Source organism: Cottoperca gobio, chromosome 5 (assembly GCF_900634415.1).
Source record: "Cottoperca gobio chromosome 5, fCotGob3.1, whole genome shotgun sequence".
Taxonomy (NCBI): Eukaryota; Metazoa; Chordata; class Actinopteri; order Perciformes; family Bovichtidae; genus Cottoperca; species Cottoperca gobio.
In genome coordinates, this window is record NC_041359.1 from 15,793,472 (window position 1) to 16,057,612 (window position 264,141).

General features: G+C 38.5%; 27 protein-coding genes, 1 long non-coding RNA gene and 1 other non-coding gene across 65 annotated transcripts; 16 read left to right on the top strand and 13 right to left on the bottom strand.

Moving 5' to 3' along the window:
- Positions 1-2,954: 2,954 nt before the first annotated feature.
- On the top strand, positions 2,955-8,050 carry srsf3a (serine and arginine rich splicing factor 3a). Its single transcript, XM_029431359.1, has 7 exons — positions 2,955-3,083; positions 3,756-3,808; positions 4,544-4,748; positions 4,825-4,965; positions 7,164-7,187; positions 7,284-7,364; positions 7,446-8,050. The coding sequence occupies exons 2-7, from the start codon at positions 3,805-3,807 to the stop codon at positions 7,471-7,473; spliced, it is 483 nt and encodes a 160-aa protein (XP_029287219.1). The 5' UTR covers positions 2,955-3,083; positions 3,756-3,804; the 3' UTR covers positions 7,474-8,050.
- An 8,121-nt stretch (positions 8,051-16,171) lies between these two features.
- On the top strand, positions 16,172-27,169 carry rab44 (RAB44, member RAS oncogene family). 2 transcript variants are annotated; one of them, XM_029432228.1, is made up of 9 exons: positions 16,172-19,784; positions 20,706-20,779; positions 22,172-22,242; positions 22,351-22,488; positions 22,572-22,653; positions 24,819-24,933; positions 25,685-25,783; positions 25,894-25,970; positions 26,080-27,169. In XM_029432228.1, the coding sequence occupies exons 1-9, from the start codon at positions 16,260-16,262 to the stop codon at positions 26,165-26,167; spliced, it is 4,269 nt and encodes a 1,422-aa protein (XP_029288088.1). In that variant the 5' UTR covers positions 16,172-16,259; the 3' UTR covers positions 26,168-27,169. The 2 variants fall into 2 exon arrangements, with proteins under 2 accessions (XP_029288088.1, XP_029288089.1); XM_029432229.1 differs by having other exon boundaries at positions 22,354-22,488.
- Positions 27,170-28,363: 1,194 nt separating this feature from the next.
- Positions 28,364-32,504, bottom strand: trub2 (TruB pseudouridine (psi) synthase family member 2). The gene is given in 9 exon segments (XM_029432519.1): positions 28,364-28,787; positions 28,789-28,985; positions 29,085-29,221; positions 29,382-29,454; positions 29,867-29,948; positions 30,033-30,094; positions 30,186-30,260; positions 31,300-31,434; positions 32,175-32,504. Coding segments are annotated over 9 exon segments (993 nt in total). The 5' UTR covers positions 32,293-32,504; the 3' UTR covers positions 28,364-28,673.
- A 123-nt stretch (positions 32,505-32,627) lies between these two features.
- On the top strand, positions 32,628-36,006 carry hdhd3 (haloacid dehalogenase-like hydrolase domain containing 3). Of its 2 annotated transcripts, XM_029432521.1 has the most exons (4): positions 32,699-32,781; positions 33,491-33,594; positions 34,358-34,692; positions 35,335-36,006. In XM_029432521.1, exons 3-4 carry the CDS (start codon positions 34,363-34,365, stop codon positions 35,713-35,715), a joined length of 711 nt encoding a protein of 236 aa, XP_029288381.1. In that variant the 5' UTR covers positions 32,699-32,781; positions 33,491-33,594; positions 34,358-34,362; the 3' UTR covers positions 35,716-36,006. The 2 variants fall into 2 exon arrangements, with proteins under 2 accessions (XP_029288380.1, XP_029288381.1); XM_029432520.1 differs by lacking the exon at positions 33,491-33,594 and having other exon boundaries at positions 32,628-32,781.
- Positions 36,007-39,091: 3,085 nt separating this feature from the next.
- tgfa (transforming growth factor, alpha) lies at positions 39,092-45,969 on the bottom strand. Of its 4 annotated transcripts, XR_003832228.1 has the most exons (9): positions 45,592-45,966; positions 44,771-44,800; positions 44,491-44,676; positions 43,798-43,986; positions 42,372-42,486; positions 41,876-42,025; positions 41,636-41,727; positions 40,831-40,976; positions 39,092-40,752 (listed from the first exon to the last, which is right to left on the bottom strand). XR_003832228.1 is itself a non-coding variant. In XM_029430719.1 (8 exons), exons 1-8 carry the CDS (start codon positions 45,632-45,634, stop codon positions 40,969-40,971), a joined length of 810 nt encoding a protein of 269 aa, XP_029286579.1. In that variant the 5' UTR covers positions 45,635-45,969; the 3' UTR covers positions 39,092-40,968. The 4 variants fall into 4 exon arrangements, 3 of the variants coding, with proteins under 3 accessions (XP_029286579.1, XP_029286578.1, XP_029286580.1); XM_029430719.1 differs by having other exon boundaries at positions 39,092-40,976; positions 43,798-43,983; positions 45,592-45,969; XM_029430718.1 differs by having other exon boundaries at positions 39,092-40,976.
- Positions 45,970-49,994: 4,025 nt separating this feature from the next.
- On the top strand, positions 49,995-57,701 carry LOC115008497 (solute carrier family 2, facilitated glucose transporter member 11-like). 3 transcript variants are annotated; one of them, XM_029432144.1, is made up of 12 exons: positions 49,995-50,245; positions 51,122-51,220; positions 51,796-51,956; positions 52,919-53,043; positions 53,133-53,262; positions 53,374-53,522; positions 53,857-54,044; positions 54,641-54,751; positions 55,640-55,741; positions 55,960-56,035; positions 56,499-56,626; positions 57,340-57,701. In XM_029432144.1, exons 1-12 carry the CDS (start codon positions 50,222-50,224, stop codon positions 57,556-57,558), a joined length of 1,512 nt encoding a protein of 503 aa, XP_029288004.1. In that variant the 5' UTR covers positions 49,995-50,221; the 3' UTR covers positions 57,559-57,701. The 3 variants fall into 3 exon arrangements, with proteins under 3 accessions (XP_029288004.1, XP_029288005.1, XP_029288007.1); XM_029432145.1 differs by having other exon boundaries at positions 51,162-51,220; XM_029432147.1 differs by having other exon boundaries at positions 50,203-50,245; positions 51,796-51,861.
- A 1,958-nt stretch (positions 57,702-59,659) lies between these two features.
- Positions 59,660-64,540, top strand: LOC115007675 (solute carrier family 2, facilitated glucose transporter member 11-like). The gene is made up of 12 exons (XM_029430612.1): positions 59,660-59,680; positions 60,028-60,126; positions 60,571-60,731; positions 61,124-61,248; positions 61,641-61,770; positions 62,080-62,228; positions 62,972-63,159; positions 63,299-63,409; positions 63,806-63,907; positions 63,982-64,057; positions 64,138-64,265; positions 64,361-64,540. Exons 1-12 carry the CDS (start codon positions 59,660-59,662, stop codon positions 64,538-64,540), a joined length of 1,470 nt encoding a protein of 489 aa, XP_029286472.1.
- Positions 64,541-65,870: 1,330 nt separating this feature from the next.
- Positions 65,871-77,645, bottom strand: patz1 (POZ/BTB and AT hook containing zinc finger 1). Of its 4 annotated transcripts, XR_003832264.1 has the most exons (7): positions 76,097-77,645; positions 74,844-74,907; positions 74,554-74,725; positions 73,239-73,397; positions 70,147-70,347; positions 69,217-69,792; positions 65,871-67,742 (listed from the first exon to the last, which is right to left on the bottom strand). XR_003832264.1 is itself a non-coding variant. In XM_029431197.1 (6 exons), the coding sequence occupies exons 1-6, from the start codon at positions 77,341-77,343 to the stop codon at positions 69,314-69,316; spliced, it is 2,322 nt and encodes a 773-aa protein (XP_029287057.1). In that variant the 5' UTR covers positions 77,344-77,645; the 3' UTR covers positions 65,871-69,313. The 4 variants fall into 4 exon arrangements, 3 of the variants coding, with proteins under 3 accessions (XP_029287057.1, XP_029287058.1, XP_029287059.1); XM_029431197.1 differs by having other exon boundaries at positions 65,871-69,792; XM_029431198.1 differs by lacking the exon at positions 70,147-70,347 and having other exon boundaries at positions 65,871-69,792.
- Positions 77,646-79,227: 1,582 nt separating this feature from the next.
- Positions 79,228-92,796, bottom strand: eif4enif1 (eukaryotic translation initiation factor 4E nuclear import factor 1). 7 transcript variants are annotated; one of them, XM_029431099.1, is made up of 19 exons: positions 92,434-92,796; positions 91,573-91,737; positions 91,401-91,474; positions 89,699-89,826; positions 89,049-89,323; positions 88,463-88,661; positions 88,137-88,297; positions 87,297-87,456; positions 86,437-86,613; positions 85,438-85,709; positions 84,722-84,796; positions 83,398-83,584; positions 82,679-82,767; positions 82,258-82,391; positions 81,350-81,431; positions 81,125-81,248; positions 80,711-81,040; positions 80,429-80,599; positions 79,228-80,215 (listed from the first exon to the last, which is right to left on the bottom strand). In XM_029431099.1, the coding sequence occupies exons 2-19, from the start codon at positions 91,681-91,683 to the stop codon at positions 80,028-80,030; spliced, it is 2,937 nt and encodes a 978-aa protein (XP_029286959.1). In that variant the 5' UTR covers positions 91,684-91,737; positions 92,434-92,796; the 3' UTR covers positions 79,228-80,027. The 7 variants fall into 7 exon arrangements, with proteins under 7 accessions (XP_029286959.1, XP_029286958.1, XP_029286962.1 ...); XM_029431098.1 differs by having other exon boundaries at positions 88,137-88,300; positions 91,573-91,734; positions 92,434-92,795; XM_029431102.1 differs by having other exon boundaries at positions 87,297-87,435; positions 92,434-92,795.
- A 38-nt stretch (positions 92,797-92,834) lies between these two features.
- Positions 92,835-105,254, top strand: sfi1 (SFI1 centrin binding protein). Its single transcript, XM_029431096.1, is given in 34 exon segments — positions 92,835-92,898; positions 93,836-94,011; positions 94,409-94,480; positions 94,669-94,779; positions 94,855-94,949; positions 95,628-95,745; positions 95,838-95,910; positions 95,912-95,941; positions 96,063-96,219; positions 96,815-96,976; positions 97,107-97,177; positions 97,264-97,356; positions 97,440-97,537; positions 97,667-97,733; positions 97,918-98,048; positions 98,459-98,540; positions 98,620-98,652; positions 98,654-98,799; positions 98,901-98,976; positions 99,413-99,508; positions 99,594-99,670; positions 99,867-99,969; positions 100,068-100,164; positions 100,585-100,745; positions 100,835-100,909; positions 101,884-101,958; positions 102,051-102,227; positions 102,303-102,508; positions 102,586-102,660; positions 102,790-103,009; positions 103,104-103,185; positions 103,284-103,416; positions 103,501-103,600; positions 104,232-105,254. Coding segments are annotated over 33 exon segments (3,621 nt in total). The 5' UTR covers positions 92,835-92,898; positions 93,836-93,856; the 3' UTR covers positions 104,406-105,254.
- On the top strand, positions 104,992-112,462 carry sxph (saxiphilin). The gene is made up of 17 exons (XM_029431105.1): positions 104,992-105,061; positions 105,459-105,622; positions 106,370-106,469; positions 106,569-106,745; positions 106,871-107,033; positions 107,127-107,191; positions 107,541-107,698; positions 107,789-107,975; positions 108,057-108,205; positions 108,275-108,365; positions 108,586-108,633; positions 108,724-108,906; positions 109,547-109,694; positions 110,245-110,327; positions 110,426-110,610; positions 111,195-111,381; positions 111,487-112,462. The coding sequence occupies exons 1-17, from the start codon at positions 105,007-105,009 to the stop codon at positions 111,528-111,530; spliced, it is 2,187 nt and encodes a 728-aa protein (XP_029286965.1). The 5' UTR covers positions 104,992-105,006; the 3' UTR covers positions 111,531-112,462.
- Positions 112,463-112,800: 338 nt separating this feature from the next.
- On the top strand, positions 112,801-116,112 carry sirt4 (sirtuin 4). Of its 2 annotated transcripts, none has more exons than XM_029431088.1 (4): positions 112,801-112,958; positions 113,833-114,320; positions 114,759-115,053; positions 115,147-116,112. In XM_029431088.1, exons 2-4 carry the CDS (start codon positions 113,833-113,835, stop codon positions 115,297-115,299), a joined length of 936 nt encoding a protein of 311 aa, XP_029286948.1. In that variant the 5' UTR covers positions 112,801-112,958; the 3' UTR covers positions 115,300-116,112. The 2 variants fall into 2 exon arrangements, with proteins under 2 accessions (XP_029286948.1, XP_029286949.1); XM_029431089.1 differs by lacking the exon at positions 112,801-112,958 and adding an exon at positions 112,983-113,127.
- A 786-nt stretch (positions 116,113-116,898) lies between these two features.
- On the bottom strand, positions 116,899-117,808 carry c5h1orf74 (chromosome 5 C1orf74 homolog). The gene has a single exon (XM_029431090.1). The coding sequence runs from the start codon at positions 117,776-117,778 to the stop codon at positions 116,987-116,989; it is 792 nt and encodes a 263-aa protein (XP_029286950.1). The 5' UTR covers positions 117,779-117,808; the 3' UTR covers positions 116,899-116,986.
- A 68-nt stretch (positions 117,809-117,876) lies between these two features.
- tomm6 (translocase of outer mitochondrial membrane 6 homolog (yeast)) lies at positions 117,877-119,818 on the bottom strand. Its single transcript, XM_029431093.1, has 3 exons — positions 119,646-119,818; positions 118,255-118,389; positions 117,877-118,039 (listed from the first exon to the last, which is right to left on the bottom strand). Exons 1-2 carry the CDS (start codon positions 119,741-119,743, stop codon positions 118,293-118,295), a joined length of 195 nt encoding a protein of 64 aa, XP_029286953.1. The 5' UTR covers positions 119,744-119,818; the 3' UTR covers positions 117,877-118,039; positions 118,255-118,292.
- Positions 119,807-123,660, top strand: uqcc2 (ubiquinol-cytochrome c reductase complex assembly factor 2). Its single transcript, XM_029431094.1, has 4 exons — positions 119,807-120,031; positions 122,037-122,111; positions 123,321-123,390; positions 123,479-123,660. The coding sequence occupies exons 1-4, from the start codon at positions 119,894-119,896 to the stop codon at positions 123,583-123,585; spliced, it is 390 nt and encodes a 129-aa protein (XP_029286954.1). The 5' UTR covers positions 119,807-119,893; the 3' UTR covers positions 123,586-123,660.
- A 592-nt stretch (positions 123,661-124,252) lies between these two features.
- Positions 124,253-127,274, bottom strand: tspo (translocator protein). The gene is made up of 4 exons (XM_029431092.1): positions 127,117-127,274; positions 125,303-125,478; positions 124,601-124,739; positions 124,253-124,501 (listed from the first exon to the last, which is right to left on the bottom strand). The coding sequence occupies exons 2-4, from the start codon at positions 125,473-125,475 to the stop codon at positions 124,328-124,330; spliced, it is 486 nt and encodes a 161-aa protein (XP_029286952.1). The 5' UTR covers positions 125,476-125,478; positions 127,117-127,274; the 3' UTR covers positions 124,253-124,327.
- Positions 127,275-132,563: 5,289 nt separating this feature from the next.
- frs3 (fibroblast growth factor receptor substrate 3) lies at positions 132,564-142,039 on the top strand. Of its 3 annotated transcripts, none has more exons than XM_029430858.1 (7): positions 132,564-132,870; positions 134,107-134,232; positions 134,362-134,450; positions 135,257-135,443; positions 136,899-137,063; positions 138,630-138,751; positions 138,834-142,039. In XM_029430858.1, exons 3-7 carry the CDS (start codon positions 134,385-134,387, stop codon positions 140,160-140,162), a joined length of 1,869 nt encoding a protein of 622 aa, XP_029286718.1. In that variant the 5' UTR covers positions 132,564-132,870; positions 134,107-134,232; positions 134,362-134,384; the 3' UTR covers positions 140,163-142,039. The 3 variants fall into 3 exon arrangements, with proteins under 3 accessions (XP_029286718.1, XP_029286719.1, XP_029286717.1); XM_029430859.1 differs by lacking the exon at positions 132,564-132,870 and adding an exon at positions 133,165-133,268; XM_029430857.1 differs by lacking the exons at positions 132,564-132,870; positions 134,107-134,232 and having other exon boundaries at positions 134,355-134,450.
- Positions 137,282-148,581, bottom strand: LOC115007841 (uncharacterized). Its single transcript, XR_003832233.1, has 3 exons — positions 148,483-148,581; positions 146,553-146,617; positions 137,282-137,779 (listed from the first exon to the last, which is right to left on the bottom strand). It is a non-coding gene; the product is annotated as an uncharacterized LOC115007841 (long non-coding RNA).
- On the top strand, positions 147,335-186,591 carry LOC115007836 (sodium- and chloride-dependent GABA transporter 2-like). Of its 13 annotated transcripts, none has more exons than XM_029430846.1 (31): positions 147,335-147,464; positions 148,636-148,726; positions 149,035-149,219; positions 149,823-149,957; positions 151,275-151,415; positions 151,822-151,903; positions 153,628-153,760; positions 155,110-155,244; positions 155,397-155,500; positions 156,675-156,799; positions 161,103-161,215; positions 161,331-161,468; positions 161,635-161,737; positions 164,626-164,726; positions 165,403-165,573; positions 167,175-167,321; positions 167,645-167,784; positions 174,856-175,034; positions 179,222-179,356; positions 179,443-179,583; positions 179,933-180,020; positions 181,019-181,151; positions 182,722-182,856; positions 182,928-183,031; positions 183,118-183,242; positions 183,475-183,587; positions 183,710-183,847; positions 184,036-184,138; positions 184,937-185,037; positions 185,118-185,288; positions 185,452-185,761. In XM_029430846.1, the coding sequence occupies exons 2-31, from the start codon at positions 148,719-148,721 to the stop codon at positions 185,503-185,505; spliced, it is 3,681 nt and encodes a 1,226-aa protein (XP_029286706.1). In that variant the 5' UTR covers positions 147,335-147,464; positions 148,636-148,718; the 3' UTR covers positions 185,506-185,761. The 13 variants fall into 13 exon arrangements, with proteins under 13 accessions (XP_029286706.1, XP_029286705.1, XP_029286703.1 ...); XM_029430845.1 differs by lacking the exon at positions 147,335-147,464 and adding an exon at positions 147,703-148,534; XM_029430843.1 differs by lacking the exon at positions 147,335-147,464 and having other exon boundaries at positions 148,587-148,726; positions 148,974-149,219.
- Positions 186,592-188,195: 1,604 nt separating this feature from the next.
- Positions 188,196-190,400, bottom strand: ppil1 (peptidylprolyl isomerase (cyclophilin)-like 1). Its single transcript, XM_029430861.1, has 4 exons — positions 190,183-190,400; positions 189,805-189,959; positions 189,265-189,333; positions 188,196-188,480 (listed from the first exon to the last, which is right to left on the bottom strand). The coding sequence occupies exons 1-4, from the start codon at positions 190,236-190,238 to the stop codon at positions 188,260-188,262; spliced, it is 501 nt and encodes a 166-aa protein (XP_029286721.1). The 5' UTR covers positions 190,239-190,400; the 3' UTR covers positions 188,196-188,259.
- Positions 190,401-190,908: 508 nt separating this feature from the next.
- eno1b (enolase 1b, (alpha)) lies at positions 190,909-202,606 on the top strand. The gene is made up of 12 exons (XM_029430860.1): positions 190,909-191,049; positions 192,890-192,984; positions 193,138-193,233; positions 194,090-194,148; positions 194,279-194,348; positions 195,405-195,538; positions 195,662-195,884; positions 196,987-197,184; positions 200,595-200,796; positions 200,911-201,019; positions 201,812-201,870; positions 202,214-202,606. Exons 2-12 carry the CDS (start codon positions 192,900-192,902, stop codon positions 202,281-202,283), a joined length of 1,305 nt encoding a protein of 434 aa, XP_029286720.1. The 5' UTR covers positions 190,909-191,049; positions 192,890-192,899; the 3' UTR covers positions 202,284-202,606.
- A 1,497-nt stretch (positions 202,607-204,103) lies between these two features.
- rereb (arginine-glutamic acid dipeptide (RE) repeats b) lies at positions 204,104-217,793 on the top strand. Of its 5 annotated transcripts, none has more exons than XM_029431233.1 (17): positions 204,105-204,395; positions 205,766-205,814; positions 206,671-206,795; positions 207,128-207,227; positions 207,333-207,431; positions 207,818-207,898; positions 208,019-208,169; positions 208,298-208,384; positions 208,849-209,042; positions 209,282-209,440; positions 209,662-209,772; positions 210,285-211,411; positions 212,410-212,614; positions 212,988-213,702; positions 214,112-214,246; positions 215,416-215,590; positions 216,742-217,793. In XM_029431233.1, exons 1-17 carry the CDS (start codon positions 204,370-204,372, stop codon positions 216,773-216,775), a joined length of 3,573 nt encoding a protein of 1,190 aa, XP_029287093.1. In that variant the 5' UTR covers positions 204,105-204,369; the 3' UTR covers positions 216,776-217,793. The 5 variants fall into 5 exon arrangements, with proteins under 5 accessions (XP_029287097.1, XP_029287093.1, XP_029287095.1 ...); XM_029431235.1 differs by having other exon boundaries at positions 215,422-215,590; XM_029431234.1 differs by having other exon boundaries at positions 209,285-209,440.
- Positions 217,794-218,666: 873 nt separating this feature from the next.
- perm1b (PPARGC1 and ESRR induced regulator, muscle 1b) lies at positions 218,667-224,535 on the bottom strand. The gene is given in 5 exon segments (XM_029431238.1): positions 218,667-220,576; positions 220,774-220,890; positions 220,982-221,735; positions 221,737-223,786; positions 224,412-224,535. Coding segments are annotated over 4 exon segments (2,973 nt in total). The 5' UTR covers positions 223,762-223,786; positions 224,412-224,535; the 3' UTR covers positions 218,667-220,499.
- Positions 224,536-225,599: 1,064 nt separating this feature from the next.
- On the bottom strand, positions 225,600-232,389 carry c5h1orf159 (chromosome 5 C1orf159 homolog). The gene is made up of 9 exons (XM_029430642.1): positions 232,192-232,389; positions 230,422-230,502; positions 230,244-230,328; positions 229,194-229,289; positions 229,044-229,100; positions 228,612-228,746; positions 228,402-228,427; positions 228,252-228,276; positions 225,600-227,919 (listed from the first exon to the last, which is right to left on the bottom strand). Exons 2-9 carry the CDS (start codon positions 230,491-230,493, stop codon positions 227,816-227,818), a joined length of 600 nt encoding a protein of 199 aa, XP_029286502.1. The 5' UTR covers positions 230,494-230,502; positions 232,192-232,389; the 3' UTR covers positions 225,600-227,815.
- Positions 232,390-234,287: 1,898 nt separating this feature from the next.
- On the top strand, positions 234,288-238,031 carry ccdc36 (coiled-coil domain containing 36). The gene is made up of 8 exons (XM_029432114.1): positions 234,288-234,382; positions 234,677-234,742; positions 235,022-235,160; positions 235,914-236,050; positions 236,183-236,231; positions 236,327-236,411; positions 236,682-236,797; positions 236,920-238,031. The coding sequence occupies exons 2-8, from the start codon at positions 234,690-234,692 to the stop codon at positions 237,394-237,396; spliced, it is 1,056 nt and encodes a 351-aa protein (XP_029287974.1). The 5' UTR covers positions 234,288-234,382; positions 234,677-234,689; the 3' UTR covers positions 237,397-238,031.
- A 1,299-nt stretch (positions 238,032-239,330) lies between these two features.
- kbtbd12 (kelch repeat and BTB (POZ) domain containing 12) lies at positions 239,331-243,429 on the bottom strand. Its single transcript, XM_029430739.1, is given in 7 exon segments — positions 239,331-239,940; positions 240,028-240,225; positions 240,690-240,819; positions 240,821-240,841; positions 241,228-241,498; positions 241,582-242,737; positions 243,229-243,429. Coding segments are annotated over 6 exon segments (1,863 nt in total). The 5' UTR covers positions 242,655-242,737; positions 243,229-243,429; the 3' UTR covers positions 239,331-239,770.
- A 1,003-nt stretch (positions 243,430-244,432) lies between these two features.
- On the top strand, positions 244,433-253,789 carry slc26a6l1 (solute carrier family 26 member 6, like 1). 2 transcript variants are annotated; one of them, XM_029432372.1, is made up of 19 exons: positions 244,433-244,572; positions 244,747-244,886; positions 245,172-245,282; positions 245,427-245,602; positions 245,690-245,854; positions 247,016-247,168; positions 247,484-247,566; positions 247,910-248,057; positions 248,157-248,270; positions 248,762-248,839; positions 248,998-249,093; positions 249,243-249,349; positions 249,926-249,995; positions 250,075-250,167; positions 250,643-250,753; positions 250,882-251,301; positions 253,209-253,263; positions 253,344-253,489; positions 253,607-253,789. In XM_029432372.1, exons 1-19 carry the CDS (start codon positions 244,433-244,435, stop codon positions 253,631-253,633), a joined length of 2,433 nt encoding a protein of 810 aa, XP_029288232.1. In that variant the 3' UTR covers positions 253,634-253,789. The 2 variants fall into 2 exon arrangements, with proteins under 2 accessions (XP_029288232.1, XP_029288233.1); XM_029432373.1 differs by lacking the exons at positions 244,433-244,572; positions 245,690-245,854 and having other exon boundaries at positions 244,774-244,886.
- Positions 253,783-260,352, bottom strand: p4htmb (prolyl 4-hydroxylase, transmembrane b). The gene is made up of 9 exons (XM_029432374.1): positions 259,473-260,352; positions 259,289-259,370; positions 257,980-258,170; positions 257,777-257,873; positions 256,841-257,003; positions 256,527-256,712; positions 256,211-256,301; positions 255,928-256,051; positions 253,783-254,585 (listed from the first exon to the last, which is right to left on the bottom strand). Exons 1-9 carry the CDS (start codon positions 259,851-259,853, stop codon positions 254,368-254,370), a joined length of 1,533 nt encoding a protein of 510 aa, XP_029288234.1. The 5' UTR covers positions 259,854-260,352; the 3' UTR covers positions 253,783-254,367.
- A 3,636-nt stretch (positions 260,353-263,988) lies between these two features.
- trnap-ugg (transfer RNA proline (anticodon UGG)) lies at positions 263,989-264,060 on the top strand. Its single transcript has one exon. It is a non-coding gene; the product is annotated as a tRNA-Pro (tRNA).
- The last annotated feature ends 81 nt before the right edge of the window (positions 264,061-264,141 follow it).

The following is a 264,141-nucleotide window of genomic DNA, read 5'->3' on the forward strand; positions in this document are numbered from 1 at the left end:
TAAATAAATAGAATAATAAAATAAAACATTAGGTGGAGTGTTTCAACTAGTTAAACCATGGTTATATGCCAATTTGATATGCCAATTTCTTCCTTGATTGAATTATCCTCTACTTGTGTGTCAACGGAGATAAGGGGTTGGGGTGCGGTCATCCCCACAACCATGGAACAACGCCGACACACCATCATCAACTTATATTCTTTCTCACCACTTAACAATTTCACATCGTATTGTTTTAAATCGGATAGTTTTTAAATAGTGTTTTTATATAGTGTAATGCATTTAAATAGTATATATATATATATAGTGTAATGTATTTAAAAAGAAATAGGCTCATACAAAATATATATATATATATATATATATATATATATATATATATATATATATATATATATATATATATTGAGTTCATAGTCATTGTAATCAGAAACTACGTAGCTTGTTGGGGGGGATGCAGAATATCGTTGTCCAAGAATAATCTAAATTTGAATATACAGTACATTTGAATTGTAAAATTGACGGGGGTCATACGTCACTTTCATTAATTGAAAAATAAATGTCACGGAAGGTCAAGCGGAACAAGAAACAACCGTAACAATGGCAGGGAACTTGGTTGCAGAGAAAGTAACACCGTGTCCTAACAGCAGCGAGCGTTTATGCGCTTCTGTTACGTCATCTTAAACAAACCACGTACCTATCAGCTGTGCGCTCGAGATCAGAATGAAGAGTTAACCACCCTAAACATGGATAAGTAATCGTTCTTCAACACGTTTTATATTGTGATATTTACTGGAAATGACATTAATCTTCTACTACTTTTGGGTTTTCCTGCAGTTGGCTTCCTTTATGTTGCATTGCTGCCTCTTACTGGTTTAAATCGTCCACTGTAATCCAGCCTTGTAAATAGTAATCAGGCCCTGTATTCAAAGCCCCTTCATACTCTTAGTTCCTGCATGAAACCAGGACTTTCTCCACTGTCTCGTTTTCTTGACACTTAACAGTGGTGGATAAAGTACTCAGATATTTTTACTTAAGTAAAAGTAGTAATATAAAAAGGCTATATAGAAATACTCAAGTGCAAGTACCTCAAAGTGTACTTACTTACCTAGTTATTGTCCACCACTGGATTACAATGACCAGTACTACTTTATTTTGTATTTCATGTAAGTATCTTCCTTTTGTCGCAATCTCAATACTTTTGCCACCGATTCATTATTTCTCTCCAAACTCCAAACTATGCTTTTCCACTCTAATTCTGAAAGTTTAATATTAATTTCCTCATATTCTCTCCTAACTTGTGTACTTTATCATTTCCAGGGGTTCGTGGGTGTGCAGGTACCAACACGGACGCTGTCTTTCCCCTCACTGGCTAACCTTGAATTAATAAACAATATTTTATAAATCTCTTGATGTTTTCTGGTTGATCCTAATTTAATGCTTGACAGTGCTGACAATGAGTGAACACAGATGAGTATTGAGCCTACACTCTCTAATATCTGAGGTTTTACTACTGACCCCAGTCTGATGACTGGAAATCATCACTGCTGCCCCTGTTGCCTCTGATCGTGTTCCTTTGACCCACTGTGGCATTTCTTAATATAAGTAAAACCCATCTGCTGGTGAACTGAAATGTACCTGCCTTGGTCCACTTTTATCTATTGTATTGTATATGCTAATTGTATTCTTTATTTTGACCCTGCTGTAAAAAGTTGTATATAATCACTTTAATTCCTTTCCCTATAACTGTAATAATGCTGATTGACTGTTTTTTTTCTGAGCTTAATTTTCAGTAGCTCCATAATAATAATAATAATAATAATAATAATAATAATAATAATAATAATAATAATAATAATAATAATAACCACACAAGCATTTTTGCAGCATCCAGTCTGGTCTCCCAGGCCACAGCACAGTTGGACACAATTCAGTTTCATGAACTTTCATTGCCTACCCATCCAAAACTCATTTTTTGATTTTTTTCCTCTCCCAACAAGCCTTCACGACCGTTTTAGTTGGATGACCTTCATTGTGACCCCTTAGATTTAATCCGTAAGTGGCCATCAGCTGTTTCCTCCGGAGCCACAGGGGCATTTCTCCTCCCTCAACTTGAAGAGCACACACTGGTGCTGTTTTCACTGCCCTGAAGCAAATCCTCAGCGCACATGCCTCCATAACATCTAGATCTGACAGCACATATTTAGCTGCTGTTTAATACACCACACAACCAAAATCTGTACTGGCCTGATTAGCGCAACATATACGGTAGATATATACATATACATAAATATACATATATTTATATATAGGCTCTAAAAATGCTGGTCTGGAGGCAAATGAGCAGGTAGATATTTTGTTGAAAGAAACACTCCAAATTAAGCATCTAGACCTACAAGTTCCGTTATGCAAAGCTGAAGTCAAGACATTTATTAGGACATAATGTACAATCGGTACAGCCGGAGTATTGGGACTATAATGATACTGAAAGACATGTATTTAATATACAAATACCTGTATGACAAGAATAGGTCATACAGGTCTCAACCATAGATTATATGAAATAGGCATATAATATAACAGTAAAATGCACAAAAGTAGCCAGCCAGAAACAGTTGAACATGTACTACTTCATTGTAGAAAGTAAAATATCAAGAGAGATCACTTTATTCTGTCACTAAGGAGAAGAAAACACCATTACTTTTCATTGTCTTGTCTTTTAAGGGAAAACAGCAGGTACGATATACAATATAACAATCTTAATGTTATGTTAAAGTTGTGTTTATTAAAATAAATGTTAACTTTTGTATTTTGATGATTTGCCAATATTGTCTCTTGAAACGTGCATGCCAATAAAGCGCCTTTGAATTTAATGTATTATACTGTGATATTTTAGATTTTAAAGAAACTGATTTAGCTCCACACTCCAGTCCAGCTGGTGGCGCTGACTGCAATGCATCTCTACACCGGTCTGCCGACCGCCATAAACACTAAAGAAGAAGACAACAAGTTAAGCTAGTAGCTGAAACAGACGGCGTGTTATCTGCTGCTACACTTTTGTCGAACTGCAGATACAAAAAAAGGTGAGCTAACGTTACATGTCTTGTATATATATATATTATTCTGATTGGTTCCCTCCACGTTTTGTAAAATGTAACGTCGGTTAGGTTTCTCATGGACTCAGAAGTACATTTTGTTTTTGAACGTTTCGTCGTGGTAAAGGCTAACATTGTAGGCTAACGCTACTACATTCGGCTAACAGAGCTAGCGTTAATGTTTGCATGGCTATTTGTGGGGGTTGGGAAGCCCGGCAACATAAACATTTAGTAGCTAAATTAGACGCAAAAGCATCCGGTTTGTGTACTGATTAAGTACATTGTGCAAATCTACGTCTTAAACTAACCAAGAGCATGAAAAGAAGAGTTGACGATACCCGGGTGCTTCTTACGCACAAGCTAACAAATCCCAGACACTTCTGGTTGCTAGCTAGCGTTAGCTCGGTAATGTGCAGTCGACGATAACATAAGTAGAAAGATATAATCAATAATGGAGTATACTTTATTTTGGCGATTACATGGTTAGACTACAATGAAGGTTTAATTTTGTGATTTTTAAATACAGTTAAACCAGTAACGTTATTTTTTAAAATCACCAGCCCTTTCTTAAGCGGTCGATGTAACGTTATAACGTTAGCCAAACCATGATACCGAGAGCTTCAGACATGTGGTTGTAACAATTTTTCTTTTTCTTTTCAGGCACATCTGATTGTAGGATTATAACACGAAGATACTTAAATCTGGTGAAATGAGTAAGTTATAATAAATTGTTACTTCACTGATTTCCTGATGTTCATTTTTGCGCCATCTCAAAACACTACCGGGGGTTTCCACCAGGAGGTTTTTAGTTAAGGTGACCAGCCACCTAGATCTCCACACACTCAGCTTCATTATCAGTTTAGTGACTAGATGACTGCCCACAGAGAAGTCTCACTCAATTAATGTGGCATCTGTTGTGTGAAATAAAACACTGGGAAACCCTTTACTACTATTGATACAATTAACAGTATTTAAATTACTTTAATTACAGCAGTGCGAGCAGGTAGTGACTCGCCTGGATTGGCATTAAAGTAAAGAATATGTGACGGATATAATGTTAACTATGAAATATTGCAGTTATATACACAAATTATGCTAGAAATTCAAGACTAGTATCCTGCAACTGAAACTTTTTTCTTCAAATGTTTTAGTAACGTAACAGGTTGCATTTACTGGAAAGTGATGATGGAATATGTGTTTGTAATATTTACATGAATATATGTCTATATTGTTAATAGCCTATTCTAGAGCATTATCACACTAACACTGCTGATTGTGTTCCAAGTTGCTTTTGGAAAAGAGATCTTGGTTTCAATGAGATTGCCTGATTTTAAAAATATTTCTTCCTTCGCATTGTATTAGTTTTTAATGGATGATGCAGAATAAGTTATGATGCATAACAAATGTTAATCATGTCCCTCCATGTTTATTTCATTGTTTTCTTTCAGGCCAAAATGACCAATTTCCCCTTGACTGCAAGGTTTATGTCGGGAATCTAGGAAACAATGGAAACAAGACAGAGTTGGAAAGCGCTTTTGGGTACTATGGTCCATTAAGAAGTGTCTGGGTTGCCAGGAATCCCCCAGGCTTTGCTTTTGTAGAGTTTGAAGATCCCAGAGATGCATCCGATGCTGTGAAGGAACTGGATGGAAGGTAAATCTGCCAACATAATTTAAGTAGTAGTTCTTTTTGCAGTGCATATTTTCCTTTGACACTCTCTTTCGTTTAGAACCATGTGTGGCTGTCGAGTGCGTGTCGAGTTATCCAATGGGGAAAAGCGCTCAAGAAGCCGTGGCCATCCTCCATCCTGGGGTGGTAGTAGACGCCCTCGCGATGATTTTAGACGACGTAGTCCTCCAGTCAGACGCAGGTATGGTTTTCCTACTGGGCTTTTAATTTTACTGTTTTATTTACATTCCATTTGCTTTGGGGTTTTTAAAGCACAAATTACAAAACATGTTTACATTCCCCACACACTGTAAGTATATATCTTTTTTTTACGCCATCAAAATATTTATTCGTTTGGCAAAGCCGTTTAAATCTAACAACCACCCACACTGACAAATAATCTCATATCTTTTAGATCTCAGAACTATTAAAGTTTAGTCAACCTTTTAAGCAAAAACAATTAGCGGGAATTATTCTGATGGTCGTCGCTATGGCCTAAATTAATTGTTAGCCCTCTTACTGCTATAAATTATGTTAGTGAAATAAAATGATTAGCACATCAATAGATAATCTGTGGATCCGACTGCTTCAGGATTTGATATATTGATGTCACTCTTAACACGTTTAAACAACAGATAAACATTAATTGGAGTGACACTTTTTAAACACTTCATTATTTCAATGGTATTTATAGCATTGACAATTTTGCTTAGTTTTACAGCCAAGTCCAAAGGCAGCTCATGACTATTTATGAACTCTTATAACTGTATGTCTTTATAAAAGAACAAGCTCTACCAGAGTGATATTGCTTTGTGGGCCACAGTTTGCACTTCACCATCCATCAAACATTTTTACAGGTACTTTCTAGAATTACTTTCTGCAGGTGTACATTTTGTTTTCTTTCTGAGTTCAGTTGCCATCTATTAATAAAACTGAACCCCGTTACAGAGTCACCACCACGCTTCTCACCATCTGAGTCAGTCAACTAGTCTTCTTTCAGCATCATGTGACTGCTGACCAGGGAGCCCCAATCAGCTTGGGTGGTGTTGTCACATGACCAAGGCGCACCGCCAGTCGTCAGGTTCCACCAACCTTTTGGTTCCTGAGCATGCAGTTCCCAGCATCCTCCTCTTCTTCCTCCAACCTTAACCCAATCGACAGCGGCACACTGCACTTTATCAACCAATCAGCGTCTTTACTCGCTCTATTCTCCACACAACTACTGTATCAACGGGAACAGCCCATGGCTTACATCCCATCCCCCAAAAAAAGGCAGGGAAAATCGACAACTACCCCTTCCAACCAGCCACCAAGCAACTTCATATCTCCAACATTTGCATCATGTGGCAAATCCTCTCTGCAATTCGACTTCCCTCACCATCAGTCTGGCTTCCTTGCGTCATTTCTATCTTGTCCAAATCCCCCAAAATAGTAAGTTGCTTTTATCCTGCTCTTTGTAGTTTTTATGCTTAATCTAACTTTCAAAGGTGCTTGACAGTTTTCCCTCAGCAGTTATGTATTTAGAGCAAGTTCAGTGCAGAGCTGCAAAAATCAACAGATCAAAAGTTGTGGTCAAGGAACTTTGCCGTCAAAAATTGAAACTACATTTATCAGGTTCACCGTGTAATTGGGCTACCGAGTGCATTGTCATGGCTCGACATTAAGCCATCCTGAGTAATAACTATTAGAATAAATGTACTTTAATGTTCTCCCCTTATCCATGAAACTATCATTTCACCTCAAGTACCCCAGTTTTTTTAATTAAAAAAAACAAAACAACAATTAAAATGTCATTGTTATCAAAGTTGTTTTGCAGCCATCTTTAGAGCCAACACATGTAGGTTACTTGTGGTTTTGATGCTACAGTCACAAGACTTTTCAGTGGCTCACCATATGATGTCCTACATCCAGGTTTCTTTGAACCAAAGGTAAAGATGATCACAGTGTCTGTTTCCAATCAGGTCCACTTATGGAACAATTACATTTATCTTGAACTATTTGTAGATCATTGTGCACAAGCTGTGCGCTCCAGGGTTGTATAAACACAATTTTATAGCAGCAGACAGATGATCTAATGTTTGCCCACTTATCATAATTGCTATAACATATTTTAGTTGTGCATGTCCCAGGCAAGCCTTAATGTCGAGCCCTGATTTGTTCTATATTCTGAATATCTGGCTCCATTATTGGTGCTCATTGGACAAAGTTTCCTTTTTTAATGAGTTGATCTTGATGCAGTTCATGGAAGATCCTTCTATTAACAGACAGGAAACTACGTGTAACCACGTTTCCACGTGTAATCCATGTCTCTAAGGATCAAGAATACCAAAGGTTTCATTAGAAAAAAATCTCTTTCCTAATTTTATTTTGCTTCATTTTTTTACTTCACGTACACTATAGGAGGAGGAGCCGCAGTCGCAGCAGGTAAGCTTGTAACAACGGTTCTTATTTAAACTATGCGTTTCTTGATGATCAATGATGAAAATCGTCTTAATATTTTTTTATGCTTTGGTGCATCAGGTCTCTTTCAAGAGACAGAGGCAGACAGCGCTCTCTGTCCAGAGACAAGAAGGGCCCAAGATCCATCTCACGGTCAAGGAGGCAAGTTTAAGTCTAATTGATTATTATCATACTGTACTCTGAGACTCATTTCACTTATTCACTAGTTTGTTTGTTTTACAGTCGTTCCAGGTCCAACGACAGGAAATGAGGACCCCAATCGATGGTTCTCCTGCAGGATCTTGCTATGGTTGGGGAAAATACAAATTTTTATAGTCATGTCTTTCTTTTCTTTAGGGTTGGCCAAGTTACATATTGTGTAATAGCAGTCTGTTGAATTAACAACAAATGGCTGAAGTCTTTTTCTCCTAAAGCGAATTCTATCTTACCCTGCATGTTTTGAAATGAAATACTGGATTTAGTTTTACATTACCATCCTGTTTTTTAAACTGTTGAATTAAAGCTTGTGATGTTTTTATTTGTTTTTGTTGGCTTTTTTTTATTCTTTGTTGACTCTTTAATTACTGGCAATGGGTTAATGTGAAATGCACCATCAGTAGGAGCTTACGTTATACCAGTGACAGAAATCAGACTGGCAACAAAATGTTAAATACTGGTGCTGTTGCAGGCTATCCTTGAAGCCAAAATACATCATCTGTAATTCTGTATTTTACCTTATGTCACTTTTGCAACAAAAAATTACTCTATTCAACTTTGCTTGACTCTTGAGCTCTGACAATTTGTTCTGCAGTTAAACAACTTGTTCAATAAATGGTTTTCCAAGGTGACCTTATCTCCTCGCGTCTATTTTGTGTTTGGATAATTGCATAAACCACTAAGATCAATGTTATGTGAAAACTCACCATGTAATGACATTTTGTATTAAATGGAAAATTAAGCTTTTTTTCAATTCAGGAAGTACTTTATGATGTTTCTGTTGCCTGCAAGTGCAACCCACACAGGAAGCTCTCAGTCATTGTGGCTGTAAGGGAACATCCCCCATGTGTGAAATGTATTTACCGTTCACCAAAAGCTGATGACTTGACATGACAAAGCGGCTCATGTTTAGACGACAGAGGTGGCAGAGTTGGGTGGTAAGTACATGTGTCGTCGTGACAATTATGGCGAAGGTTTAAAATTAAATTGATTTGTTCTTCAAAACCATTTTACTACCTTTTTTTTAATTAGTTCAATTTATCCCATTTAAAAAATATATAATTTACTGAACAGTTAGTTATGGTAAATACCGAAAGTACGTGTTTACTGTAGTACATATTGTTATCTGATGCTGATGGGTATTGTATTTAAACTTGAATGTCTGAATGTTTCATGATTTAAGAAAGAAGATAAGAAGTCATGTCTGCTCAAAGTGCAAAGAAAAAAAGGTTTGGCTCACGTCGCCGGGGAGCAAACCTAAATGAAATGTCTAAGGCTGATGAGTTCCAAATTACTGACGGTACCTTTGTAGCTCAACGCCACACACCTGAAGAAAATACTGAATCATTAAATGTATTGGCTAATCCTGACTATTCACAATCTGAAACACAACCATCGCCTGAAATCTTGGCGAACAGAAGAAAACTGGGGTCTAGTCGAAGAAATAAAGGACTGCGTGTTAAGGATTCTGCGACTGAATCGTACTGCGAACCTAGAGAGGAAGTAGAGGAAAAGACTAGGGCAAAGGAAACTACTGCAACCAAACACATCTCACTTGCAATACAACCTGAGAGGCAGGAAGCATTGAGTCAGGGGAGTGAGCACATCATGCCTGCACATGAGAGCCATTTGTATTCTGCCGCTACACCTCATTCTTCTGAGGTTCAGAATGCTACTGCTACAAACCATCCACAGGGTGACCTGGAAAGTATCATTCCCAAAAGCGAAAATCTGCAAGCAGACCTAGATGAAAATGAGGCCGACTCTAAAGTGGTATCTGACTCTTGTATAGTAGTGGAAGCCACGCAGGAAGGAATTGACAAATCTGAAACTTTTCACAGTGAAAAAGTCTCTGAGTTCCCTAGTTTAAGTCTATCTTCATGTCCAAGAGTAGATCAACAACTGATTGATCAATCAAATGTCAGGGAATTGCCAGAACAAAAGCTTCCTAATGTGTTTTCTCTAAGCGAAAAAGAATGCACGGAAAGAGACGACGAGACAGAAATGTTGAGGCAGGATGGAAATTTACACGGCAACTATTTGGTGAGTGAGTCAGTAGTTCGGCAGTTTTCTACCCAACAGGAGATAACCACAGAAAAAAACAGCCCAAGAGAAAATACTGAAATTGAATGCAATGTTGAGCAAACCGCATTTTCATCACCAAAAGAGGATTTGCTTGCAGATGAGGAACAAAATGAACATTTCAGTTTATCTGAATTCAGAGTAAATAAAGTGCATGAACAGGAGGTTAAGTCTGGTGACCTGACTATGACTACAAAAGAAAGCAACGTTGAAGATTTAGAGCAGAAAGATGAGGATTATCATGTTTCTGATACCAAGGAACCACAAGTCAGTGACATTGAAAGAGTAGACTCTGCACTGGGTCAGGTGTACGAGATTGAAGGCAGAGTAGAGTATGATATACAACCCAGTGCTGAACAAACAGGTCATCAGGAGAAGGAAGGACTCTTCTCTGAAATGGAGGAGAGTGAATCCCAACCTCAGCAAAACATCGGCTTCAACCCCATTGGGAACAGAAGAAAACTGGGGTCTAGCCGCAGAAATAAAGGAAGACAACATGTCAAGGACTCTGCTGCTGAATCATACCACGAAACCTACAGAGGAAGTTGTTGGAAATACCAGGGATAATGAACCACTTGAAACAACAGAAGGATCATTCACAAAAGAGACATCGGTGAAGGAACAATCAATGGAAACCATGCTGGAGGGAATGGACATATTTGACACTGCTCCAACTGAAGATGTTAGTGATCAAGTTAAAGAAAATGCACATGTGGGCACATGTGTTGGCATTGACTTACCTTCAAGTTCAGCAGTAGATCAACAGACTATCAACCAATCAAATGTCAGGGAGAATCCAGATGAAGAACCTCCCAATGTGTGTTCTGTAACAGAACAAGGAAACAAGGAAAGAGATGAGGACACAGAGTTGTTCTGGCTGGATGGAAATTTAAAGACCAACTATTTGATGAGTGAGTCTCAGATGAAGTCAGAAGATAAAGAGTCCTCTATCATGTTGGAGATAAGCACAGAACAAGACAACCTCAGAGAGCATACAGAAACTGAATGCAGCGTTGAACAAGCAATATTTCCATCACCAGAAGAGGAGTTGCCCACAATTGAGGAACAAAAGGAGATTTTCATTTTATCTGAATTCAAAGATGCTCATCAGTCAGAGGATGATGATAATAAAGTGCATGAACAGGAGGTTAAGTTAACAGAAATTCAAGAAATGTCTCACATGTATTTCTCATCTGAACGTGGGACACATGATGCCACAGACAATTCTGAAATAATTTCTGGTGACCTGACAGACCAAACTGAAATCAGAGACACATACCAATCTGAGTTGGTTGTGAAAAGAACTGATGATGCTCCTACCAATCAGGACATTTTGAATCCTGATGACAAACAGGATGAACATCCTACAAAACAAAGCAACTTTGAGGATTCAGAGCAGAAAGATGAGGATTATCATGTTTCTGATACCAAGGAACCACAGGTCAGTGACATTGAAAGAGTAGACTCTGCACTGGGTCAGGTGTACGAGATTGAAGGCAGAGTAGAGTATGATATACAACCCAGTGCTGAACAAACAGGTCATCAGGATAAGGAAGGACTCTTATCTGAAATGGAGGAGAGTGAATCCCAACCTCAGCAAAACATCGGCTTCAACCCCATTGGGAACAGAAGAAAACTGGGGTCTAGCCGCAGAAATAAAGGAAGACAACATGTCAAGGACTCTGCTGCTGAATCATACCACAAACCTACAGAGGAAGTTGTTAGTAATACCAGGGATAATGAACCACTTGAAACAACAGAAATGTCATTAACAAAAGAGACATCAGTGCAGGAACAATCAATGGAAACCATGCTGGAGGGAATGGACATATTTGTGACTGCTCCGACTGAAGATGTTGAGGAACAAAATGAGATTTTTAATTTGTCTGAAGTCACAGATGCTCATCAGTCAGAGGATGATTTAAATAAAGTGCATGAACAGGAGGTTAAGTTAACAGAAATTCAAGAAATGTCTCACATGTATTTCTCATCTGAACGTGTGACACATGATGCCACAGACAATTCTGAAAATATTTCTGGTGACCTGACTATAACTACAAAAGAAAGCAACGTTGAAGATTTAGAGCAGAAAGATGAGGATTATCATGTTTCTGATACCAAGGAACCACAAATCAGTGACATTGAAAAAGTAGACTCTGCACTGGGTCAGGTGTACGAGATTGAAGGCAGAGTACAGTATGATATACAACCCAGTGCTGAACAAACAGGTCATCAGGAGAAGGAAGGACTCTTCTCTGAAATGGAGGAGAGTGAATCCCAACCTCAGCAAAACATCGGCTTCAACCCCATTGGGAACAGAAGAAAACTGGGGTCTAGCCGCAGAAATAAAGGAAGACAACATGTCAAGGACTCTGCTGCTGAATCATACCACAAACCTACAGAGGAAGTTGTTAGTAATACCAGGGATAATGAACCACTTGAAACAACAGAAGGATCATTCACAAAAGAGACATCAGTGCAGGAACAATTAATGGAAACCATGCTGGAGGGAATGGACATATTTGACACTGCTCCGACTGAAGATGTTAGTGATCAAGTTAAAGAAAATGCACACGTGGGCACATGTGTTGGCATTGACTTACCTTCAAGTTCAGCAGTAGATCAACAGACTATCAACCAATCAAATGTCAGGGAGAATCCAGATGAAGAACCTCCCAATGTGTGTTCTGTAACAGAACAAGGAAACAAGGAAAGAGATGAGGACACAGAGTTGTTCTGGCTGGATGGAAATTTAAAGACCAACTATTTGATGAGTGAGTCTCAGATGAAGTCAGAAGATAAAGAGTCCTCTATCATGTTGGAGATAAGCACAGAACAAGACAACCTCAGAGAGCATACAGAAGGTGAATGCAGCGTTGAACAAGCAATATTTCCATCACCAGAAGAGGAGTTGCCCACAATTGAGGAACAAAAGGAGATTTTCATTTTATCTGAATTCAAAGATGCTCATCAGTCAGAGGATGATGATAATAAAGTGCATGAACAGGAGGTTAAGTTAACAGAAATTCAAGAAATGTCTCACATGTATTTCTCATCTGAACGTGGGACACATGATGCCACAGACAATTCTGAAATAATTTCTGGTGACCTGACAGACCAAACTGAAATCAGAGACACATACCAATCTGAGTTGGTTGTGAAAAGAACTGATGATGCTCCTACCAATCAGGACATTTTGAATCCTGATGACAAACAGGATGAACATCCTACAAAACAAAGCAACTTTGAGGATTCAGAGCAGAAAGATGAGGATTATCATGTTTCTGATACCAAGGAACCACAGGTCAGTGACATTGAAAGAGTAGACTCTGCACTGGGTCAGGTGTACGAGATTGAAGGCAGAGTAGAGTATGATATACAACCCAGTGCTGAACAAACAGGTCATCAGGAGAAGGAAGGACTCTTATCTGAAATGGAGGAGAGTGAATCCCAACCTCAGCAAAACATCGGCTTCAACCCCATTGGGAACAGAAGAAAACTGGGGTCTAGCCGAAGAAATAAAGGAAGACAACATGTCAAGGACTCTGCTGCTGAATCATACCACAAACCTACAGAGGAAGTTGTTAGTAATACCAGGGATAATGAACCACTTGAAACAACAGAAATGTCATTAACAAAAGAGACATCAGTGAAGGAACAATCAATGGAAACCATGCTGGAGGGAATGGACATATTTGTGACTGCTCCGACTGAAGATGTTGAGGAACAAAATGAGATTTTTAATTTGTCTGAAGTCACAGATGCTCATCAGTCAGAGGATGATGTAAATAAAGTGCATGAACAGGAGGTTAAGTTAACAGAAATTCAAGAAATGTCTCACATGTATTTCTCATCTGAACGTGTGACACATGATGCCACAGACAATTCTGAAAATATTTCTGGTGACCTGACTATAACTACAAAAGAAAGCAACGTTGAAGATTTAGAGCAGAAAGATGAGGATTATCATGTTTCTGATACCAAGGAACCACAAGTCAGTGACATTGAAAGTGTAGACTCTGCACTGGGTCAGGTGTACGAGATTGAAGGCAGAGTAGAGTATGATATACAACCCAGTGCTGAACAAACAGGTCATCAGGAGAAGGAAGGACTCTTCTCTGAAATGGAGGAGAGTGAATCCCAACCTCAACAAAACATCGGCTTCAACCCCATTGGGAACAGAAGAAAACTGGGGTCTAGCCGCAGAAATAAAGGAAGACACCATGTCAAGGACTCTGCTGCTGAATCATACCACGAACCTACAGAGGAAGTTGTTGGAAATACCAGGGATAATGAACCACTTGAAACAACAGAAGGATCATTAACAAAAGAGACATCAGTGCAGGAACAATCAATGGAAACCATGCTGGAGGGAATGGACATATTTGACACTGCTCCAACTGAAGATGTTAGTGATCAAGTTAAAGAAAATGCACATGTGGGCACATGTGTTGGCATTGACTTACATTCAAGTTCAGCAGTAGATCAACAGACTATCAACCAATCAAATGTCAGGGAGAATCCAGATGAAGAACCTCCCAATGTGTGTTCTGTAACAGAACAAGGAAACAAGGAAAGAGATGAGGACACAGAGTTGTTCTGGCTGGATGGAAATTTAAAGACCAACTATTTGATGAGTGAGTCTCAGATGAAGTCAGAAGATAAAGAGTCCTCTATCATGTTGGAGATAAGCACAGAACAAGACAACCTCAGAGAGCATACAGAAGGTGAATGCAGCGTTGAACAAGCAATATTTCCATCACCAGAAGAGGAGTTGCCCACAATTGAGGAACAAAAGGAGATTTTCATTTTATCTGAATTCAAAGATGCTCATCAGTCAGAGGATGATGTAAATAAAGTGCATGAACAGGAGGTTAAGTTAACAGAAATTCAAGAAATGTCTCACATGTATTTCTCATCTGAACGTGGGACACATGATGCCACAGACAATTCTGAAATAATTTCTGGTGACCTGACAGACCAAACTGAAATCAGAGACACATACCAATCTGAGTTGGTTGTGAAAAGAACTGATGATGCTCCTACCAATCAGGACATTTTGAATCCTGATGACAAACAGGATGAACATCCTACAAAACAAAGCAACTTTGAGGATTCAGAGCAGAAAGATGAGGATTATCATGTTTCTGATACCAAGGAACCACAGGTCAGTGACATTGAAAGAGTAGACTCTGCACTGGGTCAGGTGTACGAGATTGAAGGCAGAGTAGAGTATGATATACAACCCAGTGCTGAACAAACAGGTCATCAGGAGAAGGAAGGACTCTTATCTGAAATGGAGGAGAGTGAATCCCAACCTCAGCAAAACATCGGCTTCAACCCCATTGGGAACAGAAGAAAACTGGGGTCTAGCCGCAGAAATAAAGGAAGACAACATGTCAAGGACTCTGCTGCTGAATCATACCACAAACCTACAGAGGAAGTTGTTAGTAATACCAGGGATAATGAACCACTTGAAACAACAGAAATGTCATTAACAAAAGAGACATCAGTGAAGGAACAATCAATGGAAACCATGCTGGAGGGAATGGACATATTTGTGACTGCTCCGACTGAAGATGTTGAGGAACAAAATGAGATTTTTAATTTGTCTGAAGTCACAGATGCTCATCAGTCAGAGGATGATGTAAATAAAGTGCATGAACAGGAGGTTAAGTTAACAGAAATTCAAGAAATGTCTCACATGTATTTCTCATCTGAACGTGTGACACATGATGCCACAGACAATTCTGAAAATATTTCTGGTGACCTGACTATAACTACAAAAGAAAGCAACGTTGAAGATTTAGAGCAGAAAGATGAGGATTATCATGTTTCTGATACCAAGGAACCACAAGTCAGTGACATTGAAAGTGTAGACTCTGCACTGGGTCAGGTGTACGAGATTGAAGGCAGAGTAGAGTATGATATACAACCCAGTGCTGAACAAACAGGTCATCAGGAGAAGGAAGGACTCTTCTCTGAAATGGAGGAGAGTGAATCCCAACCTCAACAAAACATCGGCTTCAACCCCATTGGGAACAGAAGAAAACTGGGGTCTAGCCGCAGAAATAAAGGAAGACACCATGTCAAGGACTCTGCTGCTGAATCATACCACAAACCTACAGAGGAAGTTGTTAGTAATACCAGGGATAATGAACCACTTGAAACAACAGAAGGATCATTCACAAAAGAGACATCAGTGCAGGAACAATTAATGGAAACCATGCTGGAGGGAATGGACATATTTGACACTGCTCCAACTGAAGATGTTAGTGATCAAGTTAAAGAAAATGCACATGTGGGCACATGTGTTGGCATTGACTTACCTTCAAGTTCAGCAGTAGATCAACAGACTATCAACCAATCAAATGTCAGGGAGAATCCAGATGAAGAACCTCCCAATGTGTGTTCTGTAACAGAACAAGGAAACAAGGAAAGAGATGAGGACACAGAGTTGTTCTGGCAGGATGGAAATTTAAAGACCAACTATTTGATGAGTGAGTCTCAGATGAAGTCAGAAGATAAAGAGTCCTCTATCACGTTGGAGATAAGCACAGAACAAGACAACCTCAGAGAGCATACAGAAACTGAATGCAGCGTTGAACAAGCAATATTTCCATCACCAGAAGAGGAGTTGCCCACAATTGAGGAACAAAAGGAGATTTTCATTTATCTGAATTCAAAGATGCTCATCAGTCAGAGGATGATGATAATAAAGTGCATGAACAGGAGGTTAAGTTAACAGAAATTCAAGAAATGTCTCACATGTATTTCTCATCTGAACGTGGGACACATGATGCCACAGACAATTCTGAAATAATTTCTGGTGACCTGACAGACCAAACTGAAATCAGAGACACATACCAATCTGAGTTGGTTGGGAAAAGAACTGATGATGCTCCTACCAATCAGGACATTTTGAATCCTGATGACAAACAGGATGAACATCCTACAAAACAAAGCCACTTTGAGGATTCAGAGCAGAAAGATGAGGATTATCATGTTTCTGATACCAAGGAACCACAGGTCAGTGACATTGAAAGAGTAGACTCTGCACTGGGTCAGGTGTACGAGATTGAAGGCAGAGTAGAGTATGATATACAACCCAGTGCTGAACAAACAGGTCATCAGGAGAAGGAAGGACTCTTATCTGAAATGGAGGAGAGTGAATCCCAACCTCAGCAAAACATCGGCTTCAACCCCATTGGGAACAGAAGAAAACTGGGGTCTAGCCGCAGAAATAAAGGAAGACAACATGTCAAGGACTCTGCTGCTGAATCATACCACAAACCTACAGAGGAAGTTGTTGGAAATACCAGGGATAATGAACCACTTGAAACAACAGAAATGTCATTAACAAAAGAGACATCAGTGCAGGAACAATCAATGGAAACCATGCTGGAGGGAATGGACATATTTGTGACTGCTCCGATTGAAGATGTTGAGGAACAAAATGAGATTTTTAATTTGTCTGAAGTCACAGATGCTCATCAGTCAGAGGATGATTTAAATAAAGTGCATGAACAGGAGGTTAAGTCAACAGAAATTCAAGAAATGACTCACATGTATTTCTCATCTGAACGTGGGACACATGATGCCACAGACAATTCTGAAAATATTTCTGGTGACCTGACTATAACTACAAAAGAAAGCAACGTTGAAGATTTAGAGCAGAAAGATGAGGATTATCATGTTTCTGATACCAAGGAACCACAAATCAGTGACATTGAAAGAGTAGACTCTGCACTGGGTCAGGTGTACGAGATTGAAGGCAGAGTAGAGTATGATATACAACCCAGTGCTGAACAAACAGGTCATCAGGAGAAGGAAGGACTCTTCTCTGAAATGGAGGAGAGTGAATCCCAACCTCAGCAAAACATTGGCTTCAACCCCATTGGGAACAGAAGAAAACTGGGGTCTAGCCGCAGAAATAAAGGAAGACAACATGTCAAGGACTCTGCTGCTGAATCATACCACAAACCTACAGAGGAAGTTGTTAGTAATACCAGGGATAATGAACCACTTGAAACAACAGAAGGATCATTCACAAAAGAGACATCAGTGCAGGAACAATTAATGGAAACCATGCTGGAGGGAATGGACATATTTGACACTGCTCCAACTGAAGATGTTAGTGATCAAGTTAAAGAAAATGCACATGTGGGCACATGTGTTGGCATTGACTTACATTCAAGTTCAGCAGTAGATCAACAGACTATCAACCAATCAAATGTCAGGGAGAATCCAGATGAAGAACCTCCCAATGTGTGTTCTGTAACAGAACAAGGAAACAAGGAAAGAGATGAGGACACAGAGTTGTTCTGGCAGGATGGAAATTTACAGACCAACTATTTGATGAGTGAGTCTCAGATGAAGTCAGAAGATAAAGAGTCCTCTATCATGTTGGAGATAAGCACAGAACAAGACAACCTCAGAGAGCATACAGAAGCTGAATGCAGCGTTGAACAAGCAATATTTCCATCACCAGAAGAGGAGTTGCCCACAATTGAGGAACAAAATGAGATTTTTAATTTATCTGAAGTCAAAGATGCTCATCAGTCAGAGGATGATGAAAATGAAGTGCATGAACAGGAGGTTAAGCCAAAACAAATTCAAGAGATGTATCAAATTGATAAATCTTCAACTATGGAGAACAAATCTTCTTTACAGACACTGCCATCAGAAATGAATGTTCCTTTGGATTCCCAACCTCCTGACACTTCTCAGAGTATAAAAGAGACTCACACAGGCTACAACCCCACAGGGAACAGAAGGAAATTCGGTTCAAGCCGAAGAAACAAAGGACCACTACACGTCAAGGAAAACACGGAAGCTTTATCTTGTGACAAAGAAAGGAATATGCAACAGACAAATGCTACATCACAAACTGTGGGAGAGCTCACAGTAAAGGACCATAATTCAGGAGTGGAGAGTTCAATGTATCTACAAGTTTATGGACAGGATGAAGATGGAGAACAATCTGAAGATCCTACAAAGAAAGACAACGAATCCCATGAAATTAATGTTTCACAAGAGATAACACATGCTGCTGCACACAACAAAACGGACACTTTGGCTCCATTTGACATTGGTCTCGAGGAAAACTTCAGAGCCGAGCCCGCTGTGGATGTGTCTGAGGAAAGATCCAAACAGAAGAGGAGAAAGATGGGCTCTACTCGCCGGACTCAACTCAATAGGAAACCGCAGGAAAAGACAGGTGAAACAAAAGACAGTGACTTTAACACAGAAGCTGACATGCAAAATCTTGACAAGATGGAAGTAGTGGAGGAGTTACCAATGATTGTAACTGCAGATGTATCACAGAATGAAAATACAAATTCATCACAGAGTCCTGTGAATAAAGAAAAACAGGAAACCAATGAAACCAGCCCAGTTCACGACAATACTGATAACACTAAAAACACTGGTTTCACAGGGGGAAGCTGTGTGTCTTCGTGTGAGAACACACAGAGTATGCAAGAGGATGTGGAAAGGCCAGAGAGTGTAAACGTAATACAGGACCAAGCTTTGAAATCAGCAGAAGCGCCTGTTGTGGTAGATTTGGAAATTGTAAAGCCAGTAGTCAGAGGAGGAGCAGGAGAAGAGCATATGAGTGCTCAGGCTAGTAAACAACAGCTGGACGACACCAATGAAGAAACTCACAATAAAAATCTTGACATGATGAATGCAAGTCCAAACTTAGATTCAACCAAGAGGAGAAGAAAGATGGGCTCCACCCGCAGGAGTCTCGTATCACGAACCAAACGGGAAGACTTGCATCAAGAGCAGGAGGTGGATGATGACGCAACAGAGACTGCAACTAATGTTGGAGATGTAAAGACTGAAGGTTTCTCAGACATCATAGAAGATGAGCTACAGCATCACAGAGAACACAAAGACACTGGCGCTGAGCAAAGGAAAGAAAAAGCATTTGAAACAGTGGAGTACTCCAACCCCCCGGCTCTCCAGACATTTGAAGAACATCCTGTTACTCTAGTAGAAAAAGAGCATCGACTAACTCCCAATCATCTCCCCACAATACCATCCACGTCTCCCAAACACGATTTAATGTCAGAAATGGCATCTGGTAGGAGAAGAAGAAAAATGGGATCTAACCGGAGGTCACATGGACACCAAACATATGAAAACCAAACTGCAAGTGGGGACAAAATAACAGATACACAAAATGGGAAGGATGCCAGAAGTAACACTGATGAAAGTGCCATGAAGACAACTGAAGAGCCGAGACAAAAATCTTTGGGTCCGGACAAAATATCGCAGGTAAGCAGCAAAGACTCATTTTTTATCTTTAAAACTCAAATATTTTCTAGTAGGAATCTTCAATTAGGACTTTGTACTTAAACTGATGAACAGACAGTTGGTTGCATTGCATTTCAAATAGCTTTGTTAGTTGTTATCAGTTCTTGGACTTTCTAAACACTGTGCAGCTTTTTCCTATTTATAATGTTGTGCCTTTAGCCCGTCGTGAATGATTATCATCTGTTATGTGTTGTACAGCACAGTAAGTCTATACTGTGGCGTACCTCCCTTTTGCATAAATCCTCTTGCACACTAGGCAAGTGTTTGTTACAAGAAAACAATGACACAATGAACCTAAATGAGGAACATGCAGTCCACACGACATGTTTCACATGCAGAAAAGGAGAACATAAACATGTATCTTCCCTCTTGATCTTAATTGTGGTGTTTATGTATAAAGCATTCAGCTGGTTTTTATTCACTTTAACGACAGAGAGAAGGCCTTGCACAAATGGTTAACTTGTAAGGCACATTTGTCTATTAATAGAAATAGCTTTTTTTTTGTCTTGTACAAGTATTTATATAAAAGCCCTGTTATTTTTCCTTTTCTAATAAATGTAATGTTACTGTTTGTAACATTACATTGTTTTACAAAGAGTATAAATTCCTGAATCCTCATAAAACTTCACACAACAAGTACCTCATCCCTGTGTGCCAGAGGATGTTTCCAGATCAGACCATAAGTTTGGATCTGCAATTGTTGACTGTCTAGATCGTAATATAACACAAATGAAGGTTATCCTTTTGTCATTTGGAAAACAAAAGAGAAACCCAAATAATGAATATGAAATGAGATATGCCATAGATTGAAGATGAAATCTGCAATTAAAGTAGAATCTCCTCTTCTGTCACATCAGGACTGAGATGTTTTTGTATGTGCAGGTTGATAAAAGTGAGAAGAACTCATCATCCAACATCCGCACCTCAAAAGAAGGAGAGCACCCAAGGACTGTGAGGTAAATCCAGTGATATAAACACAGTGACACGAGGCTTGTCCAGGCTATCTGATTAGCTTAGCACAACAAAGTGTTGATGTTGGTGGTGGGGTTACTATCAGAGATGTCATATCAACATGGATTAAAAGTACAATTATAAATCTGTTTACAGCACATTAGATCACATTGGATATGTACAGCATTGAACAACCACCTATAACCTCCATAATATTATTGTAGAAAGTTTGTTTTTGTGCGTAACTCACACACAAGACCAGACTCAGCAAACGATGTTCTGTAACAGTCCACTACTCCTTTTCCCTCCACATAGTTTTTTAGGCAAAGTACAATATTTGTGAGACTGCCATTTAATCCCATTGCAATATTGAACTGACAATTCTGCATCCGTTTTTTAACTAATCTGAAAATGACTACTTTATGTGTTTGTCAGTTTGTAGCTTCACCACAATCAACATGAATGAAAAATAAGACAATAGTAAGAAACAGTAAACCATTGGGAGAGCTTGGAGTGGAATCATATGCAATCAAATACAGTTAGAAAAAAAGACCATCAGTGTCAGTTCAAAATGAAACTATAATTTGAACTGTTGAAGATGTTTTTCCATCTATTGCTTTGACTCATCTTAAGAGGGTACACCTCTTGCTCATACATCTACTCTTGCACAGAGTATCTGCAGTACAATCTCTATACACGCAGGTTTGTTTTGTCAGTATGTTGGGACTTCTGGCTTCCTAACAGCTGATTAGCAGTCTATAGTTAGTTCACTGCTGATCTGAGTATAGAGACAAGAGAGATGAAAGTGATACGGTGTGGCTGTCACAGAGTCATTCTGATCTACAATCGTTACAAACATTCATTTGTCCCTCTGTCAGAACTAAGGGACAGACAAAAGGGAGATAACTGTAGGGCGGTTCTCATCAGTGTGTGTTCAGTTGTAGGCAGATGTAAAGTGAGATGTGTGTTTGTTGGCTTGTAAATTATTAAAGTGTGCTTTTCCTGGTGGGGGCTTTGGGATTCTTGTATTGTAAGTTTCTTTTGTGACTTTTGTCTTGTGACATTTTTATGCAGCAATTCCTTTAATCCAATTGAGTTTCCTCTTTTGGGAGACAAAAGACCACACACTTGTAATGTGTTTCATTCTAATATTTATTTAATGTGATTATTCATTTCATAAAGTTGATATTTTTCCTTTTATGTCGTTTTTATCTCAACTTCAAATAAAACGTGTGGTTATATTAGTTTAGCAGATTAATCTGTCAAAGAAAGGCAAACATTTGGTGGAGCCGGAGGACGCTGATGTCTGACTAAAAAACAAAAATGTGACTTGTTTTTAGCATGCTGCTGTATATGGTTTGTTTTGTTTGAACTATGCTTGGTTGTCTCTTTCACAGAGAGAAGACAGTTCAACACCCTTATGCTGAAATCCGCCTGGGTCATGAGAGTCAACAGAAGTTTTCTCTGGGTAAACGGAGCATTAACACTTACAAACAGCAGCCAGAGATAATGAGAGAGTTCATAATATGGAGATAAATAAATATAATGCGTGACCTGAACGTGTTTTTGTTTTCAGAAGGTAATTCCACAGAAGCAGATCTTAGATCAAACGCTTACAATGTGATGATGATTGGAGACAGCAGTGTGGGAAAAACATCCTTCATGAAAAGAGCTCAAAGTGGGAAGTTTTCTTTAGATTTACCCGCCTCTGTTGGTAAGACGCTCATATTTATCCTATCATATGTCCATAAAAGTGTGTATATATGCAGACTAATGTTATATAAAAACATGTTGTAGGACTTGATTCCTGCATGTGGACTGTGATAGTGGATGGAAAAACTGTGGTGATACACCTGTGGGATACAGCGGGTCAAGAAAGGTAAGCTTCCTTTTACAATATAGTATTGGGACACTAATCAAACATATGAACTACAGTATATGTGAAATCACTTTGGTATTGCAGAGAATACATGTTTCATAATAAATGTGTGGAATTGTTACCAATAACTATATAGGTGTCCTTCAATCTGTACCTGTTGATTTAGGTCGACTTTGAAGCTGCTGTGAAAAAAATAAATGTGTTGACTTTACGGGCCTTCTGAACAGCGTCTTGAAGCACTTCATGATGACTGGTGTTGTTGCTGGAGGCCGGTTGTCACTAACAATAATAATAAACTTTATTTCTATAGCACTTTTCTTAACAATGTTACAAAGTGATTTACAAAAGTAAAGTAAAATCAAACAAGGCAGATAAAATGAGATTAAGGTCAAAGGACATGAGCACAGAGGAAGTAAAGACAATAAAATGAATAAGAACGGATCGATTAGAATGAAATTAGTATTAATAAAAACATTTATCAAACATTTCCAAGAGCTTTCACGAAGAGAAAAGTTGTAAGAAGAGATTTAAGAGAAGCTAGAGACTTGAGGAGTCACCAGCAGCAACATGTTTTTAGCATTAAGATGATGGTGGTGGTCTTAGGGAAGACCTATTTGTTGACGTTTGTGTTTGTTTGAAGGTGTCTGGAAGCAGAGTAGACATTTGTTGCACAATTTCACTCACTTCCACCGTGCATGGAGAAGAGAAATAGTCCTAAGGGGTTAGAACTACAGCAATTATTGTCGTACAAAGAACAACTTTATTGTGCGACCAACGCATTTTGGCTGATGCTGATGACCCTGGTGAAGCTGAAAGATGTCTGCAAGGAAATCTAAATGTCCCTGACCATACGTTGAGGTACTCTGTCAGGTCCGGCAGCCTTAGCAATTAATGTATTATAATGAAACAGAGGTTGGAAGGTTAAATTTCCTCTAAACAATTTGATACGGCTGGCAAAATTTCGAATCACTGTGGGTAGGCAGGTCATTGGTAGGAAGGCTAGAAGTCGTTATCTGAGAGGTAGTCATCATTGCTAAAGGTACAGGGTGTCATTTTGTCTTTTACGATGGCCTGAATGTTGGAAAGTTGTGGTGGATACAAATTGGCAGTCAGCCAAGGCTTCTGCTGAACACTTGTTATCGTAGAGCATTCACAGAGACTGTAAATCTAAATTACCCCAGGCAGCCACTTCCTGAACATGTGCCAGAACACGAGAAGTCTTCCTCAAGGCCCGGTTGCAACTTGTTTCGGAACTGGTTTGACACACCTCCGCAATGTTTTATGTCCCACAATTAGCATATCAGTGGTGTTATCTGTGAAAAGGCCGTTGGGGTATGCAGAAGTGAACTAATGTCCCATTAGACTTTAAAGAGAGCCTTTTTAATGTGAGCTCTGAGATGTCCACACTAGTGGTGGGCGGATCGATCTTAAATATCGATGTATCAATACCAACATTGGTATCGGTATCGATCAATACTTGCGTGATAAGATCGATACTTAAGTTTCAGTTTCTCTTCTTTACGTTGAGTACACAACTCCCGTTAAATCATTGTGGTTTTGCATGTGCACTGCAAACTAAGTAAATATTAACACCGCTCCTCTCGAATACCCCTGCTCTACATGATAGTAGATAAGCTGCTTTTCTAAGTAAAAAGTATCGGTGTTGGTATCGGTATCGGCAATACTGGCCCTGTATTTACTTGGTATCGGATCGATACCAAATGTTGCAGTATCGCCCACCCCTAGTCCACACTAAATCATCATTTGTTATTTAAACTCATTTTAAGCCAGTGTGAATGACAGGCCCTCATTTTAATTTGTTCCATTAGCAGATTTGAGTCATTTTATATATTAGACTTCACATAAAAGGTTTTACACTAACTTTGTGGACTTAAATATAATAATGTGTGTGTCCGTTGAAAGAGATTCACTTGACTTGTTTTGTGTGTTTCAATGTGGAGGCAATTGTGCAATCACTGTCTGTTAATGTTTGCTCGACAGATAGAGGATGTCTTTGCAAACTCAACTAACAAGTATCGTTACACTGCACACACCTCAACACCTCTTCAGTGACAGCCGGGTGTTGCTCACTATTAGTGGACTCTCCTGATTTAATATGTCAAAAGATGTCAGTCTCTGATTACACGCTTTCTTGCCCTTCAAAGGTTTCACAGCATCACAAGACAGATTTTCCACAAAGCCCACGCTTTTGTCTTGATGTATGACATCACTTCCTCTCAGAGTTTCTCTGCAGTCAGCTACTGGGCAAACTGCATCCAGGTATGTTGTTCTACTTTGTTCATAATGTTTGTTTGTTTATTTAAACTACAGGTTTAACAAGGCCAGACATACTGTAATGTTGGAACAGTACTCTTCTGCCTCATACTTGTTTAATATGGAAGCAAATGCAATATTTCTTTGGTTATATTTCACACTGATGAACATAAAAGTGTTTCCTACAAACCCTTCCCCTGTTTTTTAAAACAAAATCAGCCAAACTTCTCAAACGCATCAGAATTTAATGCCTTAACACAAAATATTGAAATATCTGATGAAAGAATAAGTAAATAAATCTTACCAGGTATTTGTTGATGCTGCTAAAGACACATGAAGGTTCATAAGTTTGATACCCAGCCTTTAATTAAATGGTTATGTTCTTATATATTATATTCAATTCAGAATCTTCAAGGACCTAATCTGAATTTTATTCTAAATTATAAAATGACAAATGTATGCTGAATTATGTATTTCAAACAGCAGCACATACTTACAGTAACGAAAAGCTATATCTACGTTTATGACATCTATTAAAATGTCAAATATGCATCAACAATACTTTGATTTCCAATATATTTATATTTGTAATGGATACAACTTTCAGTATAGGGTTATTTATTTAAAAGCAAACAAAATAATACTGCAAAATTGTCTAACCCTGTCTAACAAAAACAGATTGGTCTGTCTTGAAGAGAGTCTTTTGAGAGTTTGAATTGAAATCCAAACAATAATAACACTAATCTATGTTTTGCAGGAAGGGGCTGCAGAAAACGTGAACATTTTACTTGTTGGCAATAAGAGTGATCGTGCAGAGCGGCAGGTTCAAACTCAGGAGGGGGAAATTCTCGCTAAGGTATGGATCCGTGGTGTTACTTCCTCGCACACTTTTAGCTCAAAATATAACTAAATACTTATATTTATTATCAAAAACTCAAACTAAAGACAGACGTTTTACTTCCACAGGAATACAACTTTGAATTCATGGAGTGTAGCGCTGCCACGGGTGAAAATGTGGTTCATTCTTTGGAAACTGTGGCCAGGTAACACATTTCCTTTAATCTTGTCCTGTGTACCACACCTGTATGACCTGTTTTTGTAAAGTATGTCTTTACATGCCATCCATGCCACTGATTGCGTTGTTGTTCCCAGGATGTTGAGTCAAAAAGTTGACACAAGAGAGGAGGCCATGGTGTTACACAAAGAGCCCCCGCAGAAAAAATCATCAGGATGTTGCTGAACAAGATGTTTGTCTGGAGAGTGGAGATCCTGCACATAGTGATCATACTGTACTGACTGTTCAGAGAGTTTGTATGTACATCACAACTGAAACATATTTTGTTATTTTAATCAGTTTTATTACAAATTGTATTCATTTATGCTAAATGTATACAAGTTCAGTTAATTTTCCAAAGTTACTTTTAGTTGTTTTATTATTTCTTTCAAGCCTTACAAGTATATTATTGATTTAGAGGGAAATTAAATGGTAGATATTCCTGTAGTGACAGTAAAATATACTGGAAATGTAGCGTTTTTAGTTGAGCTTAGACATTTAGACAAGTTTTCTGAGTGTTTTAATATACTTGTATGTATATACTGTACTGTATAGCTGGTGACCACTTTCTTTAGAGGCAATGAACAGTTGTAAGTGATCAAGGAAACAGTTATCACATAATTAATAATTACATTTTTTTATTATTTTACTCTGTTTTATCTTTTTGGTGGATTTCCCTTTCTACAACTGCAATTTTAAATGAATTGCTCTATCATATCTATACTTTATAGAAATTCTACTATACTATTATTTGTATGTAGTATGTGTGCACCTTTACATTTAGCTGAAGTTACAAAACATGACAGCAAATGCATATTATCAATGATCAACTAAAATTATTTTCATACAATAAATTTCTACTTTTTGCAGAATATTTCAGTAGTAGCTTGAGAAAAACGCATTGTTTTTTGTATTGTTGTAGCTGTTTAGTGTTAGTCGATAATTTCATTAAGTGTATTATGATGATATATGTTTACCATCTGTTCTAAATAAAAGGTGTTGGCACACAGCTGCCAGATAATCATACATACATTTCATGCCTCTATAATTAAAGACAGCGGTAGTAAAATAAGTGACAGACAGAGCGACAGACACACAATTTGAATACGTAATAAATACCTTTGTTCAAATTGTTCTAATGTCTTTCCTTATGCTTAATAAACCAGCAGAATGACGACTGCATGCTCACATGGTTCATTTGTGTCCTCAGTAGAAGTTGTGTGTTTGCATAGACAACAGTGTTCCCACGGGAACAACAAGTCCTTCAATGGTATGAAGAGCATGACAACAATGGCGCCACTGCAATAACCTCAGAACATCTCAAAATAACTTTTGTGGGAAACAGAAATGCTGGGACAGCATTTTCCATCAGAGGACACAGATGATTAAACCAAATCCGATATTAGTGATGGGCTCCAACTTCACTGGCTACATTTACCCTCCAGGAGAATTCATCTTCTTGCCTTCAGTTAGTCTGATCATTTAGTTTTAGACTGGAACATGTAAACATTGTAACTTTGTTAAACATTAAAATACATACTGTCTAATTACTTTTCTTGATGTCATTTCATACTTTCCAAATAATTTCCAATAAGTTTCCTGGAAAGAACAATGTCATTTGGTACCAATTACAGGGAGAACACACACAGTGTTAAATTAGGAAACTTCCAGTTGCTGCTGTAACCTACAGACATTTCAGTTCACAGCAGGTCAGCTGAACAAGCTCAAATATATATATGTAAAATAGAAGAATATAGGTGAAGAATACTTTTCCAATTATTAATATTTACTGTTTTCAAGGAACTTCCTGTTTCTCATAAATAATATTACATTAGAAAGTTATTCCCAGGAAACCACCAAAAAGGTATGAGGACATTATGGACATGTAAAATGAATTGCTCCCCAAAACCTTTTTAAAGGGGCAAAGACAAAAGGTCACAGGTATAGTTTTTTATTCTAAACCAGCATGGCGTACTGCTCAAGTTACTACTGGGGTCATCATTTCTTCCTCCTGTATTATAATCTATTGTTGACAGTGGGAACGCTGGCTGGCAGTTGTCTGTTGATTTCACTTTTGTTTCGCTCCACCACAGCACACACTCGTTAAAGAGTTGAACAGGATATGACCAAATTGTGTGAACCTTAGTACAGTCTTGGAAATGTCTGATTTAAAATAACATTTTCTCCACTTGGGAGTATTTGAGCTAAATAAAGTTGGCCATCATGTAATCCTTTAAGAGTGTTGATTTACCTTCACTCGTCATACCAAAGCATCTATTCATGGCACCAAACACGTTGTGCTAATGCAGTTTTATATCTCGTCTATAGACAGAAGCTCTGACGATCAAACGGTGCCACAACCAAATGACAGATACCTTGAAAAATGTTGGAAAGATTAGGTTTCAATTTATTTCATGATTAACATAAAACAAATAAATTCAGTTTACCTGCACAACATTTAACAAAGGTGAAAACATTGGACCATTCATATGTGAGATACAGCAAGTGTCTCTTTAGATGGAGAGCAGTTTGCATATTAAACAAAAGCATACTGTACTGAGTGGTCTTCTCTTTTAGGAACCAGGATCTGTGGTCTTTCACGTCTCTTTTCCAACAGAAGTTCAGGCTCAGAGAGTCACAGTCGAGCAGTTCTGTGACCTACATTAACAGCTGCTCACAGCAACAAGTTATTTTATTGTCCCCACTGCTGCTTCCTCGCTGGTTTCATGTTGACTGTCGTACTCTCTTCTGGTGGTTGTAATGCTGGGTCCATGATCTGTCTGTGGGAATATTTTAGATTTTCTTTTAGAGGTGTGGTATTGTTTGATGGCCTGTAAAACATCAGAAGCCGTCCAGTGGTTACGGGTCAGGGCATCCTGCAGGGTGAAGGGGCCGTCTCTGGTGCGTCGAACTCCTTTACATGATGCTGTGCTGCGCAGCTCGAGTCCTATCTCATGCACAATTTTGCGCAAATATTTCTGGGTTTCATTTAGACACTGCACCTCTGTAAGAACAGAGAAAAACATCAGTAAGTATCCTGATAATATTAATATTTTAAAATGTGAAATGAGGTTTCCTGTGTGTGAAATTAAACGTTATTTACCTAAAGTGAAGTTGGGCGGCTGGAAGTGAACGCAACGCAAGCCCGTCAGAATAGGCAGCGATTTCCCCTCTGGACCCAGTAGACCTTGCACTGCCAACTCATAGGCTTCTTGTGAGCGCATGTCTACGTTGGAATACCTGTATAGAAAGAAAAAATAGCACTTGTGGTATTATACTTCTGGTATTATTCAAAAGTAAAGCACAGAGAAAAACTGTCTAATAAGAAGGAACTTAAGAGCAAAACATATTATAGAAATATTATGTTTATAGAAAAGTAATGAATATTAAGTGTAGTTACATTAACAAGGCCTTTTGATTGGCTCCCTGCAGCATCGCCAAGACTCTATCCAGCTTATCCTGTGTGATGTGACCTGTTGAACACAACAATGATTTACACTCAGATACAGTCAAAGGCACAATAGTTGATGCAGTCAGCTTAAGTTGTGTTTGGCCGTTGATTATTACACGACGTGTCCTACATTCAAAAGATGGAAATGACACAAAGGAACGGTCACAAATACTATAATGCTGGATAGATATCAATTGATGAATATAAAATCTAAGAATAAAATGATTTACAGTTACAGTATGACAGAGTGAATGGCTGTTGGACAATGTTATCAGTATCAGTAGTGAGCTAAGTGAGTCGATTATTCAAAGTAAATGCATCGAGTTGCTCAAGATAAAATACTGCTTCTCAATTGTAATGATGTAAAACTATGTTATTAAGTGAATTAACTAATGAAACTGAAAACATACAGGAAAGTAAGTAAGGTATCCTACCGTAGGTGGATCTTTCCACAACTCTGCCTGTGTGAGAGAAATCATCGGTTGCAGTCCCAAACTCCCCGTCCAAAGTGTAATCCTGAAACATATCACACAACATTAAACCTGCGTATATAGTATCTTCAATGCATCCGATGTAAAACCAGCAGAAATGATAAATTACCCTTGTGACTTGTGTCGCGTAGAGATCATGCAGGGCCTTGTTTCCATTCCCAACAGCAAGGACTAAAGTTTTAAAAAAAAGGTGTAAATATTCTGAGAGACTTCAAATGTTAAATACAACATATAACAAAAGTGATCAGCTTTAACATCATACCCATAACACCAGAAGAGAATGCATCCAGGCGATGTCCTACTCCAACTTTGATATGCTGGAATTCAGGACCAGTCACTAAAACACACACAGAGGAAACACATTGTATTCACTCAAGTCACTAATGAGCCATCAGGTCTATTTTAACATGACCGGGGGGGTCATAGCCTTTTAAATTGTGTTGTTTGTATGTCTTCATGTTAATAAATCCTATGGATTTGATTGTTTTAAAAGGTGTCTTCTGTGGTTGATTTTGATCAGTGGTGGAGTTTTGTTAACCTCATAGTGCTGCCTAAGAGTGGGGTGTAACAGACGTGTTTGAGAACAGGTGGATTTTAGATGATGGGAATTTATAACATTATGAAAATGTATCAGAAGGTTAGTCACCAGGCTGTCCTCTTCTTTTCAAACAGACGGACGAGGATATGCTACTGAATTTCTGACCTTCCTGTAATTAGCACGTAAGCCTTGGTGTACATACACACACACACACACACACACACACACACACACACATATATACAGTATGTAATTATTTTGTTGCTTGTAAATGTAAATAGATTATGATGCATATTAAAGTAGGAATATATTGTATATATATATATATTTGATTTGTGCTTTTTATACAGGAGTCATTTGATTTTTTGACCAAAATATGACAATGTTTATTGTAAAAATTATTTTATTAAATTTGACAAGTCTCCTTCTATTACTAGCTCAAACGCTATTGTTACAAGTTGATAAAGATGTGTTCAATTTACCAGTAGGGAGTGGAGAGTGGACATTGTTTTGGCTTACAAAACAGGTGCAATTACTTAATTAATTAATTCAATCAATTATAAATGTTTTCCCGTATAACGGCTGGACAGTGGCTCCCGGCAAAAGATCATTTGAACAAGTTCATGATTTTTACTTATTTAGTTAGTAAACTACAAATAGTATGAGTTGTACATATAAATATAGACATTTTGGGAGGACAGTAGTAACAAACACTCTTTAATTATTTGAGTCCGTCCTTGGAGCAGACAGCATCACATGATAAGACTTGTGTGGTGATGTTTAGGAACAAAAGCAGGACCCAGGAGGTGAAGCTATGCAGTGAAGTGGACACACATACCCAGAGGATGCTTGGACAGTACTGGCAAAGAGACTGCAGACAGTGTGAGTTCCTTGGATGTTTCAGTCTCACTGACTGGGTGTGCCAAGAAGCGGACCTCTTTAGGAATTGGCAGAGACGGTGTATCACTTAAACCTATAAGGGAACACAAACAGGGGTCAACAGGAAACTGTGATTAATTTGGAATCCAAGTTGTTCCCCACAAAAGCTTAGTAACAACACAGTAATATTACAATGTAAAAAGAAGTACAGAAGTGGAGAGACAATTAAAAAAAATACATAAAGAATTGAAAAGAATATTTTAAACCAACTTAAATCATATGGCAAAGTTGTCCACAATGTTTCTCAGGACATGAGATGTTTTTAAAGCCTTTTTTGTTTTTTGTTACATTTTTTACAGACAGAATAAGAATGTCTGAAGCTCAACATTAAACAAAAGTTTTTCTTAAGAATAAACTGAAAAAACTGGCCTTGTATATATGATGTTTGCCCATAAGACACATCAGGTTTCAAGTTATCAACGTCATTGTTGTTAAGACTCTACATTCAAAACAAGACCAGACTCTGTAATAGGGACCAACACCTTACGAGTTATTAATTAATTTAGCTTTAATGGGTGCAAAATATATTAAATACATTCCAAACATGACTGCTAAAGTTAAGAAACACCACTGTCCAGCCATGAAAATAAAGCTGAGAGAGAGAAATGGAGAAATGTTTAATCCTCTCTGGTGGAGCCCAAGGTTAAAGACAATGCTGAGTGACTTGTAAAATGTTAAACAGCTGTATCATGCCTCCCAACAGACATATAAATGTAATTGCGAGTGTGTTTGATGGATCATAGGATATGTTTTTTCAGGATATGTTATCCTCACCTTTAAGAAGCTTTGTCTCGATGCCATCACGTACTAGTTTCCAGTGGACACCAGAGGGTTTGTACACACAAAACAGACCCTCTATCTTCCGAAACATCCGAATTGCTGGAGTTGCCATTATGTTAGTAACATCAGGTCATCTCGGTTTCTTAAAAAAATAAAATGAGAGTCTCTTTTCACTTTTAACGGGTAACAGTAGTTGGTTTTCGGTTGCTTTTGCTTCACTTGACTTTACGGGATGCGTGTTTACATTAGCGCATGCGCACATGTGTAATGTGATTTTTGGTAGCTACATTTCGAACTTACCGCCGCCTGCTGTACTGGATGTATAACCGGCAGAACTACCACCACACAACACACCGTATGTAAAGCAGACACTAGGATAAAATAAAATAGCGGCATTATGTGTCGTTGGAAATGGGACAGACAACAGATAGTTGACTATTGTTTTGGGAGGGTTGATAGAAGAATACACAGAGGAGTGGATATCGGGGGTCCAGACGATGGCAGCAGGTCCCGTAAAATCTAAATAAAAGCAGCGAAGAAGAAGGACCGCTAACTGCAGCTAACCGTTTATAACCGTTGACAGCTGTGAAGATTGACTACGGTACGTTTTAACTGTCTTAACAACCTATGTAATGTGTTTGCTGGAGTAGCTTTCTAGCATAGCTTCTTGTGTAAACTAAACCAACGAGCGTAATGTTAGCTAGCAGTAATATAGTGTATGCTACAAGGACATTTTACGTAGCCAGGTAACGTTACCATGGTTTTAACGTTACACTGGTCATGATAATAAACAGCAACGTTACCTAAAGGCACGTTCTTATGGAGGTCTAAAATTGAGAACATAAACGGGAGAAGGGCTGGGCTTTTACCTTTTTAGAAGTGCTGTATTTCAATCAAACAAGGCTAAGGAAGTACATTTAAACATTGATATATAGTGTACCTTTTGTAAACATAATGTAGAAACCATTTCTCACCAATGTTTTGATTGTGAAATAATATCCCACACATTTTGGACAGATCTTGAGTATCACTTTTGAAGCTACTAATTCTGTTTTGTTTACTCGTTAACATTTTAAGATATTATTTGTTACTCTGATAATACAGATGATGGCGCTCTTGAATATCTGATTAATTGCATTAGTCTACACGTTTTTTATTCACAAACAGAAATGTTCTAAATCTCTACGTAAGTTTTTAGGCTTCTTCTCCTTGACTGAATTCTCTACTCAGCTTTTTTGTTGTTGAAGTAATTGTCTTTTAATGTTCTCGTTGTATACTTTTTTTTCAAAAAAACACTTTACACTGATCAGAACTTGTTACCAAGCCGACAGTGACGCTAGCTTGTTGCTAAGTGAAGTGACGTTCCTGTCACCACGAAGCTTCAACGTCAGCAGGGATTTAAAATTAACCTTCTGTGAGTCTAGTTCACTGTTACTTCAATCACCATGGTCTACTAAAAATAACATTTATGTCTGCTATGAAAGGGCCTAGTAGACTTACATTGGGACATTTTGCTTCATCACTATAGAATTTTATCAACACAATTTGGACATTTTAAAATGGCAATTACACTAGGACATAATTAGGCCTGTCACGATAACTTCTTTTGTTGGACAATATATTATCCTAGAAAATTGCGATAAACAATAATATTGTCATTCTAAGGCCATTTTATGCCACTGATATAATGATAATATAATAGCATAATAATGCAAGTACATCCTTTCAAAGAGCAATGGACTTTTGATTCTTAAGAATATTTAGACATTGGAGTTGGAATGTGAAAAAAATATCCAAACACCCTAAATAAATCAAATTAAACCACACAACCAAAACGATAAATAAAATGGGCTCTCAGACTCTATTCAAATAGTGCAATGTCTGCACAACGCCCAGGTCTTATAATGGTAGGGAGAACTGCTGTTTATTCTCATATTCACTAAAAATGTTGGTGACATTCTTATGTAAACAAACACACATGTAAACGCAACGCTAATATTAACGTGAGCAAAAAAGATTGTGGTCATGTCCATATATGGTACGATAAATTGATAATGTAATTGTCATGACCGGCCTAATTATAGTTATACTATTATACAGTGACTACTCATTGTTGTTTTTATCTCATGTCTTGCTTAGACATGAATCTGTCTATGTCTGTGGTGTTACCTCTGTAGGTGTAATGCGTGCTCCTCTGCGTTGGGTGCTATGGGATGTGAAAGACACACTGCTGAAGGTGCGTGCATCTGTAGGAGAGCAATACTGCAAGGAGGCTGAACGAGTGGGTTTGAACCTCAGTGCTGTGGAGGTCGAAGCTGCTTTCCGCCAGGCATTTCGACATCATTCCAGCAGATACCCAAACTATGGCATCAGTCAGGGCCTGGATGGACGGACCTGGTGGATGGGTGTGGTGCGGGACACTTTCTCCCAGTGCAGGGTGCAGGACCCCTCTCTTCTAAATACATTGTCTCACAACCTTTATCATAACTTCTGCAATGCAGAGAACTGGGAGGTAAATGACAGATGACACATCTCGCATACACTCAGAATGAATAATAAATTGTTAATTTAAAATTGACAAAATCTACTTTTCTGATGTTATCTGCTTAACTATGCATAACAAGTAGGGCTGCAACTAACGATTTTCAATATCGATTAAATATATTCTCGATTAATTGTTTATCTATGAAATGTCAGAATACAGTGAAAAGCGTCCATCCCAGTCCAAGGAGATGTCTTTAAATGTCTTCTTTGTCAGTCCAAAAACCAAATGATATAAAACAGAAAAGCAGGACATCTCCATACTTTAGAGGCTGAAATGAGCTTTTTCTGTCTTTTTTGCATGGAAAATTACTTGCAATTAATAGATTATAAAAATAGTCGGAGATTATTTTTCTGTCGATTAGTTAACTTTTAGTTGCAGCTGTTATCAAAAACTCAACACATTATTAGTTTGAAAAAATCAATTAAGCAAAACAAAATGTGTAAAGATTTTCATTTGCGATCAGTCGTCGTCATCAAAAGCCTTTTTTGCATTTTTCCACATTACTACGAATGCTTGCTTTTTATATTAATGTTTGTAGTAGTGAAAGAAGTAGCATAGAAACAATCAGAAAATATTAACATACAATTGTATATTTTCGCTTTGTTTTAGGTATTTCCAGATTCAAAGAAAAGCCTGGAGAGTTGCTCTTCTCTAGGACTGAAGCTGGGTGTGGTATCAAACTTTGATAGCCGCCTTGAAGACATTTTACGTGTTTGTGGCCTCCTCTCTCACTTCAGCTTTTTGATAACGTCAGAGGAAGCAGGTATAGCAAAGCCGAGTCCAGCCATCTTTGATCAGGCACTGCAGAGATGTGGAGTACCAGCTGCTAGTGTAGCTCACATCGGGGACCACTACGTGAACGATTACCTCGCCTCTCGCTCTGTGGGCATCCACGGGTTCCTGTTAGACAGACACAACAAGCACAACAAACCTGACGTTCCAAGAGAGCATCGGCTCAGCTCCCTGGAGGAGCTGCAGTCACGGCTTTAGCAGCACATTGTCTAATGCCAAACAGTCATGGGCTCAAGTGCAAAGCTACTCAGTCTAAGTGTGGTTCAGTTAAGGAACTCATTTATAGGATGGAGCCATGCAGACCTGAGTGAGCTCTACCACTTTAGAGCTAAAATTAAATGCTCCTGACAGAAATGATAATAATAGAGGGGGGGGTGATCATGGGTTGTAATATAAAAACGGTATGTACACTGTGTAATTATCATGCACTTTTACTGTAAATAAACTGGGAGGAATAAATATATAAATAATAATAAAGAGTATCTTAGAAAACTGCCCCATTGTCTTTTTTTTCATCTGATGGAAACATTAAAGGGTTTTTGAGAGAGTTGGTATTCAAAAACGCTTATCAGGCTTAAACTAAAACATTTTCCAGCACTAATAAAAAGATTTGTAAAAAAAAGGTAGACGGCTGCGTTGACTTTGGACTTGAGAAAACACAGTGGACCAACACCAGTCGATGACATGGCTCCCAAATCATCACTGACTGTGGAAACTTCACACTGGACTTCAAGCAACTTGGATTCATGTGCCTCTCCGCTCTTCCTCCAGACTCGGGGACCTTGATTTCCAAATGAAATACAAAATGTACTTTCATCTGAAAAGAGGACTTTGGACCACTGAGCAATAGACCGGTTCTTCTTCTCCTTAGCCCAGGTGAGACGCTTCTGACGTTGTCTCTGGTTCAGGAGTGGCTTGACACGAGGAATGCGACAGTTGTAGCCCACGTCCTGGAAACGTCTGTGCGTGGTGGCTCTTGATGCACTGACTCCAGCCTCAATCCTTGTGAAGCTCCCCCAAATGTTTGAATGGCCTCTTCTTGACGAACCTCTCAAGGCTGCGGTTATCCCTGTTGCTTGTGCACCTTTTCCGACCACACTTTTTCCTTCCACTCAACTTTCTATGGACATGTTTGGATACAGCACTCTGGGAAGAGCCAGCTTCTTTATTAATGTGCTTTTGAGGCTTCACCTCCTTGAGAGTGTCAATGACTGTCTTCTGGACAACTGTCAAGTCAGCAGTCTTCCCCATGATTGTGAAGCCTGCTGAACCAGATTGAGACCATTTAACGGCTCAGGAAATGTTGAATTGAATCAGTGAAATAAACTAACTTTTCTACGATATTCTAATTTATTGAGATGTACCTGTCTTGGTGTTGGGCCACCATCTCTGGAGGAACACATTTCTTCCAACAGATATTTCCTCATCTGGTGTTCAGTGTCAGTGGAAAGCACTAACACGTCTGAATGGGTTGAGATTTGTTGGCTGCTAAGGTCATAGCATATGATTCTCTTCATTTTCACACTCGTCAATCATTCAGTGACCCCTGGTGCCACATGGATGGAGGTGAAAAGAAGCCACTCCCACTAGGATTTTTTTAAATTCTTATTTATCTTGGTATGATCTTGACTCTTACTTGTTCTTCTCCTGTGTTTCATTCTCACTGCTGTCGCTGCCAACACACCTGAATCTCCCTACGGTGATAATAAAGGTATATCTAATCTTAAACGGTCAATACTGGCCCTAAAGGTTCCTTCCTAATGTGATTCAAATGTAAGCTATTGGGGCAAAAAATGAAATTCCTCTCTACTGCAGCTCAGCAAGTACACTGTCCAGGGAAAACAGAGTTTAGACACAAACATGTTGCAAATCTGGACAATACCAATTTGATTTGTCAAACGCAGACGGCTGAAGTCTCATATAAAGTCTAGACTGCATTTTTACAATTGTAATCGCATCAGGAAGACATCTTTTCACAGCCTCCAATAACTCTCATGCTGTACGTATGGACATGCGAGTAATGTAAGATATACCTATCCTTTAAAAGGGACAGTTCACCCCAAAGTCAAAAATACACATTTTCTCTCTTACCTGTAGTGCTTTTTATTAATATAGATTGTTTTCATGCGAGTTGTCGAGTGTTGGAGATATCGTCCGTAGAGAATATAATGGCACTCAAAGCACTAAAAATGTACATTTAAAAAAACTCAACAATAATGTCTCTTTCCAGATAATCATGACCCAGTTAATCAAGATAATCCACAGAATTAGTTGTGAGCAGTTTCATGTAGGAACTATTTTCTTTCTACCGTATCACTACGCAGAAAGAAAGCGTGCAGCTACTCATGGACAAGAGGCTCGCCTTAGACTCCTGAGCTCATCTGAACTAGATAACGCTACGAGCCTTCAGCCCACGAGTTGTTTCCTTCAGTGCGGTGATACGGTAGAAAGAAAATAGTTCCTACATGAAACTGCTCACAGCAAGGTCTGTGGATTATCTTGAGTAACCGGGTCATGAGTTCCGGAAAGAAAAGAGTTGAGTTACATTTTTCAAATGATTTATTTTGGAGCTTTAAGCACCACAATCCAATATTTTCAAAACTCAACAAATTGCACCAAAACAATCTAGATTGATAAATGGTACTACAGGCAAGAGGAGAAATATGACTTGGGGCTGAACTTTCCCTTTAAGATAGATTAAATGTGAGGGTGAGGATGGAATGGGAGAATGGACTCCGAAACTCTGTAAAGATATGCAAACTTTAATCTTTAATCAACTTACAAACATGAGTTAAAATATCATATCACATTCATGCTGTATAAAATGAAGAAATTTGAGCTGCACTCGAGGATCAGCTTCTAGTGTAAAATGACCTTTTCATGTGCTTTGGGTGAACTGACCCTTTAACTGAAGCTCTGGGATTGTATCATTCCTAATGATTTGTTTCTGTGCTTAGCAGCGAGGAGGCAGGGTTAACCCTAATACCTTTGTAAATACTCCATTTCAAACCATCTGGTCAGAGGCAGATACTGGTTATGTTGGGCTGAGGATCAAAAGGGCCAGAGGAGGAAAAGACCCGCATGGCATTGCAATTCAAAGCAGAGCTCCAGCCTCTTATGGGGAATCGGGATTGACACGTGTCCAAATCAGATTTAAAGAGTTCAAGAGAATTCCCCGATGTCGACACAACATCCTTCTGGGAAGTCACGACATGCGAACTGACACAAGTCTCGATTTACTTTATCTTTGCCCTTTCTTTTCCAGTGGATTTCATTTGTTTCCTCTTGCGCTCCTTTGTATGTTAAAGGGTATTGTGCATCTTTAGGGAAGCGCCCACAAGAGCTGCTTAATTCAAAGCTTATTTAGTAGCTCAGCCAGACGGCTCTAAAGGGCTCCACTGAAATCCAATTGCAGACATAATGGGATTGTAAAACAAAACGAAGCTCCTCATGCGGAGAGCGAAAGGGAAGAGCAGAGGAGATGCAGCACGTTAAGAGGGAAGATGTCAACCCAATGACAAAACAAAACAGGATGTATGTGGTGCAGTCTTGCACATCGAATAAAGGCTTTAACACAAAAAGACAAATAAATAAACTGAATGGCAATATAGAAGAGGGCTGAAACATTTCCTTCAGCTATGAAAAGCACTCAAGAGTTCGGCTCTTTGTTCAATTGTGCCCGGGGTTCAGGGATTCATGTTGCCATTTCTGTGTCTTGAAATATTCAGTGGAAGAGAAAAATAAAGAAGCAGAGGGACAGAGAATCGGGGGAATTTGAAGAGAGAGAGAGAGAAAAAAATGAAAGAGCTTCAGAAGTGAAAAGAAGGTCACGCGATGGATCAGCTTACTGACTCGAAAGATGGAGCAGCAGTTAATAAGCACATAAATAAATAAAAAAAATATTCACACATACACACTTGCAGTTTTAATTCTTCATTGGAAAGCAAAAGCAGATAATAGAGGCTTTCCAATTGCAAAAACATAAATCTGAACAAGTAAAGGGTTAATGCATAAGATCACTTTTCAGATGAATTTATACTGACACCATATATATGTATATTTACACATTGAATATTTCGGTCTTTTTTATATTTACACAAACACATATTCTGAATGTAAATATCATCGCAAAATGTAAACAAAGACAAGTGTAACATCCCCTCTTTTTATTTGGCATATAAATACCATCACATTCATTTTAAAGTTGTTTTTTCTTCTCACACAAACGCGTACACACTTTTGTATTCTCTCACTGATTATTATTATTCCAGTTTTTTAAAGAAAATCTTAAATATTTTGTTTTAAATTAACCTTCAGAGGCGCTTTCTCTCTTTATAAGCATTTAAATTCAAAGCAGACGCAATGCTATAACACGCCACTCTTGAAATAAAAAAAGTGTTTTGTGTTCTTTAAAAGATTTAAGAGCGTGCATGCTTTAGGTGGATGTGTACAAACTGCATGCCTCTTCCCTTCAGTGCTCATTCAGGCAAAGTTAGAAAGTGTATTTGGCATCTCTCATTATGTGGCCACTTTTTCAAGTGACTACATTGTACAGTAAGAGCAGTTCTTTATGAACATTGAGCAAGCTTGCAGAAAAGTGCAACAATACAATAGGACGGTGGTGCAGTTATAGCTTGCAAATTAAAAAACACCTCTGATGCATGAACACGTTCAAGTACAGCTCAGGAATAAAAAATAAAACAAATATTTCAGCTTCAGTAGCAATGCTGGAGTCATCAAATCATTGAAACAATTTTCAGTTCTGTATAATTACCGATTGAAGTCCAGGGTTTTTAATCCACTAGCAGTCAGTCCATATGACAATTCCTACTCCTGTCAGGTGAAGTGAGTTCCTTCTTTAAAAACAGACACTAAAACTTTAAAGCATCAGTTTTCCCCCACCTTCATTTCTTATAAATGTGCTTGTAGAGTTCTGATGAAAAGTGCTCAAAGTTATTAAAAGACAAAAATAGGAATTGGTGGTTTTCTGACTGAAATTAATTATTGTTGTCCCGCAGCCCAAAATAAACACCATTCCTATGAAACATCCACACAGGATGATTAATGGCCTCATAGATCATTCCTGTGTCCTCTAGGCCATGAACTGTAATCTGGACACTCGGAGCTCTTCTTATGTAGGCGGCAGCTTCACCCTGAGAGCTTCAAACAGGCTGTTGCAGTGCTTGCGTGTAATTCCACAGATTCAAAGAGTGAAGTAAACACGTTCCTAAGGTGCTGCAGGTCAAAAGGCCCAGTCAGTGGGAAAAAAAAAATGTCATGGAACGGTTATCCTCCCACATCCAGCAGGCCTACCTTAGCCACGTTGACGATAATGCTTCTTCGCCTCTGGCCAGGTCTTTGGATGCAATCCTGAGGATTTGTGGGCCCGAGAGATGAGGAAAACTAAACACGCCATGATGCAAACAGCTCACATTCCAGCAAGATGTCTTCTCAAACCACTGAAAGGAAAATAATAAACGGCAATGTTTTGAGTTTCTCGTAAGGATCCCAAGACTTTTTAAGGATAAGGCTGACGGTATTTGAATTCCTATTAACAAATCTCATCTGTCAATCCAAAGCCTGATACAGCCGGTTCTTCTGGGCCATAGAGCTCAATCTTTTGACCAACAATAATAAAAAAACAGTGGTGTACAAAGTACGCAAATCTTTTACTTAAGTAAAAGTAGTAATACCCCAGTGTAGAAATACTCTTTTACAAGTATAAATAATATTAGCATCAAAACATACTTAAAAAGTACCAAAAGTAAAAGTACTCATTTTGCACGATGGCCCATTTCAGAATATTATAATGTGAAATATTATTGTAATATAATTATTGAATAAATTACGTGTTCGCCACTTAAATTTTGCAGCTGGTAAAATAGGAGCTTATTTTTTAGACCAAATGTGGATTAATCCGCAGCTGAAAATAGACACATGCATTATTTACTCCCGTTTGAAAATCATTTTTTTGATAATGCAACTATATATTTGTGTTACCTGTAACCTGTTTGTTAAGGGTTAAGGTTTTGATTTTCTCGTGGGATTTGCTGACAACCAGAAAATTATAAGCTAATGCCAAGATATACCTTAATGTGTATAACATAAGTAAAAGTACCGCTCTCAGAAGGATGGCAGGATGCTCCGTGCTTCTCTGGTACGTAGTGATGTGCGTGGCTCCGCCTGCGACAGTCCTGCCTCCACCAGCAACTGCACAAGAAAACACTCAAATACTCAAAACCTCAACCCTGAGATGAAATATTTACTGACCTATGCAATAGTTATCCTAAACACTGTACATCTTATCAGCTATGATTCCAGTGAACGAACATTATATATGCTATAAAATACAACTTACTGTAAAAGTGTACACAACACCATGATGAGCACACAACCAATCACACACAACACCAGCACTGTGGCAACGGTCTGCTGTCTGTGATTAGTTGCTACTACAGCAAGCAGGTCTGCATGCTCACACCTCATCCCAACAAAGCCCGGGTGACACCTGCAACACGGACAGGAAATCACATTGGGTATTAGAAGTAGAAACAGCAGTTAATGGATATTATAAGCAGCTCAAATCACAGTATTACACAGTTGTTTTTCTATTCTTTCTAATGTCAGTATAGCCATGTTGATGTCATGTACCTGAGAAATAAAATAACCCACATTACTATAACTGTACAGTCCAGTCTCTCAGACTTTATTCTGAGAGTAGCTTCACCTATGTTTTTGAAAAGTCACCCAGTTTATAATATTGCAAATCTTATTCGGCGATAGATAGTGACTTAACAGACATTTATTTAAATGAAAACCATCAAGATTATTACTTTAAGACGGTAATAACTTACACACATGCAGGCGTCTCCTCTAATATCAGGAAGCGACATGTGCCGTGGAAGCAGAAATGGCGATGGGAGTCCGGACAGTCATCGAAATGAGAGCGAACAGCTGCTGCCACAAACTCTGTGAGACAAGATATTGTTGACATTTTAAAAAGAGACGTTTTTAAAAGACCATGAATCAGTAGTATTTCCCACTGAAACCATCTTCTAATATTTCGGTGGGTTACATGAAAGTTGAAAACTTTAAGAATCATCAACCAAGTCTTTCAGTGCAAGAACTCTACCCTAAAGTACAATATGAAATATAATCCAAGTACATTTAGTAATACACAACATGACACAGGTAAATATCATACATTTAAAAATAACCTAAGCCTGCAGCATGTACAGCATGTACTAAATCCTAAAGCTGACACCCACGCCACGAGACTGAAGCCTTTTGTTACCAGTTGCGTGTGGATTTGTGGTGGCTTACATCTCACACTGTACCTGGGAGGGACAATTAGAGTCAAGAAAAGTCCTGGTGAGTGAAACGCTGCAAACAAAAAGCTCTGTCCATCAACCCACATTAGGACTCCTCGGAGAGCACATTGCTGCAGGCGCATCCCTTTTCTGCAAAAATATAATACTTTAAAATAGATTTTTGTTCTCCTTTATTTTAAGCAACCATCTGTTTTCACTTTGACGAAACAACAGGACAGAAACATCCAAATAAATGAACACTCAATCAAAACCGGGACATTTGTTCCACGTAAGCTGTACAGTCAGACAAATTCCTACATAACTGTCTCAAACAAAAGTCAGTGTTTCCCTGAGCAGCTGAAACAGATGCACAGTGTTGCATTCAGGGTGGGAAGGAAGATGAACATGCAGACAGATAGCTGCATTACAGTCTTCGTCACACACTCCATTCCAACGGTAAATGGGCTTTTTGGACTGCAGCCTACATGTATTGTCTCCTTCTTTCAGACTCAGTGAAAGCCCTCTGTTGTCCCTGAGGCATCTGCCTAGCAAACCCTCTCCCTTCCCATGTGATTTTGGCAGTCAAACGAGAGGAACTTTGTGACAAAAAACAGCCTTTAGGGCGTTTAAGGTGCTTTTGAGATCATAATTCAATACCGAAGGTGCAGCTTTTGTGATATTGCTGAACATACGGCTCATATATTCTGCTCATTATCTTTAATTTACCACAATTGCTGCCCTCACTCACGCTAAGAGGATCAATTATCAACAAGCGCCACACTGTCTGCATGTGTTGATGCCCTGCAGCTCAATGAGTGTTGAGAACTCCTGCTGTGGAGGCAACGCTGAAGTAAGAGTGGCAGCAATGAGGATACGTTTTATCTGAAGAACAGTGATTTCTTTTACTGGAGATGGGTTGACAGTGAGACAAACTTTCCCCTGCATCTTGAATTATATGATTTAGACTTACTTTTAACTGGAGGGATGGTAGTTGTTGTAGCAGGTATGATAGTTGTGGAAGTTGTGTTTGTGCTGCTGGTTGTTGCAGAGCTGCTTGTTGAGGTGTTTGGAGAAGCAGTGGAGTTTATATCGATGAAAAAGCTGGCTTCAATAATTGTCGTATTGCTCAGTCCTGCCCCATATGTAAAGAGGGAACCTGCTGAGAATCAAATAAATAACATAAGATATGGTCCTGATGTGAGAAAATATAGAAATAAATAAAATAAATAATTTTCTGCAGGAGAATAACATCAGATTAAGAAATATGAAATACAGGTATTTTTTCTGTAGATGGCTTGACAATGAGCCTGGACCTTCACTTATTTTTTATTTGTAAAAGGGAAGTACAAAGAAACATTGACAGTTGCAGAAGCAGTGTCCGATTTACTGCACGTGCTAAAGCTATTTCCAACACCTTGATGATCTCATTGATAGTTCAGGTAATCACTAAAATGACATGTTATAGTTTACAATCTTAAACATCAGTGCATACTGTATAATGATAAAAAAAAACAAGAGCAACCATTCATGACAACACACACACACACACACATTTAAACAAATAAATGAAACAAATAAAACAGAACGTGAAACATTTATGTAATTGAGTCATCTACATAAATAACGACTTGCATTATCATAACTTCATTGTGCTGGCACTTACTATCAACTGGAGCGATGGTAGTTGTTGTAGCAGGTGTGATAGTTGTGATAGTTGTGCTTCTGCTGCTGGTTGTTGCAGAGCTGCTTGTTGAGGTGTTCGGGGCAGCAGTGGAGTTTGTATCGATGGAAAAGCTGGCTTCAATAATTGTGGAATTGCTCGGTCCTGCTCCAAATGTAAAGAGGGAACCTGCAGAGAGGAAAATAAAGAGCGGTTATATACAACAACAAATCCCTGCAAGAATATGACAACAAAAATGCCAAAAAGCTCACTGTAAACTCACCCTTGAGTATCACAGACATACTAAAAGTACCTATAGAAATATAAAACAAATAAATATTACTGTATTGTGATTTTCTTCCAACAAAGAAAACCAGGTGTCACATATCCTGCTACTGTATATGATGAACAACCTGAGGGTTAGTGCCAGCTGCCCCTGTGTGTGACTATGTCTTCAATGTAATATCAATGCTTCATTGAGTAACTGGTACCCAACAATAGTAACAGGGTCAAGCATCCACTAAAAGGATGAAACCAAAGCCCTATAAATACATACGTCCAGTGAAGACACGCGATTACAACTACAGACTAAAACCAGCTTGTGAACACAGGAAGGGTGGTTTGTTGTAAAAATAAAAATAGAAATAAATATAAGAAATCTAATCATTTTTCCAACTTTCTTTCAGACCATAAATATGTATAACAAAAGAATCCAGCAAAATAACACTTTAGTTTAAATATATTGAGTACTATAGTCATACTATTAAGAATACAAAACAAGTGTACAATTAAAAAAATCATTACAAAGAAAAGAGAATCAGTGACACCATAAAGGATAAACAAAAAGACATCAAGCACATTAAGGTCACTAACTAATACAATGAATATGGAATACTATAGATAAAACCCTTTTGAAAGGAGTATTGTACCGATTGTCACTGCAAGTCACAAAGTGATCCAGTGAATTAATATTTAAAAATCAAAACAAATAGAGGACAACACTTAATATCTTTAATCATGAATCACTAAATGTATAGAAATATTTCAGAATAAGAAATGGACTCAAGTAAAAAGATTATTTTCCAGCGAAATTAAGTTACTCACCGCTTATGAGGAAAATTGTATCCCAGAAAATCCGAGTCATCATGACGACTTGTGGTCTAAACTAAAGTAAATTGACAGGCAGCTTCTCCGAAATGCGGGCGTGTGTTTAACAACCACATTTGTGATTAGTGTTGCAGCAGCAAAAATCAGCACAGAAAATATGTAATCTCGTTATCACAGCGCAGACCTGTCGACTAATGTCATTTACACATATCTGATCGACTGGCGTTGAAAAGTAACTGTGGTCGAGCTTTTTTCCCCTTTTTTCAGCCAAAAGCACGAGAGTCTGCAGCAGGATGTCCGAGCGTTTAACTTCTCTGTGTTCAATTGAGGAAACTCGTGTAATCCTGTAGAGGCTGACCAATTAGAGACAGAGAGGGAGGGGTGTCATCTCATTATGACCTCAATATTACTCTTCGTTTTTTATTGCATTTACGAGGTGCGTCTTGTATCTGAAAGTAAGTGTGTTTCCTGCTCCATAATCTTTTAGTGCATTTGCAGTACATAATGCAACCCTTTTAAACAAAATACATTTCAAATAAAATAACATTGCAGCAAACGTGCAGTTATAAACGGAATGGAATTTATTATTATTATTATTATTATTATTATTATTATTATTATTATTATTATTATTATTATTATTATTATTATTATTATTATATGTATTTTTTTTCTCCCATTTGCCTATTATTTGATGTATGACAGTGGAGTATTGTATGTTTTACAGACTGTGAAAGTCTTTGAGGCAAAATTGTGATTTGGGCTATATAAATAACATTGAAAGTGATTTGAAAAAATAATGTCATCACTGGGGTTTTAAAATTAAGTTTTATTTGATTTGATTTCTTCCTTTAAAGCTGTGAAGCCTAAGAATAGCATTGCTGGTCCGTCTGTTCATTCATCTGTTCAACAGCTTTTGGTCCAGAGTGAGATATTTCGACAACTACTGGCCAAATTCCCATGAAATTTGGTCTGAAATATTTATGTTTTCAATACTCAGTCAGTCGCATAATTCTTAATGTTTTTGGTGTTTCTCTAACCTTTTGTCAATTGTGCAACCAAGTCTTTAATCAAGTTCATGCAAACTGGCAGACTTTTCAAGAAAGTGCAGCAGAGAAATCAGTTTCCAAACTGCTTCACACTGTGTTGCTTCAATCATAGAGGCAGATCATCATAATAGCTAAAATTAATTGTCATTGTAATAGTCCCAACAGGCTGATGAATCAGGGAGGATGTGAATGTAGTCATTCGTCGCTTATTAAGTTTAAAATATACCTTAAAGTGCTGTATGATCCCTTTTGTGATGAGGAAGCCTCCTTTAAAAAAAAAAAGTATACATCAGTTTTTACTGGTAAACTACTCTCTTATTACAGTAACTACCACTTTCTTGTTATGCATTTAGTGACTTGTTTTGTAGATTTGAATTTCTGATGTTAAGATGCACAACATGAACAGGAAACATTTATACTAGCTCCATCTGCTGGACATTAACAAGCAGATATTTTCTTGAGTCATAAAATTAATAAGATTTACATAATGTTTCAAATATTGTATCAGAAGAAGAGACTATATCAACAAATACAGAATAATTAGGACATTATAATAGCAATACAGTTTGTTGTGGTCCTGTGTCCAAATCTAGATCTTAGAATATAATCTTTACTATTTCATCGTTCCTTTTCCTAAATAAAGTTTTGTTTAATCAAGTTACTATAAACTGATAAAGACACCTAGAAACCTTGGGGCATCAGGTGTTTTTACTGGGGGGACAATAAACAGTTGCAGGGTATCGAAGGACTAGAAGGGCGGCAGCTTCTGCCGTGTCAGAGGCAAAGCAGCGGGTGTGGGAGAAGTTCGGAGAAGCTATGGAGAAGGACTTTCGGTCGGCACCAAGGTGCTTCTGGAAAACCATCCGGCACCTCAAGAGGGGGAAGCGAGGAACCATCCAAGCTGTGTACAGCAAGGGTGGGACCCTGCTGACTTCAACTGAGAAGGTTATCGGTCGGTGGAAGGAGCACTTTGAGGAACTCCTGAATCCAACTAACACGCACTCTATGGTAGAGGCAGAGCTGGAAGCTGATGGGGGATCATCGTCAATTTCCCTGATGGAAGTCACTGAGGTAGTCAAACAACTCCACAGTGGCAAAGCCGCAGGGGTTGATGAGATCCGTCCAGAAATGCTGAAGGCTTTGGGCTGTCTTGGTTGACACGCCTCGTCAACATTGCGTGGAAGTCTGGGACAGTGCCTAGGGGTTGGCAGACCGGGGTGGTGGTTCCCCTATTTAAAAAGGGGGACCAGAGAGTGTGTGCCAACTACAGGGGTATCACACTTCTCAGCCTCCCTGGTAAAGTCTACTCCAAGGTACTGGAAAGGAGGGTTCGGCTGGTAGTCGAACCTCTGATTGAAGAGGAACAATGCGGATTCCGTCCTGGTCGCGGAACAACGGACCAACTCTTTACTCTTGCAAGGATCCTGGAGGGGGCCTGGGAGTACGCCCATCCGGTCTACATGTGTTTTGTGGATCTGGAGAAGGCGTATGACCGGGTCCCCCGGGTGATACTGTGGGAGGTGCTGCGGGAGTATGGGGTGAGGGGGTCACTTTTGAGGGCCATCCAATCCCTGTACGCCCAAAGCGAGAGTTGTGTCCGGATACTCGGCAGTAAGTCGGACTTGTTCCCAGTGAATGTTGGCCTCCGCCAGGGTTGCGCTTTATCACCAATCCTGTTCGTGATTTTCATAGATAGGATATCGAGGCGTAGTCGTGGAGGAGAGGGGTTGCAGTTCGGTGACCTGAGGATCTCATCGCTGCTCTTTGCAGATGATGTGGTCCTTATGGCATCATCGGGCTGTGACCTTCAACAGTCACTGGATCGGTTCGCAGCCGAGTGTGCAGCGGTTGAGGATCAGCACCTCAAAATCTGAGGCCATGGCTCTCAGCAGGAAACCGGTGGATTGCCTACTCCGGGTAGGGAATGAGCCATTACCCCAAGTGAAGGAGTTCAAGTACCTCGGGGTCTTGTTCGCGAGTGAGGGGACGATGGAGCGAGAGATGGGCCGGAGAATCGGAGCAGCGGGGGCGGTATTACAGTCACTTTACCGCACCGTTGTGACGAAAAGAGAGCTGAGCCAGAAGGCAAAGCTCTCAATATACCGGTCGATCTTCCGGCTCCAAAATTGTGGAACGAGCTCCCCATTGATATGAGGTCAGCAGAAAGTCTGCAGACCTTCCGTCGCAGACTGAAAACCCATCTGTTTTGACAGCACCTTGGTCAAAAAAGAAAAATGTAAAAGAAAAAATTATTATTTCTGTATGTTGCACTTACATTGGTTTGGCTTATTTGAAGCTAATGTACAGCACTTAAAATTATTTCACCAATTTGAAGCTAATGTACTTGCAAGATTATTGCTGTTCAGAGTTTGTATCCTGATGGTTGTTTGCACTTATCCAAGGAGAGAAATAATGGATTAAAAATGTATGAATGCATGTGTACAGAAGTACTTATGAGAAACAGAACATTAAGGATTAGGTTCTTAAAATAAATGTTACATTTAGGATTAAAAACATATCTGAAATATGTATAGTGTGCATTTGATGTATTTATATCTAACATATTGAGTTATCCTTTAGTGCATCTGTTACGTGCCAGGCAGGTTGTGTGTTGGTCTTGCTGTGTTTTTCTCTCCTCGCCCTCTTCTCTCACCTGTCAGCTAATTAGGTGGTGATTACGGGCCCTCAATAAAGGAGGACCAGGAAGAGCTGGGAGACTCTCTCTTCAGCCTGTGTCGTGGCCTACTGCTGATGTCCCCAGACCAAGCAAATTATATACAGTCCTGTTTGTAGTAATGTGTGTGTATGTGTGAGGTTGTGGATTTAGGTAAATTGGGGGTACCCTGTACGTTTTCATACACATAGAGACTTCTTTGTTAGAAACACTAGTTAGCAGGTTGTTTCCACTTCTGTATGTGTTTTACACCACTTATTATGAGATCAGTTAGTAAAGGCTTTTGTTTATATTTTGTTGCAAGGACAGTAGTAGCCAGGCCTTGTTTTGTTATATTTATTTCATTTGTTTGGCTCAACCATTTGCTCCCTTCCTCACCCCTACTTTTGGAGAGTTCATTGGAACCAGTTTATTTGTGAAATAAACCATTATACACGTTCACTCCTACTCTGATTCGTTCAATCCTTGGTTGTTGCGTTATTGTCCCCCTTACCCTAGCTACACCTTCGGTACGTAACAGCATCTATTTATTTATTTAGAGAAACCCCACGTGTAAGCATCCACCTCTCTGCACCTGCACAATGGAAAACCTCACTGCGCATGCGTTGTTGTTCTTAATTACTCACCAAAAACCGTCAGAGACGGTAATTATTATCACACTGTTTCCTCCACACAGTGTGAGTAAATCAATGTTGAATCGCTGAAGAGTGTTTTCTTTCCACAATGTGGTCTCTCATGCGTCAACCGGCAGATTGAACAACTGTAGCCAATCATAGGAGGTCGCCACACGCACGCTCCAAGCGCGTGCTCGATTTTGTGTTGTAATCCGAGGTGGTCTGAGCTGTGTGGTTTTTTATCTGACTTCATCAAGCCACTTTTTTTTACCTTTTCACTTCTTTTAACAATGTCGCCTGCTGGTGCACAGAAGGTAAATAAGCACATTTTACTTTTCGATAAGGAATATATCTTAGAGTTAACTCCCCTTCCTGTTGGATTTGTTAATTTTGGTAGCATTCGTCTGGACGTTCCTGCAGAAAAACTTAATTACTTAAATTGTATAGTTCCTACGAGGTGCAAAGCTGTATTGTAAGAGAATTGTAAAGCTGTATTTTTACTTTTCACTTGACCACAGTGATATTCGAAGACGAAGTCACCACAAAAAATCTATCACCCTTAGAGGTGGAAAGTAACTAAGTACATGTATTCAAGTACTGTGCTTAAGAAGGCTACAGTTTTGAGGTACTTGTTGGCCTACTTTACTTAAAAATGTCCATTTTATGCTCCTTTATACTTTAAACTTTTTTCTACATTTATCTGACAGCTTTAGCTACTTTGCAGATTTAGATTATTAATACAAAATCTAAATCAAGAAATAAATTATGATGTATTATTATTATAGGTGAAACTACCTATAAAGTAATAAGGCATTACATTTAAAGTATAGATTAATGCATGACTAATTATAATCCATTAATATGATATATATATATATATATTTTTTTTTTTTTTTTAAAGGGCTATTCTGCATAATGAGTACTTTTTGCACCTCTGATAACCCTGATGAAAACTTGTGCCCAACAATGTAATGTGCAGACTAAACTTAGAAAATAAATATTGTCATATATTGCAGGTGTAATTCTGATATTGTCTCTCCAGCTGCATGTTGTGCAGTTGTTTTAAATGGATTATATATGAAGAAACAAGTTGATCAAATAGAGGGGATGCTGTGACTTTAGCAAATTAGTGGGCTACTTGATGAGATAAATGTGTATCATCTAATCTATTTATCTGTTTGTATAAACAGAGCAGTTCTCTGACATTGATACTAATGGTTGCTTCTGCAGCCAGTGGAGGAACTCTTCAATATGGCTACAACCTCGCCATAATGAATGCTCCAACAATTGTACGTTTTTGAGTCTAATTTGCCAAATTGCATTTATGTGTGTGTGTGTGTGTGTGTGTGTGTGTGTTCCCAAGTGTTGATTCATTCAAATATAGGTACACATATGTTGACTCATTTGCAGAGCTGATAAGGTGCTGCAGGGTTTAAAAAGTGTTAATATTTCTACCAGTGTTAACGGACATTAACATTGATACTGATGATTCTGATCTGTAAGTGTAGTTTGTCTTCCCTGTGGAGCTGTGCAGCGCAGAAACAAAATTTAGACTCATTGTGTCAGTGATTAATCATTCTCATTGTGGAAACTATTTCTGGACGTAGAATCTTTCCTCATTGTTTCATTAAGCCAAGCAGCTGTGTTCACAAATAAAAAGCACCATCAACTACAAACAATCTTGCAAATATTGTATTGTGATCATTCAGAATAAAAGTTAAATTGATTTGTTTTGTAGTCAAGTCACGTTTCTGGCAGATAACTGAGGTAATAAGTGTCACTTTAACCGCTGCTCCGTTCACTTGTCTGTGTTTGGTTAACTCATTGAGAATTGTATTGCTGACAGTGTTGTCTTTTCTCACAGTTTATTCAAACCTTTATCAATGAGACGTTCTTGGAGCGCTGGGACATCCAGCTGGAGGACTACCAGGTGACTCTGTTCTGGACAATTATTGTCTCGATCTTCTCATTGGGAGGCTTTGCAGGGGCCCTTATAGCAGGACCTATGACAATACGCTACGGGAGGTAACATACTGCATCATGCTGCTGTTTGTAAATGTATGGATGCAGGAGTACACAAGATTACAAATTGAGAATTGCATTGCAACGCGAAGAGAGTGAATAATCGACCTGTTGATATATGTATAATTTAATAAAGATATTGTTCATTTCATTTCCTCTATCGCGAGTGTGCATGCATATGACCCTGGATTGAGTTTTGATCATCAAAGAAACACAAACTCAACAGTTATACGTGCATACTACATCTATAATTGACTTTAAAGCATTAGGCTGGTGTCGTTCACCTCAACCAGGATGGTATGTTTTCGGTTAAGTTTGTCTGTTTGTCTGCAGGATTGCAGAAAAACCACTGGCCTGATTTTCATGAAACTTGCAGATCCAAATCACAAGGCAGTATTGTACCGTTGGAAACCGCCTTGCAAGTGCCCTTATAGTTTTATTTTTAAATCCCATTCCCAACAATCAGTAATAAAAGTAAATAAAAAAATGGGTCACAAAAACAATATTTCAATATTAAAAAGGATAAATAGTTTCCTAAAACAGCTGGGCACTGTTTTTAGCAAACTACATTTAAGCAGGAGTAAATAGTGTATTTTTTGGGCACTATTTCTAGACGCGGATTAATACAAATGTGATGTTCCAGTGAGTTTTATGTGGTATTGACTCTACCATAAACTACAGTGCACTTATTTATCGTCACCCAGTGCAACACGATGTGTCACTGATGGGTTTTTTATATTTTTCGGATAATAATGGAACACTATGGCACAGAGGAATAATCTATATGACGCTTTCACTACACAGTTGCACTTGCATGATCTATTTATTGCTGGTTTTGGGATTCTATGAATGGTATCCCTGCATTATGGCCAAACAGAAAGTCCATGAGTATTTCTTAAGACTGAAAACTGACTGACCACAAAAAGTTGTTAACAATATATTCTGTCCTTTTTCACCTTCCCAAGAAAGAAATGCCTGTTGTTGAACAACATTTTCCTCATGACTGGAGCACTCTTAGCTGTGACGAGTAGAGCTGCCAAGTCCTTTGAGATGATCATTATCTCACGTGTCCTGGTGGGAATAAATGCCGGTACGTCATTAAATGTTTATGTTTGCATTCAAATACCTTTATTGATAAATTAAGATTAACTTCACAGAATGCCACTGTGTGTTTTGCAGGGATCAGCATGAATGTGCAACCTATGTATTTTGGAGAAAGTGCACCAAAGCATTTAAGAGGGGCTGTCTCCTTGTCATCAGCTGTTTTCACAGCTTTTGGTGTCGTGTTAGGACAGGTGGTGGGAATCAGGTATGGACACTGTCTGACACTTATTTTTTCAAAACAGGCTAATCCTTTAAGGAAAAAAGAAAAGAAATTCCAACGATATCCAAAGTAACACTCTGGATTATTTATTTATAGAGAGATTCTGGGCAGTGAGCCGTGTTGGCAGTATCTTCTTGCCAGTAATGCCATTCCTGGCTTCATCCAGCTCCTTACCCTGCCGTGGTTCCCTGAGAGCCCCAGATACCTGCTCATCGACAGGGGGGACAAAGAGGGTTGTATTAACGGTGGGGACTGTAATATGTGAAACAGTGGTGGAAAATTAGAATACAATAAATATTCCAAACTACTACAACTAAAATATAAGCATTAAGAGATTGGATGGACCCAGTTTAGAGGTGAATTACTGCCCCCTATTTCTTTGGCGCATGTAGCTCGAAATTACACATTGAACCTTTAAGTAAAGGATCCGAGCGCTCTTCGGCCACTTCTGTCAACTAACCACATGAAATAATACAAAACATCTTTATAAGAAACAGAATAATAAGTTTTAGCCAGAGAATAACAGAACGAAACATTCTCAGGTCATTTATGTTGTGTTTTTTCTTTTTCTTGGGTCAGCTTTGAGACGGCTGCGAGGCTGCGAGGTCCAGAGCAGCGAGCTCGATGAGATCCTGCAGGAACAAGCTGAAACCAAAGGCATGAGGCCCCGTCGACCCTGGGAGCTTTTCACTGATCGCTCAGTGCGCTGGCAGCTCATCTCCATCATGATCATCAGCAGCGCCATGCAGCTCTGCGGTAACGACTCGGTAAGAAGAATAGAAGTAATTTGTCTCTGAACGTGACAGTGGGTGTCTCTGTGGAATATATTGTTATATAACCCGTGAGGATCCGTGTTAGTGATACCGAGCTACAGTAACAGTATCGGATGTTCTTTCGGCCTCTGCTTTGACAGAAGGTTGATTAGAAATTTGAGATCATCCATCAGCGTTTTGTGTTGTGTGTGGCTTTCTTTATGTTCCTGCAGGTCGTATTAATAATGTATAGTGATGCTGAAGCTGTAATGTGCACTGAATGAAGTTTGAAGACAGCTTATTGTTTTGACTAAAAGGCTTTGTCGTCTATTTTATCATATTCGCTCTGTATATATGAGAGTTGATACTGCGTCTAAACTGATGTTCAAAGCTGCAACAAATCGCTTTCTCATCAGAAAAAGCTGACTAAACACTCATGTGTTTCAAGGCTTTTAGCCACATGCTTGGCAGTTCTAGGGAGCGAGCAGGGTATTAATATAATTAGTATTTGTACACAATGCTGGTTTAATCTGCTTATTACTGTAACACTTCAATCACTTGTAATAATGCTCTTGAGCCCTCTAACATTTTCTATTGTCTTTTCTTTTTAGATTTACTTCTATGCGTCATATGTGTTCAAAGAGGCCGGAGTATCTGAGAATAAAATCCAATATATGACAATTGGCACTGGTGCATGTGAATTCACAGCGTGTATAATGTGTGTAAGTATCTGTCATTAAATCACACATTATGTAAGCGGCTAGAGGCAAAGAGAGACTTTTGTTTGCATTCCTGTTAAAGCGCTGAAAAGACTAAGGACTAAGAACAGCCCCATGTACTGTGCAAACCACAGGTTTTACATTTTATTTCACAGTTGTAGATATGATGCTATGCTTTCCAACAATCCCTGAGTAGCTACCTAGAAATGAGAAAGTTAAGGATCTGGAAATAACTGCTAATTAGAGAGAACAGAAACAAGTTAGGTCTTTGAATGGACTATACTTTTGTTACTTGAGAAAAAGATATTGTGTTAAATCTGACAGTCTACATTACTTTGCAAATTTGGATTATTAATACAAAATATAAATACATTACTAATACATTATGATGTTTTTATACAGATAAAACAATCAAGATGTAATGTGTTAATTAGCTAACTTTAGATCCAGGCTAGCTTTTTGTCTTTGTTTCCACTCTTTATGCTAAGCTAGCTGCTAGCTCCATACTTTCTGCACAGACTGGAGACTGAAGTCGATCATCTCTTCTTACTCTCTGCAAAAAAGCGAATAAGCAAATTTGTTTGTATTATGTAGAACTATTCCTTAAATAAGACAGTGTCTAATGATCAATTATATCTACCAACCGAGCACAAAAAAAAAGTTCATAAATGACACAAGCGAGACACAAAATAATTCTCAAAAGCGATTATTGATTATCATATTCGGATTGTGTTACATATTATATATTCAACAGGAAAACTCCTCATTTGTATTTGTTTAGTGGTTGCTGCTCTGGACTTTATGTACCTTACTATACAATCTTAAATATAATTTGTTATAATTTATTATGTATATAAAAGAGTCTGATGTCCATATTTTTGATGTTTTCAGAACCTGCTGATTGAGCGTAAAGGGCGGAGGTTCATGTTGATGGGAGGTTACATCCTCATGACCATCTGGACTGTCGTCTTCACAATTGCTCTGTCATTTGAGGTATTATAAATCACTTAACTCACATATTCAAGTGATAAGTTTAAAGAAACCAAGTAATATTTGTGATAATTATTTGAGTTGTCTGCAGTGAACTTGTAGTAATGACTTAATATCAGAAGTCTGTGGTCAATCTATGAAATAAAAAAGTGATCTGGTGTCTTTTCTTCTTGTGAGTGGCTCACTCTGTATATTTGACTTTCCTCTCCACATGCAAACAGCACTATACATCCTGGATGCCGTACCTGAGCATGGCCTGCATCTTCACCTACATCCTCAGCTTTGGCATGGGACCAGGTCAGTTTCTATATATTAGGGGTTTTGTGTGAAACACACAAACAAAATGTCCTCTCAAGATGCATTAATGAAATGAAAACAAACATATTTTATTCAAGTTTTCATGTCCAGAAGACAAATAAAAGAATATGTATTCTAATTATTATTATTTTTAAAGAAATGAATAATAAATAAAAAGCCAAGTATTGCAAGTATTGCACTCTGATAAGGGAGATATTTTAAACTTCTGTTATACAGGAATACTGTGTAAGTTTGTTATATAGCTTTAATAATTGTTGATCATTCTTTCATGAATGTATAATGAAGCAACTAAGTGCTTATTATGTGTTATCAAATATAAGAAATCAGTACAGGTCAGACTATAATAGCTAATGTTTCTATTTCTACTAATTTTCTAATTATATGGACGTGATGATGAAGCTAACTCTGATCAAAATGTTTTGATGAAAATGTTTTGTCTCAGCTGGGGTGACTGGCATTCTGCCGACAGAGCTCTTCAATCAGACGGCTCGGCCGGCCGCCTACATGATCGCTGGCTCCATGATGTGGCTCAACCTTTTCATCATGGGGATGATCTTTCCATTTCTAGTGGTCAGTCTGTCACTACACATCCATTTAACATGCAGTGACAATGAACAAGCATATGTACATTTAAAACTAAGCATGATTAATAAGACAAAACAAAGGTTCTATTTAAAACATACTTTGCTTATTGTTCTTGTCCTGGCTGCTCTCCCCCTCTCTGTTTCCTGTCTCCACCTCTACTATACTAATATAAACAATATCTGTCAAAGGGGTTCACTTGTGGAATGGTTTGACAATGAGTCTGACACAACAAATACAAAATAAGGAATGTTTGAAATAAAACATAAAAAACTGAGATATCATTATTGTTTTCTATGAAACGTCTAGAACTGTTGGGGATGAATGAATGAATTCGGAGGCTACAGACAACAAGCTAACAGGAAGGGTAAAATGCAACATGAGTGACTTCTTAGAAATAGGAAAAAGGCATCTTATAGCGCCTCCCAGAGTTCAGAGTCTGAAACTGAGGAAATGATGGACTTTGTGGCTTTATCTCTGGTCCTACTGATCTTTCTAACAGGAATTTGAAGTTAAGGTTTTAGTTCATTCATTCCCAATAATATACTTTATTTTTTATTATTCTCCATACGTATACTTATACAAGAAAAGAACACAGAGGCTTGGAGTTGGTTCAGATTGAAGCACACCTTCAGACTTTTCAGTCATTTATATCATGTCTTACATTCATCTGATAGTTTTCCGTTGCATTTCTTTTACAGAGCGAGTTGAGTGAGTACTGCTTTGTGCCTTTCGGAGTGGTCTGCCTGCTGTCTGCGCTGTTTGTCGGCCTGTTCCTGCCTGAGACAAAGGGGAAGTCTCTGTCAGCCATCACAAGTGAATTCCACAAGCTCAACTTCAAAGGCCAGGAAGAAAAGTGTGTGCCGCAAACTAAAGCTCACTATCAGCTGGGGGAAGTGTGTCTTTCCACGGCCTGTTAGACGGACTTCTTGTCCTGGAAACACACACGGTCACATCCACTGTATGCCTCACCTTGACCTGACCTGCTTGAGCTGGAAGACGTCATGAATGTCATGAACTTTCATATCACCGAAAGCAACTTGGCTCTTGATTGTGTTTTCTATTAAAAGAATTTAAAGGAATTTTCTTTGACATCTTTACTTGGTGCACTGTGTCACTTTTATTATAGGACAAAAACTACTGAAAAGATAGTCCGTAAACAGCAGTGCTTGAAAACTATGATAACACTACTTTAGATTACTTTAAAAACAAGGAAGTGAGTCTGATGAAGAAACATGCAAAATGCATAGTACCCTGCCTTTTGTTTTTTAATATATTACATCTAAGTCTGGAACTTTGATTTATTGTTGGTTTACTGTAATTAAAACTACTGTATATTGACAGAAAATAAGTCATGTCTTAAGGCAAATAATTAAACTTTTCAGCCTGGTAAATAAACAGTAATACATTTTATTAAGACATGTTTTCTTGTTTAATAGGACAAAGAATAAATTGTCATTCATGTTACCAGCAGTTAATAACGACCATGGCAACTTTATCCTCATTTTGGAGGTGAAAGGTCAGAGTGAGCAGTTAAACAATATTAATATGTGCAATTGTGTATGTGGTATATCGACGTTTGTTTGTTTTAATGATCTAACTCTGAGCTAATAAAAGTATCTTATATCAACATGGCTTTTCAAATGTAATTTTTCAATAAAAGGTGCTTTTTATACATAATAACAACAGTAATAACAGTAATACAGTCACATTAAATACATTTAGTTTGGAGTCAAAAGTGTCAATAGGCTATTTATTTACCCACCATTGGTTTGGTGAGCACAAATGCTCCTTTACGTCATCACGTGTTCACGCACGCACACGCACACACATACGCACACACGCACGCACGCACGCACGCACACACACACACACACAACACACACACACACACACACACACACACACACACACACACACACACACACACACACACACACACACACACACACACACACACACACACACACACACACATTCCCTCTTACTACAACTACAACAATAATTAATCATTGTATTTAGTTTTTTTATGTTATGAGTATTTTCACTTTGTATAGGCAGTTGGCATAAGGTGTGGAAAATAAATTATTAATAATAATAATAATAATAATACTTTTCTGAAAAATCAAAGACACGTGAGTAAGAAAAAACAAAAAAAGGGAAATGACAGCAAAAATCAAGATGTGCCCCGTCTTCAAATGTAAATCATTACACACAGTTGTGCACGTTGTTTAACCACAAAGATTTGTCATTTCTAGTGACATTTTTGAAAATCACAATTGCGCACAGCTGATTAATACATTGTCACACTATAAATCAGAGCAAATAAGCAAATGAGTAACCCAATGTAAGAGTGTGATCTTAGGTTAAACATGCAGAAACCGATACAAAGGACATCAACATTTGATCTGATGGTGTAGCCATAAAAACGTTTGAATATTTAATCAGTTTTAAAAGGAAACAAAGAGATATAAAGCGATCTTCTCTCCTCTCAGGTGGGACCTTGGCCATGTTGGATGACCTTGTGTTCAGTGTGACACTGGCCTGAAATATAAGCAGACGTGTGTAGATCAACCCAAATAACTTTTAAGATTTCATCTGCATTTTTAAAAAGGAGAATAGCTTCCCTCCACAATAAGCTATATATGTTCTGTGTGTGTGTTTGAGGCATTAGGAGGCGAACAGGTATTAATATTTTTCAATGTAAATGTACATTTACTGTACAAGATGTCAGAGTTTTGTGAACAACACAACCATTAAATGTGTTCATGGCATCACCCTCCCAGTAATGCCTAACTCTGACAGGACTTTCTTGGAACAATCAACCAGAGAGACCAGGTTGATCTAGTGCAGCGTTTGGTCATCCCTATCACGCGCGTCATGAACATGACAATCATGCTGTAACAACATCAATGGACAACCAAAGTCTATGGATGTGTAACTTCAGGCAGCATTCATTATATAGGCTGGTGCTCTCCTGCTCCGTTCTGCAGCCAACATCCAGGGAGTCAGCACGGAAAAATGGAAAGTACATCAAGAAAGGTAGGTGAACATTGTTACATTACAGCGCTGTTTGTGGAATAAGATTCTTGATCTAAACTGCGATCCACAGTATTTGTAAATACCTGCAAGTCAATTTCATTACAATAGTGTATGTAGAAAAACAAGATGTGCACATACATGCAGTGGTGGAGGATGTATTCAGATTCTTTACTAAATTATAAAAAGCATCAATTCTGCAAAATAAAAATACTCCATTACAAGTCCTAACGTCAGCATTTCACTTTAATTAAAGTACTTAGGAAACATTAGAAAATATTTATACAGTAACTGTATAGTTAAAAGACAGAGGACATTACTGTATGTGTGATTTCCACTTCACATTTCAGCTGCAGTACTGGAGGCTTTATCTGCTGTCGCTGGTGTTGGGAATCGGGGGCTCGTTTCAATATGGGATTCAAGTTTCTGTCATCGCTTCTCCAGCAGTGGTAAGATTTCTATCAGGTGTTTTAATTTTTTTAAGAAACAAGGTGTAACAATTGTACCTTTCCTTTTAGAAAATGTATGGTATTGTTAATCTTTTGTTTTACTGTAAATTTATTTTTTTGTTATTTACCGGTACTTGTTTATTCATTTATTTAATTTAGATGTCAGGCCTTTTGGATTTTTTGTTTATTAGTTTATCTGGTTGCCTTTTTACTATCCATTAGTGTAATTGTTCTTTTTATATGCTTTTGTACAGACTCTCACTCTATCCACACTTTTATACGTATTTTGAATGTAATTAATTTGCCAAAAAAGAGACAAAACGCACAAAAAACTAATTTAAAGATGAATTTGACTGAATCATTATTAATATTAATATTATCATTTAACATTTTCTCTTGATATCGTGATTTTCATGTCCCTTGATCTCTCTGACCTTCCTGCAGCATGTTCAGAGTTTTGTGAACCACACATGGTTGTTGAGGTACGGAGCTCCAGTGGACGACTCCACCAACCAGCTCATCTGGTCCTTCATCGTGGCTGTGTTGAGTCTTGGAGCCTGTGCCGGGGCGATTCACAGCGGCAGCCTTCCAGTCACTTATGGCCGGTGAAGAGACACACACACACACACACACACACACACACACACACACACACAAAACACACATTACAGTTATATATCTAAAAAGACATCTCACATTATACAATATACACATAATCAAGGAACCTTTTCACCTACAAAGGTTGAAAAATATGATTAAAAACATTCAAAGCTAACTATTTCAAAGGCAAAAAGCAAATAAAAAGTTGTTAGTACTATTTAAATTATATTTAACATATTACATTTCAGGTTTCACTTATTTGAGTTTGATTAGAAGATGGATATCACTTCCATGCCAGGAGATAGTTAGATTATCTTAGCACAAAGTGGGTACAACATAAAAGGTAAACTACGTCAGCAGTGCAAATAAATCATAATTCTTTCTTACAATTTTGCAGGAAGAAAGCTCTCCTGTTCAACAACGTGGTGGCGATTGTCGCTGCTCTTCTAATGCTCTTCAGTCACATGGCCAAGTCTTTTGAGATGATCCTGCTGGGACGATTTCTCTATGGCTATAATGTTGGTATGTTGTGAGCCAGACGAAAGGAAAAGGAAATGAGTAGGAAGAGGAAGATTTTTTCATTTATTTTGCATATCATGAATAAAATGGATAATGTCAAGAATAAAGTCAGACTTCAAGTATAAAGCCAGGCATGAGGATCATTTTGTTTTTGCATTTTGAAAATAAAGTCGAATTGTTGTTGATAAATTCAAATTGTTGAGAATATACTTGACATTTCATGATTAAAGCCGAATTTTTGAGAATAAATCAAACGATTAGCATTACTGAAAGTATGTATTTTCTTTCCTTATGCCTGGCCCTAATACTCTTCCTTACGATGACATGTAGTGTGTGTGTGTTACCCTTTTTTTTGTCAGGCTTTTTTTCCCTCTTCATCTTGTCTTTCTTCACAGGTCTTGGCTTGAGTGTGCACCTCATGTACCTCGGGGAGAGTTCTCCGAAGAAGCTCAGAGGTTTCATGACTCTCACAAGCTCAATCTTCATTGGATTTGGAAAAGTCACGGGTCAAATAATTGGCATCAAGTAAGAACTGATGTTGGCACTTTTAGCTTTATAACAAAAACATCTTTTTAACAAACTGGACAGAAAAACACCCAATTTTACTCACCAACTGAGGAGGCAAAGGGACTAGTTGTCTTTTACAGTCATTCGCGTTCCAGACTAAAGTGCAACACCTTGTCAATTTTGTGTCACTAATTAGTCAGGATGAGCAGCACAAAGTGATGTATTAAGCTATTTAATTATTGTATTTTAAGTGCCGATTCGTAGATCTGCAGTATCTCCTTTTTTCCTGCTACTGAATAGATTGTCTATGTTTTCCACTCTGTTTAGGGAGATGATGGGCACAGAAGAAATGTGGCCATACCTCTTAGCTATAAGTGGTATTCCTGCCATTCTGCAGCTTGTGACGCTGATTTTCTTCCCTGAGGCACCTCGATACCTTTACATTGACAAAGGAGACACTGAAGGCAGCAAAAAAGGTGAGTGGAAACAGCAGACTGTGTATCCACTGTGGATAATAAAGTTTAAAAGACACTTTTAAGTTGAAATACCCTTTTTTATTTGTCTTTTACCACACCGTGCGGTGAACTGAGCGTTCATCCACTATTGATTGCCTCCTTCCCAATAAAATAAAAAAACACTGTGGATACATCTTACTGCCTGGGGACAGAAGCGGTCTTTAAAATTAGTTGTGTGTGCAACGCTGTGATGTTGTTTCTAATAATGGCTCCTGCAACTTCTACTGACATCTTATCCAGTTATGTCTGATTTGATCCTTGTTATTTTAAGCTTAAAAGAAACAGTTCACCCCAAAATACATATTTTCCCTCTTACCAGTAGCGCTTTATCAATCAGATCGCTTTGGTGTGAGCTGCCGAGTGTTGGAGATATTGGCCGTAGAGATGTCTGCCTTCTCTTGAATATAATAAAACTAGATGGCACTCGGCTTGTGGAGCTCAAAGTGCCAAATAAATACACCAGTAAAACTCAACAGCATCGTCTCTGTGCAGAAATCATGACCCAGTTACTCTAGATTAATCCACACACCTTGTTGTGAGCAGTTTCATGTAGGAACTATTTTCTTTCTACCGTATCACTGCACTGAAGGAAGCGTGCATCTACTCATGGACAATTTTGATAAGTCGCTTCAGATCAAGCAAAGACAGGTTAACCCTACTTGTAAACCTCCAGTATAATCCCGCATGGTGTATGCATGTAAAAGCTTTGCAGTGGCTGTGGCAGGAGGATGACTTAAAGCAGGAGCTGGACGACATGCAGAAAGAGAGAGAGAGCACACAGGGAGAGAAGGCGAAGACTGTGAAGGATGTACTCTGCTCTCGCAGTGTGAGATGGCAGCTACTGACTCTGATCATCCCCTGCGCTGGTGTTCAGTTCTGCGGCATCAACGCTGTATGTTCATCTCAGCTCTCCCCTTAATAATATATATTAATAATGACATTATTAGCAACTGAGTTCTGCTTCACAACACATGTTCAATTTCCTGCTCTATCCAGTTTAATGGCCTCTAATATTTCCTTCTCTCATCCAGCTGTATTTCTACGCCTTTGACATCTTCCGTGAGTCTGGAGTGCCAGAGAACCAGATGCATTACTTGGCCATTGGTATTGGAGCAACAGAGCTCATCACCGTAACACTGTGTGTGAGTATCTCTTCAAAGTAGCAGAAAACTGAATCTTGAAATTACATTGACACCTGAAGGAAGGTAAACAATCCAGTTTTTGAGAAAGAATGCATTTAAATTATATTAGTTTATGAACCTTTTGCTCTATTATACACATGATCTGACAAAGTGATTATAGAAAAAATATCATTTTGATGAGGATACTGATGACTACAGATTCTCAAAGAAAGAAAGAAAGAAAGAAAGAAAGAAAGAAAGACAGACAGAAAGAAAGAAAGAAAGAAAGAAAGAAAGAAAGAAAGAAAGAAAGAAAGAAAGAAAGAAAGAAAGCAGATTGTTTTGATTGTTGATTAGTTAGATGTACTGTTGAAGGTGTAAAGTCCTGTATGATTCTATATGTCTGCTGCGTCTCAGTCCGTCTTGATAGATCGTGCCGGCAGAAAGAAGCTGATGGGCTACGGCTATCTGCTGATGGGTGTCACCATGTGTTTACTTACCGTCATGCTGTCCATCAAGGTACATACACTCCAACAGTGCACCCTTCTCCACCCTGTGTTGCAGAAGACGAGTTATAAATGTTTCTCATGCAGGATCTGAATACATGGATCCCGTATGTGAACATCGGCCTGATCTTCTGTGTCATCTGCATTTACGGACTTGGACCTTGTGAGTTTTCTGTTGCCGTTTTTTCTCAAAAGTGAAACATTTCAGATATTTTTAATATATATTTTTAAATCTTGTTTAAGCTGGAGTGTCTATGGCTCTTCCTGCTGACCTCTTCCTACAAGCATGGCGTCCTTCTGCATATGTGATCAGTGGGACCGTCAACTGGCTTTCCATGTTCCTCGTGGGGATGTTGTTCGGCTACATTGTGGTGAGATACCTCAATTAATCCATATACCTTATATCTCTATCTTCAAATCATGCTAGCTGCTCCATTTAACACTGTTTTTATGTGTATCCACGCAGGATGGAGTCGGGCAGTTCTGCTTCCTGATTTTTGTTGCTTACACTTTCTTCAGTGCAGCATTTCTGTTATATTTTGTCCCAGAGACCAAAGGAAAGACAATGGTAGAGATTATGGAGGACTTCAACAAACTGAATTACAAGAACAGGAGCGCTGACAATGATGTTGAAACTAAATTTTAATGTTTTATTTGTAAAAAAAATTTTATCAACTGTGACTTTGAGCATGAACTTCTCAGTAAACATTTTTTAACTATATAAAACTGTATTTCAAGAAACAGCCATATAATTTAACACAAACATAAGTGTATAGATGACCTATTATTAACATCTAACAGATTATTAGAAATATTGAAAGCCGTTTATATACACAAGAGAGCTGACAAATAGAAAACAGATGACACCTTCTCTTCAGGAAATACATTCAGCTCTCAGCTCTGGAGGGCAAAGCCATTCATTTGTCTGCCATTAATACAAAGCATGTATTCTTTCAGCCTTCTCAGACATTTCATTTCAACTTCCAGCTTTGACAGCATTACAGTTTAGCTTCCGATTCTGCCAGAGTTACGTTTCAGCTTCCCGTGCCTTGCATTTGAGCTTTCAATTAATTCAGTTGTCAGTATTATCACCCATTTTTTCAGTTTCATGCTTTTTTGCCCAACTTAAGCAAGAAGAGCGCCCTTTAACTGTACCAAAATAAATGTGTGGGACTTTCCAAACTGCTCTTTCTCATGTATTTTTTATTTGCTCTACACACATTAGATATCAACATCTTCAGCAAAGTCTTCCGACTGTCAGTGAAAAACTTTCAGAATAGTTTTTGAGTTTTGGTGTCTTGTTCAAGGAACAACCTCTCTGTGTTTCCAACAGTCCTAACAACACAGGGAGGTTCTCATTACGGCTGAATACCAATACTTCTGATTGGTCAGAACGTTTCGCACTCTCCTTTTTAAATATTAATAATTTCATTTCAATAGTGGCTAGACACTTGTTAATCTCAGTAAGTACCCTTAAAGATATTTAAAGCAGAAACCGATCACTTTTCCAAGTAATGTTATGGTTGGTGTAGCTGTCGGATCTCTTTTCTGTTTTTTAGGTTTTAAGCCATTTCGTAGAGTTGCATCTTAGCGAAATATTCTCTGGTTGGCAGTGATACCTATGTCTAGGGCTTTTATTGTGAAAGGGAAATGGGACGCCCCGGGGGGCCACATTGCATTGTAAAGCGAGGTTTATAGGGTATGAATCTAAACACTGATGGTGTCATTGATATACAGCCATTACATAGTGCAAACATATACTTCATAATAATTTAAAACTGTGCCTTTTAAACAAGAGTTTTAAACAATTAATGATTCAGGTTACCTGTCCTTGCTTCAATTAGTAGAGGACAGATATGTCTGACAGTTTCACCATCAACACGGAAGCGCAGCGCCCCCTGCTGTAGCGGAGCAGTTGTAAAATTCATCTCTTTGTCCCGGATGGATTGGTCTACTTACAAGAAAAAAGTAAGGAGCTTTTTCAATTGCAATTTATTTGATGCTCATCTCTGTACCAACAAGAGAGATGAGATTCAATAACAGAGTACAAAAACAAATATCTATAGAAAAGTATGCTTATATTGAAATATGTCCAAAGACGTAATAACAAATCATGTAGCTCACATGTCTTAAGAGCAATCTTGTTGAGTACGATGATAAAATACCAAGTTAACATATTGTACATTTTCTGTGTGTTTTTATACAAAAGTGTCAATGCAAGTCACTCTGTACAATTCTTAACCTTTTAGAAAAGAGGACCTTTTTTAATCCACTGCTGTGCACAATCAGTATTTGGAAGGCACTTTGCAACAGACTAAAAGCAGAAAGCAAAAACATAAATACTCAACGAAAACACCTTTTACACTTGAGTACCAACATGAGTGAAACTAAATCATACATCCCAGTGAGAAACACAAACAAAAAGGAACATTATTTCCTTACAGCATCTTCCACTTGTTTTCAAATAATCAATAACAAAAACAACCCTTATCACCTTTTAAAGGAGTAAATACTAGTGCAGAGTGGATCAAAAAAGGAGAAACAAAACTTGGTCAAAGACGTGAATCGTGCAGCTGGCAGTGTGAGCGCTACCAGAGCAGAGTGACAGTGAAACCTTTACTGCCACCAACCAGTGATCGACATTCAGTCCCCAGCTCAGCTCGCATGCCAGAACATGCAGTTTACACTTTCAATCAAATGGCCATAACTTAACATCCCTCCACATGGACAAGAAAAACAAAATCTATATATGTACAGGACCACCATTGACAAACACTGATCATATTGGTTGGTTCATATATATATTTATATATATATTTATTTATAGAATGTGTATATGAATGGTATATACACTTGTTACAATCACAACAAAACCATAAATAATATAGGAATGTACTGAATTCAACAGACTAAATTACACACAAATAATAATTCAACGGAAAGCAGGAAACACAGAAACAGACACACGTATACACTCTCCTTTAAACACACACACACACACACACACACACACACACACACACACACACACACACACACACACTGCTAGGCCCTTCACTGTTCTGGGTTTGATTGCATCATGATACAGATTTTACAACACAAAAAAAACCAAAGAACTATGAGAAAGATCATTAATAAGATACAAGATGATAGCATGTTATTCTTGAATCTTATTATTTAATTGTAGATCTCTTCTCACACATGCCAACGGAGTTTTGACGCCAATTTTCTGACAGCGATTGCTTGTTTTGTGTTTCAGTATATACAGAGGAAGTATGCCACGACTGTGAAAAGGGTCTACGTTTGCAATTTTGATTGTTTTAGCCAAAATTAATCTGTATTTACAGGGAATTGATGCCCATATATGACTTCTTCTAATCAGTAACATCCTTTTGAGGATGCAAAGCTAATTCAGAGGCGTAGAAATGTTGTCATTTGGAAAAGAGCGAGATTTCAAATGAAACAATGCAAAGCAGAGAAAGTGGATGTGAGGATCCCATTGTGATTTGATTTGAGGAACCGTCCAATTAAGTCTGTCCTCATCACAGGGATGTCTCTGTTCAACATTTTGGATTAAAAAAATTAAATTACATTTTCACTGCAAGACACTGATGGATAGCTTGCGCCTTAATCTAGCCATTAGTGCAAACACAAGACATGTCATCTACTAACAGCACAAGCAAATCTGACAGGAGGTGGGTGGGCAATAAAAGAAGTGCATGTGATGAAGAGGAAGAAACACTGGGGAAATAAAGTGAGTGTAATTACTCGACTCTATAAAAGTAGCATTACGTTTGGTCGGTCCAGATGCTGGAGGATCAGGGTGTGACACCTTTTGACCCCACTAGCTGACACACACACACACACACACACACACACACACAAAACATAATTTAGAGTGAACAATTATCAAAACGAGCAAATCACAAGATTTTTGTTTGACAATTTAAAAAAACTGTACACAAAACTGGGGCATGAATAAGTTAATAAAATATAATCTACATTTTTCAAAATATATACTGAAAATATACCTGACCTTGGTCCCCGTTTAATGAACATCGCTAATTTAATACCCGATAAACATGGCCTGGAAACAGTGTCATTGTAGGGGGGGGGGGGATACGAAGCTCATTCCTAACAAGCTCAGGGCAAGTTTCAAGACACATTTTACAGGTAAAAAGAAATGTTGGAAATTAATTTTCAAAAGTTTTCCTGCATTCAGTATAGATCATAGTAATAATGGCTTTCCTTTCCTTACTTCTGCATTTTAACATTTAAATTAAAAAATGATATCTAAATGAGCTGCCAGTAGATTTGCTTCATTTAGATCTTAAATCCCTTTTAGCACTCGCTCTAGTGTACCTACTCTGCTCTCGATTAACAACCGCTCAGGTTAATGGTGAATGACAACACTCCTCAATATCATATGAGCTTTGTGTGGATGCTGTAACAATACATGTTTTAGAAGTGCTTCTTAGGCAGACGATACCTATTCCTTTTTGAGGACGCGCACAACCAACAATACAAACCGACGCAGGAAATGCAAGAGAGTCAATGTGCGAACGCGTAGTTTAAAGCTAATTTATTTCCAGCTTTAACTGTGATCCTGTCAATAGTAATTCATTAAAGTCCTTGACAGCCTTCAGTGCTCCTCAGTGGTCAGCAAACTGATACTTTCTTTATGAAGATTGAAAATTGCTTACAATAAATGTGTCATGAAATATGCCTTGGGTCTGTTAGGAATTTTTATCGGAATAATTAATAGATCAAAAGAAAACCTTGCTATCGAAATTGAGGACAATTTAAATCTCTGCGCTTAAGAAAAACAAAATCCTTCTTAAAGAAAAGTAGAGAACAACATAAATACAGAATTCAGCCCTCTGGTTGATGTGAGGTAAAGACATCTGTTTACAGCCTTTAAAGGGAATGAGGAATATGAAGCATTAAAATCATTGTAATGGCCAATTGTTGTTTTACCAGGTACATCAGAGCAGTTAAAGTGGGCGAACAGACAATAAGTAATTACTTGTTTTAAGGTTGCAGTAAATAATTCATCTCATGTCAAGAAAGGTCTGTGCAGCTAAGAAAAGCTCAATAACACACAAGCCAAAAACAAATGTAAGAATACCAAAAATTACTTCAACAGATTCCACATCAGATAAAGGAAATAAAACCTTCATGTCGTTTCTTTATAAAGAAAGTTAATACACCGTGCACGCACTTTTCATACTCTGAAAAAGTAGAAAAAGTAGGAATCGTATGGCAGTCTGTGACAAAAATATTGGATACACATTCAGCGACGTAACAAACAGAAACGGTTACCTTGAGGCAAAGTTATTCCCAAATACAGAGCCTCTTCTGTGGGCAACCCGGCTTTGTCTTAAGAATGAGAGGCATTGCTGGAACTTTAGCAAATATGTCACTTCCCTCCAAAGTTGATTCCACTTTGACCTGCCTCAGCATCCACCAGTGACGAGGCAAAAGCAGACTGGACTATCTGAAAGCCAAAAGACTCAAGCAGGGACATGTTTTGTTGAGGGGAGAAGGGAGAGGTCAGGGAGGGGGCCAGCTCATTTAAGGCTGACCCTGAAACCCCCTGAGCCTTCTGGGCTTTGTGAACTCTGTGCTGGTGCTTGTTGAGGTAGGACTTGGTGCGGAAGGCCTGACCGCAGATGCCGCAGGTAAACTTCTTCTCAGGGTCCATCTTTGCTTTAGATCCTTCTGGAGAACTCAAGGCCCCGGCAGAGGCTCCGTTACAGACTAAAGAGGGCATCTCGAGCTCCGGCCCGTCAGGTTTGTGGGGAGATTTAAGCTCGTCGCCGTTTGACAATTCCCCAAATGAAGGATCTGATTCTTCTGATTCCAGATGAGGACACTTCCCAGTGTTTTCCTGCCCGTCTGTGGTTAACACAGCATGGATAGGAAGGGACAGAGTGAGACGGAGAGAGAGAGAAAAAAGGGAAATGGGAGGAAAGGAATGAATGAATGAATGAATGAATTAGGACAAATGGATTTGATAACAGGTTTTTGTCAAATACAACTTTAATCCAGTATTTGGTTGGCACCTGCAAAAACTTAAAACATTTAACTTGACAGCTTTAGTGAGAAAGCACCAAGAACAAGTAGAACAAATCTTGACAATTAATCTTACAGATTAATCACAAAATATAGTACAAAACAACAGTGCTCATCCAACCAGTGGGCAGCGCTAGCACCATGCCCCCACCCACCCTCCTGCTAGACTGTACTGACCTGCAGCAGGCCCATGGACAGGGAAGCCAGGCACCCCGCCAGAGCGACAATCCCAGAAATATGGAGCCCCACCTGCCTTCCCCATGAGCAGCTCAGGCTGCAGGCCCAAGGCTGGAGGGCCAGGCTGGGGAAGAGAGAGCCCATGAAAGCGACCCTCTGCCTCAGACGAGGTGAGAAGCAGCTGGCGACTGGCGCACAGGTCTACACAACACCCGGCCAGGGAGAAAGGAAGGGGAGGGGGCAGAGATAACAGACCGGCGGAAACCATACGGACAGAATTACCTTCACTACGACTTGAAATGCTGTCTGTAAAAAAAGTAAACTAGACAGTTTTCCTCTTTTCCCTTCCAGCAAATACCAAATCCCTGAACTAAGTCACTTGTGATGTAAATAATTATTGAAATGAACTAAAACAGTTTTCAGATTTGTGAAAAATACGTAGGATGCAAATCCTTCATATGACTAACTTTTGTCAGATAAAATGACATGAATTGTGTCATTTGGGAACAAACCTCTCTCACAGTGGACACTTTGACTTGTTAAACACCAGGTGTCTTTAGAAATAGTGGTCGTGACTGACTAAAGCCAATTGCCATTTTGAGTTAATCAGCATTGGACGATGTTTGCGCTCACAAGGCTGATCATTTATTACATTATAGTTATTGACTGAGTCAACACCACACACTACACTAACATGGTTTTACAAATCTTCGTGGTCTCTCAGAAACAATGAGATAATGTTATCTGCTGTTAAGTGCACTAAAACTCGATTTATTAATAAATTAATTTCCTGTGGACATTTATTGAGTTGATACATTTTATGATTTCAAATAGGTGAACTGCAGACAGAGTGAGACAACGCAGACAACAAAGGTTAAATAAATGGGCACTTAAGTTAAGCAATTCAGTGTCTCATTTGTTATTATAATTAAATTGCTGTATCTTATCAGATGCACCAAACAAAACAACAATATGTTGGCATGCTATATGGCTTATATGTAATGCCAAGGCCCTGCTACAGTGCGTGCTGGCTCACAGACCATCATCAAAGTTATTAGTTATTAGTGTGTCCTATTTTAACATGAAAGAATATCACTGAGGAAAGCCCATATGGTGTATAACAAAGTATAATGTTCACACACACACAACTTGTTTGTCTCACAGAAGACATGACAGTAAATGACGACTACAGTGAAAGCTGCAGTAAATATAGTGACAGCACACACGTCTGGCCATGTTCACCTTAAACATGCATCTGATGAGTTGTCACGCAGAATTAAATCATTAAAGCAAAAATCATTGCCAAGTCTTGTGAGTTCTCAGTAACCGCTTAGATGATATCTATCTGCCACGTGACATAAACTGTTGTCCACAGTGCTGAAGAAAAACACATTTATACTACTGCAACAAGAGGTCTCCTCATTTAGTTACACTCATACCAGGAAGGAATTGGGATATAGGGTCACCAAAGAATGACTCTACAATTAATTATTCAAGTCCAATAATCCTCAACTTCAGCAATGCTATTCTTAAATGTAACCATCTTGGAAAGAAGCAAAAGAAAAAAAACGAAAAGAAAAACTTGCATAACCTGAGCAAGCAAACAAAAACACTATTGCTGCCCAAAGGACAAATACAAAAATGACTAATCTTTAGACACCAAATGGATCTGGTGAATCTGTGGGTCATTGCGTAGTGTGACATGTGAATCTTGTCACAACGCTTTTCAAGTCTCTACTTACTTCTCGCCTGCTAGGCCAGAAGGTTAATTTGTTTTTATCTGTAAGGTACAGAGTTTCCGATGTATTGTACACGTGTATATAATTAAAGCTAATTTCCAAAACCATTCCAAAATATGGTGCTAATGAATTCCTAGTGATTTAATGATAATATCACTAGTTAAAAAATAATTAAATAACAAAAAAAAAAGGATAATGACAATTATCTTGACGTGTTAATGCACCTGCAGCCACATGTATACCATGATATAATTTAAAAGATGGTAAAAAAAAAGATTTTAATGATCTGAAGGCAGCATCTTCATCAATACTTTTGATAAGCAACCTTAGTTTGAAATTAGCCAAACAGCATATTTTTCAAATGCTCTACGCTTATGAGTTTTATTCCTATAATTGCAGGAAGTGCAATCAACAGATGCAAATATAGTCTTCCATATCGTCAATTGTGGTTGTGGCTCACAGTTCACTGTGTACTGTCTCTATGCTACTGGTTCTTCAAAGGTTCCGATAAATGAATGGAGCACACATCAGGACACTCATGCAGCACTGTGCATTACTGAACAACTGCTGATGGGCCAGCCAAGCAGAAACAGACACCATATGATGCCATGGCCATGCTGGACAGAAACACACATAATAAAATAAAACAAAAAGTGACTCAGTACTGCAAATTCTTACATGCTCATGTGTTAGAACTGTCAACTGTGAAGTCTAGACAACTTCTATGTGTTCAATTACTGTGTGACAATAGGAACTTGTAATTTGTCTGCATTGTATTCCCAATTTCCATCCTAATAAAGTCTTTACTCTAACAATGTATTGTTTTAGTAACTGATGTGCACATAGTATCAAACTAGAGAAAAGGTCAACTTTTTCCACTGTAGTTTCACTTCTGTATGCGAGTAAACAACTTGTCTGCCTCCTGACTTGCATTTATTCTGTAGTCACAGATGCATTACTCAAAGGTAGGTACAGCAAACTGCAGAGGCTGACTAGCTGCCTAATCATATACTACTTAATCTGCAGTTTAAGAAGTTCAGACAATAATTAGAGGAAAGTCCTCATAGGGAGGTGTGGAATACTTCAAGCGGTTTTTCTTCTACATAATTACCACAGAGAGGTTCTGTATACACTGCCACTCTGAAGGAAAGACATCGACAGTTAGCTAGCAGAAAGACAACCAGCACATGAAATTGCACAAAATGTTTGAGCGCAAAGCTTGGCAGCAGAGGTTGCTGTATGCTTGTGTTTTAAACATACACCAAAGATGCAGCAGCATGTTTCTCCAAATAGCAACAGAGCAAATGAAAGCCAGAAACATGAAAGTTTGGGATGGGGCGGGCGGCTGCTTGCCTTCCACTGAGCACTGGCGTCCCATGTGGTAAGGGGTGCCGTTGTGCATCTGCAGCTCCCCCCTTGGCTCAGGGAAGGTGTGCATTGTGGCAGAGGGGGGCAGTGGAGAGCCATGGTGAGTCTTTATATGCACCTTAAGGTAGGAGGCAGTGGAGAAACCTGGGACCAGAAGAACAAAGAACAAGGCAGTTGTTTGACACACTTGAGGCCTTGACTATGACGAGGGGCGCCCTGGATATTTGATGATAATGATCCAACGGATACAATAATTGGTTTGACCAGAATAACTCTGGAAAACAGATGATTCAATTAATCGAATTGAATGAATATTCATCTCTTCGAAATTGCATCTCTCAACAATGAAGGGCATCACTAGACTAATCGGCGAGAGGCAAAAATAAAAAAATCATGTCTAAAGCAAACAAAGAGTGATGCACATTGTAAAGAGAAGTTCTTTAAGAACTATTCACTTTTATTCTTGTTTCACTCTTTGATGCATCTGCAGTTACACAAGCAGGCTGCTCTCAAGCTCACCTCAGGAAGAACATTTCTATGAAAAGATACCTCCATTTATCCATTTTCTTTTAACTCCGCTTTTCTCGACTGTCTTGAATTAAAACATTTTATTTAAGAAGAAAACAATGATCTTATCTTTTTTGTATATGTAACTTTGCTCTTATTGTCTTGTGTACAAAGCGTACTCATGCAAAAAAAAGGATACAACACTTTAATTGGACCTCTCTGTATAGATAAAGGTTGAAATAAGCTACACAAGTGCAACCAAGTTCAGGAGGACACCAGGGTTGTGAGGTGACTTGGTGTGGTGGCCACTATCAACGGTATTGGACTCGCTTTCAGCATGCAGCACCAAGACTGTATGTACAGGGTAAAAGCCAACTTTCAGACATATTTGTCACATTCAGTATGTGAATTTCACCTTGTCTACAGACCAAACAAAGAATTATAAATGTTGTGTCCAACTCAATGCAACCTATCCCTGAAAGACACAGTCACAATTTTAAAAAAATTGCATTTGAGAGGCATCATCAAATCAAGTCGCGCAAGACAACACACACCCTGGACAAATGTCAGGGGTGTTTATACTTCCACCTGTTTCCGGGCAGAAGATAAATACACAGTTGAGGTGCCAACACAGAGGACACCTTCGTTATTTCTCTAAGAAAACACAGCAGAGCCAGCCAAATACCAAAACTGGATTACGGCATGTTTCTATCCTCTGAATGTCCATGAATGAATATTTGTCAGGACACGAGGAACGAGTAGCGGTGCATGCTAAGGTATTTTAAATAACTACCTTTGTTGCAAATGCCACAGTAGTTATGCGACCCTTCACTGTGTTTCTTGAGGTGGTCCGTCATGTAGGCAGCTCGCAGGAACTTGCCACAAACTTTGCAGGGGATTTTGTCCTCATGGCAAGCAAGGTGTGACCGGAGGCGATCTCTTGTAGCAAAAGAGGCATTACAAATCTGAAATACAGAAATCAACACGTTAACACCTTTTCTCACATACAACGGTTTGAAACCAGCACAAGCTGTGGGTTTTTACACAATATATAAACTCTGATATATAGATGCTGCATGTTACCTGGCACTTGTGGGGTCTCTCTGTTGTGTGAACCTGTTTGATATGTCCGTTCAGGTGGTCTGGTCTGGAAAGGAAAAACAATATTTGTGTTGTCCATCTTCGACTAATTTCTAATATATTTCCACACAGCTAAAGATGCCGTCTCTAACCATTAGCATTCCTCTTTAAACCTGTAGAAAATACAGCTGAACATGTTGTTGTGAGGGAAACTCATTTTATTTAACCGTTTTAATTACATAATCGCAGCAACCAAAACATAAGCATGAACTACCCTCTGCCCAAGTGCTTAGTTAGTACATCAATACAACATGGAATTAAATAAGTATAAACTAATGTAATATTTTAGATATCAGGGATTTATTCATTTAGGATTTATGGGATGTAGTAGTTATGTGCTGTAACCAATCAAGGCGCTCCTCAACATAATGATTGATATAAAAAAAGCAGGTCAATGAGAAATCTTAATTCACACGAGAAAGCATTTAAGTGCTGAAATAAAGAATCCAAAAAATCTGTAGTAACATTTTTCTTGAATGTAGCAAACCAGAGGGGACTCGACGTGTTTAAATCTTTTCACTACACCCTGTCCCTCATCATATTTTTGTTTCAGGTAGCATGCAACTACTTTTGACTTCTTTACATGAATTATCTGCATGTATTTTAACCTCCAAATCAGTAGGTGGTGACAGTGAGTTTGCAGCAGGGCCTGGGAGCACTGAGCCTGGGACGCTCGTTTGTGTGGCTGAAGCCAAAGACCGACTCAGATGGCAAGTTACTTTGTAAAGGTTCAGCAGTTTTCTAAAAACGGAAACCAAAATGTTTGTGTATGACAACACTTAAGAGTCTGTCAGGGTTTTCAGAAAGTGGCGTCTTAAAATGACTGACAATACGGCCCCCCACCTACACACTTCAGGGTTTAAACTAACCTCTCTCTGTTAACTGGTACCCACTCACAAAAATGACTTCTTATAAAGCTAAACTACTTTTGGACATCCGATCTAGATCAGGCTGCCGGGGATGAAGAAGCTGACTAGGCGCCTGTGTACATCTTAAACGCTGATTAGCAGCTTCCTGGACGGCAGGACTGACAACAGCTTCCATCAGTTTTTGCTTTTTTTGCAAAGCTGTGGTTTTACAGTTTTGTGATTGTGAGTACTCACATGTCATATGCAGATTCACAGAGCTGCATGTACTCATAATAACACACTGTCCTGGGTTTAACACAGGACATGAATAAATAAAGTTCAACTCACCTTGAAAAACCTTTACCACAGCTTTGGCACACATAAGGTTTGCCGACTGAGCCGTCATGGGACCGCACATGGTATGACATCCTGTCCTTGCGTTTGAACCGGAGCCCGCACACATGGCATGCGTACGGCTTCTCCCCGGAATGGGAGAGCTTGTGTCGGTTCAGGTGGTAAACGTCGCGGAAAACTTTACCACAAATATCACAGCCGACATGCCGCCTGGTCCTCTCTCGTTTACGGCCGTTATCCACAGTCAGCCCTCCGTGTAACTGCACGCCGTTTTCCTCCAGACCAGACTGAGACATTAAAGAAATGCCGCCCGCTGTTGACAGACTGTCACCGACGTTGTTTACACCGCCGGTGTGGGCTCCGTGTTGCGCTTCGTGGTTCTTCAACCGGGAAGCCTCTGTAAAAGCTTTACCGCAAGTCCCGCAAGGAAACAGCCCATTGTCTTTCTGAGAGCTGTGATTAAAGTGTACAGCCTCCATAACCCCACCAGCTTTCTTTGGTCTCCCCCGGTTTCTTTTCGACCCCGGGGAGCCAGCGTCGTGCTGAAACGTGTTCCCCGGTATATCCGTTGATGGGGAAACGGACAGTCCTTCGACAGGCTCCAACATTGGCATTGACGACTCGCCGCCGTCTTCCAACAACACGATGTCTCTGTCTTCACTCCCATCCACAAGCATCTGTACATTGTTAGCAAAGCATTGGCCGTTCACCAGCAGCCCCGTGCCGTTTACCAGATCCTGCTGCGCCACCGGAAAACCCAGCTCCGCGGCCGCCGTGGCCTGGAACAGGCTGGCGTCTCCTCCCCGTGAAGTCGGGACGAGGATTTGTACGTTTGACTGTTTTATTACCTCCTGACATATCTCAATAACGGACCGCATCAGCAGAAACTTGGCAGCTGTCATCAACTCCGGGAAGCACTCCAGTCGCACCACAATCCTGGAGGTGTAGGCGAAGTCCAAAACGTCTTTAAAAACTTTCGGGCTGATTGTGTGCATCTCCAGCTCCTTGGTGTCGCCGTCGCGCTCCGTCTGGCGGCTGAAGACCGACTCGAAATACTCGCTGCACGCGGCTAACACAGCTTTGTGTGCGGGGAAGCTCTCCTCGCCGACGCGTAGGATCACATCGCAGAACCTGCCTCCATCTTTCCTCTGAACGTTGAGGTTGTGTAGCATCTCCGCACTGTGCTTGCTCACCTGATAGGTGTACGAAGAAGTCCAAGACGGCTCCGCTACCTTCTCCATGCCGAATTCATCCAATAACAATGGTTGTTAGCGACAACGGTCGGAGAAATGGCGGATTTGTGTGTAACGATTTCGATCAGTTGATACCAGCTAGCTACAAAATCCAAAACCAACCGCCCCTCCCCGTCGTTTTAGCATCTAACGTTAAACGTTAGCAGTAGCAGCAGGGAAAAATGGCAGCCCCCCAGCTTCCTGTGAACTTTGACCCTGGTTTCTTGAGGGGTGGGGGTAGCTCTTGTTTGTGAAAAATATTTCTCTGGTTTAATATTGAATTTGTATGTTTTTTTTTTAAATGGTTCTCTTCACAATGGCTGTCAGTTAGAGTAGAGCCCCAGCACCGCAGGGGTCTCTCACGTCTTTGTCAAAACGGTAACACGCAGGTCTCTTCCTGCTAGTTTATAAAACCCCTCCCCCAACAAGCCACTAATACGAAAAGAAAAACCCCTTTCCTCTGTACGAGCAGTCTGCAAGGATGTCAAGCATGATTGTACTGTACAAGTCACTGGACGTACATTCTGGCGAGTATTATTTAATATCTAATATCTGTAGAAATAATCTCAGTTGATCAGGAGTTTGGAGATTATTGATAAGTATTTGGCTTTCTTGAACTGGGTCCAGAGTGACTAATTAAATGTTCTTAACAGTTTAGATAATTATACAGTTACCAATTATGTGTTCACTCCCATTTAAGGATGGGGCAGATGATTTGATACCACAACCCGCAGTGGTACACGGGCTGGACAATAACTGAATCAACACCTGACAGTCAAACACTGAACATTACAGACTTCACTGTGACAAGCTTTGCAGTCCATTGCTTTGGGCTAGAGTAGTGCCACAGCTATAGATTATTTTCATTATCGATATCTGCCGATAGTTTTTACAATTAATAGTTTAGGCTATGAAACGTTAAATTATATTTAAAAAATGGCCATCACAACTTCAGAGCCACAGACTTCTTCAAATGTCAGTCAACCAAAAGTCCAAATACCCTAAAGTTTAAAATGACTAATAGTTTTTTTAAATTGATTAATAATAGTTTCTGCTCTAAACTGATCTAGACTAGAGTCCGATCAATATGTTTGAGGGAGACACCAATTAAAAAAAGAAAAGAAAAAATAGCTACAATAAGGATCCCTTAAATGTGTTTAAAGAAATGTGACCAAAATGTGCATTTTAAAGTTGTAAATAGTGAACAATATAGCTTTAAGACCTCAAACATACTTTGACATTTCTGCACCGAGTAGTCTTTTATTGACCAACATACTCCCCTATGATGTAATATCTGCAACAAGGCAGTCGGCCAGCAAACTAATCGTTTTAGCGCTACATTGGACTGTAGACCTGTACCAAATAAACAAGTAACTCAGTGTAATATCTCAAGCAGCGCAACCTTAAGTGTCGAGTATCCTCACATATATGCAATAAGTGGTTAATTAAGTATTTTGAATGAGATTAGAAAGCACCTGCAAGACAACTTTCAGCGTTTCTCCTGGCAAGTGTCGCAAACCGTAGAAAATAAAGCTCTCGCGCGTTCAGTTTGCACAGAGTTCAGATTTACACACAGCGGCCACGTTATTTTTGAATACAGCTCGCCAAAAATTCAAGTCAACCATTTATTAATGCGGTGGAAGTCTGGTGTTGTGCTAGACACTTTTTTATTGAAAAGAGTTTCTAATATTCTGCCCCCTCATGTAAGTAAAAGGGAAAAACAATAGAAACATCTATCAATATAATACAATCCAGTGTAACAGTAGTCGACGCAACAAAGGCAGAATTTATGTCTGACCTGTTGTATTAGATTGTACATTATGTATGCAACAAAGTGGCAACTGAGGCTATATTCAGTACATAAATATGAAATACAAAACCAATTAAGCAAAATGTGTTTACTGAATTTTATTTATTAATTCTATTTGTGCTTTTTATAACTTAATAGCACATAAACAAACTGAATCCCAACCACCCTCAAAAAATTGACAATGTGAGCAGTGCTGCCCCCCTCAGTGACAGGATGGATGGGAGAGGATACAGTTTAAAAAAAGAAAAACCCACAAAAAAAAAGGCACAACCAGTGCTCGCTGCATCCCCCGGAGTAGTCTTGAAATGCTCCAGCCAGTCACATCTACGGAAAAGGGCCACTAGCCATGCCACAAAAAGGGGAGAGTATACACTGAAGTTACTCATCCACATTTATCACAAGCAGTCGCCCTCTCTCAGTGCAGTTCAGCAGGGAAATTAAAGTTGGACAAGACAAAGGAATGCTACCAACTTGTGGGGAACATTGTCTCTCGCAGTTTCCAGTTAAACTGCAGAATAGTTTCACCTTCCCCTTTCCAAGAAAAAGAAAAAAATAGCTATATACAGGGAGAATACGATTCTTTCCCATGGTCTGTACAATTGGGCCTATACATTATTTACTGCGCAGAGCCTAATACAAAAGAAAGAAAATTCACTCAGTCGGCAAAACAAATGGCCATCACTCGTCTTCCCTTTTCTGCTGATAAGCTTCTTCAAAAAGCAGTGACTTCAAGGTTGAAGACAAAGCATGGCATGGTTAGACTGTCCAGGTCTGTGCACCGTCTTTCAAATTAAAGTTCACATTTTTATGGTAACAAGGAGGTGGAGATGGGCAAAAAAATGAAAAAAAAAAAAATCTTGCTATCCAGCAGTGTTTTATTTTCTTATGGCCGAAACTCCAATTCATCTACACTTATGACCTTGGCCGGCATGGAGGGGAGTGGCTGTTCTAGCATGTCTGATCCAAACCACTTGGCGAGGCCTAGAGGTGGGTTGCCTCCGTGTTGCTGTGGGCCATTTGTCCGGTGAGGGCCTTGGCTTTGTGTCTGCGGGCCTGGGACACCTGGATGCACTGCAAGATGAGACAAAAATGCCATTTAATCCAAACGCTGAGAAAATAAAACCATCCTACATAAATTTAAAACTCAAATATTCCTTACTTTTTCCGGATCTTTATTTTAGGTTATTGGCTGTGGCACTATTCAGTAATAAAAACCTTTGAGGGGCCTCAATGCTGCCACAAGCACATGCCCCTACTGAGTTGTAATATTTGACTTCCACTCACTTTGTCTATGTTGCTGAAGTTGCTGCTGCATTACTGCTAACTGCATCTGAGTATTGGCTCTGGGAGGTAGAAGTGGATGCCCTGTTGCACTTAGAGGGTACAGCGGTTGTCCAAGCAGGGCAGGAGGCAAGCCTTGAAGTTGGGCAAGGTCAACGTGAGATGGAAATATACCTGGTGTGTACAATTAAATACTTCCATCAGATATCATCAAGGTCAGGGGTTTAACATCAGGCCAATTTACAGTTAAATAAAGTTGGGGGAAATAAACAAACCAACACTAACCTGCTTGCACAAGAGCAGGTCCAAGCTGCTGGGGCTGGATACCCTGCGCCAGCATTCGTTGAACAACATTAGGGTGGAGCTGGGGAGGAGGGTGGAGCTGGGGTGGAGGGCGCACCATAGGTACATGGGATAACAGCGGTACCGGATAGGGACGAGGGAAAGCTGAGGAGGGTCCTGGAGGTGCCATGGTGGGCGTATGGTGTCCAGTGGAGCCAGGCCTGAGACGCTCCTGGTCTTTGCTTTGCAAGTTCTGTGAGCCGGCCTTTATTCCCCCGGACTGGGCAGCATTACCTTCCATCGCCTCCAGGTATAGATTTGAGCAGCTGCCGTCTGTAATCACATAACCAAAATTTCAATATTACAGTGTTGTGACACTTTGACTTATGTTCAAATGAGGAAGTTGTCACTTTGTACCATCTTGACAGTGTCCTGCTGCCTCCTCCTTGTTCTCTGAACGACTTGATGGTTCATCTCTGATTTTCTCTTTTGTCGCGTACATTTTGCGAATCACAGATGTGGGTGTAAATGACGGGGACAACTGTAGAAAAATAAAAACAAATGAATTAATACTAGCAATACCAACAGGTTTAAAAAGTCCAACATCACAGTGACAGCTGAGAGGATAAAGTGTATGCTCACCATGCTGGTGACAGGATTGCCTGGAGAATTTCTTCCAGCATGTAGAGGGCCTGGACCAGGGGAGCAATTACCACGCTGCAGTCTGTGGATCACAAGCACATCAGCAATAGGTAGCTAGGAATTGCTAACCAAACCTTGATGTTATCTGGTTTGGATGCATACATTCAGTACACAGATGTACACCAATATGTAGCAAAAATCATTTATGATTTTTATTAGAAAAAATAGCAGTACAGCTATAACATGTAATGCACTAAGCTGTATTTGCCATCATTCCAGTTGCTAAGATTAAGGCAAGACACTTAGCCTAATACAAATGTGTTCTTCATGGCATATGTAGATAGCTGATTAGCTAAGAAGGCATTAAATAAAAATAAAGTAAATGCTGTGATTCTGGAGAAATATTGTTAATATTTGAACTCACTTAATACACCCCTACTGGTTAGCATGTGCAAGATTTACAGTCACTCACTCCCTCTCTATTTTTGGCCTATTCCTTGCTGGAGTAGTTTTTTGTGGCTCATAGGGTTGTACTGAATAGTTCAAAACATCATTCATAATGTTGACATACAAATTATTATTAATAACTTACAAACATTGCGTGCAACAGTCTGTTAATACAGACACGCACTTTTATCAATGGACATTCAAAGCTTCATTTTAAAATCCAAATAGAAGCCTTTAATGTAAAAAGAAAACTACATCCGGTACAGGCCTAGTGGCGTTTTTTCCTATTTAGAGATCTAGGGCTGTGTATGAACACGGGATATATTTCTTTAGCAGGCTGCAAGGAGATATTTGCTGTATTTGATTAGAGTCACAAACTTCACCTTTAAATCACATTCATTATTTCACCGAGAATGAATGTTTTGCAGCATTTCAATAAATCAATTTATTTGAAAACTAACCTATTTCGATAAGATTTGTCCTGTGGTAGCTTGTAGCCAGCCTGGAATGAGTGGTGGGCATGTAGAGCCAGGTCCTGTTGAAACGCCAGAGCTTCCAGGTCCGCCTGATTCACTGGCATAGAGAGTGCCCTCATCTAGGCAAACAAAAAGTTCACTCAACTGAAAAGATCCCTGAATGATGTCTTAAGATGTTATAAAAAAAAAAAACATCTTTATATCTGTTAATGAAGCTTAAAAGACAAGCTAGAAAATAAAAAAAAGGTTTCTGTAACATAGCTTGGCATTTTGACTGCCCAATGTGCATTTCAAGTTACAAAATAAAGTTTTTCAACTTGAAAATCAACTTAAATATAGAGAAAATGTATTGTGTGTCAAATATGTTCAGTAATCAAAGTTCACCATGTCCAAACATTTAGGTTACCTGTTGTTGTACAGCAGATCCAGGGCTGATAGACCTTCTGTGTAGATCAAAGTGTTCTGGCAGCATGGGCTGATGACCAACAGGAAAACCTTGACGTACGAGATGAAGAAAAAACTATTTCATCACCCTGCACGTCCAAACAACATCATCGACTCAAACTAAACTGAAGATATCGGATGTTGAGGCTTAAATGTCAACAGTCCCAGTACAGCACTCTTAAGTTGATGAGATCATATGCCACTTATAACCACATACTGGCTCAACACGTTGACATTCTGAAAGCTAGAGAAAAAACAGGCATGATTTAAAAAAAGAAGGTTCACTATGTGGAGCTTTCACAACTTTTCTAGCTCCTGTAATCACAGCCTCCAAGATTAGTTTCACTCCTACATCTGGTTACTTCATTTCACAGATAGCGTCAATGCCATACGATCAGAGCTGTAATAAAGTTTAGATTGTAGTATAATCATAAATGTTGGATGGATTTGTATTAGTAAATTGTTAGAGGCAGCACTGAGGACACACATTTCATGAAAACATTTTTTGGAATCCCACAAGAGCCCAAATAAATCTTTATTTGCAGTCATGAAATCTGTTGGTAAAGCTAATGACAAAGTCGATGCATACATTATGCATTCTTTGCAATACATATATATACATTTTTTAAAGTATTGTTTACTTGTCTTGACTGCAACATATGAATTTTGCGATGAACTTACCCGCTGAAGGATGCAATCGACTGTTGAAGTAGTCCGGTGATGGTGCCCTCTGTGGAAAGAGAGGGGGTGACGGGCCCTTGTGCATCAGGCCATGTAGAGGGGCAGAGGCTGTTGGGCCCTCAGAGCTGCCCAACAGATTGCCAAGTAGAATAGGAGAGCCACTACGAGCAGGACCTCCCAAGAGCTCCTGCAATACAAACATGCATATCCCAAGATGTCACAAGTCACTTTAATGTTATTAGTCTGGCAGCCAGATTTAAAAGCAAAACTATCATCCATAAAAAATATGGGATGGAGAATTTTATCCTCGCCCCATTAAATTCACCCTGACAATTTTCCAGCTCTTTTCAAAGAATACTCTTAGATACAGCAGCACACAAAGTTAGTGTTAGACATTTAATCTTTATGTTTTGACCAAGTCCATATATTGTTTCTATTGGTATGGACTGTACATGTTTGCTGCAGGCACAGCCTCTAGTTTACATACAGTATTCAGTAATAAGGGGGATTAATAGGTTTAAAATAATTGTTTAGCAGTGTGCAGCGGTTCAGTCTGATGTTTGTCTGGAGGCTGCAAGATTCCCAAACTTTTCATTTATTTTTCTTTGTCAATTGAGACAATTTTTTTGAGGGTCTACAGAGTGCTTTACAACATGTGGCAGTATTGAATGGCAATCACATCTACCCTCAGCAGTGCATATGGCCATCTATCCTAGATGGGGACATACAATCCCTCCAGCTGCACAGCAAGACATTTAGGCAGCCGGTTTCAGAATTTAAAAATAGTTTTCTGTGGAGTCCTTATTTTCCAATTATATAACAATGTTGCCACCACGCTGAGACGAACACACTCCTCATCAATTTATGTAATGTTTTTAAGATATAATGGAGGAAAGTCAGAGCAGATTGGAAATTGGAAAGAGACCCAAGGATCCAATTCAAAATGCAGTCGTGCTGAAAAGACTCAAATATTAAAGAGAAACACCGGCAGCATAATGATTGTGCCACAAATGAATAAGCAACTGCTGATTAAAAGAATACATGCCATTTTCCCTCTGCACTGCAGTTTACACTCTACATCTGCTAAAAAAAAAAAACCCACTTTGGTTTGTCATAATTATCGCGGGACAAGAGACCTGTAGTACAATGTAACCCTACTCAGACCCGATTGGACTGAATATAATTTGCACCCAGCCCGGCTTTTGTTAATAGGAACCTAGTGGACCTTTGAACTGCTCTAGCCTGCACTAAACATTTGTCAGTATTAGCATTAGCCTGAAAGGATATTCAACATACATACATACATACATACATATATACATACCTGAAATATGTTTTTCTGCTGCTGAGGAGGCATCTGAGCTTCAGACAGTGTCACCACAGCTGGGTCTGAGTGTTGCTGCATTGCACAAGGGAAAAACTATTTGTGGCAAGTGCAATGCAACACTAAACAACCTTTCTTGTAAAAACCCATCCCAGTAAGTGATTTAGAGTGCGTGTTAGACATTTTGAAGTGCTTCAAAACAGAATAGAAACTGGACTTAAAGTATCAGCAGATATAGAACTTGGAACTGTATCAAATACAGAATTTGGTGAAACTTCTTCGAACTGCAACACTGCAAGCCCACCGGGATGGATTTGTACAGGAGAGTTGCTATCAAACTGTCCCTAATGCAAGTCAGGTATGCCTTTGGATACATTTATTGTCATGTTTCTTAATGAGCATTTAACCAATGACAGAGTTAACATGTTTCTCATCTCAGTACGAAAAGAAACCTCACAAATTGACTTGCATAAAAAAAGGACACTTGCAGCTTACAAACATAACAATTTCTTTACCAAATGTATGCCCATCACTTTGTAGTTTGTCCATGAAAATAAAAATAGAATTGAGTTAAGTTGAAAAAGCTTCCATGCAGCATCACACTGGGACAACTTTGTAAGAGTGTATGTTGTTACTTATCCAGTATAAATATATATATAGATATATATATCTATATCTATATATATCTATATATATATATATATAAAAATACTTACATTGTTTGTGTTGGTTTTGGGGTGAGTTGGCAGAGTTCCACTTGCCTTCATGCTGCTGACCAGTTTATTAAAGGCCGACATGTCTGAGTCACGTGTGTGTTGACGGGCGCCAGAGCCACCAGTTAAAGCCTCCTCTAAATGTTGAGCCATGAAGGGTGTTCCGTTTCCTCTCTGCGGAGGCAGCACCTTTCGCACCTGTGGTTCTGAGCACAGCTTCATCCCCTTCATCCCTCCCTCCACTTCCTCCAGAGAGAGCACTGCTCCACAGTTAGCTGGGGGACAGAACAATTAAGTCCAAAATAAGTCCAACCTTCTACATTTCAACACTGGTATTTAATTAAAACATTTTGTCATTTAAAAAAGGTCTCACTTATACAATATATAAATTAAAAAATATAAAATAAATATACGATTGGACAGAGTCCTCACTAACACCAAGAAAGTGGATCACATCACTCCAGCTCTGAGGTCTTTACACTGGCTTCCTGTCTGTCAAATAATTGACTTCAAAATACTACTGCTGGTTTATAAAGCAGTAAATGGTAAGGCCAAAATACATTTCTGATGTTCTGCTATATTATAAACCATCCAGAACTCTCAGGTCGCCAGGGACAGGTCCGCTTTCTGTCAGGAGGTAGCTATCCTATTTATATATCTGGCAATTGTAAGAAATGTTGCAGCTCTATGAGAAGGATTTACAGGAGTTTTGTATTAATGTGATGAAAGTATCTCAATTATTTAGATATTTATCTCATTGGAATAGCCTGGATTATTTCCCCATCTGGTTATTCCGTCTATTAAATGTGTTCCCAATTGAATTTTCAGTGTACCATCATCACTATGTATTGCTACTAACAATTAATATATCAATGCTCAAATTGCATCAGTATTACCCAACTATACATGAACACGATGTCTCGTGTTCATTATATATTCCCAGTAAAAGTTGTGTCATGGTACAACTCAACTGTTCAAATGTTTTAGTAAACTGGCACTCACTGCTTTCCCGTAGCCGAGCCTTGTTGACCGACAGGGTGGAAAGAAGAGGCTTCAGGTCTATTTTGGCCTTGTGCAGCAGCTCCAGGATGTCCACCTTCTCCTTGCACTCCGATGATTGAATAGGTGTGAAGTATGAGGCAGGGCCCTGGCCAGAGGACGTGCCGCGTGGCTCAAGCCCTTTAGAGATGCAAAATATTTCAAGATTTAGTAAATCCAAAACAGAAACAAGGTTTGGGGACATGAACATTACAAAACAAGAATGTAGCAGGCTAGCAATCAAATAGCACTGGAGTGATGTAGTAAAGCAGCAGTTTAGTGTTGACAAAGTTTAAAGCCTCTTTTTTAACTAGATACTCGCCAAGATAAAAATTTAATGCCACACCTAAACTCATTTTTGATGTTATATGGTTATATTCATTTATGTTAAAAATGTAACTAATGAAACCCCAAATCGGAAAAGTATTTATTCAAAAGCAATTGTGATAAAAACAAAAATATATCATGTTTGTGAAACTTATATCACAAACTTGAAACTTGACTAGGAAATGTTGTCAAAGTCTGGTGATAACAAATATTGCAGCGAGGACATTGGTCTCTCCTGTGATGATCGAGACTATGAACACGGATGATTTGGATGGATTTCAGGACAAATAGCTAGCAACATCACTGCCTCCTGAAAACAAACCTGGAAGTAATCCTAATATTTAATTAACCCCACTTCTATAGAACTGGCCTCTGATTTTGACATTTTCCTACCAACACATGTCAAAACATAGCTTCAACAAAAGAGTGCTCTTCTTGGTTTCAAGTTACAGTCACATGAAGCTTCTTTGAAAAAAAAAGAAAAAGAAACTATTTACCTGCAAGTTTTTCCAGTTCTTCATGGGGAGTGGACCTCAGACTGCTGGACCGGCTGCCTGAAGGGCTCAGGTTACTAGAGAACCACTGACTGAAGCGGCTAGCAGATACAGGGCCCTCCCCCAAAACATCCTCTATCATCTGCAAGACAGAAAAAGGCGCCTGTGAAACAGAGTGAGAAACACAAATAACTGCAGGACCAAAGGTACAAGGACAAATCTGGCACTTACGTTCAGGGCGTTTCCATCAATTTAGCAATATGCTAGAAGATAGAGTGCATTGAATGCACTGCTGTTTGGCCTTGTGTTGATTTAACACCACAAATTACTGTACACAACTTTATTTAGTTTGTATACTGGTCCACTTAATTCTCCAATTAGCAGGTCTAATGTAGCTATAATGATGGGCATACATTTGGATTGTTGATACATTTTTAACCAAATGCAGTAGCTTGCAGACAAAAATATTTAGGAGCACCATTTAGGGACAATACCCACCACCACAGAGCAAGTTCAGTGAGATCAAGCCAGTGCAGCAGAGGTAATCTTGTGTTGACACAAAGCATTTGTAATACTTGGCTTCAAAAAGGCTGGCATAATTTATGTTTATATGAGACATGAACACGTCAAAATGCCACAACTGTCAATCCAGCCTCTAAAAAGTGTTCAATGATGTATAAATAAAATTATCTGGGAGGGGGGGGGGGGGTCAGGTACACTTGATAACCTCTACCTCTGTTAAAGTTTATACTGATTGAAAGACTAATTATGAAAAAATGCCACCCCATCTGTGATGTTCACACCTTTATAAAAACACAAACAAAACCACACCCCGGTACTTACAGAGGCCAGTCCTGGCATGGTCTTCTCCAGATTGAAGAATTCATTGAAGTCAAAGTCACCAGTCGTCTGCTCAGGCAGAACATCAGGGTGCGGAACCTCTTGATCAGCAGTAGACTGCAAACCCGCATCTCGCTCTTCTGCCTGTCCGCCATTACATTCCACTGCTGCACAACAGAAAACCCAATCTTAAGTATCCCGAAAGTGATAGCAGTTGCACTATGCTAGTTATCCAAACAGTACAATGCAATTAAGTAACTGATTAAAACAAAATGCATTAAAAAAATAAATGGGCTAATGTAATTGTGAAGAACGAGGCATTGACATGCCTTCTCTTATGGACTCTGCCCGCTTCCTCGACCTCTTGGACCTGCGCCTATCATCCTCCAGGATTTTGTCGTCAAATCCAATGAGCTCAATTGTCTCAGACTGGCTGGTGGGACCTGCAGAAAACCACTCTGGCTCCTCCTCTGCATAAGAGTCATTCCTTCTCCTTTCACTGAACACACGTTTGTCACCGAAATCCCTCTGAAAATTATAACAAACATAATATCACTGCGAGTAAAATGGAAGATAAGACCCACACATGCTAATTAGATTAAATAAATGAAATAAACTCTTTACATGGAAAAAGCACATTGATGAAGGAAAAAAATGAATAAAGGTATTTCACCTGCACATTACTCTTTTCAGCCAGTTTAATTCCAAAATAAATAATAATAATAATAATAATAATAATAATAATAATAATAATAATAATAGAAAGGCATATGCATTTGTGATTGTGCAGATCTATTAGCAATTCTATTTACGTTGATATTTAAAAGAAATGCCAACCTCAATGCACTGAATGCTTCCTGGTCAAACACTCTAGGGAAATACATTATGGATGGACTGAAAGCAATAAACACCAACCCGGAATCTTTTATCCTTAAAGTCTCTCTCACGTTCCCTCTCTTTCTCCGCACGGGCTTCTCTCTCAAAGGCTCGGGCAGCAATTATGCGGCCACTACCAATTCTGCGTGCTCCTCCTAAACGGAGACTTTCATTCTCCTTATTTTCAAGGGGGCTGATTGGGCGACGGGCGTGGGGTGTAAGTGCAGCGTTGCCTTGACATCCACCTCCGAAGCTGCGCCGCTGAGGGCTCAGTATGACATCCAGATCATCCTCCTTTAACCGCTCACGAGGATCTGAATACAATGCAGCAAAAAGGCTTGGCTTTAGATGATTTATATGTTAAACACCCACAGTCACATCATAACTAAACCAACATTTCAAAGAAGGCCCTGATTAAAGAAGATCTTTTAAATCATCTCACAAGAAATCTCATTTATTTATGCTGTCATCTTATCCCTCAAGACAATACTATGTTGCTCAAATATGCGTTTCAGCATAATCTAGAGCTGAATATTTAGGAATTCTGTATTACAATTACAGAAACCTTTTTTAGATAAAAATGATACTGCTTCATGACTCATCAGTAGATCACCTAGACACACACTTTCTTTGTTTTATGAACCGTCTTTTGGTTTAAATCTTAATATTTCTGGCTTTGGGTCATTTACCTGGGATTCTTCGTTTCAAAGGAACTCTGTCATCCACATAGTCCTTCTTAAAACCTTCCACCGGAGAGCTACGCTCTGACGTGGGATACAGTGAGGCATGCCACTTCTCAGGGTCCCAGACACCATCACTGTATCAAAACACCATTTGAAGAGACAGTTAAAAATAAAATTAAAAGATACTCAACAAGTTGACAAAAGGACAAATTACTGTCTCAACTGTGTAAAAGATCATTTTACAAGCTGCATATAAAAAAGGATAATCACATTAACAATAAGTGATTAATGTCTAATGTCAGTTTCTTTGTTTTTAAACATTAGAAAGACCAATTATAGTTCAATCTAACTGCATTGAGTTAGTCACCAACCACAACAATGGATTTCAACTTTTATCCGGTGAGCCACGAAGAGTATTGCTATATTGTACCAGCTATTTTTCATGATATTCATAATCACCAGAAAAAAAGAAAAAAAAGTCACTCCCTGATCAACTATCTGGAAGGAAACACAGCTGGGCTCTGCAGGATTAACCATCATTTAAGTAGAAAACACGCAAAAGACTGGTGATGGAGTAGGTGTTAATGAGGGACTAAAAAATAAAAGAATCGGACTCCCACGTAAGTAGAGGTTTGATGGTATTTCAAACAGCTCCTCTTGGACAGCCCTACAGAAGGTCGAAACAAAAACCTAAATATTTTAAAATAGCAGATTTCCTGAAAATCTGCTGTAATTCAATCATATCTGAATGCAACCCAAACAGAATATATAACAAAAGAGGCTGTAGAAACACATCAAAGACTGCTTCTGAAGCAATTGATGTTTCCTTGATTTGAAACTTCCTCTAGATTTCAGAATATATAATTATAAAAAAAAACAAGTGCTCTGCAGACCAAACACTTGTTTTATATGAGTTTTTTTTTTTCAAAAGACAACATCACAAAATCCAATATCAGAATTTCTTTGACCAGCTACTTGTAGCACTGTATGGTCAATATGTCCTTAAATACAAAAAATAGATTCAAGACGCGACTAAATATGAGCTGGTCCTGAGGATATTCAAGCCACTCAAATGAAAATATTTTGTAAAATGTAATCTAAATTTGAAAAATGCATATGGATGCGTGTAAGAATCAAAAAAGCAGTGCACACTTATTAGCCTACCAGCTCTACTTCATAATCCCATTCATTCAAAGGAATATTAATAAAAACATTTGATCCTATACACTTCACACAATTCCAGCAGCATATACAATTAGACAAAGCCTTAATTGATGCATACTTTGATCTCTATGCTGAGACCTGGTGTGAACTTTAGAGACATGCAAGGACATGCACTGCTTTGTTCTGTATACTCCCAACCTCAGTTTTCCCTAGAAAAATCACCATAAACTCTAATGGAATCTGAGAATGTAAATAATTTATTGGCCGAAAATTACAAACGCTATCAATGGCCATCAACGCCATCTTCGAGCACACTCTTTTAGAACGGCCAATGATCGACACTAATGTTGTAGACTCAAATAATGCACATATTCATGACCAGACACCTAATTAAGTCAATAACTGTCAAAGAGAGGCAAAAAAGTTGGCATTTTTCATTTAAGCACCATACAAAGAGTCTTATTTCACAAAATTAGCCATATACAATCTGCATACTATCATTATGTGAATGGTATGGCTTACATCAAAGGAAATTCATTTTTACCTGTCATATTTCTCAGCGAGACAGTCTGGCCTTTCATTGGAGACTGGCAGTTCTTTTATTTCCAAAAGCTCCTCCTGTAAAATAATTCAAAATGGTTCATTTGTGTTAGGAATAACTCTATCTAATAAATCTATGGCCAATATATTAAAATAGTGTTGGCATTTCTCATAACCTTGGTGTATCTGTAAGGAGCTGTTGCTGTGGCTGCTGGCTGTTGTTCAACTTGATCCACAGCAGCATCTCCATCACCGGTCTTCTGCTCTACACAAGCATCGCTCTCCATGACTGGTTTCAGACCCAAAGCGGTTTGATCCAGACCAAAAAGAGACTGTTCCTGCTGGAAACAAATTCAACATTTCCAAGTTAATGAAGCGGCTCCATTGGCTTCATTTTTAAGTGTCTGGACAATATACCCTTAAAAAAGGTTAACTGAACGCTTCAACTGCTTATTGTCAATCAATGAAAACTTTATTGAAGAAACATTCAGAGTCATTCAAGTGCTGGTGAAAAGAAATGCTGACATTTTAAAGTTGTTTACATGGAAAAACAAAACCTAAGAAAAGTGAAATGGGCTCAAAACATGAACAGCAAACAATTATCAAATAAACAATAAACTTCACGTCGAGCTAAATAACACGGGGACTGCTCTAGCAAACGCTGGTAGCCAATTAGCAAGTTAATTGACAACAGCCAGAGACCGCTGACATGAGACTTGACACGTCAATTAAAATAATGTACCTAGCCTTAGCGTTGATTGACAAATTACCTGCAAAGTTAGTATCTGGACTGTGACTGGCAGTTAAGAAATACATCTCCTGCCAGTAACGTTACAGACCGTAGTTACTATATATGTTGCTAAATGAATCATCCATTTACTGTTAAAGGGAAATATACGGCAACAATTAGCTGCCCCAGACATTGGTTAGCTAAGCTAGCGTCCCAAACAGTTAACTCTAAACATCATTCCTCGTATAAAAAATGTGCACACGACTTGCTAGCTAGTATATTCAGAAAACACAAACGGCCAACTCACTCAGTTTAAATGCTGTGTTGAATACTGGTTGATAACGGCCGAGCAGCTGCAGTTCACGTTAGTTAGCTAGCTAGCTAGCTAACCTAGCACCTTCAGCTAGCTAGCTAACTAGCTGGGGAATGGGGATAAAGCCCACCCAGCGAGTAACAAATATTAAGCCGGCTGAGTTGTTGGAGTGATTTCAGCAAACGCACACTTAACTGGGGTAACTAAACAAAACAACACAGGTTCAAGTAACAAATTAATTCACACGGAGACTGTGTAATCTCAAATTATTGTCTGCTCTCTCTCTGTTTTCTAAGTCGTAGCAGCAATTTTCCTCTGATCACCGCTTTAAGAAGGTCCTCGGAAAGATTACATTGTGCCCATTGCGCCTCCGTAGAATGTTATATAGTCTGCTGTGCATCGACCGTGATGCATTTTAATATTTAAACTGTGATATATAAATCACATTTTACTAGTAAGGTATGTGTGTTCTTCTGTATGAACCGTGTCAAAAAAAATCTAACTTGCTTTTTAAGAATATCATTTACACTAAATTTAGAACATTCAAGAGGCATTACTTGGGACAGCCACTCATTGTCTTGGGGTGTGCCTGATTTGTCACTGAATCATAGCCGTCTGCGGTGCTTCTTTGTGAAAGCTATTGTCCATCTGTTCTGGAAATGTAAACCGTAAACTGTGGCAAGACATTTGTAGTTTGTAGATTTATTTTTTTAAGGTTCCACAAAAAGCGCACTTTCTAATTAATCCAATTATAATTTTAGCCACAATTAAAATAAATTAAACAATATATTAAGACGTTAACTTAAGCAAAAGACAAACAAAAAAGCTTTTAAAAATGTCCCAATTTAATGTTTTTACTGAAGTTGTTATCTATTTATTTATGTTGACCCCTGGCATGTTTTATGTTACTTTATTCATTAAATGTTATGTTTAACTTGAAATAAAATAAAACATTTAAAAAAGCTTTTTTCTGAAAATGTGAGACCCCGCCCTCGCGGGCTGTCCAGGACTAACATTGCGCGTGGCCGTTACTCTGGAAGGACCCCGTGTGCGTTCCTGACTGTTGTTACTCTGCGCAGCACAGCGACGATATAAATATGTCACAAATAAAACATTCTTGTATATAGGTCATATAACTATCGCCTCGGTTGCAGTCTGAAAGTACTTAAACAGTGTGAAAACACATTTAACGTCGTCAACCTGAAGTCAGAGCAGTGTACACCTGTTGCCGTTGACAACTGGAACAGACCATCACGTCACACCCGCGGTCACGTGACAAGGAAAAACAAACGCGAGGCATTTAGTTACCCAAACAGTTTCTCCACAATGATAAAGTGTTGTTTTTTGTAGCTTTTATTTCAAGTGTGATGCATTGGTGTTACCGTTCTGCACGCAGACAGTTGAAGGGTTCAATAAGATGCAAAGTAACGCCAGCAGAAATACAGATCCGAGAAGCAGTGTCAGTTCTGGTGGTGAAAGAAAACAAGTCCGCAAAGTTCATGCCAGAAAGATTCCTTACAGAGTTGGATACAGCTGGAACAAAGGTGGAAGACTCAAGGAGCTGAGAATAAGGTTCTGAGACAATTCATTTACTCTATTACCACTTTTATTAGATTAGATTTATTGTTCCAGAAGTATATTTGTTTAAACAGCCAGTACACAGAAACATACAGATATGTATTGATAGACGATCAGTGTCGATATCTAGTGCCAGCTACTAAATGTTTTACTTTATCTTTTAATTTTATTTTTATTATACTGTGTTTCTTTCTCATTGCTGTTGCTGCTATGACACCTTAATTTAATTAAAGGTTTATCTTCTCTCATCATATCGTATATACAAATAGCAACACATAGCATCATGGCATACAAAAGGCAACATACATGCACAGATAGACAGTAATCAACATCTTCATATATACATTATTTTATTATGTATATCTTAGACTAACTTTTTCAACCTCTGCAGGCACTTGGCAAGGAAGTTCCTGAAGATATGGATGCAGAACACCTTTGGCCGAATTCTTCCTCATAAAGCCAAGTAATGTGTTACATTTATTTTGCAAACTAAAGTTGTTGAAATAAGAAATTGTATTGCTTAAAGTTAGGATCACAGTCTGCTTGCCACTTTATTTTTATTCTTAATACTGTGAACCTTTGCACATACCCCTAGAATATATTTTTGCTCATCAAATTTCAAATCCTAGAGATTATTATTACATGTTGCAGGTCCCACTGTAACAGCGTTGTTTTACGACGGGCCTTTGAAGGATGGCGAGACGAGTGGTGGACATCCAGGAGGGAGTGGAGTCTTTCAATGCGGGCAGAGTGTCACTACAGGTACACGATACATCCTGTGCCTCAGTCCGCTGGTCACAGTGGTTTTGTCTGCTAATGATGTGTTTTGTGTTTCAGGTATTATCTGTATAACTTGGCATTCCATAGCTGGCGGACATTTATCTCGTTGCGGAGGGAAAAGAAGAGCAAAGTCCAAAATGCTCAATCTTTTGGTATGATTTTGGCACATAAAATGAGAGTATGTCTAACCGTGATGCTTGGTCTTTCGCGATGATTACGTTATTTGACTCTTCTTACAATATATGGACATGACCTTGATCATTTTTACGTTTTCAACTTATTGTACACGGTCCTGCTGTGGGAACATTTTGGGTTTAAGCCTAATGAGAGAGTGTTTATGTTACTTATATCTAACTTATAGATACTATTGTGTTACTTTGCACTTCCTAACTATTGAGAAACTGGATTGGTAATATGTTGCCTGTTTAGGAATGAATGACTCTATACCACTGTGCTAAATGTTTAATATTTATATAAGTGCAATTTTTGTTAACCGAGCCCAAGAGTTCATTTTATTTATTGTTTTAGTTGTTTGGTTTTATTTTATTGATATAATTTATTTAGAATATTTTACATTTTCACATTCCTATTACAATATCTGACTATTCTTAAAAAATAAACATTTGTTGCTCTTTAAAAGAGTATACTTGCTTTAATATGCTACCATAATATAATCATATCTGTGGCATAAAATGGTCCCAAAATGACGATTATATTGTTTATCGCAATTATTTCTGTGACAATATATCAACATTAGTTATCAGGCATACATAAAGCCTTATGTTTTGTAAGATATCACAAGCTACTGTCATTATGATTTCCTTCACTAGCTGAGAGGCAACGGATGCGTCTGGTTTGGGAACGATGGGTCGTTTTCACAGAAATGAGGCGAATGGAGAACAAGACGCTTGAATCTGCCCTTGAGCAGAACAGACTCGCAACCCTGCAGTAAGATCATTGTAGTCACTCATCGGACCTTCACTTGTAATGCTTCGTGGATGATTGGTTTTAACGTTGTTGTGATTCTTTCACCTGTGCAGTTCAGTGTGGAGCTTGTGGCGGACTCGGCTGCAGCGGCATCAAGACCTTCACACTTTAGAGGCTCAAGCCCTGGAAACAGAGGGCGCTAACTTTACAGAGCAGGGTAAGGGATTAATCCAACGCACCCATGAATCGCATACTGTCAACTTTATGTGTGATGAATGCTGATCTCCTTCCTTTGTGTTTCGTGCGTGATATGTGAACGCCTATTTTTTCTGTCACAGACTTGGCTTCGGTGGAAAGAAATGCACACAGCTGCTTGTTGCCGGAAAGATGAAGAATCCAAAGCTGCACTTCACTTCATCCTCAGACTGAAAAGAGACACATTACATCGTTGGAAATGTTATGTGTCTTCTCTTCAAACCAAGAAAACATCACAAGGTCATTATAAATTACTTGTAGAGCTGCAATGATTAGACGACTTATTGATTAGTTCATCAGCAGAAAAATGATCGCCAACTATTTTGATAATCGATTAATTGTTAGTCATTTTTCATGCAAAAATGTCAGAACATGCTGTTTTCAGCCTCTCAAATATTTCAGATCAGAAATCCTTGTTACAGCAAAAGAACATAAAGTGGCGAGTACGCAATAGTTAAATAGAATATAATAGAATAAAAATAATATAAGTATAAAGGTTGATATAAAGTTGTAAAAGTGAATATTGCACACTTTTCTGTTTTATATCATGACAAAACATTTTAAGACATCACCTTGGACTATTTTCTGACATTATATAGACCAAACGATTAATCGAATCGAGAAAATAATCGTAAGATTAATCGATAATGAAAATAATCGTAAGATTAATCGATAATGAAAATAATCGTCATTGCATCCGTAATTACTTATCTTTCTTCATTTAATAATATCCACCAGCTCATTCATACCACATGTCTCATGTTATCATTTTTAAGCCTGATAACACAATTTTCTCTTACAATTCCTTTTTGGATTCTTATTTTTCTTTTTTAAGCTATGGCTCAGCGTGCCTGCGATCTCCGCCTGCTGATGACATGTTGGAGTAAATGGAGCAGTGCGTTGCATCGTAAACAGAGCGAGGAGGACCGTTTGCGAGCCGCAGGGCATTTGGCCACACGGAGCATCCAGCGCAGAGCAATGGAGCGCTGGAAAGCTTGTATCCCAATCCAAAGATAAAATAAACATATCTTCTATTTTCAACCAGCTGCAGCATATGTAGTCCACTGAGGGACGGCAAGGGTTTATAATTATCAGGAGAGTTGTTTGATTCTTGAGCTTGTCAGTAGATGTGTCGATGTGCAGAGAAGAGGATGAAATAAACAGAATTGCAAGACAACATCATCATCATCATCTAGTGGTAAGATAAAGAGTACATTAAGCAACTGCATATAAGTAGATAGTGCGATCACTTGATGCACTGATCACTGTGTGCTCTCGTTGCAGCGTGCCGGACTGCAGGGACTTTCTCTCAACGTCTTCAGGAACAAAACACACCGACTGAACAACAACATGGCGGTCCAGCATCATCATCAAACTGTAATTGATCAGCCTAGTACTACAGCGTCAATGACATATATTAAGTAAGGTTTCTAAAGATTTAACGCTTGTGTTTTCTATAGATGATATGTAAGTATTGGAAGCTGTGGCAAGACCGTCTGGAGGAGGCTGAAGATGAGAGTTTTCAACCCCTAACAAAAATGGCGCTGACGAACCACAGGTGCTTTTATTTGCATTTGTTTGCCCTAGAGTGATACATATATAATGTCTTTCATAACATGTTGCATATTTCATGTAAAGTTGTTCCTGTTTGCATGACTTGGATATACATTTGGACTTCTCTTTACAGCACGTCACTGTTGAGCAGCTGTTTTCACCACTGGAGAGAGAAACTTGCTGAACAGAGACACATGCAGGTATTTGTTTTAGTTCTAATACATGAGCATTACTTAAAGAAGCAGCGATAAGGACATGAAATATGAAAGCTATTATACATTAGTTCAAAATATAGTCGGTGAAAGTATGATTGATATCTGAGTGACCCAAACTCCTACATATAGTTTCATTGCACACTCAAAAACTTTTCATGCTTTTCTACAGGAACTGGAGCACCGTGCAGACATCTGGTTTGCCGAACGCATGTTGCCTCTTTGTTTAGACTCGTGGGTTGAGTTTACTCTGCAGAGAAGACTCCACAAACAGAGGAGACATCAGGCAGAAGTCTATAACCAGTGAGTCACCAACCCCCTCATTTGTACTTGTGTTGTGATTAGTTGGGGCTGCAGCCAACGATTATTTTCATCATCGATTAATCTGCCAATCATTTTCTCAATTAATCATTTGCTCTATAAAATGTCAGAAAATAGAGAAAAATGTCCATCCCAGTTTCTAAAAGTCCAAGGTGAGGTCTTTAAATGTCTTGTTTGGTCAGTCCAAAACCTTTGATATGATGATATGTTTTATATGATATAAAATAGAGAAAAGCAAGAAATCTTCATATTTGAGAGGCTGAAAACAGCATTTTCTGCCATTTTTGAATTAAAAATGACATAAATCAACTAATCATTGCAGCTCTAGTTGTGATTCATTTCCAAACCAAGCAGAGCAGTCTGTTATCTCTTTTTGTTCTCTGTGTTTTCAGGCAGCGTCAGTACATGTTGGTGTTTTACACCTGGTGGGGACAATCGGAGAAACACAAGGAGCAGAGGCTTTCTGAGCGGATGGTAGGTTATCTGTGAATGGAAACAAACTACTGCACGTTGGTGTGTGTCATATAATGAGAGATAACTCGCTGTTTGTCAGGCAATTCTACACGAGGAGCGCTGCCACCTGCAGGAGAGCCTGGACCCGCTGGAAGCTGCGGACAGATCAGCAGATCGATGAAGAGCAGAAACAGAAAGCTTCAGAGCGTCTGTACCAGCTCAGACTTCTCCACAAGACGATGACAAAGCTGAAGGACAACAGCACGGAGACGCGAGACAGGTGAAGCACGCTTAGTGCTGCGGAAGTGTTTGAGTAGAGTGGGGAAACTTGCTGCTCTGTTGGCTAACGCATGCTGTTGAACGCATTTGTTTGCATGTCAGGAGAAATCGAGAGCAGCGGGCTTGTCATCAGGGTGACCTGCGCTGCATGAGGTGGGCTGTGGAAAAATGGAAACAGGTAACTCTGTAGTATTTGTTAACATCTGGTCACATAATATCTGATGGCATCCGTTGTTTTGGCTCAAGGTTTAAAGAAAGACAGACACAAAACTGTTTAGGTTTGGAAACTTGTAGAAGGAAACTTCGAAACCATTCTCCTCTTTTTGTTTTGTTCAATATTACAAGACCTACGTACGCGTCTCATATAAAAGGTCATCATTGGATTATAACACAGCTCCCAGGTGTTTATGATCCAGTTTGTAAATTCATATGAGATACCAACACAAATCAGATGCTCAATTATCATTTTCGGATTCAAATTAAAATCCAAGACAAAAAGGGAGCAAAAAAACCAAAGAAAACCAATAAATCAACAACAAGATGATCGTAGTACCATTACAAACTGTATACAGTGACTGAAACAATGACTTAATGGCTCTTGTGTGTTTGGTCAGTTTGTTCAGAGCCAGAGAGTAAAAAACAACAGACTGAAGCTGATGCAACGTTACTATGAAGTTAAACTTCTCAAACGCACGTTTGTGGCCTGGAAGGTACATTAGCATTTATAATCGCATGATTTCTTAATGTTGGAGTAATAAAGATAACGCTGATATACGTCTGCTGCTGCATTCACAGAAACACCTCCTGCAGATGGGTCAGATCTACGGTCATGCAGAGCAACTTTACAGGCACCAAAAACAGACCTCTCTCAGGTATTGAACTTAAAGGGTTGTGTATATTCTCCGCCTCCTCTTCGTCAATTAGTCGACTTATTGATTCTGTGTGGAGAAATTCAGTTTTACATGTTAGTTGATTATTATATCATTTTTTTTTGAGGACAGCCCTAAAATCCTCTTAGATCCAATTATTCATGTCAGCTTTATCTCTGTTTCAATGACATCTCCCCAGGACGGCTCTGTGTGTTTGGAGGGAGAACGCCGTGCTGCTGACGGAGGTCAGACTCAGAGAGCAACGAGCACTAAATCACTTTCAGCATTTCCTTCAACTTAAGGTTATTAAGCAGTTCCGTCCCCTCATATGCAAAACTATCATCGTTATTCGTTTGTGGGAGCCTTTGCTTATTGCTGTCTTTACACTAAATGTGTCAAGGTGTTTGTTGCCTGGAGAAAAGTAACAACACGTGCAGTGTCAAAGCGCCACCAGCAGGGGGAAGCCGTCATCAAGGCTCAGAGGTCAATAAATCAAGGTAACTTCATAACTTATTACAGTGGCCACATGCAGTATATTTTCAAGACCATTTCAACATTACACTTCCTGTGTCAGGAAATTAAGGGGGGCAAAAGGAAAAAATACCCCAAGAAATCTCAGAAAGCCCTTTAAAAAGGACAAAAATGCCGCCAAGATTTTGAAGGTTAATAAGGCTAAAATGGTAATCCTACATTAAGTTTCACTCAATTCATTTAAATGCACTTTTTGCATTAATTACTATTTTTGTGCCCTAATATTCTTTTATATTTCCTACACTGGTTTACTTATGATAGTAATGTACATTTCTTACACCTACAGCTTTGTGATTTTATTTGCTCTTAGTCTTACTGCTGACAGCTGATTGGATTCATTACCTGAATTGTGCTATACTTTTTAGATTGATGTTTTCTGTGTTTAGTGCGGCTGCTGCGGTCTTTCAGACAATGGAGGGTACAGACCAGGGAGGCTCGGAGACAGAGGCTATGCATGGAAAAAGCCAGGAGGTGCCATGACTCCAAACTCCTTTCCAAAGCACTAAAAGCCTGGAATAACCATCGCAACCAACATCAGAAAAATAAGGTTGTTGTTACTTTATTATCCATTAACTGTTATATAAAGCCTCACTGTTGACTTCAGCATACATTTTTTTAAATGCGATTATTTTATAGGTAATGAAACGACAGGGAATCCTTTTGCTGAGACTAAAGATGTACCAGACGTACTTTGACCAGTGGAAAATAAAGGTTTGTTTCTCTTTCACACACCAAACACTTAAGCCTCTAAAACGCTACTATACATAAAGATCACTGTATAGTTTTCAGTTCAATAGTATATTGAATAATGTCCTTTGTGGCTCTGGAGGAGCTTTGTAAAGTGTGTGATTGTTTTAGCTTGACCCATACTGGAGACTAAAATAATAAAAATATAAATACATTTTAAAAAGTTGTCTCTCACATGTCCCGTGTCTTTATGGAATAAAAAAACCGCTCATCTCAACCAGATGTATAGAGGGAAAGGGAGAGCATTGTGTTTGTTTTAAGTAAATAAATAAGCTTAAAGAAATTAAGCTTATGAATGAAGCTTTAAATAAATAAAAGCTTCATGTATATAGCACCTTTTAAAGCACACAGACACACAAAGAATATACATTAATTAAGTAATCTTATCTTATAATGGGATAATCACAAGATAAAAACAACATACGACAGGGACGAGATCTGTAAAAAGGCTTGCCTATAAAGATGGGCTTTTAGAAAGCATCTTAAAATTGTTCAAAGATTCAATCTGATAGATTGGGGAAGATGATTCCAGAGGGTTGGGGCTAAAACGGCAAAGGCACGATCACCTTTTGTTTTGCAGTTGGAGCGGGAATGGATAAAAGGCAGAGTAGGTCAAGAAGTATAACCAGGAACAAGGAGATCCGAAATGTAACTGGGAGCAAGGTCATGCAGTGCCTTTTATGTAATCAACAGGATCTATAGTTTATTCTGGATTTTACAGGAAGCCAATGAAGAGATGTGAGAAACACGTGTAATGTGGGGCCGACGGCTAGTTCATCTTAGTAATGCGGCCTTAGTACTGTGCGTGTAGCCAAAGCCTTGTGCTCATTTTTCATCTCTCTCTCTGGAACAAGGTCAGACAGTCAGACCGATACATGTGTTGTCTGATTTAGTGCAGCTAAACTGGCCATGACTTTGGTTTCTTTCCCGCAAAACAGCTGCAACACAGACAGAGAGAAGCTAAGCAGATGGAGCGAGCACTCTGGCACTGGTCCCTCTCTCTTCAGGCCAAGGTAACACATCCGTCTCTCGCTGCAAGATTGAGCACTGAATTGTAGAATTGATGCTCACATGCTCTTGATGTTGTTTTGTGAACCTGCTGCAGGTGTTGTATGGATGGAGGCGGGAGGTGACGGAGCAGCGTAGAAAACAAGAGCAGGCGGCCAGAGCTGCAGAGGTGTACAGAGACCAGCTGCTGAGGGAGGGCGTGAAGTGCATCCTCACATACGCTGCTCACATGAACGATCTCACAACGAGCCTAACGCAGCACAGCCAAGAGCAGGTGGGTGTTTCATTTTGTGTCACTTCAGATTTTAAACTTGTGTATCATTTCGTCAAGTCTGCCTGTGTCCTGCAGAGGTCACGACGTCTGAAGACGGTGGTGAAGCGCTGTGCGATGCGGTGGAAGCAGCGGGCGCTGTGTAAACCACAGAGAGAGCAAGAGGTCAAAGGTCAACCATCGAAGAAGAGCGTGACCTTCTGTTTGACTACACCTGGATCGAAGAGTGTTGCATCGTCTGACTCAGAGGAGCAGGAAGCTGAAGATGGTGTGCTTAGCAAGCTGTGAGTCTTAACACCCTCACAGGCTGTGAATCCGTATTCAACACTTTGACTCTTACAGAGTGTTTCTTTTTTTTTAGAAGACCACTCAGCCGTGCGCCTCGACGTCAGCCACGACGCTGCGAGGAACTGTTTGAGTTTCCAATGAAAATAAAGTAATTATTTTCTACATAACCAATATACACAAAAAGTATTTTCAAATTAGAAATGATCTTAAATCAAAACATCAGCAAAACCTTTCTCACCCAGGAGAAGCCACTGACAAAGGCTCTTTTTATTTCTAGCACCCGAAAGCAGACTGCCGTCACCGGCGCTGAATCAGCTCCGAAACCTTCAGAGGAAGGCCATCACACAGCGTCGTCCTGCCTCCATCCCGTCCCTGTTGCCTCCACATGTCAGAGCATCATCATATCTAATGTGTCAACCTGGGAACCTCAGGAAACCCAAAACCAAGATGTTCTTCTGCCCCCCTCTGCTTTCATGACCACTGGGGCCGAAGATACGGTAATAATGACCTGTTTGACTTCAACAGACATCAGCTATGCGTTCAAAGCTAAAATAAGCAACTTGACTTATAATGTCTGCTTTCTTTCCCAAGTTGGTGGAGACTATCAGCTCAGGTTTTGGGGATGCTCCTCTTCATCAGTTTGTCTTTAAACCACACTCGTTGGCTGATTCAGGTATGATACCTGCACTTTTCTTCTCACTATAAAATATCTTGGATTCTGCAGGACATCACAAATACCAAGATTTAAACATGTTTCTTTGCTTCTTCAAGACGTACGTCTGAGAGCATCAAGCGGAGAAACTGTAGAAGACGCAGCAGCAGATCCGACTTTAGCTCTGACCGGAGAGATGCTCCGCATTCAGCTGGACATGATGACATACCAGCAGGACAGGAAGCAGCTCCGGTACGAAAGCTTTGATAACCAATTTTCCATTCTTGTACACATTTCTCCGTTAGTAGTAACGTTTGATGTTGTGTCTCGACTCAGGGCATGGCTAAAACTAAAAGAGGTGTTACAAAGTTGGCTACAGACCAGTGGAAAGGACGAACACATGGAAAACAATGCAGTTTGTCAAGAGTTGAAGGAGGTAAGAAAACAAGTTAATTCTCTCATATATGAAACTGGAAACAATGCGGCTGCATTTAAGCACTTGCATGATACTTCAATTTGTAATTTCCACTTTAGAGATCCTACTGTATTGATGATTGATGAACTGTTTCTTAAAGATACAGTCCTAGTTTAGTTGTTGCACCCCAAATGTAAGTGTCTTCACTTTGTTCCAAAACTTCTTCTTTTTTAAATACGTTCTTATCTAAACTACCAATACTCGTGATTTAGGTTCTTTGAGCTTGATTTAAACATCTTTATGTTTTACCACTTATAACTACAACCAACTGTGACCGACAATAAAACATTTAAAAAAGAGGATTATATTGTATCCACACACTTTGACCATCGTGAAAAGAAATAAGCCATGAGCCAGAATCACTGTATGATCAGTGGAAATGCATTTACCTGTACCCGTTTATGTTATTGTGGAAAGAGACGGGGCTTGAAAACAAAAAGGTTATTTAAAGGTGACTTCTTGATAACTTACGCTGATGGCTGACATGTTGCACGCATTCTTTCGAGTTCTCTTTCGAACGATAAATCATTGGCTGTGAAAAAGTCAGCGAACAGCTCACAGGAGTTACAGTCGATGTTTTTGATGTTGACAGTTGGAGGAGCGCATCGACAGACTGTCCACTGATCTGGCAAAACGGAAACCAACAATGCTGCTACATGCAGAGAGGATCCAGCGTTTGCAGTCTGCCCTTCAGGCTTCGGGAGTTTCTTTTCTGCATCGGAAAACAGAAGAGATGGAAAGACTTCGCTCCGTGTTTACAACATGACAAGAGATAATGCCTCGCCCACAAAAGGGACTAAACCTGCTGATTGTTTGGACTGTTGTTTATCTACTTAGATCACATTTCTTAAAATAGCTCAAAGACTGACACGAGAATTGAATGAGAAAACTGTTCACCAGTTACAGATACATGACTGAGATTGAACATTTACACTTGCGCTGCACTATGAGGAGAAAACGGATATCTTAAAGTCCACATGTTGCTTTTTATTGCTGTTGAATATCATGCAAACTGTTATAAAATTGACTGAAAACATCCAAAAACATTAAAGCCAAGTTCCTTACAGCAGCTTTCACTGCTACCTCTGCACGTAAAATCTGCTGAAAAAATTGGATAGGGGTCGTCCTTGTGACAGATGGTGCTAATTATCTTCCATATGTGTGCAAATAGTCACTTTACAGTTTTCAGAGGAGCTGCCCTTGCACAATAGGTCTTCTATTTATCCGTTAGCACCAGTGCCCGTAATACTTTGTGAAATCTATGCAGGAGTTTCAGGGGTTTCAGACCAACAGAAAGGACAGCTGTCTTCATAAAACAGGCTACATAAAACAGATTTGTCCGAATCTGCGATCTGCATCAGGGCAGAATGCGAGGACTTTATGCCATTTTAGTCTTTTTCATCTTTGTCTGCTGCATCAGAGGTTAGTTATGTTACTGAACAACTTTATTTACTTTCATTGTTAAGTTAGTTTATGTTTATATTCAGTGTCATTGTGTTGTTGAGTGTTCAAAGTCTTTTTTTATGCTTTTGTAAATGTTGGCTTTTGGTTGTTGTTGGCAAGATTGCTGCCGTCTTTCTGGAGTTTTATGTGGACGTTATTAAAACTGATTTAAACATTATACATGTTGTAGAATCATTTCAGAGTTTAACACAATGCAAAGTTGGTTTTAGATTGTCTTTTAATTAATGAATATGCAAATAAATTCTTTAAATGCCTGCATCTTACTAAAATGTTAACACAATAAATTCTGTACTAAATCTTTGTTCATCTTCTGATGAACTCTTGTGGACCGTTTGAACGTTTCCTTGCATGTTAGCTAAGAAGATGCGGTGGTGCACAGTGTCAGATCCTGAACAGAAGAAGTGTGCAGAACTCGCCAAAGCTCTGGTGGCAGTGCTGCCGCCAGCTGCTGTGGCAGCTTTCGCCAGACTCTCGTGCATACGAGCGTCCAGCACGACGGACTGCATCGATAGGATCAGGGTGAGCATCACCTCAAATGCAATTTCAGAATTTCAGCACCGGTTGCAATCAAAGATGAAGCTGTGCAAAGGACCAAGAACTGACTGTAGCAGATAACAATCATATGAAGGTTTTTTTTGTATGTGAAATACAGCTTAAATTCATCCAATGAAATCTTTTTCTTTTTTTGACAAATGCACAAACTTCCATTGATTAAAAATGGACACTGTCTTCTTAAAAGGCATCCATCGTAACTGAGAAGGTGCTTCAACAAAATGTCTCGGGGTCATAAAAACCCTCCTTCATTAAATGAGATGTTGTAATGTAATATGATGTATGGCAATGTTTCAGGGAAATATACATCTGTTTTGACTTCATGTTGCGTCACCACTAAATCTGGCTGTGAATAGTATAAACATGCTGCAGTAGTACGGTCTTTGAGCTACCACCAGTGTTGGGGAGTAATTAGTTACATGTATGTATTGTATTCCTTATTCAAGTTAAATTTAAGTACTTTTAATAAGTTTGACAGTAATCAGTGTTGAGTAGCCTACTGTTACACTGCGTGGTTTAGGTTTGTTTTTAGGACTTTTCATTGCCCAGCTTAAAACATTTGTTAGAAAAGTAATAAAGAAAAAATCAAATTCAGTAAATTAGATGACTGATGAAGTAATTCAAAACTGTAAACTATACCATTTCACAGTCACCTTCCCAACACTGGCTACCACTCGTGCTTCTAACACTCACTATGTTAATTCTTTGTTTCAGGCAAACCGTGCTGACATAGTGACGTTAGATGCAGGAGAAGTTTATTCTGCTGTGAAGCAGTTTGGCCTTGTTGCCATCGCCAAGGAGATATACAGGGACGGTAGGTTTACTTCAGATTTCTTGACTACTTCCTCACGTCTCTTCGGCCCGAGTGTATGAGTCAGTAAACATGTCTGTGTGTCTGCACTGAGTCCTGCAGGAGGCTGTATTCTGTCTGTGGCTGTGGTGACAAACAGCAGTCTGGACATACGATCCCTGAAGGGCCACAGGAGCTGTCACAGCGGGATTCGATGGACGGCCGGATGGAGTCTTCCTCTCGGCTTCCTGCTCTCCCGCAACTACCTAAGCTGGTCAAAGGAGCAGCCACTGAGTCAGGGTAACGTGATCATAATCAGCTGTTAGTGAAAACAACAGTGTGGAACTGTTTCTTTCTGTTTACTATTTCAGCATCTATGGTCCTCTGGTTTTATGGTCCCGACTTGTTTTTCTCCTCTGGAGCAGACGTCAGTACCTTTTTCAGTGCCAGCTGTGTTCCCGGAGCTGCTGCCATGGCACCACATCTGTGCGCTCTGTGCCAAGGCCAGAAGTCCTTCATTCGCCAGAAGAATTACCACTGTGAAACGTCCCACAGTGAGCCCTTCTACAATAGCCAAGGGGCCCTCAGGTCAGGCTCGACAAAGAATCAACAAAGCTCTCAAATTACGACGCACACAAAACAGCAGCCTAGAAATAAATTTATTCTTTTGCTCTGTCACAGATGTCTCAGGAGTGGGGCAGGAGATGTTGCATTTGTGGACCATTTAGCTCTTGAAAGTATTGAAGGTAAGCTATCATCTAATATACGTCTATAGACTCTTACTATTCATTTATTCTGTTACATTAAAGAATAACAACTTGGGATGCACGATGATATCGGCACGTCATCGGCCGGTAACGGCTTTAAAATGAAATGTCAGCATCGCCCGGAATTATTCTTACAATATGACGGGACATAAAATGTTGCTTGTATTATGCGTATTACACGCTAACCGTTGACTGTTCATCTCCTGGCTGTTACAGGGTTGTTTGTAGTTGGAAAACATTTGCATATCGGATATCGGCAAAAAATCTAATATCTTGCATCCCTAATTGTAACATCTGCTTTCTCTTCATATTCTGTTTGTTCTCTCAGACAGTGATAGCGATAAATTCAGGCTGCTGTGCACAAATGGCACACAAGCTCCCCTCAGCCACTACAGGAACTGTAATCTGGGACGGGGGCCAGGAGGCGGCATGGTCACCAGATTAAACTTTCGCAAGACCGCTCGCAAATTTCTAGTGACGTTGCAGGTACAGCAAATATCACACACTTTGTTTCCACGCTACATACCAGTGATACCCAAATAAAAGATTCTTTAAGGATTCTTTATTGTTGTTTAGATGCTGTTTGGCCAACGTGGAAGAGAGAGGCAGCGCTTCCAACTCTTCAACTCGTCTTCTTTTGGAGAAAACGACCTTCTCTTCAAAGATGTGACGTACAAACTCGCTGTTCTGCCAGACGACATAGATGTCAGTCAAGTGCTGGGGCTGGATTATGTGGCACTCCTCAAAGGTCTTGGACATGAAGGTGATTACACTCACATTGTTCATTTATATATTCAAAACAGACCTCATTCAACGTGACCTCACTGAGCGTGTATGTGTGCAGGAAGTTCACTGGAGGACAGTGTTGTGCGATGGTGCTGTATCAGCCATGCAGAGCAGAAGAAATGTGAGCAGTGGGCTCTCAGTATAAAGTCAGACCCTCTGGTGTGCGTCAGAGCGGTCTCAATGCGCGACTGTATCGAGAAAATTAAGGTAAGTCCTTTTTTATAGTATCACACTTAAAAAATCAACAACGCAACCACCTGTGTACTCTCTCTACAGAGGGACGAGGTGGACGCCGTCTCGCTGGATGCAACTCACTCTTTCATCGCAGGAAAATGTGGTCTCGCCCCCGTAGTTACAGAATATTATGGTAAAGCTGTTAACATTCTTAAAATACATCTACTCACATTGAAGAGCTCCAAAATCAAGTTGGAGCAGAGATACAGAACACACACACACATAACAGAACGAGTCAAATAGAATAGATATGAATCAGTGATTGGTTGTCTGGAAACCTTTCAATCATTTTCATACAAATGTCTGTTAGTTAGGCGTTCATCAGTTTCGACTGTGTTCTCTTGGACTCTCAGGAGGGAAATGTGTGCCTGCTGATGGGTCGACCCACTTGGAGATGGACGGTACGACAGCACATTAAATGAGCAACTTGAAATAATCTTGGTAGCTGATGTGATTGTTGTCTTTAAAACCTCCACCGTTTCTCTCCTCAGTGTTGCCCTCAGTGGTGGGTGTGGCGGTGGCAAAGCGCTCCAGCAGAAGCGTCTTCATCGGGAACCTCGGAGGCCGGCGCTCCTGTCACGGTCACATGTACAGCCCGGCCGGCTGGCTGCTGCCATACAGACACACGTTAAGCCTGGGGCACAACAGCAGCTCCCCCTGTGATCCAGACCAAGGTACTGTGCACAATCCTTTATGTGGCGCTGCATAAAAAGCTCTATTGAACCAGATTCGGGTCTATTGAAGTTTTCGAATTAAGCTTCCAATGCCTGTCTTCATATTTTATGACGTCATTAGCCTAAAAAAATCTAATTTAATTTCAAGTGGAAGAGCAAAATTATTTGTTGACCACAGTAAAACATTTTGTGATCTTACACATATCGTGAATTTTGGAAATGATTACATCTAGCTTCTTTTTTTTAATATATATATATAAAACGACTTTTGGACTTGTAAATTGTAAATGTTTGGATCACACTTGTCCATAACAATCCTACGCAGCCACCATTGGAAACTAATTCTACAAATAATATTAGTGTACCTTAATCTTTATCTGAAACTGTGCAGAATTTAGATTTAGAATTTGAATGTCAACATTATGAATGAAGCTTCAAACTATTCAGTAGCCCTAACCAGAATCAATTTTGTGTTTACACTGGCAGTCCTCTTCATGTTGAATCTCTTCTCTGTGAGCTGTGACCTCTTGACCTTTTCACCAGACCTTGGGTGTACAGTTTATCCTAATTGTTTCTGGGACAACATATCGTCTTCTGGCGACAGGCCTAAGCTGCAGTTTCACACTTTGTGTTTTCTCAGTGTACAACGACGTGTTTTGGAAAGGCTGCCTTCCTGGCTCTCAGGGGAATCTGTGTAAAGTGTGTCTGGGAGGCTCAGGGGAGGCTGCCACCAAACGCTGCGCTGACAACCACAATGAGCGTTACTATGGCAACATGGGGGCACTAAGGTACGTGCAGCGGCTTACCTGAACCAGAGCTTTATGTTCATCTGTGATTGTTGGTGTGGAAATCAGATTTTCTCACTTATCTTTTGTGCCGTACAATATGAAATACTTTATTAATCCCCCAGGGGGGAAACTGAGTGCCACCATTCAAATAGGACAGACAACAACATCAACATATTCAAGGACGCCAACAGTCATGAACATCAGATCGTCAACAGGAACAGTCAGCGACATTGTTGAAAGCTTCACTGCAGCAGCACTTCCTGAATCTCTGTAGAGCACCTGGGCATAACATCAGCTGTTACAACACAACTCTGACATACCTGTAATGTTGATGTAAATGATTAGCAAAGAAGGTCATGCAGTGCAACGTTAGCATTAATTCAGAGTTGAGTTTCTGACAAATATTCACCACCAACTCCTGATGAAAACATCTGTTGTCAGAGGGACTATTTCTTTCTGGTACAACTCCATTCTATTTGAATGGCGGCCAAAACATTTTTTTACCTTATTTGGCTGAGCTGACCCTTTAATCTTTACGCGTTATTCAAAGGTGTCTGGTCGGAGATCCCAGTGGTAAAAGCTACGGTGACGTGGCCTTCCTCGAGCAGCACACCCTTCTTTCCAACATCCTCAGTGAGATATTCAAGATGAAGTTTTGACACACACACTGATGCGAACATATTCGGTATGTTTATCATGTTGCATTATATTTTTGTCATGTTGTTCTTCAGGTTTGAGTTCCAGCGGTTGGGCAGAGGGGTGGACGTCATCAGACTACGAGCTGCTGTGTGGGGATGGTCGTCGAGCCCCGTTGTCCGAGTGGGAGAGCTGCAACCTCGGAGTCATCCCACCGAACACCATCATGACACGGCCGGTGCTCACGGCGCGAGTGTACGACTTCCTCATGAAGTCACAGGTCAGCTTATGTGAACAGAGTTTTAAATCAGGGTTTACGTGTACACTGTATTGGCGTGGGACTTTGCTTATGTTTAAAGTTCTCTCACTCTGCACCTCCACCACTTAAAGGGATAGTTCAGATGTTTTGAAGTGGGGAAGTCAGTGTATTACCAACTACAGTAGACGGCAGTCGACACGCCCCCAGTTTAGATAAGCAGACAGGAGTAACAGCACGGGAGCTAAGCAATGTACTGTTATGGACAGGGACGTCAGAAAAAAGTATTTTAGACACCTTAAAAAATCTGTATCAGTTTAAATGTAATCTAAATCTTAATTTGAAAAGTTCTTAGTAACTGTCAGATAAATGTAGAGCAGTAGAAGTATAAAAAGCCAATACTCAGGTATAGTACAAGTACTTCAGAATTAAACTTAAGTACTTGAGCAAATGTACTTATTTACTTTCCACCACTGACTAAATGAACACATTTAGTTGGTACCAAAAATAACATGTCCAATAGCATCTCTAGTCACAACCACAAAGATCCAGTTTATTTGCTTCTGATGAAAACCGACGGAAATCAGTTATTATTTTTTACCTTATAGGAAACTTTGGCAGCCAACCCAAACGCAGAGTTCAAGCTCTTTGAGTCTCAACAGTATGGAGAAAGTGATCTGCTGTTCAAAGATGCAACTCAGTGTTTTGTCCACACAAGCCACATGGACCCCCGCTCCATCCTCGGAGAGGAGTTTTACAGTCAGGCGGAAACGGCCTTCAACTGCACACACTCTGGTACGACTGAAATCAAAAACACCTGCTTGATGGTCAAACATAATCACACTACCCCTCACTCATGTCCATAATGCTAATGTATCACATGTGTTTGTCTTACAACAGATATCTTGGAGTTTTGTAATCAGGACGTGTGCAGCATATTCTAATGGACACACAGGAGGAAACGTTACATTTCTCTGTGCTGCTCGGTGGATCAACCCTTCATCGCTGGTATCATCCTGTTCACAGCCGAGATTAAAGTCAAAACTCTGCTGCCTGGCTGAAGTGATGAACAACAACAACATTTTTCTTTGGTCATTTCTATTAATAAACGTGTTAAAGGACAGAGAAAAACCTTCAGCAACTTTCAGATGCCGTTATAACATAAAATGTTGTGTTATGTATAATCTGTGTGTCTTTCAAAAATACAAAACACATCTTTGTATGTGTATGCCTGGAAACGATCAGAATAAAGATTTGAAGAATTAGAAGTAGGAAGAAATAAAAATACAGGCAAGTACGGCAAAAGTCAAGAACATACACATAGAATAGAAAATAACGCTTACAAATATGAGAAAATATACTGTAAAAATACTATAACAAATATGTTCAATAAGAGTTTAGTGCTGGATGTTTACACAGCAAAGTGCAAACATCAAGCCTCACACTAATACCAAAAGACATGACTACACTTATAAATATATGGGTGTAAAATCAATGTGTGTTACATGTATTTGTTCATACATAGATATATGTGGCTGCCATTTTTAAGCAATTCTTATTACTGTTGTACACTAGTCTTAAAGCAGCTCTGAAATATATGGCTCCTGGTCATTTTTACACATATTTTATTAAGATCCTCCACACTTTGAGATTGAAGCTTTAATTTGAATAAAGATATCTAAGCTCTACACAGGAAGAAAACTTACTACAGCTGAATACAGCTAACTGCATTATTTACTTTTACAAATTACGTAAGACAATGTATGTTTTGTACCAATATATAATGCAATGTATGCAATGCAGTTAAGTTTGTGCAAGTTTGTTATCTTTTTTTCAACATTACCTGTTTATAACTTATTGATATTGATTCCTTTGTACAACAATTTGTCATCGAGAATAAAATACATTTTATATGGCTGAACAGTACAAATAAATAATGAATCTACTTTTGTAGAAGTGTTAATTAAATGACATGTTATATATATATATATATATATATATATATATATATATATATATATATATATATATATATATATATATATATATATAGTAAAAAAGTAATAAGTGAATTTCTTCGGGGAAAAAAGGAAATGTTGGCAAATAAAGCTGAACGAACACCATGGCAGTCCAGAGCTTAAAATCCATGACCTCAACTCCCAGAATGCAGCGCGAGTGTGTTTGGTGTTACTTGAAACCTGGTATTTCCTTTTTCTGTCACTGACAAAGGTTCCCATCTTATAACAGCCTGTGTGTCATGTTATTCAACCAACACTTTGGATCTGCGGACAGTTTGTTGTTGTGCAAGTTATTATTATTATTATTAACAGTAACGTTGAACTGTAGGCACCGCCGTAAATCACAGATATAAGGTAACGATGAAGTAGCGAAACAAAGTTACATGGTGACTATAACGTTAGTCGGCTGTTAGCTAACCGGTTGACCCGTGCACTGTAGGAGAGTAGCCCAGTTTCAAATCTTTCTTGCTATATTTTAATATTAACCTGTCATATATTCAACATTTCTTTGGCATTAACCCTCGTAAGAACATTATAATGTATTTAAAATGTGTGTTAGCTGTGTGTAGTGTTGCGTCTTTGCTATCTGACTGTTAGCATTCACTTGTAATGTGACTTTGTATAGTATCTCTACTATTTACATCTCTTTATTTTATTTTAACATTTCTTTATATTATTTTATTACCAGAAGATGTTCTTTTGTTATCTATGGAATATTAGGTATATTGTACTAGCCCTACTAACATCTCTTTGTTATTTGTATGTATGTAATTGTATGTTAAACACTTTGATTGTTTAAGTTAAGTCACAATATTTATCTTCATTATTGAATAATCTAAAGATTAATTTCTAGATTCATCGAATGGTCTATACAATTTTAGAAAATAGTGAAAAATGTCCATCCCAGTTTCTCACAGTCCAAAATTATGTCTTTAAATGTCTTGTTTTGTCAGTCAAGAATTAATATTCTGTTTAATATGATATCAAACAGGAAATCTTCACATTGGAGAGGCTGTTTTTAACGATTATCAAAATAATTGGCGATAATTGTTTTTTCAATCAACTAATTAATTAGTCAAGTAATCGTTGCAGCTCTAATAGTAATTGTGTTATGGTAACATATGTCAGACGTCATCCCCAATAAAGCCTATTGAATTGACTTGACTTGTCACCGCCCCTCTGTGGAGCAGGTGTGGTTTAATTTCTAATCTAGTTTGTGTTTCTGTAGATGAGATTGCCACGGCGGATCCTCACACTGCACACAGCACCTTTGAGGAGGGCATCCTCAGTCCCTCAGGCGGGGATGGTGGGCTTTGTCCCGGCCTGCAGCACTGCCGATGCCCACTCCCTGGAGCTGCTGCAGGACTTTGTGTCCCGAGCCAGACGCCTGTTTGTTATTAGTGGAGCAGGACTTTCAACTGAGTCAGGGATCCCTGATTACCGCTCAGAGGGTGTCGGGCTGTATGCTCGCACTGACAGACGACCCATGCAGTATTCAGAGTTTGTCCGCAGTGCAAAGTCCCGTCAGCGCTACTGGGCCAGAAACTTTGTCGGGTGGCCGCAGTTCTCCTCCCATCAGCCAAACTCTGCACACAAGGCCCTGCAGAGGTGGGAGGAGAGAGGCAAGCTGCACTGGCTGGTGACACAGAATGTGGATGCTCTTCACTCAAAGGCAGGACAGAACAGACTGACTGAGCTCCACGGCTGTGCCCACAGGTGAGAAAACAGCTGACACATGAATCATGAACCTGCTGTTGAAGATTGTTTTTTTTTTCATTTTGCATTTCGAGAATAAACATCAAACTTTTAAAGATTAAATCAAACTACTATTGCAAAATGTAAATAAATCTTCCTCCTCATTTCTCACCTCCTTATCTGGGCCCTAACACTCTCTAGATGGTTGTCATGGTTGTGGTGTTCCCATCTGTTATATTTTGTCCAAGATTCAAGGAAGATGAAAAGGTATAACTGTCACATGTTGGTGCATGATAAGTCATTAGATTTGGTTTAAACAGTAGGTAATAAATTGTCAGAAACTGGGATGGATATTTTAGAGACCAAACGATTCATCAGGATTCATCTGCATCTTAATCAATAATGAAAGTAATCATTAGTTGCAGTCCTAGTTAGTGTTAATATACGTTTCCTCTTCAGGGTGATGTGTCTTGGCTGTGGTGAAATCTCAGCACGGGAGGATTTGCAGACAAGATTCGTAGCACTAAACCCAGCCTGGAGGGCGCAGACGGGCGCTGTGGCTCCGGACGGTGATGTCTTCATAGAGGACGAGCAAGTCCTCCATTTCAGAGTTCCCTCCTGTGAAGCCTGTGGAGGGATACTGAAGCCCGAGGTCACGTTTTTTGGAGACACTGTGAGCAAAGCGACGGTACAGTTTGTTCACGACAGACTGGCGGAGTCGGACGCAGTTCTAGTCGTGGGGTCATCGCTACAGGTGGGTTTTTAGAAAAATGCACGAAGAACTTTGGTCAAAATAACACCAGTTGACAACAACACATTAATTTCGTCCCTCTGTGTTATTCACAAGGTATATTCGGGATACAGGTTTTTACTAGCAGCGGGTGATCGGAAAATGTCAGTTGCCATCCTGAACATCGGGCCCACGAGGGCAGATCACCTAGCCGAGCTGAAAGTGAGCGGTCGCTGTGGAGAAGTGCTGTCAGTCATTCGACCTCTCTGACTGTCACGGACATGCAGCTTGGATCTACAGTAAAGAGACAATAGACAACTTCATCCCACCAGTTAGAGTTTCCAAGCGGTATTATTGTTTGCTACACTGCACAGGACACACTGCGTTTTGTTTTACACGAGCTTTCATTTCCCCAGGAGATCGGACCTGGAAACAGACAGTGATGATGTCATTGGTCTCTATACGCATTACATTGTGCAATTTACTTCATAATGATAAGTTAAAGCACAAACAAAAAGTGTCTACTGCCACTTTAAACTGGTCAAAACTACCTCAAACGCAGACAATACAACATAATCAGCTTCAGCATTACTGTGTTTGGAACTTGTGTGTGTGTGTGTGTAACGTAACAGGAGCGAGGAGTGTGTGCACTTCTCTGCCAGGAGAATTTGGTGCTAAGTACTGCAAAAACTGACACGTTTACTCTCACCTATTTTATGCAAAATAAGTTTAAAAAGTGTGCCTTCAGTGTTGCTGCTGTGGGTTTTGGCAACATAGAAGATGTGCAGGAGATCATGCAGCATGTGTGGTTCTGTCTGAATGCCCAGAGATGAAAGCTGAAGGCCGTGATATGACGAGAGGACGGAGCCTCATGGTTCGTATCCCCAGTCTCTGTCTCCTGATGCTGCTTTTATTTAACTTAAATGAGCTACTAGTTAAAAAAATAATGGTTAAGTGCTCTTCTGGTTTGTAAAATTAAACAAGATGCTCATGTTGTAGGTAAGACCCAACAGAGGTGATTTGACAATGTTTTGTAAACTAATAAAATGTGCTGAAATCAGCTGATTTTAAAGGGTGTGATTTGTGTCCTGGAATGATTTAGTCTCATGTTTTTTATATAATGATGCTGACATTGATAGGTGTACATTTTAAACACTAACAGTTTAACAAGGTTAAGCAGGAGCAGGAGCAGGAGGCTTGAAATTTGTTTTTTCAGCAACCTGTCTCACAAAAAAATACATTTCTGTTTTTACTTTAAATACATAATTTCAAAGCATAATTTGTATTTGGTCACTTTCATCAGTTACTAGACTGTCAAAAATAATACATAATTTCCATCTCTTAACACACTCAAACTGCGATTTGCACCTGCAGAGAAGCTTTGTAACCCAAATGTAGAAAATATTTGTCCAGTCTGCTAACCACTGATGCAGTGCTGGATAGTTTGATCCATGTTTAAAATGTTAGCAGGAATAAATTTGAGCACAAAAAGAAGCAAACTGATTAACTGCAGCCATTTCCAGAACCATCTATAAACTAATGCATATGTGGAGGCTGTTAACAGCTAAATAACAAACTCCTGCTTTCTCTCAGACACAGATGATCACACACTTCTCTTAGGAACAGCAGTAGTATGCTTTTTCATTTACTTATGTTGGCACAAGATATACTGTATGCATTTTAAAAAAACAGCAACTTTATGCACTAATTACTATTTTTTAAAACGGACCCCAAAATGTTAAAAGTGCTCTAAAGCCAAAGTTGACCACCGAATGTTTAATATTTGCTACACTGAATGTAGCTGTACCTCAAACAGCGGTAATGATCAACCCAGGTAATGATAATGCCACTGCACGTTAAGAAATAAACTATTGTTTGGACACAGTTTAATGGAGTGATAAAGTAAAACCCACGTTCTTTTAACAGTTTAATTTTTAAGACAAACTTCATGTTAGCATCACAAACAGACTGAGGGCAGAGTGACTGTGGATTGACAAACTGTAAGATCTTTTAGGACATTTTGCTGCTGAAATCTATCTTGTAAACAAAGCCTCCAGTTTTCCAGGTTTGACTGCACCGTTTGAAGCAGAGCAGCCGGCACGCTGAACGAGTACAGACAACATCTGTGACCTGCGGTGTCTGCCTGCCATGTTGCTGAAGCTGTAGTGACCATCAGGGGAGTCAGAGGCAGACAGTTTTCAAAGCTCTTCGTCTGATCAAACCAGTAAGTGACGGGGAAGCCCAATAAAATACCGAACACTGTGCACAGGTTCCACTCCTCTGACTTCCCTCCGACATAATGAGGTTTCTCAGCCTCCTTAAGGTGTTCAAACCCCCTCAGGAGAAGCAATAACCCGTGTGTCATGCTCTTCAGCTCTCCTCTGAGCGGGTCAGCGATGGTGGGCTTCTGCAGTGTGTGGCAGACGTCAATAACATCCACATTGTTATCATGAAACAGCTGCTCTACTTTTGACCTGGCTGTAAGTGGATTAACAATGAGAGTGTTTCCATTTAAATCCAGTGTGAGAAGTGATTTAGACACAAGCTGGGAAGACTGCAAAGAGCTCAAATACTGCTGCACCTGATCAGCACCGGCGCCGTTGCTGTCGTACAATAAAGCCGGCTTCAATCCCAAATCAACAGCTGAGACCTGAGCAGCCAGGTCCAGACTCTGAGGGACGGAAAGAGATTTTCTTCCAGCAGATAGACATTTACGAGCTGCAGCAACAAAGAGCTCCTGAGTGGACATAGCTGCAGAAATCACATCTCACACGATTCAAATGTAACAATTAAATTAAAGTTATTTCAAAATCTATGGGACAAAGACAACGAGAACAGAGACGCTGATTCAATGCAAATATTTCTCCTCAGGTCGCCTATGACAAAAAAATATTCTACAGAAAAGTGACGCCGATTTGGTTCAACAAGTTGATTTGTTTTCAAAGTAAAACTAGTCATACAAAAGTCATTTATTCATGTCCCTTGTTTCTTCTTCGTTGGTCCAAGACACCTAAAAAGGGAACAAAAAGATTGTGTCAATTATAAACATGTACCTCTTTAAGCAAATCATTTGTAACATCAGTCTGCACATGACCAGCAGTTCAATTGTAACTTTTGATTTTCATAATTAATAAAGCTATTACCAACACACATTAGCTTAGCCAATAGTAATGTGAACTGAACAAAACTTCCTATCGCCCGGATAAATAAGAATAAGAATCTCACCATCATCCTGGTTTTGGCGGCGGCGTGTTTTGACCAGGTTATGTTATGGGCTGAGGAGACATCAGGTCAAAATCTGAGAGATTTCTTGCAACCCAAACACCAGCTGCAAACAAGCCCAGGTTGACCAGAAGATTCCTGAGAGATGAATATGATAAGACATGCACTGAGTCACAACTGATCATTTATTCTCCTTATGCTTTAAAACAAACAGCAAAAACTACATCTCTAGGTCAGCTGAAAAAACCCTGAATCAAACCAGGGATGTTGCAGTCATATCGTCTCAACCACAGGGACTCTGCTTCACGCTCCAACATGACCTTTTGTGTTAAAGACGCATTGAAAATGTTACGTTTTTTTAAATGTGATCAAAACTGAACATGTTCAACATTTGGCAGTTGAAAAATGCTCTTTGCAAATTACCTTTTGCATACAGTAATTGTGTAATTCTGTACTGCAAGGTCTTGTTAACAATATGTGTTATGTACAGTGACAGAAGTGTCGAACGAATGCAAAAGCCACAATGCATATCATTTTCTTTTGTTCAAATATTCTGTAGATATCGTGATAATATATTTATCGTCAATTATTATCGTGAAATGAAAATCTGATATTGTGACAACCCTACCACTATTATAGTCGGCCAGCTGCGTATATTGTCAACATCCATTGTTTTTCACTTTCGGCTTTTGCATTTGTTCGACACTTCTCGGCCACCGTAATTATGTTGACTAATGTCTGAAAGACATGTCAGTGAGTAATTTAGTGTAGTTCTCACACGAATAAATTCTGGCAAGACCTTTGCTGCTTCGTCATAGATCATATATTTTAAGACAAATGTTTTCTTAGTATTACATTTGATAAAGATGTTGGCAGAAAAACAAACATGTATTCATAAATGTAACAAAGGAAAAACTTATTGTTTTCCTGAAATACGTTGAGCAATATATGAAACTGCTTTCTAATTAAAAACATTTTTTAAAGATTCTGAAGACATTGCATTCTTTATAATATTGTTATCTAGTGTGATATGCCCCTGGCTCTTATTGTTCTTTTAGTAAACTATCCCCTGTAGTTAAGCTAGTGGTGTAATTTCCCGATCAATCAATGAACTCATCAGTTGACTTACAGTAGGCCTGGAGATTTTAGGGGGGGGCATACAGTACTGGGACCCCGGGGAAGTTTCCCACTTAGCCCAGTTGGTAACCCAGCCTTAGTAGTGACAAAAAGTGCTAACATAAAGTGGTTTGACTGGTCCAGAAATCCGAGAGAGAGACTGGACGAGGCAAGGGCAAATCTCTCTGACGGACGCAGTGTGTGCTAACGTTAGCTACACGGCTAACGACCACAGTTCAACCACATTACACATTATTTTATTATAAACATTATCTCACCTTCTGAAGTCGTTTCTGTCTGTTGCAAAACGACAAGCTGTACCGATCCACTCCATCACACTGGTGGAAGGACCCTTTTTACCGTCTGCTCCGCTCATCTTGCAACTAACGTGAGGTTTAACGTAACGACAGAGCAGCAACAACGAGGGGCACAGACACCGGAGGGGGAAGAGTTTCGATGTAACACAAGAAGTACGGAGTGCGATAAAGCTCGAACTTCACAAACTCGAGCTCGACATTTTCCAAAGATGTCTGCCACCAGGTACCGTCAGTTCCTGAGACTGTGCGAGGAATGGCCAAGGGACGAGGCCCAGAAAGCACGGGATCTGGGAACATTTCTGCGGCAGAGAGTAGCTTCAGCTTTCCGTGAGGGTGAAAACACACAGGTACTGTAGCAACACACCGCGCTATGCTAAGTGGATAACCGGGCTAACAGCCGCCGACCTTGTCTGCCATGGTCGTTGATTGAGCCTCTTTAAAATGTAATGTATTATGAATGCGGCTTTACAGGGAGTTCTTATGTTCCTATTTAAGTTTGTACTTTATAACATGACTTTCATTAACTAGCTAGAAAAGGCTGTCATTATGTAAACAATGTTTCATAAGTGGTACAAGTACAATTTTGAGGTACTTGCACTCATAGTTCTGTTTACTACTAACTTTACTGTATATACTTCATTACATGTCAGAGAATGTTTTGTACTTTTTACTCCACTAAATTATTATTCAACTTAATTACAGTACTACTGATATATATTAATTACAGTACTACTGATATATTCTCATATTAGGGCTGTTTTCATTATCATCTTTTCTTCTAATTATTTTCTAAATCAGAATCACAATTTGGTTTATTGCCAAGTTTTTTTTCACATACAAGGAATTTGATTTTATAATGGTGCATACAAAAACACAGTAAGATAAATTAAAATGGAAAAATAAGAGCAAATATTGAAAGAAGAATTTACTTTAAAACTATAAATAAATATATAAAAATACAATAGAATCTCAAATTACTGTGAAAAATATGTACAGTATATCTGAATTAAAAGTGGAAGAGCTGTGCAGTTTTAAAGTTGTAGAATTGTGCAGAAATGTGCAATGTTGTCAGAGGAATATACAAAGGTTCACAGTACCAAGTATGAGGAGGCATTTAAATTAAGCGTTTGGTCTATAAAATGTCAGAAAACAGTGAGAAATGTCCACCCCAGTTTGATGATGTCTTTAAATGTCTAGTTTTGTGAGTCCAAAACTCAAAGATGCTCAGTTTAGTATGATATAAAAACAGAGAAAAGCAGAAATTATCCATATTTGAGAAGGACATGTACCCCAAAATTGCGTACATTTTTTTATTTGACTATTAATCTATTATCAAAATAGTTGCCGATTTATGTTTCTGCCGATCGACTAATCGTTGCAGTCTAATCTTATACCGGTATACAGTGATGGAGAAAGTATTTAGATCCTTTACTTAAGTACAAGTACTAATTCCGCACTTACATTACAATAAAAAGTCGTCTCTTGTAAATGTTACTTAAGTAAAAACAATAAAATGTACTTAAAGTATTAAAAGTGAAAGTATCCAATGCAGACAAATGGTGTGACTGTTATTATTATATCATTACAGTACATTAACTGTTGTAGTTGGTCGAGGTGGAGCAAATTTCTTTTACTATTTTGTATAAAATATCAAAAAATACTGAGAAATGCTATCATAATTACCCAGAGGCCTAAGTGAAACCATCACGATGTTTGTTTTGTCCAACCAACAGTCCTAACCTCAAACGTATTACAAAATAATCAATATAAATAAAAGGCAGCAAACCTCACGTCTGAAAAGCTGGAACCATGAAATGTCTTTACATGATAAATAACAAATAACGTTTCCAATTAATTCCTGTCAATCTATTAATCGACTAATCATTCTGGCTGTACTTGTAGATTTTCATATGTTTTGTGTGCAAAAATCTTTATTTGTAAAGTAACTTAAGCTGTCAAATGGGTGAAGTTTTGGATCGTTGTAGTGAAGTACAATATTTCCCTCTGAAGTGGAGTAGAAGTAAAAAGTGACATGAGAATACTAAAGCATTTGAAATACTCTTAACAAAGGACTAAACGGACTGAAACGTTCGTATAATCAATAAATTGTGACTCTGCAGGATCTTCTTTTGCTCAAGACTCAATGCAATACGCTATAATGATCAGCCGGCCAATGTGTTGGTCTCCTAATAGTTTTTTAAGGTTTATATGTTTATCCAAAAATATTTATTATAATTTACTCTGTTTTATTCTCTCATGGAATCTGTTTTTGCTAGCGATCGCATTGTTCTCAATGAGAAATTGTGTTCATAGCATTTGACATTTGTCCAATTAATACATGTTACCCACCAGATCTCAGATCCAGAGAAGTGCGACCAAATGTATGAAAGCTTGGTCCGCATTAACAGCAACTACTACAGACAACGAGTAAGTACAGTAAATATTCATATCAGGAGGGGGGGGGGGGGGGGGGGTCTATTCATCAATCGGGATTCTGATCTTCTAAGATCACAACTTCCAAAAATAGATTTTCAACAAAATAACCTAGATATTGCTACTGGTGGACAGAAATCAAGTCAAAGTTGTGTCCAAGATTATTGTGAGATTTGTAAATCACACAAAATACCAGTTTTACATGTTTTGTGTGCTATTTATAGTTTCTGAGAAATAAAAAGGCAGAATATATATATTTTTTTGTATACCTTAAACTTGTTTTTCTTCAAGTCACTGAGAATTGAGTAATACTAAAGTGTTTATTTGTGCAAGTTTAGCATGAATAAATGCTGCCCTTTGTCTTGGGTCTGCCTTTGTGTGTTTGATTGCAATCAGTTAAGTTTTTCAAATAAATAAAAAACTCCACACTTTACTGTTTTCATGCCATGAGTTGAAGCACTAATCTTTTATTAGCGCATTTATTGCTTTTTAGCATTCATTGTTTGAGAATAATAAAATAATTTATGGTTCGTACAAAGGTCTCTCTAAACTTGTGTGGCCAATAACTTGGACGAAGACTGTTAATTTGTCACATGAAATGAATCAAGTTCACTCTTTTTCCTTTTTGAAAACACAGATAGATAGAGATATAGAGATAGAGAGAGAGAGATAGAGAGATATATATAGAGATAGATATAGAGAGAGAGATAGAGAGGTATAGAGAGAGATAGAGAGAGAGACGGAGGAGGAGAGAGAGGAGAGAGGAGAGAGAGAGGAGAGAGAGAGATAGTAGAGAGAGATATATATAGATAATTAGAATATATATAATATAGAGATAATATATCTAGAGATATATAATATATATTATATAGATATTATATAGGTATATTATATATATATAGATATATTATATATATATTATAATATATATATATAAATATATATATATATAAATAATATCTAGTTAGATATATCTAAAATGAATGGAATATAAAAAGGCATTTACTTTCATTGACAAAGAAAAAAGCACTTTTGCTGGTGTATACAAGAGATATATATATATATATCATCTATCTATATCTATAATAGATAGATATATATATAAAGTTAGAAAAGTAATACCCTAATTGGCTCAGCTATTTTATGAGTGTTTATTCCTACGTGGAACCTTAATGTTTTTAACTTGTCTTTGTATCTGCCCAGTTTCCTCGTGTAAGAGACACAAGCTTTACAGGAGTTACGGTGGAAGAATGTAAATTGCTTTTGTCGTCAGGTATGGACCCACAATATCACATTTATGTTTATAACTACTTATGAAAGACACTTTTATTACAGCTAACTTTATTATTATTATTGTACAGGGAATGTTCAACAGATGGACGAGGACAAAAAGGGTTTGTGGAAAAAGTTATCGGAGAGATTTTCCAAATCACCTGAAGACGTTCCAGAAAAAGCTCCTGAAAAATAACTTCTCTCTCTCGCACTTCTTTCTTCTTTTCTCGTCTCGTTGCATGTATAGAAATAAAGCTTATTGTTATCTTTATGGACTGCTGTTATTTTTCAGATGTATTCTTTGGTCTTTACAAACTATTTAAACTCTACAGATGTCAATTGTGTCCCCTCTTCCAAGGGATCAAAACACAACACCATTTAAAGACGGGTGATGAAGAATTCCCACCAAAAATGTAAATTACATTAAAAACACTTTTAATTCGTAGATCATTTCCTCCACCAAGGGTTTGTCTTTGTTTTTTCTAAAAAGAACGGTATGTAAAGTGTCTGAGAAGGAGCCTGGTCAAATGTTACACAGCAGGATTAAAATCCTTCAAACGGAGCCATTTGGTTTGCAGATCTGTTCTTTTTCTTACTTGGTTATATTTGATCCAGCACACATCCTATCGGACTCTGGGGTGCGGGTGTCCTCATCGTTTTTTATTTATTTATTATATGAACTAATCCAACTTTCTCAATACCAATGATTTAACTCTGGTTGCCAATAGAGACTACTGATCCAATGCCAGTGTTCTCCTCTGAAATATATAAAATGTTTATACCTCTCTGGATGTTAACATTGAGTAATGAAATGAGTTGGTGGTCTGCGGTGACTGAAGGAATGTTTATATAATAGTGACACATTGTATAGAAATGTTTTTATTGTTCTAGCAGTAACTACAACACTCTTCATCATAAATCGCACATCAAAAAGAAGGCTACTCTTCTTTCTCCTCACTGTTGTCTCTCCATATGCAGTAGTTGAGTGAGGTGGCAATGCACAACCAGGACAGGTAGGGCGCCATCAGCAGTGTGGCAGTGCGGCTGATGGGATACCAAGACACCATGGTGGCTCCGACGACCCCAGTGAGAAGCACGATATTCATGAGTCCCTAAATTGGGCACAGAATGATATTGAGCTGCCGACCCTTTAATCTTCCCATTTGGTCTCCCAGTTAACAGAAATAATTACATTTATGTGGGAAACTTACCAATTTCAGCTTGTGAGCACCAAAGAAGATGGGAGTCCAGATCCAGTTCAGAGCGAGCTGCAGCCCATAAAGTCCCAGTGGAACCAGTGCATCCTCAGTGAAACCACCCAGCTCTTTCCACACCAGGTAGGAGCCATAGCTGCATAACGACATTTAAAAAGGATCATTTAGATAACGAGGTTGCATCACTGACAATAAAACCCTTTTTCCGAAGGTTTTAAACAGGAACGCGCTAAAAATAGACGAGACTCCTTTCCCATTGCGAGTAGACAAGTATGCCTTCCTGTCTTTTTTCTGGAGTGTCACGTTCAACGTCACAAACGGTCTGCTACGAAAGCAGGGTAAGTAAAGAGTGAAAATGTTACGGTGGTTACTTCTTCATGCTCCCTTTCAAACGTGGTTGTTGGAACAGTGGAAAGACGGTTTTAAGGAGTTTGTTTTCGTTTCTGCAGAGTGTTTCTTTTGTTTTTTTTCCACTTCGACGTGCGTCACATATTACGCTGATAAATTAGCTGGTTCACTCAGGTGTCATGTTTCCATCACTGCCTATCGGAACCCAAGATGATTGAATGCTGTTTGTATCCTTTCCCACTGAAGACAAAAGCCAGATGTTAGTGGGGGGTTTTTGTACAGTGGGGAAGGGGCTTAAAAGGCTGCAGCTGTAGATCTCAGACACTGTAGATGACACACAATGATGCTTACCCCATGCCTGTATACAGACATGTCCACACTATAGGGAATGCTGCATTTGGTGGGCGCCATGAGGGTTTCTGCAGGGTCGGGTACCAGGTCTTCACCTCTTTGCGTGTGATGTAACCGCCGCAGAGCCCTCCCACGTGCGGCAGGGCGGTCATCCCGAGCATGGACAGCCACATGTTCTGTAATAAGAGCAGGACACATTATAGCCGTTTAAACGCTGCTAGGGCTCGGGTTCAAGCCTACTGCATTACTGATAAGACATTCTTTTTAGTAAATATAAACAATTTTAAATCAAGTAATTGTAATTCATAAGTTCCCCCTGCATAAATAATAGAATCCCATTGTGTGAGTCTGTGCTGTCTTACATGATTATTCCTGTATTATAAAAATCAGGCTCTATTTTTTACTTCTCTACCGTATGATAGCGAGCTAGACAGCTTTTTCAATTCACTTGTGAGGATAGTCACTATTATCCAGATAATGCAAATTCACCAAGATCAATCTTATTGTGAGTTTTTTATAGCGATCCACGACAAAATCCTATATCGTCCCATCCCTATTGGCAATCATTTCATATTTGACTAGTTCTAAGTAGAGTACAGTTGGTTATTTAGAGACAGTTGCCTGCTGCAGCCAAAACAATGAGAATGAGAACGCTATGGATGAACTAAAGTTGTGGGCCAGGAAACCAAAGACATTTTAAAGCTCCACATAGCTGAGAAGAGCTTCAGAGTCCGGTGATTATTCTCTGTGGGTTCATCTCTACAAGGGAACACATTCACACACACAATGTGATCCATTGTTAATATGAGAGATATTGATTACAGCTGCTCTAAACACTCAAATACTAATATTGGTATCTGCCTCATTAATCCACAATTGGTCAGGCTGTACTTGAAAGGTATTTTAGGACATTAATGGTCAGTTTTTGTCAGTTATTACTGCATGCAGACAGACTTGAAGTAGACATGATGTTAACTAAACTCATGCAAGTTTTGTGTTTCTTTAAGTTTATTTCCATGATGTCTTCATAAAACAATAAAGACCCATGGCTGTTGGCTAAGGAACATATAAAGAAGTCATGAACCTAGATGTAATAGCTTTAAAAAAAGGTTAACAAGTATGGCTGTTTGACAAAACTTCACAGAACCACATGCCGGTTTACATAATAAAAGATATGCTCTTTAAAAGGACATGCATGATTGATTTCTACCCGTTTATGCTTTTTAAAGTACAAAGCATTTCTTCTTTCAGCCTTTTCAGTTAATTAATTTCAATTTCCACCTTTGACAGTATTAGTTTATCTTCTTTAGTTAATGTTAGCGCAGATCTGCAAGTTTTAACATTTCAGATCCTGGTTCAGCGCATTAGATTCATGTATTTTCAGCTGTCAGCATTCACACGCGTGTTGAGCAGGAAATGCATTTCCTAGTTTAATTTAAGTACACATAATGTTTACCAAATGTAACCCATGATGTTTCGTGTTTTCTTTCATGCCGTCTTAAAAGGAATAGCAGTGGCTAAGAAAGGTATAAAACTGCATTCATAAACTTAGATTTATAAGCTTTAGAAAACAGTTAACAAGTATGGCAAGTATTCACAGAGCCACAAAAATGTAAACATTTGTTTTAAAACAGCAAATAATGCTAACGTAAGTTTCAAGCTAATCTGTATTTTCTTCGTTCTGTAGGAGTCTTGAGGTTACAGGACTGAAAGGTGCTAGCTAACGATAAGACAAAGATGCAGTTAAATATAATTGTAAGGTTATTAACGTTATATTGTAGGTAATGTGAGGTATGATGTAACATGCTACTCACCCCTCACTTAGTTGTCAGCCCCTTCGCACAGAAACGTTAATATGTGGTGTGTTGGACTACGCTACCTAATGCTACACCTACAGTGAAACCCTCAGACATGCTGCTGTATTGTGATATAAGTGAAGTTGAACAGGCAGGGCTGTCTTATCTTATCTGGGTGGTCAGCATGTGACTGCGGGCACTCCCCGTGCAAACACACACTGTGACGTCCCAGCGTGGTACCAACTGATTGGTCGCGAGGACAAATTAAAGAGCATATTGACGGTTGGTGAAGTATTTTGGTAGCTATCCAACAATAAAGTTGTATAACCCTATTGTTGTGCATTAAAAGGTCCCAAGGTCACCGCATACGCTAATGTAACTTACTTCCTGCTAAACTGGTTACGTATTTTTTGTTGCTTACGAAATAACTTACAAAACACATGTATGTATATATGTATATGTATATGTATGTATATATATATATATATATATATATATATATATATATATATATATATATATATATATATATATATATATATAGATATATATATATGATATATACATACTATATATATTATACATACCTACTAGTATATATAATATATTATATATTATATATGTGTGTATGTGTGTGTATCATATATATAATATATATATATGTATATATATATATATGTGTATGGTGGTATATATATATATGTATATATGTGTATGTGGTGGTATATCTGTAATATATGTTATTTTCTAATATGTTATATGTAATATATCTATGTCTCTGTTATATCTACTTATTTGTATATGTATCTGTATCTATGTTATGTATGGTATATATATGTATATCTATCTCTCTCTCTATCTATGTCCTTCTATCTGTATCTCACTGTCTATATCTATGTATATATCTATGTATCTATCTCTGTCTGTTCTCTGTATCTCTATATCTCTGTGTCTATCTGTGTATGTCATATCTGTATATGTCTGTATCTCTGTCTCTATATATCTATCTCTGTCTTCTGTCTCTCTCTCTCTATCTCTTATATGTCTCTATGTATCTATGTATATATTACTATATATGTATATATCTATATGTATTATAATATCATGTATATATGTATCCTATATCTGTCTCTATATTGTATATATCTTATCTATGTAAATATCTATTATGTATATATCTATGTCTCTATCTGTATATATAGTCTGTCTCTTATGTATCATATATGTATCCCTTATATATATTATGTCTATATATTATATATATATTGTATATACTATATATATATATATCTGTATTATATCTGTTGTAATATATGTATTAGTAATATGTATGATATATCTATATATATTATAATATCATATACATATACCTATATACCATATACATATATACATACATTTTTTTTGTAAGTTTATTTCGTAGCAACAAAAAATACGTACCAGTTTAGCCAGGAAGTAAGTAAGTATAATATGTATATATATATCTATATATGTATGTATATAATATATGTATCTATATGTATGTATATATATATCATGTCTATATATGTATGTATATCTATATATTATACTTCTGTATGTTGTATCATATTATGTATCTATATATGTATGTTATATATCTCTGTCTTCTCTGTCGTCTGTATGTCTGTATGTCTGTATGTCTGTCTGTATCATGTCTCTCTCTGTATGTATGTCTATCTTGTCTGTTGTCTCTCTCTGTCTGTCTCTCTCTTCTGATCGTGTCTTCTTCTCTCTCTCTCTTCTCTTTATGTCTGTACTGTATTATACATCTATCTATACCTAATACCTCTATAAGATATATCCATTATATAACATTCCTATCTATATATAATATAGATATATACTTATCTATATATATTATATCTATATATATATATAGATATATAATTATTACATATAATATATATATACACTATATATATATCTAATACACATATATATATTCTAGTACATAATATATATATCATAGATTATATATACATATATATATATACTCTATAGATATATATACATATACATATATATATATATATATATATATTATACTATATATATATATCTATATACATATACATAATATTATCTATATACATACATACATACATACATATATATACATATATATATATATACATACCTATATATATACCTATTAATATCACATACATATAATATACATAATATATATACATACATATATACCTATATATATATAATCATACATATATATACATAATATATACTACATAATATATATATATATACATATTATTACTTACTTACTTCCTGCTAAACTGGTTACGTATTTATATATATGTTATATACATACAACAACATACATATATATATGTATATATATATATTATGTATGTATGTATGTATATATATATATTATTATGTATTATATATATATATGTCTTTATGTCTATCTCAGCTCTATATGTCTGTATTATGTCTGTATGTCTATCTATGTTGTCTGTATCTATCTTCTCTGTCTCTCTCTGTCTCTATGTCTCTCTCTCTCTGTCTTCTATCTATGTTCTCTACCCCCTACATACTCTATCTATCCTCTATCTACTCTGCTATTATCTCCTCTATATGCTATATCCTATTCTATGATTCCTCTCTCTATCTCCTTCTATCTCTCTCATCTCTCATGCATATCTGTATCATCTTCTATATATATCCTCTACCTCTATGTATCCTCTTCTCTATCTATCTCATATCTGTATCCTATATCGTCTCCTATCTCTCTCCTATATATCTATATATAATATATATATATATATATACTGATATATATAATATATATATGTCATATATATATCATATATATGTCATATATATGTCATATATATATATCATATATATATCATATATATATCATATATATATATATATGTCATATATATAGCATATATGTCATATATATATATCATATATATATCATATATATATCATATATTATATATATATATATATATATATATATCATATATATATATATATCCATATATATATATATCATATATATCATATATCATATATATATCATATATTATATATATATATATATATATAGCCATATATATATATATAATATATATAGATATCATATATCTATATATATCATAATATATATATATCTATATATATATTCTATATCTATATCTAGATATATATCTATATCCTATAATATATATATCTATATATATATATATATATATATATATATCATATATATATATATATATATATATATATTATATATATATCCCGGATAAGCGGTAGACGATGGATGGATGGATGGATATATATATATATCATATATATATATCATATTAATATATATCATATATATATATCATATATATATATATATATATTTCATATATATATATATATATATATATATATTACACTCACATTTTAATACTTTAATTACATTTTGGTGATGTAGTAGGATGTAGAATGCAGGACCTTTACATGTAAAGGGTATCTTCAGATCATTGTATTGGTACTTTTACTTTCTTAAAGGATGACTACTTGACATGAATGCAAACTGTTGTACCTTTCAGGTTTTTCCTATGTTTGAACTCCAAAATATATAAATTGATAATTTGATTGATAATAATGAATTATATTCCTTTATTAGCCTATATGAAGCCATAATACTGATTGTATCCTTGAAATAAGGAAGGCTTCTTAATGGTCAAGATAATTGCCTCTCTGGCACCTCATCTAATAACAGGCCTGTATTTGAACCATAGCATTTGAACTGCTTCTTATAGCATAGCATGTGGTTCATTCGAGCATACAATGGAAATACATGGTTGAGAAATCATTTAGAGGCTGTTTCCAAACAAGAGGAGGAGAAAAAACTAAATTAAAGAACTAATTACTAAGGAGGTGAGCAAAATCACTGAACCTCTTTTGGATGAAGTGTCAGACTCTGAGTATGAGCTTCTGCAATCCCAAAGCTCTCTGGAGATTAAAGATGTTGCAGAAGACATTGCTCGGTTAATTTCTGAAGAAGTGAAGAGTTTGGAGGAGACAGATTGGTGTATGCTATAAATGTAATTTAAATAAATGATCAAATAATCAGTTGGAAAATGCATCGTTACAAATTTGAAAAAAAAGGCTGTTTTGGTTTAAAATATTTTATTTAGCTTAAAATATTTTATTTAGCTTAGGAGAATTTTCTCAGCACACAAAATTATTGCGAAATAATCAAATGTATTTTTATGTTTTCGCTGGATAGGAAAGGTACGCAAATGCCTAATATGAAAAATAACTAAAGCTATCAGACCAATGTAGTGCAGTAAAAAGTACAATATTTGTCTTTGAGATTTTTTGTGTAGAAATATACATTTGCATAAAAGGGAAATACTCAAGTAGGCTAAAGTACAAGAAATTCAAATGTGTACTTAAGTACAGTATTTGAGTAAATAGATATGGCAAACTAGTGTAGGCTATAAATGCTGTGGTATGTGGCATTGGTCGATATATACATACACATGTTATATCAACGTCTTCACATCTGTCTGTTACATTAACACACATATTTGGGATGATTTCTCTTTTACACTTTACTATACTGTTAACCTTTGCACATTCCTTGGACGTTTTTGCATATTTCTGCACAAACTACCACTTCTAAAACAGCTCTTTAATTTTAATTTAGATATATGGTTTTTATAGCATTCTTTCTTGATTTTATTGTGATGTTCAGATATATTGTACATATTTTACATATACTTTCTTCCATTCTATATTTATGCTTTTTATTATTATTTTATTTGCTCTTACTATGTTTATGTTATGCACCCATTCTCTAAAGAAAATTCCTTGTAGGCCCCTACTTGGCAATAAACCGGATTCTGATTCTGACACTTGTCCTTATGAAAGTAAACAAATAAATAGATACATTGTAGTTTTAACAAAGCTGTATTTATTTATTTATTTTTCAAATAAAGAGATATCGTCTGTTAGTTTTGTAAAACAATCAAATAACCTTGTACGTTTTCTTTGGAAAGTTGTAGGGCAGTGATGTCTCCCAGCAATGCAATAATGACTCATACAGGGAGGTTCAAATAGAACATTTCACATAGTTTCCTCATGACTTTCTACCAGAAGTGGGCAGAGCTGGAAGACGTCAAGGATGTTGAGGTGGGACAGTGTAAACCGATGTTGCATTGCGTAAAACCCCCTCTCTCAACAGTCTTTTAACACCAAACAAATACAAACAGTGAAGGTCAAACATCCAGGAGAAGTAATGATATGCGAAAACGCAATTTTGAGTGGCAAGGACTTTCATGAAGAAAGAAAGCATTAAATAAATGGGCTGAATATATTTACAGTAAAATCATGGGCAGAAATGCTTTTTTCCTCCCAGTTCACTGTTATTTTCGCCCCTCCTCCCAGTCAGCCAGGCACACCTTTCCTCTCTGGTCCTCCAGCGTTTCCTACCTTCTTGTCGGCTCTCTCAGCCCTCGTTGTCTGGCGGTGAACTCTCACCCCAGCTGCTTGGGAAATGTCATACAGGCAGAGGCCCGTGCTGCAGTAGGGGGGCGTAATAGGAGGAAAAAATAACAATTTTTTTTACTGCTCTCACTGCATCTTTTATCCGCGTCTCTGCCGTGCAAGTGCCACATCCCGCTACCAGCAGCAGCAGCCGCCGCCGATTCCTAATCGCTGTCTCAATGCCTATTTCGCATTAGGGCTAATATAAAAAAAATCCGTGCCAGACATGTGAGTAGCAAACCATCGCTGTCGTCCTGACTGCTATGTGCTCACGCTATTGTATCTTCACACCAATGAGAATAAATGGTCATTGAACCGCGTCGTTGTGCATTTAGTGTCAGTGTGCTGGTTCCACGGTGGCTGAGCCGAGGTCTCCAAACACTGACGCGGCAGATGAAGCCTCGCTCTCGGCTTGTTTTGGTGGGCTCTGCGTCGGCTTGGCTAATTGAGCAAAAGGCTGTGATTTTTGTGCTGTAAATAGCCCAGAATGGAGGGAAAACCCATTCAATCACTGGGCATGTATGAGAAGTGTGTGTAATGTAGCCTAGCCTACATTGATTCAAGGTAGCTGTGAATTGGTGGTGTGGAGTCCAGCCTGGCATCTCCAGTCAGATGTGGAGGCCCAGGTTAGAGCACACATAATGCGGCGGTGTTGATCTGAAATCTGTAGGGCTGTGTGAGCCTGGTGACAAGGAGCATACAAATCACAGGATAGTCAATGGTGTGAGCTCAAGAAACAGGAGACGTTGTGTGTTTAGTTTCTAGATTTAAAGCAGCGATGTGTAAAATTGTTTTTGAATATTTGTTTTGATAATCCAGTTTTTGTTTTTGTTTTAATCCTGATCTGAAGATGCACATGCACAGTTTGTGATTTCCAGTAATAACTTTACAGCAAAGAGACTTTCCTTTTAAAAAATATAATTGGATATTATTCTTATAATAATTTGTTGTATTATGTTTTGGTAATTTGGGATTTTACATAGGAGACAGAAAAATTGTATTCTCAAAACTCAAAGGTCCACTTATTAGCTTTTTAAATAGGGATGCACCATTTGTTCTTTTCTTGATCCGGCCATATCTCAACTCAGGTTATAAACCAATACAAGTGCTCAGTTTAAAATCTGCATACCGTATTTGTAATCATAGCAACATAACAGACATTTACTCCATTATTAGCTATGGGGGATATTTCCTAATGTTAACAGTCAGGGACACGTTTACAAACTCTCAATTGTCACTAAAAAGTCATACTTTTAAATTATTGGTATCATGATTTAAAATGTTCCTATTCTATTGTTAATTTTGAAGGCTTTTCTGGACATTTTATTTTGACATCCGATAGTAGAGAGGTAACAGAGGAAAAATGATGAGCAACAGGTTCAGGATGCCCTGAGCTAAAATGAGCAAAAATTATATTTGATATTTGTCTACATGTCTAAACCTGAGTGTTGTTGACACTTTCAGGGGGGAGAACATGATGCTTCTCTTGAAGATGTCAGTCCAACAAACTAATTGGCTTGTGATGACGATGCCCAGTCGAAGATCCTGGGATTGATACGTGAATCCCTTTACACTGATGGCCTGGACTGAGTAAGACGTTTGTGTGTGCCTGTTTCCTGAAGTTGGATGTTCAGTGTTGTGTTGTCTGAGTTGGATAACTGGCATCAAATTGTTGATATTGTAAATGTTCGTTGGTGATGATGTTCGCTTCCATGGCAGGTTTCAGCTGGCCTGCTGAAGCTATGGGGAGCTGTTGGAGCTGTCTGTACAGAGACCCCATCCGAGACAACCATCTCACCAAATTTAAGGTAAATATTCCCACTTAAACTTTAAATTCAACACATTTCTTCAGATCTGTTGTGTGATTTTGTGTTTTGATCTTTGGACTGGTAATCACCAGTAAAACACCACTACTTGTATAGTTTGTTTCCATGTGTCATTATGCTGTAATAAGCTAATGTATTTAATAGGGGTGTAAATCACAAGTTTCATCACAATACAATATATCCATATCCAACATCAGGGGTCTGTAATCAATATTACATAATCAAACTACAATTTTGGTTTGATAATTTTTTTACTGGGCTCTTACAGGCATGGAAATCAAAAACGATCTATTTTCTTTAACAAAAAGAATTAAAAATATACACCTTCTGTTGTTCACTATAAAGGGCCACATTTCTCATGTTTAAGTGAAAATGTTTATTTTATGTTTTACCCTAGCACAAGCGTCCATGCCGTGATTCTTTTTGAGGTACCCGACCTTTGCGATGTGCTTTGTGTGTTGAGCCGTCTTTTCTCCAAAATCCAAAAATTTTTTACACACTGCTGATTTGTTCCCAAGAGAGAAGTAGATATCCTTGCTGTCATTTTCTCGGCTGCTCATCATTATCTGTCTGGTAGGATGGAAATAGTGACACAGACATGCCATGGGAATGTCAAAATAAAGGCGTATTTTAAAGATGACGATATGTATATCAACGATATTGAAATGTTGATAATTGAATTGATAAATCGATCCGGATCGAAACACCCCTAGTATTTTACAGTGTATTGCAGTAATCTGCACTTACAATTCCTTCTCTTCATGTTATATTTCCTCTCCCTGTCCTAGGTCACCAATGTGGACGATGAGGGCAACGAGCTGGGCTCTGGGATCATGGAGCTCACCCAGACCGAGCTCATTCTCCACACACGTAAGAGAGACGCCATTCGGTGGCCGTATCTCTGCCTGCGACGCTACGGCTACGACTCCAACCTCTTTTCTTTTGAGAGCGGTCGTCGCTGTCAGACTGGGCAGGGTAAGCAACTGTTTCTCTGCTTCAGTAACACAGCTGTAGAGTCATGATGATGTTTTCTATTTATATGTACTATTTTAACCATTTGTGCTTACAAGTATTTTTTTTTTCCACTGAAGATATTTTGACATGTCACAGTAGGAAAAGCACAGGTGTGAATAATAAAATGAGTGATGGCTAAATTCCATTTAGCTGCTTCAGTTTCAGGATCCTGGTGTTGTGAAAAAGGCTTATTTGTAGAGTGTCGGGAACCAAAATTAGTGTTTGGTGCAGCAACTCTTTGTCATAGTGAAGGACAACCAACACAAGAGCCTGTCTGAATCTTTTCATCTTCTCTCGTCTTGTTTGACAACTTCTACAATGTTCTGTGACATTTACCCACAGGAGCACAAAGACGTCTTTTAGTACAACTGTGAGGGTCGAATTATACACATTTAAACTAGTTAGCAAGACTTGTCCAAGTCAGAAATCTAAATTGTTTATAGAGAAAGCTTTTTGAATATGGAAGATAACGGAAAGACACGATAGAAAGAAAAACAATGAGGGGATGAATAAGTAAATCAATTAGTAGAAAGGAATGAGCAGAGAAAGACATTTTAATTAATCATGCAACAATAATAATAATCTTCTAAATATCGTTTTAGTGTGTTGTGTATGTGAGTGTATATGATTGGAAGACATTCATAGTGTTGCACTCGGTAGGCTTGAAAATTGAAATAAATAGTTGTGTTAAGAATAAAAAAAGAGGGCTTGAGGGAGAAGTTCAAACCCTGGCTACTTTCTCACCTCTACTCAGCTGGCCAATCATTGCGTGAAGTGGGGTTGAATGTTGGATTGTCGGATTAAGGAAAGCTACAGAAATAGTTGAGCGCATCCCCCCCCCCCCTTAATACAATGTCAGAAAGGTGTGTGTGTGTGTGTGTGGAGGGGAGTTTCCAAAGCTATTTGATCATCTGATAAGCAGATCTTGAGGAGTATGCTGGCCCCTTAAACATCTGTGATCACCCCAAAAGACACAAATATCCTTTGGTGCCCTCTGTAGATAATTGGGCTCCTGGTAAAAACCTCCCAACGATGAACAATGAAGGAATCCTAACCTGGAGGAGCTGACTGCAAAGACTGCATGATCCCACGCTACTTCATGACGCCATTAAACTCCGTCTTTTGTCATTGATTTGATTGAGAGACCCCTAGTGCCAGAAAATTACATATTGTGCATGTACGATAAATATTTAGCCACAGGAACATTTTTCCAGAAGTAGAAGGACAAAATATAGCTTTGTAAACATAAAGCAAAATTGTCAGTTGATTATTTATTGGTATGGTGTGTTATCAGCATTTCTAAATCATTTATGTAACTATGATGTAACGTGCACAGCCACGGCATTCCTTGTCTTTTCATTGTTATTAATTACTAATTGTAGCCTAACAATGCTGTTATTTTGCCTGTTTGATTAGGCATCTTTGCATTCAAGTGTTCCCGGGCAGAAGAGATCTTCAATCTGCTTCAGGAGCTGATGCAATGTAACAGCATCAACGTGGTGGAAGAGTCGATGATGATGATGAGTCGCAGTGGTCACACACCAGAGATGGAAATGTCTCGCACACCCCAGACTCCCAACAGTGAGTCACAACACACACACACACACACACACACACACACACACACACACACACACAGCTAATTATACACTTGAGATTAATTGTAGAACTTGCATGCAGCAATACAGCAGTACATTTAGCAGGATTCTTTTAAGTTATTAGTGGACACAGGTTAAACTGAACCTACTGAGTCACAAAGGTAGACACAGACTACAGCCAAAGAAGCTTTATATGGCCTGAGTGAGAAGTTGCCATTATGTCTATAATATCCTCTGGATATCCACAGGTCCTTGAACAAGTTGAGGGGAAAAAAATCAAGGCCTTGAAAGTTTTTGAAAATAGACATAACTAAACTTAGGGTCGTTAAAAGTGCTTGAATTTATATATTTCTTGCAAGAATAGAAATTGAAGTTATTTTGCCTCTGTTAATTAGTGTTGTGACAGTAATTAACCTTGATCCCAAAATGGTCTCAAAATATGCAGCATTCAGTACTTGAATTTGATGGAATTGATCCTGGAAAGTCCTTGAAAAGACCTTGAATTTGATGTTTAATAACTTGCGGGAATTCTGTGTGTGACAAAATTCTCATATGAAAACATTGTGAACTGTAGCTCACCTGTTTTAAAAGTTGAATCGTATGCGGTGGCTGTGGCTCAGGAGGTAGAGAGTAGTCTCAGGGTTGGTGGTTCGATCCCCAGCTCCTCCTGTCCACAAGTCCTTGTGCAAAACACTGAACCTGAGAACAAATTGTAAAGCACTTTGGATAAAAAGGTGTATATATATATATATATATATATATATATATATATATATATATATATATATATATATATATATATATATATATATATATATATATATATATATATATATATATATATATATATATATATATATATATATATATATATATATATGCGAGTATGTACATATATTTTTCAATTCATGATTTCAATCTAAAACTACTAACGGGCAAATTATGCCTTATGAAGCTTTGGGGCTTTCTTTCTATTTGTGCCAAAAAAGATTAGAAGCTTTGGGGCTTCAAACGCAGCAAACACAGTGACATCTGGTGGCTTACAAAGCATATAGCACCTGATCTTAATGGTTTTAGTCTGTGCAATAAAAGCTCAACAACCTGCACCTTATAATAGATACATAGTTTTTATAGTAAATGTAGATGGTATTGTGCAACATGTTACAGTAACAATAATTTATTAATGCATTATTCAAAATTCCTACACATCAAATATTTTTGCTGACTAACAAACCTTAATGTGCTTAAACTAATGGTGGAGTTTGATCATATTTATTGGTTAAAATATGAACTAACATGGAAACTGAGACTGTATGGAGTAAGTTAATGACTGAATGATGCCTGTTACTTGGTATACGTCATATGTCCAACTTGAGGAAGGCTTTGTTGTTTGTTTTTATCATTATTCTGTGTTTTATATTGTAATCTATTTTTACTTAATTCATGTATATGTTTTGTTTGTGAGTGTGAATCACTTTTTTAACTGTGTGTTTTAAAAGTTCTATATAAATACAAAGGTACTTATATTGTCACATAAATGTGTTTGCAGCTCCAGCGTTCCCTGTCCAGGCCTTTCCCAATGGATTCCCTGGTTATCCAATCAGAGGTGATTCCTCCCAACCCTCTCTTGCTGATGATCATGGACATGGCCTCATGGGTTTGGAAGACCAGGTAAGACTTATTCTTGCTCCTTAAAGTTCGCTGTATTTGTGCTTGTTCACAGCTTGACCCTGTTTTTTTTTACCCTCAACAGACCCACACCTATGTAAATACTGTTAGTATGGAGGGGGATCTCTCTATGCGTCACTGTGTGCACTCCCTGCCTGAGGTGCGGCCAACCTCTTTCCCTGAAACAGCCCGAGGAGCCATGCCTGTCGGGGTCCAAGGAAATCCGCAGTCTAACCTGCGGTGCTGTCCCCTGGAGGAACATAACGATCCTCAGGTGTTCTTGCAGCCGTCTTCGCAGGAGGTCAAATTCATGCTGGGCCCCACTCCTGCTCAACGCCATCTGCTGGAGAGGGATAGGGACAGAGAGCGGGACAGGCATGGGCACAATCCTCACAACCTTCAGTCAGTAGAGGGTGCCACAGGCTCAGAGACGGAGGGAGACGAGCCCTCTATGCACCTGTGCAACTCTCACTCCTATCCCCATTTCCATCACCACACACACCGGCACCCGTGTCTCGAGCACCCGGGCAGCTGCCAGAGCGTCGAACTCACCTACGAGAACATCAACCCAACATCAACATCAAGTGGTCGGAAGCAGCGGCTGAGTCCCAGCAGCGTGTCTCAGTCTGTGGGTTCAAGCAGCAGCAGCAGCACTGGGGACAGTCACACCCACTCCCTCCTGCACCCACATGCCCTCGGCCCGTCGTCTCTACCCCCGCAGGGCTACGCCTGCGAGAGGGGCATGGGCGGAGGTCATCGTCGGACAGCTCTGCTTAACTACGAGAACCTTCCCTCTCTGCCGCCGGTGTGGGAGTACAGAGCTCTGCAGCGGGATGACGAACAGGACGAGGAAGATGATGAGCAGGATGAGGAGGAATACGAGGAAGAAGAGGAAGACTTTGATGAGTATGAGTTCTCAGAAGGCCCTGGGACACCCAACGGGTACCACCAGGATGGTCGGGGCATCCACAGAGATGCCATGCAGAACTACGTCAACACAGAGCAGGTCCAGCCGACCAGGCTCCGACACGCCTGCCCCCCACATCCGCGGCCGTGTCAGTCAGACAGAGGGGGGAGAATATTTAGCTTTGATTTCCGCCGACGATCGAGGTCAGGGGTTGGAGGCTGTGAGCACGGCCATATGCCTCCATCGCGGCAGCTGAATTACATCCAGGTGGAACTAGAGGGAGAACCTCCCTGCCAAGCCCTCAGCAGCGGGGTTGCCCAGACCCAGCCGCAGCACCAGCGCCTACCACCCAAAAAATGTGGCCCACAGGCACCCCGGCGCAGTGAATGCTACGCAATCATTGACATAGAGAAGACCGCTGCCATGTCAAACCTGCAGAAAGCTCTGCCCAGGGATGATGGGACTTCCAGAAAGACTCGCCACAACAGCACAGACCTGCCTCTGTAAACGGTGTTCAAACTGAAGAGGAACGATGAAGACAGATGAAGGCTTATCCTCATCTTAGCACACTGGACCCTTCACTGTCATCCATCCATTCAAGTGTCGGGCTGACTAATACAGTACAGGTACCTAATTAGAAACTTACTGAAACCTATCTGTGCATATAAAAGGAAATGAGAAATCTCTGAGGAGAATTTGCCATTTTATTCTGTGTTATTTATTAGATATGTGGTGTGAAGCTCTCTCGAGAAATTGGCAGTTTTTACTGCAAATACTGTTTGCTGGATATTTATATACAAGCATAAAATCATGTATATAAATATATACATGATTTTATGCTTAGCTATGAGACCTCTGTTTTCAGTGGAAGCAGTCATTGCCATACTGTTTTAGCAAAGTTTTATTCGTAAACTCATCTCCACTCACACATATTATTGTTTCCATCTCTTATTCTACATCCATGAGGTTTTATACTTAAACAAGATGAGTCAAAAATGCGGCTCTCATTACAGAAGAAGTAGAGTAGTTATTGGCATGAAGGTTAATGGTTCCTCCAAGATACTGACCAATATTCATACCTCATCACAAGCATCTAAGTCTAACATTGTGGCTAATAAGAGACCATTATTTGTTACTATATGCCTATAGACCATTTTGCACACAATCCTATGGAATTGTATTTTATCATATTTTAGGGAATAGTTTTGTCCAGTCCAAGAAGATTTGAATTAAATGGACAGAAGAGATGGTGAATTTGCAGAATTATACTAAACTGAATGATGGTAAAAGTAGCACACATGGATTAAACGAGCTTTGGCTCCCTCCTATCCACATGCAGCAAATTAAAAAGTAGCATATCATCTTCAATCAACCCTCCTGCACATCATCCCAGACCTGCAGGAGGTACGCGCGGTTTACGCTTGTCACATTGCACTTTTGACCCTGGGCCACTGAAACGCTCTTTTGTCTCTACTCGCCAATGGAGCCACACGTTTGACCGTGTCCTTTCTACCAAAAGCATGGGGCCCAATATTTCATGGACATTCTTAGTCTGCATCGTAGATGGGATTTATTTACATGTTTTGATGAGGACATCGACAACCTCAAATAGTGGCATTAAGCTGTAACCTCACGTAAAAAGTGCTGGATCTATAATTTGTCAGGTGTGAATGGTCTGTTTTTAAATCAAGTATCAAGTATGTCGCAAAGTCATTCAGTGGAGATTTTTGTGGCTGTTTATCAACCATAGTCAGGTATTTATTTATTTATTTATTTATTTATTCATTCTTTTATTTCCAATTGTAATAAGTTTGTTATCCATGTGACGACCAGCGTTTTGTAATCCAGTTGGTAAAATGGAGACCAAAGTTTCACCTCAAATGATCACTGGACTCTGGTGTATTACTGTTATAACTGTGCTTAGTTATATTAAAAAAACAGAAGAGAAAACAAAGAAAGAAAGACTATTTATATTTTAAGTGCCAAAACTTATTTGCAAACTTTGTGATGAATAAATTCAAACGTGCCATTAGGATTTGTCGAAAAACAATAGTACAGAGAAGCATGAGGTGATAAGGGTCGGGAGACAAACTTAAAGAATAAATAAAAGATCAATATTTTTAAGAATAAATTAAAACTGCAAAACCTGCACATACCACCTCATCCACATCGACAGCCATTTGGGAGCGAGATATAAGAATGGTTATCCTGTAGTCTGATAATCACAGCCAGGGTGGTTTTATGCTGCTACATGTACATACTAAGAGTAGCCCGTGTAAGCTACAGGTACTTATGTCTTTGAACCTATGTAATGTCAGATCTTTTACCATATTGTTAATTGCTAAAAGAAGTAGCATTATTGTTTTCTTCTGAGATTTTTTCTGAGCAGTAGAAATATATATATATATATATATATATATATATATATATATATATAAAATGTACAATTTCAGAGAATGTTTTATTTGGCAGATATTTAATTTCATCAATTGTTTTCTTCACAAACTGGCTGTCTGGTATGAGAGGAGCACAGGCACACTGATGCTGTCATCTTTATGTTGAGCGCTCATATCAAGGTGATATTTTCAGCTGACGGAGGAAGATTTACAGATTGTGGCATTTAGGTGTAGTTTGAACAGAGCGTTCAAGAGCTCAATATGGGGGACGCAAATACAAATTCTCAACTTCTGAGTAGGAGGGTTTTATGGCTTCTGTGTGACATGAAACTTCAAATTCATACTTGGAAAAAAACAGCTTCAAGTTTGTGATTGTTGCTTCTGATCATTGTTTTATAGATAGTTATTTGACATTACTTATTTTTAATTTAGTTTTTAATTTAGAATGATATAAAGCTGTTAAAGGCAGTCAGAGAAAAGCTAGATGCAGTGAAAGTGCATTTTCATTTTATGACTTTAACATATTAACCAAAATTGTTCAGTCAATAAAATGTCAGAAAATGCACACCAGCTTCCTAATTCAAAGATATAAAATTTCCAATGATATAAAACTGAAAAAGTCCTATGCAGCCAGCAGATGTTTGGCATTGATCTAACTATTACTAATGTCTTCATTTTATGTGATAGATGAAGATATTAGCATTTTATGACTTGTTCATGGGTTTGTTGGACACCAACTAACGATTCATTTAATTATCAATCATCATTTTCCTGAACACAAGGTGATCTAATTTAAATTTCTCATTTTGTCTGACCAACAATCCAAAAATCCAAAATAATAATCCATTTACAGTAATGTTAAACAGAGAAAAGCTAGAAAATCCTGCAAATGTTTGACAGTTTTACTCGGCAAGTGCTTGATCGACTTATCATTTCAGATCTCTTGGTTTGACGGCAACAATAATGTGAGAGTTTTAGTTTCTGATGAACATTCCCCACAGAAGCTTTAAATAACCCAAAATCAAAAGTTAATAGTTTGTATTTTTGTTTGAAAGGAGTCTCTTCTATAACGAAAAGGCCAACTTTTAGCAGACATTTTTGACTGTATTTGCAAAGATATTGTCATGATACATTGAAAGGATGTTTACATTTTTGCAATAATAGGTGAATTATTGTTTTGTCGATTTCAAATCAGACCAATGTGTGAAGTGTGAAATTGAAATAGTAGTCTATAGAACTGTGGCTTAATGTATTTAATCGCCTGTTCTTCTGTGAATCAGCAGTCTTATTTTTATTTCCAGGTACGATGTTTACTTTTCAATCTTCATAGTACCATTTCAGCTATGACAGCAAAAAAAGAAAAAAAAAGATGCCTGTTTTCTTGATTGTCAGACACTGTTTGCTTAAACTCACCTTAACAGTGCCATACAGTAGGTGACCATTGCCAGTACTTAAATTCAATTTTATTGTATTGAACTTTTAAAACCAGTGGACATGTTTCATACAGAATCAGAAAGTGTTTCATCTAATTTCTCAGAATATTGTTACATGTGGTTTTTTATAGTCATTAAAAAAAAGAATCCATGTTGAAAACGTGTTAACTATCTTTGTTATAACGCAGTAACCTCACCACCAACCAAACCAGTGATTACGGCATCATTATCACATACTCCTGTGTTTACTGATTAATAATCAAAATAAATAGATGTGTTAAAGAATTGTTTTTCCAAAAAAACGCTCATGTTTTTGAACTTGAGTTCATCCCATAACTCATTGTGATTGGCTCGGCATTGATGCTATTTCAATAACCTACAGTTTTTATGCTGAAGGCATAATTCACACAGGTCTCTTTGTACAACTAATAAAGAAGCGCTCATGGGTACATGCAGGGCCAGAAGCGACAAGTCGAGATAAGAACTCCTGTCATGAAGTTCCTCAAACGGGATTTATTGAATGGGTTGTTTAACAAGAGGGCTTGCTCTGTGTTTACTGTACAAACATGAATATTTAGACCATTACAATGCATTTCTCACTGTGCCTTTCATATTCAAGCTGGAGAAACATTTTCATCGCTGTTTGTGAGGGCGGCCTGTTGTAAAAAAACAAAACACCGCCTGTTGAACATTTTAAGACTGACAAAGTTGAAATAGGCTTTAGTCAAAGTAGTTTAATGCTTCAAGTTGCATTTCATACTTGAAGTTGTATTTGAAAAAAAGTGCCAACTCCTGATTGTTTTACACCATACTGTATTTTAAAAATCATATCTGTTTAAAGGAATGTTTTGTTTTTGGAGGACATGCTTACTTTCTAGCCAAGTTAGCCAAGTTAGATCAGAAGATCGATGCCACTCATGTCTTTGCGCTTAATATAAGGCTACATCTCGCAGACGGTTAGCTTAACTTAGCTTAGCTTAGCAGGAAGAAAGGAATCGGGGAAACGGCAAAGGGTCGTGTCTAGATGGAAATCTTCGATTTGCAAAACTCTCGCAAGATGGTTAATGCTATGATAGGTGGTCGGGAGTTTTCACAAAGTTTCATCATCATTGACCAAGGTCTAGCCTGACTTAAAATCTGCCTATCGGTACCTTTTAAAACTCTCTTAACATGTTATCTCCTTTGCTTAATCTATTAAAAATGTGTAAAAACATTCAATTGTGATCTTATGTGGAAGTTACTCCCTCCCGTCATGAAATATTTTGGCACATAGTTATTTTTTTATTAATACTAAATGAGAGTCATGGCAAGAAAGCAAATATCTGAAGCATAGCTCCAAAAATGTTAAACTATTGTTGACATTAGAATTTATTGATTCACCATTTGTTGAGATTGCATGAGTCATGATTTATTAATCTGTCTAGTGGTTTAGGAGATGCAGTAAAAAATAGCCAAACTCAGTGTGACTGAAAGGTGTTGAATCAATATGTTCTCAAGCATATAATGTTCATTAAGAGTAAGAGAGTGTGTTTGTCATTATAATATCACGTGGCTACGGTGCACTTCATGATTCCTCATCAGCTGCCATTTCTTCTCATAGTGCTGAAGAATGTGAAAATAAAATTCCTTTCAGAGATTTCTTTGGGTTTTTTGTATACTTTTCCAATTTGTAACGACTCAAAATGTGTAAAGTTAGTCCGATTACAAGAATATAGCAAGAACAGAGAGAAAGGCCAGCAACACGGTTTGCACCAGAGTGCTACACATCATCTTCATCAGTGGTTTTTCATCGTCATCATCTCTTAAGTGATTCTGTATCATCTTCAAAAATACATAACATCATAAAGGACATATTGTAAAACCTCAACTTCCTGTCCATGCTATGAGATAAATCTCAGAAAACTGTAATATCTCTTTATTATTATGTGTTTTAGTTTTTTTTTTAATCTGGTTTGTTTTTGTCTGGTACGAGGGTGTGATCACCACCAGAGGGTGATGTGCAGGTTTGAGCTGTACAATTTTGTGTATTTGCATACAGGTTGCATTGGCCTAACTTTGTGACTATTATATCAATTTACGAATTGAATGAGTGCCAAATATGCTCGAGCATGTCAAACCTACAAGAATCTGCAGGTACTTTCTGACTCATCGAGTGAGACTCGAACGACTCGCTGCTGTTGTAGACTCTGCTTGTGATACGAATGCACAGCTGAAGGTTAAACCATGCTAAATAGTTTTGCTGAAACGGGGGAACATTTCTTTATTTTGCCTTAGTTTGACAAAAGCTTCTTAAAATGTGTGTTGTATGTTTCTGTGTTTCCATCCATGGCTTATAAATGAGTATGCAGTGATTACAGTTCATTTTTTTTGTGATGGTCTTATCATGCTGCCATTAGAGGTTAATATAAAGCATTTGCTTCAGTTGTTGCACTATCAAAAAGAAACGTTTGAATCATTTTCATTCTTGAATCATTCCTCACAGAGATGTATGTTATCTGACTCTTCATCCCACACGTGTCCTAAAAACAAAGTGAGCCTGACATTTGGTGAATTTTACCCTGAATTATAGTGTGGATTTGTCCAAAATGTAAAAGTAAATGTAATTCTAATATTAAAATGAAGCTATGAAAATATCTTATTGCGCACTAAACAGTGTCTTTTTTTTTTCTTTAAGTCAAACCTTTAATGTCTCAAAGAACCAATAAATGTATTTGAGTAAAACAAAGCATTTCCCTCCAGGATCATGTGCCTCTTCAGCTCAGACCATGTACAAACATTACAACATTTACAAAATATTTTTTAAGGTGTTCCTAGAGTATTTTTGTAAAATATACCAGAACAGGCTTCTGAACAAGCAGAACAGTACAAGACCTTTTATTTTTAAGAGAAAGAAATGAGTTCGGTACACAAAGATATGTAAACACCAAACCTGTTTGGGCTGATCAAACATGGTCACTTTTGGAGGCAAAATGCTCTGTTTGCTCTGGTGTATTTATTATCTTCTGAGGAAACATTGAAGACGGACGTGAAACGGGCCTGTTTAAATGTGTGTAATACAATACTCAAACCTTTGTGTCATTCATCCTCAAGCCCAGCAGCTGGGAAACACTGCTTTGTGATGGATGTCTGTACCCTGAGGAGAGAAATGATGTTAATGTGTTAACATCATTCAGAGTAGTATGTGGAGCTGTGTAGCTTAACAACCTGCCCAGGATTTATTACTTATTATCCAAGTGGACATAATCATGTTTTCCATTTTTGCTCAAACCAGAAATTAAATCGTGATTTTATTCCACAATTGTTTTTGCAGCTGAATATTAACTTATTTTGAGCATGTGATTAGTGTCTGCCAGTGTGTAAAGAATTTTAATAATTTGATGTACAGAGAGCATGGTCCTTGTTAGCTCTAGAGATTTACAGCAAACTGTAAATATATGCCTTAAATAGTAGCTGTCTTGTCTTGTGTTCGTATGTCTGTCTTGTTTTATCATTATTGTATCAAAGGAGGAGCCTCACAAATAAAACAGAGCTTTTATTGTTTCTACTCTACTTGGCGTCACTAATGTTAAGTCTGGAGGATACCATCTTAACTTAATCTTAAGCAATTTAAGCGCTCAATAATTAATTTTGTTGTAACAGAAAACAGGTAGGCGGACAAAGCCTGTGCATGGCGTTATAAAACTCGCTCTACAGTTTGCCATTTGAGTGTTGGATTTCTTGTACCCTGAAATATGATCATCTGAAATTTCCAGTTTCCCCAGGTGGGTTTTCACTACAAACAGTTCAGCCTCTTCACTGTGTAACAAACAACAGGAAGAGACAGGAAGTTTGGCCGGGGCTGCACTTTAAAAAGGAAAAGAGATGAAAGATACAACAGATAAGTGTTAGTAGCTTCTGAATTGTAGATGAGTCAGCTGAAATGTAAATTGCCGCAATTAGTGAAATTTAACTTTACTGATGGCCCCGATCCAGCAGTTATGGTAATTATGCTCCTTGTATTTTGTGTGTTAAAATCCCTGCCATTAACTGTAATGCCTACCGTACACTGCAAGACTTTGACTATACAACATTTGGTGCTTTATAGCGTCTTTCAGCTCACTGTCTAGCCGTCCAGCTGCAACCTTACTGATATGGTTCACTCTAGAGGGAAGGGATCATCAAAGTTGATACAATGTATTCTGAGGGGGGACACTCCGGCCATTGAGAATGTGTGTGGGGGGCATCTTCCCACCATCTCAGTGCTGCGCATCTAGCTAGAAGAGTCAGCCAAAATATTACATTTAGCTGCGTTCAGATGTGCATTTTAATAGCATTATTTTAATATAAATTAAATGTATCCAAATTACTATTTATAAATATTTTTGTTTAAATGCATTACATTATTCTCTCACTACAAACCACAATTCAAAAAGTGAAAGGAATATTTCTGTATCACATACCAGACTCCATATCGGATGTTATTTATAACACTGAGATAAAATCAACTTTATTGATTATTAAATTGAAGAGTCACAGCAGCAGGAGAAGTACAGTAAAGTTGAAGACTATAAAACAAGAAGAAGAAAGTCAATATTATAAAAACTGAAAATAGAATTAAGGTAGTAAGCAAGTCAGATGGAAAAAGAAAATGACAGGTATGATAGATATATAGGTTATTGCAATGAGGAAGGGTTTAAGTATAAAGTTGTACAAACTGTAGGTTTAGAAGGAGGTTATCAAGATATTATTAGAAAGTACTAACATTGAACAACAATGAATAAAAAGAGCTGCAAATGTTAACGTTGAGAAGAAATATGACTACACACAGTAAAACCAAGTTTATCTGGCTGTTGGCATTTGCTTGATTTATGTCTCAAATCTACCAATTACAGGAACTTGTGTGACTACTGGTATAACAGAGGGGCTCAGCTGATTTGGTTTAGTTGTTAGCAAATGCTAATCTCAATGACTCAAGCTGCTCCTGTCTCAGTGGAAAAATACAGCAGGGAAGTGGTATACCTTGGATCTTTGTCAGAGCCAAACACTTTTTCAAGTGAGACGGCATGGTGTGGTGAGCAGTCCAACGGATAATTAGGTCATAGAGGAGCCAAAGGAAACCATAGCTACATTGTTTCTCACTCTGACTGTGCTCATGAAATGTTGTTTGTGTAGAGATCCTGCCGTGCACCCAGCTGAGAGGAATACTGATCAGTTTGCTGTTACTGTAAGCAAGTCTTGAGAGAGGGGGCTTCGTGATGGAGGGGTAAGTGCCTTTTTGTTTTGCACTTGGCTGCTAAATGCATCGCTTTAATTAAAAAATGTGCTTAAATAGTTGCAGCTCTCTGATAAACACTTGCTGGTGAAAACTTTCCATTCCTGATAATCCCACAAGCTTAACTTCAACAAATAAATAAACAAAGCTTATGAGCACTGCCAAACAATCAGCTGAGTAGTTGTGTCTCTGTACATAACCCTATAAAGCTACAAAGGTTTGATACTCCTTTTCCTAGAAATGTGAAGGAGGCGAATGGACATTTCTTTTAATCTGCTACTTTTTCTGAATATGTCAAGAGAATTCCTTAAAGGAAACAGCCTTGAAATGCCCGCTCAGGATAATGGTCAGTTGAAGAAGACTCAGCTGTTGGAACGAGGCCAGTGGGCGAACAAGTTGGAATTTCTGCTTGCTGTAGCAGGAACCCTGGTTGGGCTGGGAAACCTCTGGAGGTTCCCCTATTTGTGCTACAAAAATGGGGGAGGTAAGTAAGCAGGATTGCCAAAATACAAAACACATATATGCATTTCCTTGTCTGCACAATGTGGAGCAGCTACACTTAATCAAAGTGTAATGTCAACAGATGTGGAAAGATAACTGCGTTGCATATATAGATTTAAGTGATAAGGAAGTTGCTCAGGCCTTGTACAAAGTAGATGTTTATTAGTTAGAAACTTTTTTTTTCTTCCTGTTACCAAATGCAACTCCGGGAACAGAGGGGACCATTGTTTGTGTTCATCTTTGGAAGTTAGCCAATACAATAAAAAGCATTTTAGGGTACAAAAGTCTTTGGTTAGAAAGTCATGCTATGCCTCCCTGAACTCTGCAGTCACTTTACATTAGTGTTTGATCTTTTTAAAGGGACAGATTTTATGGTATAAATACTATAAGCACCCACGTGGGCTACTAATGGTATCCAGATGTTTCCATGGAAAGGAACAAAAACAAAAAAGCCATGAACAACAACCTTCTTGTGAAATATTTGATTGTGTAAACAACATTTTTAAGATATCAAAGTCTCAGTGCTTGAACAACATTGATACAACAGCAAAGGAGTATTTTAATATGTTTTTCATATTTCTTATAGGTGCATTTCTGATTCCATACGTCTTGTTTCTGCTCTCTTGTGGTATCCCAATGTTCCTCCTGGAGACGGCTATGGGACAGTTCACATCTCAAGGATGTATCACCTGCTGGAGGCACTTCTGCCCTTTATTCGAAGGTTGCTTAATCTTAATACCATAAGAGACAAGACACCCCAGGCTGTTCAAAATGTGTGTGGGTAGTGTCAAAAATGTGAGCATAAGAGTCGTTAGAAAAGTCCTTGTTTCCTACATTTCGACCTAAAAGGATGTATAAAGGGTGAAAATTGTGATTATTTATTTCTCAAATTAAAAACAGTATGAAACTAATCATTTCTTGGAACAAACTTGAAGAAAGTTTGCAAATTTTAGATTGAGGTCATTGAGGTCATACAGCTCTATCTCTTAAACCCTGGAACATAAAGAAAACATTTTATTAGGTTTAATTAGAGGCTCAAGCTCATATGTACAAGCTCAGTATAGGCATAGCTGTATGTGTATATAGCATATCGTTTTAAAATATAGGAAATAAATGTCATAAAGCTTTTCTTACACTTGTTTAAAAATAGTCTTAGTACAGAACTAAATGGCTTATTAATGTAAATATTTCTCGCTGTGTCGAGACCGACATACTGTAACATTTACTTTACCTCATTTGTCTATGACTGTATTGATTTTATAGATTGATACATTCTGCCTATCTTAATGGTAAAGTACATTTCTATCACAAAACATAACAATAACTATTCAGTCCCAGAAGTTTATAATTCAGACAGGACTGAATTGGTTGTTAACTTAAGAACAAGAAACTTGTAATTCATTGTAAATAAGCTCAATAAGCACAATTGTCAACTGACTCAGCTGTGAGAATGAATACCTGTCTTTACAGACCCTGTTTCACTACCTGAATGATACGTTGCAAACAGGGGTGTGTCTGCTGCTGCATGGCATTTACCACTTGACTGCATGATATCAGATCTTATGTGACCCAGAGATTAGTACGGAGTCTGAGACACACCCAAAAATCTCTAATATAAATATATATTTAACATATTATGAAGTGTACAAATCTTTATTCCCACCAAAAGAAATACCCCAGAGCCCAGAGTTAACGTCTTAACAAAGTGTTGTGCTCCACCTTTTGCATAATTGATACCTGCTCACAATGGTCATCTTGTCAGGGTTCACGTCACAGTAATGAACGGCTGGCTGTAGATTATCCCAAACATGTTGCCCAGTGCAACAATGTGACTTATTGCTAGACCACAACTTGCTTTACATGCATGGTCCACTGATATTGTGAGTTGATTGGTCACATGACCAACCAGCAAACCCAGACAGAACTACAATAACAATACTTTCTTTTGGAATTCAAATGTTAAACATGCTTTATGATGTATTATGTTGCCCATCATTATCCATTATCTACTTTGACAAAGACTTCTCTGTCTCCTCAGGAATTGGCTACGCTACCCAGGTCGTGATTGCATACGGTGCTGTGTCATACATCGTCATCCAGGCATGGGCCTTCTTCTACCTCTTCTCATCCTTCAGCGCTGAGGTCCCGTGGGCCAGCTGCAGGAACTCCTGGAACACAGGTAGACATGCAAACAGATGCAGAAATTAACAACATACATGACAGACAGAAGTCTGTGTCTACATGTTCATCATCTTTTTTTTTATACCTCATATCTTCTTAACAGCAGCAATACAAAATAAAAAGTCCCACAAGCTAGAATTCTAGAATTTCTGGAACATTGCTGACGTTCTTGATTGATTGATCAAGTGCAGCAGCCCTGTAGCACACACAAGGTACAGTTAGAGAACTGAAACTGCCACAACAGAGGGTCCTGCACAGCTCAAATTATAACTATAAAAAACTATAACTAAACTATAAAAGAGTTGAGGATTATTATTTTTTTGGTGACTATATAGAACTGTATATGTATTTTTGTTTTTAAATATTTATCTACACTTCTACATCTCCTCCTGTTTTTTTCTCAGAATCTTGTTTTGAATTCGATAAAACAAATGCATCATCCAATTGGACAGCAAACGCAACAACACCTGCAACAGAATTCTGGGAGTAAGTGTAATTTACACCTGTCTTCCTTAATAGCTGATGTCACATTTTTTAGGAGGCTAAACTCTAGAGGTACATTGGCAAACTGTTGTTTTTGTGTATTTGTCTTTGTTTGTTGTTCCTGTATATGTAATGAGTCTATAGCATTGATGTATAACATTGGCCACTGGTGAGCTGCATTTCCATGTTGCTTAGCCCATAATTGATCTTTATTTTTAGAAGTCTATATGTAGGCTACCTCTTTGCATAATTAAAGGTTCCTTATTGTTGTTCATGTCTTTAAAAATAAAATATGAACCTAAAAATTAGCATATGTGCAACCCCTCTAGTCCTTTTATCAGTGTAAATGTCAACACATGTATTGAAACTGTAACTCAGACACATTTCGTACAGACATTCATGGTGAGCAGACTATCAATGCTGATGACAAGAAAAATAAATGTAATCCCAACTTTTGGGTGAATTGTCTTGAAATGTGGTCGGCTATAGACATTCATGTCTCCCTCAGGATGAATTCTAAAAGCTTTGGTGACCCCTAACTTTTCCTCTAGCTATTCTTTTTTGTCTTACACGTTAATTTATGACTAAATAGGCCTACTAATAAAAACTAATGGCATTCCCATCAGCCGCTATGGTAGACCTACTTTGTGTTCATTGCTAATTAGCTAATGTTAGCATGCTAACACACTAAATTATGATTGTAAAAACATAGTAGGCCCTAGAAATGATACATGCTTAACATGTTAAAGCATGTTAGCTTCAACATTATGGGCTTGTTAGCATGCTTAAGTTTGCATTTAGCTCAAAGTGTAGCGTCACAGAGATGCTAGCATGTCTTTAGTCTTGTTTCATGTTTCAAGAACAGACCGTTCTTTCACTGAGTCAGCTGCCTTTCAATTAAGACAGGACCAAAATATATGGTCTGGCCCAATTTAATAAATTATTTTGGCTGGCATTTGGACTTTTCATTAAAAAACAACAACTAATATTTTACTTCTTGAACAAAGTTTCAAATTTACAAACATCACTGTATTTTTTGTGATGCATCACCAGCATTTGAATTCTACAAAGAAATTGGCTGTTACATGCAAATACATTTGGCAGCAAAGGCATAAAAACAGGGTGTGAAAGTGTTCTCACATTGCTTTTGCTAAGTCATGGTGAACCTTTCTCAAAAGATAACATGTAGAACATTCAATACACTATGAATGTAGTTAAAGTGATAAAAACAAGTTTTGACTTGTAAAGTTGATGCATTTTTCAGTAAGTGTTAAAGGGGACAACTTGTTGTGTACCTACAGGAGGATTTCCAAACCATTTAGCTATGATTAATGAGGTTGACTTCAGTCAAGTGATGCTGTTTGAGAAACAGATTCAGTTTGACACTCTACACTTGCTGGCCAGCAACACAGAGAGAAAAAACACTCCAATCTTTCTTCCATGTTACATGCTGAACTGAATATGACAGAATATAAATAATAATTTCACACACAAGCCAGATTCAAATGTATATTTGGTTATCCAGGGCTGAATCCAGAAATATTTCCATTACTCATTTACACTTCTGCAAAAATATTTGCTTGTTTTCTACAATGTGACCATGTGATCAATCACATTGTTCATTACTCAATATCATGATCACATTTTTTTTTATTATTTTATGAAAATTATTAGTAGTCTAGAACAAAGTCCCCAGTGTTTTAGCAATATTACGTGTTTCTTTTCAGGAGACGAGTGCTGGGTATATCTAAAGGGATTGAGGAGATTGGTAGCCTGAGGTGGGATCTGGCCTTGTGTCTCTTACTGGCGTGGATCCTGTGCTACTTCTGTGTTTGGAAAGGAGTGAGATCTACTGGAAAGGTAAAGAAAGTCTTTCTTTAGAAGATGATGTCGGATTGTGAGTGTGAGTGAGTGTGTGTGTGTGTGTGTGTGTGTGTGTGTGTGTGTGTGTGTGTGTGTGTGTGTGTGTGTGTGTGTGTGTGTGTGTGTGTGTGTGTGTGTGTGTGTGTGTGTGTGTGTGTGTGTGTGTGTGTGTGTGTGTTTTCCTATTATTATTGCTTATTAGGATGAATTATATTAAAACATTTTGGGATCAATTCAAGTACTCCCACTATTGCAGACATAATATAGACCCTATGTATGGATTATTTGTTTTATCTGTTGTAATATTCATTTAAACACAGAAAGGTGTAACTCAGGGCTATTCAACTTCATTAGCAAGTGGGCCAAATAGGACAATCACTGGAGGTTTGTGGGCCACACAATATCTTGTCAATGAATCTACAAATAACTCTTATTTACAGTAGTGTTAATAGTTACAAATACATGAAATTAACTAGTCAGGTGCATCCCTTTTTTTCACTTTAATTGTATCATCATAATTCATTGCAGAAAGCAACCAGTCCAAACTAAAAAATAGGAAAGCTAAGGCTTGACACAAAAGTGCAAAATGTTGCATCTTTAAAACCAAGGAGACAGGAGTTTTCCCACATTTAGAAAAAAAGATGAATATAATAAAACAGTATTCACCACATTACCAGTAAGTAGCCCCGTTTATTATATCCTCAACACTTCCAAGCATACATAAGGTGCTTTGAAAACAAGTCCATATCCATAAAATGAAATACTAAATGCAAATAGAACAGAGTGAAACAGTAGCATCAGACTCACAATAACATACATATCTTCAGCATTTTTACAATGTAACAGTAAGTAGGCTTATTTGAATCATAAAACAGATCTGTTTTTGCATTTACACTAAGAATGCATTACATGCCTGAGTAGTCAGGTGATTAGTACTACTATAGAACTACAAACATATCAGACTTCTGTCATGTTGAGAAATTACACTGCCTTGATTTAACTATTTCAGCATAGTGTGGCTCATAAGTGGAGAGGGCTCATGCTGTGCCCCTCCGCCGAAATTCAAAGTATTTTTTAAATATATTTTATATATTCACAACTCACAACAGGTGCTCTTTTATTAACAGGTAGAGATTTTAGGCGTGTCATATTGTGTGTCTGCCTCACGTTCATGAAATAATTTTTCACAAATTTCCCCTTGATATTTACTTTACTTATGTTTTCCTTTTATGTGACTCAGTTTGTTATGTAGCTGTTCTGTTGCAGCTTCTTGTCAGTTTCAAATGAACCAATTGTGATTTAAAACAACATTAAAGCAGAAACCTGGCTTTGTCTTATGTTGACAGGTAGTTTACTTCACAGCCACTTTTCCATATCTGATGCTGGTGGTTCTGTTGGCTCGTGGAATCACTTTACCAGGAGCTATAGATGGCATATCTTTCTACCTGTATCCTGACCCGACAAGGTTGGTGGACCCTCAAGTAAGTAATAAAGTCAAACATTCAACATAAGTCAAGCTCAATGGCCTCCCACAGGAAACCCAAATACTGTAAAATACACAATATTTTTTCCCACTCTTACAGCAGTTTAAAGTGGTGCAGGTTTACTAATTTATGTTTTGGCATCTTGTTAGGTTTGGATGGATGCAGGTGCACAAGTTCTTTTCTCTTTTGGGATTTGTCAGGGGAGTTTGACAGCTCTGGGAAGTTACAATCAGTATAACAATGATTGTTACAAGTAAGTGCTCTCTGCTTTTCTTCTGCTTTAAAAAAAAAATCTAAATGCATTATGTATGATTTACATGGGTTCTGATAAAGATACTGAAATCAATAACAATATCTGTGTTTTCTATGCTATATTTGATGGTGCTATGTTGTTCTACTTTAATATTTATTGTTCCCAACCTCTGGCCTCAAACATTCAAGTGCTCAATCAATCAGTAAGATGATTGATCATTTAAAACATTCAAATGATTCACTTTTAATGCCACTACAGTATGTGTACAAATGTTAAGTGATTATAGCCATTTATTATGCTGGCATACATTTTGTTTGTAGAAATATAAGGCAAAATCGGTATAAACTGATGCAGTGTGTGGTTCGATTCTAATCCGGCCCCGACACCCTCCCAGTCTGTGACCGAGTTTGCAGTCACACTCACAGCTGAATGAGGCTCGTTTCTTTGAGATGTAAATAAAGCGGCAAGCTTCGAGACGGACTTCCCACTCTCTGGCAGAAACAGAAACTGTAGTAAGTTTTCGTAACCATAGTTACGTATCAGCATTTCCCAGAAGAAGCTCAAAAACATCAGCGTTAAAAACGAGAAGAGGTTTACAAAGCGGCAGAAATGCCACTAAAAATTTGTAGTTTTTAAAGCTTGACGCTTTATTTACATCTTAAAGAAGGAGGCCTCGTTCAGCTGTGTGTGATTCAGAGTTCACTCTGTCACGGAGTTGGAGGGTGTAGGGGCCGGATTGGAATTGGACCCAGTGTTGCATTCAGCATGTTTTTCTCTCTACCACAGTGTCTTTTTTAATATGGCCATTTGGGGCCAATAAAGTAAAAGAAAGTGAGTTACAGAACAGTAAAAGCCTTTAATTAGTCAGGCATGATTTTCATCTTCATCAAAGCAGAGTTAATGAAAGCCAGATAATAACCCCTGGTTCCATACAAAGACTATCCGCAACATGTTGTTATTTTACATCACTCATCATATGTGTATGTAGATAAATGTCAAAGACTCTGTATCATTTTGTCCCAAAACAATATGTTCACTTTTACAGTTTTCTATCATGCTATATTGTTTTCTTCTCATTGTAACATTTTTACACAATTCCATTAGTTTCAAGACAACACAATTACCAAAGAGTCATTCATTAGCTAAATAGTTTTTTGTTTGTTTGTTTTCTCAGGGACACGTTTATTCTGTGTTTGGTGAATGGCGGGTCAAGCTTTGTGGCAGGGTTTGCAATCTTTTCAGTTTTGGGCTTTATGTCCTATGAACAAGGACTGCCAATATCTGAAGTGGCTGCTTCTGGTAAGACCACCATGACACCACTTCTGTTACAGTACATGCATTTAATGATCACCTCTCTCTCTAAAAAGTATTATATTGAGATTGTGTTTAGCTGTTGTTTGTGCACAAATACGAGCCAGTGAACTGGCTGAAAAATGTGTGTTAGTGTGTTTATACTGTAGCCATTAATAAACTAAATTAAGAAACGTGCTGAAGGACACATTGGTCATCACTCATCAAGCTACTGAACAAATCAAATCTGATCTTGAAGTGGATCTGTGCTGATTCCATCGCAAATGTTTCTTTTCATTAATTCATCTCTAATGTGAAAATGTTTCTGTTTATGTCAAAGATGAATGCGCTGTATCTTTTTTACTGGGCATGGACAATGGTTATAATTTTGCAATAAAACTGCTGCTTCTTTCAGAAACATAATTTCCATTTGTAAGATTTACAACCCACCAGTGCATCTTTTTGATTGAGTTTGCCGCAATTAACAAGACACCAAAATATCTGCAGTAAATATTATATTACTATTATTAATACTATATTATAATAAAGTTCTCGGTGAGATGTTCAATAAAGTTAGGGAAAACCAGGTTCATCTTTGACACTTTATTCTTAGATCTCAGAGGCACAAGTCATACAGAGTACAGCTGTCAGAGCTCCGTGCTCCGTGCTTTCTGACCTCCGTGCGATGGGGACGGATGCTGTCAGAGCTCCGTGCTCCGTGCTGTCGGACCAAAAGTCAGGGGCATTTAGGAGTGCTATTAATCTGCGTTAATATTTTTAACGTGTTATTTTTTCTGTGATTAATTAATCGAAATGAACGCATTAATTCGACAGCCCTAATAATAATTGCTATCACATTCCCCCCTTTTGATCATATTTGATCAACTATAAAAGGACAGTCATAACAGTCTTAGAAATCCACACATATAACTCATAAAAGGATTTTAATATGCACTTCACAATGACTAGTCATGAGAAAGTAGCTGTTTTTGTGGAGGGTAGTCCTCCTATTGGTTGTAAGCAAAAGTTAATGAAACATGAGGGTACTTAATAATGTATATCAGTTATATTTACAGTTCAGTGTCGGATTCGTAGCCATCGGAATTGTTTGGTTCGTCATCGGAGCCGTCTGGTTGTATCGGGTGTCAGTGGGGAACTGGGGAAATGAAGTGTATTGTGTAGTAGGAAGGCTATACCAAAACATTCGAGGAGTGCCTGTAAGAGGTCACATCCTTGAACACATCTGATTCTAAATCTACGAATGCATCATATAACTTAATGTTTTGTAGCTTGTGCTCTCAATGTCATATCGATAAGGCCCCACAGGAAAAACAGCGCCGACGAGGAACCAGAAACAAATCAAACCGCACAGCACGTTATTTTCCATATCACTGTATTATGTGTACATGTGTATAGGTGCGAGTGTGGTGTTGGTGGTGACTTGGCACGTCACTTGTTGTCGTCTGCTTCTTACTTGCTCGGGATGTTGACTGTTGGTCGTTGTGGAGGTAGTTTGCAGATCTTGCAGTGAGTGGCGTGTACCCAGGTGGCCCTCTCAGCGACCTTGATGGCAGTTTGGGTGATTAGGAGGACTTGGAATGGGCCTTGCCACCGTTTAGATGCTTCCGTCTGAAGTCTTTCACCAGAACGTAGTCTCCAGGTTGGATGGTGTGCAGTTGTTTCTGAGCGGGCGGCGGGAGCCCAGCTTGTACCTGTGATCGAATGTTTGCAAGGGCAGAAGATAGGTTAGTACAATATGTCAACATTGTGTCCTCACACAGCGCTGTGGAGGGAGGTGGAAGACCAGGAGCTTCGAGACTGACGAAAGGTGGAGCTGCAAACAGAATCTCAAATGGACTTAAATTGTGCATGCGTGGCAGTGCATCCCCCCTTTTGTCAACTTAGCATAATGGGAAAAATGTTTAGGGAGACATGGTAGACCCTCGGGACCCATCCACACACCTGTGTCTTGAGTGAAAGTGGCACCACAGGAGCGCCACACAGCTTTTTCACGGTCCGTGGCATGCTTTTGCATGTCGTTTAGAGACACGAAAACCTGCGCGGGCAGTTGGGTGGGACCGGTCTGAGTGACCATACATGGTGAACCATATACATCTGATCTCATAGCAGCCAATTTAGCAGCGGCGTCGGCACATGCACAATGCCCTGGGTGTGAGCAGTACATTTGCAAACATCAATTCGGGAAGGCAATAAAATGCTCTCTAGTAGTGCAGCAACCAATTTCGAATTCAGAATGGGCTTACCATCAGATTTGAGTAAACTTCCTATGTTTCCATAACGCACCAAAATCATGGACAACACCGAAAACATAACGAGAGTCGGTGTAAATGTTCACAGCCTGACCTGCAGCAGAGCGGCACGCTTCAGTCAGGGCAACAAGTTCTGCACCTTGGGCAGAATAGTTAGGGGGAAGAGAACCAGAACACAACACATCAACTGAAGTGACGACAGCGAAACCAACCCTATTTTTGCCAGTAGAGTCACGAGAGGGAGAGCCATCTACGTAGAGCTGGATCGAGTAGGGGCGCATCACTGACGTCAGGTCGTGGTGTGCAGGGGAGTTCTAATTCCGCCGAATAATCGTGTGAGAGATTGTGAGGAATAAACATGTGTGATAGCGAAGATAGGAACGAGCAGAGTTAGTGGAGCATAGGCAACTATGTGCCTTGAGGCCATCAGAGCCTTTTCTGCTGCTGTAATTGCACGTTGAGGCATGTTGGAAGGCCTGCTGCAACTGGATCTAATTGTCCTGAAATATATGCCATAAATATGTAGGTGTGAGCCATGTGACTGAAGGACGGACGCCATGCATCCTCCTTTTTCATCTACTGCTTGCACAAAAGGTTTGTTCGGATCAGAAAACCCTAAAGTGGGAGGAGACAACAACAACATTTTCATGTTAACAAATGATTTGTCTGCCTCTGGATTCCACACTAGCACTGTGTTAGCGGTGGAGCCTGGAGTGTGTGTGATATCCCTAAGTGGCTGCTCAACTTGAGAGTAGTTAGGGATAAAACATCTACAGTAGGAAGCCATGTCCAGAAATGACATCATGTGTTTCTTTGTGACAGGCTTTGGAATGGACTGCAAAGCCTGTATTCTTTTAGGAGACAGTGTTTTCCCCTCTCTGGAAATGACATGACCTAAAAAGGTGACAGTAGGCAGAGAGAACTGAAGTTTAGACAGGCTGGCTTTATGGCCTTCTGCGGACAAATGCAAAAGTAAAAGTCTGTTCCTTAGAGGGAGATGCAATCATAATGTCGTCAACATATTGAATGAGAGCAGTGCCTGGAGTCAGTTGCAAAGAAGCAAGACTGTCTCTTAACCCAGAGTTGTAAATAGTAGGAGATTCACAATAACCCTGACACATCCGAGTAAATGTGTATGGCTTTCCATCAAAGGAGAACGCAAACCAAAATTGACTTTGTGGATCAACAGGAATGCTGAAAAAAGCATTTGATAAATCAACAACAGAGAAATGAGAAGCATCAGGAGGAATTTGAGAAAGGATGGTGTGAGGATTCGGAACGAGTGGGGAGCGTGCATGAACAGCTTTGATTGTGTAAACGGAACCCACCACTGATAGACATACAAGAGATTACCAGGCGTGTCCGGAGTGGAGTCGTTATACATAATAGGAATCGATTTGGTGACCTTTAACCCTGTAGGGGTGGAAGAGAGATTCAAACCTAGGCCTAAAATCAAATCACGCCCAAGCAAATTTAGTGGGCAGACAGGTGAGAGGAGAAAACTATGTTTTACGTTAATGCCAGTGAGTTGATCACTTCAAATTCTTCAAAGTCCCTGACTTTCACTTTTATTCTCTTTAATAAAGACCCTGACTCTATTTATATGATGACATGGCATGTTATTTACGTTTATCTTAAAATCACACTCTTGTCATAGAAATTTAGAAATAATACATCTCACCGGTTTGTTGGATCACATACAGTTCGTCAGTCCCACTCTGCATACTGGTCCTCTCGTCTCAGATCGTATAGTTCGTCGAGGAGTGAATGTTTTGCATAGTTACAGAAGAACATAAAAGTACATGAACATATAATAATTGCTATCACAATAAATAATGCCGTCAAGTCAATAATGGTCCACAATCTGCAGCGATCAAATCTGTACATCAAATAATTTAGGCTATTTTAAATGCAGAAATAGATAATGTGTGGAGGCTTGAAGACTGAGTAGCAACTGAGTGTATTTTTCACATGATTACACGATAAGATGAATATTGTCCCTTAAAAGTAATCTCATTTCATCTGCACGTTCTCAAATACAGGACCTGGTTTGGCATTTATTGCCTATCCACGTGCAGTGGCCATGATGCCTTTCCCTCAGTTATGGGCTATATGTTTCTTTGTCATGGTCATCTTGTTGGGTGCAGATACACAGGTGAGATAGTTATAAATCCTCTATTTAGTTTAATTATTTAACCTTTGTTGATTGCATGCAACAACTTTTTTGTGTTGACGTATCTCAGTTTACTCACCGTTCTGTCTATCGGCAGTTTGTGAGTCTGGAGTGCCTGATGACCTCCGTGACAGACATGTTCCCCACCGTGTTTCGAAGAGCTTACCGTCGAGAATTGCTGCTGCTTTGTCTCTGCTGTGTTTGCTTCTTTCTCGGCCTCCTTCTCGTCACACAGGTGAGAACTCATATTTGTGGTGTGTTCACAATTTAAAAAAGTGGAATAAAAACAGGCTATACAATCTGCCCTGGACCTGTAGCACACAGATTTCATGCAAAGCACAATTGTTGTGTTGTTTTAATGCTTCATGTGCAGTAACACTCAACCCTCCGGCTTCCTGCAGGGAGGCTTATATTTCCTTCAACTTTTTGACCATTACGTTTGTAGTGGCAGCAATCTTCTCCTTCTTTCCATGTGTCAGTCGATTGCAATCGGATGGATATATGGTGAGTGATTTAAGTTATCCTGCCTTAATCAAATTTACTTGATGCAGCTTTTGTTTTTAAGCCTATTGAAATAATGTTTTACCAAGTTATTAGATATTTTAAAAGGTTTTGTAAGGTTTGGTCATAACATGCTTTGATGAAAACCATGTATGTGTTCTCTGAGGCAAATTCCTTCAGTGGTTAATCATGTTTTTGAACTGAAGTGAAGTCACACAGCTTACCGAACCGGTAAAGAGCAATGTGCTTTGACTTGCTTTGACTTTGTCTATAGCTGGAGGGAAATTAGATGATGTTCGTGAAAGCCAGCACCTTCAGCTGTTGAGCATTAGACTAAGGGGTTAATACCCCTTAGTCTAGTTCAATTACACACCTGAGCCTAAATTACATCAAAATGTCATGTTACATGGTTTGAAGTAAGTAAGCTACTGTAAATGAGATTCACAGTTGTTGTTTTTTTCTCACCATTTTTTAGGCCTTCAAAAATTAAGATCAACATCCTTTTGAAAAAGAGTGAGCTCAGAAGTTGAATATTTAAAAATTCAGTAATAAAGTAATAGACAGGACAAACACAAGAAATAAATCTAAGGTATTCTTTGTCTGGTTACATCAGGGATGTTTGTAAACAGCAACAGAAAAACAGGCCTGATATCACAGATATATCAGCATCTGTGTTTTTGTCAGCAGATAAGGAATAATAAATGGTATCCCAAAAGTGCATAAGACTGGTGCTGAAGACTTCAACCTAATACCTTTGTGGTACTTTGTCAGTTACTTAGACATTTTGTTCACCATTAAATTCCTATGTTGTCTATACATTCAGCCTTCACTCCTAATTAAGCTTGTGTAAGCTTGATGGGTATTTGATCCTCGTGAGGAGGGGAGTTTGGCACTCTTGAATGAATACAAAAGATGTAAAAGAGCTCAATAAGTTCTCTCTAGAAAAACACATCTTTCACACTGCCCCCTTGTCAACAGGGATTTAAATGCTGCTTAGAGAGGTTTGGGGTAAATATGAGAAAATATTTGACACGGTAAAGTGGTGTCAACTATAGTAGGATAATATTATAATTGTAACACTAGCACCCACAATAGTTACTTTTAAATCCCACCATTGTCCATTTATATACAGTATATCTCAAAAGTGAGTACACCCTTTAGATTTTTGCAAATATTCTGTTATATCCTTTCAGGGGATAACATTATCCTACTGAAACTTTGATATAACTTAAAGTAGTCAGTGTGCTGCTTGAATAACAGTATAGATTTATTGTCCTTTGAAAATTACTCAGTACACAGCTGTTAATGTCTAAACAGCTGGCAACAAAAGTGAGTACACCCCATAGTGAACATGTCTAAATTGTGCCCAAAGTGTCAATATTTTGTGTGACCACCATTGTTATCTAGCACTGCTTTAACCCTCCTGGGCATGGAATTCACCAGAGCTGCACAGGTTGCTTCTGGAATCTTCTTCCACTCCTCCACGACGACATCACGGAGCGCACGGATGTTGGACACCTTGCACTCCTCCACCTTCCTCTTGAGGATGCCCCACATGTGCTCAATTGGGTTTAGGTCTGGAGACATACTTGGCCAGTCCATCACCTTAACCTTCAGCTTCTTCAGCAAGGCCGTTGTCATCTTGGAGGTGTGTTTAGGGTCATTATCATGTTGGAAAACTGCCCTACGGCCCAGTTTCCGAAGAGAGGGGATCATGCTCTGCTGCAGGATGTCACAGTATATATTGGAATTCATGTGTCCCTCAATGAAATGCAGCTCCCCAGTGCCGGCAGCACTCATGCAGCCCCAGACCATGATGCTGCCACCACCATGCTTGACTGTAGGCAAAACACATTTGTCTTGGTACTCCTCACCAGGGTGCCGCCACAGACGCCGGACACCATCTGACCCAAACAGGTTTATTTTGGTCTCATCAGACCACAGGACATGGTTCCAGTAACTCATGTTCTTGGATTCATTGTCTTCAGCAAACTGTTTGCGGGCTTTCTTATGCATCGGTTTCAGAAGGGGCTTCTGTCTGGGGCGACCGCCATACAAACCGATTTGATGCAGTGTGCGGCGTATGGTCTGGGCACTGACAGGCTGACATCCCACTTCTGCAACCTCTGCAGCAATGCTGGAAGCACTCGCACGTCTATTTTTGGAAACCAACCTCTGGATATGACGCTGAGCACGTGGACTCAACTTCTTTGGTCGACCCTGGCGAGGCCTGTTCCGAGTGGAACCTGTCCTGGAAAACCGCTGTATGATCTTAGCCACTGTGCTGCAACTCATTTTCATGGTGTTGGCAATCTTCTTATAGCCAAGGCCATCTTTGTGAAGCGCAATAATCCTTTTTTTCAGCCGCTCAGAGAGTTCCTTGCCATGAGGTGCCATGTTGTCCAGCATTCAGAGAGAATTGTGCCCAAAACACCAAATTTAACAGCCCTGCTTATCATTTACACCTGAATCCTTGTAACACTAACGAGTCACATGACACCAGGGCGGGAAAACAACATCATTGGGCACAATTAGGACATGTTCACTATGGGGTGTACTCACTTTTGTTGCCAGCTGTTTAGACATTAACAGCTGTGTACTGAGTAATGTTCAAAGGACAATAAATCTATACTGTTATTCAAGCAGCACACTGACTACTTTAAGTTATATCAAAGTTTCAGTAGGATAATGTTATCCCCTGAAAGGATATAACAGAATATTTGCAAAAATCTAAAGGGTGTACTCACTTTTGAGATATACTGTACATGTTAGGTTTGGAGTCAGTGCACAGGAGTTATCAGCATAGCCCATACATTTACATCACATCATTTGTTTGTTTATCTACAGATTTGAAGTTAAAACAATGTATTTATTTGCCTTTTGATTACCAGGTGCAGATCGTCTCTATGACAACATTGAAGACATGGTGGGTTATCGTCCATGGCCAATAATGAAGTATTGCTGGCTTTACATTACCCCGACTATTTGTCTGGTGAGTGAAATAGTTTCTTTAATTCCTATCAATATTAAAAAGACGTATAGTATATAATATGAATGTCAAAGTGAATAAGTCTTTTCTGTGAGAACAAAGGAAAATGTAGTTTTGGCTAACTTCTTTCTGGTCTTTAACACCAAATTCAATGATGTTTTGAGTTGGCACATCACTGGGCTGTGAAAGAGTTGTTTGTAGCCCATAGAAAAGTGCAGCGCAGATTGATCCTAGTTTTAAGGTTGTTTTTTAATTTTTTAATTTTAAGGATAATGAGCTCCTACTTTTTAAATTACTTAATTCAGTTAATATATTATTGAGCTTAGAAAAAGCAAGTGTACTGATTTAGAGTAGGCATAATAGTATTTTAATTTTATGTATTGTATGTAGAGGTACAGGAGAGCCTTTTTTTTCTGCAATTAGGTGGAAGGAATATGTGCACCAAAAGTACACAAAAGCGGACAAGGTTGAGTTTTGGAAAATATAGTGTAAATGAAAAGACCCCACTACAGACCTGTAAATGATTCATGTGTGTGCTATATTTATGGGAAGTGGAATGGAATGTGTTAGTAATAAACATAACAATGTTCAAGGAGAAAATGTTTGATAAACTGTACATCACTGAACTGGAAATGTGTGAATTACACTGAAACTGTATAAAAATAATATGTCCTGTCAGGGTACCTTCATCTTTTCATTGGTGAAATACAAGCCTCTCAAGTTCAACAAAACCTACATCTACCCGAACTGGGCTTATGCTTTGGGCTGGTTCCTCGGACTGTTCTGTGTTCTCCTGGTTCCTCTGTGGATGATCTTTAAAGTTTCTTGGATGAAAGGGACCATAGGGCAGGTATGTACTCAGTAAAGAAAGATAAATATTACAAAAACTTGATTAAAATCCTGATGTGATCTAGGGCTAAGACAATCAGTCCATTGAGAGAAAAACGATAAAGGGGCATCTTTCACTAATTTCAAACATTTCATAGAACCAACAATTAATCAGGAAATGAATCAGTAACGAAAATAATCCTTAGTTGCAGGCTAATGTGATCAGTACAATATTAGATCAGTTTATGATTTGTATGTAAATCTACATAATCTGGAGTCATTGCTATGGACATGTGTGTGCCATGTCTAATAGTTGGATTTCTTCTGGAAAGTGTACTTCCCATTTTATTGCTTTAATTCTTGTCTATCGTAATGACTTAGACTTTGTCTGAAAACAAGGAAGTAGGGGATAATATTGTGTGGTAACTTGTGCCAAGATTAGGATTCAACAATACTTTAAAAGTTACTTGATATTGTTGTCTTCTCTACTTTGATGGAACACTAATAAAAATAATTGATTAATAAATACTTTTCCCAATACCATGCATGTACCATCCCTCTAAGCCAGTAGATCTCAACCTTTTTTGGGCCAGCGCCCTCAATTGCCCTAATACACCATGTACCCAGGGAGCAAACAAAGACATTTTATTCAGGAGTGTTAAACAAATGCAACGGTAAGAAGTTTGAGATTCAAACTTTAATCAGTGTCATAGACTGCAGCCAATCAGGGCCAGACATTCAAACTGTAACTGTAACAGCAACCTCAGAAATGTGAAACAAATTTCACTCTTGAGTGATCCAACAATAAACGAGCACAAAGGAACAAGTCTGAAGCGCCAGGAAAAACAATCAGTCGCCGGTTTTATTCTATATCTGACTAGATTTGGATACATTTTTTTGGAGTAGATTTTTTTCGTGTGTTTATGAATTACTTCACGGGCCGTACACACAAACGCCCCCCCAAAGACACGTGAACGCCCCCCTTTCTAAAATATTGCTTCCAGAACCGTTGAGAACTGTTGAGAACCCCTGCTCTAAGCCTTGAATCTAGTTTTTATGGTTAATACGTTTCAAAAGGAACAGCAGTATATCAACAAGGCCCTCCAGTCATGCATGTCAAGTAGACACAGCTGCATTTACTGACACAATTACTTAACTTGAAACGCCTGAAAGTGAGATAAATTACAGGAGACAGGCTGGGCTTCTATATATATGTAGGCTCTATTGTTTTCCTACCATTTTATTTGACAAGTAAGTCTGTCGTCATTTACAATTATTGTCATTATCAGTTAAATTGCGTGTTGTTTTCTCAATCAATAGTTTGTTAAAGTAAAAAATACCCACAACTATTCAACAAAACAATTATTCAGATTGCTTGTTTTGTCCGACTAAGGAATTCAATTTACAGTCATGTGAGACAAAGAATAGCAGCAAAGGTTTTTGAGAGGCTGGAACGAAAAATACAAACTATTAATACATTTTCACAATAGTTGCCGATTGATAAAATGTTGTCGTTGGACTAAGTGATTCATGAATATACTCAAATATACATTTTGAAAGCACTAATTCACACAGGACTATGTTGACAAAGTGTCAAAAACCTCATCCTCCCGATCATTTCAGTGGACCAATGCAAAGCTAAACCTGACTCAGCTCTTGCCAAAAACTCAATGCAACATCATCCAGCAACAGACTGCTTCAAGTAGCTGCACGAGTGCAAATTCCTGGTCGATTACTGTAAACCTCAAGATGATGGTATGGCCCAAACAGGTCAGGACATCATAAGATTTGACTGGTTGACGTCAGTGAACAGATATAATCCTGTCGTTCAGACAGCTTGTTCTTGTAAACATGAAATGAGAATGAAAAGTCAGGACATCATGTAGAAGATTGCAATATGTCACGCTCAAGGCTTTTTCCCCTTTTGTTAAACAGTTGCCAAGTTACTTTGTGTAACAAATGAATGTAGAAATACTTAATGCTGCATGCGTTGTTTATTCCTTTTCTCTATGTGTTCCTGCTGACTAGTTTGGGCAAACCCAGCACTGCATGTCATCATTTTGTCTAATGTGAACTTCTGATTGTTTCTACAGAACATCAGGCAGCTTTGCCGCCCTGAAAACAAGACGCAGAGCACAGCAAAGCAACCCGAGCAATGCCCTTTGAACCCGAACAACACTCTTACTCCTGCTGCCAATGAATACAAAGGTGGAGCTGAGATGGAGATGCAAATGTGAGAAACTGAACATTTTTGATAATGTTTTAAATGTGATATTTTTACTTTAAACTTCAGGTTTTACAAGCTAAGCATTTTTTAGAAATTCTGATGAGCAATAAATTCAGAAGACTTCCAGCAGGTCTGCAACCTGCACAAGAAGCAGTGAGTCTTGTTTTCCTGTAAAAATGTTTCTACTGTAGACAATATATATACAATATTGAGAAGACAGAGTTAAAAAATAGATATATATTCATATAAAGCAATCCTTTAATGTGTCTGATTACGTCATCATTTTCATGTTTCAGTATGCCATAGAGGATCAGGAGATGCCAATCCTGGTTATCACTGCCTACTAACATGCACTACCGCCACAGAATTTTAGGCAATCTCACCCCCTGAAAAATGGCAAAAAACAAATTAAAAAAAATCTGGTGCCAAAGGCAGTGGCAGCTGATATATTCAGACAATGCAAAAGGTTTTATACGGAATCAATGTGGTCAATGTTTTTGATCTATATCTATATCTATATCTATATATCTATATATATATATATATATATATATATATATATATATATATATATATATATATATATATATATATTTACACACGTACGTTTGAAATGGTCTGCCTTATATATTATATTATTATCTGACTATTAGCAATATGTTATTATATATTTTAATGTTGTTACATGCATTTACCTGCATATAATTATTACATTAGAATTCAGTGGGGACCATAAGCCAAAGTTTGTTACCAACAAAGAAACAAACTTCTTCACAGCTCAGTCTGCATTTTGCTTTGCTGTGTCGCCCACCACACTCATCACATCTCACTGAATGATGGGTTTTATTTACGGGTATTCATTCACAGTTTATCGTATGGATAAATGTTTGAGTGGATTCATTTAGCCGATTGTACAGATATTCTCCTTAAAATAATATGAATACAGATTTATGAGTAATACTGTTTTTCGCCACCTAAGTTCTTGATGAATGATTGCTCTGCTTAGGTGGTCACTGCCATGTTTAAATGTAAAGAGAGTGAGACTAATGCCAAGCGTTTCAAGGGTTCCACAAGTAAAAGTCCTATTTTTTTTAAATATGCAAAATGATAGGTGCCAACAAAGAGTCAAAATAGCTTCTTTTACCAGAGACGGTTTAGAAAGGAGACGACGCACTCAGAGTCAGTTTCCTGCATGTGTTTCACATGGGTTCTGTCACTGCAGCGCCCCTTTAGCGGCAGGTCTGAGTCCATTAACTACAACAGGAGACGTGAACATGAGCACAGATTATGACCGATTCTTTTACCCTGTAGTCACCAGAGTAAATATTGGACCCATTTATCACAAGCCACATATCTTCCGAACATTACACTAAAATGGCATTTTTTGTAAAAGAAATTTCAAATCAGGAGAAACTTAACTTTGGGGGAGACACATGCTTCTGATGTGTTTGTCTCAGCAACACACGACATCTGGCAGCAGAGCGTTAACATTAGCCAAACTGTAAACGTTTTACGCTAACATCGACAAACGTTTGCGAAAGCCCCAGCTAACTAATATTCATAATGCTAAATATGTTTGATAGATGATTACAGATTACACCTTGCAGCGCATAACTAATACATCCAAGAATTTAAATACCTTCCCTTTGAGTTTTGGGATCAATTCAACAGCCTCAGTGCATTTCGACCCTGATTGTAAAAACAAAGCAGTCTGAACTTACAGTTCTGATTCAGGCCTCGGTATGGCTTCTTCTCCATAGCAACGGCGGCTGAGGCTCATGGGAGCTGTAGTACTTCGAGCAATTGACCATACCAAACTGACATAAAACAAATTTCATAAATTAAGTTGAAATGTTTATAACCAAAAGCCATAACCCTTAAGTATCATTAAATTCCCAGAACGCAGTGTTTCTGTGTTAGTTATCATCAAATAAAAACTTCAAATATGATATTAAAAATGGGGAAATATTTCTGGAACCCACCGCTCTGCCCACAGGAAATGTATCATTTGACCAGTGTTTGAAAAAGTCTTGATTTAATGTTGTACTCACAAGATATTAAACTATACCTCAGACATGCACCATTTTTGGTAGTCAAACATTGGACCCCACAGTAGTTGTTTTTATAAATGTTGACTTTGAATTCTTGGCATGGTCAAAGATGTATTGACAGGAAAGTTTAGTTTAGTTTATTTCAGCCATTTTAAACTTATACAACTTAAATACACATGTAAAAAAGAATAAATAAACACTAATAAGTATTAGCTTATTACACCTCTTTTTACATTCATTATTTTGTACAATTCTCATTTAATGTATAGATTTAAGATGATTCACTACAACTGCTGAAGAAACAATATGCTCAGACATAATTTGTGTTATGACAATTTAAGAAAAGGTCTAAAATGTTGTAACCATATTGCACCTTAAGTACAAATTAATGTTATAACTGCTTATATGGAGAGTTAATATTAGAGCCTCTCCTTTAGATCTGTATTTTGATATTCCTTCTAGTCTTATAGTCTATTTTTGACACCTGTTATTTTAACATATAAGATTTAATTCCCAACACAAGTAAATCACAAAGATTGCACTTTGGCAGGTGACTTTCATGTGGACTTTGTATAAGCAATGTAGACTATTTTTTGTCAAATTTTATCCATGCTATGAGAAATCAATAAATTCTATATTTTGCAGGATTTTGAATTAATTTTGCATCGTTTTTATTGTGTATTGTTTTTATTGTGTATTGTTGTGGACAGGACATTTTGTTGATGAGACACACCAAAGTAGTTTACTATCACTTTTCCTTCACTGAGTACATGAAGAACCTGAACAAACCTAAACTGTCTCCCTGGTCTTGTGAACCTATTCCTCTTCTAAATACAGGAACAAGAGTTTATACTGTATGACTTTTCTCTGTTACAAACTGAAAGGGAATTGAAATGATATTATGATTGACAGTGGTAAAAAGTACAGGTAAAGAGTACATTTACCGAATTGCTCCCATTTCTTGCTACTTTACTACATATAAAATATTGTTAAAAAAAATGTCACTACATTTATTTACCAGCTATTAAATAATTTGTATAATGTATCATTATTTTAACTTAAACGCACAATACTCTGTCCTTTCCTGCCACTAGAGCAGTGGTTCCTAGCCTTTTACCTTAAGGGAGCCCTTTTATTTTATTGAGTAAATTGACGATCCCTAACTTACATTAAGTGACATATTTTATTGATAATTCATATTATATTCAATACCCATGTGAAGTTTTGGTGACCCCCAATGGGGGTCACTGCACTGACGTGGAGTAGCGTGGGAACCTGAGAGTTTGTCATTGCAGTCAGATTCTTCCTTCATTGTTCATTGTTCAGGAGGTTGTTACCGGGAGCACTGAATAAAGAAGTTTCACTTTAGAATTCAGTGTTTCCCCGAACACTGCCTGTGAAGCTGCTTCTAACGTTTGCTCAGCTTGTTTCACTGATAACTTAAAAGGACCAGTGTGTAGTATTTAGGGCAGTGGTTCTCAACCTTTTTTGGGCCAGCACCCCCCTATCCATTATCCACAGCCTGAATCAGCAGCAGTGATGCAGAAGTTAGCTCTTTCAGATGTTAGTTCTGCTGGTGTTTTAACATTAATTCAGATTAGTTTTATTCATGGTGTATCCTTGGAATAGCATTAATGCTTTCGAGCAGTGGCGGTTGATGGATGGCGGCGCTTGTTTTGTTTTTTTTAAGCAGCACTTTATCGCTCAGCAAAATACAAATAAAAGTCTAAAAACACACAATGTTATCTTTATCCAAACGCACTCGTCCTTTCAGCTCGTGCAGTTTGCCATGTTTTGTGCTGTAAAGCAGCTCGAGAGCCTTTTTCATGACCGCAAGCGCGTCTGCACAAACACTGGCCTTTTACTTTCACAAAGAAATAATCGTTCGTCCATTTCTCCTGGAACATTCCGCATCCACCTTTCTCTTTGTTACACTCGCCATGCTGCGTTCACTGATGTCAATGACAGTTTAATATTGAAGTTTTGTGACATGACGTGACCACGTGATGACACATTCCGCTCGTGTTGTGTTCAAGGACCCTGACCTTGGCCAGGAAAAACAGTCAGTCGCCGGTTTTATTCTATATCTGACTAGATTTGGATTAATTATTTTGGAGTAGATTTTTTTTGTGTGTTTATGAATTACTTCACGGGCCGTACACACAAACGATCCCCAAAGACACGTGACCGCCCCCCTTTCTAAAATATTGCTTCCAGCGCTCCCCGACGTTCTCTGAACACCCCCTGGGGGGCACTGCCGCCCCCGTTGAGAACCCCTGCTCTAAGCCTTGAATCTAGGGTTAATAAGTTTCAAAAGGAACAGCAGTATATCAACAAGGCCCTCCAGTCATGCATGTCAAGTAGACACAGCTGCATTTACTGACACAATTACTTAACTTGAAACTTAAGACGCCTCCATTGAGAACCCCTGATTTAGGGGGATCCATGAGGATAGGGATATATATAATTCATAACCATGTTTTCAATAATCAACTGAAACATTACATTACATTAGAATTAACCATTCTACATAGGGAGCGGGTGCTCTTCCAGTCCGATGAAAAAGGTTAGCAAACCACTGGTCTAGATCATTTCAGGGTTGCAGTGCATGTGTGAAAGGGGCTGAAAACTGAAAAGCCCACACTGCAACAGACGAGCTACAGTGGCTGCAGTCACTCTGCACTGAAAGGAAAGACCAAAGATCTGAAGTGCCCCCTGCTGTGAATTTAAAATACTGAGCTGTACAGAAATAATCATAGAGAAGCAGAAAAGGTTGGATGGCAGAACTGTATTTTTGCTTAGGGCAACTGATAAAGAGCTAAAATACTATGGGCAAGTATAGTTATTAGCATCTTTATATACATAAGGAGAAGTATTTGAAAGCATAATTATAAAGAGGTAATTTACGCTGAAAACAGCATAGTAATATCTGAAAAACAGCTACTCATCATATATTTTCATGGTTGTATTACATATTTAACACTTGGATGATGATTTTTCAAATATTTTGTCACATAATCTCATACTGTAGATTATTGCAGATTAAATGAATACCCGAGTAAAGGTTGGAACATGTTTTGCCTTGGCCATAGCAATAATGATGAATGGTATGCTATTTAGCACTTAAACTCCTATAGTATTGTGGTAAAAGCAACTGAACACATGAAAGGAATGTGAAATGTGTGTATTGTCATGGTTTGGCATTTTGAGAGGCCTCAAGAGTCCTTCACACTTGGCATGCTTTATGTGAGGAGGCCCTTGGTGTCTGAAGGTTAAGATAAGATGAGGGCCTTGTAGATGTTCCAGAGTCCCATGGTTTATTTAAAAAACAAAGGGTTTGTAGTACATGCTCCTCGGCTCTGGGACAGACTTCCACTGAGCATCAGATTAGACTACACTGCTGTGGTCCTGTGCTCTTGGTTTTATTTTTTAGTTGAGTTATTTTGCATGTGTGTCTGTGTATCAGGGTTCTTACAGTTTAAGGCAAGTGAAATTTAAACTTTTTTTATCGCTCTCTGAAATAAATTTAGGACCAATTTTACAATAACCTAAATTAAATTACTGACGGTTAGGGAAAGCTTTGCCCAAATTGTTTATTGTAACATAAAATATTTCCCCATGTCATTGCAGACAGTGCATCTGCAAACAACAAACTAAATATGTGTGTTGTTGGTTCGGCTATTCTGATTTGCTTGACATTAATGCGAGAGGCATTCGGTAAATTATTTGATAAAAAATGTTACCAATTATTTTGACGTTTTAAATTGCAATGTCAGAAAAAACAAGATTCATACAATCCTCTTTCCCATGTCTTAGCATTTAAAGACTTTTGAAAGATTGATTCAAAAACATTTTAATACCAATTAAGGCCTTATTTTTAGATTAATGAATTCAATGCCTTTTAAGACTTTTTAAGGAACCCCATGGATCCTAGTGTGTGTGTACATGTGTCAATGCAAAGATGTGTAGGCTATGTGTATATGTATATGTTTCATTATTTACTAGGGCTAACGAATATTTTCTTTATCAATTAATCTGCCGATTATTTTCTTGATTAATGAGTTGGTCTATAAAATGTCAGAAAATGTGTCCACCCCAGTTTCTCAAAGTCTAAGGTGATGTCTTTAAATGCCTTGTTTTGTCAGTCCAGAACCTAAAGATATTCAGTTTAACAGCATGAACAGAATTCTCTGCAAGTTTTGCATGATAAATTACTTTAATGTTTAATCGATTAGTCAACTAAAGTTTTCTCAAATCAGATTAATGTTGTAATGAATTTATATATCGGACATTGAATTATTCTTTTAATTAGTGGACATTGACCTGAAATACAAGTTTTCCACATCAAGTACATATAAAGATTTATGTATCTGTCCCTTTGAGTCTTATAGTTTAAGAAGTATGTGATTGTGAAGTGCAACACTCACATACAAAAGCAGTGTTGATGAACACTGTCTCCCTCCTCTCAAGCTCTGCTATCCATATGATTTCAAACTTTTGAGCTTGAAATCGTAATGCATGTAAATGTTCTTCTTTAAATGAACATAATATAAATATGAGTTCACTATAAGAAGTACTGTACTAGAAGGCAACTTGGTTCTTGGACTTTAAGCTCAAGGTAAGAGAGGAGAAGCAACTGAAAAGCAATAAACACAGTTTCACTGAATAGGTAATTATCTAAAACTCCTGGTGTGATTTATTATACAAAACCATATCATTATAAAATTACTAACACTGAAACTTGAGAATACTAATCTGTATTCTTGACTGTTTTAAAAAAAGAATTTGGGTTAAAAGTATTTAATCAGTCACACCTAATATATCACTCTCCTCTCTGTCGCTTGAGGAGCATGAGAACTTGTAAGTGTCAAACTTTTAGCTCACATTTAGAGGTCCCCCTTGTGGATACAATACCTTGCACTCTGTTAAATATCCAGCTACATTTTCATCTCCATCAGACAAACCCAAACCAGTCGATCCAGAAACTCAAGGATCCACTCATCTCATTAGATAATCTCTCCTTCAGCGGAATGGCAGACTTTCTCGGCAGGCCAGGTCATCTCCCTCCTAAGACCCCTTCACAAATAGCTAAGGAGCGTGGCAAATGGGGAAGCAAAAGAGAGTTCATTCTGTCAGTGGCTGGTGCTATTATTGGACTTGGAAATGTGTGGAGATTTCCATATCTGTGCTACAAGAATGGGGGTGGTGAGTATTTCTGTTTATTATTCTCTCAGTTTAACATTGCTACCCCAACCTCTACTTTAAAAAAGTGCAGTATAATGTCAGATCTTGCATACAAACTTTTAAAACTATTTCATTGTTGTCTATAAATTAGAGAAATAAAGAAATTATGGTTACCTGTGTCGCGATAGACCGATATTGATTAAAAAAGGAATTAATTAATGAATTATTATATATATATGTATAAAAACGAGAGACAAAACGCACAATAAACAAAGTTAAAGGTGATACTTTTTATTTGATTTACTATACATGTTGAGATATGTTTCAATTTGTTTTGGCAACAATAATGATCTAGTAAAAACCTGATATTGTGACAGTATGGTTTTAGTATTCACCAAGGAACAATTATAATATTTACTTGTTATGTAGCCTCTTGAAGTTGTTCTGTAAAATATCAAAAACAAATCACAGTGCAATGATAGAAACTACACCTTTTAAGATGGGAAAACATACAATATTTAACGTGTGGAATATTTCTCAATGCATTACTAGAAGTTCATACCAATTTCACCTCAGTTTCACAAACACCTACGGCACTCTAATGTCTCCTACTTTTGGTCTGTTGCCCATCTGATGATTAAGGATTTGACAGGTTATGAAAGGCTGTGAAAATAATGTTTACGAAAAGAACACTGTCAGATTCTTTGCTGAATCCCTACTTTCTTTACTTACAAAGCACCATGATCCTCTGGCTAATTTCACATACCTCAAATTTAGAGTCAAAAATGTACGTTATGTAAACGGGATGGTGAAGTGAGTGTTTTAAACTCATTCACATACAGCGTAATATATTGATTACACTGAACCTGACCAGCACCTGCTTGACTGATCTGGTCTCTTACATGATGAGTAGCCTACTGTATGAGATATAATAAGAAAGTGAAGAGGAGACATCCAATAACAGGCCATGTGGGGAAGACGATACACTAGAGATGTTCCAGGTAAATTTGTGAGTCGCATCGGCTGAGAAACACATTTTATTGTGGAGATACCCCACCAAGAAGTTCAATTTGAAATTAATAGCTTTAAGACCTCTTTAATAGTGGCATATTTAAATCTTCCAAAACTTTTCCAAAATAATTATGATTTAGCCAAATTACTGCATCCAACTCCAAACTTGTGTATTGGAAAGAATCTGGCGATACAGATACTTATGATACAGAAGTTACGATTCAATATATTGCGATACTTCAAGTAAGGTGAGATATTGTGATTTTTTAAAATCTAATTTTAGTAAAATTGTCAAAGTGTAAAGAACACACCGCCATCTGCATTCATCACAGTCCAATATCATAGCACTACATTTGTGCAATCTGAGCTAAGGAATTAACATTTGTCTGTATCAGTAAAAAAATTAATGCTTGCAGGATCCTTTAGATCAGGTCCAAACTACGGCCAGCGGGCCAACTGCGGCCCGTGGTCCATTTTTAATTGGCCCGCAGCTAATTCTAAAAGTATAATGGAATAAGGCCCAGATAGAAACTTGCGCTTGAATGTTTTGTACTTCTTAGTTCTAACACAGAAACACAGTTTTGACTTGTGAGCTAACTTAAAACATCAAGTGTCAGATAAAGCTTGTGCTTTAGATTTGTACTGGATTGCATGTGATGAGAGCACAGACGCGACAGACACCGCACAGCTGTTCATTTCTTTTGCGGGGAGTTGACGATAACTTTTGCGTTACGGAAGAGCTGCTTGGTCCTAGGAGTCTAAAGGGCACAACATAATTCGAGCACTAGGACTTTACCACAGAGAATGTAAAGCCTTCCTGTCTGAAGTCGATGCTGAATACGGGGACGCACTCCACAGTTCTGATGTGCGCTGGCTGAGTCGCAGCTCCGTGCTGCAGCGGTTTTATTCCCTGAGATCAGAAACCGACCTGTTTTTGAAGAGAAGGACCATTTTTAGTTGATCTTACTGGTCATCTCAACACTGAACAAGAACCTACTGCGCACATGAAAGTATTCTGTGTGAAGCTCCGTCTCTTTGAGACACAACTACGCAACTTCAATGTTGCGCACTTCCCCACTCAAATATGTGAGCAAACATTTTCTGTTAACTCTGAACAAAAGCAGATTGAGAACCAAAATGAGCGACAGCATCTCTGTGATGTCCTTCGTATCTCAACCACCAAACGTACTCCTGACCTGCAGCATCCTTCAGTCCAAAGTGCAGCATCACTGCTCCCACTGAGTGCAACACTGTTCCCATTATAGGAGAGTTAAAACATATATTACAAAGTATTCATGTTAATAAGATACATCTTTCAATACATTCAGTCAATTTAAGTTGATAACATTTTCTAACTAACGTTAGATGATGTGTTAACAAGCCAAATAACCTATTTGTTTAACAAGCTTGAGATATATCCATCCATCCATCAATGTTTATGTTTTTCTTAATTGGTTACAAAGCAGATCTGTGGCTCAAAACATTATGTAAACACACATCTGTCAAACACGGTTGGGATCTTGGCTGAAAGACACTTAACTGCGTTAGGTGGAATAATGCCAGCTACAGTCAGTCTGTGGATAATACTCACACATCCAAGATAAACACAACAATTGAGATTGAGAGTGGAGATACATTTGGAAACTAGCAATCTAATCCAAGCAATAAATACTCACAGCAGAGTGGATGTCCTCTGAAACAAAAACAAAAAAAGAGTTCCAACTGAAACTACACCTAAATCTGACATTTGACACATGTTAATGCTTAAGGAAATTAGAGCTTAATCGATAAATCAAATAGTCAATCATTTATAAGGTGGCAGATCTGTATCGGTTCAGAAAACCGATTGTCTTAAGTCAATTTATCAAATCAAAAAGTCTACCATTCTCTTGTTTCATCTTCTCAAATGTGGATTTAGTAACTTGTCTATTTTGATGTGTTAGAACACCCTTACATTTTAAGACATGTAACAATCCTCTGTATTTATTAAAATCTTGTCCAATATGTTTTTTATTCCAAAAAGTAGTTCTCCCTAATCAATGATCCTGGAATTTAAGAAATGCCAGTAGGCCTATGGAGATATTCCACATTGACCTCAAGGGTCGCTTACGTTAGCTAACGTAGAATCCAGGCAGTGCCCTGGGATCGAATCAATCATACAGAGTGCAAGCAGTCTGTGTTCATGTATTTTAAAGACAGTAAGGAGAAGGAGGGGGGAAAGAATGCCACAGTTGGCCCACAAAGAAAGGGAGTAGAGGAGGGGTGTGTGGAGAGTTCGCACCGTTGCAGGTGTTAGAAAGACAAAATAATAGCGTGAGTAGAGAGGAGAGAGGGGAGGGGGAGAAGATTCACCCATTTGGGATAGACACAAGAAGAGTGTGGGAATAAAATAAAGTTACAGAGATATGCTGGGAAAGACAGAAGTTGAACCAAGTGTTAAACAATAAGAATATAATATGGACATATGAAATTTTCCATTACAGCTTCTTCACAAAGTGTTAACTACACACATACTGACTGTCACTCGTTGTTTTACAAAATTACAATTTCAGGATTTATTTCACAGCCATATTTATTTATTTATTTCATAAGCATTTTTATTTATTCAAAATTGAATTAAATGGCATTCCATAGTTTTCTGCCACATTTGTACGATCACTATTTTGATCGTATTAGATATTTTAACTGGATGATGAAGGATTTTCGTCATCGGAAGTCTGGATCTTAAGTTATCAGATAAACAAGCTGAGCAAACGTTAGTTGCAGCTGAAAAGCTTTGGAGATGTTTAATGTGAAACTGCTTTAGTCAGTGTTTTATAATTACCCAGTCAATTCGTTTTGGAGACAAGGAGACCTCTGCGGATAATTAGGCTCCTAGTAAAAGCCTCCTGAACTGTGAACAATGAAGTAATCCTAACCAGGATAAGCTGACGGCAATGATGGCAATGATGGTGCAGACAACAACTCCCATGATCCCACGCTACTTCACGACACCACCAAACACCGTATTTTTTGTTGTTTTGATTGAGAGGACCCTAGTGGCATACAATTACACATTGTGCCTTTGAAAATGTAAAATCTACAGTCATGTATTCATTTAAATTGAAAGTCAAATATCCAAGGAGTAACAGAAATCAATTTGGTGCTCTTTATATGTGTGGTTTACCATGTTAACAATGTTGTATTTATACTTGCAGGTGCATTCTTCATTCCTTACATCCTTTTCCTTGTGGCCTGTGGCATTCCTATGTTCATACTGGAGATAGCACTCGGCCAGTACACCAGTCAGGGAGGAATAATGTGCTGGAGGAAGATCTGTCCCTTGTTGGAAGGTGAGTTATACCTGTCAGGAGTTAAGCAATTTAAGACAGAAATAATATGTCAATGCAATGTTGTTAACATTTTCTGTTGTTTCCAGGCTTGGGATTGGCCAGCCAAATTATCCTTTTCTATGGATGTATCAGCTACATTGTGATCTTAGCCTGGGCTTTTCTCTACCTTTTCTCCTCTTTCTCTGGCGAGCTGCCGTGGGCCACTTGTAATAACACATGGAATACAGGTTAGTAAAACAACCTGTTCAAGCATTATAACTATTGTCACGCTCCCACACATACACCACTAACTATAGGGGCTTAATTGTATGTGTTTAAAGTATATATAAATTTATAGGACATATCTGTTTTATCAGTTTATAGCTTATTAAGTTTTATCATGAACAAAATTAATTTGGAAGGAAGTAAAATGTTGCATTAATTTATTTTAAGTATGATTTAGGTAATTGGAATTTACTTAAACTGGTTGCTGTATTAGTATGCAGCAATTAATTTATAATGTAGCACTGATCTAATAATGCATTAATTGTATTTTTAGTCTCAACTGTGTTTAATAATTTTATTTATATATTTTAGATTCTTGTGTGGTATTGAACAACTATAATACCACTGTCAACTGGACCGTGCCTGTGAATGCAACATCGTCAATACTAGAGTTTTGGCAGTAAGTTTCCAAATGAGATTTAATTGAGTAGTAATTGTGTCACACGTTATTAAAGGACAACAACTTAAATAAACTTGAGTAATAAAGATGTACTACTGCTTTTGGTGTGGACCAAAACAGAGCTTTTCCAAAAGCATCCAACTATAAACATTTTATTATTTAGTTTGTTATTCCTGCATAGCTCTATCTAAATTGAACCAGAATAATGTGGGTGTGCAGGGCCTTTAACAACTTTAAAACTACTCTTTGATGTATTTATTCTTCATTAATTTCCTATAAATCCAGAAATGTAAGATATTCTGGTCTGTGTGTGTTCAAGTATATATGTAAATTGCAGTTTGTTGTGTGAAGATTAAAATATTGTGTATTGACAATAACACCATATCCATTTAATCTGGGTTTAATTACATTGGTCTTGGCTGATGTGAGGCATCCATAATTGTTTGGTTTTTAGGCACTTACATATTATTAAGTGCCAAGTCGGATTCATCAGAACTATATCTATTCAAGGTTATTAATCCCAATTGTAATATAAGTATTGCTACAGTATTTTTAACCCGCTACCAGTCGTAAAAATGGGGGTTGTTTTCCATCTCTAATATCTATCCAATATGATGTAAATGCAGCATCAGTGCCGAACAGCTTTACTCTCTGGCTGTGTACTGAATGGGTGAAGATCCCTTAATTGCACATTGAACATTATGAATAGTTTGCCGAGCTTCAACATCATTAGACTTTTCATGATGGACTTTTTAACTTGTCAATCACAGATTTAATTTATAACACTAATAATGGCTGCATTACATTTGTGATTGTCTATATCAACGTGTCTAAACATATTTGTATCAGCATGCACAAAGCTGAGTGAGCAAAGAGTTGACTTGCTTACCATTTTCTAACCTTTTAGGTCAGTTGGTTTAGTCGGTTATAGGAAGAAAAAAAATGAGAGTTACGGACATGCTAACTATGATTGTTTAACAATGCCGTGTTCGTTACAGACGAAGGGTGCTAAATATATCCACTGGCATAGAGACCATGGGAAACATACAGTGGGACCTTTCTTTGTACCTTCTTCTGGCCTGGATCATCTGCTACTTTTGTGTCTGGAAGGGAGTGAGATCCACAGGAAAAGTAAGACTGAAATGACAAATCCTGACTGAAGTGTCATGTCATGTTTATTGTTCTTCATCTCCCACACTTTTAATTTCTTTATTTAAAGTCCTACATGTAACATTAATTTTGTGTTGATTTTTGCGGCCCCTGTGGAAAAAGCGATTGTGTTTACGAGCACCAGGATGGAGAAAACCTCATTTTACTGCAGCAGTGACAGTGTTCCCCTCTCAGTCCTGGTTGTGGTTCTCTAATACAGCCTGGGCCTACAGCAGCATGGTCTCGGTGTTGCGTCCCAGCGTGGACCGGTGAAGTATAGATGTGAAGCTTTGCTCCTGGCAGTGACCAGAGTAGGAGCCGCTGCTTCCGATCCGCTGCAGACGCCCTGTTGGAGTCTGAGCTGAGGGAGTTTGTGGTGAACCTGAGTGATTTCGTCAGATTTGCCGGAATGGAAACCCTGTGGCACTGAAGACGATCATTAAGAATACATATATAGTAATAACTAATCTTCTCGCTGATGGTCTCATTTACTTATGTCATATAGTGGCATCAGTATTATATTGGGATGGTTCTTAACTACTTAAAGGTTCCTCGTAATAACCAACGCAAGATCTATGCAGCGTAGCTAAATTACAGCTAGCTGGATAACTTTAGCTCACCTGCCAAATTACTTCACCAGCTAATGTGTTCCATGATAATAATAATAAACGGTGTATATGACAAACCGTGTTGATATTAGCCAAAAATAAATGATGTAAGATGTATAAATAACAATTGCTTTCTACCAGACAAGGGCAATGCAAGGCAGGAATGGCCAACTAGCTAACTGTAACCTAAGCTAAGCTAAGGTTAGCCAGGTAGCTGTAACTAAGCATTCTCGGCATTGATTATCCATTTGGTGAGCTAAACTTGAACAACACATCACCCACTGAGATAACATGCAATAGCCTACATTCATTTGATATGCTACTGTAAATCTATGACAAACAGAAACAGAATTTCTTCTCTACCAATATGTTTTATAAACAATGACTGGAATATCACTTCTGCCAAAGCACCACTTAATTCTCACGTGTGCACAAGATGACAGACATACATGTTTGCAGCATTTATCAAATACTATGGAACTCCCCAAGGGTAAAGACATAAGCAAAGTCTGTTAAGTAATAATAATCTTTGCACTTGTGATTACCTCAGTCCTGCAACAACATGCAACTCACCTGCCAGGCTATAAACGTAAACTGACAAACTCTTCTGGGTGTATGTGTCTAAAAGTAGTGTGATTCACTCCCTACCCCCAAGTATTTTTCCCACAACCCAAATTTTAATTATGAGTAGATCCTCTGGTACGATAGGAGTTGACACATTCTTGGCATGTTATAGTTCTCAATTACACAGTAGGTTATATGTTTTAGGAATTCTCCTGCTGCAGCTGCAGCTGTAACTGTAGTGTATTGCAAAACTACCAAAATAATGACCAAATGACATCGCAGCATTAATCCTATTGTATCTAGCAAACCTTTCGACAATCATAGGTTATAAAGGTAGTTTTCTTTAATTTGTAACAAAATAATTTTCTGCTTAAATGTAGGCCACCTACTTCACAGCCACATTCCCCTTCATCATGTTGGTGGTGCTGTTCCTCAGAGGAATCACCCTTCCTGGAGCCTCCATTGGTATCAAGTACTACCTGTACCCCAACCCTGCACGGCTTGTTGATCCACAGGTACCATTCACTTTATATTCTAATTTGCATTGGATTATAGGATTATAATAATCTGTCACTGTGGTTCATAGGTTTGGATCGATGCAGGAACCCAAATATTTTATTCCTATGCCATATGTTTGGGATGCCTGACTACGCTTGGGAGCTACAACAAGTACAACAACAACTGTTACAAGTGAGTACTTCAAGATTTGACTGAGAATAAAGTATTTTCGTGGCTGGCTGCACTTGTATTAAGTTTTGATTGTATCTGATTTGCAGAGACTCCTTCTATCTTTGCTTGTTAAACAGCGGGACCAGCTTTATATCTGGCTTTGCCATTTTCTCAGTTCTGGGCTACATGTCACAAAAACAGGGTGTCGACATTGCTGCAGTTGCTGAGTCAGGTATGACTATGAATATATATATATATATATATATATATATATATATATATATATATATATATATATATCTTGCCAATTAAACAAACTTTAAACTGTTAGACTATATGTTGTTGATTGTTTCCTCATTTTAATTTTCTGTTTTATCCTATATGATTTTCCGCCTAAATAAATTACAGTAAACGACACTGTGGCAGACAGCAATGGTTTACTCTCTGTTGTTTTCACTCTACAGGCCCTGGCCTTGTGTTCATAGTCTATCCACAAGCTGTGACTCTTCTGCCGTGGCCTCAAGTCTGGTCCGTGTGCTTCTTCACCATGATCCTCTTGTTAGGAATAGACGGACAGGTCAGCTGCAGCCTTTCCTATGTTGCCACAAAAAAAGTCCTCCGATGTTTCTTCTTTTCTTAACTTGTCTTAACTTGTCTTAACTTGTCTCTTCGCTGACTTGTCTTTCTGCCATTTTTCAGTTTGTCGGGCTTGAAAGTATCATGACCTCTCTGTCGGACATCTTCCCTTCCCAGATCCGTCAAGGATATCACAGAGAACTTCTGCTGCTGCTGATCTGTGCTATTTCCTATGTATTTGGCCTTGTATTGGTGTCACAGGTAAGCTGTAACAATTCATCATGTGAGTTATTTGCAGTCTGATCAATTAACATCCAATACACAACATGCAAACTGTGTATTTTACCATGTTTTTCTTATTTAGGACTCACATCAGCGGAAGCTGTTTACATGCACAAAATAAAAGACAATTGCTATCCTTACCAATTAATTGCCTTTTTTAATTTTAGGCCGGCGCATACATTCTGCAGATCTTTGATCACTATGTATGCAGCGGTCCCACCCTGCTTCTGATGGCAATCTTCCAGTCAGTGATTGTTGGATGGATTTATGGTAAGATACAGTTGTCAATAGTAGTCTATAACTGTTTGTTTTTATATATATATCACATTGACATCACCCTTATTGTACAATCTTAAAACCAATCGTGATGATTAGGTGGTGGTAACCTTTGACCACAAGGTGTCAGCAGCGGTTTGTGACCAGATGTATAAAGGGAAGAGGTTTGCTACAAGAGAGGAAGACTAATGTGTTAGTTAATGATTGATTAGTTAATTAATAAATCTATGGTTAATAGTGAGCTTGGAGAATAGCTCAGTGCTTGTGCCCTTTTGCTTGGAGGCTTTGGTAACCCTAAGCAATAATATAACATTTAAAAAAGACAAATGGAATTAAGTGCAAAATAAGTAGAAATTAAGCAAGCCAACATAACTGGGCAATACATGTGTGTTGGGAGGGGGGGGATATGCATATGGTGCAAGTAAAGCAAGATAAAAAAAATGAATAAATCAAATAGACCAATGTAAGTAGAACCTGTAAACCCAACTATGTCTCTCTGTGGACACACAGTAGCTTCGGTAAAGGTTAGGTAAACTTCTCAGGGGAGAACTGCAGCTTGACCCTTTTCTGTAAACCTGCTAACGTTGTTAATAAAGAACCCAGATCAACATATCCAGACTGAACAAAACACCAATGTCCCAAGTCCATAAGATGTATTGATTATAAAGGCTTTGAATATATAATGTTCTTTACCTGAAAAACTGGCTTAATTGGTAAACATTTGGGGGAAATTTGTGAAATTTAGTATATACTGCATATTTTATAGTATGTTATTTGTTTTTTTCTGTCTAGGTGCTGAACGCTTCTGTGACAACATTGAGGACATGATTGGGTACAGACCTCTATCACTGATCAAGTACGGCTGGATGTATGGCACCCCTCTTACTTGCAGTGTAGGTTTTTTAATGAGGCCAGAATTAATTATATTTTTGATCCAACTGTTTTTATAATTGTGATTTGCTTCTCTTTAAAGGGCACATTTGTGTTTATGCTCCTGAAGTACACCCCAATGAGGTTCAACAACTCCTATGTGTATCCTTGGTGGGCGTACTGGATCGGCTGGTTTCTGGCCATGTCATCTCTTATGATGATTCCTCTGACCATGGTCTGCAAACTGGCCAAAGGAAAAGGAACTCTCTGGCAGGTCAGTGGTTGTTTTTAGTGTCATTTTATAGTTGGTATTTTACAGTTATAAGAAGCATTTGAAGTTTCTAAACTTTATTGGAACTTATGTTGTGTTGCCTGTGCATAGTGAATGTTCTGCTGCAAGTGATATTCTTTAACATTAGTTAATGCTTTCCTTTTAGCGCATCAAGACAAGCTTGCAACCTGTAGATGACCTTCCAATCGAGACAAAGTAAATTGCAAGCATCAGAGCCTCACTGCATGGGGACAAAACAGCAAAGTGTATTGAAATACCAATCCTTTTATAATAATTTCTTCCTTTTTTATATTTCAAAAAAATGTAGAGTAGGTTGTTTACTATATATGTATATACTGTATGGTGGTTAGTTTTCATTTCCAGATTTAATTTTTAAGGTGTGGTGACCTATAAGAATACTATATATTACATGTCTAATATTGGACTTTTTAAATCAATTATATTTGGAAGTGTTACAGATACTGAATGTACAAGATACTACATTGAGTTGCAAACTATTTTCCATAATCCACGTCTCAAATACCTCAAAACCTAAAGGACAACAAGGTGATTTCTGCATGTTTTAGCCCATTCATTACAAACTTCTACGTTATTGCCATCTATAGGCATTACTGTAGTTTGAGATTGTTAAGGTAGCCACTGTTCACATCACATGGTATCAAAATGAATTTACTGAGACTTTGAATTAGTTTTAAATATACAAAACTCAAAATATCTTCCACTATACCTGCTCCCACGTCGGACTTGAGAAGACTATGTGTAGTTATTATTATATTATATACTATAGTTAACAAATGTTAAATGTATTGGAGAGTTGTTTGTTGTTAAAGCACCTGGTTTCAAATGTTTAATATTTCTCTATAACATAATATTTGTGACTAAAAGAGCTACAATTAAATTCAAATTTAGCAGGTGAAAAAAATCATTAGCTATAACTTGTTAAGAGATTGTTTGTTTGGAGACCCTTTTAAAGAGTTGAACATTAATGTGTGACTTTGGGATCAGTATGTGTGGCAGAATAATCTCAATTTAAAGGTGCACATGCTAACCTTTTCAAGCTAAAACAGGAGCTATTAAGTGGACTTGGCATATCGTAAACCAAATCAATACGAGTATTTAAGTACTTGCTGCTGGAATTTATAATGCAAATCCTATTGTGCCTTTTTTAGGTTTAGTATTTCCTTGGATTACCATATTGATGTGTTTAGATATATATATATATACACATACACAACTTGTCTTTATACATAACTTTACACTTATACAATAAAATACTCTGTGACAATATGGCTTGTTCATTTCCATGTATACATAATAATATAATAGATAATAATAATAATACATAATTGACTGAATTTGCCTGGGGTTAACTTTTTCTTCCTTAAGGCCCTGTCACACATATCCGTATGACAGAAACGTAAACATACGGAAATTTGTCAGAGTCCAAATACGTCCAACTTTTCATCGGATCGGAAAAGTGAACGTATACAGATACGCATGTCTAACCTATTGATAGAGCATCACTTACTTATACAAAATGTATCAGACTAATGCCCAACGAATGCATAAAGTATACAAAAATATGGCGTATACAAAATATCGGCAACGCGCTGGTGTACGTTGATATAAGGTATAAGTAGTATTCGTTAAGAGCTCGCTGTGTTACGCTGGGGTGCGTTGTTGAACGCTGATGTTTTGAGCATGTTCAAAATTACCGGATGTTCCCGACGTGTAATTCATAAGATATGCAGACGTTACGTGACATTAGACATACGTGAATACGGAATACGTAGGTGAATACTTACCTACGTAAATATAGTACGTGAATACCTACATGACTACGTTAGAGGTACGTTAGATATAGGCTACGTCGGCTGACGGTGAATCCTTCAGCCAATTTATTGATAACGAGTGGATAACCTATTCCTACCCTATGTTAAGATGATGCCTGACGACGGAGTAACTTATTAAATGTGTTTCTACAGTACAGCTAGCGTTCAGCATGTTAGCCGTTCTCCAGCATGAGCATGACGTGAACCAGATGGCACTTTTCCAGCTCCGTTGGCCAGACGCTCGATACGTTTTAAATAAGTGATACGCTATCAATGTTTGACATACGTATAATAATTCGTTATGTATTCGTTATGTATGCGTCAGCTACAACACCTCTGTGGAAAAGTTGGACACATTTTTAGCTAATTTTCATATACGCCGGCATGTTTCTGCCATACGGAACTGTGTATGTCGGGCGTGTTCGCCGTATCGTCTGTGTCCTTCAAACGATCACAACTTACCCTTAATTTATATCAACCTATTGCTGATATTTCGTATGCGCCGGCATACGTTTCTGTCATACGGATATGTGTGACAGGGCCTTTAGATTACTCTTGTCTACTCAAAACGTTCTTACCGTTTTACTTTTGTGTCTAAGTGTTTAAGAACCAAACATACTGACATTATTTTTAACAGTCCTCAAGCATTATACAAAACAATAACAAATTATTCTATTTAAATTTCTTCATTCGCATTATTCATATAACTATTTTCGATCAGTTTAAGTGCAGTGTCTTTTCTTGATAATCGTTTGGTCTAAAAAACTATTCTAAAAACTAAATCTATTCTATTCCATCTATTCATACAGTTACTGTAAAGACCAAAAAAAAAGGAGAATATTCTGAAATGTATTAACCCGGACCTCTCAAATTTTTGCTGTCAAAATAGTTGCCAATTTATTTTCTGGCGATCAACTACTCAAATAATTGTTGCAGCTCTACTTTTTTCAAAGTGATATTTAACTGGGTTTAAATTGTCTGTTCCTCTTCAGTTGGTATTAGTGCAATACGCTCATGGATAAGCCAGTCTTATACAATTAAGAAATAGAGACATTGAAAAATTTAACAAACATTTATTTGATTAAAAAAAAAAAACTGTAAAAAAAATATCAGTATTTGTTTTAATTGGGTACATTACTTCTGAGGATTTTGATATCATCGACGGGCCGATCTTGACCGCTCGTCTCCACCATGCCAATGCGGTTCAATGTGCTCATCCCCTGACATACTCTTCCAAAAATACTGTGCTTTCCATCCAACCACTGAGTGGGTCCAAGAGTGAAGAAGAACTGGCTTCCGTTTGTGTCCGGCCCTGCGTTGGCCATCGCCAGAATACCAGCACCTAACAAATGAAATGAGTTACAATTTTGTGACGTTTTGCTGTTAAAAGTCCCTCAAGTGTCACATAAATACTAAATGTTAGGAATCCAACACTAAATTACTAAAACACTAAAAACAACTTTTGCATAACATTTGATACATATCAACTTTAGTAAATGGATTTGAATACCCACTGAGTTACCAGTTTATAGGTACACTTTGCTAAAAACTAATGCAGTTTAATACATCAGCAAAGCAACAAATCATACCTTTATTTTTGAAAAAAAAACACAAGACATTAAGGCCCTGTCACACATATCCGTATGACAGAAACGTATGCCGACGCATACCAATATTTGTCAGAGTCCAAATACATCCAACTTTTTATCGGATCGGAAAAGTGAACAAATACAGATATGCATGTCTAACCTATTGATATCGTATCACTTCCTAATACAAAATGTCAGACAAATGCCCAACGAATGCATAACGTATACAAAATATCGGCAACACGCGTTCAGCATTCTAGCCGTTCTCCAGCATCAGCATGACGTGAACCAGATGGCACTTTTCCTTCAAACGATGACATCTTACTCTTAATTTATATCAACCTATTGCCAATATTTCGTCATACGTTTCTGTCATACGGATATGTGTGACAGGGCCTTTAAGGACTCAGTACTAACACAAATACTAATAAATGAAACTAAAGGTTGCAGAAGGCTTTTCTTTATTTACAAACCTACATTGGTCTCCTTCACATCTAGCACCTTGTATTCAATTTGGTATTTTCTAACTGCAATTACCTGTGAATTTCAGTTCTGGGCTCAGCTCATCTTCAAACTGTTTACCAAATATGGAAGCACCACCGCGACCTGTTAGAAAAACAAAGATCAGTAAACTACAGATTAACTTTCAAGTGAGGTAACTGAACAAGGCAATAAACAATAATAAACATTGAACTGTGAAGTTCAATATGGCTCTGTATATATTCCACTCTTGTTGTTTTGCCAAAAAGCAAGTTTGTATTGAGATGTACTCATTTCTTGAAAGTTACCATGGAAGAACTATATAATTTGGTAAAAATAAAGACAAAGTTCTGAAACGGTTTTTGAGTTTAGTTCAGAGAAACTTCCTTGAGAGAAGTGCTCCATTTAATAAATAATCATTCTTCATTCATTTAAAAATAATAATTCTCCATATATGTTGAATTGTGTTTGCCTGTACATTTCACAATACTAACTGAACACCTCAACGAGTGCCATTTGCGTAGTTCTTTCCAGGAAACCTTCACTAGACCAAACCATAAAAAAACAGATATAAAGTGTTGTATGTGATGGACCCACCTGTTCCTGTAGGGTCTCCTCCCTGCACCATGAAGTCTTTGATTATTCGGTGAAACTTGGTGTTTGTGTAGTAGCCTCTTCTGGCCAGCTCAGCAAAGTTCTTGCAGGTCTTGGGTGCATGTCTCCAGTACAGCTCCACTACAACCGTCCCCATCCTGCAATGCATACTCAATATTAGTATGCGATTAGGGTGTTTCAACAGCACATGCAGCACTCTGACGGGATGTTAAAGATTATCCAAAGCCCTAGAAGAAATTTTAGTATCGACAAAGTTAACCTAGCAAGCCCAACGCTTAGCTAACCTCACCGAACCGCTAGCATCACGTTACTAAGAGCTAGCTTAGCCGAGTTAGCGTTCAACGGTTGTTATAAACTTACGTCGTGTCCAGAGCCACTGTTGGCGGCTGCCATGTGTCTGCAGGTATCCCCGACATTATTACTCCAAACAGCGCCCTTCAGTAGACTTTAAACAGACCAATTTGAATAAAAAGTAAGTGTTTTATCAGCCGAGCACATTCATTCAATTCATTTCAGGGGGAAGTTTCTTCTTCTGTGGTTGCCGCTCGTTTCCTCCCAACAGATGAATGATTGCCCTCTAGTGAGCAAAATACTGCAGACGGCATCCTTTGCATTACTTAATTTAAATTTAAATTCTGAGGTCTATTTAGTAGTTAGTTTTAGTCTATTTCTACTATCAGCTATAATGCCACAATGCATTTATTATATCTAAACCGTGCATTACTGACTAAACTTTAGAATAAGTTGTACAATAATAATTAAACTATGCAATATTCTGATATTACTATTAATAATGTGTTTACCCTTTACATTTCAAGAAATATTCTTATTTATATCATTCCTGCATTTTGAATACTAATTCATAGATCCCCTTTTTCAGCGCTAATATTATTTATTATTATTTATTATTGTAGTATACAGATTTTACAGATTTCTTATTTCTATTTTACATATTTATTGTTGTTATTTATTGTAGTACAATGTACACATTTTTACATATTTAATTAATTAATTTCAGTTTTTCTTATAAATTCTCTATGTTTTATCTTGGATCGTACTATTCATCTGTGTAGTTCAAATTAAAAACTATAGGGGCAGCAACACATAAACAAGGTGGAAAGCGTGCCGGAAAAGTGTACGTAGAAGAAGAAACTCTTCTAAATCTTCACTTGGGCTCCGGTTAGTTTCGACTTGTGTTTTCTCAACGTGTCTGCGGTTGACAGCAAGGTAGAGTTATCTATTTGCATGATCTCTATCTTTGTTATCAGGGATATTTCATTTACTTGTTTCCCTCTTAGGTGTAGTCTGTCAACAGGCTCTTGTTCTGGTTTTACGTTAGTTCAGTTAGCTAACGTTAGCTTATGTTTGCCACAACCAAATCACTAATTGGAAACGCTGTGTCTAAGGTCAGGATAAAAATCCATCCTCTGTCTAAAGTTGTTATGACTAAATTAAACTAAATATTATTTGGTTAGCAGTGATCTTACAGTTTGCGATGTATTAATGTTATACAATAATTCATTTGAGCCAAATCAACTGTAAATTACTTTTTACAGAATCGAGCCAAACTTGTCACATTGTTAATGAGATTCAGTGATACACTAACAAAAACATATTCAGTCCCTGTCCACTTAATAGTTTTTTTTCTACACTAGTAAATTGACCTTGAGTTCATTTTTGTCTGCGTCAATCTACTATTTCCAAGGTCAAGAAATACTCTGGATAAAGTGATATTTTCCATAATTACAGTGATCTATATCGACTGCTAGATGCTATGTAAATGTAATTAATAATGCATGTGTTCCAGCATTTTGCAGATAAAATGCTGAAACTTAATCAGATCAATTTGTTCATTTGAATTCCATTTGACTTTCCTCTTTTAAAAGATATTTTAAAAGTTTAGCCAAACATAGATGTTTTCATGCACTCACAACTATTACTTTTTTACAGGAAATAGCTATATTTCCTAAAACTTTGATTATATAATATGTGCAGCCTACATCTTGGTTCTGCTCCTGTTTTAACTTTTAGAAATTTAGTGTTAAATGAAAAATGAAAATGATTCCCAAGGGCATATTCATTATTTTTGTGTTGTTTTATTTGCAACCATTAGTGTAGTAGATTTGTTTATCTCTAATTCAAACCACAGCCTAGGCTTACCTGAACCCCAGGTGGTCCAAAGGCTATTTAGTTAAAGTCCCTGCAAATAGCTGCTTTGCTTTGTAACTTGCTTGAGACTTGATGATCTGAACCTGTAGCTGAAAATATCTAAACTGTTACAAGAACCTTTAGTAGGAATAGCTAGCAGTGAGAGTTTAGAGTGAATGAATCATAAGTTATCGCATGGTTTTTAACTTGTCTTAGGGTTTCATCTACATTTTCTTCCTCTCTTCCTCCCTCTTGTTCCTATCACAATTAAAAATGGTCCGCACTGAGTAACTAAAGGTTCATGTGAGTCCCATGACAGGCAGTTTTTGTCCAAATGGGACTTGTTTGTGTTGACTTGGGACTTAATAGTGACTTGCAAAACAATGACCATTCAGGAAGAGTGGTTACGTTTGTTCGTTAGCCTGCTTGTTTATCTGATATGCAATAGGAAGGAACTATTGTGGATATCATGTCTTGCAGTGGATGGCAGATGGACTTTGCTATGGCATAAATGTTGTTATAATCTAGGTAGCATCATGACTCTATGCTAAAACTTAAATTCTTATAGGCTATATTTTACTGGCCAAAGCAACAGAGGCTAGTTGTAGCTGCAAGGTTAACCTAGCTTTGACAGATGAAGCAATTTCAACATCCTTACTGCCATGTGATTAATTAGATGAGAAGGTCTAATCCAATTAGCATGGTAGCATGCCTGTTAGCACTCCTAAGCTTGCAGCTGGGTCAGGATGTATTTGTGAGTAAGCTTCAAGGAGGAAAGAGAGTAGAAGAGGTGTGCCCATAGTAACTGAAAAAAAGACTTTTAGAGTTTTTATTTGCTTAGTTATTTTAACTGCAGCTCACGTTTGTCTAGACGAATCGTCAGATAGTAACAAGTTCACCTTCTCTGTCTCCTCTCAAGGTCCTACACCATGTCTATTCTCAAGATCCACGCCCGAGAGATCTTTGATTCTCGTGGAAACCCCACCGTAGAGGTTGACCTTTACACCGACAAAGGTAGGCAACAATATTTATACAGTCTATGTATATGACTTATTATAAAGTGTATAAACCTATTGTGCCCTAATGACTAAATTAATCTCATCCTCTTTAGTGATTTTCATGTCATCACTTCTTGTGTCCTCTCTCTGCTCCATGTACATTTCACAGGCTTGTTTAGGGCGGCTGTACCAAGTGGTGCATCCACTGGAATCTACGAAGCCTTGGAGCTCCGGGACAATGACAAGTCTCGCTACCTTGGGAAAGGTCTGTACACAATTTTAGTGTTTCCTTTTGAATAGGGTAGAACGAGTTAAATGTCAGGTGTAGTTTTGATATTTACCACCAAATATAAACAACTTTTGTTGTAGAGCTTCACAGTATATAGTTTATTTATCAATATCGTAATGTCAACTTGCCAGATAAACGTGTCACGAAAGACAGCGATATTGCACTCAGGGATTGAAAGAGAGTACCATAAAGAAACTGCACTCTCATTGGTGCCTTTTGTGTTCAGTGCAATGTTAAATTTGTTCAATACAAGAATGTTATAATTTCCTTTCATTTTTGTAATTCATCAAGAAATGTGTTGTATGTTAGCAGTATAACGAATGCAGCAGAACTGAGTACACTTTAATATCTGTATCACAAGTGATATCACTATCGCAATATTCAACGTTATCACATATTCTCTTCCTATCGCGCAGCCCTACTCAATTGCTTTAACACTTTGAAGCAGAATTCAATTTTAAGTGAAGATACTATATTTTTATACATTTCTCATTTTCTCTATTATTCTCTCTCTTCCTCTTTGCCAGATGTGAAAGGGTTAGTGAGTTACCATTGCCTGTCCTTCTCAATTAAAATCTGTCCATTTGACAGAACAATTAATTGCACAACAACTTAGCAACTCATCACTGAATGCTTGATGTGCATGGTGAATTGTCAGTAATGCATGCTCTCCATGCAGTGTTGATGTTTAGCCTGTGGATTGATTGACTGTGATTGAAATTATAAAATAAATGCTACTGCATGCATCCCTGCATATGTATTTGAGAAATAAAAGTTGTGTTTCTAAATCTATGCCCGTAAAATAATAATCTCACTAATCTTTCTGTTGCAGGAGTCTCACAGGCTGTAGATCACATAAATTCAACTATTGCACCTGCACTCATTGGACAAGTAAGAACATAATTCTCACTTTCTATCTGTGTGTGTTGTTTCCCAAATGTTGTTCAAACTAAGTTTTGGACTGTCCATTGTTGTGGTGCTGATGGGAATCATTCCCAACTTGTTCTTCCCGTCTCCTCAGGATGTATCTGTGGTTGAGCAAGAGACAATTGACAAGATGATGATTGACTTGGATGGCACGGAGAACAAATGTGAGTGACAATAATCATACTGTTGTGGCTTGCTAATCTAAAACAACCATGAACATTGCAGTACAGTCTTCATAACTATCTGGACTAGATTTGTTGGTGAAGCAGCCATTTTGACTTGTTTGGTTTTGCCTTCAGTCTTTCTTTCTTTTTTTTGTGGTCACTTTTGCCTTTTATTTGACTGAGGACAGTGTAGAAATGTGGGAGGGGTGTGACATGCAACAAAGTTCCCAAAGCTAGAATCGAACCCGGGATGTTGCGGTTTTATGGCACGCACTGTAAACAAGGCGTAACAAGGTGCTCCCTCAGTCTTGTGGTTAACAAGTGGAAGTTGTTCACTTGTTAACCACATGTTCAGGTAACTTGAGGTCGGAAGACTATCTATCATGCCCATGTCCATAATGCATTGTAGAAATACTTATAAAGCATTATTATATGCTTATATCATTGTAGTTATTAGCACTTAATCAACATAATTTTTTATAAAAATAATAACATTCATTATAAAGTATTTAAAAATTACTTATAAGGTCAAGTATCATAATGCTTCATAATTGCAGGTCACCCTCTGACTTTTTATTTTATTTGGAAGGATCATAGTGTGTTATAAATCCCATAGTTGTAGTAGATTATAATATTTTTTATAATGTGAATATAAGTAACTAATTTGGTGCTTTAAGTGAATTAATGAATTTTAGTGGTATAGGCGGATAGAAAATATCAAGCTGGTTATTATCAGTGACTTCTCTTTCAGTAAAGTGAAGAAATATCATTACATTTAAAAAAAGTCAGTGAATGACCTGCAATTTATGAAGTATTGTGATGCATGACCTTTTACATCATTATAAAATGCTTTATATTGTGTTATGATATTAAAGCATTATAAATATTTGAGTGCTTATAACTACGTTATTCAGTGATGTTTTTACTGAAATTTGATGCATGTGCTTAGATCTGAGATGTCTCATTAATAAGGTCAGGGCGGATTGCAGTAGGAAGAAAGAAACATCTGTAAAATGATGATAAATTAATGTTGATATTTCTTTTTACTACAATCAGCCAAATTTGGAGCAAATGCCATCCTGGGTGTTTCCCTGGCTGTCTGCAAAGCTGGTGCAGCAGAGAAAGGTGTCCCCCTGTATCGTCATATTGCTGACCTTGCAGGAAACGCGGCGGTCATCTTGCCTGTGCCGGTGAGGATCTCTGTGCCAAATTACATGCATGAATTTCCTGGTATTTTCTCGTCATTATTCAGTTCACCTTCCAGTTAATTGTGAATTCACAGCTCTCATTTCTCTCCCCTCCACCTCCACCAGGCCTTCAATGTGATCAACGGTGGCTCTCATGCAGGCAACAAGCTTGCCATGCAGGAGTTCATGATCCTGCCCATTGGCGCGAGCACCTTCAAAGAAGCCATGCGCATTGGAGCAGAGGTCTACCACAATCTCAAAAACGTCATCAAGAAGAAATATGGTCAGGATGCCACCAATGTGGGCGATGAAGGTGGCTTTGCTCCAAACATCCTGGAGAACCAGGAAGGTATGTAAGATGATTTATTTCGTTTAAGGTATTGATAAATCAAACTCTCTTACAACTGCAAAGATAAGCACAGCTTCCTGGTTCCTTTTCAAAATATATTCCCAGTGTGAAATCAAACTGCTTTTATCACAATGAAAACAAATGGTAAAAACCACAGGGAAACGTTAGACCGAGAACATCTGCACAATGTTCTTCTAACTATTCAGCTTTAAAATAAACTTTTCACTCTTAAGTCGACTTACCCATTATCTGGTAGGATCATACACAAAGTGATTATAGAAAGACAAACAAGTGAATAATGTAATGCAGCACACAAGCACAGTAATAAATACACATTTTAATAACTTCATCTTTTACCATGACTTCAATTTGTCGTTTGTTTCTATGGTACATTTTGAGACTGCTGTTGGTAGTTGTGTTGTAGTGGAGCGTGTCTTCTTGAAAGGCATTTCTAATATTTGGTCGACTTTATTGTCATGGAGCAAAAAGACCTTACAAAATAATGCAAAAACACACGTAATAAAAAATTAATATTGCCGTGTTTAGGGCCGTGTTTTGATTTTTTTGGTCTCTCTGTGTGGAAATCATCATTTATTGTTTTCTGCGGCACTCCATGCAAGTTTAATAGTGTAGATCAAAGGGATGTACTGAATATTTGGATGCTTTATTCATAATGTTGACATTCAAATTCTAAATGAACAATCAAATGCTGTGCAGCTTCTGCACTAATATAAATATTACCTTTCTATTAGTAGTACAATTATATTCCAGTGGCGGCTGCATAGGATTGTTTCCGACTCGTGTGATAAAACATTTTTAATAATTTCCAGAGCGTTATAAAGTCCATATTTGGCCTTCAAAAACATAATTTACACTGTGGTCAAAAAACAGTTTGCCGCACACAAAAGAAGCACACGTCTGTATTTACGGGGCGATATTGTAGTAATGGTACCATAAATTATATTTATATAGCCATTAACTAAATCTTATTGGACTGTAACACTAAAGAAAGTTGATTTAATAAAAAAAAGACACATTTATTTAATCTGTATTTATTTTTATTGGAGGATTTTGTTTGACTATTGTTTGTTTAACTCTGCAGCTCTGGAGTTGGTAAAGGAGGCCATCGCCAAAGCAGGATACACAGATGAGGTCGTGATCGGCATGGATGTGGCAGCGTCTGAATTCTACAGGGAGGGAAAATACGACCTGGACTTCAAATCTCCTGACGACCCGAGCCGTTACATCACTCCTGATGAGCTGGCTGACCTCTACAAGAGCTTTGTGAAGGATTATCCAGGTAACCTTCAGACAATTTCTCTTTTTATACACTATTTAGTAGCAGGCGGAGAGCAGGACACACATTATTGTAGTAATGTCAGCACCAGCGTAATCTCATGAAGGTGAGGGATCTGGCAGTTCTGTGACTTTATGGGCTCCCTTTCCTTCTACTCATCTAGAGCCCTGTAAAGTTAACATTTTTTCCAGATTCTGTGTTTTCTGTTAAAAAGAACTGTCTCTGGTGGATGAATCAAATTTGAACAATTCAATAAGATAATATTAAAAATGGTATGAATATCGAGGAATTTGATGCAGCACAACTTTGCACAATGTTTTTCGTCAGAAGGTTGTCTCTGCAGGTATTCTTACGGGTCCATTCATCCATATGTTGGCAAAACGTACAGAATAGTTGTTCTCCTGACTCATAGCAGTCGTTTGGAAATTGCTCTGCTTTAAATTTAGCTGTTAGTGATGAATTTGTCAGCTTTTTAGAGGACTTCTGTCTCAGAGGGCGTCTTCGACATGACTGTGTCAGTGTGTGTGGAGGAGGAACTGAGACCCGCCCTCGGTGAGACACCAACACAGAGAGCAAAGGACAGAAACAGCGCGTCTGTAAATTACACCAAAACATACTACTTATGAACGCTTAAAATCAACCCTGATTTTAATAAATTGAATCTATATTTTGGCAAATTCCGCGGTTCCCTCAGTGTATTCTGCCTCATCATAGAGCCCTACTCTAAGACGGCCAGACAAATTAATTGTGGGCCGAAATCAAACCCCTCTTTCATCCCTGGAAAGCTTTCAAGAACAACAATAATTGGAGACTTTTTTTTCTGAATTTCTGTATTTTATTTTTTTCTAATATATAATGGAAATCACTTGAACAGATATTAAACAGAAAAATAAGTCACCTAATTTTGGAAGCAAGTAAAAAAAATAATCCAAGCACTTTCCAAAATGTAGATTACAGAGATATGTGCTTTGACTCACAATCACTGAAAAAACAACTGAATGCAAACAGCTTAAATTCAAATGTAGTATTTGTCCCCACAATCTTCTTTGTACTAAAACAATAACCCCGTACAAAGCTACAAATGTCAGTTCAAACCTGTATTTATATTTAGTTTTCACAAGGAATAGAAATTTCAATCTGCCAATGATGACATTAATTATTGTTGTTAAAACACCATTGTCATTATTATTGTTATTATTATTATTATTATTATTATTATTATTATTATTATTGGAACTTTATGCCATAGTTACACACTGGTATTTATATACAGGTACATCTCCATAAATTAGAATATCGTGGAAAAGTTAGTTTATTTCACTAATTCAATTCAAAAAGTGAAACTCGTGGATTCATTACACACAAAGTGAAATATTTCAAACCTTTATTTGGTTTAATCTTGATTATGTCATACAGCTAATGAAAACACAAAAATCAGTATCTCAGAAAATTAGAATATTACATAAGACCAATTAAAAAATGATTTTTAATACAGAAATGTCGGCCTTCTGAAAAGTATGTTCATGTGTCTGCACTCAGTACTTGGTTGGGTCTCTTTTCGCATGAATTGCTGCATCAATGCAAAAGTGACATGGAGGCGATGTGGCACTGCTGAGGGGTTATGGAAGCCCAGGTTGCTTCGATAGTGGCCTTCAGCTCGTCTGCATCGTTGGGTCTTGTGTCTCTCATCTTCCTCTTGACATTACCCCACAGATTCTCTATAGGGTTCAGGTCAGGCGAGTTTGCAGGCCAATCAAGCACATTGATTCCATGGTCATTAAACCAGGCATTAGTACTTTTGGCAGTGGGCAGGTGCCAAGTCCTGCTGGAAAATGAAATCAGCATCTCCAAAAAGCTTCTCAGAAGAAGGAAGCATGAAGTGCTCTAAACCTTCCTGGTAGACGGCTGCGTTGACTTTGGACTTGAGAAAACACAGTGGACCAACACCAGTCGATGACATGGCTCCCAAATCATCACTGACTGTGGAAACTTCACACTGGACTTCAAGCAACTTGGATTCTGTGCCTCTCCGCTCTTCCTCCAGACTCGGGGACCTTGATTTCCAAATGAAATACAAAATGTACTTTCATCTGAAAAGAGGACTTTGGACCACTGAGCAATAGACCGGTTCTTCTTCTCCTTAGCCTAGGTGAGACGCTTCTGACGTTGTCTCTGGTTCAGGAGTGGCTTGACACGAGGAATGCGACAGTTGTAGCCCACGTCCTGGATACGTCTGTGCGTGGTGGCTCTTGATGCACTGACTCCGGCCTCAGTCCTTGTGAAGCTCCCCCAAATGTTTGAATGGCCTCTTCTTGACGAACCTCTCAAGGCTGCGGTTATCCCTGTTGCTTGTGCACCTTTTCCGACCACACTTTTTCCTTCCACTCAACTTTCTATGGACATGTTTGGATACAGCACTCTGGGAAGAGCCAGCTTCTTTATTAATGTGCTTTTGAGGCTTCACCTCCTTGAGAGTGTCAATGACTGTCTTCTGGACAACTGTCAAGTCAGCAGTCTTCCCCATGATTGTGAAGCCTGCTGAACCAGATTGAGACCATTTAACGGCTCAGGAAACCTTTGCAGGTGTTTTGAGTTCATTAGCTGATTAGAGTGTGACATCATGAGTCTACAATATTGAACTTTCTCACAATATTCAAATTTTCTGAGATACTGATTTTTGGGTTTTCATTAGCTGTAAGCCGTAATCCTCAAGATTAAAACAAATGAAGGCTTTGTGTGTAATGAATCCATATAATATATGAGTTTCACTTTTTGAATTGAATCGGTGAAATAAACTAACTTTTCTACGATATTCTCATTTATTGAGATGTACCTGTAGTGTTGAATATTGATACTATTGCAAGTTTCCAGCGGTATATTTCCCTTTTGTAGCATGTATGTACTTTGACAAGGGATTACAATCACATATAAATTCACCTAAGCACTTTTCACATGACTAGAATTACCTGGGGACCTCGAGTAATTTGTAATAATTGCAGATGTTTGTGACAATGATGAAACAAAACAAACAAAGAAGAAGTGGCACAAAGAATATCTATGTACAAAAAACACACAAGCCAACATAAACAGTAGTGAGAAGAAAACAAATTTATAAGGAGATAACCAACAGAAGCATTTTGCCATAAGGTTCCAGATGAAATGAGACGTTTCATTAAATGTGTCCTAAAAGCTGTCAAGGAAGAAAATGATTTCAGTGTCTTCAGTGAATTCCATAACTTTGACCTTCTAAATTTGATCTATAAAATTGATGAAAGATAATCATGACATTGTTTGTTGCACCAAAAATATTATTTAATATTTGGTTAATTTAGGAGCTGTCTGTTCGTCTTTTGATGGAACAACATCTGAACGTCAAGCCACATTGATCATGTCTGCATATTTTTTCCTGACAGTGGTTTCCATCGAGGATCCCTTTGACCAGGATGACTGGGCGGCCTGGTCCAACTTCACTGGCAGCACAGACATCCAGGTTGTTGGAGACGATCTCACGGTGACGAACCCTACTCGCATCAGCAAGGCTGTGGAGGAGAAGGCCTGCAACTGCCTGCTGCTTAAGGTCAACCAGATCGGCACAGTTACCGAGTCCATGCAAGCGTAAGTCAACACTTTACATCTAAAATAAGTCTGGGATGTTTCTATAGATCAATTGAATATTAGACTTTACTCCACACAATGACCTATAATGTCTCTCATTCGTTCTCGTCACAGGTGTAAGATGGCTCAGGAGAGCGGCTGGGGCGTGATGGTCAGCCATCGCTCTGGTGAAACTGAGGACACCTTCATAGCAGATTTGGTGGTCGGCTTATGCACTGGACAGGTAAATTAAGATAATACAAATATTTATTGTACAATTGTGTCTCTGAGGGCTGTTACGAATAGTTTGAAGCTTCATTCACGACGGTGACATTCAAATTTCAAATCAACATTTGAATGCAGCGCAGCATGTCTATTAATTCTGTTTAAACGCAGTATTTCTGCACAGTTGCAGCTCAAGATGAAGCTACACTCATTTTATTTGTGTACAACTATTTAGTTTCAAGCGGTGGCTGCGTAGGATTGTTTTTCGACTTGTGTGATTCAAACATTTACAATAACTCAAGGACCTTGTAAAGTCCAAAAGCCAGATTTATTGACAAAGAATTGTTTGTAATTTCCAAAATTCATAACACGAAATATTCTGCTTCAGTCCATATTTGTTCGCATTTAGCTTTTCAAAAACAACATTTTCACTGCAGTCAAAAAACAGTTGACTGGAAGTCTAGCACGAGTCCAACGGCACCATAAATTACATTTCTATAACCGGATTCATAATCCGATGAATCACTTCATTCAAATTGAGGATTTTGTTCGAGAATTTGTTTGTTTTTATTTAAGGTCAATGTCATAAAATATGACGACAGACATTCAAAGCTTTGAATGTAAAAGAGACATTCGATACAGCCCTAGTGTCATTTGAGAACATAATACATTTGATGTTAATTACAGAAAATATGAATTTATCTCTTCTGTCCATTTTCACATTGAGAAATTATTTTTATCACAATGACACGACTTGGACAAAGATTAATGGACACATTGAATCATTGTACATAATTTTACGCACTTTCAGATCAAGACTGGGGCTCCCTGTCGCTCTGAGCGTTTGGCCAAATACAACCAGATACTTAGGTAAGTCTTATAAATAATGAGGCATTTTAAAAAGTATAAAATGTGACCGTGCGTGTTGTGTTCTTTTTAATTTGTTAAATAAAATACCCCAAGGCCTTTCTGCTAAACTACGTCTACTTACTTGTGCTATATTGATTAAACATTAAATCAATTATGTTGTTTTATTGTTAGTGCATTCATTTCAGTTTGTATAATTTCCGATCCGTTAAACAGCATTGTGATGTTTCCAGCTCATATCTTTGATGGACTTAAATTTAGATACTTGTTGCTGTTGTTAATTTCCATCTTACACAAAGAGGTTTCACTTTTAACTTGTTTTTTTCTTTCTTTGTTTTTACTGTAGAATCGAAGAGGAGCTGGGAGACAAAGCTCGTTTTGCTGGAAAAAACTTCAGAAAACCATTGACAGAGTAAATGGATGAAGAATTTACTTCACATACAAATAGATTCATACACTATAACTCCACGACAACACATCGGATAATTATTACAAACGCATCAAAGCGATAATAGTTAATATAGAGCTACTTATTCATTTATAGAGAGAACATACTGTAGTTACTGAAATTGTAACAATCAAGTCTTCTACTGTATTCTGTCCTGTTTGTTATTGTGAAGTAAAATAATAGAGTTATATAACATAACTTGAGTAACATTGATTTACAACACTGACAAAATGTAATCACAAAAGCTGCACTTGGAGACAGTAAATAAAAAGGTTCTTGGTTACAGATAAAGTATCCTGATTATTTGTCCCATGTTTTATGTGATTTTGCTTTGGTAAATGTTTTTGTTTTGTTAAAACAGATTGATTTTCCACATCTTCCCAATCTCTTTGTTTCAGGAATTTAAACACTGTAGTTATATAATAAAGTGAAACAAAAGGGTTATTCAGTCTGATTCTAAAGCTAGAGTGACCTGTGCATCCCTAAATCAACCCAAAAGTATCTATCTATCTCTATAGATATCTATATACATATATATCTATAGATATCTATATACATATATATCTATAGATATCTATATACATATATATCTATATACATATATATCTATATACATATATATCTATACATATTAGATATCTATATACATATATATCTATATATATATGTATATAGATATCTATATATATCTATAGATATCTATATACATATATATACATAGATATCTATATACATATATCTATAGATATCTATATACATATATATACATAGATATCTATATACATATATATATATATATACATAGATATCTATAGATCTATATATAGATAGATATATATAGATCTATCTATATATCTATCTATAGATCTATCTATATATCTATCTATAGACAGATATATATATCTATATCTATAGATATCTATATAGATATCTATATATATATATATCTATATATATATATATATATATATATATGTCTATAGATATCTATATATATATATAGATATCTATAGATATCTATATATATAGATATCTATATACATATATATCTATAGATATCTATATACATATATATCTATAGATATCTATATACATATATATCTATACATATATATCTATATATATATATATATAGATATAGATAGATATCTATCTATATATAGACAGATATATATATATATATATATCTATATATAGATATCTATATATCTAGATATATATCTAGATATATATATATATATATCTAGATATATAGATATCTATATATCTAGATATATATATATATATATATCTAGATATATCTAGATATCTATATCTATATCTATATATATAGATATATATATATATATATAGATATGGATATAGATATCTAGATATCTAGATATATATATCGTTATTATATAATTACTGTAATTCATTCTACTTGACTCCTTTTATAATAGATTAACACTGGAAGGTGCCCCACTGAGAGTTTTTTACACCTCTTAATCACATTTTCACTTATTTACCTGATTTATTTTTTATTTTGCATATGTGTTAAAACAAATCCACATCTATATGGATAATACAGATAGTTTTAAATGACTGATATAGTTATTTGCGATGAATACTTATAGTATTTAATATTAAACCTCTACACCAGTAAATACGACAATGCTGACGGTATTTTATTATTCAGTGGTGTAACACATTAACATGGCTGTTTCTGTCGGCGTGAGGTTAATGTGATATCTTACATAATGTTTAATAACCACAGCAGTGCACACAGTGTGATATGTTGTTGGATTCATGGAGGCCTCATCACTGTGTGCAGCAGCAGCTGATGATTAGCAGCCTCTCCACGGCACATGCTCAGTCATGTACACCCAGACAACTTTGAAGGCTTAGCTGTGGCTGCTGAGGTCATTGCACTGGGAAAAAAAAAATAGACTGACTCCCTCCACTACACCGCCTCCATTTTGAATAGCCATGTAATAGGGGATTCGCATAGTTTTTGTGTGTATCGCCCACTGCGCTGCGCAGTGTCAACAAGCCACATCCAAACATCCCTCGACATGGACGACCTGTTCAGTCCGCGGAGGTAACTTGATTAACTTACCGTTTGCTTTTTTATTTTAGTTGTTTTGCATTAAATATGTCTTTTAACAATTTTGTAGCGTGACTTTGAGAACCGTTTGTGTGAAATAGTCGGAGTGTCAGTGGTCACGAAGTTCGTGTCTGGCTAACAAGCTAGCCAAATAACAGCGTAATGTAACTGTCTCGTTAGCAGCTAGCTGCTCCTGCTGGGGAAACATGTTTTTATGGTCGCTTTAATGCAGCTAACAGTTATTTGTGCAGCTATTATGTTAAATAATGTCAGTATAAGTAGGTATAATGCATCGTTTAATAAATCGGCTGGTATTCCCTCTGGGTGTATTGACATGGGTCGTTGTCGCTGTGTGTGTGTGTATGTCAGCGACATGTTGTGCACGCTAACGTTGGTATTTATTATTGATTGCATACTTTAGCTCGCAGTTAAGCACGAGCCGGAGTCAGCCAGCTGCTGTCAACCTGTTAGGATCTGACTAAGTAGCACACACTGTTCTCGTAATGGTGACCGTAAAAATTAGCAGCTCATGTATGATTGATTGACAGTCTTTTGCGGTAGCTAGCGTCGGATTTCATTCATGTAATATAAGGAAACGTCGCAGGTCACAGCTGAGATTGGTTCAGAGTGATGGAGGGGCGGGATGTTATTCTGCTGCTGAAATCACTGTGCAGTGGGAGGGGAGCTGCTCTGACAGCCAGATTTTATTGATTTTACGTCTGTGTGTGCATACTGTACAGCGTTAATTACCCGACAATTACCCGTTCATTTACAGAAGCAGACTTACTTTTGTTTTTATGCACATCATGTCTTCACGTCACACTGGTTTCACAGTTTTAACTGCTAGTTGTGTAAATGTACACAAGTACATGTTGGAAGCTTGAAATAGCATTATATTATATAATAAAAGTATTATAATAGCAGTGTTGTTTTACTGTGATGCACAATAAAACCATATTGTTTTTGAGCAGACAGACTTTGTCAACACAATTGAATTTACTTTCCTGACTGTAGGTGTCACATTATTATTAATGCACATGATAAACATGCTTTTATTTTTTGCACACCAAACTTTCTGACTTTTTTTTAAACATAATTTCCTTACTTCATAATCATTTCACATTTTTAATTGCTAGTTCTTGTGGTCACAAAACTACATTTTAGAACATTGAAATAGCAATATATTAAGAATTATCATATAAGTGTTTTTCCTTTGTTTTACTGTGATGCACAATAAAACCAGGACACTTTTTATTTGTATTATTCTTAACTTTATTTATTTTACTAATGTGAAGACTGTAGGTGGACATGTATTAAATATGCACATGATAAACATGGGATGCTTTTATTTTTTTGTATTTCAGGAGCCTGAACAGCACACAGGGCGAGATAAGAGTGGGATCAAGTCATCAGGTACACCCTGCTTGAAATATTATTTATGTCACATTTGAATAGAATTAAGTATTCTAGTATTAAGTATGCTTCTCTAACCAAAAGTCACAATTATTTATCATTTGTTGGGGGGGGGGGGGGGAAGAAATATTTAAAAAACCTCAACCTTTTGTAGTGAGGGCTACATCAATGCAAACATCTGAACAAGAAGCTCACTCGTCGCAAATGCAAACATTATAAATGAAAAATTACTTTTAACGATTAATCAATTATCAAGGGTTGGCGTTTATTTTTCTGTCACTCAACTCTTCGATTAGTTGACTTATTGTTGCAGCTCTACTTGTAGGAACACTTTTTTAAAATAAGTACGTGTACCTGCAGAGGGGTGGATTAGGCTCATTATGAAACTGCTCAGATCCGTCTCTTCAGTGTGCTTTGTTATTTGCATGTCATACAGTATGTATGCTTCTCTGTCATGTGTTGAATTTGAGGATCTATTTGAATATCTTATTTTGTGAAACAGATTCTAGCAGGTAATATTACCAAACGGCAGCAAAATCCATTTGATTATAACAAAATCCTTTATCCATTAAGTATTACTTTTTGTTGTTCACACATTTTTGATTCAAGTGTCATTTTCAAGTGTCAACATGTTTTCAAGTTGAATCACCCGTAAAATGTAAATGACAGTTTTGTAATGTCTTTATAAATGAGTCTTAAAAATCTAGTTAATAAAGTAATTTTAAAAAGTGCTTGGATTTTTGCCCTGTAAGTCTCCCTTTTTAAACAATTTTAGCAGGACCTTCAGCTGCTGTTTTCATTGATGTGGTCTAATAAGTGTTTGCTGGTTTTTGTCTCGTCTTTGGTTTCACTGCAGGCTAAACTTCCAGAGTTGCAGCCGCGGCCTGCTCCGGGTTTACAGATGCAGACAGAGAGTGAGGATCTGATGTGGACGCCGGGGGTCAATGACTGTGACCTTCTCATGTACCTCCGAGCTGCCAGGTCAGTGTCTGCACTAAACTGCTTCAAATCTCTGGCACTTTGATAAACTTTGTCCGTGTTGAGTCGTGTTGCTAGCACCTTTGCAAAAGGGGGCAAACATATTTATGGAGAATTTTACAATAAAGTCTTATAATTAAATTGCAGCCATGTCCTTACTAAACAACAATGCATCAGCTTTTTGAAAAGAAAACCTCAATAGAGGCTCAGTACAGGCTGTTAACACTGCTAGTTTTCTGCTGGAGACAGCATTCAGTGATTCAGAATCACTCCTTGGAATCAGACTGAAAATGTAAAACCTCACCCTCATTTATTTCACCTATTAATTTTTTAAGGAGCATGGCAGCGTTTGCAGGGATGTGTGATGGTGGATCGACAGAGGATGGATGTTTAGCAGCCTCCCGTGATGATACCACACTCAACGCGCTCAACATGGTGCGGAGCTCAACTTGAAATATATTCATCAGTATCCAGCAATTCAAAGAACAAAAATATTGTGTTGAAGATTTACAAAAACATAAATGTTTTTCTCAATTCCAGCTACATGCAAGTCATTATGATGCGGCAAAAGCTCTCCAGCGTCTGGTTAAGAAGCCTCTGCCGAAGCTCATTGAGAAATGCTGGTCGGAGGATGATGTGGTGAGACGCCTTTAGCTAGTAATACAGCACTGAAGGTCAGTCACTGTTAGTCCTTAACAGTTTGTGCAGGCAGATAAAATCCTCGGTGATGAAAAGGATGCAAACCGTTTATGTATTTAACTATACTTAACATGTTCGACAGTGCAGGGATTGTAAATGAAAAGTTCTCTGATCAGAAACTGGCAGTTTACTCAACTTTGTTTTTAACCGCTACCGTAGTTTTAAACGGTAAATCAGGTTATTACTTCATTATAATAACTGTGTTTTTAATAGATGTTGCAATATATCACAAGATTAACATTATCTATACTGGTGCCTTTTTATTTTGCAACTGTATATTATTTAATTTTATCCACCACCACCCTCCTTCCTTGTTCCTTCCACAGAAACGCTTCATCAAAGGCCTGAGACAGTATGGAAAGAATTTCTTTCGCATCCGGAAAGACTTTCTGCCCAGCAAAAAGACTGTAATTAAACACTTTCGTTTTTTGCAGACAGAACAATTTGTAATGCCTCCAGTGATTTCAAGGTGGTTGTATTTTTGATTAGAAACATAACTTCAATTGGTCCTGTGTTCTTCTCATCAGGGGGAGCTGATCACCTTCTATTACCACTGGAAGAAAACTCCCGAGGCTGCAGGAACAAGAGCTTATCGGCAGCAACGACGACAGCCGTCCTCTCGCAAAGCCAAGACTCGCTCTGCGGCAGTTCCTGTGACCCCATCGCAAAACTATTCAGGTGAACACTTGGAGTTCCTTTAGAACTGTGTTGCCATTTTTGTTCCCCCAACTCCTGCAGAGTTTCATAGTTGTGTGGCAGTCATCGGAGCTGGACGTCTTCATTAAAGCTGATCTTTTCCTTTGCAGTGGATGCGAGTTCTGCCAGTGAGGATGATCTCGATAGTGAAGACAGTGAACAGGAAATCAAGAGCTGCACCCACTGTGGGACAACGAGTGAGTACACATCTTTATTTGTGATTTATTGGCCAGTATTCTTTTTTTTTTTAATACTAATGTTTTACAATGTTTTTCTGTAAAAGCCTTTTACAATATGAGAAATAGCAATTCTCATACTACTTGGGTACTTTCTTTGACACCCATGTCTGTAATGCATTATAAACATGCTTATAATGTGTTATAATCTGCTTATAGCACTGTTTAATTATAGTTATAATATCAATTTAGAGTACGACACAATGGAAACATTACATCAGTCATTATAAAATACCTTTAATATCTTATTACTGTTGTTATAAAGCATTTTGAGTGCTTATAACTATAATTCTATAGATTTTAATGCAATATAAGTATGTTTATAATTCATTATAGACATGGGCGTCATAGAAAGTGTTACCAGTACTTGAAAGTGCTTTAAACAGTTTGTGAAACTCGTGCCTAAAGCATTTTTCCCCAAACAGGTTCTAAGGATTGGCACCAGGGCCGAAGAGACGACCCGTTGCTGTGCACGACTTGTCGCACGTATGAAAACAAACACGGATGTCTGCCGCCAGCTCCAAAATCCGCAGGCGCTCCATTCATGTTTAAACCTGTTAAAGAGGAAGAGGAGGTGAACAGCAAGCATGGCATGAGGACACGGAGAAGCAGAGCACCTGTAAGCCTGAGGCTCATACTGTTATCTTTATTACTAGTAATTAACACTCAAAAGAAACTGTCTTTTGTCAGCTTTGTATTTCATTGTGATATACAGAAGACCCTTATTAAATCTGTCAAAAATAATTTACTTTGACTTTTTAGCTCGGAAAATATCCTGCACATTTGGGGAAATGTGTCTTTTTCTTGTATGTGTATTTAACAGTATTAACTACTGAATTTCTTTTTTTTTTTTTAAAGCAGCTGTCATCTTTAAGAAGTGGCCACAGAAGGCTCACGGGCTCCCCCACCAGTGAGGAGCAGTCCAGCAGCCAGCCCTCCCCGGGAGGAGCAACTTCTAATTCTTTGAGATCGTCTTCCACAGATAATAAGAACGAATCCAGCAAGAAGACGAACAAGGTAAACATAATCTACACATTTCTTTGACACCATCTTATCAGACCAACTCTTCCGTTGAGTTGATGAAAGTTTAGCTCGTCCCAACCTACATGTAAATGAAAGTGACATGTAAAACTGCTGCAGCCATAGATGCTTGTTGAATATCACTCATTGAGGTTTTGTGTCATCCTTGTTCTCTGTCAATAATTAACACCACTGTGTAAATGTCGTGGTGTCCACAGAAGATAAAAGAGGAGGTAACGTCACCAAAGACAACAAAACGTGTGCGGGAGAGTCCTGCTCAGGAGCCTGACGAGCCGGAAAAAGTTACACCTAAAAGGCCGAAGACACAGGTGAGAGGGAACACTTTGTGTCAAAGAAATACCATTTGGGTAAAAAACTTCTCCAAAGGTCGTCATGGATCCTTGAAATCCTTGAAAGTTTGTGGATTTGAGGGGGGGGGGGGGAGGGGCGAATCAAGGTCTTAAAAGTTTTAGAAAATAGACATGGGTCTTTGAAAGTATTGGAATTTATATATTTTGTAAAGAAATTAAATTTTTTAAACTTAATTCTGTCTCAAAACCGTAACACAGCAGCACAACTGAGACGCATTCAAGCCTCTCTCTCTTTATAATTGTTGTCTGTGAGCTTCTGTAAAGCCTGCTAGTTCTCATTATAAACATTCTCAGTGTTATAACCGTAATTAACCTTGATCCATGTCTCAAACTATGCTGTGTTGGGTCCTTGAATATGTGGGAATTAGGCCTGGAAAGTCCGTGAATTAGACGTTTAATAAGTTGTGGGCTACCTAATAATATATTGCTCGCAATATTTGACGACATCATTTGTTTGCGTGTTCCTCCAGGATCCACGGGGCTCGCGGTCAGAGGGAGAGGCCGAGGTAGAGGAGGAAAGCTCTTCAGAAAGTCGCAGTGCTCAGGACGACGGCAGCAGTGACACCAAAGACATCGATCAGGACAACCGCAGCTCCTCTCCCAGCATTTCCAGCCCTCAGCAGGGCAACGAGAGCGACTCTGACTCGTCTGCCCAGCCGAACGGCGTCCCATCAGAGCCTGGTGCTCCTGCTGCTGTGTTGGCTGACACACCAGTCCCACAGGTCATTCCCTCTCTGGGCCATCCCATCACTCCTCAACAAATGCAAAGCAGCCCCCCTGCTAATCCCGCTCATAGCCCCCCTCCTCCTTCTCCAGACCCCCCTCAGGCTGCTGCTGGTCAGCCAGCGGGCCCAAACAGCCGGCCACAGCCCGCCTCTCACTCTCTCACTGGTCCACCACCTCTTCCATCAGCGCTGGGTCAGGACTCTCCTCTTTCTCCAGCATTTCAGGTCCCACCTGCTCTCAGCTCTGCACAGGCTCTGCAGCCTCATGGCCTGTCGCCTCAGGCCCCCCTGCGACCCCCACCCTTCTTTAGGGAGGCTCAGCTCCCCCAGCCTCCTGGCCCACAAATCAAGCCTCCTCCCACCACTCCAATCCCAAGTTCACACAAACAGATGCCTCACCAGTCTTCTACACCTTTCCCTCAGATGCCTTCCAACCTCCCCCCTCCCCCTGCTCTAAAGCCACTAAATTCTCTGCCCAACCCGCATCCTCCGGGTGCCCCCCCTCCCCCTCTTCAGCTCATGCCGCAGCCTTTGCCAATGCAGTCCCTTCCTCCCCAACTTCCTGTGATCTCTCAGGTGCAGACCAACCCTGGAAAAAGCATGACTTCTTCTCACCCACCTGCTGCAGCCTCACACCCTCTCCCCTCTGTAACATCTTCTGCTATTGGCCCCGTCCCGAGCCTCCAGCCCTCATTCCCGCCTCTTCCTCTGAGACCCTCGCCGGCCATCACAGCAGGAGGATCACAAATTCAGATTAAAGAAGAGCCACTGGATGAGATGGAAGAGGCCGAGAGCCCGCCGTCTCCACCTCGGAGCCCCTCGCCTGAGCCCACCATCATCAACATGGCAAGCCATGCCAGCCAGTCTGCACGGTATGTAGGAAGACATTCTTCTTCATCAGAAAAATAAATGTTTCACTCATCTTGTAAGATGTGGAAGTTTTTTACAAGGGATAGATGTTTCGGTAATTTTGCTTTTGTTAGCCCCATTAACTGGTAACTAACCAGTTCCTTTTTTTTTTGTGGAAAGAATAAGGTAAAATGTCGGAAATACAAGAGTCCCTTTTCCTTTCTGGAACTTCATTGTCTCAGCGATCTTTGGCGCCGCATTTCAAAACGCTATCTCTATTTAGATTTGCTGAAATTTGTGTTGTAAATGTCTTGCGTTTTATTTTATGTTGGCTTTGCTAAAGTTCAATTGCCTCTAGAGGAGCGAAAACAAGCTGTGAACACTGACATATTATCACTTAATATGTGTATAAGTATGTGATTGTTCAGCAGCCATTTTTGCTGAAAATATCTGCACTGCTGCTGATGACAACAACGCTGTTAGAGCAATGAGAGAGAATTAAAATAGTAAAGTTGCGAACTGGAAACTAAAATGATTAGCTGAAAAACGAAAGTTTCATAGAGCTGAAGAAGACTACTAAGTTTTGTAATTCTCTAAAGCTTCACTTCGAGCAACCCCCATTAAAAAAAAAAAAAGTAGTGAACCCATGTTAAAAAAATATTGACAATGTTTACAAAAGTAAAAATGTCTGCTTGTGAGCATAGCTACATGAAGTGTGGTTGATCAAGTTGAAGCTGTTTGCAGTTGTACATGCCCCTTAGTCTTCCTTTACAAATATGTGGTTTCCATTTTACAGTTAAACTGTGGGCGTGTCGGATTACTGATGCGGTTGCCATTTGGACTTTGTTGGGAAGGCAGTTTTTGTTAAGTTAATTGATTCCCGCAATACGGTTGCCGCCTGAAATGATATTAGACCTGACAGGAATTGTGCCCAAAACTACCATTAAATGAATCATGTTGCTATTTTTGGTGAACGTTTATTGTACTCATACTCAGTCATACTTGAATCTATTTCTTTCAGGTTTATCAAACACTTGGATCGTGGTTACAACTCCTGTGCGAGAACAGACCTGTTCTTCACTCCACTTACGTCCTCCAAGCTTGCCAAGAAAAGGGAGGAGGCCGTGGAAAAGTCGAGGAGAGATGCTGAGCTCAGTGCTCGACAAGAACGCGAAAGGGAAAAAGACAGAGAGAGAGAGAGAGAAAGGGAGGCAGACAGAAATGCTGTGAGTCTATTCCTTCTTTTTTGTTTTTTTTTAACATCTTTCTGTCACAAAACTTACATGAGTTATAAAATCTTTGGTGAAAAGGTTTGACTGAAAAGACAAAATGATTGGTTTTAGCTAGACTGGATTGACTGAAATGTTCAATATAATCTTATGATAAAAAAAAAGGGACATTTGCCACAGGAATAAGACTAAATTAAGAAATAGCCGACAAAGTTAAGAGAAAAAACATTGTCGACTAAAACTATGAAGGATAAAAATGGCAAAAAATTTGATAACATTAATAAGCATTTTCATCTAAAGAGTAAGGCTAAGACAACATCTAAAGTAGCTGCTAAATGAACATAGTCTCACACACTTCCTTTGCTTACAGAGAGCCTCCAGCTCCTCCCACGACAGTCGTATGAGCGATGTTCAGATGACTGCTCAGGGCCACGGACGTCATTCCTTTGAGCAGATGCCCACCACTGTAGCCGCTGTGCCCCCCTACATTGGCCCTGATACACCTGCTCTGCGCACCCTGAGTGAATACGCCCGACCCCATGTCATGTCACCCTCCAACCGCAACCACCCTTTCTACGTGTCCTTGAGCCCTGGCGACCCCTTGTTGGCCTACCACATGCCGGGCCTGTACAGCGCTGAACCCAGCCTCAGAGAGCGCGAGCTCAGGAACCTCCGAGACAGAGAGCTCCGTGAGAGGATGAAGCCTGGCTATGAGGTCAAGCCCCCAGATATGGAAACTCTACACCCCTCGGCCAACCCCATGGAGCACTTTGCCAGACACGGGGCGATCGGTCTCCCCCACATACCCGGGCCTCCCCACCACTTTGCCCCCTTCTATCCTGGGATGAACCACCTGGAGCGGGAGAGGATGATGCTGGCAGTGCCTCAGATGCGCCCGGATCTGAGTTACGCTGAGCGACTCACTGCAGAGCGGCTTCACACAGAGAGGATGGCATCTGTGGGGGCCGACCCCACCAATAGGCTGCAGCTGCTCAATGTGACGCCGCATCATCACCAGCACTCTCACATTCACTCCCACCTCCACCTGCACCAACAGGATCCCCTCGGTCAAGGTGAGCTTGAAGGTATTTTCCTAACCACTATTCCTTGACCTTTTATGTATAACGTCATCAAATGTGAGGGGGAATTCAAAAGGACTTAACTGCCGCAATAAGAGAATCTGACTGTACTCACTACGCTACGTTATTATATGACAGCAAATGCTATTGATATGGGTCTGACATCGCTTTAAATGTTGCTGCCGCAAGGAATTGTGGGTGAATAAGAAAGGAAGCATTGAAGCACCTTTCCTTATCTTTCAGAGAATTTGACCAGCTCTTATCACGGCTGCCACTTAGATACTTCCGGGTCATTTCAAGAACTTTTATAAGCAAAACAATCCTGTTCGACCGAGAAGTTAATTAGGCAGTAGTAACATATCCTGTGGTGAGCAGTTGACCTGCATTAACTGAATGATTGTATTTCTTTATCCAGGTCAAGGCCCTCATCCTCTAGACGCTCTGGGACCCGGCACACGTTTGGCCCGCTACCCCTACCCTGGCGGACCGAACCCAAACGCTTTACTCGAACTTCCTCATGATCATGAGATGCTGCGCCACCCACTGTTTGGTTCGTAATCTCAACTCTTTAGTTATTATTATTGGCTATTATTTGGCTGGGACAGTGCATATTATTAACATTTCTGAAAATAAGCCGGAGTTAGCCATAAAGGCTTATTGTCATCTTTAATCCCCAGGCAGGCAATAGTTAAAAGCCCAGACGTTAGGAAGTAAAGCACAGAAAATACAATGAACAATAGAAGCAGTGAAAAAAGTATGAGGATACAAACAGAGCCTGCACTACTTTGAGACAAGAGTTCTGATAGGAGAGGATGCTGGCGCTGCTTGTTCGCCGCTTCTCCTGCTAGTTGTAGTTCTAGTTTAAGTCTGTTCTACTTGGATTCTACTGAATTACAAACCATGTTTGGATAACCGCTGCTACCTGTTGCTGGCACTTTCCACTGCTATCGACAGCTCCAGGACTACTAACGCTAGCTGGCTTCCAACGAGCCAGTCAGCTACAACGGTCAGCTTTCTGTTGCCAGTGGGCCACAATACGTCCACCACTGTTTCACCACCGCTACGATGATCATCATCGAACACCTGCCTTGAGGAGATAAAAGCTTGGATGAAAGAACATTTCCTTCAATTAAATAGCTCAAAAACAGAGGCTATTTTAGTTGGCACACCACACCAGGTCCAGTCTTCCCCTATAACTCACACCACTTTTTCTGGTCAAAACATCCCCCTATCACCATCAGTCACCAACCTGTGTAAGATTTGACCCTCATCTGACCTTTGACACCCACATCAAACATCTGTGCAAGACCTCCTTCTACCACCTCAGGAATATTGCAAAACTCCGCCCCACATTCTCCCTGTCAAATTTGTTGTTGTCCTGCATTTTAGCGCCTTGAGATTGCGTTTAGCTTTGAAAGGCGCTTTATAAATACAATTTTTTATTATTATTATTATTATTATTATTATTATTATTATTATTATTATTATTATTATTATTAAGAGAGACAGCTCTTACAACACAGAAAATCAACAGATAGCATGACAACACAATGTTTGGCCTGGTGACGTGTGGATATTATATACAGAGACTATAATAAGCAGGATTACCTCCTACACTAAGCATAATAATGAAAAATAAGACATAAAACAACATGAAAACACGTCACTGTTCACAAGTATTTTTCCAATTCGGTCTTTTCATATCTATGTTTTCCGTAGGAGCAGCATATCCACGAGAGCTGCATGGTCAGATTCCTCAGATGTCTGCTGCTCACCAGCTCCAGGCCATGCATGCTCAGTCTGCAGAGCTGCAGAGGATGGCTATGGAGCAGCAGTGGCTGCATGCGCATCACCTGCATGGAGGCCCTCTCCCGAGTCAGGAAGATTATTACAGGTGAGGTTTCTCAATGTCTTTTTTAGTGCACGGGCTGAAACGATCACTTGAGGAATACACCAGAGAGAAAATAAAATCTGATCTTTCAGTGTAAAAAGCATCACATTATTATAGTAGCTATGCAGCTTAATAGAACTTCATAATATATCAAATCCCTTAGTATTTACACTGGCTGTTGACATTTTCTCTACTATGGAGCCAAAATTATGACTTTGATACGATACCCGACTAAAGTATCTTGATGCAGATGCTGGAACTATACCACGACAAATGCCTAAAACATCAGGAAAAGTAGTGGAATAACAGATGACAGAGCATAAAACCTTCTTATTTTTTTATTATCATTAAAACAAAAACACTGAAGATATTTTAAACTTATCAATGCTATACAGTAAAGGATGTGAAAAAAGCCATAAAACAGGAGTTAACTATTGTACCACAGTGTGTTTTTACATTTTAATATCCAATCAGAACTGGAGAAACTCTTTATTAAGATCAGGCCTTCACATCTGCACGTCACACTGCTAATTATAACAAGTGTGAGCTATACTGTAAGGCAGCTATTTTGTTGAGTCGCTCTTTAACTAAATGCTCTGAGTGGATTTAAGTTCCCTCTGATAAGCAGTGATGCCGCGTTTATGTCTAGAGCTTTTATTGTGAAAGGTAAGAAAGAGTGCACTGCTGTTGCCATTGACAAGGTGGAAGCAATACACAACTTCTTTATTTCATTACCTTCCTAAGTATAGGCGCGACTCATAACCATCAGCTACAGTACTTTAGTGCCATATTTCGCTCCCCTCCATCTGCTTTTTCGATAAGCCGTGGGCGGTCACCAAGAGCATTTGCATTTGCAGCGTACATATGAGAGAAAAACATGCCCACTATGCCTGCAGCAAGTGGAAGCAGCTGCACACACACACACTGCCCTCTCATAACTCATAAATACACTTCTTATTAAAACATTTATTCTTAATCAGTACTAATAAAAATGCGGTATTATACCGTTTTTAATAGCAGGGTATTGTGATATGTTTCTAGTATTGGTATACCGTGCAACACTACATCCTTCCACATTGCTTAGTTAAACTCATGTGAAATGTGTTTCATAGCTAAAAGTGTTGACCTTGTTTCTTTGTTTCTGTTTGCTGAAGCCGTCTGAAGAAAGAAGGTGACAAGCCATCTTGAGTGCCAGGTGGTGCATGCCATGAAACCCTACACTCATACCCAAATAGAATACTGTGTACTTTTAAAACTGTAAGAGAATATTTGTGTGTCAATTTTTTTGTTTTAATATATTTTAGAAAAATCTTTGTGGATCTTTATGTGCATTCCTTGTTCAGCACTTAATAGGACTGTCAAAGTCCGTCTGAGATTTTCATATCACTTCAGACTTTATACTAGTTTTTATTATGAAAATAACAAACAATCTCATGCATTCAAGTGAGATTTAAAGTGACAGATTTTCTCTAACAAACTGTAAAACTGTTTCATATGCAGTGATATGAATTTGCTAAAAAGAAATAGCTCTTATAAAGGATATGAAAACAGACAGACTTTGGTGTTAAGTTTTAATATCTATCTATGATTTCTAAATGATTTCCTTGTACAGAATGACATTTAAATCAGTGTTTGAATGATTGTAATGACCTAGCATGACTCAGCCTTCATTTTTCACCAAACTAGAATAGCAAGTTGCATTGTGGTGTTTAGACTTTGAAAGCATAGTAGAGGTTGGTTTTACTCTTAAATCTGCTAAATATTTGTCTAAATCCTAAAGTTTTATATATCAAGATATCTTTTCACAGTATAACCGAAGCTTTTATTCGCTCATTTTTGAGATTGTAAATATTACATGTTCACAATATTCTATATGAACGAGTACTATTGATATAGCAGTAGATGTGAACACTTGACCCTCGATTCAGCACGATAGCAGTAAATCCTAAGCTAAAAACAGTATATAGTATTATAAGGTAAGATACTTATTAATTGGACCATGACCTGTCTCTAAGGCAGAAAGTTGTATTAGAATAATGTATTTACATTGTTTTGATGAGAGTAAATGAATTGGAGAGATACTAAATCTTGCATTTTAATGGAATTTTTAAAAGAACTGCCTCTAAATTCAATATTTATGTGACATAATATTAAAGTGTATCCATTGCATATTTATTTCAATAAATATTTCTGCAATGACACCTTATTCTCTTTGCACTTGGAGTTCCTCTATAACAGCCTGTGGTATACACAGTGTGCACACCTAGCTAAAACTAAGACTGTCCTGCAGTAAATTCTACCTTCATGAAGTTTATAATCAGTTTTTGTTGAAACAGTTTTAGCGAGATCTGATTCAACTATTTTTAACGATAAAGTTTAGTTTATTTCAGTCGTTTCCAACTTGTACAACTCAAATGCACAGTATGATAAATAATAAGTCATTATTATTGAATTAGTGACTAACTAAAGCAAACTTATACTGACTGAAAAGGTTTAGGCTGAAGTTTAGTACATCTACCCTTTTTACATTAATAAAATATATGTATATTATATTCCTAAAAAGTCCCAAACAAAAATGTATATATACACACTAGTGTCCATACCTCAGTTTTATTTGTTAATAGATTCAAAACCATACTTAAAAATAAGGTTATTAAGTTTATTACACATTTTCATTTCCTTTTCCAAACTATTTCACAAATGATGTCCTTTTGACTGTTATACATCTTTTTTTTTTGCAATTGTTCTAATTTTTGTAAACATACACATTTCTCTTAGTTCATACTGACTCACTTTAATTAGGAACAACCTCTATATACAGTCTGGAATAAATACATTTTTTACTTTATACATTAATTGAAATTACAGGTGTTTCTGTTATTTTGTCCACCCTGTTAATATCATTGACGGCTTAATTACAGAAACACCTCTGTATGATGTAATGTGTTGGACTGCATTAGTTTTAGCTCGGTGCACCTAATAAACTGACAACAGAGCGTATTTACTTTGTGACAATAACAGTATACTTTCTGTTGCCGCTGTTTTTTCTTCCACACGTCAAATTGGACAGAGGAGCGTAATGTATTCATGGTTTTATTGCATTTAATCAAAGTTATTGCACAACATGTGCATACATGAAAAATCACATTTTGTTATGAAGTGTTCTGACAATTGATCTTTACACAATATATGACGGTGACAACAGCAGATCATATAGGGGTAACGCAAATTTTGCTTATATTAGTTATTCTTAAGCTTTACATTTTGTTGCAACACAGGATGTGACAGATCTCAGCACACACACTGACCTTTTCACTACACAGTATTTTAGTTCCCAACATGTAGGGATGAGAGTCATTTAAGGCGTCTTAAGTTTATTACCAGAGTACGAAACAAGAAAAGACTTGAATGGCACTGAGTGCCTAAAAATGCACACTAAAAAGATGTGTTGTATTTTATTGCTTAGAGCATTTTAAACAACACGTTTTATAGCTGTTTCCAAGTTCCGAATTGGTGTATCCACCCCGTGATTCGGATACGCTCATACTACATCCTTCCGCCAAGTTCCATGAAATGGGCCGTGCAGTTTTTCTGTAATCCTGCTGACAGACAAACAAACAAAGAGACAAATCGAGCCAAAAACATAACCTCCTTGGCGGAGATAACAATCTGCAAAAAAAGATTACATTCTTCTCCGTGTAGTTTAATAATGTGGTTTTACCTTGTCTGAAACTATTCAAATGAAATGGTCTAAAAGTGGAAAATGATTCTGACCTGCTCGCAACTTGTGAGACTGTGATGAGAGGTCACAGGTCGGTATGTCTTTGTATTGAAGGGGCACTAAGCCAAAACTTTTGGGAACCACTGGTTTAGACGATGCTTACCCATCATGCACAGCTCGTGCTGTTACATACTGAACCTTTTCTTACAACAATGCAAGTTTCTTTCAGGTTTTCATCCTCTGTTTCTTCCTCTACAAATACATTCCACATACACTTAACTTCTGCTGAAAAACTCTACAAGCTGCCTTTACAACTTAGCTCAAATTGCATCCGTATGACATACAAAGCCATGACATTCACAAACGGCACGTGTTAAAAGAGTATGAGCTTCTGTGCTTACGTAATGGTCCACATATCAACATCAGTTTATCCAGAACTGAAACATCAAAGTTATTAAAAGTTTAAAATGCAGCTGAAATGTTTTCATGACTAAAAGAAAATATTGGCACTATTTTTCTTATTGTCAACAAATTCCATGAAAGTACCAAAAGCAACGATGTGTTAGTCCGTCTCTCAATACTTTCACACTTCTCAATCCTGTCTGTGGCTCTCAACCCCAAGCCAATCTGTTAGGACGTCTTACGTCTGGTTACAAATGTGACGTGCACATTTTATATTTTTCCTAAACTAAAAATGAGCACTTTGACATTTAAATACTTATATTACATTGAGCTATAATTGTTCAACATTTTTTTATCTTTGAAATGTTCTCCTTTATGTTTTATTAGAACCTCTCTAGAGTATGCCACCCCCACATTTCAAACACATTTTGAAAATAATTATTTTTGAGTATTTACAGCAGCAGGATGGTGGTTACATCAGGCTTTGGTTACACAAAGACAATACTAGTTATTAGGAATAATTCCTTTTTGGTTTGTCTCTTTTCATGGAATCTTTTGACGATTAGAAACATAGAAAATCACCAGACCTTAACTTCCTCAGGCTGAAAAGAACTTAAAACATCAGTTTGCTGACTTCTACCTTTACATGCTGTATTGTAACTTGGAAACCAATGCAAACACTGAGGCAGTAGAATATACAGTACATATATGGTAAATATATCTTTACAGATGGACCCAAGTGAAAATGTTTGGAAATGAATCTCCTCTTCTCTCTCTTGTGTACATGTCTCAAGAAGGATTCTTCTTCTTCACATACTGCCGCAGGTACTGGATGGCCGACAGTGCACTCACATTTGCTAGCAGAGCTGAAGAGGATTTCAATAAAGGTTACTTTGAAGAATTGAATGTCAAATCACCAAATTATACAGTACTCTTCATGTGTAATACTTAAAAACCCCCGAAAATGTGGTTTCAAATACCAAGTATTTCTCATCAGATTTTACATCCATAATCACCATTCAGGAAGAAGCTGGTGGAAAAAAGGTCTAAAGGAGTTTCATACCTGCTTTCCAGGCATCAGCAGCCTCTGGATCAGAGGATTTTAACACCCAGGAGGCAAAAGCGATGCAGACTAAACACATATCTGACTGCTTCAGTGTGGAGAAGATGCCCTCTTGTCCTGTAGGAGACATAAACATGAAAAAAAATCATTTAATTGTAGTTTTGCTTTGTTTACATCCAGTCCTGTGTATGACAGAGCTCTGACTTACTTGTTGTCTGTATAACTTCCAAAACCCTCTGCTGCACTGCTAACTCACTAAAAACCTGAGAAGGAGTTGAAGAGACTCTCCTCACAGTGAGCACTGTTATTGGTGGATCCGCACTTTTGATGGTGATCTTCTCAGCCTCACCTGGGAACACCCAGGCCCCAGATCTCCTGCACCAGATGCTCCCTTTGCCAGGGAAGCGAATCTTCCTCAAACTATTCCAGGTGTTAAATCCATGTGGGGCCGCCGCCCCGCAATCAGTACCCTGTATGAAAGCGTGTGACACGACCCTGATTGGAGAGATGTCGTCCTCCTCCTCATAGTCTGCACTCAAGAAAACATAGTCCGGGTTTGGGAATGTGAGTTCTCTGATGATGGGACGAGAACAAGAGAAAATGGGGATGAGTTTCTCCTCACTGAGCGGAGAATCGTGGAGGAAGGAGAATGACTTTTTATTGGATGCACAAAGAGTGAAGTCAAACACAGGAGCCACTGAGATGTCCTTTGGATCATAGACGGTGACACACCGAGAGTCACTCTGTGTTTTATCCTCTCTGAAGAAGTATTCAAACACTCCAGGGAAGGATATTTGATCATGTTCCTCCAGAAAAGGTATTCGTGTTCCAAGGCTGTCGCTCGCTTTTAAAACCACGTTTTCCTCCAGAGACGAACAGCTGCTGAGAAACGGACTGCTCTCATCATGACCAATTAGCAACTGCAAAGATAAATTCCTCGGTGTTGAGAGCTTGTACGTTGTGCATGCTTTTGCTTTTTGTTATCCGTCTCGGCAAAGCAAGTTCGCTTGAAATTAAAGCATTTGAGTCCTGATCATCAAAACATTTCCTTTCAAAGTCCTCCGAAGGCACAGGTGTCTCTTTTCCATCAGAGCCTGTGGACTCCTCCTCCTCATGTGCTAAAGAGTAAAGAGAGTCACTCTTGCTTTGTTGGTTTTTGCTTTGAGGGTCAGGACTGGGGTTCCTACTGGCGCCAAGAAATTGGCAGTACTCTTCTTCAAAATCGGAGTTGAAAAACTCACAGCTTGAACGATCGGGCTTGGATTCGTCCGGCTGCGTGGAATAATCTGAATCAGCAGTGTCGGAGGTATCCATCAGACCACCATCAGACGAATTGTACTCTATCGTGTCGACCAAAGAGCTGTGATCATCTATGTCTGGTGTCACTGTTTCTTGTGTTTCCCTGGGAGATGTGCTTCCTCCCATCCTGAGCTGCAAAATGTCATTTATCGTCAATTTTTCCATTTCATCCCAAAAAGCAGAAATGGCGTACACAGGTCGAGTGTGGCCTGCTGCTTCGGCATATGTTTCTGGGCTGTCCACCACATGGCAAGGTGTTACAATTAAATCAGGAATGGGGAGAAGCTGTTGTCCTGAAGAACAACCAGATGCTGAAAGATTCATCTCATGCTTTTGAAGTCCAGGTGTATCCGAGGGCAGCGTGCTGCGTGTGTCGTTATCACATGTGGCGTTGTCATCTGGCATTTTGTTAGCACTTTGGCCAGCAGATGGCTGAACATTGGTGCTGTCATGACCTTCACAGTCGGTAGCTGTTACAACGCAACAGAGAGGGCTATCACAAGAATCCCTGTCCTGCATATTGTCTGCATCGGTATTCTCAGTCAGATTGAACAGATGGCTGTTTTCAGTCAGAGATAATGAGCTTTGCAATTGTTGGTGATCCACGAGAAGATGCTGAAGTTCCTCCACTGATTCAGTAGCTGACAGATAACTTTCAGAGTCAAAACTATGAGTGGAAAAGAACTCAACACCGTCGTCAAGCTCGTCAGACTCCACACTGTCCAACCGTGACGGGTATTTTGGTGTAAATGTGTTGTGCGGTTTTGCGTCTATTGCTGGCTCAGTGCTGATGTCTCTGGGGGAATGAGACATCACCAGTTTTTCTGACAAATTGTCTTCTTCACTAGACGTTAAAGACATTTGCGATGAATCTGAAATGACATCCATGTGAACGCTCTCAGGATCTGCTTCAGCACTTGAATACCCTCTTGATTTATTAACCAAGTTTTGGTCTGCTTGTGTGACATACTCTGTGTCCGTCCCTCCCTCAAAGTCATTACTATCTTTCATTATCTCTAACTTAACACCGTTTTCAAGCAATCTCTCCTGCCCAGGTCTGCACATGTGATTGTCCTTACGAGTTTTTTTTTGTCTTCTTTTTTTTTTCACAGAGGGGGCTCGCACTCGCTGTCGTGCAGCATTGTCGTTCACTGTCACGAACCAACGCTCTTTTTCTGCTCTTAATGCAACGCCACTCCTCACTCTGTCTGTAGAGTGCAGCTCATTCACATTTAGCTCTGTTTGATTGAAAGAAAGTGGGTCAGGTGACTGAATGGATTTGAGTTCATGAATGTGACTCTCCATTTGCTCTTCTCCATCCTCTTTGTTCAGCTCTGTTGACTCTCCATCTGAAGACTGAACATTTAGTTGCTCAGTTTGCAGTGTGGTTGTGATGTTGGCTTTTGTCTCCTCTGTGAGGTGCTCTGCTGTGTTGATGGTTCCTTCAGGATAATCAAGGCATATTTCAGCTTGTGTTGTAAGATCATACTTTGCAGCAGTGCTCTGCTGTGGCTCCTGTTGGCCTGTGCCGAACACTGAACTCGAGTTTGCTGAATCCTCTGAATCACTGAGGTTCGGGCTATCATGGCAGGCAAGCAAAGGCTGCAGCTGACCGCACTCCTCGCTCTCCTCATAGAAGACCGTCCAGTCATCGTTTGCAATGTGCATGCTGTGATCTAAATCATCCATTTTGATACCTCACATGCTCCTCAATCTGAAAAAAGAAGATAAACCATGAAGAAGGTCAGTGTGTGAAAGGTTGCAGATTGAGGTATTTTGCTGATAAATAATGAAAGTGTCCCTGTGCAATGTGTAGCAGTACATCATTGGTATCCCCGCTGGGTTATAGATGCAGTTCCATCAACACATTAGAGTTAAATATAGAGCGTGCGTTTGTCTGGAGCTTAACTTTGCTTGTAATCAGCTGTCATTAGGAAACTGATGTGCAGAAATTAAACAAGCTCCTGTATAGTTCTAAACTCGACAGGTCAGCAAAGCAACACCAGAGTACCACGGTCACAAGATCCATAACAGATCCCAAAATACTCTAGTCATATGACCTGATATGAAAAATTCAGCTGTCCAATGTCAGGGCATAACATACTGTATCCACTTAACAAACATACTCAGTGGGGTCATTGCAATGTTTATAATTCCTTATATTTTGTATTGTTTTAGGATTTTATTATTTTCAGGTGTGGAGTTGTTAGAATCACTCGGACTTTGTTTTTGCTCTACGTCAAAGTCGTTAAAGGTCTAGTCTATTACATGATCAACATGAAGCATATAGCTACAGTACATTGGTGTTAATGTTTTTCTGTAGTAGAAAGAAAACCTACCTGTTGCAGAAGGACGAAGCGTCCACTTTGAAGGTGTCCGTTCTTTCTCCCTGCAGGAACAATTCAGCTCTGATGTCCGTCTGTCCTTGCATTATGTCAAACTGGGCCTTGCACTCAGCTGTTATAAATAGAGTAGTATGTCCAGTCACATGTAGCTGCAGACGTCCGTCCCTCTATTACAAGAGGTATGACATTTCAGTACCTTAAAATACAAGCCCCCACCCCCTACAGTTATTAGAGGTGACATCCAAAATCAATTCCATTATTAACATGGTAGAAGTTCAAAAGACACATTTTGGATGGATCATGGGTATTTTATACATATATATACGTACAAAGTCATGCATAGCCTACATTTCTTTCTTAATTTACGATCCCAGAGCATTAAACATCTAGCCTTAGTCTCAATTCTTACACAAAAAAACCACTTAAACTCTTTGAAATCTAAAACACCATTGTGAGCATCAACATCAAGAAATCTTGAGATAGAAACACGTTTTTAAATCCACCCTGAAACAAAAACAGCATTGCGATTTTCCAAAAGATTTTTGAGTACATCTGTTCCTGTGGATATTTTAATTTTTTTATTTAGCCTTTATTTATACAGGTAAAATCTCATTGAGATCAATCTCATTTTTAAGAGAAACCTGATCAGATGGTAACAGTACCATACAAAGTTACAGACAGACAGGACACTAAACACAGAGGCAACGTCATAAAAACAATTGTAATTGAAATTGCAAAGAGCGTAGAATTAGGTATTGCGAGAACAAACACCGACAGATCAATTCTCCAGATTTTTTTTAATGAGTTTAAAATCTCCTCAGGCCTTTTTTCCAAGTTACGTGCGAATTGAGGGGACGGACAGAGTGTAGTTCTGAGATCGTAGCCCATAGCTGTACTGTTTGTGTGAAATGTAAGTGAGTATGTAGATGGGCAGCAGTCCAAGCATAGATGTATAGATGAATTTGTACCAGTGCAGAGATCTGCGCATTGATAGTGATGTCCAGCTTCTCTATATTTCTCTCGAGTGCATATCAGAGCATTGAGACTTGTATTGGTATATTTTCTCTTTATATAGAGACAATAGAAGTACCGCGATGTATACTGGACTCAACCAAACAGGGAATTTATAAAGTAATCAGAATAACTTGTCGATCATGTAGAAAAGATTATTCTTGTCTGGCACACAGTGAGGCATTTTTTATTATTAGCAGCATGAATGACAAAAGAAACATATTACAATTATTAAAATGTGTCTTTGAACAATATGAACTTTAAACTAAATAGTGTCACACACACCAAAACAGCAGCGTGAGATTTCATATAACTGCACGGAGGGAAACAATGGTTATGGAAAGGTGCTTTATTTCTCCGAACATTACATACATCTTCAGAACATTCTTCATGGCATTAAAACTAGAATATATACATCATTACAAAAACAATACATCATTTGTATAAAACAATATGTACATGGTTTCAGCTCATGGTTGTCTGTACAACAGCAAACACATTAAGCAAAAAGGGGAATATTCATGGAATGATTGCTGCCTTTTTATCTCGTTCACTTCATGTTGCTTCACATTTACTGAAGACAGCTTTAGTGTTGTCAAGATACAAAACTATATGTAATTAAATAGCAACTAAATCTATTTAATATCTAGCCTTGTTTTAGAATAGTGTACAGTAAAGGCCACTGGATATAATTAAAATACCCAATTATTCATCATATCATGATTAAAGGTTTCCTGGCTGCATTTAAAGCTCATAATGGCACAGTAATCACAGTAATGGCAAACAGTAAAAGCCATTTTCTTCAGACAACATTTGGCAAAAAGTTAATAGTAGTCAAGTAATGCAACAATAATGTTTCCATCGATACAAAAAATAAATATCTCAATCACACTAGTTGTTTCGAGTATTTCTTATTTAGTTAGATGACCTCAGACAAATAAAGTGCACGAGGATTCAGTAAGGTTATGTTTTGAGAGAGAAATCTATTGGAATTTAAATGTACTTCATGAAACAAAATTGACATTTTAAAAATGTGTTGTCAGATTACAGACCTTCCTATGAAAATATGATTCCTTTTGTTGAATATGACTTCACCTCTTTCATGTTGTGGAATGCAATTTATGATGCGACGCATGATCTGTTGTACATGTGCAATACATTCACCTTGGTTAAGCTCACAAAAATAATAAATAAAATGCAATAATAAAAACATAAAGAGCAATCAAACAATCATCTGCACAGTGCCTTTAGTAACTCTCCCTAAAATGTCCAGGTCCACCAGAAGAACTCTGCTGCTATTGGACACATCATTTATTCTCTTGGTCTGATTGTAATCAGTAAAACTCAGTGTTACAAAATGTAAATAAATATCACACATGTAAATAACATCCTATTTAGCAAACACGAAATGTCACTGGGCTGTCACTTTGTCCCCCCAAAAAAAAAGATTCACAAGAAAAATCACTGTCGCTCAACCATCTCTATTAAATATTATCTTTATAAGAATAGTTTGACATTTTAGGAAATACGCTTATTTGCAGAGAGTTAGATGAGAAGAGCGATACCTCTCTCGGATCTGTTAAAAATATGGCTATCGACAGCAGCCAGTTAGCTTAGCTTAGCATAAAGACTAGAAAACATGGGAAAACAGCTGGCCTGGCTCCGTCTAAAGGTAACAAAATCCGCCTTCCAGCACTTCTAAAGCTCACCAACCACAACTTTATATCTTGTTTGTGGAAAAACATTAATTCGCCGGAATAGTCCGGCCCGTACGATGTGGAGTTGTGGTTTTTCCCACTTTGGTTTTTATACAAAGATATACCTTCTTAATTAGTGAGCTTTAGAGCTTTTTCCCTAAATGTCGAACTATTCCTTTACCAGACAGGTCCACATGTTCAGGAAACCCATCAATTCAAGTCATCTAAAACACACTCTGTCAAACAGCAGATAAAAACTGATTAACAGTGTTTAGACGTAAAAACAAAAAAAAGAAGTAATCCTGAAGCGCTGCATGAGTATGAAGAAAATACAAACTGAGCTGTGACGTTTCAAATTTACAGAGAAATACTGAAATTATTTGAGTGAAAAACACATTGAATATGAATCCTCGAGACTGTGTCAAGAAGGTTTAACAGGTTATTGGTGGATACTTTTTCCAATACCACCCTGTTGTTAAGTAGAGAAAAAGAAACAGCCCTAGTGATGAGAATGCAGCAGAAGCAGCTACAGTTAAATATGGCCACCTACGTACGAGTCACCTGGTCTTCCTTCACACTGCTGAACCTTCACATGATAAGAAGAAAATCTAACATCTTTCCTGAGTGTTTTCTCCTACCTGCACTGGCACTCCCTCCCTCCTCCACCCCCTCCTCCTCCTCCTCCTCTAACTACACATCATAAACCTGGGTGGTGGATGTGGTGGGCACGGCGGCACTACTCAGTGGTGATGTCGCAGAGGGCCGCTCCCTTCTGACATATCTTGGCTTCCTCACTTCAAAAGAAACACAAAACAAAAGGCAACATATAGTCACCTGCGAGGAAAAACAAGAGGAGACAAGCACTGGAAACACTAATAGTGTCTTTGAGTTCACTTCTAGCAGGTTTTCATTTAAGAAGAACCTTTAAGCCCTTTGTTTTGTGAGTACAAGACTGTCATCAGTTCTCAAATATTTAACACTCCTCACCAATGTTGCTAAATACTCCTATGTAATGTTTTGACTGCTTTGCATTACTCATGGCTTCACATACTCTTACAACCTGTTCAGCAGAGAGTCAGAGAGTCACAACAGGTAGTATACAATGAAGATAGTGAAGTCGTCTTACCTGTCGAGGAGGGGATCATGACAGCCTAGAAGTGAAAGAAACACAGAAAGGTATTTACATTGCTGAGACAATAAATTACAGTCGTTACACAAAGCTCCAAATATACTCTAGTGTGTGATTCTGTGAAAAAAAACAATAAAATAGACTTACTGTTTCACTTGGTTGGAATATGAAGGCTGTAAAAGTAGACATGATATTGTTACATTTGAGTTTAACTGAATGAAAATCAATTATCACTAAAGCATAGCAATACCGTTGTTCTTCCATGCTTTATTATATTGAATTTAATGAGTGTGTTGGGTCGACAAAACCCTGCTTGTATATAATTACAGTGCATCAGAGACGTGCAGTGCTTATTACCCTTGTTGCGGCGGTAGAAGATGTTTGGGAGTCTGTTGGAGCGTTTGAGGTAGAAAAAGGAGGCAACAGAGAGGATCAGGAACAGGCTGATCAACAGTGTTCCCAGAAGAAGAGAAGCCGCCACACCCGGCCCTCCTGCTCAGAAACATTAGCACAAATTATGAAAGATATTGGTGAATATCTTAGCTGCTTAAAAAATGTCACACACATCTCTTTACACGTGGAAAGGTCTACTATTACCTCATTTCAATTGCAAACTCATAATAAATACTGACTATATTACCCCTCATAACATCGATTCCTTTTTTGACTCTTATGCTTGAAACTGAATTAAAAAAATAATCCTAGAAACATTACAGAAAAGGCCAATAAATATTATTACAAATAAGGAAATGAGTAAATCAGTCCATGACTGTGGATGTGATATCTTACCAATTTTAGGAATGACAGTAGTTACGGTTGTGTGATTCTTTCTCTCCACTGTATAGTCTGGTGAGCACGCAAAGAGGGCAAATAAATAAATAAAAACATGTAACATTCAGATCTGTATCCATTTAAAAACAGACTGTTCCCTGTCCTTACTGTAGGTGCAGACTGTTATGTTCTCCAGGTCCACAGCTGCTGAGTCACAGAATATGCAAACAGTGTTGCTGTTCTCAAGGACACGCAAGAAGCATCCTGAAGGAGTGAAAACAAGAACATATTTCACCCTTTGGTACCCTTGTGCCAACAAACCATTAATTCCACCTGCGCAATTCAATATTTACAGGATGAAAGTGACATGAAATAAATGACATGCAATCACATTTGGTTACATGAATTGCTTTATACATTGTATTTATAGTCAATGTATTTGTATCCACTGGAATATTTGCCGGACTAATCCAGTTTTAAATTTGCCAGTTTAAAATTAACAAAAACTAAAAAGGTTGTTTTCCTTCTCTCTTTTGTTTTTACACATTGCCAAGCATCAAGGGTGAGACACATCTAAAAAATATATATTATAGGGACTTTGGAGGCTTATGTGATTTTATTTATCAAAGTAATCAAAGCATTAATGACAAGAGCATAACTTCACTCTGGTTAATCTCCAACAGATCATGACTAAATAATAGTGATGTTAAAAGGTCAAAACTCTTAGTGACATTCTGCATATGTTTGTGATGGGAAAATACAGGAACTACTAATTGTTAAAACACAGGAGGAACGACAGAGTGTAAACACAGCAGGGGACAGGAGGTGAACTGCTCAATCAAAGAACAGTCCTCAGTCGATTGATTAGCACGTCTAGTACCTGAGTTGATTGATCAGCACATCTGTGTTTACTGTAAACCCCCATCTTGTGTGAACAAATGAAGACTGACCTGGAAGCTCTTCATCACTTCCTATCCTTTGAATTAGGTATAAATACTGAGGCTGGGACAGTTGCTTCTCTGAGCAACACATGGCAGCCTTACAATCTGTATGTGTGTGAGTTTGATCATTCTTTGTATGTATAAACTCAGCTCCTTCTTGCAAGAATATAGATGAAACCCTTTTATTTGATTTGGATCCTGACTTCGTGGTGTTATTAGGAATATTTTTCCAACAGTTTGCCAACTTGAATCAGAGCTTTGAAAACGTCCACATTACCTGGTTCACAGTGGGTGTCATTCGAACATGAATTGTTCGCTCTCTGTTTCTCGCCGCAGCACTCAAGCGAGTTCTGATGTAAAGCCTACGGATAGAACAGCATTCACAGATTATCAAATCAGCAAGACCTGAACAAAGCACACAAAAGCTCTTTGGCTGAGTAACATCCATTTACTACCTTTGTTACAGGTGTCTCGGGTCTGATAAGAATCACAGTTGCAGCCAAGACCAAAAGGAATGACAGAGCCATACTCGAAGCCTTAAAGATCAAACAGACCCGAGTTAGATACACATCAATGGCTTTGAGGAGGCACACTGAAGGACACACACCTTCACCTGTTAAGTCCTACAGGAAAGAAGACTGATCAAACAAAACACAATTTGGCTGGTTGGGAATTTATCTAATACATGTATCACACTTAATATATATTTTATTATCAGTTTAATAATTCTAATCATTTGGTGGAATCTGCGTTTTATTGAACAAACTAATAACAAAGGCCGGTATCAAACTTCCATACTGTGTGGAAACCGTTGATATCAAATGCCTCCATGGTCACATTTGTCATCTTGATAACTTATTCTTTAATTACATACTTAGTGATTTAAATCCCAATCTTGACGATAAACTGTATATCATTTAGGCCCGTAGAGGTTATAGTTTGTCGACAACATGAAATATTTGTTTAGCTTCTTCTGGTAATTGAAAAAAATGGTATTGTAGAAGAAAACGATTCATTTTCTTAAAGTAAGGTCGCAGTTTTAACGGTATATCAAAACTTGAGCATCTATCTTGCCGATTCTGCACTGGTATCAAAAAATTTAAACAATCGTCAACCCTTTTAATAACATTTGAGGTGTCTCACAAGGCTCATATTGTTTTTATTTAGAGTTAATTTACAGGTTTTACTAAACACCATGTCACAAAACAGTGTCAGAAATTTGAGATGAATGTCTAAATTGGTCTCTTATAAACAAACTATGAAAACGTAACGTTTCAAAGACTGCATGACCTTCGATTATTGGCACAAACACACAGATGGCTCATTTAATCTAACGTTATAGGCCAATGCAGCACGTGAAGATTATAAAATAGCAGTGTTATTTAGATCAGCTCTCAGAGTTTCAGCAGTTTGGTAGAATTGTGTGTATTCTTACTCTGCTGTTAATTAGAAGTTGCCTTTTTTTCCCCTCTTTTTATATTTTTATAACTGATTTCTGTTAATGTAGATTGTTTAGGCCAAGAAGTTTTAAGTTTATGTTCACAATTTAAAAATACTCAAAAATATTACAGATAGCAAATCATATACAGTGCAGAGGCTGAAAACACACTTGGATCATTTGAAACCTCCACCTAAATAATGTTAAAATTTCACAATATTGTTAGTAGTGGTGAAATGCTGCCCCCTATTTATTTGGCGCATGCGGACAGGCATTAACCTACACATTGCACCTTTAACTTTGACGATATCACAATACACTCACAGGTTAAATCCCCTTTTGGGTGAGGAAAGGTTAAACACATTTTTTTATATTGATCAGTGTTGCATCCAAACTATAACGTTACAGATAAGTCACCCACAACCACAAGAGTTTAAATACATACACAGCTGACTTTCCTGCATATCTTTACGATACAACTTTTAACAACTTAATTTTTAATATATTGAATAATTTATTGGTAACGTTTAAGCGTTAAGCAACATTTTTAATGACTCAGAAAAATTGCATGCAATGTGCCAACGTCAGTTGAGTTACACAGGACACAGCAAGGTGTTTAGCTAGCTAGCACCTGTCACTGGGATGAAGTTAGGTCGTCAGACAGAGCTAAAATAATGATATCAGCGTTAGAGAGGCAGATTTGATCATCTATTACAATCTTTTTTACACATTGGGTATGTTTACAATCACAGACTGAACAGCTGCACATAATAAAAAGTTAACTCACCAGCCAAACACTAGGCTTTGGTCTGACCAAACTCCTAGGTGTGATTTATTCAGCGTCAGGTTGGCTCTGCTGCAGAGGTATTGTCACAAAGTCACTGATAGTTTTGGCAGATTTGTTATCAGCACACCTCCGCAGTTCAACCACAGACAGTCCTCAGTGCGTAGCTCATAGCTACCTGATTCCATTTAGTACGCACACTTCCGGGTACGATTTTCAAAATAAAACCCGCACTTTCTTATCCTTCATTCATTCATTAGAAAGCATAACAAGAAAAAAATACAAATTAGGTTTCAAATTAATATAAAAAATATACTACTACAACAACTACTACTACTAAAAATATAATAATAATACATAATAATATATAAATATATATAATATATGCATATATATATTATTATTCATATTATTGCCAATCCATAAATCTGCATATAATCTAGACAATGAAAACATAAAAAATGTGTAAAGAGAAGTGAAGAAGACACAGGTTTATACAACGGAAGAAAACTAAGCTAAAATAATTTTGAAAAAATACAACAAAAAGAAGTATACAAAATAAGCAGAAAAACTAAGCAATCCATTAAAAACAAAGAAAAGAAAGAAAAACAAAACAGGGAACAATTAGAAGAAGAAATATATATATATATATATATATATATATATATATATATATATATATATATATATATATATATATATATATATATACATATATGACAAGAAATAATTAGACATCATAAATTAAATGTGATGACAATTTCCTTTTATTAATTTTCTGAGGATACTGAGTTCTTGATAACATGTACTTTGGCTTTCTATATCTGTACACCACGATATCTGAGGTCAAGTGACTGGCCATGTTTTGTTCTGTGAAAAGAAAGGTGAGGATGATCAACCTGTCTAGAATTTGGGAATTTAATTAGAAGAAGGTGCAATAGTATTAATATTAATAGGAGTAGTTGGTCTTTAATTAACATTAAATGGTCACTAGTCAGTCATACAGTGCCATCCAAAACTATTGGAACAGTGAGGCCAATTCCTTTATTTTTGCTGTACACTGAAAACAATTGAGTTTGACTTCAAAAGATGAATACGAGAAAAAAAAAGATCAGTCTTTCAGCTTCTATTTCCAGGTATTTACATCTAGATCAGTTAAACAACTTAGAAGATAGCACTTTTTATTTGAACCCATCCATTTTTCAAGTGAGCAAAAGTATAGGAACATGTGACTGACAGGTGTTTTTTGTTGCCCAGGTGTGTCCTGTACATTGATTATTCAAACAATAAATAGCACTGAACGTCAGCTTTTGCCTATACAGACTGTATTTATAGTTTTAAAGGTGTAACCAACATGGAGACCAGAGAGCTGTCTATGGGAGAAAAGCAAACAGTTTTGAAACTGAGAGAAGATGGAAAATCAATCAGAGCCAATGCACAAACATTGTCCATAGTCAGTACAACCATTTGGAATGTCCTGAAGAAGAAAGAAACCACCTGTATTGTATTGTATTGTACTGAGCAATAGATGTCGAACTGGTAGAACAAGGAAAACATCAGCAGTTGATGACAGAAAAATTGTGAGAACTGTAAAGAAAAACTCTAAAACAACTGTCAGTGACATCACCAACAACCTCCAGAGGGCATGAGTGAAGGTTTCATTAAATTACCTTTCTCACAACAGACATATTAAGTCGTCTTAGCAGGAAAAGAGCATGTGCAATCGATAACAATAATAAGGGCTCCATTACATTTGCCAGCTAGTCAGCATGCTTACCGGGTTAGTATTACTGCACTTGAATTGAATACAGCATTAATAATGGGATTGCATTAATTAATGATATTGGTAACACTTACTTACTATCCGACTGACTGACTAACTGACTAACTGACTAACTAATCAACTAACCAAGCAACTAAATAATTAAATAACTAAATAACTAACCATTTTGAGAACTCATAACTTTAGTGTAAGTGCTGGGGAAATAAATGTTGATAGAGCAAATAAATAAATAAATTCACAAATCTCCTATGAAGTTTTGGTCCTATCAAGTATCTTGGATTTTTACCCGACGGCCCCTGAATACAGCCTGGCCTCACTCTGGAATGTCACATGGCGGGAGTTTAAAATCCTCGCGAGCTTACGTATTGCCTGTTTTCAACGTTCCACTCTTCATCACGGCATCCGCGAACTGTGAGTCAATTTAATAAATATTTTAGCGTTTAATCCACGAGAAACATTGTTCACTACTGAATTTAATATGACTAGTATGTGGTAAAGTTTTGACAAGGTTTTCTAGCTACACAGTTAATGATAACTTAAGTTTAAATGGACTCCATGTTAAATAAAGTTAGGCTAGTGAAGCGCTTTCATTTATGCTAACTGAGCTAACTCATGAATCCAACACATCTGTCAGCAGCTTAATTGGTGCTCTTAGGAAGACACGGCTTGCTTAAATGGCTACTAATGTGTTCTCTTTTCAAACAGGTAATCAAACTCAATGAATCATACGAGGAACATACAAGAAACGCTGAACATCGCAACTGAAAGCAGGTTAGATTACTTAAATTAGCTAATTTACTGAATTATGCCTCCAATTAGCTAATACTTCTTTGCAACTTTGAATAATGCTACATGCAGCTGTGTACAATCATTTTTCATCTGAAAAGCAGTGTAATAACACTTGATAATTAAGCCCTCCATGTGTAGAGCAATGTTTTATGTGTCATTGTCTTTACCTTATTTATACAAACACGTTCTTTGTTTTGTTGCAAAAACAAATAGTTTGTTTTCTTTACTCATTCAAACCTGTGGGGACAACACATTCAACAGGAATGTGGCTACCAGCGGCTATTCCAGTTTCACAGACTCTCAGCTTTTCTTTGGGTCTCAGTTTTGGCCTGAAAATTCTCAAGGCATGTCTCAAGATATGAGTTTGTCACCCAGGACCTCCCAACAAAGTTCACAAGAGGTGAGATTTATCAACTTTCTTACACGTGGTTATTGGTGAGGCAGTGATATCTTTGAGTACCAAAATGCATTGGCAAACCCCTCTAGTGTAATGGCATTACTACTTACATATAGGTTACACTCAGTATAATATTTATTATAAATGAGCTGTGTAATGGGTCTGATGGGACAGCCAAAGGGGGAATTTGCGGGTGTGTAGTACTGGGGGGGGAGAAAAATAAATAAACCTAATGCTACATTGATATGTGCTTTTTGTTCCATAAATAATTTAATACATAAATGTATTAAAATATATATACTGTGTGTGTGTATATATATATATATATATATATATATATATATATATATATATATCAAAAGAGTATCACCTTTACATTATGACAATATACTATAGATAGAATAAATAAAACCACCCTTTCAAGCTCAACAAATGAGATGTTTGTAGGTTTCAACCGTATGACAATATATACTGTGAGACAATAGACATTTCTATCATCAGAGATGTTTCTGTATTGTTTGTTAGTGACTAACAAATATTCTTAAATTGCATTATACAATATTGTGAAACTATTTAGGAGGCCACCTGTTTTTTGTTTTTTTGCATTACATTTTTTCCATTTGGTGGATAGCATACAGTGTACCCTCATCTGGAAAACAATTTATAGGAAAATTAGTGCATACAGTTTTATTAATCATCACTCAGATTATGTGAAAAAATAGTTGCATATCTCATATATCTTTTTTTTTTTTTTAGGGAAGTGATCCAATGTTCTCAAGCAGTTATCACACTAAACCTTTCTTGTTTGGAGATATAAAGAACAAGAGCAAAGCTTTCGGAATACTGGATAAATTTGAAGAGAAAAAGAAAAAGGAAAATGAAGAAACTGACTGGTACATTTCAATATTACTTGAAACATACAATTCATCTTGAATTTATACTTGTGGGATTAATAAACATGTATTTAAATAAAAGTAAGCCTTATCACTTCTGACATTTTCACATCTGTCTTTTTGCTTTAACAGTGATATTTTAGCCAAAGAATGTAGTAATTTTCGAGAAACACTCAACAATGTAAGTGAGGATCGGCATCCATTCTGTTACTTTTTCGATTACAGCTCCGTTTTTTTAGATGTAACATGAAAAAAAAATGCTGCAATGTTTTTCAGATCCAACAACTGGTCGCTGGCACAGAGAGAAATACTGCTGTGTGCCAAGCGGTCCTCCAAAAATTTGACAATTTTTCATCAACATGTAAGTTTCCTTTATTTTTAAGTATTTTTTGAGTTGCTCTCTGCATAGTGTACATCAGGTCAATTTAGTAAAAAGACTGTTATGCAAACATTTATTATTTCCAGTAGATGGTGCTCATTTCCCAATGATTAAACATTAGTCACCCATAATATTTAACTTTAGAAAATGATGAATGGTTCCATAAATGTTTTAATTGTATTGATTCATCGCATTGCATTAAGATCAAAGATATATTTTTTACATGCATTTCTTCCCCTCCATTCATCCCAGTGCAAAATAATCTCAACAGTCTTCAGAGGGACATTTCCCAGCAGTTTGAAATTTTACTGGATAAAGTGAACTCCCAGAAAGAGATGATGACTGAGCTGAAGGAGAGGGTGCAAAAGGTGAATAGTATTCATGTAGCTTATAATCAAGACTGCTGTCATTTCAATGAGGTGAAAGTATATTTTGGTAGCTAAATGGTTCTGATTTAGTGAGTTTATGACTGTTAATTTTTACCATTAAGAGTGGAGACACCACAGCAGAACTTGGTTCAAATCTGCAAAGCTTAAAGAATAGTCTGGCTTGTCTGAGAGAGGAGCAGGAAACACAACGAAACATGCTCGAAGAGGCTCTGAAGCTGCTTAGCACCTTAGTCTCAGAGCCCTCAGCCAAACCCAAACCTGAGAGGGTGACGGACAGTGCCATCCAGACGTCACCAGGGCTGGAACAGCCATTCTCCAACATCCTGCAGGAGAACAAGCTTGAAGGCACACGGCTAACACACAAGTCATACAACCTTGAACACAATCAGGCTGAAGTTTCCCCTTGGGATGCCAGCTCTATCATAGCAAAAAGGAACGTCAATCTGAGAGGCCAAAGGAGGCTCAAAAAGAGACCACTGGTTCTCTCACAAAGGAGTAAGCATACTGTCACGAATGAAAATGGCCAACCTCTCATGAACTGTGACAAAGCAACAAAATGTTTCAATACCTCTCTGTGAGCGTCATGATCCAAATATGGTAACCAGCCAAGACCGTCTCAACCCAGACTGTCAAATACCCCCGAATAGGGAGATCAGATCCATAGCTCACATCACCCCTCTCAGCTGCTGGCCTCAGGACAGCATCAGCTCCGTGTGCCTCGCAGGAATCAAACCCATCTTAGAGAGATTCTCAGCTGAGTCCAAGACTGTGACCTCTGTGAAACCCAAAGGCCTCTGGCAGCTGTTTGACATGGATGGTAATGTTGATTTAGGCCTTTAGAGGATGAGTAAAGGACTCAGAAGAGAGAAGCATTTGCGTTCTTATTTTTGGCATAGAAGCCAGAAATGTTTGTTTTCTATAACCTATGTTATATAAGTTGTAGAGTTACTCAGTTTATTGAAGAATGAACACATTGATAAATGTTTATTGTAGAAGGGTACTAATGACAAGTTTAGGACAGACTGACTCTCAAACACACGTATTTAAAGTTTTCCTGCTGACTTCAAAAATATTGTAACACTTAAGTATCTCTGCTGACTTATGAAAAATCATTTATTCTGTATTTATACTGCTGATTTGACAACAAAAATAAACTTAAAGAATTGAGTGTATTCAAATAAATAACCATTCTCCATAAAATCGCTAAGGTGCAAGCATGTTTATTAGCAGAAAACATTTGCTTTAGCAAGCACACCACAAAAAATGACTTGATTTAATACAATATTCCATTGTATGTGCCAATTTCAATTTACTGTAGTCATTCTGAAGCTTTAGTTTTTTCTTTGCAATAACAGACCAAATACTTTACCAGAATCTTGGTATGAATTGTGCCAAAATCCATAATAACTTGAGATTCAACGATTAGTCGATTGACAAATGAATCGGTATTATCGTTTCATACATTTGTTAAGCAAAAATACATAATTTTCTGGATTGAGTCTCTTAAATGGGCCGATTTGCTATCTTTCAGCAATTAATCAACTAAAGGCCCTGTCACACATATCTGTATGACAGAAACGTATGCCGGCGCATACGGAATATTGGCAATAGGTTGATATAAATTAAGGGTAAGTTGTGATCGTTTGAAGGATGCAGACGTTACGCCGAACACGGCAGACATACACAGTTCCGTATGGCTGACACATTTTTAGCTAATTTTCATATATGCTGGCATGTTTCTGAGTCCAAATACGTCCAACTTTTCCACAGCGGTGTTGTAGCTAATGTATATATAACTAATACATAACAAATTATTATACGTATGTCAAACATTGATAGCGTATCACTTATTTAAAACGTATCAGAGCGTCTGGCCAACGGAGCTGGAAAAGTGCCATCTGGTTCACGTCATGCTGATGCTGGAGAACGGCTAACATGCTGAACGCTAGCTGTACTGTAGAAACACGTTTAATAAGTTACTCCGTCGTCAGGCATCATCTTAACATAGGGTAGGAATAGGTTATCCACTCGTTATCAATACAGTGGCTGTAGGATTCACCGTCAGCCGACGTAGCCTATATCTAACGTACCTCTAACGTAGTCATGTAGGTATTTACGTACTATATTTACGTAGGTAAGTATTCACCTACGTATTCCGTATTCACGTATGTCTAACGTAACGTAACGTCGGCATATCTTATGAAGCACACGTCGGGTACGTCCGGTAATTTTGAACATGCTCAAAACATCAGCGTTCAACAACGCACCCCAGCGTAACACACTGAGCTCTTAACGAATACTACTTATACCTTACCTTATATCTACGTACACCAGCGCGTTGCCGATATTTTGTATACGCCATATTTTTGTATATCTTATGCATTCGTTGGGTATTCATCTGATACATGTTGTATAAGTAAGTGATGCTCTATCAATAGGTTAGACATGCGTATCTGTATATGTTCACTTTTCTGATCCGATGAGAAGTTGGACGTATTTGGACTCTGACAAATTTTTGTATGCGCCGGCATACGTTTCTGTCCTACGGATATGTGTGACAGGACCTTAACCAAGAAAATAATTTGCAGATTAATCGATAATGAAAATAGTTGTTAGTTGAATATGTAACTATATATTTGTCTGTTTAATGTCGAAGGAAATTATTTCCTGGTGTTGCTGATAATTCTGTGCGCCACACAGCTGCAGGTTTCAGGTGATCAAAATCTGCAGGTGTTTCACAATAAGATAAAAAATTACAAATAGTGTATTTACAAATGATCTTTCTATTCTCATTAACATGAGAATGTCTCATAGCAGCATGCAAACTATTAACTGCAGATCCTCTTTCATGCAGGAACAAATTAATGCCTTTGGCCCAGCAATAAGTGCATTAATAATTAATTTCCTTCGCTAATTCTTCCACTCAGACATTGACCTCATTCAACAGGGGTGTCACTGTTTAACTAAGTCTGCAGGTGGAGACATGAGTGCCCTTGGGTTGAGATTTGCCACTAAGCAGACGTCATAGTTGTCATGCATCAGAGCGTGCCGAGCCACCACTGTCCACCGGCTCTCCCATGGGTCCAGCTCCAAAATGTCCTTTGTTATATCATCATGACGATCTAAAAGTAGTTATGAAGCAGAATACAGTCACTTGGAAACATTTTTTTAATACTTTCATTCATTGGTTATGGATATTCTTTCATTACCTGCTCCTTTGTAGTATCCACACACATAGATCTTGCCTCCCACCACTCCTGCGTTGGAGGCATTTGTGCGCAGGGAGAGTTGTGCAAATGGAAGAGGAGGTCCATCCCTCCAGTTATTCTCATCTGGGTTGTAGATCTCCACAGCATCGAGGCAGTGGCGTGATTGCCCACGGTCCACACCCATGCATCCAATACCTCCTGCAAAATAGGTATTTTATCAGCAAATGGCATCATTTCAACGAATTACAATCTAAATCAATAGTTTAATTCATGCAGCAGGATTAAGGCTGTCACGATATCAGATTTTCACTACATGATTATTGTGATGATATTTATCTAGAAAGATTTTTTTAAATAAATAATTTAAATTCATGTAGAGTATATAGAGTTGGAGCGAGAGTCTAACCATAACTGCACAAGTGTTTATAAAAGAACATTTACACTACTGGATAGTGAAAAGGCTAACGGATGAACTGATAAACAAAAACTCCACAAGGCCGAACCTCTGCCAACACAATATAGTCGTGTGTATTTTAACATATCAATACTAAGTGTCACAATTATCGCTAATACCGGTATATCGAGACACCACTAAGCACAATAGTGTGTCTATATATGCTTACCAAATGAAATTGAAAATAAAACGGATCAAATAATCTTACCCATCACAAAGATTTCACCATTGAGTGCAACAGCACTGCAGCGGTACTTTGAGTACTTCATGGGGCCGAGCTCCGTCCACTTATTTGTGTTTGAATCATACTCCAGGAGGCGGTTACTAAGACGGTCAGGGCTCATCATCCGTCCGGTGTGACTGGTTGAAGGGGAGGGAGGGTGAGACAAAGCAGAGCAGGTGCAGTCAGTGAGGAGACACATACTGATACTCAGAGTTTGCGCAGGCCCTTTTAAAAATTAAATCGTCTGAAATTTAGGCCTTAAAAAGGTCTAAAAAGTGTTTATTTTCCACTCGGCAGGAAAACAGAATCACAATTGAAAAATAAAGGTTTTCCCCCCCAGTCAGAATTTGTCCTGAGCACATCCATGAAACGCTCCATTGGATTCAGGATTTAGATGGTTGAAACCTGCAGAAACCCTGATACTGTTGGCGCTCATATTAAATGTGTTAATGGAGTCTGATTTTGTAGATTTCGCAATAAATGTTAAGAAGTTACCACGTGGGTAAATGTATTTTGACATCACCTGTGGTGTTCGACCACCTATCACATAAAGGCGCTCTTTCATCCCGACCACGCTATGATAGGCTAAAGGCATAGGCAGGGGGGCCGCACTGCGCCACGGTCCTCCTTGCAGAGACCATCGCTCCACACAGTTGGTTATGAGAAACTGGTTCTTCAGCTTCATCTGCCCACCCAGCAGGTACAGAGTGTCACCCAGTGACGCCAGAGCGTATGAATCACGGTACTCCGCTGAGGTCAGACACTCCCAACTTCCTTGGGCCTCTACTTTGTACCTGGAAACCCAAGATGACAATCATTACCATCTTTGTGGGGCAAGAAAATACAGATTTATTAAATGTGTCACCTAATATCTTACCTGTAAATCTCAACATTCATGTCCTTCTGTCGGGCCAGTCTGCGTGCACCTGCCTCTCCTGCCACTATAATGTCATTTCTTTCAGTTACAACCCCGGCACACACGTACCCCAGAGCCTCTGCATAGCGAGGTGAAGTGATGTAGTAGGTTTGGCCTGTGGATGGGGCATAGCAGAAGCTACGTTCAGTATAGTTGCCATATCGTGATCTAATCCCACCACTGTCGTTTCCAAGACAAAGCAGCAGATCTGTTGTCTCCATGCCGTAGCGCAGCTTTAGTTTGCGTGGTGCAGCTGAGGGATGCATCGCTGTGGCATCCATGGCTTGATTGAGCATCTCTAGACATTCAGCATCAGATAGCAGGGCCGTGTTCCTCTTCATCGCCTCTCTTAAATAGTCAGGGTTTATCAGTGGCAGACGGACCTTCCTCAGGAGCGCTGGAAGGTGCAGGTTACGAACCTCTCCATCCATCAGAGTGCAGTGTTTGACCCAGCGAAGCACCACATCCAGGATGGTCTCTTCTCGTGAAATATTAAGGTCATCAGAGGTCAACAGCTTTCCCAGCTGATGGGCCTCCAGCTCCAGGACCTCCTCATTTTGGCAGACTTGGACAAAGTGCTGCCTCAGGAAGAGCTGAGCATGGTCAGCCAAATCCTCAGCACCGAGATCACGGGCAAAGTAATACACACCGAGGCAGTTGGAGGCATCCATGTTCTCGGTCATGTGCAGCCGGCAGCGACTGAAGACATCGTCCATCTGCAGAAGAAAAGCTGCTATAGAGATGCCTTGTACATTGGCGTTAGTGAGAGGAAGATCTGAGCAGTACATGTAGTCCAAGAGGAGGGCCAGGCTGTCTGCAGGGGTGTCACGCAGAAATATTTCTCTGGTGTGGCACTCACGCAGGCCGCACGTGAACATTACGTGGAAGTATGGGCTAAAGGCGGATAGAACGACCCGGTGACAGGGAAAGCTGATGCCCTCAGCAACCAGCACCACGTCTGTCAGATGCTCACTCTCCCTCATCTTCCTCAGCTGGTTCAGCAGCACCAGTCCATGTTTAGATGAAAGATCCATTTTGCCTCAACTTTTTAGTTACAACAATATTTACAAATTTATGAAGTTTTATGCACTCTGAACACTTGGTCAGGAGATTGTCTCTGGAAAAAACAAAAACAAATATCCATCAATATTATGTCACACAGCAGATTAATAAGCACAGGCTAGTGGTACTAGTAATACTAAAACTGCTAGTCAAATCAACTTAATTTATGCACATTTGTTGATCTTAAGTATCCTCACAATGAAAATGTAGATGTAGAGTGAAATACTTTTGCCAAAAAAGAGACAAAACACACAATAAACAAAGTTAAAGATGAATTTAACTGATGGCATTATTACCATTTTCTTTTCTTTAGGTATCGCAATAATATCGTTATTATTAATAATAATGTATTGTTAAACATTGATAATCATGTACTGAAAATCTGATATTGGAACAGCCCTATTTCTAATAAACCACGATTCCTAATTAGCCTTAGAAATAACAAATGGTAGCAAAAAGCCACCATTGTCCATATAACATCTGCACTCTTCTAAGTTAGCACTACATCTGTCCACGTCATACAACATTCTCCTGTAAAAGCCTTACCATAGTCATCAGCTCCTGTTATCTTCGTTCTAAACAGACAAGTAAATGTCCATGCGTTGTTGATGTTGCCGAGTTGTTCGTTCAGAGAGGGTCTGAGCGATTGCGAGACAAAGATATTTACCCCCTCCACTGCTGAGGCCCTCTGAGCTAACAACCCAAAATAGACAGTGTTGTGGCAAACAGCAAGTAGGTCAGAAGGGTTTGAGTGATCAGGAGAGTGTTGGTCTTTAAGACATGAGACAAATATTGTGAATTATTTAGAAATTCCTAATTGGACTCATTGGGATTATGTTGTACTTTGTGATTACAGTAATTCTCCATTCCAGTTTGTTTGCCTCGGTCACGTGCGTGCAGCTCTGGAATGACTGAAATAAACATTGCTTCTAGCTCAGACTCAGATTTCATGACGGCACTCTCTTAAAGGCCCAGTATACTGTATGCCCACTTCTCGCAAAAATATGATTTGTCTACTAACTTCGATTCATACCAACCGATTTGCACCAACTATAATATTATTAACTAAATTATTTTATTTTAATAAATGATATAGTTGCCAAGCATACAAAAAAATATGTAAATAAGTAAAATAATAAAAGTGAATCAAATAAATATAATTTGTAGAATATAGTTGATAACTGATGAATTCATGTCAGAGGATAAATTATACCAATAAAGAAACAACAACCGGGTAGCATAGATACACACAATCGTCTCAGTTATCACATGTAACAAGAGGATCAGTAAAAATGTGTGTGTGTTGTATACCTCACCCAATTTAAATGTATTCACACCTTACTTTCTGATTTTCCAGCATTGTGTTAGATATTAACTAACCACTATTTATTTGCATCTTAAATATTAAGTATTTTGTTTTCCGAAGTAGCCCTCACTTAACCGATATAATTTGACTTTAGGTGACATTTCATGCCTCATTAGCTTTATTTTTGCTTGTAAATGGAAAAAAAAAACTGGAAGGATGTGAACCCACCGGTCAAACATCCATTGGAATTCAACAGAGTTAATATTTTTCCTCTTTAACACCAAATTACATTGTTTGCTTCTTCCAGTCTGCCCACAACATCCTCCTGACGTTGGTTAACCATTAGACAATATGATGTATACACGCAGATACAGTTGTTCTTGTGACAGTAGTACAGGAGCATCGGTAGTAAAGAGTAAAACAAAGTTGCACAGATTCAGCCCAATGGACTCTACACGCAGATGTGCGAAGTACAGAGTGGATCGGGAAGTGCTGGATGAGCAAAGACTAGAAGAGCTAACACAGAGAAAAACACTCTCTGACAATCACTTGTCTGTAACTGAACGCCTTAAAGACTCCTTAAGGTAAGGCTGTTTTATGGCTTGATCTTGTAACTTTGAAGCTTACTCTAATGTAGATGTAGATGACTGGTCTGATCTTGTGAAAGACAACAAGAGACCAATTTCAGTACATTAATGATTTAAAGTATCATCCAACAAAAGACTTTTGTCTCTGTGTATCCATCACATCTCTTCCAGATGTACAGTACCCAAACTGAAACACAGCGTGATGAGCAGCTTGCCTGTGTTGTACTGGCTGCCCAAGTACTCAGTCTGGGACTATGGCATGCCGGACCTCATCTCCGGCATCAGTGTGGGCATAATGCACCTGCCACAAGGTATGACAATAGTCCATTATAGTCGATTAAATATCAACAGTACTGCAAAAAAAAAAGTTAAGTGAATTTCATGACTTGAGGGCATATGACAAAAAGCTATTGTATCATTTCCACTTTATTCCTTACTCTTTTTGTCATACGTAAGTGCTATTTTGTACACATATTTACAATCCCTCTGGAGAATATTTAATTTGCCAGTAATACTGCAGTAAAATACTACGGCTTCCTAAAAATATTCATTAGTAAAAACCGAAACGATGTAATAAAGATTCTGTTTTTGCACAGGTTTGGCATATGCATTGTTGGCTTCCGTACCTCCTGTATTTGGGCTCTACACGTCCCTCTATCCAGCATTAGTCTACTTCTTTTTCGGAACATCACGTCATATCTCCATCGGTAAGCAGAGAGAGATTTAAATTCAATTTAAAACACTTTGCAATTTGCAGAGGCACATAGAGCAGAACGGTAACACAATATAAGAAAACCATGTTCATCATAACCTCTGTATTAACACGTGTTGCTATCTTTCATGGTGTTCAGGGACATTTACTGTGCTCAGCATCATGGTGGGTAGTGTGACCGAAAGACTTGCTCCAGATACAGATTTCCTCATAAGAAATGGGACCAACGTCACAGCAGAGGTGGACGTATCTGCCCGGGACTCATACAGGGTGCAGGTGGCGGCTGCTACTACTGTCCTAGGCGGACTTATTCAGGTCAGAACATCCCAAAGAAATCTAAATGTCTTATTTTGTTGTTTCAGATTCCCAGACTCATATTTACATAAATGCTTGTTTGCATAGGTGGCACTGGGTTTGGTAAAGTTTGGATTTGTGGGAACGTACTTGTCTGAACCTCTGGTGCGGGCTTACACAACGGCTGCTTCAGCTCATGCTGTGGTGGCACAACTGAAGTACATCTTTAGAGTTTCACCGACACGGTTCAGTGGTCCCTTTTCAATGGTGTATGTGAGTACTGTCAAGTATTGCTGATTGCTGTGATTTTGTTGCTACAGCAGCACTGATCTGATCATTTTGTGATAATGACAAAAGTAACACTCAAAAAGTGTTTGATGTGCGTTCCTCTTAATTTTATTTTAACCAGGAAATAGAGATACATTATCTATTTTACAAGAGCATATAGATATATATCGCACATAATTGCTTTACAACAAGACAGGGACCTGAGAGACATGAGGAATAAATAAACGACTATTTAAAACTATTAGCCCTCATGAAACATCTGAATGTTATGCTTGAATGCCTGACATGAAGGCAGAATTTCCAGTTGCTGCAAACCCAGGTTTTTATTTTTACCAAGAAACTGTGAACTTATTTTACCTTTTTTTGAAAATAATGGCTTTAAAGATAAAAAAACAAAAGTTACTTATGAACCTTTCTCTGTATATTTAGCAAAGTCCATCCAGTTAACATGTATACATTACTACTAAAGGGCTAACCCACTAAAATCTTGAGCCCATTATGCTGACATTACTATGTTGTATACAACCATATAATCACACACAAAACAAACAGACAAGCGTTCTAGTTAATTAGATGAATGATGAGCAATCCTCACTCTTCTGGCTACAATCTTCATTCTACCATTTTGAGGTCTTGCAGCCTTGTGCACCCAGACACTTTGTCCTAATGCAACGTATTTTAGGCTTGAAACACGACATTGTTGAGGTTGGACACATCAGGGATCAATGAATTGTGTAAGCTGTCTAGCTCGCAATCATGATAGAGAAGTGAACAATAGAGCTTGATTAAAAATATACAAGAATTATCATGTAAGAAAAGACAGACCCACAATGTTGCTTTTTAGACCTTCGCCAAGCGCAACGACAGTAAATAATTATTTGTGTATCCGCCTCGTGAGTCGGCTCTGCGCCAATATTTTATGAATTCTTTCTTGGCCAATGCATCACCCTCACACCAGTAGTTTAACAGTAATCCTGCTGACAAACATACAGACAAACAAACGGCAGTAAAACATTACCTACTTAGCGGAGGTAATTATGACTTAAGATGACAAAACCAGTAGGTGTGTGCATGCAGGCCTGTGTGATTTAATGTGTATAGTAGAAAGCCATAACCGCCTACTGCTTTTTCTTTCTCTATTTTCAGACTCTGAAGGATGTTTTCTTCTTGCTGCCACACACTCATCTTCCTACACTGGTGGTCAGTGCTGTGTCCATGGTGTTTCTAATTGCAGCCAAGGAGCTCAACTCTTTTCTCAGTCCGAAGCTGCCAGTGCCCATCCCAGTGGAGCTCATCACGGTCAGTTGATAAGAGGACACACTCTCTGGCCTCTCTTCATGTTATCGCCTCTGTGCTCTGTGCTGCTGCTGATGTTGCAGCATAGAAAAAGCACAGACACAGTGGAGCCAAGCAGCTGAATCAGCAGTAGGGCCCGGGTCTCTGCATTTGTGCAGTTCACAGCAAAAAAATTAGATGTTTATGGCTAATAATTAAGTTCACATCTAGCATATGATTTACCAGATTTTTAATGATTGGAGGTTAAAAATGTGTTGTGAAATTTGGCTTCTTTGTGCGTTTCTGTGTTTATGATCTGTATACTTTCTGTGACTTTAGATTGTGGCAGGAACATTGATATCAGCCTTTACCTACTTGAACAGCAACTACACTATTTCAGTTGTTGGAGAAATTCCTAGTGGGTAAGCATTTCAGTTATATCGCTGTAATTATTTGTTGAGTCATATTCCCATCTTGTTCAGTGGGGCTGCAACTAACAATTGTTTTCATTATCGAATAATCTGCAGTTTAATAGTTTGTTCTATAAAATATCAGAAAATAGTGAAGAATTATGACTTTGGATGCCAAATAGATTGTTTAATATGATATAAATGCAGGAAATATGTGTATTTGAGAGGCTGAAAACAGCATTTTCTGACATTTTTGCATGAAAAATGACGATAACGATTGATTGAATGGAATTACCGTTGCAGCTCTATTGTTTAGTTCTAACTTATTTCTTTTTTTCCTCTACCTGTGCACCAGTGTTCGTCCTCCCAGTGTACCAGATGCAAGTCTTTTTGGAGAAGTTATTGGTGATGCTTTTGCATTGGCCATGGTTGGATATGCAATATCCATTTCACTTGGAAAAACATTTGCACTTAAACATGGATACAAGGTGGACAGCAACCAGGTAAATAATAACTGTTTAATTATGCAGTTAACCTTTTAGTGTACAATTGTTTTTGACATTATTTATTTTCCTGCTCATTCTTGTCTCACTGTGCTGCAGGAGCTGGTAGCGCTGGGTCTCAGTAATGCAGTGGGAGGCTTCTTCCAGTGCTTCTCTGTCTGCTCCTCTATGTCTCGAAGTCTCATCCAAGAGACCACCGGAGGAAAAACTCAAGTGAGTGAGCAACAGAAGTAACAACATTATATCCGCGTGACCTCACAAGTACTGCGGCCATGAAACATGCATAAGTTATACTTTAAATATACAATGCACGTGACCTATAAAAGGATGATTGTGGTAGGGTAAAAAGGAAATGATGTTGAATAAAATGATGTATACATTATGTATATTAAGAACCCTGTGGAAATTAAACAACTAATGGTACTAGAACAGTAACTAATGAGTAATCAGTAATTTACTCAAGTACTGTACTTAAGTGCAATCTTGTACTTTACTTGAGGTGTTTTATGTTATACTACTTTATACTTCGACTCCACTACATAAATAAACATTTTTATTCCACCCCTGCATGTTTCTATAGCTAATGGTAATGTCGCTGGACTTGTTTTTATTATTTATCTTAACAATATACCAAAACAATGATTTAATGGAAACAAGACAGTTGTGAGGGTACCACTAAATGTTAACTAAACATTTTCCCGCAGATGGCTGGAGTGGCCTCGGCTATAATTGTGTTGGTGACTATACTGAAACTTGGACCGTTGTTCCAGGAGCTACCAAAGGTTCTGTTGCTCTACCACTCCTCTTTACTGTAAAGTAGATTTGCAGTTAATATTTATGATGCATGGCCTTTTGTTTTATGAATGTAATGGATATTTTTTTATTTGCTTCATTCACACTTCTGATGAATCATGTTAAAACTTGGCTGTGCTTGTTTTAGGCCGTCCTTGCAGCGATTGTCTTTGTAAATCTGAAGGGCATGTTCAAGCAGCACTCTGACATTGTTACACTGTGGAAACGTAGCAAGATTGATCTGGTGAGAGGTTAAGTTATTACTCATTTAAAAGCAACAACTGTGACAGAATGTATTGTGGTGGTGTTAAATCTGGGAAATTGTCATTATTCTTGTTTCCTTTTCATCATCGCACTAAAGAATGAGTAATGTCATGCTGCTGCATCCAACAGATGGTGTGGTTGGTCACTTATGTGTCAACACTGCTGCTCAATCTGGATCTGGGTCTTGCAGCATCGATCATCTTTGCTCTGCTGACTGTTATCTTCAGAACTCAGCTGTAAGTATCCTCTGCACCCCATCCTAGTCCAAGGGTCTTCAACGTTTTGACAGGCCAAGGACCCCTCAGCAGAAAGAGATGCAGCGAGGGCTAAAGTGCCATGTATAAACATAACCTTTTATGGCGCATAAAATACTAAGCTATTAAATATTAACACGTAGCCACTAACACACGTCATTGATGGGTGCCGCACAGTGATTTAGTATAGGTTAGCTGCACTTGATTGCACAAGGGTTCATGGGTAACATTTAGCCTAATCATCAATAGTGTATGTTGTGTAAATTAAATGTTTTTTGTTTAGTTTTTTTTACGAATAGGCCCCATTTATGTTTGCTAATAACATCTTGGTGTGTATTTTCAGACATTTTAATTTTACAACATTATCAAACAATAAATTGGCAGCCCCCCTTAAGTAACTCTACAGACCCCCTGTTTAAGACCCATGTCATAGAATATTTCTTGTGTGTGTGTGTGTGTGTGGCAATATTAGTAACTAATGTTAGGCTGCAAGATCTGGCAGATTAGACAGGATACTGTAGAAAAACATAATCATTGTGTGTTTTTTATTACATTCAGGCCTACATACTCTGTTCTGGGAAATGTTCCAGGTTCAGAACTGTACGTTGATATAGAGACCCACAGAGAGGTGAAACAACAAGGGAAACTATAAATAATATCTTCTCCCATCACTGCAAAAAAGCTAATGACCTTTTGCTATTTGGCAGGCGAGAGAGATTCCAGGTGTTACTATATTTCGCTCCTCTGCCACAGTATATTTCGCCAATGCTGATCTCTACCTTGAGGCTCTGAAAGAAAAGGTTTGTCTTTCCTTATCGTACAATCTATTCTAGGACTGCACATAATCATTATTTTCATTGTTGAGTAATCTGATGATTATCTTTTCAAAAATACCAGAACATAGTAAAAAATGGGCATTATCATTTTCAAGGTGACGCCTTCAAAATCCTTGTTTTATCCGACCTTCAGTCCAAAACCCAAAGTTATTCAATATGTGACAAAGAAATCCTGCAAATTCTCACATGTGAGAGGCTGAAGCCCGAGGAATGTTAAGGATTTTTCCATGAAGACTGACTGAAATGATTAATCAATTATAAAAAAACCTGCTGATTAATTTTCTGGCCATCGATTAATCAGTTAGTTGACTAATTGTTTCAGCTCTGATCTCTTCTCAGTTTAAAGGACTTTACCTTCTCTTCTTTACCAAAGCAACATGGTACAACATGTTTACAAGATCCAGAGGATGTTTTATTTTTCTTTCTGATCTGTTTTTAGAGTGGGCTTGACATCAGTAAAATGATTATCTATAAGAAAAGGCAGGAGGCCAAACAGCGACGTAGAGAAAGGAGGGCCGAGAGACGGGCGAAAAGGCAAGCTAAGAAAGAGGTATATATGCTGGAAATGTATCACATAACAGCTCAAACATGTCTTTTTATATTACTAAACGTAACAAAAACATGCTCTTAGCTACTTAACAGAAGTTTGAATCCTTTCTTCCACTTACCACTCTGCAGAGACGGGCACAGAGGGCAGCACAACAGCTGTCCGGAGCGCCAGTGTTCTCTGTGGAGGAAGAAGCCGACCGCTGGAGGGACACATGTGTGGACGGGAATGTTACAGACAGTGAGAAGCAGGGCTGGACAGAGAGGGAGAACAGGACAGTGTTTGTCATCCCAACCACTCCTCGAACACCCGACAGATGGGAGTACCTGAAAGGAGGAGAACCAGACTGCACCAGCTTAGGGTCGATTTCTGAGCTGCAAGACGGGGACACCACCACTCTGGACTCCAGCAGTGATGACACCCTGAGTCGTGATCTGGAGCGGGTGTCTCTTGGGTCCCTGGGCAAGTGGACCTGGGACATTCACTCCATCATTATCGACCTCTCCACGGCCAACTTCATTGACACAGTGGCTATCAAGACGATGAAAAATGTAAGTACTAAAGGTACAAATATCCTCTAAAGCAGGGGTCGGGAACCTATGGCTCTTTCGATGATGAGATATGGCTCGCAGACAATTTTGAGCTGACATTTTTTAACATGATTAACAAGTAATAAATAATTATATTGTGTCATTTAAAGTAAAACATTTAGCAGCGGATTCTGTTTTAGTTCTCCCCACTCTGTCTCTGACTGTAACTGTGTGCGCGTGTGTGTGTAGGGGGCGGAGCCCCGCCCTTCGCGAAACTGCAGAGGAGAAACTGCGCAAAGCAAGCAGTAGACCAGGGGTGTCAAACTCAATCACAGAGAGGGCCAACATTAAGGCATCGTTTCGGGGGTGAAGCTTGGAAACTGCAGCGCTCACAGAGTCACACTTTGCCTTGAGTGTGTCGTTACACTGGAGGTCAACCAGCTCCATATGGATATTCACATGTGCTGTTTCCACGTCAACTGCAAACGGATTGCTGAGCAGTTCATGCGCAGTCGGGAACACAGCGGTGGAGATGGTTTGTCAGTGTTTGGAAACACGTAGTGACCAAAGTTTCCTGCTGCATCCGAGTCTCCCACAGGCAGCTCGGCTCTCACTGCGTCATACATGTCCGTGATCACCCTGAAGCTGCAGGTTTAACAGTGAGATGCTTCGTTATGTCGCACAAACAGTCCAGCTCACATCGTCCCAGAGATCTGTGGTGTGTTTCCCTTTGCTTCCAAAAACTGGCAGATTTTCTCACGCAACTCGAAAAATCTATTCAGCACTTTCCCTCGACTGAGCCATCGCACGTTGTTCATGTTCAGAATGTATCTCCTCAGGAAAAGACTTACATTGACTCTTATAAAGTTTGTCTGTGTTACGGTGCTTATTACATGTTCCATCTCCAGAGCTTTACAATACAGCGCTTCCTGGTGTGTGATGCGGTGATACACCGTCAGCTGCATCTTCTCCCACATCACTAATCCGCTCTTTTCACAGAAACGTGCACATAAATTAGATAAATAACATAAGTGTTTAGTTTATTTAATAAAAGAGCACCTGTTCAATGTGAAAAGTGAGTTGTGAATGTTAAAAAAAACTAATTCAGGGGGTGCGCGGGGTTCCGTTGGGGGGGTACAGACAATGGTAGGGGAAACACTGATAGCGCTTTTAGTACTCAGAGACGTGATATACTTAAAACTTAATTTTATATGGCTCTCAAGGAAATACATTTAAAAATATTTGGCTTTTATGGCTCTCCATGCCAAAAAGGTTCCCGACCCCTGGTCTAAATGAAAGCTAAGACATGACTGCGGTATAATACGTAAGATTTCATTAAATGTAACATTAAAATGTATAAAAACAACAAAACCTATGTTATATACTTAAATGTTTCCAAATGTTTCAGACCATTTCAAAATTTTAATCAAGGAAGCGGTCCGTTTCATTCTGTTTTCATTCGGTCGCCTTTAATGGCGTTATATCCCCTTTGAGTGTGCGGAAGCTTTGGGTCACAAATTGACTTTCTAATCCAGTTTAACAATGTTAATAATGTTAATATATATAAATATTTATTTATTTGACAATAATAAAAATAATTACAGATCTGCAATCACCCAATCCTGACGTATAAGAACATTGTCAAGGATAAAAACACAATGATATTGTGGTCCTTGTGACACAAACAAAACTTATTTTGATTTAATTTAGTCTTGGCAAGTGTTGATGTCACTGAAATGGGAGTTTATAATATATTATTATATACAATGGATAGTTGTACTCTCTTACAGGTACATTTACTCTGATGATTGATGAATGATTAGATATATTATTAGGCTGATTAGTAGCACCTGATGGGGAAATAAACGTTTTTTAAAGATTGGAAACTTGTTATGAGGATAACTATTCCGCATTTACGTTCTTGCCAGATTTTCCAGGACTTCAGTGAGATTGATGTCGATATCTACATGACTGGTTGTCAAGGTAAGTGAACACCTGAGGCTGTATTGCATGAAAAGGCTTCATGTTGGTGGTAATTTGTCTCTTAACTATTTTCTCTGAAGCTCTTGTGGTGGAACAATTAGAGCTTGGTGACTTCTTCTCCGAGTTGATTACAAAGAGACGTCTTTTTGCCTCCGTTCATGATGCTGTGCTTTACTGTCTGGACCACCGCGGAGCGACAACGTTCCCCAGATACGAGCCATCAGTGGTGAGTGTGCAGCTATTGTTCAGTTGGATGGTCCAATGTTGATACTCCAACAATCTGATTAAACTAAACACATTTAATCATGTAATTTAAACTAAACTACTTTCTGATTGATTTCAGGACCCATACGGCAGCACAAAGCTTTGAGGACAGGACATCCAGCACTGAAGATGGAAAAACATCTACTGGGGGGGGGGGGATATCGGAAGCGTTTATGAAATGTTATTTATAAATGAATGCTGGGAGATTGTTATATTCACACATCTTATCTTTAAAGTAGGAAGACTGAAAACACATGAGCTTAATTTAGCTTTATTCAATGTGGGAGAGTGATAAGAGTGCATTTTTGGAGAAAACAATAAATAGATCAAATGAGACATCCAAACAATACATTTCAAGAATAATCTGGTAGAAAATAATGAGGAATTCAAAGAACAAATACAAGACAACATGCATCACACTGACAGTGTGTGAACCTTTTTTGGTAACGGCAGCCACAACAAGGTAGGACATTGAAATGTTTACAGTAGCCATTTCAATTTTCAAGTGCAATTTCTGCTCATAGCAACAGCAACATCTGTGAAGCTAATGCATGCAAGGGGATATTTTTTTGTCTCAACTCCTTTCAATGAGTTTCTAGTGCAACATTCCTAAAATGGGAAATTATGGGAGATTAAAAAAGAACAGGATAACAATATCCAAGCAATATTTAACAAAAGCATCTCTTTACAGTTGCATAAACCCACTGTGACCTCATTCCCTGAATAAATATTGTCTCTACATACTGGCCACAGAGGATGTTGCCAAAGAAGTTGTGCACAGGACTGAGGAAGGCTATGTAGAATTTATTTATTTTTTTTCAATTTTTTTTGGTTTATGAGCTACAAGTCTTGATGGATATCAGAACTCTGTATGTCCGAGTTCAGAGTCGGACCTTCATCATCCTCGTCATCTGGCTGCTGTGAAACCAGCTGCTGGTAGCGAGCCTGCCGCTGGTAATCCGGATCAATGTTGATCCATTTATTTGCGACCCACTTAGTGCCATGGGTGACCACGCAGCCTCCATGCAGAGCGTATTCATCCTGCTCTCCCACCCAACCTATTGAAAAGAAAAAATAATTTAAAGGGGACATAATATAACAACTACCTTTTTCAGTGCTTGTGCACATAGATTTGGCTTTCTGGAGTGCCGACAAACCAACTAACGTTGAAATAAGAAATCTCAGTCAGTGTTTTGTGAAAATATGGGATTCAACGAGCCATTCAGATTTGGCTTGTTATGTCACATGCAGGCTCATTATATTATATTGCCCCCCATCTAATATCTCCACCCACAACTTGAGAACTACCTTTGCAAAGGTGCACTATATTTTTCGCAAGTCAATTAGAGCAGACTGGGCCTTTTCAGGAGGGAGGCTTAAAGAGCTATGCGCTAAAACAGAGCGTTTCAGACATGTATATTATGATACAGACAGACAGTATGAGAAAAATAATGTGTTTTTTGAAGATTGAAACATACTAAACATGTTTTAGTAGAAACCAAAAATACAAATATGTTTTTTCAATGGCACACACTGGTGTTATGAGAATCAAAATGAATTCAGAAGAAATAAACCTTAAATGCCCTTATACAGTGTATATTTTATGTCTTTCTAGATTACTTTTAATCTTTACACAATATGTGCATTTTATATGTCAACTTTTACTCTGTGCCACCAAATCATGAAAATAACATGTAAATTGCCAAGATGAATTAAACTGAAATAAAATAATAAACTGCTACTTCAGATTTATACTAGCAGGGGGCCTCTATGGATGGCAATGTCGGCCCACCACTTTGACTGAAATATCTCTGCAACTATTGGATTGATTGTGATAAAGGTTTGGTGACCTCCAGACCTTTTATACAGACATTCATGGTTCCCTGGTCGATGTACTCTAATGACTTTGGTGATGCTCTGACTGTTTATCTAGCACATAGTTCTATCTATGAGGTTATTTTTTCACTTTATTGGTTTATGGCCAAATAGCTGCAAAACTGACATTCCCATCAGCTGTTCTTTGTGTTTTGTGCTAAATGGCAAATGCTAGCATGCTAGAATGCTTAACTAAGATGGGGAACATACTGTACTAAAATATTACACCTGACAAACTTCAGGTGTATGTGCGTTATACATGCGTCCAGCATGTTAGCATGCCGACGTTAGCATTTAGCTCTAACAACCACTGCGTCTAGCTTCACAGAGCTGCTAACATGGATGTCTCTTAGTCTGTTTAATTTTCATTCATATCGTGATAAGTTTTGTAAAATATTGGCAGACAATGTAGCACACTGTATACCAGAAAAACTCAAAATGTGCTCTTAAATCAAATGAAATTGCTGATTTGTATCTTTATTGCAACGTTATGTTAAGAAAGTGTGATTTTTAATGGGATCCTACCTCTTCCATCAGAAAGGTAGTTGTACCAGAAAACAGCTGTCCCTTTGGTAGGCTTCACCCTCAGGTTACTCTTGTCACAATTCCTTCTGGTGTCCAAAAGGTCAACGTCATTCTGAATGAGAGACTAAAACACATACTCAAACTCAGTGACTCAGTTTGCTTAATGTCAGGTCCACTGACAAATATGTGAGTTACCACAGATGTGAAAGACATGCACAGTATGTACACAATACTTGTGCAGGGCTCTCCCTACACATTTCCAGACCCACACACAATTACGCACCACTTCATCATAGGTCCTGTTGTCTGCCACAGGGAATGCGGTCTCCCCGCCCCCCTCAACAGAGTTCAGGTAGAAGAGAACTGTGATGTACCTAGATGTGCAACACAAATTTAAATTGACACACACATGTTTGGTGCAAACAAACACAAATACTGTGCAAACACTTTGCAAACAAGACACAAGCAATTATTTGAAGTTGAATCACACAAACTAACATGCCAGCGGTCACAATGGAGTTTAGTAATCACAGATGAAATCTGAACATTCACAGAAGTTTTTGGTTGATAAATGCTGCATAAGTCGACACTGATCTCACCTGCAAGACGTCTCAAAAGGAGTGGAGGTGTTTGCTGCGAGGCGTGTGTGTGTGCAGGCTGTTTCAGGATATACGGGGCCGCTGTCGTGGTGGGCATGGTAGTGTCCTCCCTCCTCATAGCGAACCACCTGGAGAGGCTCACTGAGGTCCACTAAGGTGGGCGGGAGTCGAGTGAGGCGAGTCACCCTTTGTTAGAGAAAGGTAAAGAAAAGAACGGGAAGTTGGAAATTGGGAAAGACGTGTTAAAATTGTCCTTTTTATTTGTGAAAACCTTATAGTTATATAATAGTTATTATAGCACTAGACTTGCTTGCCTCGCCTTGATGTCTTGGAGGACCTGGTGTGCTCCTTTGCCTTGATACAGCCACGTGTGTCTGCTGTTCCTCACCAGCTGACTCCTCTTCACCCCTCGCTGCAGCAGGAAGCGCTGGAAGGCATCATTGCTCAGAAGCCTGAACTCTTCTAGACTCAGCAAGCCTGTCCAAGATATGAAAATGTACATTTTATTCTGATGCCTTGCATACGTTTTAATTTCTTGCATTACTGACACTTATTCAAATGGAAATTTAAGGGGATAAAATGGAAATAAAGGGGTTATTTACTCTGTATTCTGTATACTCTGTAGGCTGTATTAACAATGTAATATGCAGATAAAACAAACCTTTTACCATATCGTAAGCAGAGATAATGATAACCCTTCTAATAGAAATGAAAATAAAACTGTTTAACTTTAAATAAATGATTAGACTCATTTAACATTGTATTGAACTATAATTACAACAAATATATAACAACAAAAGAAAAATACATTTAAAATATAATTTCTCCCCCAAATAATTTAATTTGCTCTCCATTGACAATTTTAGACTCTGTTTTTTTTATTTCCTCCCAAATTACTTCACTATTATAAGGTATAACTTTTTGATTAAAATATTAATTGAAATGAAAATTAATTTTTCCAAAATTCAAGAGCTTAACGTTCCTTTAAAAGTTTCTTGAAAGTTACCAGAAATGTCCAGCAACTTTTTGCAACCCTAGCCATACTTTTAACCATAACATGCCAATTGTACAATTTCTATATTAAAATTGCACCTTTTAATATTTTTTTCACAGTATAGTATTTTACTTAAGTAAATGATCTGTCCAAGTACTTCTTCCACCACTGCTAATGTGTAACAAAATAATGTTTTCAAAATAATAGCTATGCAAATAGATACATTTCTGTAAAAAGGGCAAGGTGGATTTCTTACCATTACCATCCTTGTCAGCTTTGAGCCCAGTGTAGATTTCTCTCAGATTCTCCGGTGTGAGCCAGATGCCGTCCCTCACTCGAGAATGAGTCAGTATCTGTTGGAGCCATGATGGTTAGGACAGGATGAGTCTGAACCAAAAAAAACGCTATACGTCATACGCTAGTACAGAACATGCTCACAATCCACAAACTGACATACACCTCATGGAGCTGCAACTGTCCATCCTGGTTGATATCAAGAAGGTTGAATATCTCCTCTGGGCTGAGGTTGAGCTCCTTGGCCAGCTCTTCCTGGCCGTCTTGCACCATCAGCTGGCTCTCCATTAGACCCTTTAGCTGTGCAAGCTGCATCACAATACGGCACTCATCCTCCGACAAAAACCCAGGGATCTCTGAAAAACACAGAGACATACTGACTCTATTATTATAACTCTCTTGGGTCAACAGGAGTGCTGCATTTTCCCTGCTGCATGGATCACATTTTCTGACTTGCTATTATATTGTATATTGTAGTGTAGTTTTTTTGTAGAAGTCTAGTAAATTATATTCATATAGCCCAATATCACAAATCACAATTTGCCTCAAAGAGCTTTACACTCTGGACAGCATACGACACCCTGTGTCCTTAGAGCTTCGCTTCTGATAAGGGAAAATAATAAAGCTGAAGTGATTAGTTGATTCATCAGTGGAAAATAATCAGCAATTATTTTGATATTCAATTAATATTGATATTGATATTCATTGCATTCACAAAGCGGGAATGCAAAACCTTTCCATATTCTCCACTTGAAGGATTTGCTACTTTGTCCCGTATGAAATATATTGAAAAACCTTTAATTACATTTTTTACTATTTTTTAAAAGTTTTATAGAGAAAATAATAAGCAATTAATTGACAGTCAAAATAATATTTAGTTGTAATGTAGATAAATGTAGACAATCAGTTGCCAGTTTCAAACACCCACAATGCTTAGCGAAACTATTAATATCGACATTGAACCAGTTATATAAATTTAAAGTTGATCAATGCTTGTTACCAATACAAAACATGATTGAAGAGAACAGAGGGGGGGGGGAGAATTGAGTACACTTTACATTTCTCTTTTTCAAAATATTTGTACCATCTGTACTCGCACATCTGATGACTACATATGTATGTTTTTGCATTGTTAGTTGTGTTAGGTACAGATGTATTTCTGCTCTTTATTCAGTCAGCTATGAGCCCTTAATTTGGAGTAGTTGCCTCAGGACTTATTGACGTATTTCATGTAGCCTTGATTGACCTCAGCATGCACATATCTATAAACTAGGTTATGTGTTGGAGGGGGGGTAGTGATGAAGATGAAAACAAGGGTGAATATGTTCAGTGCATGTTTGCTTGAAGAAGAAGAAGAAGAAGAAGAAGAAGAAGAAGAAGAAGAAGAAGAAGAAGAAGAAGACTCTTTGGCCACTAGAGGCGCATGTGGGTGTGCTGTAAATTTGTTTTGACACATGGGTGTTTTGGCTCTTACCAAACAGCAGAGGTTTCAGACTCAGAGTCCTCATTTCATGCACTTTGTTTTGCACCAGTGACACCTTCTGGACGTGTCCTACCTGAGAGATAAATCAGAGAAGTAATGTGGTGTGTGAGAGAGAGAAAGCCAGTGGGAGTAAATGAAGGAGTGGGAGTGATGCATGCATCTTCACATTACTCACCCGTATCCCCTCGATTCTTGTTAGAGCACCATCACGCAGAAACTCGGGCTTTGATGGCGGACGTCGCGGCTCGGGCCGCTGCTGGTTACTGCTCGGAGCATCACGGCTCTGACTGGTATCGTCCTGCCCACTGTTGTAGTGCACGTAAAATAGCAGTGCTATGACATTAATGATGTATACGTGAAAAAACACCATCACTACCACGAAGTAGGAGCGGGAGCACACGCTGCTCTTGCAAGAGGGGCGGTCGCAAGGCGGCCGGAGCGGCAAGGTCGCGCTCCCGGACGGTGTCGTGTTCTCAGCATCTGATGTTTCCTCGTTGTCACTCATTTTCCCGAGATTCAAGAAGGAGTTGATACTTTCCTCAGCAGCAAAGTCCATCCGATTAATCAAACGATGTGATGAGCCTCTGCTGGTTTCGTAAAGGTATCAGAGGTGCAGACTGACAGATGTCCAGTTTAATTAAATAAAGAAAGCTCCGCTGCAGAAATGAAGTCGTTGCGCACAGAAAAGCCTCGGAGGTTTCATGATGAAATCGTGCTTGTGTAAGATGAAAAGTCAACTACCATTGGCACTGTGTCGTCTCTTTCGCCCACAGACAGCAGAGCTGTAGGCTGGGACAGTCTTGTTTACACTGCAGCAGTCCTAGTCAGCAGCGGCGGCAGCAAAGCGCATTGCGCATCCCAAACTACGGCGGAGCTCATCTCACAATCCTGGTCCATGAACCTGATCCATCAACTGAGAGAATAATCACCATCTAAAATAAAAGAAACACGTTCCGTGTACATAAAACAAAACATAAAAACACCACGGTCTTCAGTATATCCTCTTATTTACTGTCCATCGCCCGATCGAGCTCTGTCGTTCACATCAACAGTCTCCCTACCGAGCAATACTGACCTCTGGTGACCTGAACAAATAACACACTCCAGTCTCTCACTCTCACTCTCTCTCTCTCTCTCTCTCTCTCTCTCTCTCTCTCTCTCTCTACTCCCCCCCCCCCTCTTTATCTCTTCATCTCTTTCTCCCTGTACAGCATACAGGCGTTTGAGGGTGTTCATGTCCATATTTTGTGGACATTGTAAGACTTGTATATCTATGAACACACCTTTACATAGAGAAACAAGTCAGTCACCTGAGTGAAGTATAAATGGGTGCTGTAAACAGACCAGGCAGAGCATCATCAAAGAAAATACCAAGTGTTTGCTGATAACTGGCAATGTCTATAAAAATGAGATCTCAAGCAGGATTTACAACCAAATATTAAATATCATGACTTATCAAATGTATGCAACTTCCCCCCGACTATTAAACAGTAATTTAACCCAAATTACTACTTCATATGGGATTTTTAAAGCATAATAACAATATAAAGAATTCAACATCGCAATACAATACAAGGTGAGTAGATAACTCAAAGAATTAGTCATTTAACTGATTTTGAAAACAAAAATCATTTACCAATAAAAAGGTAAGTAAAACGGTAAGGGTTACTTCTGTTCGTTAGATGTTTTGTGTTATTTTTATACTTCCTGTTTTATTTTGTTACTTACCTGTTCTCTCTCGTTTCAGTTGTCTCTACTTCCTGCCCCCAGGTGTTCCCAATCTGTTCGTTAGTGCTTCCACCTGTGTCTCGTTACCCCGCACACTTCCTGGTGTATATAGTCTGTGGATTTTGTTTTGTTTTGCAGTGGATTTAAAGTGTTTTTGCTTTGCTTCAGCTGTTCCTCACCGTCCAGCAAGAAGAGTGCCCCGCTGACTCCGAGGAGGAAGCGGAGGATGCGTCGGAAGAAGATGACTGCGAGGAATACAACCCCGAGCACGAGGTGCCCTCGTCCGACGAGGAGGGTGTCGAGGGTCGTGCCGATGGGGACGACAGCCACGATGAAGCGTCGGTGGTGGAGGCACCTCGAGCGGAACGACCCACGTCCTTGCCGTCGAAGAACGGCACGATAGCGCGGTCGTCGGTGCCGTTGTCGAGAGAGGAACGGTGTTGCGTGCCCAGTAGTGTAAGTGTTTCACACCTACTCGAGACTGATACGGTTCGACGACCGCAGGCCGCTGTACGGTCCGGCAGTACATGCCCAGCAAGCCGACAAAATATGAGATCAAGTCATGGGTGGCCTGCGATGCCAGGTCCAGCTACGCGTTCTGCTCTGGTCTCCTACCTACCCAAGAATAACAGGAACATGCTGCTCTTGAGCACGCTGCACACCGAGGTCAGCCAGCGGCAGGACAGGAAGCCGGCTATCATCCTAGACTACAACGGCAACAAAGGTGGCGTGGACAACCTGGACAAGGTGATCGGAACGTACAGCTGCAAGCGGATGACCGCCCGCAGGGAGGGGGCATCTTACCCGCACAGAGGCGTCCGCAACGGTGGTGAAGGCTGTTCGGAAGGCTAGATCCGGATCACGTGATTGACCGCAGGATCAGAGCCCTGTGGCGACCCCCGCCTCGGCCGGCAGCAAGAGGAAGAGGTGTCAGGTGTGCCCGCCCGCCGAAGGACAGTAAGACACACACCGTGTGCTTCTGGTGTAAAAAAAACGTGTGCAAAGGCGCGCTGGCATATTGCCCAACGTGCGCCAACGGGGGGGGGGCTCGGTGAAGACGGGGGTCAGTCTGACACGGAGGGCACGGGGTGGATACAGCACGCGAGGACAACGGGAGGGTTAAGACACATCTTCAAAAGGGAGAATTAGCGCATTTTCCCTCTCTGCTAAAAGCAAGTGGACAAGCCACTGGTGCCACCCTGAAAAAGCAAACAGTCCGATATGCAACATTGGTTGAAACCCTGCATGAAACCTTTGCGACCTGGTTCCATGATCTACAGCTGAAAAGGTCACAGATTACGTTCCTCGTCGACCCTTTTAATATTGAGACGGACTGTTTGAAAGCCCCGCTAGTCACGGACGAGGTGGAGTTGGAGATGATTGAACTTTCTGAGGAAGACCGACTGAAACCTGTTCTGAGGGAAGGGACCCTTGAGTTCTGGAAAACGGATGGAAAAAATGGAAAAATATCCCAATGTCAAACGGGCTGCGCTCAAGCTACTATCAATGTTTGGGTCAACATACGTCTGTGAGTCTGTGTTTTCTACACTGAAACACATTTTTGGCTCTTAACCTCTGACTGGTTGGCCATCCCTCTCTCAATTGGGGAAGTGTGACAGTGTACCTTTCTGTAAATCTCTGGCAAGCACTGTCAACTTGCGCTCGAATGCCAAAACCTCCTCCAGCATGTGCAGAGCTGTGCGTCCTTTCCCCTGAAGAGCTGTGTTCAGCGTGTTCAGGTGCGCTGTCATGTCTACCATGAAGTGTAGCTTTTCCAGCCACTCTGGCTGTTCCAGCTCAGGAAATGTGAGCCCTTTGCTGCCCAGGAAAGTTTTCACTTCTTCCAGACACGCGGCAAAGCGTTTCAGCACCTCCCCTCTGGACAGCCACCGGACTTTGTTGTGCAGCTGGAGATCAGAATATGTGCTTTCCAGTTCGTCCAGTAACAAACGGAACTGACGGTGATTTAAACCTTTTGCCATTATTTTATTGACAATCTGAATGACAACATTCATTACTTCTGTGCATTCCGGAGGAAATGTTTGAGCACACAGTGCCTCTTGGTGCAGGATGCAGTGAAAAGTCAGCAGCTTTCTGTCCAGCGACTTCTGCAGTAAAGCCACAAAGCCCTTCTGCGCTCCTGTCATACTTGGTGCTCCATCAGTAGCCACTGACACCAGGTGGGTGGTGTTTATTCCTTTGGCTCTTAAACAATTCAAGACAGCCTCACAGATGTCCTCCCCCCGTGTTTGGCCTTTTAGTGGTATCAACTCAATAATTTCTTCCTGTGGCCCAGCAGAGTTTACATACCGGCAGAACAGCGCTATTTGTTCAATATCACCTTTGTCTTTAGATTCATCACAGGCAATTGAGTAGGCCACAGCTGAATTGATGTCTTTAATTTGCTGTCTGGTGATGTCTTCTGCCATTTTTATGGTTCTGTCTTTGACAGTCTTTGCAGAGAGGGGCATATCCTTGATTTTCTGCACAATTTCACTCTTGTTTTTAAAGTCCGTGAATAGATGTTCTGAAATCTTAATGAAAGATTCTTTTATATATTCTCCATCTGTGAACGGCTTCCCGTGCCTGACTATTTCCTGAGCGGCTACAAAACTTGCATATGTACTTGAATTTGCAGACTTCATCCACTTCTTGAAGTGATTTTTACTCAGATCAACCTTCCGCATCAGTTCCGAAACGGCTTTTTTTCTCTCATTTCCATCCGGATATTTTTGAGCAAAGGCTGCGTGTTTATTCTGGAAATGTCTTGCGACATTTGACTTTTTGTTGTTTCCTAGTTTCTCAAGTCAAAAAGAATGTGCCCTATAAAGTGCCTTGACAGTAACCTGTTATGTTATGGCAAAAACTGAACCTGCTTCCCCTTTCTTTAGCATGGACCTGCAATTTTCTTTAGGCAAACGCAAGATTTCGTCGGGCGTAAACAAATGAGTCATTGTTTACGTGGCTCGTTGGTCTAGGGGTATGATTCTCGCTTTGGGTGCGAGAGGTCCCGGGTTCAAATCCCGGACGAGCCCAAGAGTAGGACAGAGGAGTTGGTTTCAGTTGAGTTTAATGTGTGAAAAGTCAAAAAGAATGTGCCCTATAAAGTGCCTTGC

Coding starts and splice junctions, on each gene's coding strand:
- eif4enif1 (XM_029431098.1), bottom strand. CDS start 91,683: ATGGAGAGCGATGCTTGTGTAGAGCAGAAGACCGGTGATGGAGATGCT. Junction 89,324..89,698: donor TTTGAAACGAAGAATCCCAG/GTAAATGACCCA, acceptor CATTGTATTCAG/ATCCTCGTGAGCGGTTAAAG. Junction 81,432..82,257: donor GACAAATCTTATCGAAATAG/GTTAGTTTTCAA, acceptor TGTGATCCACAG/ACTGCAGCGTGGTAATTGCT.
- hdhd3 (XM_029432520.1), top strand. CDS start 34,363: ATGCGTGCTCCTCTGCGTTGGGTGCTATGGGATGTGAAAGACACACTG. Junction 34,693..35,334: donor GCAATGCAGAGAACTGGGAG/GTAAATGACAGA, acceptor GCTTTGTTTTAG/GTATTTCCAGATTCAAAGAA.
- srsf3a (XM_029431359.1), top strand. Junction 4,966..7,163: donor AGTCCTCCAGTCAGACGCAG/GTATGGTTTTCC, acceptor CGTACACTATAG/GAGGAGGAGCCGCAGTCGCA. Junction 7,188..7,283: donor AGGAGCCGCAGTCGCAGCAG/GTAAGCTTGTAA, acceptor TTGGTGCATCAG/GTCTCTTTCAAGAGACAGAG.
- eno1b (XM_029430860.1), top strand. CDS start 192,900: ATGTCTATTCTCAAGATCCACGCCCGAGAGATCTTTGATTCTCGTGGA. Junction 195,539..195,661: donor CGGTCATCTTGCCTGTGCCG/GTGAGGATCTCT, acceptor CACCTCCACCAG/GCCTTCAATGTGATCAACGG. Junction 201,020..201,811: donor TCGGCTTATGCACTGGACAG/GTAAATTAAGAT, acceptor ACGCACTTTCAG/ATCAAGACTGGGGCTCCCTG.
- LOC115008497 (XM_029432144.1), top strand. CDS start 50,222: ATGTCGCCTGCTGGTGCACAGAAG. Junction 53,263..53,373: donor GGACAGGTGGTGGGAATCAG/GTATGGACACTG, acceptor ATTTATTTATAG/AGAGATTCTGGGCAGTGAGC. Junction 56,627..57,339: donor TGATCTTTCCATTTCTAGTG/GTCAGTCTGTCA, acceptor TTTCTTTTACAG/AGCGAGTTGAGTGAGTACTG.
- LOC115007675 (XM_029430612.1), top strand. CDS start 59,660: ATGGAAAGTACATCAAGAAAG. Junction 59,681..60,027: donor TGGAAAGTACATCAAGAAAG/GTAGGTGAACAT, acceptor TTCACATTTCAG/CTGCAGTACTGGAGGCTTTA. Junction 60,732..61,123: donor CTTCCAGTCACTTATGGCCG/GTGAAGAGACAC, acceptor ACAATTTTGCAG/GAAGAAAGCTCTCCTGTTCA.
- patz1 (XM_029431197.1), bottom strand. CDS start 77,343: ATGGAGAAGGTAGCGGAGCCGTCTTGGACTTCTTCGTACACCTATCAG. Junction 73,398..74,553: donor CTGTGGCATTTGCAACAAAG/GTAGTTATTTAA, acceptor TTCTGGTCCCAG/GTTTCTCCACTGCCTCCTAC. Junction 69,793..70,146: donor TGTCCATGGGCCTGCTGCAG/GTCAGTACAGTC, acceptor TGTTAACCACAG/ACGGGCAGGAAAACACTGGG.
- sirt4 (XM_029431088.1), top strand. CDS start 113,833: ATGAGATTGCCACGGCGGATCCTCACACTGCACACAGCACCTTTGAGG. Junction 114,321..114,758: donor CTCCACGGCTGTGCCCACAG/GTGAGAAAACAG, acceptor TTTCCTCTTCAG/GGTGATGTGTCTTGGCTGTG. Junction 115,054..115,146: donor TCGTGGGGTCATCGCTACAG/GTGGGTTTTTAG, acceptor GTTATTCACAAG/GTATATTCGGGATACAGGTT.
- c5h1orf159 (XM_029430642.1), bottom strand. CDS start 230,493: ATGGCTCTGTCATTCCTTTTGGTCTTGGCTGCAACTGTGATTCTTATC. Junction 230,329..230,421: donor CCGAGACACCTGTAACAAAG/GTAGTAAATGGA, acceptor TTCTATCCGTAG/GCTTTACATCAGAACTCGCT. Junction 228,277..228,401: donor TATTCCAACCAAGTGAAACA/GTAAGTCTATTT, acceptor TTTCACTTCTAG/GCTGTCATGATCCCCTCCTC.
- uqcc2 (XM_029431094.1), top strand. CDS start 119,894: ATGTCTGCCACCAGGTACCGTCAGTTCCTGAGACTGTGCGAGGAATGG. Junction 120,032..122,036: donor GTGAGGGTGAAAACACACAG/GTACTGTAGCAA, acceptor GTTACCCACCAG/ATCTCAGATCCAGAGAAGTG. Junction 123,391..123,478: donor TAAATTGCTTTTGTCGTCAG/GTATGGACCCAC, acceptor ATTATTGTACAG/GGAATGTTCAACAGATGGAC.
- p4htmb (XM_029432374.1), bottom strand. CDS start 259,853: ATGGACTTTGCTGCTGAGGAAAGTATCAACTCCTTCTTGAATCTCGGG. Junction 258,171..259,288: donor TCTGAAACCTCTGCTGTTTG/GTAAGAGCCAAA, acceptor TGTGTTTTTCAG/AGATCCCTGGGTTTTTGTCG. Junction 257,874..257,979: donor GACAGTTGCAGCTCCATGAG/GTGTATGTCAGT, acceptor TGGCTCCAACAG/ATACTGACTCATTCTCGAGT.
- rab44 (XM_029432228.1), top strand. CDS start 16,260: ATGTCTCACATGTATTTCTCATCTGAACGTGGGACACATGATGCCACA. Junction 19,785..20,705: donor GTCCGGACAAAATATCGCAG/GTAAGCAGCAAA, acceptor TTGTATGTGCAG/GTTGATAAAAGTGAGAAGAA. Junction 20,780..22,171: donor GAGCACCCAAGGACTGTGAG/GTAAATCCAGTG, acceptor TCTCTTTCACAG/AGAGAAGACAGTTCAACACC.
- rereb (XM_029431233.1), top strand. CDS start 204,370: ATGGACGACCTGTTCAGTCCGCGGAG. Junction 204,396..205,765: donor GACCTGTTCAGTCCGCGGAG/GTAACTTGATTA, acceptor TTTGTATTTCAG/GAGCCTGAACAGCACACAGG. Junction 215,591..216,741: donor AGTCAGGAAGATTATTACAG/GTGAGGTTTCTC, acceptor TGTTTGCTGAAG/CCGTCTGAAGAAAGAAGGTG.
- slc26a6l1 (XM_029432372.1), top strand. CDS start 244,433: ATGGACTCTACACGCAGATGTGCGAAGTACAGAGTGGATCGGGAAGTG. Junction 248,058..248,156: donor ACAAGGTGGACAGCAACCAG/GTAAATAATAAC, acceptor ACTGTGCTGCAG/GAGCTGGTAGCGCTGGGTCT. Junction 248,271..248,761: donor CCACCGGAGGAAAAACTCAA/GTGAGTGAGCAA, acceptor ATTTTCCCGCAG/ATGGCTGGAGTGGCCTCGGC.
- ccdc36 (XM_029432114.1), top strand. CDS start 234,690: ATGAATCATACGAGGAACATACAAGAAACGCTGAACATCGCAACTGAA. Junction 234,743..235,021: donor AACATCGCAACTGAAAGCAG/GTTAGATTACTT, acceptor CACATTCAACAG/GAATGTGGCTACCAGCGGCT. Junction 236,412..236,681: donor TGACAATTTTTCATCAACAT/GTAAGTTTCCTT, acceptor CATTCATCCCAG/TGCAAAATAATCTCAACAGT.
- tomm6 (XM_029431093.1), bottom strand. CDS start 119,743: ATGAGCGGAGCAGACGGTAAAAAGGGTCCTTCCACCAGTGTGATGGAG. Junction 118,390..119,645: donor GACAGAAACGACTTCAGAAG/GTGAGATAATGT, acceptor TTCATCTCTCAG/GAATCTTCTGGTCAACCTGG.
- ppil1 (XM_029430861.1), bottom strand. CDS start 190,238: ATGTCGGGGATACCTGCAGACACATGGCAGCCGCCAACAGTGGCTCTG. Junction 189,960..190,182: donor ACAGTGGCTCTGGACACGAC/GTAAGTTTATAA, acceptor TATGCATTGCAG/GATGGGGACGGTTGTAGTGG. Junction 189,334..189,804: donor AGGAGACCCTACAGGAACAG/GTGGGTCCATCA, acceptor TTTTTCTAACAG/GTCGCGGTGGTGCTTCCATA.
- LOC115007836 (XM_029430843.1), top strand. CDS start 148,991: ATGGACATTTCTTTTAATCTGCTACTTTTTCTGAATATGTCAAGAGAA. Junction 182,857..182,927: donor CACGGCTTGTTGATCCACAG/GTACCATTCACT, acceptor TGTGGTTCATAG/GTTTGGATCGATGCAGGAAC. Junction 184,139..184,936: donor GATTGTTGGATGGATTTATG/GTAAGATACAGT, acceptor TTTTCTGTCTAG/GTGCTGAACGCTTCTGTGAC.
- frs3 (XM_029430857.1), top strand. CDS start 134,355: ATGGCAGGTTTCAGCTGGCCTGCTGAAGCTATGGGGAGCTGTTGGAGC. Junction 134,451..135,256: donor ACCATCTCACCAAATTTAAG/GTAAATATTCCC, acceptor TCCCTGTCCTAG/GTCACCAATGTGGACGATGA. Junction 138,752..138,833: donor TCATGGGTTTGGAAGACCAG/GTAAGACTTATT, acceptor TACCCTCAACAG/ACCCACACCTATGTAAATAC.
- tgfa (XM_029430718.1), bottom strand. CDS start 45,634: ATGATGACTCGGATTTTCTGGGATACAATTTTCCTCATAAGCG. Junction 44,677..44,770: donor TATGTCTGTGATACTCAAGG/GTGAGTTTACAG, acceptor TCCTCTCTGCAG/GTTCCCTCTTTACATTTGGA. Junction 43,987..44,490: donor TACCATCGCTCCAGTTGATA/GTAAGTGCCAGC, acceptor TTTGATTCTCAG/CAGGTTCCCTCTTTACATAT.
- sxph (XM_029431105.1), top strand. CDS start 105,007: ATGCGAGGACTTTATGCCATTTTAGTCTTTTTCATCTTTGTCTGCTGC. Junction 106,470..106,568: donor CAAGGAGATATACAGGGACG/GTAGGTTTACTT, acceptor TGAGTCCTGCAG/GAGGCTGTATTCTGTCTGTG. Junction 108,206..108,274: donor ACTGTATCGAGAAAATTAAG/GTAAGTCCTTTT, acceptor CTCTCTCTACAG/AGGGACGAGGTGGACGCCGT.
- tspo (XM_029431092.1), bottom strand. CDS start 125,475: ATGTGGCTGTCCATGCTCGGGATGACCGCCCTGCCGCACGTGGGAGGG. Junction 124,740..125,302: donor TGTCTGTATACAGGCATGGG/GTAAGCATCATT, acceptor GTCGTTATGCAG/CTATGGCTCCTACCTGGTGT. Junction 124,502..124,600: donor GTGCTCACAAGCTGAAATTG/GTAAGTTTCCCA, acceptor TGCCCAATTTAG/GGACTCATGAATATCGTGCT.
- c5h1orf74 (XM_029431090.1), bottom strand. CDS start 117,778: ATGTCCACTCAGGAGCTCTTTGTTGCTGCAGCTCGTAAATGTCTATCT.